Raw genomic sequence first — 288,358 nt, 5'->3', positions numbered from 1 at the left:
TTAGTCTTAAAATTTCAATAGGGGAAGAGACGGTTTAGCGGTTTCACCACATTAATGATTGTTGTTAGCAATCACTGTTTTTTTATTTCATCCAGCTATCAAACAGATTTTTTACTCACTTTCTTTCTCCTTTGTTCACTTCCATTCTTGAACTGCGATGACCATCTGAGATAAACTACAATGAAAGGAAGAAAACAACTAGAAGGTCCGTTTGAAAACAACCCTCCGCCCTCAACTCCTGCTGGGATGATGCTTACCAGGGGGTCCCCTAATTAATCTGGAGCTGCTCTGGCCTCAGGTTGGGGGGTGTTGGCAGGGGAAGAGGGTAGATAGGGAGGGTGGATGCTGCAATGTAAAAGATGAAAAAAAATCCTCAAGCTGCCCATTATCAGTGAAACATTTCATCTTCCTTGCATCCAAGAAGGTTTTGGGAATTTGCCTTCATTTTTCATAATCCTCACAGTCTTATCCATATTTCATGAACCACTCTCGAGGTGTGAAAGCGGTTGAGACTAATCCAGTGCTGGATATTTAGTCTCAGATTAAAATCACTCGCTTCAGTGCTCCATAATTTTGTTCCTATTGATTGCAAGGGTCAAGAAAGCAAGTTATGCATGTACTTTTTTATTATTATTTCTGTTTCTTATCCTGAAGATTGTATTAAATGCATTTTGTGAGCCTATTTTACAAGAATGCCTGTATAGTGGTAGGACAGAGGCAAATACAACAATGTATTTAAACATGGGAAGTCAAAGAATATACTGTATGTTTCAAAAATCTGCTGCTTCTTTTTTTTAAAAAAAAAACTGTGATTTCAACAACTTCTCACCATCACATTTCTCTCTTCTCCTTTTTGTTACACATAATGGCGTAAACAAAAGGTTTTATAAAGTATTTTGTGTTTCTGATAATTGTCCATATGGCATTTGATAAATTATTTATGCTTCTCGTTATATTACTTTTAACATTTCCCACATTCTAATTACCAACATCTGCACAGATGTACTTTCGAAACCATTATTCCTAGCTAGAAATTTCTAAATAGAAACATTTTCATTTTTAATTGGAGCTGCTAAATGGTTCTATAATAACATGCTTAATCAATCATAGCTGCTGACTCAAGAAAGTAATGTTATGGTTAATACCTCATATTTATTTACTGATTTTCTAACATAAACAATTGTGTAGCTTAATACATAATGCCAAAAAAGCGATATTGCATAATTCAACAACTTTATGAGGCACAATATCCTGGCTATCATACAGGCTAAAGCGTAATTTTCCATCAGCAATAGCTAACTAACACTTATTTTTCATGATGCTGGTCCACCATTTAAATTCAGCGGCATGCTTGGAAAATAATAAAAGAGTACTCACAGAACCATACCCATTACTATACATCATAGCTAATAATTATTTAGTCAAAATGTTAACGCCTATGATATATTTTCTGTACAAAATGGTACCACATGACAATTGTGAAAACATGACAAATCCATCCCAACAAATTTAATCTTTTCTTTTAATGAGTAAATTATACAGGATTTAATGATGCATTTTAACAACAAAGACAAGTGCTGGTTTAATTCGACATTAATATTAGCATGTCTTAACTTTAATTACATATCCAGTTTAATCATACATTATGTTACCTTGGCAATTAATATTGCAGAAGCCCACATATTAATTACTATAACTGAAAATCAAACCTAAAATTCATTTTTTTACCTCCTGTCTTTCACAGCTAACATATGGTGAATCTGTTTAGAATGAGAATGTTTGATAAAGTTTACCTTTCATTCCAACATCTGGAAAGATTATGAGAAGCACTGTTTTATAATCTACGATACTCTTGATATTAGCATTATATATTAACATCAGTTTTTTTCTCCATATGAGTCAAATTAGAGGTACTGTATGTCTTTCACTATTCCACCAGCATAATCATTATATAGCTTTTAGGGCAAACTTCAAGGAAGTTTACAGTTAAAACTAATAGTCAGTCTTATTTTAAGAAAGGCCATGGTGAGATCCTTCGATCCCTTAATAACTAACTACAAAACGAGTTAGGTAAGCTGAATGGCCTCCTCTCGTTTGAATCCTCTCATTTGAGTCGGAGCTGTAAAGTCCATTACTGTGTAACACAATCTCACCTGTCAACAGTGAAAACATTCACTTTTCAATTATGTAAATATAGAAAATGGGTGATCTACACCCATTTTACCATACAGTGATACAGTCTTTGGTGCTGTGTGTGTGTGCTCTAAGGTTGTCCTTTCCAGTGAGCAGTCAAGATCGAATCCAGGCACAAGCAGAGTTGTACCTGTCAAGAGTCACAGCAAGATTAAGTCAACCAGCATCAGAGCCATGATGAAGTCTCAGCACCAGTTCATCAGCAATCAGACTGAATATTTACGAATATAAAATTGTTTTGTTCTGTTTGCCACAGATACTGTACCTGAGGGGTGTATTGGCCAATGTTCATGAACTTGTCTTATCGGCATCAGACTTTTCATAAACATTAGACATGCTGTTCCTTAGTAAAAAGGATTTTCTTACACTCAGAGGCAAAAAACTAGCAGTTTTGCAGGCAGAGATTGTAAATCCGCTCACCTGAAAACAAAAGTGGGATTAGGTTTATGGTTAGGATTAGCTGTGTAAAAAGATTTAGCTAGGTCTCAATGCTGTGTGAGGAGATGAGTGGATACCTCATTCTGGTATTCTGGTGCACAAGGTTTCACCAGTGGATATTGTGCAGTGCTGATTTGCTTTCCTAACACACTTACTTGAAATCAGCTTTAAATAGTCTTTATTTAGACATTTGTGGCAGTAGAATAGTTAGTTACCATAGCAAATTACTACCTACAAAAACCCAACAAAGGAGAGTCATTAAGAACATTCACAATGTTATTTTGAAATAAGAAAGCAATGAAACACCTGGGGAAAATTATAGCTGCTGTATTTCTCACTGTGAACCTGCCCTAGCTCTCATGAGTTAATGTGTATCTGAGTAATAATCAGGAAATGCAACAATGCAGAGTTTTGCTCATTTGCAACAACTTTCTAATTCATTTAACATGCAAGTTTTCAAATCTATTATCCACAATGCAAAGAATATAAAGCTTTTACTCCTGACATTTAATTGAAAAATGGTAATTAAGCCAAATGAAAAGGGAAGGACACATATCTGCAAATACCAGTGGTTTTATTTAATGCCAGAACATGTTTCTGGAGAAACAACTAACAGTCAATCTGCATAAGAGAAGGGAGAAGATTAATTACACTTTTTGGAGCCTTTCTTTTGTTTTTTTTCCCCCCTAATTACTTTAATTAACATTAGGCTGGTGAACAATATGGGACTGACAGCCGAGAATGGAAGCCATATATCAGGAAAGGCGCTCACATTACAGGTAGTGACACTGATGCACCATATCTGACAACTCTCCCTTATTTGCTGGGAGGTTTCCTCATATGTTCCATTCCTTCCTAGCAGTTTCCTGGACAGGTTTTCTCCCGTTTTCTAAATTTACATCACTGAAAAGTTAATGTTTCCTTACAGTGATCACTGTTGACAGGTGAGATTGTATTACACAGTAAAGGACTTTACAACTTCGACTTCCGAATCGATTCATTAAAAGAGAATTTGGTTCACAAAATCTCCTGTGAAATCCAGTTTCACAGCAATTTGCTCATTTATACTGTGTTGTCGAGTATCTAGGCTATTGTACTGTAAAGGTTCATTGTAGCAGCTAAGGGATAAAGGCTCGTCAAACTGGTTTTACATTCTTTTGTTTTCCATTTGTGTTTTTTTAAGTTTATATCAGGACACACACAATTGTCATTTTCTTATTGTTATATTTTAGCAGATACGTCAGGTATGAACAAGTACCCATTTACAGTAATGACCCATCAACCCATTGATACACTTTACTTTTCAGTCATAAAATCTGTTATTGTCTGTTATGTGTGACACCAAGACGTGGTCAATTTGTGCTCCTGTTCATCTTTTCTCATCAAGTATTGTTCATTTTATTAAAATGAAAAAGAAACAATATTTCACAAATCACAGGATGTAACACTTTCTATATTTTCACATCCGAAAGCTGGTAAATTTCAAACAATAAATTTCTTTAAAAATAAGGGAGATCAGGACATAAAAAAATAAATCACAAGCTGGATAAACTAAAAACATGAAACAATTTGGATGAAGAAAGAAGCAACACTGAAGCCAGACTGGGTAAGTACGTAATTTAGAATCATTCTGGGATGTTTATGGCCAGAGGATATGATAACAATGAGTAATGTAACTAAATCTCTAAGCACAAAAACATGGACATGGTGTCAAATCACCAAATTAACATTAATCTCACCTTACAAAGGATTTTTGCTTACTCATCATATTGCAGTAGCAGAGAATATTTCATTCCTTGTTACAAGCACTGCCATGTAAAATAAAAATAATCAAAGCTCATGGACTTTGAAAAGAAAAACTAGATAATATATCATGGTACAGTATTTAGTGTATTACGGTTATTATCATTATCATCATCATCATCAGGGATGGAAATATAGTTAGACTCGACACGTAACGTTCATTGCATTCTTATCTTTCATATTAATGATATATACAATATGACATTGTATACTGTACTGTAGGTGGAGTGATATTTTGCTAAATGTAGACCTGAATGCATTTGATAGCACCATAAAACGTATTCCTTGTGGACTGGAAGACTGAAAACGTTATACTGTATGGCACAAAGATCATTGTTTTGTCAATGAATTTCTTTACATTACTGTATATAAAATTTCTTTATAAAATTGGTTTCTACAGCAAATACAGAAGGATAGATGACTTAAGGAATATGTGTTTTAACTAATCATACTTTCCTATATTCATTTCATTCATGTTCCCTCCCCTAGATACTTCTGTTTGGAAAATGCTGAAAGCCGATACCACCAGCTTCTTTGTTTTACTTTCTGTAGGGGTGATTACTCCGTTTCTATCTGTTATGTAAATATTAAAGTGGTACAGTTACCCTGATTTTTTCTACATTAAGGCGAAAACATAACTGAATGGATATAATGAAACATTATATTCGATATTGGTCCCATTATCGTTGTCAAGGAAACTAAAAGCCAGCAATACAGTACATTTTTATCCCAACAGTTTTCTAGAGAGGGGGATTCTGGACATCTTTGCTGTGTTTTTTTTTCAAAATATTTTTAGACTTTCAGGCACAGTGAACTCAAATTAAAAACAAATGCAAGCTTTTTTTCACAACACAGTATGTCACACTTCTGCTTTCTCTAACACTTTAAATTCTGTGTGACCTGTTAGTAAATCTTACTAGAGTCTTACATCCAACTAAGAATGTGGTATTCCAAAATATGTCAAGATGTGACCACATATCAACAGCCAGTCTGGTTAGTTGAGCTGTAGATCGACACCCATTGGGAGTTCATTGCATGCCTTGGACTGTTATCTCCATATGTTGCTTTAGTTTAGCACACAGTTTACTAGGCCACTTTGAAATCAGAATACCTACAGTAAGACAAATCCTATGTTTGCTTTGCATCATAGATTATGTTTTTTATTGTACCCAGTGTAGCATAGTGACTAAGCCTTTGGAATTGTAACAGGCTGTAGGTCTTCACTGCTCCAGCTGTATAAATGGGCACGAGCATTGTTGAGGGGTGATCCCTGCGATGGACTGGCTACCTGTTCTACACGCTTTTAATGTTCTGGAGCCAGGATGAGCTTTGGCCTGTTGAACACCTCACTCTTCTCTCTCTTTGGGTGAGGTGTCAATCCTTAACAGGGCTACAGGCAAAGGGGTGGTGTAATATTTTAATTTGTGTTATATTATTATTAGTAGTAGTAGTACCAGTAGTAGTAGTAGTAGTAGCTTCTCTGTGGAGTGAGCTAGCATTGGCATGCCAGCAGTCCGCTGTTCTGCCCACCTGTCACACAGTGTCATGACCTCTGATTGACAGGTGACCTGGATCACCTGGAGGCAATTCCCAGCTGTCTCGCTTCAGGTGGTTCAGGGAGACTTGTTCTCTTTGTATTTTGAGGACTCCTATTTTTTCCAGCTTGTTCCCCTTACCACAATTCTTGGATCTCCCCTTTGCTTGTTAACGTTTCCCATGTACGACACGGACCTTGTCTAATCGTCTCCAGCTCTTCGACCTCTTGGATGGTGTCGGTTTACCCCTTCGGACCAAGTGCATTCACTTGTTTCCACCTACAGCTCTGCGGCCGCTGAGTGGCTGCCTGGAAGTGCAGCTGAAACCCTGCCTGCCTGGCTGCCCACCTCCGATCTCAGCTTTGAACCCCTACCTGCTACACCGCTATTCCCCCTGAGTCTTTCCACTCCTGCCTGCGCACAGCATTGCACTGTGGCCTCTGTCAGCGCACTGCCCACCGCTCCCGATCTGCTGCTGGTCCCACTGGGCCAAGGGGTTATTCGTTCTGTTCTATTGCGTAAGAATATAAGAAAGGATACAAATCAGGGGAGGGTACTGTATATGGCCTGTCTTACTTAAATGGTTGGTAGCAGCTAAGTGATCTGCGAATCTCATCCAGATGTTTCTTGAAAAAAGCTAGGGTATTAGCTTTAGTAATACAGTTGGTCAGGCGGTTCCAGACTTATATTTTACTTTTTTTTCCCTTCAAATATTACTTTAATGTGGTTTTGTACAATATGATTGGAGAGCTTGTGTTCAATAAAAAATTAGATACATGGACTAATTTTTAGACACATGATATGCTGTGCATGCCGTATATACAGGTACGTGCACTTCAAAAATGAAAGTTAAAAAGAAGAAAAATAAAAGCTTTATAATTTAATTTTTACTAATTTAATGCTCTTTCTTGATCGTATAGTCTAAAATAGCATACTCAATTAAGACCATTGGCTCTTCTTTGTGAATTTCATCTGACGAATTTGATTTATAATAGGTTACAGCTAACTATCTTGCATTAATGCACTTTTCAACAAAGCAAAGATGTACTGTATAATCAGGCTATTAATATTCTTTCACACTCCTTCTAGCCATTTTAGATGTTATTAGTAAACTCATTATACAGTTCAGTTTTCTTTAGGAGAGTTTGTTTAAACTCTAGCACAAGTAAGATAGAGATAACTGAGTATTTTCAAGTACAGTGATGGAAATTTCCTGCTGGCTTGAAATTTCTATCACTTGACTAAGAGTATTATTAAAGGAGTTTTGAAAATGAACTTGTAATTGTAAAAAAATATTTTAAAATCTGCATTAATATTCAAGTACAAACAATCATTTCTGTCTCCTTAATGTCTCTCTTTTAATTGATTTCATATTCTTAACACATTCTCTGCAATATTTTGACCGCTTTTCAATTCCTTGGTTTCCAACAAACAATTAAGTTTTCCTGTGTAAGGCCAAGATAACACAACACATATTCCTTAACCAGGCACCCTATTCCTGTTTAATGACTGTCATGAGCACTTTTGTTTGGTACCTGTGTTTTTAGTTAACACTTTGCACAGCATCTATTGTATGAAAGCAAAGACAACACAGTAAATTAATACAACATCCGCCACACTATATCTTCTTTTAAAATACCATTCTTCTTAGATATATTCACAGACCAAGGTCAATTTTGTTTAGAGCCCTACACATAAAATATTTGTCTGTGTCTGGGTATCAGGATTTTAGACTTTTAAAGAAACTGTCTTTAAAATATAACTCATTGTGCATGTCAGTCTGAGTTTGAAAATAATGTTCAATAAAAAATCTCTTATTTTCCTTAGAGCATTTTTATTCCTTTGAGGTACGAAAAGATGAAAGTAGAACATGAACACACAGGAGGCATTCTAACAAGCTATATCTTTATAATATGATAAATAATCATGTAAATTTGGTCATGAGTCAGAATTGATTTGCTTTCAATGCTTTCTTGGTTTTACTTCTCTTTGACAAATATTATTGCTTAAGGAGTTTATAACACTTTAAAGTTATTAGAAACCAAAAAACATCAGTTTCTTTTGTGTTGTACCCTCATATACAAATAGAGAAGGCTCTTTTAACCTTTTATTTAAGGTTATTATAATACATGTGCGGCACTTGGTTTTTCCAAGATTGACTTGCTTGTAAGAAAATAAAAAAGAAAGGGAAAATTGTGCATTCTTATTTTGTTTAATGTAAGAAAAGAGCACCCTGTTTATATCTCATTTCTGTGGAGTGGAACACTGCTTGGAATTGCAAATGAATACAGCCCACTCAACAAGAAGGTGCACTTGTTGAAAACCTCACCTCAGGCTATATCATTGTGTTAGCTACCAGAAACCAAAACCAAAAGGATAATGTAGAATGGGTTAATAAATATGTTCACATCGATTGAGAATAAGACGGATTGAGTTATATCTTGGCTGGGAAGTGCTGTTTAAGGACTAGCAGTTGTTGTTTGTTCTTTTTTTGGAGACTTCAAAAATACGTCAAAAGAAATTTTTATACAATCAATGTTCAGTTAGAAAAACCGGACTGAGAACCTCATTTCTGGTATGTACTGTAGATGGTAGTGAGTTTCTGCAGAATAATTAGCAAGGAATTTTGATGAAGTAGAAATTATTTAGTATTGAAGTTATTTAATTACCCACATTTCATTGACCACTGTATCTTGTCTCAAGGGAACAATACAATGCAACAACTACAACAGGTTATGCTTTATTTATGTGCTTAAACAGACCAATTCAAAACATTGGATATACAGCCCAGTGGTGCTTTTGGCATTATATAAATTTCTGTAGGGAGTGGTTAACAAAGACAAATTAATAAAAAACGTTTTTTCATTTCTCTCTCCAGAAAGTGATCAATAGAGTACTTGCTTTAAATGCTGGGGGAAAATAAAAGAGTTTTTGATTACAGATCTCATCATTTGTCATGCTGCTGCCTTCACAGAAAGCAATGAGCACATTAAACCTCTCTTGCCTAGTTTAGTAAAAAGCTGCAGAACCTGAGATTTAGTAGATCTTTAGGCAGTAACCAGTGAACACTTAGAATAAGGAAGGAAAAGGGCTAGCCAGGTATCAGGGTTACATTGGTTACATCATGGAAAATGCTCTAAGTGCTCTGAAATGAATTGAAAACATCATAAAGCATGGAGATGTTTAGACAATCATCATGAAAAGTAAATGTATGGCACTGCATAAGAAAACCACTTATAAAATTGCACTACACTAGTATGACATTGCATCAGGCTATAGAGAGAGAAACAGAGGCCTTCTTTTTCATTAACTTTGAAAATGAATACCAACACCAAACTGTCTACTTCTAGTCCTTCTAATCTACATCTAGTTTTCAGGTAAGGACTAGTATTATCTCAGCCAAAGCTTTTGTGATGACAAGAAAAAGCAGCACACATAAAGAAGGCAACATGCATCACACTGGGATCAGAAGCACTTGAGGTTCAGCTGGTTATTGCATGAGAAGATGGAGTACCTGGGAAAATGGTCAGTGGTTGGAGGGTGTACACTTTTGCAACTGTAACAAGCAGCATTCATTGTTATGGGCTCTTCCTTCTCAGCGATAGCACCTCCTTGAGTTGTGACACACAGTTGTCCAAGATTTGGCACTTCATCTCATTCTAAGACAAGCATTACGTTGGGGGAGACAGTTCTGGGACTTGGAACATGTTCAATAGCACTGAGAACAAGCCTGTTACTGCTCCTCCTAATGACCTGAGCAATCTGTCAAAGCTGCTCTGTGGACCAGAGGGAATTCACAGTCTACATTACATACATGTACAGTATTCTGTCCCCTGTCAGTTTGCTGTATACATGTAGAACCCAGAGTGGCAAAGGAGGTAAATGAAGATACAAGTGAAGAAGGCCATGCAACAACACCACTGAATTTATTTTTTGTTTAAACTTTACAGTTTGAGGAAAAATACTGCAGAATGTTGATACAAAAGGTAAAGGACCACAAAAAACTGATCAAGTATACAATGTAGCAATTTGTATTTGTGAGTGTGAATGTGCACAATGTAATAAGTATAATATGTTTAGATTATTTTTGTATAATTCCAAAATGCATACATTTGGTCAAATTAGAGCAAACTCATAGGAGGTGTTTTAACCAGTGATTTCAAGTGACCATAAGTATTAGGTCACACATTCACTTTAGATACTGTAAATTTCAGTAAAAGTCAGTATTTGTTTGTATATCACTTTAACACATCACCTGCAAGAGATCTGTGTCCTCTGGGTATCAGCTATACATAAAACTGTGCTCCAAACCTCTCCATCTTGGTTTATCATGTAACCTACTGTATAAAGGTGTAGCCTTTATTTTTTTTGCTGTTTCAGTCTTTTTGAAAACTGTGGATTTTGATACGTTTAGCCCTGCACCCTGAGTTTGTGGGTGATTTCACTGACTGATTGGTTTCAAGGTTATCCTTTCAGATATGACTGCTGTCATCAAATACATCTTGGCCAACTCATTTTTTTCCCTTCTTCACTATATTCCAGACTTTTATTGTTGCATGCCCAATTTCTGAGTTGTGGCTCTGACTGAGAGGTTCTGTTCTTTCCAATTCAGAACTTTCTGTTTTTAACAGAAATCTCAATAATTTTAATTTGCCTTTTGATTACCAAACACCAGGTCAAAGTGGGAGAAGTTGATAAGATATTCACAGCTCTTAAAAATCACAGAGCCTAATTACCCAACAATAAACACTTGTCCAGCAAGAAATACCTGCCAACTAATGTCCCGATACTTTTACTACTTTAAGAAAAGAGATTTGTTGTTATCAATTTGTTTAATTGACCCACGTACTGTAGGTAGAAGTGAATTGTTTTTGTTATGGCTTACTTAGGAGTTGTACTTGTCTGCCATGTTTCTTTTCATGAGACGTTATTATTAGAGATCATAGTGAAAATCTCAGCTTAGGCTTCACTGTTCCAATATATTTGGAGGGCACTGTAAAGTATGTACTGTATATCAGAGCTTTCCTATATATTAAAAAAAGGAGTTTAGGGTAATTTCAGTGAAATATTTTAGAGAGTGGCATGGGCCAGACTCCAAACCTGTAGCTTGGTGGAAGAAGCATAATTAAGTCTAGTTGTGAACCATTCTAATCAGTCAATGTCTTTCAAGTATGCAAATTTAAAACTTATATTACAGTAATAAGCATTATTGTAGCTTGGCTTTTTTGCTGCCATTAGTCCTGCAAAAAGAGGTTTTACAAACTCAGTCAGCAATTAATAAGCATTACAGGAATATAATGTATGTACTGTAGATTAGAACCAGGTATTCCAATACCAGGTATTTTACATGCTGTAAAGAATTTAAAATATGTTTTATTTTAAAGCTCCTATAGGATGTGTCACACACTTTGTGAATTAGTTTGAATTGTTTAAGCTGGTGTGTCATATTGATAGAAGCAGCAAAAGTGTTGTATGCTATTGTTTCACAGTCAGATTCCTAATTTTCCTAACTCAAGACAAGCCTTGGACATTGTCTTTTATTACAGAATCACAAGGACTATAAATAATGAAAACAGGGACACTGAAGAAAAGATATCAGGTCCATGTGACCATGAAGATGTGAAGCACTATTTTAATGTGGAGACAGGTAATAAAGGAGCCATCATGTTTGTAATCTCGGCAACACTACAGTATATTACAGGTTGTAGAAGCCATATATACAGTATATACAATATATATTATTTAAGCTATTAGAATGAAAATCCTGTTACTTTTATGGTCTACCTTGCTTGCCACTGAAGTTGGTGACATTCATTAATTCAGTTCCAAATGTCACATGGCCAGCATCCTGTCATTTCTTTTTTTCTTTGTCTTGTTTTCAATATGCACCTGATTGGATACATATAATCGAAACAGGTGCAACCAAATTTAACAATTTTAAAATAGCACCTTTTTTGGCATTCCTACTTCAACTCAGATGATCTAGTGAAGCCAAAATTAATCAGTTTGAAAGCGACTTAGTAGTTAAACAATGGTCGAAGTGTGACTTTCCTGAAAAGGTAAGATTTTTACTTTATACTTTAATTATTTAAATTAAAGTACCAATGGTATGACAAAGCACTATCAGTTTTTAGGTTTGCTTACTTGTCTGTTGTTTTTCAAGGGAGTGAGGTTTAGGATAGTGTGTATTGCCTTTGAGACAGAATGTCTATGTATATGAATGACTGCAAGCAGAAAATCAATTTCATGTTGTTTGTGAATACTGAACTTTGACTACTCTTGCGAAACACATTAAAATGAACTCGCACGCAATCTGGCTTTATCAATAATTCTCTTTATGAAAACAGCTGAGGAACAATTCGGAACATTTCGCATTTACTTTGGAATCCGATTATGTTTATTCCACACATATGGCTTTTTTTTAAATCACATTCTTACCTGCACCCATATTTATAACTTAAAAAAATCCTAAACAATACCCACACAATATTGGCTTTATTCCCATGACTCCAAAAGGCCTTAAATGACAAGCTGTAGAGTTTTAAAACGATTCAGAATAGTGTTAGCTATGATTCAGAGCTACAGTATGTTAAACACAAAATTGAAATGGAGGAAAATCTGCCCTAGAGGAAGACTACTTGACTCACACAAGCAGGTCTTTTACAGAAACAAAACAGATTTAAAACAGAAAATAATAATAATAATAACTGTCACTGGGAATGACAACACCCCGAAATTACTGTAAGTGTATTGTAAGGTTTATTTTGTGATTTAGTCAAAGTAAATTGGTTTACCCTGTCTGGCCATTGGTTGATCTCTTGGCCATAGGATGATCACTTACAGTACTTATCATTTTTTATGACATCAGAATTGATTACGAATTACTGATAGCTGAGGCTGATGGAACTTGGCTGTCGCCGTCCCTCTCAAAGTTTGGTACATCTATGTACATTCTTTTATACTTTTTTATTAAGTGAGGTGCAAGTCACCATAGACAAACAAATCAGTTAGAATTAGGAGAATAAATATTGCACTGCATAATAATGACTATAATACATTTAACAGTGTGCAGATATTCATATGTAATGCACAGTGAAAAAAAAAAGAAATTGGAATGTTAACAGGTGCACTTTTTGAGAGCCAGCTGTAAAAGCCAAATTAAAATCTTGACACCTCATTAACAAGAGTCACGATTAATTATCACATTTACAGATGGTGCAAAACCTTCTTTTAACTGGGCAGAATCATTTTAAAGGGGTTCAATCTTTCAGCAGCCAATTGCACTCCATCTGATCACATGCTGATCACATCCCTCTCTGATGCCACCCAACCTGGACAGCAAAGTGAGTCAACATTTCAGCAAGACCTTTTGACTCTTGTGCATCCTTTGAAAAGTCCATTTTTTTTTGTATGTATGCAGTCTAGTTCTGTAATGTGCTACAGTACTGTAGGTCTGGTTTTCCATTACAGTCCAAAATGCAGTGCTTTTTTTCATTTCAATGATATAATGAAATTGATATTCAATTTGATGTTATTTTTGCTTCATATCTCTGTTTACCAATCAGGGTTTTATACAGTCTGTGATCAATTAGAGTTTCAATTATCTGACACACTGCTGAAACAAACTAGCACCCTTTCAAGTTCCTTACTCTTTACCACTTGTTGCTGCAGTGAGGCTGACAATTACAATGTAGTCAGCAGTCATTATACTGTACAGTAAGCTGCACTGCTTTGGATTGGCTGTAGGTCTGTAATTCCTTCTCTGCTTCTATGCATTATGAAGCATTATACTGCTAATTATGCTCCCATGATTAGCGGATAAGCTGGCAGTGCACAGAAACCTTCTTTCTTGCCGGCTTGTGCAAATGAATCCATTACAGATATGGACTAAAAACAACAGGGCTGTGTTGTTGTTTTGATCAAATTACCAGCAAGAAGACATTAGCTTAACCTAATTTAACCTTATCTTTAGCTTAACCTAACCTAAGCACAAGCACAAGTTTTAACGCTAATGTGGTCACAGTCACAGGAAGGAGTTGCTGCGGCTTTGCTAAATTAGCAATGTTCTTGACAAGATCCAACAAGCTGGCTTTTGTTCCTGGCTTCAACACCAGCCCTGTGAGAGAGAGCTGTTTAATTCTTTCTCACTTAAATGTCCCCTGTTACCATTTTGGATGTTTTTCTTAATAAAGAATAACAGCAGTGGTGCAGTTCACTAGCACAGGACCAAAAGGAGTTCATTTCAGGAATATAAAATAAAATAAAAAGTGAATTAAAAAGAATGGCTTTGGCTGAATTAGAGTAGGAGGTAAAAATGATGGGTTAGCTATACATGATCCACAGAGATTCAGATTCAGAAGTAAAAATTAGCATGCTGGCATTTGAGTTTGTGATGTAACCCAAAAATAATATTGCCATATTTGTACAAATTAGCCTACTGTAATTGCAGGTTCTTTTCTTATAAAGTGAAAAACATGCAATTGCATAGAGTCACCTACTGTAAGTGGAATCCATTCTCTTACACAGCTATCAGAGACGTGCCTTGCCTTTTAGAACATTTATAACACTCACCAATTCTGTTGTATGATTTTGGTTTCTATCATAAAACAACAATCTATGTACAGTATACATCATGTATACTGTATACTTTAGTTTTTAAACAGTTCCAGATCTATTGGGAAGAAGGGCTACAGACAACCTGGACAAAAAAACTGTTTGTAACACCTCTCTGTGAGTTAACCCTCAACTGTATAGGCTGAGTTTCACTAGGCACAACCACATCAAAGAGCTGAATGCAGTGTGAGAGCTTGAATACTGTGAGAGTAAAGGTCAGGGAGGCTCGAACCCTGTTCAGACTAAGTGAACCCAGGGGCAGCAGCAAGGTGAAGATGGAGTGGAGGAGGAAGGCCTAAGAGCTATGCAAAGGGAGGGGTTTGCGTTTAGTATATCCAGCTAGAATCGCAACAATTATATATATTATATTATTATATATATATAAATGTGGTTTATAAAAAAAGATAGAAAAGGCCAGTTGTACTCAGAAAACAGGGAATCATTATACAGGGAACAGGAAACGCTCCTCTTTAGATATTTAGGTAAGGTGGGGGTTGTTGACAAAATCAGAGCCTAGATGATTAGTTTGAGTAAACAGACATGGTTTTGTTTTTTGCCGTTTTCATTTTCTTTCCGCTGTGCCCTTATGCACTTCATCCATTATTGCTAACTCCAAATCAGCATCCTTTTCTCAAGAGACACATTTTCATGGCAGACACCGAAAGAAAAAATAAAAACGAATTTGTCATTGACATTATACTGTATGCTGTATAGTGTAAACCAGCACACACTCACTGAAAGCTGAATGCTGAAAGTATTCAAATCGATCACATCTATATTTTCACTTCATGCTTCCTGTTCAATGCCAGAGCAATGTTTACAAAGCAAAGTTACACTGTACAGTATGCCCTTGCTTTTATTTGAAAATTGCATTGGAGAACCTAATGTTATTCCCACACTGAATACTGCTTGTCTGTTTCCATTACAATCGCGAGATGACTCTGTGCGAATGCACAAGCCTTGTGGTTCCTGATAGGCTTTTCAAGGGCCAAGTAAATGTGCACATGCTTGCAAGTGGCAATCTTCTTATCACAGTGAAAGTTCACAGACACCTTATCTCTGCAGCAGCAACCACACAGTACCCTTCTACTAGTACGACTTCTGCTGGGTACAACTAAATCTTTAACGGCGCATAATTAAAAAGAAAACAATGACATACAGTAACCACCACTCTGAAATAATCGCAGCTTCTAATAAGAACCGCTAGAGGGCAGTAGCGGATATTTTGGATTTGATATCTACTGTACAGTAGTTTATTTTTTATTTTTAATGTACATAGAAAATCATCAAGACTTTTTCACAATGCTAAACTTTCATTAAAGGTAACAACAGAGATCTCTAATATTTCAGGACAGAATTTACTTTTAGGTGTAATGAACGCTTTCAGAGTCCTGTCATATTAAATGAGTTGCTTTGACAACAGCCTAACACAGGTGTAGTACCAGCTTGACAAAAAACAGAATCTTTCTGATATTCAGCCAAGATCATCATCCAGAGGGATGACATTTTTAACAACAATATTGAAGGGAGAGGAAGTATCTGTTTTATAATTGTGAACTTCGTTATTAGACCCACTGACATGTACTGTACTGTGATATACAAGGCCAGAAAATTTAAATCTCACAAATAAGTAATATATTATGCAGTGAGTGATTTATACTGTATATATCTAAATACATTTTGCTTCTCTGATTTATTTCTTTTTGTATCTGTCCTGTTACGAGCAAAGTCCACCAAATGATACAATGTTTTGACTCCATCTATATATAGCACTGTCAGTTTATTTTTACAGTGACAGAATTCAATTATAACCTTCCTACATTTCATCCTCTAACTCTAAGGAATGAATTAAAGGGAAATTTGATCAAGATGGAGGCAATCAGTTCTACACATTATCAAGTTAAGTACTTTAATTCACTTCATATTCCAGCCCTCATTTGATTAACTGTCATTATGATCACAATTTAATGTCACATCTGGCAGTGAACAATCATCAAGATGGTTTTGTAAATAAAGACATGCTGTCTTTTTTTTCTTGCATTGTTTTGTAAGAGGTTCCCTATTTCTGGATGATTAATTCTTCAGGTGTCTCTAATTAACAAATCCATAGGGCTTACACACCGTTATTAACATTTACAAAAGTGATATACAGCTGTTCTGTCTATTGACTTTTATGGATCAGTCAATAAAGCAATTTAATAAACATGTCTTACAATCTGGTAATAAATCAGCATTATCTGAAATTATTCAGCACTGATCTATTTCACACTAATGGATCAGGGTGAGATAGCAAACATTTTTATGTAAAACAAAATCTGAGATTTATGACAGCAGGCTGCTTGCTCATTGCTAAAGCAGTTTATTATTAGAATAAAGTTTTCCTTCTGGCGTATATAATGCACGACTCCAAAGACAGAGATGCAGTTCAGGCTTATTTTTATATTAATTTTATTTTCTCATAGAAAAACAAATGTTCAGAATGTGCAGTTACAAGGGTGAAGCATATACACAACAAAAGTCTGACAGATGGATTTGGAAAATTATGATAACATTGTCATAGTGAAACAAATTACAGAAAAGAAAATGAGGAGGATCTCAAAATATGAGCACATAATTAACTCCCTTTTATCAGCAGGAGGAGTCACCCCCCTCTCCCCACCAAATGAAGGCAATTTTCTTATCTGAGCCCCATCGGGCCTGAGCTCATCCTGATCCCTGTGACATTAAGAGGACAAGAGAGGCTCCCCTTCTCGTCCATCACAGTGGATACCTCAACAATGCCCATCCCTATTGATACAGCTGGGCGGACTGGAGCGGCTGGGATTGAGTGCCTCTCTCAAGGGTAAAAACAGCCAGCAGCCATTCACTCTGCAACTCATAACTGGCAACCCACTGAAGCTAAGCTGGTGTGAGCCTAGTAGGTACCTGAAAGAAGACCTTCTGGGAAAAACTAAGGTTGCTGCTGGAAGACGTGTTAGTGGGGCCAGCAGGGGGCGATCACCCTGTGGTCCATGTGGGTCCTAATGCCCCAGTATAGTGATGGGGACACTGTACTGTAAACAGGTGCCATCCTTCAGATGAGACATAAAACCGACTCTCTGTGTATTTAAGCTCTCCTGGCACAGACGCTTTTAAGCAATGGGACAACAAAAAAAAAATGTTAAAGATCTTTGGACATCTTACAACTAAGGAAACTTAACACAAAAATGCATCCTTCCATCACAAATGATGTGACAAGACAGAACTGCCTTGTCTAGAAGTGTTCTGATCTTTTGGGGAATATGCCACCTGTAAGAAGTACGAAGAACATTAAATTCTGTGCATTACAGTATATATACATCAATCATCCCTAGAGGCACCTTTGCACTGGGTGTTTTAGGTAATTGTTTCAGACTACATACTCTGTCATACAACTGCATATCTGCCAACATCAGAGTCTGAGTGACTTCCTGTGAACAGGGGGAAGCTGACAGCAACAGAATAGGTTAAGGGAGGGGGCGAGGTTGGTGAGGTGGTGTTCAGGTTGGTTTCATTGATTGAGTGGGGTGGGAAATCCTGCAAACCTCACTAGTAGGCAAATTACTGGCTTTTTTGGTGAAAAAAAAAGTTTTTGATAAAGTAGGGAAGAAGGGAAAAAGGAGCTCTTTAGGTTTTTACAACCTGCTTCTGGAATGTTAATGAGTGATTCCTCTTTTTTTTAAAAAAAGGTATTACCGTACATTGTGACCTTTTTTTACCACTCCAAAAAGCATTCAAACACCAAATGTCCACCGAAACAAACAGGTAAAAAAAAGGTTGGTTCCTGTAGTATTCCCAATAAAAGAAAGTGTTCATACAGTCGCAACACGTATTACAGTATGCCACTATTCATATTTCATCTCCATTGCAGTTTTGTTAAATATACAGTACAGTGCATATTGTATATGTGTGTCTGTTTTTTGAAAGAGGTGGGTACACTAGGGGAGGTTGTCATGCTACCTAATGAGCCCATCATCACAAAAACAAAACCTCCACTGAAATTAATACTTGCAGACAACCTCCTATTTCTTGAGAATTAATGTCAAGTAGGTCTTCCTCTCTTTAACATAAAGTCTTCTTTGTACAGATATTAAATAATAGATGGATGTTATGTGCAGAGCATATCCTGCTCTGTCATAATGTTTAATAGGTTATACAATAGCTACTATTGTCATGCCTGTTTGGGAAACATCTGTATGCTCCAGTCATCCATAATTCTTCAAAAAATGTGCTTTCCTTAACCTCAAAGAAAGCATTAAACTAGTGTGAATTGCAGTGTATTTTGCATGACTTAAAGCAATTTAATTCACTGTAAAAGCAAATTTTGAAAAACCCAGCCCATCTGCACTACCATGCAATGACATCTCTCTATTAGGTTTAAAATATTGTCTTCTCCGCACTAGCTAGAATTTTCTTGGGTTCTGCCTCAGGGTTGGAGGATATGATGCTTAGGAGGCTTAGGAGATTTCACTCTAAATAAAACTATCCAAGACTATAATCTCAGTCAATAACACATAATTGATGTAGTAGCTCAGTGCTGCTGTAGACATTCTATTGCCAAGCCATGTACATACTGTATAGTACTGTAGGACAAATGATAAAACGAAGTACAGTAATTGTTAAAAATTATAATAGTCTTTTGAGATTTAATGCATAGTCTCTTTCTATCTTTCTGTTTTATCTGTACTTTCACTACTGATAAAACAGAAGAAAACAAAAGTATACATACATACAGTAGGGTTTGATTTACAAGTTTTTAATATTTTATTTTTCCCTTAAGGAAAATACTCAAGCACGATTGTAATCCCTCCCCCTTAAGGGCGCTCTGGCTCTTTCACATTTTAGTTGATTTTGTGCACCTGCCTCCTATTCAGCCCACCTTAAAAGCCAGACGCTCACTCTGTTCCAGGCTCTGCACTGGAACATGGACGCCCGGAGGCCCGCCTACCACCGAGTAGCCCTACGCCCACTCCGTAGTCCGGGACTCGGAGCGCCTGGTCCCGTTAATCGTTTTTATTTCCCGTCCTTGCACCGGATCCATCTCCGGTTTTTGACTTTTGTCGTCTTGTCTCTTCTGGATATCCTGGTTTTTGGACTTTTGGATTTTGCCCCTGTTTTCCCCCTGGACTCCTTCGGATCTGTTTGCCTGGACCACACCCCCCCGAGCACCAGTGCACACTCGTCACGCCCCCCTGTACGTCGTCTCCTCCCCGTGTCTGTTCACTCCCTTCCGGGTTGTGCTTTCTGCATAGGGTCCTGATAAACGCTTCGTTAACAGTACATCAACATATTGGGCAGCTTGCTCTTCCATGCAATATACTTAATATATAGCTATATACTGTATATAAGTATTTTTCATATCCTCTGTAAGATTAGCTGGAATTTTGTGTTTTTCATTTCAAAGAAATTTCATTTCTTTGTGTAGTTATTCTATTTGGTGGTGCCATTTGTGAATAATGATCTTTTACAATTGTGTGTGTGTTAGGGCCAGTCTATACAAGGCTAACCTTTCCTTGGTTGTAATTTTGAATAAAAGGAGACATGTACAGTACTTCAAAACCTTGATCTGTAAAAAAAAAAATCCTAATTATAAAGGAAATTTAATTGCTTATGTGAAAAACCCCCCAAAACAGAAACAGACCTATCTAATGTATTAATATTACCATTGCATACATTCTCGGCTGCATGATGTATATGTCAGGAGCCTTTAAAGAGTTTTCTTGGTTTCTGCTGTAGTGGGTCTGCAAGTGTCATCATCCATGCATAAGACTCCTTTCCACAGTATGTCTTGCATTGTCTGATCTTTTAAAAGAAGGTTCTAGAGTACATCTCTGAAAGTGTTTCATTTTCACTTTCAAAATACAGTGTATTAAATTCACATTTGTTTGGCATCAACTGCCAACCTTTTAAGAACTAAGCTGAGTTGATATGAGAACAAGAAGTGCGTCATGCACTCTATGTATTGTATGTGTGTACAGTACATGATTAAGTATGAAAGCTATCCAAGTTCATTAATGTGAGTGCATGCTTATTTGATTCTGCTTCGTGTCCCAAGCTGCGTGATATATGACAACAAATGAGACAGTAGCCTTCTGTTCAGCAATAACAACATTGACTCAAGCCCCTCTTAACAGTTCTACTTTAATCTCAATTGCTAAATGACAGATGTCTCTTCAAAACGAGAAACCCATTGTGACACTTGCTCGGAGAGCTAATGCAGCTGTTAACATGCAGTTTTGATTCTTAAAGCAATGATGGTAAAGCTCATAGAGTCCCCATGGCCAATGATAGATTTTTTAAGATGATCTCCTTTTTTTTGTTTCTGGTTGACTTTGGCTGCTGTTTCAAAACTGTACATCACAAAAGTCTGTGAGCTGGCTGGAACAATGAGCAGTATAATTAAACTGCAGGGTTAAACTGTCTTGATAACGCAGCTTTCAAGAGTTCTTGTGCTGCACAGTCATTTCTCACTGCATGCCATGATTTCAATTCTAATATACTGATTTAAAAATTTAAATAACATGGCTCACATTTATTCTTCAAATAGATTTATTATTGCTAGTTATCATGGAGCTGTGCTGTGAATCATACGCTGCAGCCACTGGTGTCATTCATTTCAAATGCAAGGCGTTCAGAAGATGTGCATTTCGTTACTATAGCAAATGCAATAGGTATTTGAATTCACTTTTAAAAGTATTAAACTAGAAAAATGTCCAAATTCCTTTCACTCCTTATGTAATGCATCTCCACAAGCCCTCCACAAATTCTGTGTTTAGATACAGTACATAAAAATAGCAGTACATCACCAAGGGATTTACAGTATTTAGGGCCCAACTTTTTGTGTGTTTTATAAGCTAGTTATTAGGATGATTTTTGTACTGTATTTCAGGAATTGTCAAAGCATATAAAGTTGCAAAACCCTACCGATACTTTGAGCACCATTAGTTCTATATTAACATCTTAAGAAAAATAAGAAACTACTCATGGAAAACCTTTTGTGTGTTAAAGACTGGAGTCTTATGGAGAGGCTACCTGCATAAACATTCATATCTTGCCTTTCATGAAGTACAATGTTGAGAAAATAACACATGCAGCATGATGAAAATGAAATGGTAAATTAATGGCATTATTTTTTAATTAAAATTACAATGATTTATCTAAGTACAGGGCTACCTAAAGATTACATAGCTTTAGTCATAATAGAAATGCACGCATGTGGGTTGTACAGTGGCATAAAAAAATCCCTTGCATTGGATCTTTAGGCCTTACCTTGTTTTAAAGTTTCTTTTGTGTTGCAACATAATATAACTCTCTACTGTTATTATCTCAAGGACCGGTAATAAGGACATATTGTGGGCACAAGAGACAGGAAAGACAGGAAAGCTGGGCCATTGAGCAGCATGAGGCCAATCTCTTGGCCTTTTCTGATGTGTGACTTACAGAACTCCATTTTATTTAGTGCTTTCATCTCCATGGACTTTGCTTGTTAGCTGAACTATGGAGAGAGAAAGCAAATTTCCAGCATTTCAGTCCATTATTGTAATTTTTGTTTGCAGCATCGAGATGTGATTGTGTGCCATTTTCTGATAATCCTATCCACTCAGTGGAATGGTTGTCTATGCTCTCTTTTAATTAGAAAGGCTTTATCCACTTTGGTGCTGTGTCAGAGCTTATTTGGACTGTAATCCTTCTGATGGCTGACAAGGCAATCAACCTATTGAATAATTAGGGTACTGTGCCATATTCTCCATACTTGAGTCTTACTTTAGCTTCCAGATCATTTAAATACACGGGTAAAACTGCCCTTGATTTTAAATACAAATCCTTATTTATAAACTCTTCATTTAAAAGCTGCAGCTAAGAACGACACACACCTGGCCTTTGACTTGCTATGAAGTTACACGTGTGAGTCAGCTAAACAGAGATCTTTCCTCATTAGGTTTGTCTCACATTGATTGATGTGAAAAAATGCCTGAGCTGAATTAAAGAAGCTTACATGTGATGTAAGACCATCTTTATAGTGGATTTATGTTGGAATTTTCTTGGCAGTTTCGACTCCTGCTTTAAATAAGCAAGTACAGGTATTGATAAAGCATAAATGAATAATTGCATCTACTGTAGATCAGTACTCACAGTGACACATTTTTTATCATGTGAATAAACCAATTTTTATGTTTTTGGTTATAATAATAAAATTGAATACGTTGTTGTAAATTTGGATATAGTTATAAAGATATTATTAGTACAAAAACTTAACATAAAAAAACTAAAAGAACAGTGACAAGGGAACTCTGCTGAGCAGTGACATCACCATTAAAAAACTAATTGTGACTATTTTTAAGGACCATGATGATTCTGTGCCACAAACGTGACGAGTCAACTTAACAGAATGCACAGATAAAAAAAAAAAACTGGCGTTAAACATCTTCCAGGAACAGAAGTGATCCATGGGAGAGCTACAGTGCAAAAAAAATACTGCAGAGTGTGAAAGCAGGAGGAATGAAGAGCCAAATCCAGATTCAGTGAGACAGAACCTCCACTCTTTCAGGAGTTGAAGGCAATCAACAGAAAGAAGCAACTTTATGATGCGGAGCAGGAAATATGATAAATAATGAACAAAAGCAACACCTGGGACAACACCAAAAGAAAATATCTAGCCTAGAGCACCATGTGTGTACTGAAAACAACTAAAAGAGAGAGAGAAAATAAATAATGTAAAATCGCTGAAGTAGGTATAGTGTGCCAGAGTAGGAGCATTCTCATAAAATTCCTAACCTGATTACAAAGTGTGTTATTTTGGTCTCTTCTTTAAAAACTAATATGTAAATAACATAGCAGTAAGAGCGAAAGTAGATTTATTTTTCCGCTAACACAGTAAAATTAGGTTTTGTAATTTGGTTGCATTATTTGCATTATTATCTCATGGTAAATAATGACAACACAAGTATTTTGAATTGATGACATGTGAGCCAAAATACAAATATACCACTGGCTAATTGCTAGAGCATCTGTTAAAATAGACTGGGGGAATTGCTTGAAGCAGATTTTCGTGTTTTAGGTGGAGGCGATGGGGAATTACATAGTAAATTATTATGTATGCATAGAAACATGGCAAATGTTTAATGAAAATGTACTCCAGGTGATTTTTAAAGCCTTTGCTAGATCTATTGACAAACAATTAAAGAGAGGAGAAATAAGGGAAATTATTTTTTCCTAAGCAAAAGTTCATATGTTTTTTCTAAATAAAAACAAGTGTTTTCCCATGGACGTGTTCTTGGAAGCTAGCCTGTGGTGTGATCACAAGAGCATAAACAAAGCAGGTGGGCTGAACGGTCTCTTCTCAAAATTCTTATGTTTATGTAGGTAACAAACAAGAATAAGCTTTTAAATGAGAAGAGTCTATTTGACCCATCTGGGTTTTTTGGTAAGCTAATTGATCCACACATCTTCTCCAGATGTTTCATGAAAGACGCTATGTCCCGTACTCCTACAATCCTTTACAGTATGTATGAAATTTTCTCTTCCCCTTAGTTTTCATTTGTATCCTATTGCTCAAGATTCGGTGTTGTTCCTGAAGGAGTCCAGAGAGCTAACTGTGTCAGTGCCTTTCAGGATTTTAAATACTTCTGCCTGGTTGTATCATAATCTTCTCTGTACTCAGTGGTTCCTTTTTAAGATAGTGTTGCTTGCAATACTAGTCCTGTTCATTTTATATTCATCTGGTGTGTCCCCAAATGTTTGGAATTTTAAAAGTGCCGCAAGCTGAAAAGGTTTGGGAAGCACTGTATTAGAAGTTATTATGCTTACATTATGCAAATGTTGTGTCAATATGAGATAATAAAAATTCCTTGCATTTGCATAGAGCTTTGCATCTCCAGGATGAAACTCACATCGTCCAACACTGCTGTTCAACACCCACTTAGGCAACACGCAGTAGCCATTTTTCGCCTCACTATCCAGCAGTGCAGGTGGGGAAGTGAGAAACTGCTTCTCCAGTTGAATTAATGGAAAACCATATTGTACACACTAATAGTGGCATTTAGCCAGAACACTGGGGTTCACATCCTTTAACATATTTTTTACTTTGAAAAATGTTTTCAAAGGTAGTTTCGTTTAGCTGTTTTATATTTATAGTCAATATTTTTTGCTACAAGCATATAACACATTACACTTGTCTACATTAAATGTGATTTGTAATATATTTATCTGATTTTGAATTCTTTTAAAAAAACTTTTAGAATTGCCTTTACAGATTCAACAGTGTTTCCCAATCCTCCCAGTTTTGTATTATCTGTCAATACGACTAGTTGACTAACATACAGAATGGATACACTATGCACACAAAAACTTTAAAATAGCTCTTCCACTCAGCATCTTGTTTGTTGTTGGTCTGTCTGGGAAGGATTTATATTGGTTTGTTTTCTCTCTCACATTTTTCAGTAGACAAATAAGATTCTCCTATGAGAACTGTTCTGTTTGGTGTTCCTCAGGGATCTGCTTTAGGACCTTTGCATTTTAAAGTATATGTGCTACAACCATTTCTATCAAGAGGAAAGCAGACTTTCACTTTAGTGCTTATTATACACAAGGTATACAGCAATGTCTGTCCATACAAAGTGTCTATCCAGCAACTAAATTAAACCCAGATAAAACAGAGATATTGCCAACTGACTTTAAACACAGACTATTAAAAATCTAAACCTCCTAGGATAAAGAGAGACAGCAATTATGTCTCTCTGTCCTCAAGAAATGGAATCAAGCATTGAGAATTTGAGCGTCATTCTGGACTCTTCTGAGGTATTCACACACTTGTTTAACTCATCTGAGCACCTAGCTTTTAGATGTTATGCTTCCTGTTTTTGGAACTTCCTCACAATTTGTATTAGAAGCTCTAGGATTTGTACCAAAAACTGTTTTTTTAGATGCTAATGTTAATGTTAATGTTAATGTTATTTACGTACGGTATTTAAAGCACTTGGGGGATGCATAGTTATGAAAAACAGACAATAACTTGTAATAGCGGATTGTGTCACGACCATACAGATTTGAACATTAGAAGCCACTGCACAAACCATCGCTTTTGAAATAAAAAGAGGCAAAGTAAGATAAATTAATCAGAGCTGAAGCATGCCCAGTAAACCTCAAATTTAATTTCAGAATAAAAGTAGCACTTAAGTTGTCAGACTGTGCCTCATTTTTAAAGGCATAAAACTAGCTCTGTTCTAATCACTGGATATAATTAAGTATCCTCATTATGAGAAGCTTAATTAAACAGAGAGGAACACATCACTTTCAATTGTACCTTGGCTGGCTCTAGAAGGGGATTAGAAGAAATGCCACTGGGTAGCTGAAACATCTGCGTGACTGGGAGCTCACAGCTGGCTGCTGTATTGCCCATGCTTCCAGTCTTCAGCCAGAGAGAAGGTGGGGCCACAGGAGAAGGCAAAGACCTCTTCAGGTGGCCGGCTGGGGAAATGTTGCCAGTCAGCCCTCTCAAAAAGTGTAGTGAATCTTCTTGTCAGGTGGTGAATTATATCCCCACTTGCTTGCACCGCTGCCTCCCACAGCAGTGTGCAATTTAAAATGAGATGGAGAGAAAATAAAGACGGAGCTGTGTCTTTAGTTTACAGCCATGGCTTGATTTCAGAGAAGGCCTTCCAAGCGGTGTGAAAAAATGTAATTCCTATTTGTGTCAGCCAGTATTTTTTTTTTCTTTTTCACAGGTGACTTTGCGGTGCACTGGTGTGAAATGATGACACGGATCATAAAGTTAGGTGCAGATTAATGTTTTCTTTTATTGCGACTTTATAAATGGAAAGCGCATAGCACATCTGACATTATGTTAAACAAGGGAACATCGAGAAGAGAAAAAAAGCAACAAAAACAAATTAAACAGTCAAATACAAGCAGGAACATACTGAATATGAAATGCCACCATCAGAGAATAAGAATCTTTTTCTCCCCAGGAGAGAGAAAGAGTACACAAGGTTTGGTTGAATTCAGTGCAACTACATGATAAAGCCTGAAAAAAAAATGTGCCAAGTAATTTAGGGCTGATACCAACGTTTTGTTTGAAACAGGATTATAAAACAATACAACTGAAAATAGTTATAACAAAAATAAAACACTGTAAGTTAGGAACTGCAGTGAAGGAAAAATGTAGGGAAAAGACAGGTTCAGAATCACGGTCCTCCTTCAGGGTTACTTAAGGACTGAGATCTGTCTTTTAAAGGTATGAAATTTAAATATGGGAAGTCAGACAAGCCTCATTATCCAATGTAAAGCAAAAGTGACAAAAGTTAGGATTACTCGTACAATACTGACCACCCTGTTTCCAAGGGCATCTGCAGTGGCAGGCCATAGTAGCACTTTAAGCAAAACCAAATGACTGCACAGAGATCTATCAATCATGCTGGTCAGCCCTACAGCAGCACTTTATAAACAATTGCTTTCCACGTACAGGTAATCCATCAGCCCAGGGTTTGAACGTCCGAAGGAAGAAGAAGAAGAGAGCAATTTCGAATGTTGTGGCTTTTATAGAAAGTTGATCTATTTTTTTACAGTATATAGAGCAAACAGACGCTTCACATACCTTGTCTTAGTTTGTTACTGTGGTGCTCCCAAGATGTTACTGAAATGTCTGGGAATGGACAAAACATTGTGCAGTTTTTAGTTTGTGCTAGAAGTCCTTTATATAATAGTAGAGTTCTCAAAAGCAATTTCAAAAACTGACCTTGCACAAAAACAGTCATTTGCAAGCAGAAGGCTAATTTTGGAAAGAAATGTTGCCCTATTTTTTCTGCTTTTGAAATATTGCTATGCCATAAGCACATAAGTAGCATGGAGTACTGACATACAGTATATTGTTGCCTTTTAAAGAACAAAGAATCCTTTAATTACTCTATTTGAAAAAGGTGTCCATTTTAAATACAGTTTATATGACACTTAGTATGACATATGACATTAATCCTGTTTATAGCTAGTCAGCTAGCTGTCATGGGAATTTAAGTATTTAGCACTCAGCTCTAGTCTGTTTACAGACAGAATAAGTAAACAGCCCCATGCTGTATTATGTAAGCCCAAAACAATACAATACCTATGCTCTTAAAGAAGGAAAATTGTAAATTCTGCAAGATGTGTGGCTTGTCTCTTATTTACAGCATACAGTATATGTATACGGTATATGGTATACAGTACAAACATTAGGAGCATTTTTGTGTATCAGACCAAACTTTCTTATTTCTTAAAGAGACAGTAATTGATTCGCCAGAGAGCTGTTATTAATAAAGTCTGTTAATATTATTCTAACATCTGTCAAATTTTGAACATGACTGTATTTCTTGATAAATGCTAACCATTATTTTTAGAGATTCATTTGTCTTTTTTAACATACTCTACTTCTGTGGTGCAAATTGGATGAGGATTTCTTTGACAAGAGATCTGTTAAACATATGATTTAAAATAAAAAAAGATATCATTTTAGGCATTTGGCATTGCAGCCTGCGAAGCCTGGAGAAAATAGCTGAAGAAGTCTTCATTGTTTAATGCCTTTCTTCATGGGATACATGAATCACTTTCCATCAAACAGAAACAGGATAAAAAGGAGAAAGACGCCAACAAGATGAATGAAACAGTGGGAAGTGTTGCCTGGTTTTACTGCTTGGATAATCAATACAGAGTGACAGAGCTTAAAAGTAAAATATATTATGATAAGAGACTCACTCTGATGGGGTCACACCATTATTCCAATGAAAATCTAAGTGTTAAGCAGGAGAGTGGTTAAGAGACACCTCAATGTAGTCGCTTTCTTCTTATTTTACAAAGACACAGATTACCAAACTTAAAGTTTAGAGATAATAGAAGTTGGATTTATAACTGTTTTTCAGACTCCAGCAAAGTCTCTTTCACAGACTTTCACAGTTCCGTTTCCTGAGCTAGAACCTATAGATACTCTTCTGTATTTATTTTAAAAATATAATTGTTTTTCATGGTTCATTTTATTCTGTGTGTGAACGACCCTAATCGTTATTGAAACCACACATATCATTGGAAGATGAATGTCTAATTTTTTTTTTCTTTTAAAGAAGACGCATGTTCTTAGAATTGTCTGTGTATTGAAGAAATTGGATCAAATTGTTGTATATTATGATGTGTTTTTTGCTTTTGTGAAATAAACTGTTTTATTATGGGACGCACAATAAAATACAAGGCAAAAATAAAACAATAACCATTCCCTACCATTCCTTATTCCACGTGAACTCCACGATCCATCCCTCCTAAGCATACTTTCATCCAGATTTTTACCTGAGAGACCCACACATATGGTCAACAGCTATAACAGATCTGTCCTGCAGCAAGACTTTGCTTACATCAACAGCTACACCCTAAGCCTTCCCCATCATCCTGTTGTTATCATTTTTTTTTTAAATCTTAAAAGAAAAGCAGAAAATGGAAAACGTGGTACTAAATATTGCACTGGGATGATGCTGGTTATTCTAGTTAGTTCCAGTCAGGTTATGGAGAATACCAGTGGGGGTTTATTCTTATTCTCTGACTCATGACAGTGAAAGAAAAAAAAATCTTATACAGCGAAACAGCAGCAAAGATGCACAGACAGCACCGAAACTAAATTAGGAAGCTCCCTAATGCAAGCATCAGTATGTAGGATGGAGTGCTTGAGGAGACACTGCAAGTCCCTAATCTACTTTCCACAGCCGGACAAAGCATTTAACTGACTTTTCTATCTAGCTGGTATCACAGGAGATTACAAATATTGTGTCATAACAAACAGCTTTTAGTTTAAGTAAAAATACACAGGCAGTACAGCAACAAGCATTAGCAGTATTTGCTTATTTCTATCTATACATTCATTGACTGATTTTTAGACATACAGTATACTGTACATGCTTTGCTCATTGGAACAAAGCCAGCTGTGGTACAAATGCAAAAACAGCCCAAAGCAAAACAGAATATTTAACATTTTAATCATCATTAAATCTATTTTGGGGGATTAAAATGAAACATTCTTTACTATCCTCTTTATTATTTGTTCCAGAAACAAAACAAAAATCCATAGTTAACTGAATTTGAAAAGAAAAGCTGGGAGGAATTGCTGCCTGAAATTTAACGGGCTCCCAGGTGGCTCATCCCTAAAGGTGCTCAGTGAGATTGAAGATAATGCCCTTCAGCCCAGATATCACTGGTCCAGATCTGGCCTATATAGGCATTTGTGTCAAAGATGCCCCAGGCATTAGTTGACAACTGACCAAATACCACAGGGGAAAAGTGGACCTGGTATTCTTAATTTGTTGTGCAACAGACTCAAGTGACTTGTTGAACAGCTGTGAGCTTGCTGAGTGCTATCAGTGAAAGATACCACACTCTACCACTCAGTACCATCTTTGTTTGCAGTAATAAAACTGGTGCCCTTTTAAGAAGGACGTCCTTCTTCCCTCTTGTGTTGGAACAGAGATCATAACATTGACCAAGATAGTTAACAATATGAAAATATTGAAGTATTAAAATATTAAAGTATAAAAAATATTAAATACAAAACAGCAAAGATTATCATCTTATGTACTATCATTGTCAGCAAAGAAAACTACAACGTGTACCAAGATATATACAGCTGGTTTTAGACTTTTAAGATTGAGGTTAGTATAAGGTGTGGGTTTAGGTGTGGTTTTATGGTGTGTTAAGTAAAGCATCTTGACTGGGCTCAAGCACATGGTAGTGGTGCTGAAAAGGGCTCTGTGAGAGAATGTTTAGAGTGAGTGTTCTTCAAGAAGTTCTTTTTTAGAATCCAACTCTTGTTTTAAAATCGCCTTGATTCATATTACTATGATGACTGTAATATGATTTTGGGGTGAAATGTAATGAATTATTCGGTCATCAAATAAGACCTACTGACTGAGCCACAGCACTGGTTTGATTATTTGTCTTCTAACACCTAGTCTTCTACCAAGATCCGATTTCCCCATCATTGTCTGCTCCTGAAATCAAGTCTCTTCCTGGGTCTCTGCTTAAGTTGAAGATCTATCACCAAGTGCACTACATTGCTGAAGGAGTCACAAGCCCATTGCAGTGTTGGCGGGTAACGCTTCCATTGAGAGATCACACAATTAATTGCCTGCTGTCACATCTGCTACAGAAGAGCAATTGAAAACATCTGCCAGCCTCTCCCACCACTCTCTTGAGGTATAACAGATGAGGATCAACCATTCTGAATGCTGCTCACCTAACAGTGACAAACACCTGCCTAAATATTACAGAATTCTGGCAAAAAGAGAAAACTCTGTGTCTGGGTATTTTAGGAAGTGGACTCTGTACACCACCATTTCCCTTGAAAGATGAAACAAATCCAGGCCTTTCCTTTCCCTAAAATCCACTCTAAAAAAACAGCAAATTTAAGGTGGTGAGCAATGTAACTGAAAGCTGTGGGTTCAGTCCCAGTGGCCCCAGTGAAAGGAAATTAGCTTCTGCTCATTAAGTTTGCTGCATTGCAGCAGTATTCTTGTTAAGAGCCTGGGGAATCCAGGAAGACAGTAGCCAAGTTGAGCCCATTTCTCCTAGGTGTGGAATCTTGGCATCATCCTCAGATTATTAAAATGTAGTAATAAGGGGACCATTTACTTAGCAATTCTACTTTGTGGTGTTCAGAAGTCATTGTCACTGAATTTTAATTTGTCACGCTCCATTAATACTTTTAATCTCCATTGTTAAAAGCTAAATACGTATAAAATATTAATACAAAGTTTTTATGAACTGCTTTAATATAAAGTAGTAGCCATTATTCTAGTAGGGTAAAAGATGCATGAGCTTGATGGTGTTATCGGAATTCTGTAATTATTGCATTTTCAACCTTTAAACCTTTTTTGGTTTTGTTTTTCTTTTAGGTTTGGTCCTATTGCTTCTTCGTTAAACCCGTTTTATACAAAACTGAGAATGCCAAAAAGTGTACTTCTAGCATTTACTTCTATGTTAATTCTAGTCCTGGAAAACTAAGTGGATCAGACTTTGTAGAAAAAGATTAGAACACGCAGTTTATTAAACAATTCAATACTCTTTGGTGAAGACACCGTAATAAAAAGATTAAGAAGTGCATAATACAATCATCAAAAAGTAGGAAATTAAATTTTAAAGAAAATTAAAGAGGTGTGGTGGGAGTTAAATTGTATGTGTATCTAAAGAACGCAACTTCAAACGCAATATTTGACATCCATCTGTTGTCAGAAAGCGGCTTAATCCTGGTAAGCAACCAGAGTACAAGGCAAAAATACCTGTCACGATCGAAATCCCTCCTCTTAAGGGCGCTCCGGCCCTTTCGTATTTTAGTTGATTTCATGCACCTGCCCCCTGTTTGTCCGTCTTTATTTAAGGCGGGCGCTCCCGCTATGCCTGGCTCTGCATTGGAAGACGGACGCCCGCATGACTCGCCAACCATCAAGTCACCCTACATCCGCGGCTTGAAGGCTTAGGCTTCCTAACGGCGTCCTCCCGTCCTGCTCCTACTGTTTCCCTTGAAGTCTTATTCCAGTCACTTCTGGATTATACCATCTGCACAGGGTCCTAAACTAGGCATTGTGACAACACCCTGGACAGGAAAGCAGCACATGGCAGGGCACGCACACAAACTTCTGAGATGCAAATAAACCAAAACCAAATATCTTTTGCAAACCTGAATGAATGTGCATTAAGCATGAAGACTCCACACAGAATACACCTCAATCTGGAATCAAGACTGGGACCCTAATAAACTTCATGATGCAATCAATAACTGTTCTCTCCAGCAACAGATGCAGGAGAAGGTTCCTCACCTTGTCTTATGCAACATTTTCTGACTAGTTTTCTTTAGTCACACACTTCCTGACATCTTTCATCTTTAGAATAATATCCTTTTTTAGTTCATCTACAGTGTTGCAAACAACTTCGGTGAAGGCAGACAAAGGTAGCAGTTGTTCCAAAGAAAATAGGAACTGTAATGGGAAAGTATTATTCTTTATCAATTGAATTGACATACATCTGCTTCCTTTTGCGATTTTCCTAACATTTTGTAAGAAATTCAATATTTCCAAGTTTTCCTGTCACAGAGAATTTTCAGCCTACATTCATAAACAGCTACTCCAGCTGTTCAATCATTTCAAAAGATGTATTTTTTAAATAAAGAAAGGGATACATGTGAAAGAGATATACAGATTCATAAAAATGTGTTCAGCCTGCAAACCACTTGAAGTATAAAGAAGAATCGGTTTGTAGTGGAATGTGTGTTTTTATTTAGAAGTGGTGCTTCATAGAAATGAAAATAATATGTTGTCAAATCAGGGCAGATAATCACTTTTTCTAAAACGATTGCTGCAGGCCAATGTTTGAAGGTCTGTCTTTGCAATTAAATGCATGCTGCCCCCAAATTGTTTATTTCTGAGAGACAGTGAAGAGCACTTATTCAGTTTTAATGTTGATGAAATAAAACTGATCCTGCCTCCCACCAAACAGATAAACAGTGTTATATCTGCTTTTCAAAGATCTGTTCCCTGTTATGTTCTGAATTAACATGTATGTGGGTGCGTGGCATGGTGGTGTAGCAATTAGCACTGCTGCCTCACAGCTCTTTGGCTCTGGGTTTGATTCAGTGTTGGGGGGGAGTATACTGCAGGTACTTTGGTTCTCTCCAATGCTTGGGTCACTGTTTTATGCAAATTGTTCTTTTTGTGTGCATGTGTGTGCAGTACTGTATGTGCCTTGCATTAGAATCCCTTCCAGTGTCGCATCTACTTTATTTGTGTCAGAAAACAGGACCTTCCCATCCTTGTCTTGTATCTGCTGTTTGGTTCCAGTTGAGTTCTCGGTTTCTCGGTTGAATTGGATTTTCGTTTCATAATAGTTAGGATGTTACAAAGTTGCAGTTCTCAAGCCAGCTATAAACCATATTAGATCTGAACTCTCAAACAGCTTAAGGTATGAAATGTACTGAAAAGATCAAACTAATCAGATGGTTAAAACAGTTGAACAATGAAATGTTCAATTACTTAACTTGAGAGCTCCATGGAATGGAAACCTACAGACATGAAGGTCAACGGGCTAAGGATATTGAAGCATCACTATATACAGTACATGGCCTCCTCAGGGAGAGCTAGGGTCAATCAGTTGAGATCTGAGCCATTGTTCAGTTCAGTTGTGTGTCAATGTGTTAAACTTTGTTAAGATGAATACTGTACCTCCTTCTCCCTTATTGAGCAGCGAGTGGATGTAACATACTCCAAAGGTCTAAGACTAGGAGAATGGGATGTGCATTTTAGTTAAGACACAGTGATGTATGTGCATCCTCCAGGGCAGAATAAGTCAGAAAAAGATCCAGCTTGTTGAATGGAGCACTGTTTTTAAAGTGACAATGTCGCTGGCTTGCTCAAATGAGTGAAGGGAAACATTTGCATAATAACGCTGTAATTACAAGCCCTGAGAATAGTTTATTCGGAAGTGATTAGTTTCAACTCTAACACTTTTTTTTAAACAGCTTTTCACGCATTGAAGTGCTGTCACACTCGGCACCAACAGAACGATGTCTCTGGAAACCGCTGATAATATGCATTTCTAGGCTGACATTGGCAAAAAAATGTGCGGGGATATGAGCAGTACATAAGAGACATACAAAAAAGCAGCACATGCTTCTTTGTGCTTGTCATGTCTGAATTGTTGCTGTCCCAGCACATCTCGCTGAGGAAAGAAAATCTGACATAATCATAGAAAAATTGATAATAAAAAGAAAGTATCAAAGAGAGTGCAGCCATAAATAAACACATGGAAGAGAAGAAAGAATTCTCTGTAGACCTTTTTTCTTTGCTAATTTTTGCAAGACGAAGGTAAAATTAGAACATGCTTTTATAACTGTAATTACAACAAAAAATAAAGGTCTTCTGTCACACATCAAAGGGAAAATCATGCCTAGATTATTATACGGTTCATTTTTTTAAGAATATCCTTTCCTGAGTGTTCAATTAAAACCATGGAAATCCCCCACAGAGTCCCAGAAGAAATGCGACTAACATTTCAGTATATTTTAAAAGACTTGCTGCCCTCCCAGAATGTCTTGAACTAAGAATATTTTTTTCAGAAGCAGAGAAGTTAAATTCCATCCAAGGCAGTGAGTCAGAACTCTAGCTTTGAAATATATTGCTTTCAATTTGACATTGGGCTAATTCAGGAATGGATCAATCACCGATGCCGCTATCGATGAAGTTTGGCTATGACTTAAAACAGACTGCCACCTTATTTTTCCATCTTTAACATTACACCCTGATCCATGCTTTTTTATGTATCTCATACTGAAACACAAGTCGGAAAGCAGCATTTTAAGTGTGGAAAGAGAAGGAAATTGCGTACAAATGATTGTTCCATTTTGACAAAAAAAGAACCAAAGCATACAGCTGTGCTTAAAAAATACTACATATAAAAACAGGATATGAATGCTATTTTCCTGCTGAAATATTGTTGGCATAGTATTTTGTTTTTCCGCAGAGGCTACGACAGACTGAGCTGTGTGCCTGGGAGCTAGCGGACTGGCAGGGTTGTGTATCTTGGGATGTCTGGATCATCTTGACGTTATGTTAAAAGCCAAAGGGCTAAAAACTTTTCAAATAAATGATGTTTGAGACATTTTTACTTTATTCTGCTGTTTCATGGACTTTTCTTCCAGCTTAGTAACTGTCAAGAGTGAACTTCTTCAAGCCTGCAATCAGGGTCTGGCCAGGGGAAATAAATTTACAGTACAACTAGGCTTAACTTTTGATGCAAATATACACAATAGGACTTTAGGCTCATAAGTAGTGTTATTTCCTGTGTGTTTGGGGTTTCAAGAGCAATCAGAGTTAGGAGTTACTGTAAATGAAAAGGCCTGTCTATTTCTAATTATGTATCTACTGTACAGTACATTTATGACATATTGTACACCATACACATCCATTCATCAGTCTGGCAATTAAAAAAAATGTTCATTGTTGGTTGACTGAAACAAAGTGAGTCAGTGGTGATTCAGCAATTCTTCCACTTCTTAGTAGAAGGACTTCTGGTAATAGCTGATGTTCAAAAGACTACAAATGAGAAAGTGACAACTATTTCTCTTGGCAGAGATCAAACTGACAGTTATGGCTGTTTCACCTAACAAGTCAAAAGATAGAGACATGATGTGAAAATGTGTTAAGGTAGAGGAAAGCCTTTTCTTTCATTGTATTGAGCATGTTTCTATTACATGGTGCGTTCCAAACAATGGAAGACTCATTATTGCTGTTAAAAGGGTAATAAGTATTGACATCTCAAAATACCTCCTCTGAAAAGTAACACACTCTTAGTTGTAATGTAAATTCCTGCTTTAAACAATGGTGCTTTCATAAATCAGGAAGGGTGTTTTACAAAAATGGCTGAGGTGTATTACAAGAAATATCACCAACAACAAGGCATCATTCTGTCCCTCTAGCCCATCTGCCTGCAAGAAATGAGTTTTCAAATGAAAAATTTGGAGAGTCTGAAACATGATGCATTTTCTTTTACAGTACTTCAGTTGGTCATGTACATGCTATTTTATATATAGTATTTTTCTTAAATGAAATTGATTATATCATAAAATGAGTGTGGATACTGTTGGGTTTTTATAATTTATTGAGTCTCAGTTATTGCTTTATTATGCTTGGGATTGGTTCTTTTTCCCAGAATTTTGTTTACAAAGATTTGTTTTCATCTCTATGCACCACACAAGAGGCTATTGTTTCTGCACTGAAGCCAGATGTGTACTGAAAGGGGTTGAGAGACTTAGAAAATATAAGTATATACTGTTTTAAAAGAAATCCAAAATGTCAGTAGCATCAGTTTATTATCTGTGACATACTGTATGTATGTTGGTACAGTGATGCAGGGGGTAGCATTGCTGGAGGACCTGGGCTTGACTCCTCGGGTGTTGTCTGCATGGATATGGTATTGTATGTTCTCCTCATGTTTGCATGGGTTTTCTCAGGGCTCTTCAATTAACTCCCCCAGTCCAAAGATCTACTGGTAGGTTAATTGGCTTGTAGGAAAATTTGTGTGAGTTTTCGTGCATTTTCTGTGTCTGTGTGCGACCTGTGATATACTGGCCTCCCATCCACAGTATATCCTGTCTTGTACCCTTTGCTTATCAGCTAAGGCTTCAGCTCCCCTGTATCACTACATTGGATAAAGAGGTTATAAAATGGATGGATGGACATATATCTCATAAAGATCCTCTGTCCAGCTTCAGAGTAAATCAGGTAGAATAATTTGGGAGTTAGCTGACAGAGGACACAGCAAACAGAGAGCTGCTGCCTTGACCCAACGCCATATTGTTCACTGGTATTGGGATGAACCAACACACTGAAAAATACTTTTTTAAAGACAACTAGAAGCAACTCATCCACCATCAACAGGATCCAATATGTAAACTTTTATGGTATGGTAAAAATGTTTTACCATTCCAATCCCTGATACAATGCTGAGCTATACAATCCATTCCTTTACCGCTGTTGTTGCTGCTGACCGCTACCAAATGTTAACCAAGATGACTGACTTTCAGCAATAGCTGGAGAAACTCTGGTTGTGTAGGGAATATCAGTGAAGGATGATACATTTTCAGCAGATTTAAAAAGATTCCAGCCACGTGATCGCTATTCCTCAGAGGTACAGTTCTACAAGACTGATTACCCCCAGTATCATAATGTATCAGTGTGTCTCTTGAGGAAAAGTCCCTGCCATTCCTGTTAAAATGCAGTCCTCACTGTAAGCTGCCATTTTGCCCTCTGAAATAGTGTGCCTTTGGAGTACTGACACAACAAACAGCCTACTGCATGTGTGGTTCCTGTACCCACTTCTGTACTTGAAGCATCAGTCTGTCTGCTTTTATGGCTGCCAGCTCTGTGTATATAATTATCACCAGAAAGTTATGTCTCTTTCTTTACCTTAAAGCAAACAGAAAATAGGATCATGAACAAACGTCTATTTGCAAAGAGTGTGCTTGGCTTGGACGAGCTGTATCCTCTTGGTCTTAAGGAAGATGAATGTTCATTTTCAGTCCAGCTCTTGCACTCATTCTGACAGAAACGCCTGACACTAATCTCTTCAGGAAGCGTTAATTGTGTCCCCAAGTTAGTTTCTAAAAGCTCCATGCAGAAGCAGACTACATATACATGAAGGTTTCTGCCTTGCGCTGAATGCTGGATGTAATAATAATGCTGTTTCAATTAGGAATTTCTTTTTTTTAATAAAGGGATTACAATACTTGAATTCATTCACACGTGTACATCAACCTCATACACACAGCTTTATGTGTTTTGTATTTAAATAGTACTCTCATGCAGAATAATGACCATAAGAGATATACATTTCTGTCACTTTTTGCAGATAATTCATTTTATCAATAATTAAGGCACACCGCAGTGGTTCCTCAGCCCGGTACAGGACAAAAACACATACAGTATACTGTATGAGTGCTTGCTTATATCAGTTGAATGAAAGATCAATGACTGAAAGACTTAAGCTAATCCTAACAGTTAGAGTTAAACACTTGCTTTTTTGCTACCATAACATCAGATTGGTACAGATTTTTATTCTTATTTTTATTCCCACCAGAACAATAGAGACCTGAACTCAAGACCCCTGAACTATAGAGAATGGAAATGCTCTACTTCTAAATATTTATTGCTGACATACTGTATTACACAGTTACACTATGTCATTTATTTTACTTGGTGATGTGTTGTGGTAAAGAGCACTTTCCTTCAATCATAGCCATTTTGCTATCATGACAAGTATACAGTATAAGCAATACTGCCCTGTGTTTAAAAATTACAGAAATTTTGTTGGTTAAAGAAACAAATCATCATTATACAGACTTCCAATTTTCGACTGTCCAATTTTCTTCTCCTAACAGTTAAAATGCAGAAGGAGGTGGTGCTGTGAGGGAGATATAAAAGGTATTACTGAAGAACTAAATGTTGCCTGGTAACTTTAAAAGATTTTCAGGAATCAGTTGTTAAGATCTGCACTCAATGTGCAGAATCAGAAAACACAGTGTTTTAGACAACAGATTTGAAACAAGAGAAGTAAATACAGAGAACCAAGTTGTTGTTTTTTTAAAATTTCCTTAAAAAAGCAATTGAAAGAGTGGAATACGACCATAAAGTAAGTATAGCATGAATTCAAAATCTGTGCACCACAACAAAAAATCTGCTCAGATCTTGGGTCCTGGGTTCAATTATGGACCCAGGGTTTCACCTTTTTCTTGTATTTGTTTAACGTGGGAGGTTCCAGTTTCCACACACCTCCCAAAGACTTCCTGACTAAGTTAATTGGTGTCTCTAAATAGAACCTGCGATGGAATGGTATCCTGTCCAGAATGTAGCCTCACTCTGCATCTTGCGCCCTTACCAAGAATGAGCGGATATCTGATACTGGAAGGAATATGTCGCAATAACCAAAATATAATGCAGCAAGCCATTTAAGAAGTGAATTCTGTACAATATGGCATTTTATAGCAGAAAAAAATATTCAATTTTATTCTTATTAATAGAAAAACAAATACAGTTTTGAACAGCATTGCAAAGAGGGTAGTTCTTCAAGTAGTGTCAGTGAAGCATGCAGCTCTCAGGCCGCAGGACTGTGTTCCACCAGGCGATTTCTGCATTGATCTTTCTTGTTTAATTTTCACTGTAATTTCAGTCTGGAATATCCATTGGAATTTGTTTCTGGAATTGGTCTTCGTTTCTGCATCACCACACGCACACCTTCTTGGAGACATCATCTCTGGCAGTGTGAGTGTGAAGTGAAGCTGTACTAATCTGACATATCTTTCCCCATAAGTGACAACCTTTATATGACCTGCTAGGTTATTTTATATCATACACACACGATTTTTGCCCAGACAGTTTTCATGCACAAAATGTTTTTTAAGCCTATTCTTAAACAAAGTATCGGCCTGGAGATACTTTTAAAAAGAAGGCATGACCGAAAAAGCATCGCTGACAAAACTTTTTGGGTAACATTATTGTTTAACTCAAGTTTGATGGTGAATAAGAATTTGGTTTATTTGAACATCTTATTTTCTTACAGATTGGTTAAAAAGCAGGGTCAATGGAAAAACGTTTACATGTCTGCAATTATTTCTTCACTGCTGTCCCGGCAATCCCTTTAAGAACCATAACAGCAGTAATTCGGCCCTGTGACAGGAATGGGAGCTGCTCTGCCTTAGGTATTTAGTTCAGCTGTGAGGTTGTTTACCAAACAGCTTGAGTGAGTGAGCTGGAATGATAATATGACTGAGTACCTTGCTGTCATTGCTTGGGCAATCATTCAGTCAGCTGAAAAGGAAGCACTTGCAGCTACTATTTAAGCCAGACGACTGAAGGTTTAGGCCTCTTAGAGGTCCCATTATGGGGTTTTTTAGTTCAGTAGTGAGTCTTTGTGTGCTATAGTGTACAGTACTTTCTGGATTGGTTTTAGGGATTGGTTCATGGTGATCTGCTGGCTTCTTACAATATGTTGTGTCCCTTATTCTTAAAAGGTGAAGGCTGATATACAGGTATTTCTGTTTTTATATTCTTCCAAATAACCACATTTTTGATTTTCCATAATTAGCATAAGGATACAATCCCCTACAGGTATGTTCATTCACAAGCATTAACAACAGAACTAAATTACTGAAGTGAAATATTCAGATCATTTTCCTGTATTCATTCAGAAAATGCTGTTATCCAAAGCCAAAGAACCAAAGTGTCTGTCAATTGCTTCATCATCCCATTGCTTATATTGTATTTTTGTATGTTACACCTTTGTTTTTTTTGCAAATACCTCTTTGTGGTCTGCTGACTTCTAATTTATGATGCATTTTCATTCTGAGTAATGTCCACATGCCATAGGAATAGTCCTCTCTTGGAAACACTCAGAATATTTGTTGAAGATAAAAACTACTGAAAGCAAAATCAATATAGAAATGTTTCTAGCTTTTGGAGGGTATTCATAGACTCTGACAGACTTAGTCTGTGCCTCCTAAGATTATGGCCCTTCCTAGTCCCCTTCAAGGAATACCTGCCAGTTCTAATATCCCCAGAAATCCATATAACACTTCAATGCAAGCATGTCTACTTCCTTCTGTTCCATTGCCAACCTTAATTTCTGTGGCAGGCCAGCTTTAGAAAGACTGTAATTACAGCACACTTGCCACTAGAGGCCGCTATATGCCTCTACTGTTCTTGTAAATAGGCACACTTGAGGTTAACATTGTAATTATTAGTTAATTAATAAAGGGTGCAGCCATTCATATTTTCAAATGGGTGTAATTAAGCTTTAGTTTGATATAAAAAGGGTAGTGACAGTAAAGCATAGTGACTGAGGTATTGTGGTAGCGTTGTTTGTGCTAAACTAGTGTGCTACCTTAAGACTTGCAATTGCAACAAACTAACAGTTCATTACTAAACTCATTCCCAGCGAACCCAAAGTAACAGCTGCCACATTCTAGAAGTTAGTGAAGTTGGGGACTAACTTAAACCACCTCTTCGTATGGTTTAAGCAACTCAGTAGCGTATTAAGCGTATTAAGCGGAACACTGCATCACATTAGAACGTTTCCGAATGTAGCAGAAATAATATTGTCACTATGTCATGAATCTATTATGTATCCATCACTTGGAAAATTGTAATATTTAACTAAAATTGCTTTTCATTTATCTGAAAAACCACAAATATCCCAGAGTTGCTGGTGCGGTTCGTTCCAGATGCCTTCATGGTTTCAATAATGATTTAACCTCTTCAGCGATTTTACATCTCTTTTTAATTACATTTCTTCATTTACATTTCATTTTGTTTGTTTTTTTACTTTGAGCCTTTCTTTCTTCATTGCTTGCTCTGTTTGGTGGATGTCTGACTCCAAAAACACTTCAGTTTAGGGTTTAACTGTAACATGGGAATTGAACAAAGCTTTTCAGGGTAGAGAGATATTACAAGAAGACTAAATTGGCAAACTGTGTTAATTACTGAGCCTTTGTTCATTAATTAAAGCAAGAGGAGGTACAGTACCAGATTAAACAAAGCAGATTTCGAACGACGGGTTTATGTTTCTTCACATTCTTCTAGTAGTACTGTGATGCAGGGTGACAGTTTTTCAGCCCATGTGCTCAATTCGGTCTGAAGGTCATCAGAGCAGAACAGGATATCCGTGTAACCTTTGCATTTTTGAAGATTTTTAAATGCCATCATCCTAATTTGACCATTTTACATTGTGACTTAATATAGAATGTTCAGAAGTTCACAGGTACTTAAATTGTATTTATTCACAGCACAAGAACATGTCCTTGATGTAATTTGATGTCCTGTACAGTATGCTTTTGCTTGCCGCCATATGAGAAAGGGAGCCATGATGCTTGAATACATTCCAAATTCACCCTGTAACAGAGAGGAGTGTGTCAGGTGATGACATAATGTAAAAAACAATGGCATACATTTTCAGAAGAGGTCTGAAAATACAGTGTGTTTAATCTTCCTTTAATGGGCTTTACAAAAGGAAAATGTTCATAAGGAGTACTCAGAAATTTGTTAACAATTCAAAATATGGATGCCATTTAAAATAATACAAAATGTTTATGAATACACTGATTTGGGAGTGTTATGTGTGATGTACTATTTAAGAAACACATTTATAAGGATTAAAAAGTGTAATGTGTAAATCAGCTGGACTTCCCCAGTATCATCAAATACCTTTAATATTAATTCATTTTTCTGGAGAATTCTCTGTGGACTGAGTTGGGAAGAAGCAGGAAGGAAAATTAAAAGACACTCTTACTTTCAACTTTTGCTCAGATCTATCATTTCAATGTAAATGACTCATGCTTATTCCAAAAGAACTCTGTTGGACCTGTAACTGACATCAAAAACAATTCAAATCAATGCTCTATTCAACACAAATATATGCTGATAAACATCAGAGCACTTGGTAAAATAGCCATCCACACAATAATACAGTGATTTTAAGTATGAGACTTAGATGAAACAAATATTGAATCAAGGAACAACAGTAGCTTAATTGCTAATAAAAAAAATCTTCTAAAAGGGTTGATAGAGGATTATTTTTTAAATAATATGCTGCCAAAAATTTGAATAAAATGCATGATGTACTTTATGTTCAAACATTTTAATGTAAAATTACTAAACATTTTATTAGTAATAAAAGCATTATATACAGGTTGTTAACTTTTGCTAGCAGCAGTTAAATTATAAGCATAGTTTACATCTTTAAAATATATGATTTAAAAACAAAACAATTTGTAAAATCAGAGTAAAAAATCAGAGTACTGTCTGATTATCAAAACAGCAAAACACTTGTAATCACCTCTAAGGTGATTCAAGACAATTCATAATCAGTCACAAACATGGTAAGTTGATTCAAGTACACATGTTGTGGTCTAAAAACAACGAAAATGCCCCTGTCTTAATAATGCAAAGGAAATCTTTCTTTTGAGACAAGTTGTTGTCTCAGCATGAAACTCAAAACAACCATATGTAAAAGTCAAATTACAACATTATGAATATGTATTTTCATCCCAATCATAGGTAATATATGAAAATACTGGGGTAATCTAGGGTGTGTGGTTGCATACTTGAAATATCACCTGCTTTTAATCATAAATCTAAAATAAATCTATCTACAATACATTCAAATTATATTGATGATGCTGATCATGATTTCTAACTGGTACGAGGATATTTGTATCTGCATGTATACAGTATATGTATTTATATAGATACATATACTGTACATTGTGTAATCAGCCAAATGCATGAGGAAAAAATGACATATAATGTCAGAAAACTGCATCTGATGTCATATCCTATGAGCTTTGAGGTCTGACTGGTATGAAGAAATATGCTTGATTACAGAAGTTTAATGTAACAGCAGGCAAACACTCTGTTGGCTGAAGCCAAGAATTTATCTCAATGATTTCCCCATGAGAGTTAAAATCAAGAGTCAAATCAATAGGTAATGGCCTGTCTTGCTGCCCAGTAATGATTTCACATTTCTTTGTTTATAGAAAGCGATTACAGCCCTGATATTCCCTCATGATCAACTGGGCTTCGTCAAAAGAAAGGCATGATGCTGATAACCTGCAGGGATTTCTGAATCTTATCAATTTCATCTCATCTAAACCTAATCCTAAATTGCGTTGTACCGTGAAATAATAAAGGATCATTTAGTGGTCCAGACCAGTGTTTTTGTGTGGCTGTCAGGAAGAATACGTCTTCTATTAGAGAGATCTGTATCCTTTGTTATAGCAGCAATTTTGCAAAGCTTATCAAGCTGAACACCACAGACTCACTCCTGTTGAATTCCAGACACAATGCTTCATTTAGAAAGGTCATGGCCAATCCGAGGCATTTAATATAAGGGCTGCCAGAAACATTACAGAATTGATTAAAAAAATATCTGCTTGGACTCCTTGGTCTATCCGAAGCGTGGTATAAAATATGGACATACAGTATTACAAAGGACAAATCCAGAAAAAACAGAGACGACCAAGCTTGACTTTTTTGTTACATTTAAACACAACCTCTCTTTATTTTGTTGTTAACTTTTAGAGAGGGTCCAAGGGTAATTCTTCCCAGACACCCTCACACCCTTCCTACCTTTCCACGCAAGTCTCAATTATGCAAGAGGAGCCCTCAGCTGGAACCCTTCCTTGCTGACCCACTTATTCTCTCATACCCATCACCATCTAATCTGCAACACAGCTGCCATGTCCACAGTTCATTTACACATCCACAGCAGCTATACATATTGTGCTTTGCATTTTGGTGCAGCAGCTGCCACTCCAAATCCAGCAGGTCGACACGCATCCTCTGGTCTTCCATATAGGAGGATCAGCTACAGGAATAGAGTTGTCATTAATGCCTTGTTTATTTAAAGATCATGCCACGTTCATATTGGCTGAGAGCTTGGTGCCACCTTTCATTGTGTTTTGCCTTTAGAAGGGATGGTAGCAGGACACGCACCGGGTGAGTGTACTGCAGGTGCTTCTGTCTGGTCTATTTTCAAATCACAGACAGACAGACATTTGTTTTTTTTAAAGCTGTATTGGAAGTAATTCAAATAAAGATGAGGGCAGTATGTCGAATTAGCACTAACAAAAGCAGTATAAAGCAAGAAGTTGCTGTATTTTTAAATGACTTCAGAAATAAGCATTATTGCTGGCGATAACATATCTGCAACATACAGTATGTCCATTCATACTTTCTTACTTTCAGGATTTACACTTGGGAAGTAAAATTCAGGCACTGAGCAGTGGCTTAACTTTTACCTCCATCTCTTGCACATTTATATCAATTGTTGCCCTAGTGTAGCTGCAACACCTATAGTATTTGGTATTTGGTATTTGCTGATATTTTGCTGGAACAGTATTAAGTATATGAGAACCTGTTCACTTATACTAGAATAGATGTGTGTACAGTATGTACACATACACAAGTGCTGTATACTGTATTTTCAATATTATTTACAGTTTTTCATTTAGATCAGGTTCTCAAGGAAAGTGGATCAATCACTGTTTACACTGAGTAAAAAGAAATTATTAACAATCATTTGGAAAAAAGCACAGATGATTTTTATGTCTGTAGCCTGTGATAAAGCCTATCAACATCTTCCCTTCAGGCACACTTGGGAGTGAGTGTTGTGTCTCGAACTGCTATGATAAATAAAGTGCCCCAGATACTTACTTGGAAATACTCTATGACTGATAGGCTGGCAGGGAGATACATAAGCTGATGGGTGGTCAGAAAGAATAAAAAACTGTGGTTCAAAAAGTATGCATTCATGCTGTCTGCATAAGGCTCTCCCACCTGTCTTGTAGTGAAGTGAAGCAAAGTTTGCCACATTGATCTGCTTCCCAGCACAAGTGTCCCTGAAGGGCTTCTTCATCCATTTTTTAAAGTTAAGATATTACTCTCTCTATAAGTCGCATATCACACGCATATTTTACCACTTTAGGTGTTTCTTTGCCTGATGACACATTTCACTTCACAGAAAGTACGCTTCACTGGAGTATTGGCACAGTGCGAGAGGGGAATCAACATGCAGATCACACTGAAGCCAGTGGAGCTGCATTTGTCACTGATTGCTGGGATAGTGGGGGGAGGCAGGGGGGTATAGGACAGACTAAGGGAGAGTTATTTCTTCCGCTCTTCTGATAATACTAGAGAAACAAAACTAAAGATTGTATTTATTGCTTTGTTTATGGCTCTAGATGGATAAGTAAAAATAAGTCAGGAGAGTTCAATCTATCTCCTCTAACATGGCTTTGCAGGGCCTTGTCAGTCGCAGACTGTGCACAGAGCTCTGATTTATAAGTTCTTTTAATAGCTCTCAATATCTCTTATGGACAAGGGCCTACCATCTCTGGATTGGTAGTTGTTATGGTTGTCTCTAAGCCGATGAGGAAAACAAACAAAGATGGACATTCTACTAGGAAATTTAGAGAACACAAATCATATAAGTGAACTCACAAGAAAAAATCAATACAATAGTCAGGCTTTATGTGCATTTGCAATACATTTAACTGTGGGAAGGACTTAGAAAAGGCATTTTTACAAAACCTTGATTTGTTGATGTTTTTCATTGGGTTCTTTAGCACTGTTTTAAATAAGAATCCTTTTAAATATTTTAAAATTGGTAAAGGAAGAGTATGTTCACTTTTATTAGTGCTATTAGTTCTATTACCTTTGAGCCAGGGTCTCTATCTGAACTTTACTCAGAATGTCATACTTTATTTGGTCTAGTTATTTCATTGAGATTATGCATATGTTATTGCCAATGTCTCTCCAGGTTTCATTGGTACTCTGCCTAGTGTCACCTTCATATTTTAAGTCAACATCTATAAATATATTTGTCTAACAGTAACTTAATTGGTAAAGCTCACTGTCCGAAGCTGTCTGTAAGACCTTATGGATCAACACCTGGCCTATAGCATGAGTTCACTGTGACGTCCCAAAGAATAGCACCCATTGGTTGTTGGGTTGCTAAGATCTGTGTGTTATGATCAGGGTTACCTTAGCTTGGTACCAAACAAGCTTGATTTGCCAAGTGCCTTTGGCCTGTTAATGTTACCAGTTAGAATTGCTTCTCTCCTCCCCCCTCTGGCTCAACCAGTAAAAAGAAGAAGATGGGCTGACCATGCAGTTAATGGCAGAATCAGATATGGTGTTTTCATCAGTCCTGAGCTTACAGTACATGAACTTGTAGCTGAGCTAATCAACACTTGGTCTTCCCAAATATAGGGGGGTCAGGAGGGTAGAAAAGAAAATAAATGGCTGTTCCAAGTAGTTCATAATGTAAAACAGTTTATTGACTGAGTAAATTAAATGAGTGAGTACTTGAGACATAAGAAAGATGTGAAACATCGCAAGGACAGGAGCTACCCTCTACCCCAAAGATTTACTGTACACTAAATAGGGGTTCCCAGAATTTCAGAAAGTAAACCGTAAGATACAACTTTGACATTCTTTCATATTGGTAAACAAATGCTGCCCTTTTCAAGAGCTGAAAAGAAAATTTAGAAACTGTGACTTCAGATAATCACTATATACTGTAGATACTGACCCCATTCAGCACTGTTTAATCCCCAATAAATTATAGAACTGGATGTCGCTGTGAGGAAGGGCCACTTACCTGCACATCTGCCTCTTGTAAATTTCATCTAAGGCGACTCTGCTTCTAGTTACACTAAACTTTCTTTATCTGAGAAACTCATCTCAATTTGAAAGACTGCCTCCCACTGAGTTCTCCACTCCCCTGAGAAGCTAGACTGGAATCTGTCTCATTTAGATTGTCTTGTTTTACTCTGAACATAACACGTATCAAGAGGAAGAAAAGAACTAAAGATCTTTTGGCAGTTTGATGAGCCCTTTCGAGAGCCGTATGCTTGTTTTATTCCAACAAATTCCAGCAAGAGATTAGAGGGCTCTGTTAGATTGTAGGCTCACTTTTAACATTACTTTGTGGTGTTTTGTGTTAACTGCACTTGATGATTTACCTGTGTGGTAAGCACCCTTAAAACAAAAGCATAGAAACAGATACGGTTAGTACAACAAGAAGATGTAGCACAAGAAAAATACAATATGTGAGCATTATTCCAGGAAAAACTTAGAAGGAAAATGCACCCAGGCACAAAACAAAATTAAAGATCCTTTGACAACCATCCCATTGACATCAGTGCACAGAATTTCAAGACCTATAAGAAGACCTTGTATAAAACTGGAAGGTGGTTAAAAAAAGAACAAAAAAAGATTACAAACAAGAAACCCTCAATCCATCCAATCCTAATGATAAAAGTCATTAAGCTGAAATCAATAAGATCCCAGCATAAAGCTGAATGAGGACAGCTGAAAACAGGAATTTGTAGGAGAAACTTGAGGAGGTCTTCATTCAGTATCAGCTCCATAAAGACTGATGATAATGAAGATGATGGTGATGATGACTCATATTGATGACACAATGGAACATATTTATGTCCTCTAGTGCTCTGTATGTGGTCTCATATCAGCAAAGTGATGAAAACCAGAAAATTAATTCATTTGAATGCGAACAGCAGAGAGGCATTCCTAATACTTAAAGCCATCTTTGATAGATTGAAAGGCTCATATAACACTCCTCCTAATGGCGGCTCAGTATCAATTGTTAAGTTATTCAAATTAAACAGTACAGTTCAAGTAAACTTAATAGAAAAAGAAGGCACCTAAAAAACAATTAAGCTTTTGTGGTCATCCATAATAGCAATACAACATTTTCATACACCCCTAAACCCAATAACTGCACATAAACAAACTCATCAGCGCCCTAAGAAAAATACTGCAACAGCCCCCCCACAGATTTTCACAAGCATACAAATTTAAAACCATTTGAAAACAACAATGTTGCAATCTGCCCTCTTTAATTTGTTGAATGCTACTTACAGCAACTGGAGGTATTTTTCCAACTTCAATGGGGTAATTAGGCGCAATTGAGAGTGCAGTAATTTACTACAGGTGGCTTTTTGTTAGGCTTGATTTTCGACTGTGCCAGGCAGAATACGAATGTTGATTCCTGCAGTGAGGCAATAATAATTAGGCACATCAACATTTAAAGGAAAAAAATAATAATAATGGATCTCGGTCCCATCATCTGCGTATTTTAATCGAACAAAGCATCTTTTTCTTTTGTTAGAAATTGTGTTTTATTCTAATGACTCCCTTGAAGTCAACTTCAGTTACCCCAAACCATGGAGAAATTAATGTATTTACTTTTAAGTACTGTATTTGTTTAGATTAACAATCGAGGTTTCTGGGGTTGACCAAACATAGGTTAGTTGTTTTAGGGGAATCAGTTTTTTCGCTCTGGGCATTGCTTTGAGCTCTGGTTTTCCCACTTTCCTTACCCTTTCTGAAAACAACTGGCTGGCATTATGGCACTGTACATATCTGATAAGCAGCTAAGTGTGAGTGATTTTAATCCTCTTTCATCAAAGCTGCTTCTAAACTTTTGAAGTAACATTGAATTCTAGTGAGAAACTAGAAGCATGGGACCAAAAGAAATGCTTCAGAAAGGTTTGATGTGGTGTTCTGGCTAGAAGCTATAGCAGGCCTTTACGAATCATCTTGAAAATCACCTTGTCTCTGGATTTCTTTAGTCCATATTGAGAGAGAGCTTGGAGGGCTCTTTGCAGTCCCCTTCATTCTATGATTTGCTTAGAAATATATGGCAAAGGTCTGTGCTCAATGGTCGTCCTGGAAGCAAAAGACTCAGATCCTTGGCAGCAGACTTAGATGTACATGCAGCACTATTTGGAGATGGTCTGCCTGCCCCAATTCAGGGAAGGTTTGATAAAACGTGACCTCCCAGCTCCTTTCTTAATTAAAAAATTATGTTTTGCATGTTAAACTGTTTGTTTTATGCTAACCAGACTTAGACTGAAAGGCCATGAACTTCAGAAACCACCCTAAACTAATTGAGAGCTCCATCATTTTGCTGTCAATGGCAGCACTCAGTGAGACAGAATTACAGTACCTTTACTACTCCAGCAACCTTGAAAGTAAATTGTGAATACATGAGGTCAGACCTGCTGTCAGGAAATCTGACCAAAGTGCACATACCTCACAGATATTTTTCAAAGAGAGGATTGGATGGATGGATGTGAGCCCAGATGTCTGATCTCTGATTGATTCTGACACTTAATGGGAAATTTCAGACCATATGATTAGCTATTGCCAAGAATTTGTTTGAATTTAACAAATAACAACATCCTGATTGATCTGTAGTGCCTGAACCTTTCTGGCTCCCACTCTTACTGAGCCAGAATTGCCTTACCTTCAACAACCAACTTAATCCAGAACTTTTAAGATGAAAGAGGCTAAGGATATGGTCCAGAATGCCACTAGAGTACTGTACAGTATGTGACCAGAAGTACTAGCAAAACCTGGGCAAGAACATGACCAGTGGACTGACTTTATTTTTAATTGTGCCACTTTCTGTGATAATGGATTAACTGCCATTTTCTAGTGGCCAAAACACCAGCACCTAAAGGTATAGAGAAAGTAATTGAAGACTTTATGCTTTGCAAAAAAGAAGATAACCATAAACTCCAGGATCTGAAAGATGTAAAGATAATGATTCTATTAAAAAAGAAAGGTAGACAAAGAATATTGCAATTAGACAAGGATACTTCTGCTCAGTGTGGTCAGTAAGGAATGTGCAATAGTCTTGTTGAAAAGAAGAAAGAAAGTCAGTCTTCCCTGAGACCCATTGTGCATTCGGATGCTTCGTGACAGATAGGTCTCTCACACTGCTTTTGCTGCAAAAAAAAATGTGCAAAGCAAGGGTCCCTTTACGTTGTGTACATAGCATATAGCACATTCATTTGGGAAAGGCCTTGGACACAGTAAACAGGAATGTCATCTGTACATCCATCAGGAAATGAAAGCAACTATTCTCAAGTACTTTATGCATCGTCTCAAATGTTGAATGTCCATTCACCTCTAAATTGAAAATGAATAGGCCTAATGTTCTACATTACATGAATACAAATTCAGTCAAATGCAGTGTATTTGATGTCTTCCATGATTTTCCCTTACTGCAGATATACTGTAGGAATGTTCTCAACACAAGATATGAAGTAGGGAGATTCAGCTAATGATTGTAAGGGAATTAGAAAGATTTTTTTTAAGTTGGAGATAAATGTGAAATGGCACCATTATCATCTCTCAGTTGGTTTTGATTGAAAATGCGTTTTTGTGGTATAGACCTGCATTATTAGCTGGGTATTAACTAACTCAAAACTCCAAATAATTCCTCTGGTGGACTGTAAGATGTGAGATGAGGCTGAGTTGACTAGATATAGGACTGCCTTGTCTGTTTATAAATAATGAAAAAGATGTTCACAATTTTTAACAAATCCTTTGGAAGATTTTGACACATGAAGCATTCAACATTAAATTGAGTTTTTTTCATGGTCATTGCATGACATGAATTTTTAAAAACACCTTTCCTGCTTGTAGCAAGGATAATTACAAATTAAACATTGTTATTAACCCCAATGCAGTAAAAAATAAAAAAAACGAAATTGATAGCAGTAGACTATGAATTATGCAAGCAATGTTTTACAAGTTGCATTCCTCAGTAATAGCCAGTGTTCCTTAATTCTTATTTTTCTGTCTGAACAATGGATGGCAATCTTGGGTCAAGTGAGCAATTGAATAATGAATCTCCCTGGAATAATTATGCACTGTTAATAATGCAAAAGGAACACTTTGTAACGCTTGCTTTATAAATCATATTCCAAAAATGAGAAAAACTGACATGTTAAGAGCAGTGTGATCAACAATCCTTATCATTTTCTTCCTTTTTAATGTTTTAACATTTAAAAGTCCCAACATCCTTTGTGACTGTGTTATTCAGCATGAAAGAAGAATTTTTAAACTTACATTCCTGATAATCTTTGAGCCCCAACTCCCAGTACTTGTCTCTCTCACTGTGCTATTTTTATTGCCCTTTAAAACATTTTTGGAGTTCATGTGAGGAGCACAAAATGCTTTTCGGTTTATTGTGAATGACTGTTGTCTGTGCATTCTGTGCATTAGCTGTTAAAGTGATGGAACTAACTATATACCACCAAAGAGGCCGTTCAGCTACTTTGGAGGTGTCTTGTCCAGTATGTGATGGTAGAGAGAGAAGAATTCACTTAGGATGTTGTAGAAGCAACGTATGCTTGTTGGCTTGTTGCTTGGTCCCGTTTTTTTCCCTCCACCTCTTTCAGTGACAATGTGCTGTTATTTGGCCCCAGAGCACTGAAAGGTTGGCAATTCATGTTCTACATGGAGAGCTTGTGAGAGCATATTGATTTTCCAAGGAGGGATTTCTTCATGGCTGCAGATGGAGCAAAGGAAGAAATACACAAAGCAATTGTAAAAAATTGCTAGATTACCTGCAGTTAATTATAACTCCTATTCATGCATTTTCTTTTGAAAATGAAAGGGTCCCCTGGCATGGATTTGTGTAGATATATATAAACAAGCTGCATAATCTAAATAAACAAAAAGTAATGAGAAAATAATTAATTTAAATTATGCTAAATTGCTAAAACGTCTATAAAAATAACACCTAATTACAAAGTGCTTATACTCTACATGCTTGTTCTATTTGTAATGAACATACAGTATTGTGTCACTTTTTGCATGCTGCAGTTATTCCCAAACCAAAGTCTCTTTTCAAACCTACAGTAGTTACTTTTTAGAACACAGTTAGTTATCAAAATGAGACAAAGTCTGTCAATATAAAAAAGGTGTGTGGTCAAAGATGGAAACGGATATTTTTTCAGACTAGATAAAAATACTACAGTACTATTTTGGCAGCACTATTTATGGTTCTTGGTCTTTGACTATGTATGTCAATCATTAACATAATTAATAAATAAAATGTTTATTTCATTTTCAAAGAGTGCTCTATTAGCAGTAAACTGTTCCGGTGGCTGGGCTGGTTACCATTTTTTATGTCACTTTCTGTTGGACAGCTAGTATCGGACTATCAGACCTACTACCCTGGATGTAGTAAAAATTAAATAACATTTAAGAATAAAAAGAGCCACAACTACCTTACTAATATTTAACTTTATTTACCTGTATTTACCTTTCCAGCATAGGAGATTACATTGGCAAGGTATTCTCTGTCATTCATTTCCTGGTTCCCTTGCTTTCTGGTCCCCCTGAACCCTGTGTCATGGAACTCTTGGTTCCTACCTGTTCTGTGTGGTTTGTTACCCTGGTCTCCCAAGTTTATTTTTGTTGTTTGTGCTTTTGTATGTGTTTTTTGTTTCACTCTCCAGAGCTCTACCCGGCCCCCACTTCCTCTACCCAATAAAGGTCTCTACCTTGGAGGAAAGGAATGCTCTCAGCGGTGGACTCCCAGAGGTTTCCTTTCAGTTAAATTAGGTTTTTCCTCCCCCAGTGCTGTGCAGCTCATTTATTTCTTGGATGTCAGGAGTCGCCCATGTGTGTGTGTGTGGGGGAGGGGGGGGGACTATAATGCCCTCTACAGCTAGAGGGCGCTCCTACTCTGTCCTGACCCTAGTTTCCTGTGCTTTGCTTGCCTTTCCAGGTCACGCTTTCCTTGTCGCTCAGCACTGAGGTTCTGATGTCCTGAGACCTAGGACCAGGTCACTCCATGTCCGTGGCCTGAGGGCACAGGTTTCTATACGACATTGTCTAACCAGCTTAGCCCGCGCTAACCTGGCACTTAACTGTCACAGTGTGTGGCTGGCATGTACAGTACAATACATGCTTCCATTTTGGGAATGCCGCATAGCAGGGCACTTTTAGGTATATGGACCTAGTGTGCTTTTGAATGAGACTGGTTTCTGTGCCAATCAGTTCCAGACTACTCCTGCTCACTATGGATTCCCGGTTGCTGCTGTGCCTTTTGCTTAAATCTTGTGAGGCTGGGCAGAAACTGAGATACAATATCTCTGAAATGCATTTGGTTGCATGATTTCAAAGAGATTCTGCTGATAGAAAGATGTACAAGCAAAATAAATTGTGCTGGTGTATAGAGCCTGGATAGATGTTTTCTTCCATTTCATTGGCATAAATAGCACTCTTCACAAGAAGCAAATAATAATATATTATGAATATATTAATAATTAATTAAGAGCACTTTCTCTATCACTTCACCAACTTCCACCCGTCCCTCAAATATACAGTTAACATATCCTTCACTACTCTTCCTAGACATAAACCTATCCATTAACCACTCCGATTCTCTACTTCAGTCTATTACAAACCCACAGATTCACACAGCTATCTCCTGTACAGCTCATTTCACCCCAAACATACTAATAACCTTTTTCACAGTTCCTTCAGCTACGGCAATTCTGCAGTGATGACATCGATTTCCAGAATCAAGCACTCAAAATGCACTCTTTTTTCATCAACAGAGGATAACTCACCCCTGTTATTGACAGGGCCCTCACCTGAGACAAAAACAGCCCACGGACCATCAACTCGATCAGGAACCTCCGGCCTAGCAACTGCATCCGTTTGGTGCTTCCCTACCACCCTAACATACTTTCTATCCCCTGGACCATTAACGACAACTTTCCGATCCAACCGGCTGATCCCTCCACTGGGGCCCTCTTTTCTGACCACCCTATCATCTCATATCGCCTAATCTGCCCTAACCTTCTTGTTCACAGCTCCCTCAGCAATCATCCACACCAGGCACTTTTCCCTGCAACAGAGCAACTGGCGATTTTACAAGGTGATTCCGGATACGTTACTGCAGTATAATGCGATATGACGTATATGACGCGTTCTGACGCGTTATGACGCGCCACGCCTACCGCGTTTTAACACAGCATACTCCTTGCATTTTGAATGGCTGGATCTGTACATATCTAACATCACACTCATTCAAGGTCCCTCAGGACAATTCAAGATCACTCAGATGACATCTTGTACTTCCAGCAACCTTATTTACTGTATCTCTTGCAGTACATGCCCAGCCATCTACATTGGGGAAACAGGAAGGAGACTTGGAGACTGCTTCAGACAACATGTTAGGGCTGTGAAGATTAAAGATTTCTCCAAGCCCATAATTTCTCATTTCACCTCCGATGGCCATGATCACACTGATCTGAACTGAACTCCTATAGCAGAAAGACATCAGAAACTAAATTTCCTAAACCTGGTTCACACCTCCCCCCTTCTCTCAACGACAGACTTGTTTTCTTCTAATTCTCTCTATTCATTTGTAGGCTTCGTTTCACACCTCTCCTCACCTCTCTTGACCTCGCACCACTTGATTGGCCAGTCTGCCTCTCCCCTCTCGCTTCCTCCTCTCTCCTGGCTTTTGGTTTCCCAAGCTACTGTATATTATCTTTGCTGAATGCCCTATCTTTGTTACATCCGAAGAAGGCTCCACAGCCGAAATGTTGTGTTTCCTTTCTTCTCTTTTCACCATGAAATAAACCTTAACTTGTTCCTTTACAATTAATAATGATGCACTACAGATAGAACACAGACCTGCAATGCCCTGAATTATTAATTTTCTGTACTCAATTATCATTTCACAAAATCACTAGGTTTGTAAGTCTGTGCCAATACACACATCTTCTTGAATATAGCATATGTGAAATGCTGAAATAAGCTTTACACATGAGAACATTGAATTTGTTTGGTTTATTTGCAATAAGGCTTATCCAAATTCAAATATAACTCACTATGGTCAATTCTCAATATTTCCTCCATTCAGATTTTCCAATATTTGATGATGAGACTAAAGATGTACACAAATCCAGAGAAAATAAAGTTTGTTTTTTAACCTAACCAACACCTAGACAGGCATGGTGGGTTCTGTTCTTCTTCCAGTTCAATTTTACCATCACGGATAAGCCTGGGCCGAAGAATGGCAAGGCAGATGTCCTGTCTAGGATCTACAGTATGCCATGGATGACTCTTGGCAGAGCCCAAAATAACATTATACCACCCACCTGCATCTTCAGAGCCATTCTCCTGTCTATGGAAGAAGCAGTGAAAATGGCACTGTTATCCAGAAATGGATCATTTCTCGAAAGCTGCCTATTCCGTCCCTCTGCTCAGGCATCCTTCCACTTCCCAGATCATCTTCATGAAGGAAGTGTTCAAACTTCATGATTCACCTCCACATGCTGGTTGGTGTTTTGCAGATGACTGGGGATCAAGGTAAACCTCCCCTCCGGATACCACCTGTCAAGTAAGGGACAGACAGAGAACGTTAACCAGGACCTGGAGACCTACCTTCACTGCCATGTCTCAACCTTTCAGATGACCAGGCTCAACTACTTCCTTAGGCAGAGCTTTCTAGAGATATCCTACGCAACACATCCATGGGAATTTCTGAGTAAAAAATGCATTTTTCTCTGCCAAATTCTGCAAATTGCTGTAGATATAGTACCATATCCCCTTTATTGCCAGGGCAGAAGGTATGTTTGGCATCTAAATATCTGTGCCTGAGGGTTCAATCCCTTAAACTGGCTCTTTGGTTGATAGGTTCCTTCCAAATCTTGAAAAGGATCAAAGTGGTCACTTACAGGCTGGAATTCCCATGTTGCCAGGGAAGGCAGTTCTCTTCAACCTTCCTTGTACTCCAGCGAATCCTGGATCCTTTCATAGTGCAGGGCAGTGTGCAGTACCTGATTCACTGGATGGGCAATGGGCCTGAAAAAAGATTGTGGGTGCCTGCCTAAATGCTCAGGGCCCCTGGACTGTACCGTGCCTTCCATCCTAGTTACCCAGGCAAACCCCATACAGGGACTGGCAGTGGCCTTTTGAGGTGGGGGTACTTATTGCTCATGCTCATGTGAATGCTATTTCTCGCTCCTGTAACACTGCGGCCGGTGGTCAATCAGTAGATCAATCATCCAATCTGCCCATTCCCGTTTCCATACCGTATGGCAGATTGTCAATACCACCAAGCTGTAATTAAACAGCACTCACCTCATTAACAGCAGGATATTTATTCCCTCTCCTCTAACATCACGGTGCTCGTTCTTCATCTTCTCATCTTCTGCTCAGTTTTACTTAGCCGTGCTGCTACGCCCTTGCACCCCTATGAAGCCTAGCTTCATCCCATGCTTGTTTCCTGGGCCAAAGACTGGATCTTCTTTGTGCTTTGCTAGTTCTCCCGTGTTTGACCCTTTGCCTATGCCTGTTTAGTGACCCCTTTGGACTTTAGCTCATCTGTCTGCTTCACTTCAGCGGTCTGCCATTGGCTGTACTCCCAGTGTTCGGCTGCCCGGCTGCACAGTTGCATCTCACCAGCTTGCCCTGCTTCATCTGCTTTACGTGCATCACCTGCTCAGCCTGCCTGCTCTACTCAGCACACACCACTACAGCCTGATGGTGTGTGTTCTCTAGCTTACACTATCTCTGGTCTCCTCCTGCGTTAGGATCCTTCATTAAGCTGGGACCACTGCCCCCTCAGGTGTATACAGCGGTCTATTTCATAGCCCAGCTCTATTTGGTGTGTGATCCTCTTTGCATTTCTCCCTCCCAATGAATAACAGAAATTACTAGCAAACAATTTCTTTAATGGAAACATATTGATCAACATCTGTAAGAATGACTGTGCAATTATTTAGGGTATCTCAGTAATCCTTCAGTGTTATATTGCAAATATTGGATTAATCTCTGAATGTAGCTAGAAATAAAACCATTTTAATTGCTGATTTGCTTTTCTTCCTTTCTGTATTCTAGCTTTCTTCACAAACAAAAGCAATGACTATTGAGGTTACATAAAATTGTTTCTTCGTGACTTTCATGGGATCATTACACAAAAAGGCATTTCAAGATATTAAGGACATTAATTCACAATAAAACAAATCAAGCTTTTGTAGATGGACTGATGCAGCTGGATCTAATAAAACAATAATTTTGCTCTGTGTTTTCTTCTGTATTTAAAAATTCACAGCCCATAAATTGAATTTGAAGCTCATTCTTTATGAACACGTGAAGAACCATTTAACATTCCATCATAAACACCGAACAATGTCCTGAGAGGATATAATTCATTTACAAATATGCCTTTGCATGAGAGAGCACTGATATGATTGGAAATCTTAATATGTGAATGTACATGAAGACAAAAAAAACATCATAATTAAGTTATGATGAACAGCCCTAACACATGCAGACACAGATAGAGTTAAGTACTTTTCTTCTTCCAAAGTTTGTTTGAACAATTCACAGCTGGCACAGTCTCTGAGGATATTGGAACAGAATTCTAATGATAAAAAGCTTGGACTGAAATTTGTTAAGTGATCAATCTCAATCTTGACAACAGTGTCTGGAAAAAGTGATGATTTGCATATTCCTTGCAATATTAAATTCTGTGTGATTGTCAAACATCATATACAGGATAACTTACATTTTCATGAGGACAATGGTGGTTTGACAATACTTTACAATAATACAATTATGTATCATACAAGTTAGATTGCCACATGACTGCACTGTCACAATCTCATTTTCAAAAACCCATTAAGGTAAGAAGAAACCGTTAATGTATTCAGGAGTAAATGATATTATGTTTTTTTCTCCTTCTCTCTCTCCTACTGCAGAGGAGCTAGGAGATTCTGTCAATATAAGCCTGACAGAGACTCATATGGAGCCAGTAAATCACATTTTCATCCTTCAGTGTGTAAATTATAAAACAGTTCTTTGTTTCATTAAACTAAATTTTGTAAATATGCATTTGAAGAAAGAAAAAAAATCACTGTGTGTGATGTATAAAGAAATGCTCAAAATATAGCATTATGCACACATAGGAATATTGTGTGATTCTATCAGTTCTTTCCAAATGCATTACTTAATTCTCAGCAATTAAATTAGTGTATGCAATAATAATGACTTATTCTGCTAAAGCAGAACCTTTTTGTATGAAATTGGGGTAGGCAACTCATCAGCTAAAAGCTGGTATTAGCTTATTTTACATTATGGAGGTCATTTGTGTTTAAATGAATTAATATCCGAGTATCACAAAAAAACTGATATTTAGATCAGAAGCCAAAAGGCAAATTAAATACCCCATACAGTGTTAAACAAAGCAGACAAAGACTTGCTGTTTTCTCTCTGTTACTTTTTCTTATGAAGTGCTGTAATAGGATACTATAAATTATAAGGGCTTCACAACCAGACATTGTTTGTTTTCATAATTATTAATCTCTACATTTTTATAGTGTCATATGCCTAAATGTTGTTGCACTGTAAACACACAGCAGATACCACTCATTCAGAGCTGCTAAGGGACAAAATTACATGCAAACCAATTTACAATCCTCTATCATTTACTATATCAGACATCATTTATCATCCAAGAGCATTAATCTGGGACCATAGTGCAGCACAATCGATATGTCCAGATTTACACACATTATGCCAAGGCTTATGAGAGAATTGTCACATAAAATTGGCATATCAGTTGTCATACTGATGCACACAGACACATATACAAAATGAATATTTATTCATACTCAAAATTACTTTGGATAATTAAAGTTATTGTTTGAATACACCTATTAATATCACTACTAAGATTAAATATATTGTCATTGCTTGAAATGCTACTCCTTCTCCTCTCACTACAATAATATTTATGATATTTTGAAAATAAATACTAATTTGGATTGACAGATGTTCAATGGTTTAGTAATTATCAATATGAAACATTTATTCAATATAAAAATAATCACACTGCACAGTTCTTTTCACACTGAGTAAAACAACCAGGAACCCAAGAACGGGCCACAAAGCTGACCGAGTTTTGAACAATAATTACAACAATTAAGACATGGACCTACAGAAAGCTGTGGTGTTAATGCAGTATCTTGTAGACTGGTCTTGTCAGAGTTCTGAAGCAAGCCTGGGATGGCTCAGTACTGCAATGGCAGACCTCTAAGGCAAACCAAGTGATGTAAGTGGCGCTGGTGGGCCATTGAGTGGCACTTTTCTTTGTGGACCTGGACTTCCAAACAAACCCCCAGGTCTAGTGATAAGTATGACAGATAGAAGTCCTACTGTGCTGTAGGAGCTCCCAACAACAATATAAGAATGAGACATTCTTTTTTGCATGTACAATGTGGACTCCTTAAAGATCTCCCTTATTTGAATTGGTAAAGCAATCTCTTTCTGCTTTCAGCAGAATCCGCTGTCTAGTGGGGCTGCTGGTGCCTCAAGAATGGTACGCATCACCAAGGTGGATGCCACCAGTGAAATGGCTCCTCTCCTTATTAGGAAACTGCCAATTTACATTTAAGAAATGAAATTTAATCTAGTTTATTGCTATTCTGTCTCGGTAGCCTAGACCAAGCTGTCCAGTCAAGTTGGTGAAGCTGATTCTCTAGGATCCTTCAGGAAGTTACCACATTAGATATTCTGGGACATGTTATCTTATAGCAACCAATTGATTTTTGATGGGCAAATTGGCCACTTCTCTTATGTAACTTTCCTCATGTCCTTATGTTCATATGCAATGTTGAACAAATTGAATTACCTTAATTCTGCTTTCTAATTAGGTGCAATCACCTACTTATGTTTTAATTTGTTGAAGCACACAAGGCAGTGATGTTTCAAAGTAATGGTGGGTATTAGAACATCATTAAAATCCCTGACTTTTTCATGGGGCAGAGACAAGAATATTCAAAAGAATTCTACGTGGACACATGTTCAGCATCTAAAATTCTTGTTTACAGTATTAAATATGCGTAACAGTGCCTCAACAGCTGCAGCTGAACCACAGCTTTACAGTAAAACAGACGTGATTACAACGAGCTGCAAATATACTGTTAGGTCCTAAAGGACTCTAGCATGCAAGACCAAGTTAATTAAAAGAGGATATGAAGCACAGTGTAAGCCTGGTGTACAGTTTGTGCTTTGCCACACCAAATACTAGGAAGAATGGATTGCAGTCTCACTGGGCACTTCAGGAAAGGAGGAAATTGAATCTGGGAAGTACCATCTTTGGAGGGATGTTCGATATTTCATTATCTGCCATTTTTTTGCATAACAACCTAGTCATAATGGAAAATAAAACTAAACTGAAACATTATGCAAAGACTTGTTTTCCAAACCCCTGAAAGGCTTTTTGCTAACTTCACACCAGTACCAGTGTGGGAGTGGAATGAGCCACAGTGAACACATTTGATGTTTACACCCTGATTTCGGGCGCGGAGGCACTGGTGTGAATTTAGCGAAAATAAAAAAAAAAAATGGAAAAAGAAAAATGCACGATTTGGCACAGCGACATCCAGGCTGGACTGTTCCTGTTTAGCAGGGTCTAGACTGGATGAAAAGGAGAGCGAGGCCAAAAACGAAAGAAAAGTCAACCTGAAAAAAGACTTTGACTTGACAGTACCCCATGCAACTACATGTGTCCCTAGTCCCATAACAAGTCCTCAAGTCTGCTCTTACCCATATGTACTGTTATATAGAAAGGAATGCTGCAGGGAAAATTAGCACACTTGAAAAAGAAGTGCCATTATTCCTTCCTGTCTGACAAAATGAGTTCGATCTAATGAGCCCCTCTGTTTCCTGAGATGAAGTAAGTGGAAACCATCTGCCAGCATGGAGGAACTTGAGCACAGTGATGTACAACATCTGAATGCCTGGATCTCAGTGATTCCCTTACTCCTGAAAAAGCATGTCTGTTTTGGGCAGTCCCTGGGCTATAATCCAGGTTAACAATCAGTACAGATGACCTCAGCAGATTTCATGTGTGATCCAGTCCTGCTGTGCCAAAGGTAAAAAAACCCTCTGGGATTTCCAGTTTGAAGAATCTGACTGGATCATCCCATTCCCTTCTCTCTATAACTAATCCACTATGGGACTAATGATGTCAGTGGTAGTCATTGGGCACAGCCTTCTTTCGATTTTCCTTCATCCTGTAGGGCATGCCCTCACACTTCAGTAGACTCTCCAGACTCCTCCAGAATGGATACCAGGTGTTTCTGCCCAGACCTGAAGTCCGTAGGGGTTGGCCTTGGCTTACATAGTCAGTCTAGAGTTCCTTGAAAATTATTTCCTGCTTTAGTCAGTAAGGAACAAAATCAAAGCAGAAGTGATTTGCAAGATGCATTGTATCCATTATAGTGTTTTCTGTTCAGCTCGGTAAATTATGGTGGTGTTTTCTTGCTGGTTTGAGATTATTCACACGACCAAGTGAATAGTACGTGTTCATTTTGCCTTGCCATGGTCTGAATCATGCTGTTCTTTCTCATTTTGACAAGATTTTAATTTGTTTTACTAATAGCTATCCTGCTTATTATACTATAGTATACAAAATCAGCCTCCGCAAGGCTTTGTGTGTTTTTTTAGCCTTCTTATATCAGGACTTACCAGAAATGGAACAAACAAAAAAAAAAGCATAACATTGACACAAACAAGAAAACAAAACTCCGGAGACTTGCCATTAATCTAGGACTAAAACTTGTCTTGCTTTCAAAAAGCTTTACTTTACATCCAAGAAAATAACATTAAAGTTTGTATCTGCAGCTTTCCAGTAGTTATTCTGTGGTGCCACTGGATTTCAGAACAGACTTGCAGCAACTCCACCTAATTTGACCCTTGACTGCTGTGAGGAGCCAAATCTTTCCACCAGCCTGTTCCCATCAGATTGGGAGATGAGATTCTATCTTCAAAATGCCTAAAGCATGCTTAGCTGAATTAATATATTATTTATAAGACAATGCCTCCCTGGTAATTTGCTCTGTGTTGTTCAATATTTGAGTTATTGGAAGGTAGTCCTAAAAGCCAAAGTAGAATGCTGGAAATAGCTGTGGTGTAGGACTTCTTGTCACGATCATAATCCCTCCTTAAGGGCGCTCTGGCTCTTTCATATTTTAGCTGATTACCTGCACCTGCCCCCTGTTCTGCCCCTCCTTATTTAAGCCTGGCGCTCCCGCTATTCCTGGCTCAGCATTGGGAGATCGTCTCCCGAAAGCCCGCCTACCAGAGGGTCCAGGAGAGACCCGACGGCATAGGCTTCATCACGATGTCCTGACCATCTGAGTCCGGGGCTGGGAGTGCCTGGCCTCCTTAACCTGGTTTTTATTCCCTGTCCCTGTTCAGGATCCCGTTCCGGATTTTAACCATGTTTTGTCTTGTCTTGGATGGATCACCTGGTTTTGGACTTTGGACTGCGCCTCGGATTTCCCCCTTGGACTCTTTGGACTCATTTGCCTTGGCCAAGCCCTCCGAGCACCAGATCACCGTCGTCATGCCCCCCGTCTGTCAATCCAACCTGATTCTCTTGGTCTCCTACCTGTCGTCCTTCTGCACTTACTTCCAGATTATATCGTCGGCATAGGGTCCTGAACTACGCTTCATGGGAGCCTCGACGGCTCCAATTACACTTCTTACTTGAGGTATACCTGAAACCCAAAACCTGTGCCACAGGGCAGAGCCAGTCAAAACATTTAAATAATATGTTGTATTTTCTACTATATACTGTATACACTTCTGTTATTCTGGGGATTTCAGACCTTGTGAAAGGATAGCAGGTTCAGAAAAGTTAAGATTGTACCCAAACTACATTAGCCGGAAAACTTGGGAGAATGACTGACCTGCCTTCCTTAGTCACCTGACCGATTGGCATAAGACAATTAAAAAACTTCCAGATTTGAGAATCTCCATCTTGTCTGAACCTAGCACTTTCTTGTAGGTTCTGTCCCAGACTATGTCCTTCATATGAATGTTCTTGCTCAAGTCTGCAAGGGCTCAGGCCGCCCCATTTCTAAATCTGTGTTTCACAAGGGTGCTCACAAGTGCCCCCAGTGTGCCCTTCTCTAAAGTCCACATCGGTGCGGACTCCCCTGACACACATAATTAGTCTAACATATAGGCTAAGCTAAAAAAGTTGGACACATATATACATACTGTACACCCGAAAAAGGCTCCACAGCCAAAACGCTGTGTTTCCTTTCTTCTCTATTCAGCATGGAATAAACCTTTACTTGTTCCTTTGCAGCCTACGCATGCTGACGCAGCTATCCCCTGAACTATATACAGTACATACTGTAAATGACATATACAATACTGTATACGACATATGTATGCATATACAGTATATACAATATATGCAGATGAGAGAAAAAAGAAAATTAAATATAATCCTTCCAAGGAATCAGAAGTTCATCATCTTAACAAATGAATAGGTGGAGTGGTGCACACTGCATACTGTACAGTATGTGCCAGATTTTCAGATCCCATATATACTATGGAAAATCATATTTCCCAGCAGACATTCTGACAGACTGGGAATCTACTTGTTTCTTTTATTGACTGTAAACATAAACACTCTCCCACACAGACTCATCGCACACTGTTGAAGGCAATAACAGAAGTGGAGGTAATTCATCTTTTGCTCCCACTGTGCCTATCTCTGCTGATTCACTTCATATTTGAGGACCATTCTGCTATCACACTCTCTCTGTGCTTCCCAGTCCATAGTTATTCATACCATATACCCTTGTCTATAAAAACCTGTTATGTGGAAATATTTCAACAGGACATTTTGTTAAAAGAGTTTATAAGAAGCAAACAAAGAGGTGATGGAGTCTCAGCTGTTTTTTGCTTACATCTTCTGAGGAGTTATCTGTAGGCATTATGTCCTGTGCCTCTTGCCCCAAAAGGAGGGTGAAATTGTGCAAGATCAGCAACACTCACTGATTTTTCTTCTTGTTTTCCATTTTCACAGTTGTTGGAGTTGATAGGGAAAGGAAAAAAATAGCAGCGCCCTTCATATTCCGTAGGGCTTTTCTCGCACAGCTGCAAATGTATTTTCACCTGGGCAGAATTGCCTGGTGACATCAGGGAGGTGGGGGTGAAAAAATACGATCGGCAGTGATGCGCTTACTGTAGAGGGCCAAATAACTAAAGGGCACCGCCATCTGAGAGAGCAAAGAGCAGCTGGGTGGTGTGGCGAGCTGCTGAGATGTAGAAAGAAGAGATCCAAGAATGAATGTTCAGGAGAGCAGTAAAATAATTTAGAAAATGTCAAAATGACTTATGTTTATTTTTACTTATTAAATGATGTAATGCTTACTCACTTATTGTTGATATGGCTAACACATCATACTTAAGATGATAATATGATATGTATTCTAGTCACACAGCAGCACATTACAGTATTCTAGTCACAGCATTATGATAATAAATATTTACATACAGTATGCACGCACACATATATATACAGTATGCATATACAATAAATATATCTAGATGCATGTCTGGATCGCATAAGACATTAAGATGAGATAAGCACTTTCTCAGATGCCTAGGGATGCATTATATATACAGTAGGTCAAATGGCTAAATTTATAGCTAAATGAAAAATAAATGAATTCAATTAATTCACACCATTAAGCTGTCGGAACCTGAAAAGTATAAATTGCAACTACTTTTAAAGGCACGGACTGCATTTTTTTTATTAGGAACAGTATTCTTGTCTCACCTCTGATCTTGTGCAAGTGAAGCACATCAGGGAGGTGTACACAATTAACAGGATTTTTATGGATATCTGAAAGTTCTACTTCATCCTGAAAGATTCTCACTTAAATCTCGCCTTGCTTGTGCATCTGGTGGTGACTAAGCAGCTTGCAGCCTGACCAAATTGCATAACATTGTGAGATAATTTGGGTTTCAAACTATGCTGGCTAGCTACTAGACAGCTTTTGACATCAGGTTTTGTTAACACTTAGTGATTGTTAGTAGCACTTCATGGTAAATAAGAGATATTTACACCACATAAAATACGGAATATGCCAAAATTACTGTACAGACTTACTTCAGCTGCATGTAATAAGAACTCATGTGTTACTTGTGTCTGTTGAAATTATGGATTGTTATTATAAAGTGTTACCCCATTTTCTGTAAACAAAATCTGAATAGTGAGAATCTTGAGAAGGCTTTAAAGTTTTGCCTTAGCAGATGTTCTTACACAACAAACCTGTAAATATCCAGTCAGAAGAATAATTTTGCAAATATTCCATATCAAGAAATATCTATTTCTTTTATCATGAAACTTTATTTTATATAAATGCTGCTGTAATTAACATTTGCAAAGGATATAAAACATTTTGATAAATTAATTGTTTGCACAAATAAAGCTAGGACAATGTACATTCAGATAAACTTTCAAAGTTCCATAATAAGAAGAATTACTTTTTTTCCTTTAAAGATAAAGCACTCCAAGAGGCAATGTGCTGACAGTAGATGTTTAAACAGCTGTACTTGATTAATCAGTTCACTGCCTCAGTCCATTAATCTTGTAGATTTTTGCTTGGGATGCCCAATGATCACCTTCCCTTTGCCACTTACAAAATACATGCCACCAAACACCATTGTATATAAATAATTCAGCTCTCTAAATATAAATTCCCTCCCTCCTTTTACAATAGTCTCAAAATTATCTTGTCATATTGAACAGGAATCTGCTCTTCTTAAAAAATGCATGCTTGAATTCTGAAGGCCATCTACCAACTTCATTGTACATGATTTTCTGACTACTTGTGTCATGGTATACATCATTCAACAACTCACCTGTAGACACAGAAGCCAAGAAATGAATACTGAAATCCCTCTTCCTGTGGGAACCCACACAACTATGCCTTCTTAATACTCTGGAGCTCAGCAACCAGGTAAACAAATGTTGGTCATACCAGAGTGTAAGTCTCTCAGAAGTGTGCTAGTAACACCAGACCAGATTTCTTTTTTTTCTTTTTTTCATGTCCCCTGTTTATACTGAAGAAAGCTGCATGGTAATGTAATTTTAAATTGTGCGGGAAAATTAGGAATTTGAAGGAATAAGCTATAAAGCATTTTTTTCTTTCTGGCATTGTTACATACAGTATGGCCAACTTTTTATTTGTTATATACAGTATCACCACGTACATACTGTAGAACAAAACAACCCTAAATAAAAAAGCGTGTCTGCTCGGCATGTTAGATCAAATTATTGTGTAAATACATTTTGTCATGAACAAGAACTCACTGCTGCTCAGAACCGGCTTGATATTTGCATGAGCCTTTGCAATAAGAAACATAATAAAGTACAAAGAAGAAAAAGTGAGAATTCATGCTGTTTCAATAATTCATAATTTAATTCAAATTATTTTAATTTAATCCAATATGTACTCTATTTAACATGCTCCATCTATACTTTTAAGGAAGAGATATAAAAAAGTCTGTTACTTCCTGAATGCATGTTTTACTCCATTTTCCATGTAAGTAGTCTTGGACAGTGTTATTGTATGGCCCTGCGTTATAATTATAACAATGTCAGCATTTACAGTTTACTACTTTGCAATCAGTTTAGATGAAGTGAACTCAGATATCCACAATAATATCATAATAGTATTGAAGGACTCTAAGACCCTTTTATTCCTTTTTATTCTTTGAGATTATTGTTGCAAAGTCCCACAGGCTGCAGTGGCAGCTGTTTTTTTGGTTTTGAAAAGCTGCAAAAGCATCTTCTTGCTAAATCCGTTGCCCTTCAAAAGCAAGGTGCCCCTCTATCCAAGAAAGTGACAGCTGGTTACGCGTCTGGTGTTCCCAGCAGAAGAGACCGGACAGAGCCATCTCCATATGGGCTTTCCTTAGGTCACTCAGCTGGCAGACGAAGCTGGGCAGGCTCTAGCTCTCCTCTTATACATGCACACACAGCCATCTTCCTCAATCTCACACTATCCTAACAGCATTTCTAAAATGTTGTTCTCTGCAATTCATCCAAGAAACCTCTGTTCCACTATTACAATGTCACTTTGATGACAGTGCCATCATGTCGTGTAGTGACTTTGACTGTAGAAAATGCACTGCTTGTTTGAGCGACTGAGTTTTGGGGCTACATGGGGAGTTTTGGCAGCAATGCCCATTTGTTGAAATAATCCAGAGCTGTCTGATATGAACTAGTGAAAACTGATAAGCAAATTACCAAATGAAAAAAGTTCCTGAGATGGAGTTATCAGTTTATCTTTTCTGCATTCTGCAACCCATGTGGGATTCTGCCAGATAAAAACACAGTTTTAAATTCTAGAACAAAATGGAATACAAATTACAGTAATTTGCTTGCTTTAAAAAAATCTTGTAAACAATAAAAAAGACATAAGAATTTCAAATTTCCTTTAAGATGTTATAGATTATTTCTGAGTCAGTTGATATTGTTAATATAAATGTAAAGCGAGCTGTTAAGGGCACAATAAAAGCCACTCTTCTGTTAATGTTCAATGCAGTCTCCTTTGAATGAACACTGTTAAAAACAATGATTAGGTGTTTCATGAGAGGGCAGTTTGAATTAAAATCAACTGTAGGCTGTCATTGTCTGCTGAATGAAGCTATTTCATTTTCAATTTTAGGTTTATATTACCTTGGTATTTATCAGAGTTTTATTAAATTCTTTAAACATATCTCTCTGCAGTTCCAGAAGTTGCTGTGTATGTGTCACAAAGCGTAGATCAGGACCCTATGCAGATGGTAGGATCCGGAAGGAAGTGAAACGGACACAGGGAGGAGACGGAAACTGGGCAGGATGACGAACAGGGGAGCGTGACGACTGTGCACTGGTGCTCGCCTGGTCCAGGCGTACAAATCCAAGGGAGTCCGAAGGGAAAATCCAGGGCGAAGTCCAAGAGTCCAGAGCCAGGTGATCCATATAGGACAGACAAGACAAGGTTTAAAAACCAGAGCTGGGTCCGGTCCAGGGACAGGGAATAAAAGTGGGTTAACGGGGCCAGGCACTCCGGGCCCCGGACTCAGATGGTCAGGACTCCGTGGTGAAGCCAATGCCGTCAGGTCTCTCCTGGACCCGCTGGTAGGCGGGCTTCCGGTCATCCATCTTCCAAAGCTGAGCCCAGAATAGTAGGAGCGTCTGGCCTAAATAAGGAGGGACTAGATAGGGGACACAAAATAGGTGCACAAAATCAACTAAAACGGGAAAGAGCCAGAGCGCCCTTAAGAGGAGGGATTACGATCGTGACAGCGGAGGTACTGTGGAGGGGAAACCTCCAAGGAAAATGAGGTCGCTGCTGCAAGTGGAGTTGGCAGACCAGTAAGTGGCGCCACTTCCTATGCATTTCCAGTGTATTTCCAACACTGTACTGTAGGAGTTTCTGGTCTTCAAATGAGTCATTACACCAAGATCCTGATTACTTGGTCATTAACGATCCCCTGGCACAATCTGAAAGAGTGGGTGTGTTAACTCTAGTGTCCTGGCCGTCTACTCTGGCCTCGCTAAAGTTTCTCATTAATTCGGTAGGTGAAGCAATTTCTCACTTCTATGTCTGATTTGTTGTGTAGTCGGCCTGTTGGCAAAGAACAGCTGCTGTCAAGGATTGATTAATTGGGTCCCTTCCTATGTGTAAAGCTCTTAGATTGAAAAGCGCTATATAAATGTAGGGTGTTATCATTCAGACAACCTTTGATTGGAATTTGGATTTTAATATTTACTTTCATGATTATAAACTCTGTTGAATTTGCATAAACACATATTAAAGGAATAAAGGAAAAAATATTTTAGTCTGATTTAAATTAATAATTATTTGTTTTGTGCAAAATAAAACTTTAAAATGTATTAAATAATTCTTAAAGACAATGTTCTCCCTGTGTTCCTCTGGAGGTTTCCTCGTGGTGCTCTGGTTCCAGAAACATTCTGGTGGATTAATTGGCTTCCTGGAAAATGATCCCTGACATGAGTGTGTGTGCCTGTGTCTGCCTGTGCCTTGTGATGGACTGGCATCCAAACCAGTGTGTCCCTTCTTCACTCTGTGCAACAGGAATGATAGTGTTAAAAAAAGCAGATTATAAAATCTATTTATTCACTAAATTCTACATTTTTTAATGACAAAGGCATCTGAATTTTCCCATTGAAGAACACAGAAAACCACACAGACGTTGTCATGTCCCTAACTTAATAAAAGCTTCTAATACAGTGAGAACTATAGAGTATGTGTTCAACACAGTTCCTATACAAACCCATACATGTTTGCCTAAAAATGCGTATTTAATTGTGAAATATGTTCAAGATATTCAGCTAAAGCTGGCGCCAGAATCATTTGCTCCACTGATGGCAGAGATGTTAGAAAGAAAGACAACCTGAAAATGCCGCCAGCAAGGTAATTCATTCCTGACCCGCCACAAAGTTACAACTCACACAATTTCTGCCCTGAGTGCTGCACAAACACATCTGGGTCAGGGTCAAGATGGAATTATAGAAACAAGTGGAGGGAATGACTTCTCCAGACAGTAATGTGATACAATCTAGATAGATTGTGACCAGTGAATCACTGGAAATTGGAGGCCTAAGGCTGCTAGCTCATCCCACTGCATTTTCATGCAATTCTCTCCCTGTTGTTGGCATCATGTAGTGAGCAATGAGCTACTGGTGAGATGTGCACACATTGAGATAATAGGATCTCATTGGTGGAATAATGGTTCTGTCATCTTGAACGCACCAGGCCTAATTTGACAATGCCTAGGTTGTTCCTGCGGAGTTACCATGCATCATTTAATCAATCAAATTAAATAAAGTATGTCTACTACAGAGTCATTCATTTAGGGTTCAGTTCACTAAGCCATTGGATTCCAAATGTTACAGGCATATTTTTTTTTCCCACAAGGACAGATAAGTAAATACTGATGGCTTGGTATTTACAGGTACAGTTGTTTATTTGTGTTGCTGATTGTTGTAGTCTGAGTAGTCTGACCACAGAGAGGTCCACATAGATGACATTCAAATGCTGTGAATCAGTTGGACAAATGAAACATTGATTTATGACATATCCATTGTATCCAACCGATGCTCAGCTTTTTTTTGTCCCTGGATGAAGTATTAGTTTGTTGTTCATTCATGATTCGAGTATACTGTCTAGATTTTGTATTTATGAATTGCCTGCAGGTTGAAATCAAAATGTTCCCTTCTGGCTACAACTTTACTCTAGAGTCTTATATCACAACCTTTCATGTTCTTTTGACAAAAAACAGAGTGAAATTGTGTATTTTTCTTGACATGTGTGATGCCTGAGTTTGATCTGAAACTTCAGGTTATATACCCTACTGATCAGACTACAAAATGTCAGTATGTCATGAAAAATACTCACTAGATTTCACTGTTTGCGTGCGACTCATTTTGGATCTACCTGTTCTGATACCTCAAGCTGTAATGTACATGTTCATTATTATTAATAAGTATCCTTAACATCTATTTTCTTAATTATTATGTTAATGCTCAACTGTGCAGATTTCTGAGAGCTGAGTTAACAGTTTATATAGCAGCTAATTTCAATAGGACTGTGCATGCATAAAAATGTATTGACGATGCAATCATAAATTTGCAGCTCTTTACATCTCCCTGTTCTTCCTGAATCGTCAATGGCAGTTTTGTGCTACAGTGCACTGCATTAACCTCTGCTAGCCACCCAGGTAAAATGGCCTGAGTGCTCCTGTCTCTGCTTATTGCAGGATCCAGTGGGAGGAAATAAATAAATACAAAGGTTTTCAGTTTTTTTAGCTGCTACACAAAAATCAGGTGCACATGTACAGTATGATTGCTGAGCTGGAAGCATACAGTACAGTAGATACCAGAAAGCTACACAGCAAAGGGTTTTTTGGTATCAGTGCCATAAGGTTTACTGTATGTCCCAGGAGTGTGAACTAAAACAGAAGCCTGTGTTTAAGTGTTGCATGAGTAAAAAGCACATTGCCAGGGTTTTAGAAGTGACACACCTGACAATAGTTGTCCTGCAGTTAGTATTGTATTTTCAAGTTGCTTCTACTGTAAAGTCAATGAAACTATCCAACGTATGGCAAATGAAAACTGTGCACTATGGAGATTTTAGTAGACTTACAAATGGGATTACAAAGAAAAGAAAATAACCAACATTACCAGGAATGAAAACACTAGGTATTGACATAATCATATCGGCATGCATCCATTAGACAATATATTGCAAGCAGTCCATGTTCCATGCATATTAGGATTTGCACAATATATCCTTGGTCGTGTTCTGTTTATACCAGTCATTGAGTACAGTACTGTATGTGAACTAACTATATAAACAATCTAGAAAAAGTTTAATTTACTTTTCTCAGTTTGATATATCCACATTAATATATGTAGACCTAAGGACAAATAGAAATCATTTGACCATAGTAAGCTGACAGCAGCATAACCACCTTGTAGTTGGTTATTGTCTGGTTTCAGAAGTGGAAGATGTTGAGCCAAGTGGGATCACTCCTATACATAGAGCAATTCTGGATCCTTTGGGATGAAGTGCTCTATATCTATTATTGGCAGTAGTAATAAAAATTGCATGTAGAATGGACTGCTGGGATACAAATTAAATAGAGGGCTTATTAGAGGCTTTGGTGATTGTCTTTTTATTCTAATCTGCTTCTAAGTTGGTGTTTTCAGGCTGGATCAGAATTAGAGTGTGGAATTGACAGAAAACATGAAATACCTCTCAGAGTAAATTTGATTTAAAAAATACAATGACTTGATTTGCATCCGAAAAATAAGAAAAATAAAGCATAAAAATAAATTATAATAAATTATGTAAATATCCAATAGTCCCTTAAGGTTTACCAGATGGACTAAATGGGCCGATTGGCCTCGTCTTGTATGTAACAGTTCTTATTTTCTTGTCTGATTTCTGGCCATGTGCAATTTTATTCTTGCCGCCAGGGGAGCACTGGAGCCCAGCCTGTTCTGCTAATGTACCAGATCTGATAGGAATCAGTCACTTCAATGGCATGTTATCAAAGAAAATTGTCCCATAGGATCCAGGCAGTCTGTCACTACTATCCTTCCAGCAAATACAGGATTTTTAAAGCAGCAATGAAAAAAGGCAATCAAACTCCAACACATATCGACTGCAGTCTTTGGAGAAAGAAATTACAATTCTGAAACCCAACAAAAGGCAGTACGGGCCTAGTCATGGTGCTCGACTGCTCAAATACTCGAAACACAGTGAAATAATTAAAATTATCACTTTGCCTTTTTACCGCTTAAAACCGACCATTCTACCCTGCGAGTGCTTCATTCAAACCTGTTGTGCCTAGTAGTTAACTTCTAGGATCTAACCTCTAACCACAGTCCTGCGAAACCCCATATAGCTTTGAGAGCATCCCACAGAAGTAATAGATCTCTATCAGATCTTGTGGCTAATGATGCAATAACTGTGATCATGGAAAATGTGGCATATTGCAAGTCCAATGCACAAACCCAATAGGCTGCTCCTCTGCAATTACTAAGCTTGAATCAGCTTCCAGAAAATCCTGTGAGCTTTCTTCAGCTTGGTCCTATCCACATGTCCACCTTAAGTAGGTTCTGGCTCTCTTCCCACTTTGATCTATGGGACATGCACAAGCACAGCTGCCTCAAAGGTCTCGGGTGCCTCACTGGACACCTTCAGTGCAGAGTTTGCATCTTTTTCCTAGTCTTTTCTTGGGATTTCTCCAAGTGCTCCAGTTTCTCCCCACCTCAAAAACACATGCTGACCATGGGTCCAAATTGTCCCGGTGTGTCCAGCCAAGCAATGGACAGACTTTCAGTACAGGGTGTAATCCTGCTTTTAGCCCTGTGCTTCCAAGATAGATGAGCTCTGAGTTTCTATGACCATTACCAGGGTATCTGATAATGGACGTACTGTGTGAATTATGTAACAAATGATTTCCTGACAATTCTGAAATGGAAAAGTAATGGACATTGTCTAATGTTGTAATACCCACGTAAATGGAGGCCCTCACTTCCATGTCACAACTGCAACCAGCTGTATCTCCACGCGTCTCTGCCTGGGCTGAGACATGTGCCACTGCTGTAAGAACTTGTTATAGGACTTTCTGTACCACCTGCTCCTGATTAACAGGTACTTACCCTATTAATATCAGGGATTGTAGTCCTGCATCAGGTCCAGTTCTGTGGTCAGTCATCAGGTTTCTTCCCTTGCATCTCTTGCTTGTTTACTCCTGGTCTCTACTTGGTGTCGGACCCTGCTTGTTATTTCTACTTCATCTCCTGTATTTGCCTTTCGTCACAGACTGAGACTGGGTACCACCTTACTGCCACCGTCAGTGTAGTACGTTCAGTTTCTCTTTTGCCCGTCTGCTTGCTGGCTTCCCAGAGCCCAGTGAGTGGATTCACTCTCCTGTACTGTGACTGCTCCACTCTTCAGGTGCAGTGTCACTACAAATATAAGGTGGCATGGTGGTGCCAATTTTAGCATTGCTTCTTCACAGCTCTGGGACTCTGAGTTCAACTCCTGGGGTGATATCTGTGTGGAGTTTGTGCACAGTGTTTGTGTGGGTTTCCTTTCAGAGTCCAAAGGCATGCAGGGAAACTAATGGCTCTGGCTTGAGTGTGTGTCCGTATCTGTGTGTGCCCTATGAGTCCCATCCAGAGCATATCCTGCCTTGTGTCCTTTGCTTGCTGACATAGGCTTCAGCTCCCCCATGACTCTGTATTGGATAAAGAGGTTAGAAAAGGGATGGATGGATTATCTGATATAACTCATAAACTCATCAGAAAACTCTAGGACCTGGTAAGGATCGTGTTGTTGCATAGTAATGTGTGATAATGCTAATTCTTTACAAAAATTACACAAAGAAACTATTCCACACATACGGTTTCAGTGTGTTTTTTATTGTCTTTGAAAGTTTTCAACAAAAAAGCCAATGATGGAAAAACCACACAATTTACAAAAAAACAAAAATAAAAACTCCTTACATGACCAAGAGGAAAATGACGCATACCTTAAACACTGTACAAATAGTAATAATATGGACAGACAGCCTTTTCACACTCCAGAAGATTTCATATTAGAGAACAGAGCACCATGACAAAGCATAGCGGAGGAATGGCAGACATTCAGCTATTAAAACACTACCCGTAGCTTCTTATCTCTAGGGCAAATTTTTTAATATGTATTTGTAATGTCTCACAATCTGCATACACTTTGCTCACTTACCAATAAACGGAGTGGTGAAACAATGCCTCCAGTCCACTGTAAAGATTGATTTGCATTTCATCCTTCTTGGCTTGGTTTTTCTAGTTTTTGCATTCTTTTTCTACCAGAAGACAATGAGTTATGTTGAGATTTCGATTCCTTTTGAAAACGGTCTCTGTTGTGCGAAACATTAGATCTCTAAATAACCAAACTAGTAGAACTACGATTCACAGGCTGGAGCTTGGCACAAGAGCTTAAATGAGGAACAAAATAACATCATTTTCAACTGTGATCTATTGGACTGCTTAATGGCTTGCTAATTTATCTTTACCCGATGTACTTACACAGATAACCTCCTATTCCGAGTGAAAAATTAGTAACTGAACCACAGATGAAGGATAATGGCAAAGCTGAATGTATTTCAAAATGATGAGCATAGGAGCAAAAAAAGTTGTTATTCTTGCAAGGTTTTGCATCACATGTGGCTTGAGAAACCATTCTTCAAGACTGCATGGGAGGAAAAGAAGGAGGGCAAGATTATTTGGGCAGCCCTTTAGTAAATGGCAAGAAAGGAGACAATAGTTGTTGCAGCAGGAGGTAGCTCTTCATTCTAGATCTAGTGCAGCACTGATAACACACAGAGAATTCTGCATGGGAATATTTAGTTGCTTATGACTGTTACCCATAACCAGTAGTTATCCTAACTCTAACCAATCCGGTTTATTTCAGAACTTTATGATATTTCAAATATCAATTGTATCCCTTTTTAACATCAGCCTTTAAGCTGTGTGTCACTCTGAGATAAACAAATGTATTCATATACTGAACTTTGACTTTATATTTCTATGAGCCACAATTAAAATACTTGTAACATTATTCGACTGGTGCAACGGAAAATATGGTTTTATATCTTAGTGACTAAGACGATGCTGCAGAAGAAAAATAATGTTAATTGCTATTATGGTAATGAGTGTATAGCCTGAAATTTCCATTGTAATGTTAGACCCTATAGGTGTGATTTATTAGGGCCTAAGTTAATGGTGGTGACATAAATGCATCACAGATGGGTTGTAAATTGGTTGCTAAGTGGCAATAATAGACTCTGAACTGTCTTTAGCCATTTAACAGGGGATTTATGCCACTCTTTCTTGCAGTCACAGGTGTTCATTTGCTGATGAAAGCAATTGGTAGAAAACTGATAAATTGGACCTTGTTACCTAGGCTTTGTTACTCCCCTTTTGGAATTCAATCGAGTAATTAGCACCTGAGGTTCCTCTCATTTTTTTTCTTTACTATTAGCTTTCATTTATCTCAAGCACATCTCAAGTGCGACTAATACTTTTTTAACAATGTATACAAGAGGGCGCTCAATTTGTCCTCTAGCTAAAGAACATTTGCTGTGTTGTTGTATTATTTATGCTATTTGCACAGTTTGGAATGAAAATACAAAAGTCTGTATTTTTCAATATTAGTTCATCGGGCATGTACACTTTTACAGGTATATATGTTTTATATACTTACCAGACAGGTTTAATGATTGTTAGAGTTATTTTGTTCCTTCAGATAACAAAATGCTTAACTCAGGTCATGTAATTTCATAAGAATGCCAGGACATTATTGCCAAAATCAGTTCAGCTGATCTGTATAAATATCCATTCAGAAACCCTGATTTTAATTAACATATAAAGAGAAAAGGCTACATCAATGCTTTGCTTGATTAACAAAGATTGCCTGGTTGCTATGCGCATGATTGAACGCAGACTGTCCTTGAGAAGATGAGAATGAGTGTTCTCTCTGGACAGATCCACTGACTTGTTTAGCTTGTTTAGACAAAGAATGAAAATTTCTGCAAGGGACAGATCATGTCTTGGAAGATAGAGCATCATCACAGTAGCCCAGGACTATCACATTCACCTGATTCATCAGCTTAATCCCTTGCAGACTGCAGCAGCTACAGCACATTAGATACAGCACATGAAAATGATTTGCATGATCTCAGGCCATTCCGGAGCAACATGTTGACAGCTGAGAGATATCAACACTTTATTTTGTGGGCCAGATAATGTCAGAGGAGGTGGCACAGAGTAGTGGCATATTTTATTCACAACTGCATGACTTTTTGCCTTGACAGACTTGACAGAAGACAAGCTTTGGAAAGCACAATGCTATGTTGCATTGCTCAAGCCAACTGTAACAGACAATTGCAGCTACTACTGTAGATCCAAGGAAGGAACATCCCACAGCAGTCTGTCCACAGGCTGATCAGGCCTTTGCTTCAGTGCTTCTGAGAATGTCTTAATGCTCAGGGGAGACATACCTAATACTACCTTTCTATTTTCATTTATTTGACAGGGTCACTTTTCATACTGAAAACCTGTCACAATTCTTTAATTTGTATTTTGAATTGCATATATAGAAATGAGTGGTGTGTTTCTTTTGCGCATCAACAGATTTTGCAAAAATCTGTCTGTAGCTTGAGCTTTATCCCATTTTGAGAAAAAAAAAGAATACCCCAGATCCAGAAAGATCTATGTGCTGTAAAACACTGTCTCCCTAGTTAATCTTGCATTACACACAGAAAGGGTGACAGACTCTGTTTTCTTCATGTCCTCTATGCCAGGCTACCAGTGAAACAGACAAGCAAGAGTATGTAATGTATAAAACATTGAATCTAGCCTGAGTTGAATGTCTTTTTCACTACTTCAGAACAAAGTGAGGCTTGAGATCCTTTTGGCCTTTGCTGGTGAACAGCACACGTCTGCAGCAAGAAACCCACACGTTAGTCAAGTAAATAACTAACCTTGCATCTGCTGCCACAGGAGATTTTCACTGAGAGCTATAGTACCTAAGGGACTGTGAAGGAAAAGATTATCAGGGAAATAAATTCACAGTGGCAGAATGATACACAAGTCTGCATTTTGCATCTTTTTTGTTAAAATATGGTTTTAAAGGAAACTAGTTCAGCAGGAGTCTGGACTAGTGCTTATGGTTTAATCCTCACCTCAGTCTCTTTATGCTGTACTAATAAAAAGAGGCCTCCACTTCAGTGCTTTCTAATGTTACCTGAGAGCACAGCACAGGCAAAAAACAGAACTCATAGTACAGAATTACGATGATTTTTTTCTGAAGGAGGAGGTAGATTATATCTGTTGCTACCACAATGGTTTTTACTAATTTTTTTAATGGTTGGCCTTATGAAATTTAATCTATACCAGTCAACCACTTTCAAATACCTATTATTTATTGGCTATTCATTGACAATAAAATTAGTGCCTTTAAGACTGGTGCTAGTAGATGATATACAATCAGATGGGATAGGGCCCAGTCCTTGTGCTAGAAGGCCTTTGCGTCTGCAAGTTTTCATTCCAGCTCAGCTCTTTACGAGCCAAATCAGATAGTTACTGGATTAATTGGACCAATTTAACAGTTTCTCCCAGTTCTTCAGGTGCTGCTGATTTAAAGAGACCCAGGATACACACAGACACCTCCTCCAGGATTGCACACCCCTAATGTAGAACTATTAAAATGTGTCACATTCCATGTATCCATAATCCTGAGGCTATGATAGCACTAGCTCTTATATTTTTTTCTGCAGGAAACATTGGTTTCCCATTGAAAATAGATGTGGATTTATATGCAGATATAAAACATTCATACATCTTTCGGATGAGACATTAAACAGAGGACCTGACTACATGGTTACTAAAAAATAATACAGGGCCCATAAGAGCTGGGGTGTTAACTCCTGAGTCTGGGCACATCTGAATTTCTCCCTTAATGCATCTGGAGAAGCACTTTCTCTGTTTCATCTGCTGTACAGTGGAGTTGCTTGTGCACAATGGTATTCCGTATCACCCAGGTGGATGCTGCACGTCAGTAGTGAGAGAAATGGTCCTCCTCCTATATTAACACACTTACTCTACAGTATAGGATCCGACGAGATGAAAAGCACTGTTTAAATGCAAAGAATTAATCACTAAAAAGTTGAATCCAATGAATCCTATGCCCCGGCTCTCTTGGTTAGTATTTACATGTGGTGCTCCTGACAACATTATGGGCCTCCTCTCATTAGTAGCCTTTCTTCTCCACATGAAGATGTGTTGTGTGTGCAGATGTGTGAAAAAAGAGAACTGCCTCTATTGTGACCAAAAAAAGTGGTCCCAGAGAAGGAGGTGGAAATCACATAAACACGTGGGAATTCTGTACTCCTATTTCCCACAGAACCCTGCGTCTCATGTGAAAATGTAAACTGGCTTGTGGAAGTGACCCACAAGGAGAAAGCGTGGGAGGGGTCAGACTGAGAACTGAGTTCTGTCTCTCTGCTGGTTTTCCACAGTGGTGACGATTAATATCCAAGTTGGGCAGTTTCTTTTAAAACCTCTAGTTTTAACCATTAAACTCATGGCTGCAGTGCAACCATGCTGATGTGCATGAACAAGATGTGCCCCTTTAATTCTACAGAAGGAATAAAGGAATATTACAGCTCAGAGTAACCTACAGTTACTCCACCTTTGGAGCAATCAGACAAAGAGCCAATCTACTGTATGTGTACTGTACTGTATCTCCCTTGTGGCCCTTTGAGGCAATGGACCAGTTTTAGGGGAAACCTGAGTAGGTACCTGTACAATCTTGGCTGTTCACTTGCTAAATGAACTAGCAAGTAAGCGTTCATAAATCTCTTTAGGAGTTTTTAATTCCATTGTTAGCACCTCAGGAGTCATGCATACATCAGCACCGTAGACCATTTATATTGGTATATGAGGTTTTTAAAAAGTTGTTAGGCCTCTTGTGAATACACTACACACAAAAATTGCAAAGAAGAGTTTCCATAATTATTATCAACAAACTCCATACAGGGCATCACTTCATACTGATGAGGCATTACAGCAGAATGCCTTCAAAAGAAACCACATTTTATAGCTGAAATAGGCTGGAAATTAGTTTGAATTTGCCAAGGACTTTGCTATTTGCAACGTACATTCTAATTTCTCCTCTGATGACTTTCATTCATTACCATCCCAGCCAGGAGAGAAAGAAAAATGAACTCCCATAAGAAGCTGTATAAAATTTCACTCCGACACACATGCCCCTGCTACAGAAGGTGTGTCATTTATTCTATCCGACATGCGATCCCTGAAACTCTTTGGGGGAGCTCATCTCAAGAGAACTTCAATCATGTCCTTTCAAGACACATCATTTATCAATTTCATCTCAGTTAGCGGGCTATAAATAACCATCTTGTACTTGATTACTGTCTGATATTTATCACCATCCATCCTAGGAATTTGACTCCAAATGTTCCAAAGTAAAATGTGTATAGATGTGTCTTACATATTGAACACGGACTATTATCTTTGTAACACAATGAGAAGCCATAAATGTGAAGACAGACTCTTAATAACTAGATCTTGGCTCTGTATACTGACTGCAACCAGTATATGAGGTTTTTATTTGTGCTTGTGTATTTAATTTCAGGGCACACACAATGTGCTGTTTAATCTGTCATTACTTGTCTGGAACAAGAGGTGTGTTTGCCAGTCTCACTCTGGACTACAGTATATGGGTCCGCAGAACCGATGGACACAGAATCATCTTCTGTTTTTTTTTAACTTGCCTGGACCTCTGCACACTGCTTGCTTTTTTCCCACAATAGGTTGCATTTATCTTTATCTGTCATAGGCTTGATTGCACCAAATGTGAATTTTGCTGGTCACGATTTTCTGGAAACACAGCTACACTAGCAACTTTCCAAAGAGATGAGAGAAGTGTACGAAAAACTGCTTTGGTAGCTCTCATTAGGTCATATGCTAGCTCGTTTCCCATTATTGTTGCTAAATAGGTCTATTAGCTCTCACTTGGCATACTGCAAATAGGTTAAGAGGACCATCTGAAATGAGCTAACACATATTAGCTCACAATGCAGTGAAGAAGACTGTCAGATTTTGGACACATCGGTGTAAAAGGGAGAAGCAAAATAAGAAACTTGTGTGAATTTAATTACTGTCTATGTATTTAAACTGTTTGCTTACATCAGAAATCCATTCTAATTTCCTTATCAAATAAGAATTTACTCCAAATAAGAATGGGAAGTAATTTTGTTACCAATTGATTTTGTTTAGATTAAAACATCAAAAGTGTGATGTTTATTCATGCATTTCTTTTCCTGTTCCTTAAATTGTTAAGCAGAAAAGAGTATTTGAACACCACAACGGAGAAAAAAATACATGCATCTTTGAGACAGTCATTCAGCATCATCAACATCGGTTTATTTTTTTCATGTGGTTGTTCACCCTGAGAGAGAGGGAGTGCTGCTCCTCATTTCTTACTTGAGGATTACTTTGGTTACCTGGATACTCTCTTTAAATGAGAGGGAAAATTTCCCCTAGAGAAGCCATTAATTACAATGTATGAATGGATGTGTTTTGTTCTTCAGGTGCACTCATATATATATATATATTTTTTTTTACTGTAGGTCAAAAATAAGCTTGGCATTTCATTATCTTTTTCTGGTGTTTTTGTTTATCCATATTACATGTTCAATTTTTAATTATCCTTCAAAGCTTTATTTCTATTCCACAGCCCTAAGAGTCATCTGGGAGGTTTTTAAATATCGTTTAACACTGTAGTAAACTAAGCATTATTCATTTTTAAAAGGTTCCAGGAATACAATTTATTAGTTTCTTCGATTCCCCTAGGTTGGTTTTGTTATATTACAGTACACGAATGTAATATTTGCACACATTACTACAGAATTTCAATTCCTGTTCACTAAACTAAGGCCTGGTGTTTTTACCAGAGACAACATTCACTTCATCTTAAGCTTTTGCGCAATGGTACTGAATGCAGACATTACTGGAATATCCTTTGAGGTACCAGAATCAGTTCAGATCTTTAAGATTCTAGACTTCTATTGCACAGGTACTGTATATAGAGGTGTGTGATGTAAAATAAAAACAGTATAATTTAGGTCATAACAATTATTTGCTTATTCAACTTCTGCTTGTTTTAAACATTACAAACACGTTTTTATTTTTCAGAGATAAGATAAATGTTGTCTCAGAAATTAATATTTTTTAAGACAAACATGATCTTACCAATTGACACATCCGAAACCAAAATTATAAAAATTTCATGTTGATGTGTTTGTTTTATTTATTTATTTTTTGTTGAGGACTAAAAGCTGCACTGACATCATATATCCAATTTAGACAGCCTTGGGCAGATGTAGATGTCTTCCATAAAATATAAAATTACATTTCCTGTATTCAGTGCTTGCTTGCAGAGTAATGAATTATTTAAAAATCATGTTGGATTTATTTTCAGTTATAGATTATCCATACGAATGGTGCTGCCCTCATCCCTTCTTAACATTACAGGAAAGTACTGTTGAATGGGCTCTATTAATTAATAAAAAATGACTTGTGTTTTCCTTCCAAAAAGGTTAAAGAAATAATTGTGCAGCTATAGAAGCACAGGAATGTACTCTGTTTATTTAGCATTAAGCACAGTATGGATCCTTTTTTAATCACACAGCCCTTTCAAGACATCAAGGTTTCTAGAACTTCTTACAGCATGTTAATTACAGTTATGCGTTGTTCTGTAAAATGATCAAAATCTCAATATGAAGACATAACTTCAAAGAACTTCATGCTAGTAAACACAGAAAAAAAAATGCAGGTTCCGGCAAAATTATATCCCGGATTAATTACTTTTTTCAATCATTCTTAATATATGCTCCCACACCTTGAATTTCGAACAGAAATTCATAATTTCATATTAGCCCATCTTTCTTATGTCTCAAGGGAATGGCAGAGTTGTGATTTCTAGCAGTAAATGTCACTTAGGCAAGAGGGACGAGATAATGACGTCTCGTTTCCATAGAGAACAATTTCCCAGAATGGAACAAACATGGTGTGTGTAGAGAAGTGTATGTGCTCTTACTGCAAGATTGGCATGCCTGACAATATACATCTGTCATCTTTGTTAACATCCGTTCAGATAAATTGATGGTATGTAGAAATAGGCCCAAAGACTGCCTTTGCTGAAGAATAGAAAGATGTAAGAAATATGTGGAAAAAGTCAGTTCATCTGATTCGATGGAGGATCACTTTTCCATATGTCTGTCCTCCTTTTTTTGTCTGTTGTTCACTGAATACAATCTTTTTTCTTCTTTGAGCCTCAAAATGCACTTTCATTCCCTTTCATCTAGTAACTTCGTCCATATCTTTGACATTTTTAAATCAAATTGCTTTTTCTTTCATATGATGTTGAAATTATATTTCAGATGTTAAGGTATACCAGTAGGACAGTTCATTTTTTAAACCCTGCCCAGTCACTAAGAGAATTAGGACTTGCATTGAACAATAGCAGGATGCAAAAGAAGCAAAGGAAATATTAAATAATGCTGTATAGCAAGCGGTTAGAAAAGCAGAGAGGAAAATGTCTTTGGAAATGTCGTACGGTATTAAAAAAGTATCTTATGAATACTGATGTCTAGTAATGTGAGATTGCATTTTCTGTAGGAAAAGTGAGTAAATGAATGTGATGGGCAGTCTGCACAATAGAAAAGTCAAGACTAAAATGTTTTATGGAGGAAAAAAAAAAACTTCTCTCAACTGATATAAATTCATCTTAATTTTCCTTATAATAATATTTTTTTCTTTCCAGAAGATGTGTTCAGATTATAAAATAAAAGAATGGCAAAACTACAAACTACAAGAGCTTACAAAACCTCAAAATTAAAAGGGTTACAAAAAGGGAAACACTTTTTTTTCTGTTAATAATTGATGTGCCATTGCATAACTAGCACACAGTACGACATCCCATTGGGCAAATGTTAAAATGATCTTTAATTAAAAGTGCCACTTAAACTTTATATTACATTTTTTATTTTTGTCTCATTGACATAATTAAATGAGAATGTTATTCTAGTTTTATGTTTATTTCATAAATTCGCTATGAAATAAATTTGCTTGAAAGTAATTGTATTATTGGCACATAATATAAATTGTATCCACAGTAACAGCCTAGGACTCCAACCGCACTTAGTTCTAAAAACTAAAACGATTTTCTTCTGAGGTTTACGCGGAATTTGACATAGAAGTTCTTACTATCAGGGACAGCGTTAAAATGGAACTCATAAAACCAGGCCCCATTCCAGAGGGCAACTGATATTCTCCTGGAATTTGTATGGATTTGTGGTCATTATTTAAAACCGTTGCCATCTGATCAATAAAAAGAAAGCATTTCTCTGAGCTGTTGTAGAAATTTATTTCTATCGATTGCGAAACAGTTACACCAGCTCATCGTTCATCTTAATTATTTAGAGTTTCAGTGAACCAAATGCAAACTAACATGGTATCTTCTCATTTCTGGTTTTTGCATTTCTTTTGAAAATACCATCCGTTCTCCTAATTCTAATATGGTTAGGGAATCTCACTAGGATTTAACTCCAGTCACAAAAAAACATTACAAGTGGCATTTCTTGGGGATTTAATCTTATAGTCCTTGACTGCTCCATATTCCTGATGTGCTTTGTTGATTTTTGTCAGTACAGTGGCATTTTGAGTTGCAATCCTGAACACTGTGCAATTAAAAAGTCAAATTTTCTTTTGTGTTTTGTCACTTAGCTTCACTTCTACCCTATTCAGCCATCACAGGTACAATCACATCATCGTAAATGTACTATAAATGCAGAGTAATATATTATATAGAGAGAGTATATCATTTTTTCTGTCAAAGATTCACAGCAGGGATACTTCACTCATTCAGAAGTCAAACAAGCTTAATTTCACCATTACAAAAAAATAAAATGAAACTTGTGATCGCAGAAAATGTGCTCTGCAAAGCAAGAACATTACTGGTTGCTAAAAAATAGCTGCAAGGCCTTCAACCTTATAATGCATGATCTAAGAGTATTCAAACTTTAAAACCCATTAATTTTTTGTTTTGTTTATTTCAAGATCCTTTTCTTCAAAGGAAGGATTTATCCAATGATAAAAAGAAAAACTTATAATGGATCTTTCGCCACAGTCTTCTTAAATTGTCAACCACATCTGTGGTTCATCTCCAGAGAGCTGACTTTCGAATTGCAGGCACAAAAGAAGGAGACCTGTGCTGAGACAGCAGGAAGTTTCACTCCAAGGAGATGCTTTCACAGTTGTTGTACATCACAAAGCTTCCCCTGACTAAACTCTGCCCTGCGCTTTCTGCTTTTATTTTACTTTAATAGAGAAAAAATGAGAAGATGTGTTTGATTTCACTTTTCCCAGACCCATCTTCAAAACATGTATTTAAGAGTGAACAAAAAATGTAGGAAGGGATTAGAAAGAGCTTTGCTATTTCAGACTACAGTACATACTAGTACAGTAAATCATTGATTTTTTTGTGCTTAATTATATCTATAGGGTTCATTTTATTCACCAGTACACATTTTCCTACATCATATTGTAATTTGCCATGTTGCCATGTTTTTTGTTCTTATATGTTGCTATTGTTATTTTGTTTTTTCACACATCTGCATGGATTTAAGAATCTGCAAAGATTTCTCTTTCCTACCAACAGAGTGTGAGGGAACAGAACCTTCTCGCAAGATTTCTCTCACCAGGTTCATCACATTTTTCTTGAAGAAGTTGTTTTATAATATTTCATGCAAGGATTTTTTTTATGTTTACGTTGCATGACTTTTGCACTCAACATTCACCACCTTAGACGCTTAGCATGAAACCATTCCCTGTTTCTAATAAATTGAGCTTTTGAAAATTCAAATAGCAGTAATACAGTTATATCGAAATGTCACGCAAATTCTTTTTTTTTTCTCCCTCAGCCATAGAGCTCAAGACAGGTAGGTCAAATTTTCTCTTTTTTTTTCTCTTATTTTTTTAATGTTCAGCAAACGCAGAGATCAAATACTCTCTGTGCCCCAGAGGGCTCCTGTTCATAATTAAGTAAGTTGCAGAGTGCTTTTGCAACTGATTTGCCAAGTACTTGGTTTATTGTATAAATATATAGTCAGGAGAGAGAGCGGTGCGAATTATGCAGTTATAAATGGATTACCACGCTCACTTCTGAACCCTCGGGTCACACAGCAAGTAGGAGCACAGTGCCCTAAGCGCGTGGCTGCAGGTTTGCATGAATTACCATAATCAGATTCACTCAAGAAGGTTCCTAGGAATAAGGCTGTGAGGGTGAAAGTGGCCTTCTCTGGACCAAATGAAGACCAAGTTTTCAAACAGGGCAAGCGGGCCACCTCGAAGTTACCTTGCAGTACATCTTTTTAAGTCTTCCCTTACATCTGCAAATAATACTTCCATGACTCTCATGCAACAGGTGCTTTTACTCACTGCATTACTCACATGCTGGTCTTTTGTTGGTAGCTTGACGTACTCTTGGAAACACCTGGAATCCATCTTTGATGAATAACTGCTGTTTCACTCTTTTTTTCCCTATGAGTCAGCCTACACCCATCAGTCTGGGTGTGCTGTGCCTTTGCCATCATCTTTTTTAAAACCTATGCTAATTGAGTTAGCTCAGCACTAGCTGGATGTTGGAGAATAATTGCAGGAGTCGCATGGATGCATATATGCTGTTTATGGTGAAACAAATGACTTACAGGATTTTTTTTCTCTGTTTTCCACAATTAACACTATAGATCTCATAGGGAAAATTTGAAATCCGTGCAGTAGCAGATAAAGTTACAAACAGTGGACAACCAGCTTTTGCTATTTTCTGTTTATCTTGTTCTGTGTGGAGAATATAATAGCTTGTTTCAACAACTAAACAGCATTTCATAATTCTATATGCAATCCTTTCACAATAGTCAATAATTTTAGCTATAACCTAAACAGTCCTTGTTTTCTAAAATGATATGTTTGTGTTCTTTTTCAGAAGGGACCTATTTATTACACTGCAACAGCATAAGAATAAAAAACAAAGTCATTTTTGTGCAACAGACGTACTGTATACCCAAGATGATGTATACTGTACATATGACACCATGAGGAATCATTTCTCTACATTTAACATGAATTATAGCATGCTCACATCAAAGACACAAATAAACTAAAATCAACCAAAGACAGGATATGGCTCTTCAAATATAATGAATGTAATAATGAGCAATTGTTCCAGAACAACTCATTCTTGTTTGTCTTTTTACTTAGCAGCTAATGACAGAATTATTTTCATGATCATGTCATTAAGACACCCTGTGTTATGTCTTCCTGTAATGTGCTATGGTGTATTAAATTGGGTCATTGAATTTGGAATCCAGGATTACAATGTAACACAGATTTTCTTTCTCTAATTTGATCTTTTCATTGCTTAGCTCAGTTCAAGGTTTGATGTCTTGTCACGTTAGGACTATTAAAGATTGGAAAAGCATGCTCAAAAATATACACTCCCAGACCTACCTTCCCCGTGTTAATCCCCTGTGTTGAATAGCTTTGTTAAGCAACAAAGAGCTACAGAAATCGTCAACCATTGGCCTCTTCTCTTTCCAGCATGCACATGTATTTATGATAGTGGAGACAGGAAAAAAAATAAATCAGCATGCATTTTAAAACACTCTAGCCTCTAAGATTAAAGAAATCTATTTTAAGATGGAAAAGCTTCCACAAACTAGATTGTTTTTCTTCTTATTATTATTCTAATACCACTGTGGACAGGGGAGCGCATTAAAAAACATATATCATCAACACGGCAGAAACAGAGCAACTTCCTATCATGTTTGTTTTTCAATTACAATGCAGAATTACAACACCAGTGTCTACTCGTATATGTGATACTTTTGGCCTTGAAGGTGATTTGGATTTGTAAGGAGAATTAAACAATTTACCTAAAAAAATTACATTTAAATTTCTCTCCAAATCTTCCATGTGTAACGCTTACGGCCGACAGGTACTGTGTAAGAGCCGGCGTACCAGAGCAGGTGACGTCACCGCCCTTCCCTGTGATAGCAGGACTACAGCTACTGGGCTGCTGGGAGATCTCTCTTTAGCTCACGGGGCTGGGTCGCTGCAGAGAGACGCGGAAGTCCCGGGTTCGAGCCTCAGTCGGGATGGGGCCGACCAGATGCGGCAAGGGCGCCCGCCGGAGCCCCCGTTGCGTTACATTGGTGTCAGAAGCGGGGTGGGATAGCCCTTCGCCGGGGACGGCGATTTAAGCGGGGGAGAGTGTAACGCTTACGGTCGACAGGTACTGTGTAAGAGCCGGCGTACCAGAGCAGGTGACGTCACCGCCCTTCCCTGTGATAGCAGGACTACAGCTACTGGGCTGCTGGGAGATCTCTCTTTAGCTCACGGGGCTGGGTCGCTGCAGAGAGACGCGGAAGTCCCGGGTTCGAGCCTCAGTCGGGATGGGGCCGACCAGATGCGGCAAGGGCGCCCGCCGGAGCCCCCGTTGCGTTACACATGCAAGAGTATAATTATTGCTGTCAAATTGCAGTCTTCATCTTGAATCTCCTTCCCTGATGCTTTAACATGTCCGGTCTTTACATGTGTTCGTGAGTATAATATCACTGAAGGATCTGTATAGATGCTCAGCACATATTGCTTTTATGCAACCCATTTGCCAGCTGAGATGTACTTTTAATACGATTTTCTGTCAAACCACTGCAATGGGGAGGGTGATTGAGATAATTGAGCAGTCTCTTAACTTGGTCTTTGCATTAAGTGAATCCTGTAACTGCCACCTACAGACGACTAAGGCATTTTCTAATTTTATCTGTTATATGTGTTTGTTTTGCTGCATTTTCTGATATTCAGTATAGACCTATACAAATGAATATTGGAGCCCCTGGGCAAGGGGCAGTAATTGAAATCTGAAAAGATGTGATGCCAAGACCTCGTAGGACAAGTAAACAAGGCAAAAGAAAAATGGATCAAGTTTTTCCTAATGCCAATACAATCACTCAGGGATAAAGAGTCCAAGAACCACCAAAGTGTGGCACTGGTGCCACAGAAAGCATTTCACACTGTCTAGTTTTCTGTAGCACAGCAGGCAGAGCAAAAAAAAAGGAATAGGTTTCTTTAAATAAAGTATTGCAGCCTTTAAGCACCGTCATTATTTTTAGCTTAAGCAAAGAGCATTCGTATTCATAGCTAGCATTAGTTTCCCGTAAAGTCATCATTCTTACACCTCTATAGCATGTTCTGAAATTAATACCACAGACATTGCATTGGTTAAACATTTCTGTATCAATTAATGTAACCATCTATCTCTGACTCATTTTTAATGGACTGCAAGACATACTCAAATATGCATACATCCACGCTGACTCTCGCAGATCTTGCCTGATAATTCCACATTTAGATTCCCTGCAAGGCATTGCACTGCCAATGCTCCTATGTCAACATCCTTGTTCCAGGCAGTGGGATTATTTCAGTTTAGCTATTTGATACAGGCTTACTGAGCCCAGTTGTGCAGCGTGTATGCTAAAAGCCCTTGCCTTCACACAACCCTAATGCACATCAAATGCCTGAATGTGCTTACCAGTACGGAAAACATTTTGCATGCAATTTTTTTTTTCTCTGCTTGAACTTTTGCTTGAAGAAAAATTTACAGCCTGAGAAAGAAAAACGGGAATTATCTCCAACATTACTTAAACAGAATGACATATTACACTGGTTTATCTTGTTGTGCAAAGTCAAAGAGGAGAAGGTGAGAATAGAGGTGCTGTTAATCTATGCCCGACTATGAATTTCAATAGTGTACTGTATTAAGTGCAGAAGTGTCCAGGCAGTAGTATACATTTTGGGACTGAGAGAACAATACTTTGAGTTCTGGTATGTATTGACAGTGTAACAGAGGTTGAATTGCTCACTATAGGACTCAATAAAGTTTATTGGCTGTCTTCTATTTTTTTTATTGTGTGTTCTGATGTGTTACTTGTTTACCTGTGGGTGTGTACTTTCAATTTTTTTCTTATTAATAACCATAATGTCTCACATTTATATTGCACTTTCCAACTCAAATGATCCCACCGCACCTGACATACAGTATAATAGGAGATCCACTTCACCCACCAGTGAAGTCCAGCACCCTCCTGGATGACACATGGAAGCCATTCTGCACCAGCAACCCCCCTGCACAGCAGAACAGGCAGAGAAGTAACAAATTGCTTCACCGTGGGAACACTGGATAAACCAGGGAATTAGAGTCCATGTGGTTTTTATGACCAAATAGTCTGGACAACAGTTCCACATCTCATCCAATGGAAGGGACCTCCTGCAGCACAGTCTCTAGTCATCACACTGCGGGATTTTTTTGGAAACCCTGGTCTGTGGGGAAGAGTGGAATAAATGGAAGGAACTGACCAGGAGCAGAAACATCTGGCTTTGTCTGCTGGAAGACTGCAAGTCAGGTTCAAGGGGATGGGCTCCTCTCTATTGCTGGTGGGAACTTGGCTCTTACTTCCCAGGAATACATATTGTAGTAACCTTAACTGTCCTGAAGCAATTCTTGAATGTCACCCAGTCCCCTGGTAATGGAACTGTGGTTTCTGTGTGTTTCTTCCTGAACAGTTGGACCTGGGACCTGAAACCAGCCTGACATGACAGGGAAGCAGACTGAGAACAGAACCATCCCTAGCCTAGGGAAATTCAATACCTGCCCTGCAATAAATTCAGCTTAGTACGTCCGGACATAGAGAAAGATTGATGCTTTGAATTACAGTACTGTGTATAACTGCTGGGGAAAAGTGTTTAATGCATCCACCTCAGACATCACATGTAGTGTTACAAGCTAGGGTAGTGCATTCATTTAGGATATCCTTACGGGGAATCAATCATTTAGGATATCCTTGGGAGGATCAGTCATATAGCAAGAAATTATTAAACAAACTATTAAATATTTACAAAATTTATCTCCAAATGACAAAAGCATGCCTTCAGACACAACATAATAAATCTACCAGCTTTCTTCAGTCTCCACTCTTCAGTCTTCACTTTGACAACTTCTTCAGGTCTCTCCAATGCCTGTACTGTATAACACCTCTTCGAATTACCACCTGTTCACTGTCTAAATCTGTGATCACCAAGCTACAGCTTCTAGAGTTTTCTGCTGCAGAAAAAGGATAAACCTATTTTGTCTTCTGATCACCTCAGGCTACTTGACTATGGTCTGTTTCTTGAAGGAAACAAATATGGAAACTAGAAAACTTTAGTTTTTTTTTTTAGCTGCATTGCCTCTGTAGCATAATTTACTCATTGGTCGGTTGTTAATGTTGGTTTTTAGTTTTTGTACAGTTTTTGTAGTATTGCTATGAGTTTCTTAGTTTTCATTTTGTTTACATTTCTAATGTATACACTGTACTGTACATCTTGTTTTTTTTCCATGAAATATTATAATGATGAGAAATATTGTTTAATTTATTATTATTATTATTATTATTGTTTAGTTGTAAAGTTAATTGCAGATAAATTATAATCTGAAATTAGATTAATTTTAAATGCAATATTAAATATGCAATCCACTACTTATTTTTAGTAATAGTTCCTATTTTCACTTGGACCCTAACGGTAGTCAATTAGGTGTTATTAAGTCTGGAACCTGTGTTTTATTGGATTTCAACAGAATAACAGTCCATGAAGCTGTGTTTATAATGTGGTTAATCCATACGCTATACAGAAACAGCATAGTAGAGACGTCCAGTGGAAGGCTCTACAGTGTTTCAAGAAAATCATGTAAACATGACACCCTTTGAGCTCAATATGTATTGAAAAAACACTAGGGACTGTTGTGTATTATGTGGGTGTAGGTCATGAAAACTGTTCATCCTGAGAAACCTATATGCATGGAGAACACAGTCTAGTTGTATTCCACTGCATGATTTTCAAACATCGGGTGCATATGTTTACCTCCATTTGGGTGGGAGCTCTAATATTGTAAAAATACTATGTAAACTCCATCTGTACATTTTTAAGAGGCAAACCTGATTTTCTCTATAGTATTCTAAAATATCTATCTATCTAGTATTTCCTTTCATTTTAGCTTACAAGGGTTATAATTGCAAGAGAAAGCCATTCAGACCATTTTGCTTATTTGTGTTCTCATTTGCACATCAGTCCAAAAATCTTAACAAGCTACAGTATTTTCTGGAGTTTGTATCAGACAATGCAGCTTCTTGTGTTTTTGTTCTTGTTGAGCTTGAAGTGAAGTGTTGACTTCTCTGGCTTATTCTGTAGGTTAGATATAACCTACAGTAAAAACATTGCGGTCACAGAAATCCGAGACATCACACAGAGCAGTAATTTACATAATGTACAACACAAGGCGTAAGACGTAAAATAAATGAAGCACAGAATGAATTGTAATGCGGCAAACGTGCAGAAAATGGCATTCGAAGCAACGCATAGTCAGTAGGTGTGCGACACAGAGCAGGCCGTGGGATCTACAAGCACAGGCTGATGAGTTTTGAGGAGGTGCTGTAAATTAGCGAAAGATTTTCACAGAGCAGGCTGTGACATCAAAGGGTTGCAAGGAAGACTGAGCAGGCACAGAGATTCAGAGAACAGAGTCACTGGCCCAGCAGGGGAGCAAAACAGGGCAGAGTGTGCTCATTCATAGAGTTGCTGTTTGTTTGATCAGGTTTTTCAACACTGATCTTTACAGCTTTGTTCGTGAAGATGCGGAGTAAAAAAAAACAGCATTCATTGTTCTCAGGGAATACAGCAAAATGCCACACCTGCATGACGATTACAGACTCTTTACTTCCTCTATCATTGTGCTAAAATCCTCAAATTCTGTAGTGACCCCTTCAAATTCTGAAGGGGTTAATCTATTAGCTGTAGGAAGAAACATTTGTGAGAAAGAGCTACGTTTCTGAAAACATAGGAGATAAACAAACATAAGAAACAGAGTGAGGTTCACAAGTTGTATTATGTGAGCCCAGGCAGATCTATAGAAAAGATAAGATCCAAATTCAACAAATTACATTCATCACCAATTTCCTAGATAAGCCTGCCACTCTGAGAATGCAGTTGTTTTTAAACTCTCAATTTCCTGGTGGTTGATTACGATGGGTAATGAAATCTGAAATTAAGGATTGATTGCAGTAAAGAACACTGCTTGGTCGTTAAGTCTTTACAGCAAAGCTATCTGACCAACTTCTACTCCATGGGGAATTTTCCTGAAAATTAATTACATCACAACGAATCAATACAGAGAAGTGACATGCTTATGAGGAAGAAGCCAAAGAATATGATATTAATTTAGCTTAGAAAAGATGAGAAAAAGAATGCTCTTGAAAGGAAAGTAATTTGAACAGGTTAACGTAGCAATAATTTCCCACAGTGTTTAGCCTTTAAATTGAAAAATAATTTATGCCAAATAAAATCTCATTTAATTTAATGATGACATGCTCAAATAAGCCAACAAAACAATCCTATCAACTAGTTTTTTTTCCCGTGTTTTTGCAATATTTTAAGCAAAAAATATTCGAGTTTATTTTCTGCATAATAGTGCAGTTTTAAAATATCATATTTTTTCTGCTTGTCCTTAAAAAGTCCTAAACGTTTCTGTTTAATGTATTAATATCTACCCAAGTAGTATATCCAGGACACCAGTCCTCCAGACCTATAAGTCTAACTTCTATAACACCATCTCACCTATCAGAGCACTTCTTTATGATTTCTTTGGGATGTGGAGATCAGAAGAATATTTGTAATAAAGTAGATGCAGCTTTACTCACACAAGAACTATATCTGTAAAAGCTTAAGTCCCACCTTGTTTAATTTATAACTAGTTTTCCTATCTTGCTGTCTTTTTGTCTGCTTACAGTCATTACTTAGCTGCAAGATATTTCCTATAATAAAAGACACAATGAAAGTCAACAGTAAATCGAAAGCCTTGCGTGGGCACTAAGCAGTGATCAGTTTAACTAAATCTTCTTGCAGGTTTCCATGTGTATTTTTATTGTTCAAAGGCTTCAATCCAGCTCAGGCTATATGACCAGTGAAATACAGCTTATACTACTCTAATAAGCTTTTATTAAAGCAGCTGAAGAAGAGGATTTCCTGTCAATTATTTTTGATTCATTTTTCCAACAAAGGGAAGATAAGTTGTGCTTTCATTATTTTTAACACAACATCCTTAAACATTGACAAGGTGCATTGGACTATAAATTTGTGGGAACCCACCTAGATTTTAAATACATTTTTTACTTATGATTTTAATTATGCATTCCATCTTTCACCAAAAAATACCCCTGGAGCTGTGATTCTTCTGTTCAATTTATGTTTTACACAACTCTTCTGTAAGTGTCCCCAGCATGACCCCACAATGGTACCCAAGTCAGATAATGCTGTCAATGCCATACCTGAGCATAAATAATTTAGACATTATAAACTCATCCCATTCCCTCACACTGAAACACTATTTACTGTGTTTAAAGACCTTCTCCCTGTTTTAACTACATGACAGTCTTCTCCCTCTCTCTACTTGACTATGTCTTGTCATCCATCTCTCTGCTCATTGATCCAATCCATCCACCACTATTCTATCTATCTCTGCCTTGTTCTTCGGGGACTTTTAAGCACAGCATTGTGCACAAAGCAGATTAATCTACAATTTGTAGCACATGTCAGGTTCCCCAGCGCAGAAGCTTATTACTGATTGATTGTTTTGCTTCAGTGTTTTACTCCAGTTTAATGCCTTTAAAGAGGTGGCCTCAGGAAACCAGCTTGTGACCAGACCTAGTGCTCTTCACTCCAGCTGTCTCCACAGCAGCAAACAGGCACGCAAAAAGATGATAAAAGAACATACAGTAGATCTTGTTGATTAAAAGACCAGCCAAATGACCTTCTCTCATTTTTAACCCTTCTTATATCTAAAAATAAAACTCTGACAACAGCAGCTGTGTGTTAATTCGACCTGACAAGTCCTTCTTTCATGTGATCTCTACCTTCAGCTCCTGACAGACTTACAGTATATGATTTTTTAACCAATGTACTGTATGCATGTAGTGAGTAATATTTACAGCTACCTTTATGACAGCACTACTAACAGGCTTTATCTAATCTTGGGAAGGATTAGGTTTGGTTAAAAGAACATTCACCCATAAATGGATGAAAAATATTATACTGCAATCATAGGCAAATCAGTAATAGAAATTAGTGAATTCAAAGCCTGATACACAAAGTGCCAGATTCTATTTGCTGTAAAAGTTGATTATGTGCCAAAACCAGATAACGAAAAAAAAAATTAACTATCTCTGATGTATTTCCGATAAGACTGGTGCTTTAGGGTTTATTTCTACTTTCCAGAAAGCGTGTGATGCGCACAACACTAACGAACTGTGGATATTCAAACCCAATATGTTGTCTGCTGAAATCTCTCCACGCGTTTACGCATATCAGATGTGCAATAATTAACAATTGACAAGAGAAAGCAATTGCCAGTGCTGCTTCTAAACGACTTTTCGCGAACTGTCTTACAATTGGGCTAATTAAATCCCCAAACTGAGGTAGAGCTGTTAATATGTTCATGACTAAACGTAAATCTTAGGCTGCATTTTATTATTTAGAACTGTCTCGCAGCGTATGGATTCATGATCTGCAGAAGAAGACTAGAAATCACGGGATTTCTAGACTAGAAATCACAGGATCTTTCTGATCCTGTGATACTTAATCGGCAGCATTATGTTTTTTATTCTCACACCATACTAAACTTCGCTTTTGAGGGGGGCTTCTCCTGTTACCGCATATACAATATGAATAATGATTACGTGTAACCGTGAGTTTAAAAGCAGACGACGTGTTTGGAATACATTGGCCTGACTTTTTTTCTTGGCAGGGGACGGGGGGTAGTAGTGGTGATTAATCTTGAGGTCAATCCATTCCATGTGAGGGCTTGGGATCCACTCCTGGTTTTGCAGCAGTGGTGTTTGGTTTACCTCTTAGCCTCCCTCTCTCCTTCACTCTCCTGCATTGCTGTACAAGCAGATGTTCTGCTACTGAAAAATCAGTTCATGCGAGATCGCGGTCGAAGGAGGTAGCAGACTGTTTAGCAAGCGAAGCAATAGAGAAGAAGAAAAAAAAGGGCAGGCTACTGTCGCTGCTCCTAAACGGAACACGCTAGCAGACTCACGCACGCACAGCCGCTACACTGAGAAATTCCAGCGACAGCTTTCTGCACCACACCTGTGTTGCGCTGTTCTTAAGCAGAGAGGACCCAGAACGGAGATATCCATGGACAGGAAGGTGGACTCGGGTGTTTGTTACAAGTACACTTTCACGGGCTGTTGAAGAGAGAAAATAAGAACTGCTTCGTTGGCTAACGACACAGACGCGCGAGTTTCTCTGCTGTTTTTAAAGCACCAGCTTTATCAAAACTTGAACGGACAGGTGCTGAATATCATGTTGTTGCTTCTGGGTCCCTTTGTCTGCTGGAGGTCCGGTCTGATGTTGGTTGGAAGCTTGCTGCTGCTTGCCGGATTTACCTACAGTGGTAAGTTGTAGATTTAATTCTCGTTAACTGTCAAGTGATCCACATATTCTGGCTTCTGTCAAGTGTGGCATTAATTAGATTAAACGGGTCGATTAAGGGGGAGGCTGCGTTGTTTTGTACTTGTGTGTTATTGCTAGTCTTCTTCTTCTATTCCCCTTAATAAAATGACAGTTTAGAATTAGAACTATAACTAGTTAATAATAACAGCAATAATAACATCATAGATCACAATTATGTTAGTGCTTTGGAAGAAACTCAAAGCGCTGGTATTATTCATACACGCACACTTTTAACATATTGAATCGAGAACGTTTTTAATTAAGGTTGCACGTTTAAATACGCGAGTCAATATATTAAAATGACTCATTTGATAGTCGTGACAAATTGGATCTCCGCACCCCTAAGGTAATAATTCCGCGAAGTGAGGTTTTTATCATCTTTAAGAGTGAGAACAGTGGTGCCGCTGGTGTCTAGGTGTGATGATTGGGCTGTTACGCCGAAGTACGTGAAAATTAAATTTGTTGTCCCTTCTTGAGCAATGGAGCGAAACTTAAGAGCACTACGTAGAAATTGTGTAGCTATTTATGTGTCTTTGACGTGCACAAGTGTCAAAAGAGATACCTGCGCTATAACTAAACTGCGTGCAGCACGGATTTTACGTCCAGAAGATTTAAGGTGGTTTCTTAATATTGACGTGCTGCATATAGCGCATAAACATATGTATATACGATTGTGAACTGGCATGTTTTGTTTAACATATGGGCTAGGCATTGAATCAAATTGTGAAAGATCTGTAAACCAGACTGAGTTTTGGCTGCGAAGACTACAGCGCTGCGCCTTTCCTTCTGTGTTATAAGGATCTGTCGACGGGGAATTAAGAAACACGCAGCGCTCAGAGGGGGTACTATCTTTCTCTCTCTCTTGTAAATTACTCGGGCTTTATTTGCATTATTATGTCGAGTTTACAGAGTAACTTTTTTGTTGCTGATGGGCGGTTATCGACCTAACAAAAGAGTTACGTTTTACGGAAGCTAGAATCCGAGCCTGATCTGTTGTTCCAGCTTGATGCTTCAGAGTCGCGGCTGTGTTGAAGTGATGCAGTACAAGAAGAGAGAAAGTAGTGGCCAGGATAGTTTAGCATTTGCCGAGAGCTTCTTGAAACGAAGAGGATAGCTCTCTTGTATTCATGCTAATGTGCTTGTGCTATCTGAGCACTAAAAACATCACCCGTGATGAGGTTAATGGTAATGAGTGCCTGGTGCTGTGAATTTAACCGGTTACTGCCACTTCCTCGGAAATTCTAAATCGATGCGGTGTCCTTAATAAGTACAGTAATCTCAACCGAGTTTTTGTGAAAACTTCCTTCTCCAAAGCATCATACATCATGAGAGTTCATATCAAAAGTTCCGCTGTGTTTGTGTGCTGAGAGTTAGGAGTGGAGTTTTAGAAACCAAATCAAGTGATGTTTATGTGTTTAACGTGGTGGTGTAGAGAGCATCTTAACGCCTGAACACCAAATAACGCTTTAAGTGCCAGCCTAGTCTTGCAAACCATTTTACTGCCAAAATGAGACTTCTGCAGCAGAAGTTTTTTAAAATGAGAAAATTAATTTATTTTTAAATCTTTGGCAGCCTAGAATGGCTGTAACATCAGCAAAACACTGCAAGTCTCGCAGCTAATGTATTTAGTGTCTTCCTTGAAAGCATAAATTTGCATTCAGAAGTCAGCCCAAGACATATTATGCAATTACAAGATGCACAGAGCACTGACAGTTGCTTATGATCTTTTTCCAGAAGTACAAAGTGGCTTAGAGAGTCTTGTGTTCATGTCTGGTGGGTTCAAGAATGCTTCAAACTCATGCTTTATGTGCGGTGCTGCTGGCTGTTAAGGTTCCAGATGTGACGTGCCATTCTAGCACATCTGCAGTTGCCTTTAATAGCTGTTACCTTTCCATCACTTAATACCTCCAATTCTTAGATAAAGAATCCCAGACAACTAGTTGGCTTTTCTTGTGAGTGAAGCAACATCTTTTTGTTTCACAGAAACCAAGCAATAAAGCCTTGATAGGAACAAAAACCCATAAGGACAAAAGTTGGCTGTTTTCCTTCTTAAAGTAGGAAACAAGCACAAGCAAACATGCTAAGCTAAATCAGAGGTATACTACCATTTCTGGACAATACAGGAATTGGGAAAATTCAAAACAAAAAGGAAACAATGGAATAAAATGGATCAATGAGTAGTATTATAATACTTTAATTTGTAGCTGGAAGTGAGGGCTTTTTTTGTTTTTATCTTGCACAACTATGCAATCCTTTCACGTTTGTGTTAATCACCATGGATATTGGCAGATTTCAACAATGATAAGCCACCGTGCTGTGGAAATGTGATAATTCAGGCGGCTGAATCATTTCTTGCCTCTCTAGTAATCTGAAATTCAGTGGGAAAGTCGTATTTTTAAGAGCAATAACAGGACCTCAGAAGGTTGCTTCCAAAAGTTCCTAAAACAATAAGACACACAGTAATTGTTCTTGATTTTTTTGAAGTCACAAAAACAATCAGTTGTTGCTTTACTGTATATCACCTGCAACACAAACCTGCTTCTGGATGAAATTTTCACATAATCAGTGGGACAAACAGAACAAATCTGGTATTACAGATATCTCAGATGTTTCACAGTCATCCGTGGAACAGTACATGCAGACCACTACAGAGTCAACTGTGGGAGACCAGTGGCTAATATCCTATTAAATGTGTGGGATTATTCCCCCTCATTTGCATTGTGCTTGATTTCCAAATGTTTGTTGTACCATGGACAGAATGCTGACTTGTTTAAGTCGGGTAATTGGTGCTCTTGCCCCCAGGACACTTAAGTACATGAGATGATGAATCCGAATGGGCTTTTCTGCTGCATTAATTAGTGAATAATTATGAATAAATTAAAATAAAATAAACAATCATGCTCCAGGGACATCATATTTCACACTAACTAAACAAGAGTTGCCCCTTTCCATCACTGGCATTCTTAGGTTTTCTGCACTTTATCTCAATACCAATTAAGATTTTAAAAAATACAAATTTATTCTGGGGGAAAAATATCTGATCTCCTGAAAATTAGAAGGCCAATAAGCTATCGCATCCTGTACTATTATAAGAGTTAGTGGCACCTCTTTTCAGTAAAATATCAATAAAGTCCTGGTTACAACATCTTCGTATTTCTGTATGCTAGAAATTACAGACAAAAATAAATGAATTTAAGACCATCCATGTTCAGGTTTCCAAAGAGCATGATTGGTAGTACTGTACATGTTCCATCTGTATTGCTGTTTAAAGGAAATGAATGAACCCATGGATACTTCTTGTCGCTACATCTGGACAAATTAGCTCTGCCATGTAATATGTCTATAGTAATTAAAACTGGTCTTCTGATGCTAAAGTTTCTTGTTTAAGCATCAGGGATAGGACCTTTTATACAGGAACAGTACTGGGTCTGCAGTAAAGAGTTTGTTACCTATAATCCCCTGTGTCCCTGGTTTGCGTGTTAACACCACTGACTCTAGATGTTTTAAGTGGAGCTGATAAATATTTCACCCCTTAACTCTGTAAATCACTGTGAATAATAGCACCTGATTATAATGAATTATCAATATAAAACTTGATTTAACAACTTTAATGTTTGTGTTTACAGAAGTGCAAGTGCCTTTAGAAATGATTAACTTTTATTTTCAAAATCCCTTCAATGCAGCCTTTCCCAAATATCTGAATACCTATGTTGCTACTCGGCCTTAAACCATTTCTCGAAATGGACTGAATGCTTGGGGTTATGGAATTTGAAATTAAATTGTATTATACAGTTTTCAATTAATTTTCAAATGAAATTTACTACCAAAATACCAACCTGTGGATTGTTATGGTTGATTTGTCAAGTTGTGGAATTACTGAAAAGGTGGAAATATTAAAGACGTTCAAATGACACCTTCCAAAGCACAGACAAGGAATGCAGCAGCACCTGAAATTGGATTGTAAAGTGATTCTAGTACTGTTTGTTTTCAAGCCTGTGTTGGGATTAATATATGAAACCAAGACGGAGATGAATATATCCATAGATCCATAGTTGTGGAGGAATTATAGTTTTTCATTTTTGTTAAGTGTTTTGTTTTTGTTTTAGGGGAAAAAAAAATAAATTTCTTAAAGAGACTTAAATGCTGTGCCAGAAGTGATGTCTTGCCATTGTAAATCTGGAAGGAGATATTAGACTTTGATTTATTGGAGTGGTTCCATGGTGCATATTTAACTGAGAGAATTGTTTAAAGGACTGTGATGCTGTCCCAGTAGTAGCCTAAAAGCTTGCATTGTCTTAGAAGCGTCTTGGAGAATTTGGCTGTTGTTGCTGTTGTTTTTATTAAATGGCACTGTGATGTTGCAGACACAGCGTAAGAAATTGGAATTAGCTGTTTACTTGTGGATCTGTTTTTATTTGTGCTAATGGAATAATCAGGAAAGAATCCTTTTTTTCTGATGTGAATGTTTATATTTAATGTACATTTTTTTCATTTGCACATTAAATGCTGCTGAAATCGTTTTAACATTGTGAGAAGAATTTGGTCAAAGTAAATCTACCTTTTAGCAAATTAAAGTATTGAGCATAAAAAAGAGTGAGGAAACAGACAGTGTGTCATGAAAGGCAATATTTACAGTTATTTAATTTTCAGAGATGGGATGCAGCAGCCATATCCAGGGTTAAAACTTTGTTTCAGAATGTTGTTTTTCTTTAGATCATACTTAAAAGAGAGAAAGGGAATGAGTGAATAGGAAGTTAAGATTCACATGATTTATTAAAAAGGAAATTTGTCTCCCTTTGTCTCCCTTTTAAGAGAATTTAATAATCATTTTTTTATCCCTTAGCTAATATGTAGCAAATTATTTTCATGTATTTGCTGGGCAAGGTCTTTCACATGGAGATGGTAATTTAACAAAAAAAAAGTCTGATTTCATTCTTCATGGTAGTGAGCAATGAATTCAAATGATGCATGTGGAGAGAACATTTTTGCACTCAGGGAGAAGAGTTTAACATAAAATTATTTCTTCCTTATACCCCTGGTAGCAACTCGGTGGATTAGCATGATGTAGTGAAGACTCCGTGAGGAGGGGGAAAATTATACACCAGAAAAAAAATAATTTTGAACACAATTAGTCCTCTGGAGGTCAAGCACTGAATTAGGATTTTTTGTGTTTCTATAATGCAAACCTACCAGGCATTTGTGAAATAAGTGGGCTTGCCTTTGTCCTTTATGCTTCAAAAACTCATTTTGACTTAATTTTGCTGTTTCTGTCCAACTGTGTAACAAGAATTTGTTTTCTTTTAGTGGATGGGAGTAGTGGAGAAATCATTTTTTTCTTTTTCATTTTAGTTTTGAGGTTTTGATTTACATGCACACAAATGATCTACAAAAATACCAGTAAGTTCAAAGTCTGCAAAATTCCACTTTTTATAATGTATAATAAAGAACCATTACACGTTTCTTAAAAAAGCTAAATTGTCAGTTTTCTCAGACCTCTCTGGAGCTGAAAGACAGGTAGATTAAAAAAAAATAATGTGGCGTGATCATATGAAAATATATTCTAAATTAATACATTTATACTTTGACAGTTATTGGTCCTTTGCATTTATGAATAGCCTCTGGAAACATGTAATTTTAATTACTAAATAAAATATGTATGAAAAGGTGTGGTGTCATAAAGCTGAACGTCAAAACTCACAGTCTATTATTTTAAGTGCAATTGAACGTCAAATAGCATTTATAAGGATATTGATCACCATGTACAGAATGTGCCCTTTTGCTAAAACATTAATATTTCCATGATGTTGTGTTTTTGTTAAGAAGGTCCTTTGATTTAAGGTTTGGCTTCAGATGCTTTAAGATCTGTTTCCCTTATTGCTATCTTGCTCCTCATCCTGCTAATGTATTTATATAGTCTTTACATAACTTTAATAAGTAGGGCACACATGCTGTTTGTGGTTAAAACGCAAGTTGATCACTGTACGCTGTATCAAGGTGCAACACATTATTCAGTGCTAGTATTCCAGTTACTGGGGAATTTGCACACAGAAAAATATTCCCTTACCTTTGAAATACGCATACATTACACTGCTATTATAGAACTGGTTTTGAGATGTGTGCCTGTAAGTTTTGGGAAACTGGGACTCGTATCCTGCCTCCAGTTTGATGCTTCATTCAGTGGACATGCATTTTGCTGTTATCAAAAGAAACAAAAAAATCAACAAACAGCTATGATTCTTAAAAGATATAATTAAATCTCTTGAGTATCAGCGCATTCTCCTCATCAGGGTAAGCTGACGTGATGAATTCTTGTACCTCTGATGTTGGATGATGTCTTTGTGGGCACAGCGGTGTGTGGAGAGGGAGTGCCCTCAGTTGTTGCATTGAAGGCTGGTGTTTTAGTCAAGAGGATGAATGTCTGTTTGGTGGGTAAAATCAGTAATAAAAAGTTGCTTGGAGCTGCTTCCGACATCGAGATTAAAGCCTCTTCTTCTGCTCTGTAAAAGAGCTTGCCTCTTGAGGTGAGGGATGGATGACTGATAATTCACACGAGATTGGATGATCCTGTTTTTGGTTCGAGATGAGTTTGTTCTTTTCATCCATTTCAAATTTTTTGGACTATGTACAGTAGGAGGTGAGGCATGAGCAAAAGAACAAAGCACTGCAAATCAGAATTCCTAGAAGGAAAGTCTAGACTGTCCCTTTTCCAAGGTGTTTTATATAAAAAATATTTCAATTATAAAATTAATTTAAATTGCATCATGTGTCACTGATTTGTTTTTTTTTTATTGTTAGGCTATACTTAAAGAGGATATGGAAGACATCTATCTTACTAACAGCCCTGCTTTTCATTCATCATTCAGGAACTGCTTCACTGCATATCGCTATTGGTAATGAATCATGATGCACATCATGTAATGAAATTTCATAATCCATAGCTGCATGATAAATTGTCTCACCTTTAACTGACAAAAATAACTTGTAAATTTGTACAATAGAGATTTTCTTGGGAGGAGAACCTAAGCAGACCTCAATGGGAACTGTTCCAACCATTCTGCTTCCTCAATAAAGCTAATATCCAGATACACAGACTGAAAATTGCAGTATCTACATTTATAGCAGGAAAGCATTTTTTTCCTGCAAAGCACACAACAACGTCACAAAGATAATTAATCTACAGCCCATAGCTTGGCTTCCCAAAAACACGCTGAAATAAGTTGACCTTTTGGAAGGATGGCTGTGTTGTTTGCACCACTCACTAATATAACTCCTTGTTTTCTTTCATTAAGGTTTTGCTCAGTTTTTGTTGTCTGCAACAATTCAAGCTGCCGATCACATTGAGTGACGCGTCTTGAAATTCTCCATTAAAATGGCTCGGAATGCTGGCCAGAGTCTGACAGTCTGACATGCATTAGTTTAGGGCACTAGTGTAGCTGTTCATTTCTTTTCAAAGGAGTGATTTGTAATATTTATATGGTCTAGGTGTTTGAGCATTCACCACATTTGCCTTGGAAGCTGTGTCCTCGTTCTGGGCCAGAATAAAGGGCTACTCCTAAGAGAATTTAATGATTCTTTTGTTTTTTTTATATGCTGTGGTCTCTTAGTGCTTTTCTGCCTTCATTTAGTCTAACTCGCTTGGTGTGTGCCTGTGCACATCCGTAAAGGCATTACTGTTTCATTTGTGAAGAAACCCAATGCTGTTTTGAAACAAAAAAATATCAAATGAACAAAGTCGTACATCTTGGATTGAAAAGAGATTTTTCTGAATGGATTTCACTTGAAGGGACAGTGCTAGCAAGCATTTGACAAGGTTTTTATCCTCCACAGCCCTAGCTCATATAAAAAAAAAAGCTTGTGTTCTTAATATACACTTCAAGGAAGAGCTTTGAATATGTTTTGACCTAAAAGAGTTGTGTCTTTGTTTCTCAGTTTGATTGTCAGTTTGACTGACAGAAAAGCTAAACTGATTGTGTGTCCAAGCACATTTAGACAATTTTTAATGTAAAGTCTATTAATTTTCTTGAGGGACGCATAAAAGGTCAGGGACCTGCAGGTTACAACAAGGGGTTCGGAAAGGCCTGGAAACAGAAGAGAATAAACTGTGACCCCTAAAACTGTGTCAGAATATACAGACAACTGGTTTAACTTGTCTATTTGTATCTAATCCTGAAGGATTCACTGTCATTGGGAGAGTTGGGGGCAATATCCCAGATCTCCTGTGAAGTCCAGTCAAGTAAACTGTAAAAAACTGTAGCTTTTTCATCTCTGTATTTATCTCTATTCAAAAAACACATACAGTATAATATTTCTAGTTTTCACTTCACTACAAGCAAAGGCAGGGCTTGATCCTCAGGCTGTCTTTGCTGCAGCAGGGCTGTAGTAGTGTCCTAATACAGACTGGAGAACAAGGTTACATTTCTGAAGCACTGTATGTAACTTACAAGGGAAAGTAGTGGTGCTTAGATGATAAGTAGGTACATGTGCTGTAGTTTCACTTTTGTTGGCACGTCAGATGATTAAAAGCTGTCCTGGCATGCAGGTATGCTAAGTAAGGTCCATAAGGAAATTGTGTGCTAAATAAGATGTTTATTACTGAAATGATGACAGTCTTAATGCATTGCTCCAGTGTGTTTTGTTTTCGGTTGATTATACACCTTCCTGTTCCCATCATTTGGCAAGGGGAAAAAATGAAAAATAATTGCTACAGAAGACAGATACACCCCGTTTTAAAAATCACATTCCACGAGTGGTTAGTAAGTGTCATGTGTGGAGGTAAATTATTGCCAATTTCCTGAATTTCCTTCAGCTCACAGATATAAATTCTGTGCCCCAGAATTGCCATTTCATGCCTCAGAATGAACCTTTTGTGCATAAAATGATCACCTCATCTCATGAAATGATTTTCCCCAGACAAAATAAACTCTTTGTGTCATGAAATGAGAATTTTGTACCTCAAAATGAGCATTTCATCCACAAAATTAGTTTTTAGCTTTGAGCTCTATCTTTGCATTTTGCCTAGAAATGACAGTTACACAAGAATTCTTTAATAGAAAATATTTACATGATCTAATGTAATGCTGTTCTTCCTTTCAGATCAGGATCTTGAGGCTGCAGACAATTCGTGTTCCTTCCTTAAATATAACATTAAAATAATTAGTTGTATTACTAATTTAAATCTTAATACATTTTCATCCCTTGTAAAAATGAATTTATATCTTTAGAAACATTGTCTAATTTACCTCGAAAGATTCATTAAAAGAATGAAGCACAGTTATAACAGACCCAGTTTAAATGCTGCTTTTAATGAAAAGTATACCTTTATTTTTAATAGATTGTAAGTGAAGATTTTCTAGTTTGAACAGCAGTATTCCTTTCATGAAATTTATAGAGACTGGAAAAGGGATCCGTTTTCAAATGACAATTAAAACATCTTAAAGCTTGCACAACACACACGAGGGTGCAGTATATCCACTACCTGAACAGCTGTCTCAGCACATCTACTGTAAGGCCCTCTGCTTGTTTTTATGATGTGTGGGGAGCTCACTCGCTCTCTGATGATCAATAGCTCTCACCTGAGTGTTTAAGTGTTTAATTGGCCATCAGTCAGTGACTGGGAGATGCTTATACACCCAGTGGTATTCAATCATGGCTCATTACAGAAGTCTCCTGGGTAGCGGATTAAGCCTTGCTAATACAGCTTTTGGGGGCATACATGCTGTATTGAAAATGCGACAGGGCATCAAGGGTCAGAAAATGGATATATACATAACATGGAAATCTATCAGGATTTACTGTACTTCTTTACGTGTCTGGCAGAGTGGTCCAAGTGTTCCCAGTGCTTACCACCAGGGGGCAGCAGGCTGTATTTAAAGCAGGAGCTTGCCTGGTAAATTGCCAACTGTGAACTTGAGCACTAGCGTTCTTTTCAAATCCGCAGCAGAAGACGCACGGCCAGATCCGAGAGAGATTTGCGGCACACACCCTGTGATAAAAAAAAACACGTGTGCATTAATTCAGACCTCAAAAAGATACTGCAGTCATATGCTAATCATCCTGATGAGACTATCAAATCATTTTTTTTATTTCAGCAAGAAAAACAGAAACGGTGTTAATCAATTTACTGCAGTTGACTTCAAAAGAAGCGTTTTTTTTTAAATTTCGTTATGCTATTTATGCATTATTTAAGACTAAATTAAGTTTACTTTTCCTTAAAGCAAGTCTTTACATACAAGGAAGTCTATACTTAAAAAATAAAAAGCAGGAGTATATTATTTGACAGAAATATTGTAAAGATTTAATATTCAAATTACTAATGTTACAAGTATATGTTAAATGTAAAAAAGGAAAATATATTCCTTTTAATAAAGTATCTATGTTTTTCAAACCTGCCGGTATATCCCTGATAGAATCTTGTGCTTCAGATACCTCTGATGTGAGAGCCTAAAGTGAGAAGGTTCCTTGAGGTAGAAACCCGGAAATATGAAGTGTAAAAGACCTCCGTCAGTAACCTACAGTCTTGTGGTGATGTCTTTACATGAAATAAGTATGAATACAAATGAGTCTACTCTGATGTGAATATATATTGACACTCAAGAGCCTTCTGACAAAGTTCTGCAGCTTCTTCTTTGAGTGTCTTAATATAAGACAGATTTTCTCTGTATGACTGATCTTTATTTTTATGGGGAAAACCATCACCAAGCAATTCGCTGAGTAGCTGTATCGGGTAGCAGCCTGTTAGAGTGTCCTTTGAAAGGTGTGTGAGTGGCTCTTTTAAACTGAGCATCCTCACCTCTTAACTCAGTTTTAAATTAAATGTCACCCCTGGTTTGTTTGATTTGACAGGTGACTTTAAGGTGGGAGTTTATGAAAAGACAGCCCTGGTTACACTGAGGTGGGAGAGAAGGTGGACTCTGTAGTGAAGTGAAGGGATGTCACCCCGGCTGTTCTCAGCCCTTTACAGCAGGGCTAAGGAAAGAATTGTGAGTCTGTGTTGTAAAGGTTCAGAGAGCTTTCGGCTGGCTCAGCGGGGAAGAGGATCACTCACCCAACTCAGGTGAGCAAACAACCTGAACCTGCAGAACCCAGATAATCTTATTTCTGTACAGCTGTGGCTGTCGCTCATAAAACTCCAGATATTGAAATACTGTCCTTTGCTTTCACCCGGTATTGTTGCAATTTAATTAATACGAGCAGCATTATACCCTGTGACCTTTGTGAAAGCAAAGACGGGCAGAATACAATCTCTCACTTCATTTATTTTCATTCCATGTTATATTATGTATTGCTTCCAGTCAATCTGCATTGAAAGTATATATATATCTATGTGTATGAATATACAGATCCAGAGAGATAATCACATAAGGTGATGTGTAATGAACTTTGAAATACTACTACTATTGGTAGTTATCAGCTGGCTTAATACAAGGATTCTGTTTATCTGAGGGTAGCTACTATATAGAACAAGACTAAGAATGTTTACATTGGTTAAGTCCGAGCTGCTGTTATTTTCCAAGGTTAAGGGTGCAGAAAATATCAACTGTACTGTATGGGCTTCAGTGTTATTAATATTAATCATAGTGTGATCCTCTCATACTCACACCAGGACCAATTCTACTGGAGCCAATTAACCTGCCAGTATGTCTGTGGACTGTGGGAGGAAACTAGAGCACCTGGAGGAAACCTACGCAAACACAAACTCCATGCAGACAGCACCCCAGGAATTGAACCCAGGGCAATGCTAACTACGGTGCCGCCATGCCACCTGCTCCCCTGCCCCATGTAGTTTTGAAAGTTAAAATTATTGTAAATTTGCCAATTGTGCGTTCTGAGCAGTGCACACTGTACACGTTTTGAAACTCCAGTGACAAAGCAAGGATTTGGCAACACTGTAGATCCACTGTAATGCCAATGAAACTCTTTGAATTTGTTCGGAGTTTCCCTCCTCGTGGGAGTATCTTCTCCTCTGCAAAGCTGAAGCTTGGCTTCCTCAGGATCTCTGTAATGGGGAAATGAGTCTTTGCCTGTTCCGTGACACAGCAGGGAGGAAACCTTGGCTCTTTCAGGCCATTGTAAGCCTTAACATCCCTTACAAGGCTTCAGTCCAGCTCGTGCTTTAAACACTTGCTTCACCTTCACCTAAACAGTTTAAGAGTAGCAGGAATAAAGTCTTGGAATGGAATGGGAGGACCATGACTTCTTTGTGGTTCTGTTGGATATGAGCAAAGAAGCATACAGTTTTTTTTTTTGTTTTCAGAGACTTCACTACCTATTTCATTTTTGAATGATCCAGATGTTCACGTGTGCACGTGCGAGAGGGCTTATATAAGCATTGTATCCTGTGTTCCCTCTAAACTGCACAAGTGCGTGACCTTGAATGCCAAAACGTTCTAAGCTGTGGAACAATTTAGGAAGCAACAACTTTGCTTCACAATGGATCATACTGGTAAATAGAGCTGAGCAGTTCACAAAAGATTTGTGAGCAAATTATTTCAGTAGATCAAATCAATCAATCTATGATTCCCCAGATGACTTGATCAGTTGATTTATTATGCCTTTCGGCTCAGTGAGACAAATCGAGCATCGAGCCAACACAGGAAATGATTCATTCTCAAAACTCAGAAATACTTAGGGAGAAACTTGGAAGACAGAGTTGAATGCAATATCGTAAATCTGAAGCAACTGGAAATTGCCATACTCAATAAAAACACAAATAGCCCTTGTATTAATGAGGTGTGTGTATTTGAGGGCTGTGTATGAAAAAATGATTTTCGCTATTTGTTTCAGATGGCTGTATTGATTGAATTCTCCAAAACATCCTGAATTACCTCAAACTGATAATAAACACTGGATATACCTTCTACAAGGGGGATGCATAATTTTATATTATTTTAAAAATTCTGGAATGCATACATTATGATGTCTTAAAGCTATAAATGAAAATATTCCCTTGTGTAGGTAAATAACAAAATGTAATGTCGTGTTTTTTTAGTTTTCCTTTATCATTCCACTGTTAAAGCTTTAGATAATAACCTTGACTTGATGTTTTCAGAAATGATTCATATTATGTTTTCTTTTAGTTTTACATCATTAATTTATGACCCTGCACCTTTGATATTTGTTTATAAATAAATCAAATTTGATGTCCATGTGCTTGGAAGGTACTTTGTTTTGCTGCTTTTCACCCTGCAAAAGACAACTGCACATAACAATCTGGCCAAGCTGTCAGAACTGTCTATACTTTGTGATATTTCTCTAGGATTTTCACAAAAATATACTTTGTTTCCGGAACTATATGTCTTCCTATGTCGAATAAGAAAAACTACCCAGACTTCCCATTTTACATTATACCTTCTTATTTTCCATTTAGCTTTACAAAAGATTGAACCTCATTTCAGTAATTATTTCTCTAAATATAGTATTCAGTCAAGCTGTATTTGGCCTAAATCTGCTAATGAGCCACTATAAAGCAATTAATGTGTTTTGTTACAATCCAAATGCAAGATAAATGTAGGATTCAAGTAAATGATACTGCATTTAACTGGATTTAATTGTTCAGATTAATTTAAATTGTTGTTATGGAATTTTAAATCAAATAAAATCGAGTAAGAAGAGAATCAGACTCTCGGGTATTGTACTTCTGGATAGGTTTTGGGCATGACCAAGTTTAACACACCCTCACGTTGCTTGGAGAATTGACGTTTGTGCTCGTGTAACACTAGCTTGCTTGTTATTTAAAACAATTAGGGGGAGATTGATTGATGGGCCCTTGAGAATCATGCCTAACATTATCAAAGTCTTTTGCAACACTCCACTGATCTGGACCTGTGTACCCAGATATAATTTTGTAGTGTTTTGAATGAGTAGTGTAGTTTATGACTGCACAAACAAAGAAGGAAGGGAGGGCTTGACTTGTACCGTTGAGTGATGAACATATTTGGCTATATGTACAAGAGGGTACAAGTTCTTCAAATCAAGTGTTTATGGAGTTCTACAGCTGCGTTAGAAAAGATGTTTTAAATGTTACTCCCACACAATTAATCAAGACAGGATTGTTTCCTTAATCCGTGCATATATTAGGATCAGCTCACACAGGGAGTAATGTATGTAGATGACTTCACAGCAATATTTTTTTCTTCAGACAAGCTGAACAAAATGCACATGGAAACTAAGCAATAGTCTTTCATGCAACCATACATATTAAATGTGTTTGTTTATTCCATAAGATAGGAGTGTTGATCTTTGATTTACAGTTTCTGAAATATACTTAAGAATATGAGAAAGGCCATTTGGCTTTTTCTTTTTTTGAATACTTGTAGTGGCCCATGGTGTAGTCTTCTCTATTTCAGGTAAAAATAATTCAGTGCTTTTAGCCTGTCAGTATAGAACAGTTCAGAATTGTATATCTTCTCTTGATTGATCCCAGTACAATAATCTTTGCAATGAGATTATACCCGTGTAATTAAAACTATGCAATTTTAACATTAAATCACATTGTTTAAGTATACACTTGGATATACTGTATATATGCTAACATTTTACTTTTTTTATTGCTTCCCCACATTGTCTAGAAGATCAAAACAATGTGTCAACATAAACTCCTACATCTTCGTCATAGATGGCTTCTTCAAGCTGTTCCCTGTTTCATTATTGTAGTTGTAAGATGTTTTTGCTTCCTCTTCAATAAAACCAAGAAGAAAAGCTAAACAAGGCCAAGCCTATGATTCTGAAATTAAAAACTTTTCATTTGTGTATTGATAATTATAATGTGCTTAAAATGTGTGCTTTAACAGTGTAAAAATATAAATCTTAGAACAAAATATGAACTCATTACAATCCCTTGAAAGTTTTACAAGGCATCTTTTTTTTAAAGCAATATACTTAGAAGGCCATGGAATAATCCTAAAATGATAAAACATGATCGTAAAACATAAGCTCTCAAGGAGAACGCATTAGTCACTTTTATGAAATTTTAAAGCAAGTTGTTTTATCATGCCTTTCTCATAGTTCCAATTTTTTGTGTGTATCTGTGTGGTTTATATATAGTGTCCAGATTTTTTGTCTTTATTAGTATTGTTCACACATTGCCTATTAGTATTTTGGATATAATGCTATATTTTGATATAATGGAATGTGGATATAATGCTGTGTTTTAGAGATGATTTGTAGTGTGGAATTTATGGCGGACAAAAAACAGAAGAATTTATGGGTGAGCATAAATAGGACATCATCACTTTTAGATTGCAAATTTCAAGGGAGGACCATCTCAAAGTGCTTTACAGATAATCAATTAAAAAATGCAACACCGTAAAGTAACAATCCCACACTACAGTGCTGCACAAGGTCAGCATTGTCACTGCCACAGGGAAAGCGTCAAACGAACCAATAGGGTTCACTAGAAAAGCAGTCCTGTTGATCACAGGTCAGTCTTTTCCTATATGTTTTCTCAATTCTGGTTTTAATATGAAGGTTTAAATTTGAAAACGGTTCAAGACCTGAATGAAGGGTTTAATTAATTCGATTACAGTAATGTGGTTAGAATTAAGATATTAACTGATAGCCAGAAACTAAAGAGATTAATGAATGGGAGCTCGTTTATATTTCCAAAATTGTCAAATCAGATTTCTTTAAAGAAATATCCATATCATAAATGCTCTCCATTACTGTACATTATACAAAATTATACTGCATTATTCAGATATCTAAAAATATAAAAAGGTGTATTAAGTCTTGTTGGTAACAGTATAATAACTATTTTCATGTTTCTACATGTTAACAAAAAATGAAATATTTAAATTATGCTGAAATTTATAAAGAGAACTATTTACCACCATAATCACACTTAAAGTGATTTAATAATTAACACATAGGAGTCATAACTCTTCATTAAAAAAATATTGGTGATCATTTCTAGTATCATTCTTTTGTATTTTAAAAATATACAGAGAAATGGTCTAACGGGTGCAAAAACTAAACCAGCATTTTAGGCACCCCTGGCTCTAAATCTGAATTCAGAAATATGAAAAAGGATCAAATCATTCTGTAAAGTGTGGCTGGTGGAGCTGTTGTAAGATCAATTCAAGTATTCATTTGAAGATTAAGAAATTAAATTGGAGGCTTTCAAAAACTCATCGCTTTGTATGCTGAGGTTGCAAAATCATTGTGCAAGTTTGTTTGTAAAAAAAAAAGCCACTTTGTCCCTCATTCATCTTCAAAGCCACACACTCCCTATTCTGATGAATAAGAGGAAGAGATTTGTTCCAGTGTTTCAGCCAAAAGGATTTCACAGAGAGATGAAAATTTAAGACCAGCCATACATAACAAAAAGGGCACTGCCTCCTTTATTGGATAATCAGAACAGGATCCCCAATGGGCTAGAATTTGCCTCAGAAAGTCTTGGTGTTCTTTTAACATGCATGTCTTACCTCTCAGATTCCATTACCTTAATCAATAGCTTACATTAAAAGGAACCAGCTGTCTTCAGACGTTAAATGAAGATGTCTGAGAAAGGCAGGAAAAGCATTCTTTTGTTTCCTTGTTCCACTGTTATGTTAGCAGTGAGTAACGTTAAAAAGAGTGAGCATGTAGTCTCAAACCATCCTGTACTGGATAATTGTTTGTTTTTGTGCAATTTAATGTAGCAACATTCTTTTTTTCCTCCGTTTATGTGTAATTTACAATGAGCTCCAAATCTGTGACAATATGAAATTGCTTAAAGCACAGATATCTGGGAAATGTTTTCATTTTACTTAATCTGTCCATGCTGGCACATCCTTATATACTGTATTTCCAGGTAACCGCCACGTATTTTATGCGTTATTATCCAAGCTGGCATGTTTTGCAGTTGTGGGGTCCTTTCGTAACTCGACTCGATTGCGTTTGTCAGGTGAAGCTGCAATGGAAGTACAACGCTCTAAAGACGGCACAGAGAGCTTCTGCTCTGGCCCTTTTCACGCAATTAGCAATCATCTTTGAATGTGGAGAACAAAGGCGAACACTGGGAGGCAGAGTCGTGACCAGGAGCACTAGAGCTCTGAGCCAAGACAAACACATCTTCAAGCTGTGTTCCCCGGCCCGCGCACAATCGCTGGTTGTCAAAACCCATCAACGTCTGCTGTTAACTAATGACATCTACACATTGTTCAGAAGGTGGAAAGGTTGATTAAAGAGATAAAAAAATTACTCCCCAGTCCTACCTCAATTCCTGTTCCATTAGGCCTGGAGCTTCATGTCTCTTTTGAGACAGAGGTGTAGACGCAGGTTAACTTAGGCGAAGGAAAATAGTCTACATTTCCAGTTGGCTCCATTCACACACACACCCACAAGGCACTGTACCCTTTCTCTCATTCTGCCCCATAAGGGTCATAACACACAAAAATGCTTATATAGGCACACATGTAGAAATGTCTGTTTCTGCTCGGAGCTACTTTGTCATTACCCTGAATGAGCAAGGATGAACAAATACCGTTCGCTCCTTATTTCAAGATTGAAATAGTGTCAGACCACTGTTTCGCATTTTTATCTGTACGTTTCTCTGTAACGGTGTACAGTACCTTAATAAAGCAGACTCAAACATACACTTAAAACTCTGTTTTAAATTGCGGCTCTTCAAAATGCTAGGATTTAGACCTCTATGCACAGTATAAATTGTTTTCAGTAATTGGTAAGAACATTACCTGTCAGGTTCATTTAAGTGTATTGCCTCCATTTCAATATTTTTCAGCTATCTGTAGCTCCCTTTTGGCTTCCAGTAGTGTTTGCCACTAACTTCTCAACCGATCTCTGCTTCATTCTCTGTTATTCTACCACCTGTTCCTTAACATTCCTCACATATTGCCAATAATGTGATATTAGATTTTTAAAACCTTTGTACAAATCCTCTGAAAAACATTCAGCAAATATTTAAATCTGTAGTCAAAGAGCTCAAAAATCCTTAATCAAACAAGTTATTTTACTGGAAAAGCGGAAGTCTTTTAATTGTGTTTAATGAGGGGTGTTTGTTAACAGTTCTGTATATCTAAATGCGATTAAAACATATTGTTAAAATCCAGATGTTTTTCAAGAAGGGTTGTCAAATAATTATGGCTTGAAAATATGTAAAGGAAGTGTAGTTGTGTTGCATTTCCAATAATCCTTCCAAAGATCTGCAAACTCTTCATATTGGCAAATGAGAACATAGCTTATGCTCTCTGATATGTTTTAGGGGACTCAATTTCATTCATGACATTTCCTGTTCAAAAGAGAATTTATACAAACGCAAAAGAGATTAGTCAGTATGTTTCTTAGTGTTCAAATAGCAATGCATGCTGCTGAGAATGATCGTAAATTATAGATTGGATGCATGTGTGTGCTTTTGTACAGCTCTTTGAGTTTTGTAAAACGCTTATAAAATAATGATCGTATTGTTATTATTCACCGAGACAGGCTCTTCATGTTTTGCAACCCATTTGTAATTGGGTGCTACATCTCTTTATGCTCAAAATAAAGCAAATACACTGTATTACTAAAGCAAATCATGGTCCATTTTTTTTCATTTGCTTGATTTATTAAATCCATCTGTGCACCTATTTACCCATTTACATAATTCCCAGAACAATAAGAATTGAAGGTGTGTGACATTCAGGGTTCTGAGAACTGAATTGAATTACGGTGTGCAAAATGGACAGTAAGACTGTAAGTGTCAAAACAGGCACAAAACCTCAATGACAGAGGGTGAATTAGAGTTTGTCTGTAGAACGCCTCATTTCAAAGAAATAGGTGTAACGGTACAATGCTCTAAAGGACAAATTAAACACAATACATATGGAAAGCTCATATACAAACTGGAGGGTTTTACTGTATAATGAAAATATTAAAATTATAGTAATATTAGTATTTCTGTGGGGTCGCTATTTTATAGTTATATTGATATTTCAATTAGTGAGTTTTCTTTGATATTTTCCCAGTTGTGTTTTTTTCTGGATGGCTTCTGGACAACAAGGAATTCCAGTTGAATATACCATAACCCTTGGCTGCTGCTCTGATTTCTGCTTAGAAATGAAGGCTCTTTTAAATATTATTTTCTTCTCCTAAATAAGTGCTAAGAATCTTATTTGATACCAGCGGAAAATAAATCCCTCCTCAGATATTTCTTTCTAGAATAATTTATAGTCCTGATCCCTTGCCCACGCGGGTAGGTCATTCCGATAACCTTCCCATAAAATGTTATCGGAGCGGCACTCTGCCGGGCATCATGGGACCTGAGCTGCGGATGGCATCTTGAGTGCAGTTGTGCAGAGCTGCCTGGATCTGCTGCCTGCCAGAGGTGTCACTTCACATCTGCTTCACAGTGACAGGAGCACATTGTCGCTATACAGGCCTGGAAGGGGTTAGAGGGAAGCAAGTCAAGACAATGTCAGCATGGGGGCAGACTCCTCCTGAAATTACTCGCAAACAAGAAGCATTTCCACAGATCTCTGCCTTCCTCTTCAGATCCTTAGGGAACAAAACACCTGAAGTGCTTTTTCCCCGGCTCTCTTCCTAGACTTTGAAGGAAATACCGTATTCTGGTTATGAAGACAGTGCAACTAACACCTATTGTGCTGTTATTACTCAGAATTCATTGTATTATTTTTAATGTGGAGGTCTTCCTTCTACAGAGAAACAGGTTTATTTTCCCAAAGGTAAATTTCATTTTTAACATAGCTGTGGCCCTCCTTGCCATCAGTTGAGGGGAAACAGGTGTGTACAGTCATTTGTACAAATACACAGGTGTATCTGTTTCATCCTGATCCTATGGAACTAAATGAAAAAGAAGTATAATATATTATATCAGCTGGTTCCTCTTCTTTCTCTCATTTGGCTTGATATTCAGATTAACACTGGATAGATACAAGAACTGGTAGTCTTAGTTAAGCAAACTTCTATGTCAAAAATATTCAAACGTCATGTCAAAGTCCAAATAATTTGTTTTCTGAAATTAAGGTTGTGTGAAGGTCAGATGGCAAACAGTGAAAGGAGTAAACCTCTGTATTCCCTTCTCTAAGAAGTGGTATGTTAGAACATTCTTTGCAGCTAGCGTAGGACCCCTTTGTGAGATTATCCACGTGGCACAATCTGCTATGTATTAGGTGATCTTTGAAGAGCTCTTTACAGCCACTGGAGATTTTATTATACTGGCAAGCTGTCTCAACACAGGGCCGCATTCCCTGTCACACTGACCTCCCTAGATAGCTTTGAGCAGGGTAGTGTGTAGCTCAGACAATAGCTTCCAGAGAGATCCACTGCAACAGCTCCACAGATTCCTTGTAGAATTACCTGAAAAGGAGTGTTTGCACCCACACCAGTGTACTGCACTGTCAAAGGTATAATGAAGGAGATTGCTCCCTCAGACTGCAGCTTGAGCTAGGCGTCATAACCAAGCATGTTTATAAAGGTCAGTTGTGGCTTTGACCTAGAACACATTAAGATTTTGTAGAACTAACTAAGCTGATTCAGTATTCAAAATCCATTTATCATCTAAATCTTAATATGAAGGTGAACAGTACAGATCAGAAACTGAACACTATTTTAAGGAAAAATTTGGATCTTACCATGAAAAGCAGCTCCACTTTAGTGATTGCTCCTCTGGCTTATAAAGAATAGATCAGGAAAAAAAATGTACCACCTTTTGTGAAAATGTCATTTTAATTAAAATATCTCCCTTGGTGTATCGGTGGGAAATGGTTGACAAAACAAAAACCCCTCACAAAATCACTGTACACCCAAATAAGTAACAAACACAAACCAAAAAGACACTGTATGCCAGTTTTGAAACGTCTGTCGACTTGTCAGTTTGCAGTGAGTAAAATTCACTTTTTTGTGTGATTGATTAGGTGGAAGCAAATGTTTTCAGACATGCTACTGATCCACTGTGACACAGTATTGTCAGAAAGAGGGATCATATCCAACTTTTTAGCTGCCTTTTTGCCAGTCATACATCTTACCATGTCTTTGCCAACTGGTAAACAGATTGTTGGGACTATGCATTCATTTCCTTTTTTAGACACTCTATAGCTTACAAGGTAGGACATTTTAATGCATTCTTGCAAGACTTAATGTCTGTGTTGAACTGCATTAGTTGTTTGTTTTTTCAAAGTTATTGCAGTTTCTTTACGAAACAGGTACCAGGAATGGATACTCAGCAATGAATATCACCAAAATCCAGAATACTCAAAGAAACCAGCAAACCCAACTTCTTTTCCAGTGTCTTTAATTAGTATCTCTCCCCTTGTTTTTCATTTACTATGCAGAACATCCATTGTTACAAAAAAGGAGAAGCACTTCAGCAATAAACTGTCTCTGAGAACTGTGTCAATACTCCAGAAGCAACATTTAAGCTCTGATATTTTGTGTGGAGAGACACAAAAGTTTTTTTAAGTAATGAAGTAATTTTTTTTTCATTTAATTTGTCAGCCATTTTGGATTTTTTTCACATACCCCTTGAGCTCAGCTTGTACTGCACTGGGGTATGTGCACCATAGTTTGAAAACCCCCAGTTTAGGTGAACTTTAAGGGTTTAACTGCCCACACCTGAGCTGAACGACTGGGCTGTCAGCAGCCATTTTGGCTCTGTGCCAACTCATGGCTCACATAAGAGCCAAAATGGCTGCCTCTGAGGGCTACCTCAAATATATCTTGTGACTATATTCAGGGGTGTAGACTCTCTCTCTCTGTATATATGCATTTGCAGTTCATGGTTCAGCAAGAGAGTAAGAAAATAGAGTAATAAATAGAAAAGTAGTTAGAAACAGTAGCAAATGGGTCATTCTCTAAACACCACAGAATCATTTTGCCCGTGGATAACACTATAGAAAGCACCATTGCTATTATCTTCCATTGATTAAATTGCAGAGTTTGAACAGTAGATATTGTTGTGGTCCAGGGGTCAGCAAACACATAATTTTGAAGAAGGGAGAGAGTAGCAGAATTATTAACTTATTTACCAGGAGGCTCCCAAGAACAGTAACCGTTCTTTGTTGAAATTGTAACTGCCCTTTTATTTAAAGTTTAAGAGTGAATTACTGTGGTTCTTACTGAAGAGCATTTTATCAGGGAGGTATTTATAATTAGCCATCAACAGTTCTGTTTGCTGAGCAGAATAGGCTTTAGAACGTCGCTTTGCATTTGCTGATCCCCTGAACCGCAACAATATTTTAAAATTTATAGATGCGGTTTATATTTTTATGTGGTGATTGATTTTGTTTGTAGTTATTATTCTTGTGAAGTTAAGAATCCTAACCCACAGTTTCTCATTGTAGTTCCATTAAACTGCTCTAATAAAGTAATAACGGCAGGTCTTTGATGTACGGCACATTGTGCTATATATCTTTCCTCGTCTCTTACTCTCGATGCTTTGAGAGCCTGTTTTAAATCTGTTTGTTCTATGTGGGTGATCCCGGTACCCTTGTTATTTTTGATGTAAAATCGTCTCTGGCCATGGTCTAGCAAGGCTGATAGAGGTAAAATGAGTTACGTGATGATAAAGTAGTGACCGCTTACAGGACTATCGCTGCAGTCCTCCCTCAGTCAGTCCCATCAATTCAAACCTTGTGTCAGGTGCCTGAACAAAAAAAAATGTCTATAATTAAACCTTTCTGGAAATTGACCCCTCGACCCCTTTGAGCATGGTTGACTGATTGGCTGATAAATTTCCTCTTAATTCCCATAACTTGTCTGAAGACATGGATTCCTATGGGCTCGTGCTGTCACCCTATCTTCAGATCTTTAATTTAAAAATACAGCAGTGATTACTCTTGTTTTCCAAGCTCTTGATCCATTGATAGGGAGGTCAAGTATTGCCTTGGAGCGTGAACCAGGGTTTTATCAGCACACAGGCTTGTGTGTGTGTGTGTTCGGATGTGAATGTACATCTCCAAATGGCCTTTAATGCATAGGATTTGTGGTGCTCTTTTTTCACTTTGGAAACAGCACAGCTATCAGTCATTCTTTGCTCCAAGCTCCATTCAGGGATAAAATGCTCTTGCACAGTGATGTTGGGGGTCATTATGACCATCAGTGAACCATTAGATGTCTTATTACAAACAGTACTATAAGGAAGGGCTTTATATATCGTATTGATTAAGTATCAAATAATGATTTTGGGATCCGAAACATTTTTTTTCTGCCTTTTCATGCATATTTGTGAAAGAATGTTTTGAGTGTTACAGCACTTATTATGGCTACAATAAGCTAAGTCTCCTAGATAATGTTAATTTGATGGCCTCGTTATCGATTTCCCAGGCTTACAGGAATAAAAAAGCAGACAGGCTCCTTAGGAGGGCTCAAGTTTTGTAAAAGTTCACCAAAGGCCCACATCATTTCTCGTTGTCAGTCCTAGGCTTTTTGACTGATGCGCCTTTGATTTTTACAAGCTCCTTTGCCTCTTCTAACAGACCAGGAAGAGAGGAAGAAAGCAATATATTTAAAAGGAAGTGACTGCAATCGATAGGATTTTCATTACAGTTAAGTTTTCATCTTTCACGAGAGGCCAAGCAGACAGGTGATAAATGATGCATTAACATTCCTTCCCTTGCTCCTCTCTAGTGATATTTGCAACTGAGGGCTGTCACTCTGGTGAACAGCTATCAGGATGAAGAACCCTTCCTTTCTCTCCTCCCTCCCAGTGCACTCGGCTGTCCTGTGTGACTCTCTGTCTCTGCTCCGGGCTTGTCCCATGCATACAACATAATGTTCCTGCTCTGACAAGATAGCTGGCAGTAGCGGACCATGTAAACGTACCAAAAAACAACAGGTCGCATTTACTGGAATAGTCCGAAAGAGTCCTAACTGCCAAGAGTGTGTTTCTCAACAACAGAAGGGCTGCTTCTGTTAGAACAAAAAATTCAGCTCAGGTGGATTTTTAAACGTCAGTATTCAAATAATGGAATGCCTGGCACTTCAGAGCTATAAAGAAAACTGTATCTATTTAAATATACAGTAAAATCTGTACTTCACAGTGTAACAGAAGAGCTTATATGTTTGGGAATCCTGAAGATGAATCTCTGACAATACATTGTATCTGTGTATGATGTGTCCACTCACTTGAGTGTAGATATATTTTCTAACTGTGCTCATGCAGTAATGTAGCCCAGTGTTTATACAGCTCTTTTCTAAAGCTGAACTATAGTATACAAATACTCTTCTTTCTGATTTGTTTTTTTAATATTTTGGAATAGGTGATAACTTTCTGCCACATTCCACAGGTCTGAAGCAGTTGATAAAGCTCTCATACATTTAGATATTACACCCGTTATGTCTAATACATTATTACTATTGGGGATTCTAGCATTCTAGGATTCTAATATTTGGGATACAGCAGGTATAAATATTACATAAATATTACAATATGCTGTTTACTTTCTGAATTTGATTGAAAATTCAAAATGTTTCATAAGCCAAAAGCTCTCTTTACATGTGAAAACAGCCTTGGGGAAAACATATAAATGTGGAGAAGTAACACCATTTACTAAGTCAGTATATCCTTACCCTGAATAACATTTTCACAGTCTTTGGGCTTGCAAAGCATGTTTTCTAATTAAAAAAAAAAAACATTTGTATGATATTTGATTTTGTACAGATATCCTGGTTGTTTAATGATAGAAATGCATCACACAGAATTTTGATCTATTCATTCCTAGTCTTAACAGCACAGCTTTAAAACCACAGTCTCTGTTACACTGCGCAGTATGTGCAATTAAGCTCCAATATGACAAATTAAAATCTAAAATAAAACTGCGGTCAATACGTCTTTTACTTTTCCCACAGGATCTTATCAGATTCCTGCTGCTCAGCTGCATTTTACGTTGCCTTGTAGAAATATAGGATTGGTTCCCTATCCCTGTAGAAAACTCTACTGCTTTCTCCACAGTGCAGCTGTAGTAAGGTAACCCGGTATTCTGGGAAAGGAGCTCTAGCGCTCAATCAGATACCAGATTGATGAGTGTGTCTGAAGTGATCTTTTCCCCCTGTGGTCAAAAGTTTTTTTTTCCTACTGAATCATTGAACTGCTTGGTCCCCAGAGTGTTGCATTCATTGAATTACAGCTCCAGGGACTGAACCTATTGGTTCCTTCAAATGCCCTGGGCTTTTTCGAAAGATTGATCTCATTTGATTACTTATCAATTAGGCTTTTGCTGCTGCGGATTTGTAGGTCAGCCCCCATTACATCTATGTCACAAAGTGCAGGGACCCTGGGACGACTAGGTCAGAGGAAGCACAATATAGATGGAAACAACACTTAACTATACAGGTAAAGACATGCTCAGTCAATGCAGAAGTAAATAGTGCCCACATTACTGTAGAGCACAGCCAGTTGTAAATTATTGGTGTAAGTAATAACATACTGTAGTGTATCCCAGTAAATTAGAACATCATTATATCTATACTGGTAACTTTATATGGATAGCCATGGCCTAAATATAACATACTGTATTATGTTGACATATACTGTACAGTATGTTACTATATACTGTTATGTATTTGAAATTCAAATTAATGTATTAAGGTCAGTAGTCGTACTTTTTTGTATTTTTTTATAACCTAGTGGAACATCGGTCTTAATGATTTCACTAGAGAATAACATGTGCTCTACATAAATTAGTATGAAATATTTAGTCAGGCAAAAATGCTTTAACTCGAGTTTTGGCAAATAAGTTTTAGAATCCAATATCAAAGACAAAGAGCCCCTCAGCATCTCATTTGTAAAGGCTGTTTTTTTTTTTTCCTGGGAGCATCTCTGTGCTAAATAGGGAGTGTTTTTAGTACTTTCTCTTTTGTAGTTGTGTATAGTGTAATGAATGCAACTGATGCTGACATGTTTTGTATGTTTGTTTGTAAAGAACAATGGGATTCAATAGTTTATTTATACATCATACCAAGGGCAACTGCTTACTTATTTGCAAAAAATAGCTAATTTTATGTTTAGCTATAAATGAAGATTTCTTAAAGGCCACTAATGTTCTAACAGTATAACAGTGATTCAGCTATAGAATTTACTGAACTAAATGCATCAGGGTAGGTTAACATTTCAGCTGGTCTGCAGTCTGGAGCTATCTGTTGGCTGGTGAGGTGTACTTGTCAAAGCATGTACCTGTATACATCCACTTGGAATGAGATTGTATTTAAATTCCAAATGAAGTTCCAAAAACATGCATACTATAGAAGTGGGAAAAAAAACAGTTTTCTGTTTATATGTATATATTTTATTAAAAGGCATCTTCATGATTTTACAATTCCTTTTAGAAAACTGCTCCAGGGGTGCTGTATAAATGGCTGACCCTGCGCTCTGACCCCAAGCTTCTCTCCCTGTCTGTGTCTCATGGAGAGCAAGCTGGGGTCTGTGAAAAGACAGATTCCTAATACAAGAAATTGTATATGGCCAATAAAGCGATCTTATCTAAAAACTGAAGGCACTAAGCTTTGAAATTCAAACCTTCCTCTGTTTTAATCACTTCACAGCTGACAGCAGAAAAGACAGATTCACTTGCATAAAGAAGTTTAAACTGTTTGCTCTCTTCCTTGGCTTTCTGCTTTCTCTGTGTGTGTTTCTTCCATTGTAAAGGAAAACGACTGTTGTGGCCTATGTCCTTTGGATAAATGAAAATTTCCCTTGCGAGTTCATCCCGGCAATCTATTGGCTTTCAAAAAGCGAAGTGCAAGACATATGCTTTAAAGACCATTGTTACCCCCTCCCCCTTGTTAATAAGTGCCCTAGGTAACATGGGCATTGCTAATAAATGATGCACTCATGTTCCAAGATTTATTCTCTTCTAATCCATCTGCAGGACTGCATTAAGAAGCGCAGTCTCTGTAATGTCTGAAGAAATCAAGACATCTTTCTCCATTAATGTCTCTCTGAGATTTGTGTAACCATTTCTACAGCCTGTGGGAGATTCTTAAAGCTTGTACCTAGGTCAGACATTTAGTTATTTAGTTCAGCCTTTTATATATTTAGGACATTTATGTCTCTTGGACTTTATTTTTTAAGTGTGCATTGATGTTGGATAACCAGTGATTATGGCTCTGAAGCAAGGCCATCCGAGTGCTATTTCAAACATCAGAAAGGATGCCCTTGAAATACATCCTAAACAAAACCACGCAGCATTGTTGAGACTGCATTTTAAGTTTTATACTGTATACATTTAACTAGGTTTGGGTTTGGTGGCACAATATATCCAACAATAATTGTGCAATTCCACTAAAAAGGGCAGAATAAACCTTATATTTTTAGAAGCTCGATATGATTATTCACACACTTATCTCCATCACAGAAAACCCACAGGCCTGGGTTAAAGCACTCTGTGACACAGTTTGGCTCTGATGTCTTAAACAATCACAATCCTGCACGAAGCATCAGCTCATATCAGACTGCTTCTCAATGACAGCCAAAACAGCCCCAGCATTATACCATATAGCATTCTGTCAGGCTAAGACAACCAGGGCGCTCATAAAGGACGTTGAGAGCTAAAACATTAGTTTCAGAGCAGTGTATTTTGGATTCAAATTAAAATGAGTGACAGTAAGAGGCTATGTGATGTCTTTAGATGAAGTTTTGCATGGCAGTGGTTATACACAAGTGACAGAACGCCTACCTAGAGAAGCACACTTAAGCTTTGGGGTGAACACCATCATCAAGGGACCTCATTCTTACTCAGGGAGATGGGATGTAATGTTCATTTTAATGTTCAAATGCAGTCATCCAGCTGGGTCTTAATTTACCTGAGGATTTTCTCATGTCTGTAATAACTTAGCTCACCATTTCCCCAGTGTATAAGTACTGAAAACTGACTGCAGGCTTCTGACAGAGGATGATATAACATGCGAAAAAAAATCCAATTCAAAAGATGCTTATAAGTATTGCTCAAGAAAGGAGGCTGAAGCTGAGGTCCAGGTATGATTAGTTAAATGGTTCTGTAGGGGTGACTCACCATAAGATGTCTCTTCGTGTGCAAAGTGAGTCATCAATATCCAGAGTTTGGAATAATCTTCTCATCTCCAAGAAGGAAAAGGGTTAATTTTACAGATTAACAGTGGTGTGAACCAAAGCTGTTCCCAATTAAGAACACATGCAGGCAGGGGACAAATGGATCTGTAATTTGAGGGAAATCAATGAAGCCACAGCTTTCTTCCAGCTCTTGATTCCATCCCAAGTGATCAGCCAGAAGCAGACTTTTTCCAGTCCGGGGTTATAGCAATCTGAGTTCATGTTATTTAAACCCCATTTTTTACATTTTCAAATTATACCGAGAAATGGTCAATGGGGTGAGCTAGTCAGGTACACCCTGTGAATAAAAGAACAGGTCCCACACTGTGAGAGACACCTTCCTCTCCAGCACCCACATCTGCAGTTTATTCTTTCCAAACCGATTTTCTCATCTTCTCTGCCCGTGCTGATTGCTATTGACATTCTGTATTAATCGACCAGTGAGACATCGATCTTCTATTGTGTGATTGTGAGATGACTGAGCGAGAATTGATATTCCAAAATGACCGACAATCTTACTTGGACGGACCAGTGCCCTGTCCGTTTAGATTGATTACGTGAAATATGTAGTGCACGGACTGAACTTTAAATACTGACAGATCAATGGTTTGCAATAAATTTTAGAACAAAAGAAACCATGGGTTCATTTTTGTGCCTCTTATTATGATTTATGCCTTATGGTTTTATTTTATCATTCATGGCCTCTCTTATCCCAATTGCTTTTCTTATCACAGTTCCCAGTGCACATTGTTGACTCTGTTTCTACTCGGATAAACATAAGCCAGTGCGTCTGGTTCCCTGAAATCGTTCGCTCCTGATCTTTTCATCTGTTATCAGTGTTGCTATCCTAAGGTTAGAACAACAAGAGACCTGCAAGACCCCTGTCCTGGAGATCAAAACTATGCAGATTTTAGTTGGTCTATTTCATTTTCACAGAAGCCTAATCTAACACATAGAAAAAAATATATATTTTTGGCCCTTTATGAATTCAGAGATGAGCATGGAGACCTACAGTATGTGTAATGCTGCTTTGTCATTGTAACTGTGCACTGCTGATTGAATACTTTCTGTGTCCACTGTGCTTACTGTTGGGCCAAATCGGAGATCCCCCAGTCCGTACTCTAAAACCAAGTACTAAGTCATGAATACAAATGTCTTTTTAGATTCCAGACCAAAAAAAAAATTCTAGCACTTACTATCCTTTGGCTTGCGCCTCACTATGTACTGTGTATACCGTTGAAAGAAAGTTTATAAGTGTTTTTAAATCACTTAATCAGGAATTGACATCATGGCTGTATTTTCAAGTCTTAAACATCAAAATCACAAGTCCATTTAAGGAAACTCCTCATTAAACACCTACTGTCTATACAGATATGCAGATTGCCCCATGTGTCTACAAAGCAAAAGTGGAGTAAGCACAGAGGGCTGAGGGAACATTTTCAGATATTTCTTTGATATAATTCAGGAAGGGGGATAATATATTTACATCATCATTTGCCTGAGCTCCCTTTTACCATTTGTAACCTTAAACAGAGAATGCTCCTGACCTGACTGGTCGAGCATAAAGTCATGAAAAATTAGTGTATCGATGCTTGTTTTTTCAGCGCTGCGAGAGAGTGTCTCATTGTTTTGACACATGCTTAGCTGAAATAGTTACGTTTCACTGGGGCAATACTTTTGCCACTATATATCCAGGTGTAGTCATGAAAGATATCTGTTGTATGTACAAATACCTGCAGTACAGAGCTGAAGACCATTCTGAGATCTGGACTGCTCATAATAAAATCTAATTATTCTGTTTTGGTGCACTGATTTTTGATGAGCTTTTTTTCCAAGACTGTTTATAGTAATGTTTAGAAAGCTTTTGATTGAAATCCCCCCAAAATGCTCTTTCTATTGCCATGCTACAATGGCATACTGAGTTCTTTCAATTTCTGATCGTGTTGAGAACAGTAAGTCAGTATGTGCTGCTGATGCACGGAAATTAGAGATACAACATTCCAGCCCATGGAAATGATTCTAACCATAATCAGATTTATTTGCAGAACACATCTCTGGGAGAAAGATTAACATCTGCTCTATGACTCTTAACTCAGGCCTCCCCATGCTATCTGTGTTAGTGACCCCAATGGACACAGATAAAGAATCAGCCCTCTATTCCTAGTACCTTTAACAGTTTGTGTGTTGTTGATGCTTACCAAAATATTAGCTCATTTTTTTCTTTTCACTTTTCAGTGGTTTTAGATTAAACACTGCTGCTTGTCAGAGTGTATTTACAAATTGCTATTATTTGTTTTAGGTTTTAGAGGCAGGTGAGGTTAGCCCACATCAGGATTGCATTACTCTGTAAAACTGCCAAGTGGCGCAGTGAACCCTTAGAGTACTGCAGCTGCATGTGGCTGTCGTACAAATTGTTGCAGTATTAAATGTTTAATAACCCATTAGTGCTTTCCTGCGCTAATCATATTGTTTCTGTACTGCACTGGCAACAAAAAAATTAATCAAATATAATGATTACATTATTGAGACTGCATGTTGTTACCACGTTGCCATCACAACTCTAAATGACATATTGTACAGTATTTCATAGAACTGTGTAACACCCATATAACACTCCCCTGTTTGATAAAAGTATAGTTTTTTAATTACTCACATTATACAGAATCATTAGTGATTAGAATATCAATAGAATAGTAATTAGAAAAAAAAATATTTTAGAATTTGATTACAAAAGTACATGTATATTATATATTGTAGTAGCTTCAAAACCGTACAGTATTATACTGTATTTAAAAGCAAATAAACACCCAAAGGCAAGATGAAGTTTTGATTTGAATGACTGTCGATGTGTACTACACGTTAAGTTGCATTCCAGCTATTACAAGTCTGCGCTATATTTAGATCAGTACGTTTCAATTCTTGATATTTTCAATAAGGTACTATATGTACTTCAATAAGTACAGTATGCTCCACTCGAAAACATTTATGAAATATAATTTTAATAATCTCTTGCAAAACAATGGTGCAAAAGTAATGGCATTTAGATAATGAATGACGCTAATCAGCACTATACTGTACTGTATTGTCAGGTATTGTTTGGATATCTGTTGATATGACCTCAGGTGGTTCTGGTTTGTTGCACATTGGTAATACTACTCATTTTATTCACATATTCAGCACATGTGGCTGACGTTTTAAGACTACAGTATAGTACTGTACAGGACATGCTGTGAAGGAATTATGTTTGTGTGAATAGTACAATTAAATCTGCCTCCACTATCTTAATGTAACCTCAAGAGTTTTAGCCTTATTAAATTATTAACAGAATTATGGATTTACATTACATACAGTATACAGATTTATTAGTTTTTCTGCAGGGTTTCTCTTCAATCAAATAAATTTTGAATCCAATACTCAAGCAAGATGCATACAGTAATTGTAACCTATTAGTTTGTGGTATTCTGCTTTATATGGTCATATGCAAGTATTTCACATAAACACCTGTTGAACAGCAATTCTCACAGTATGAATGATACTGAATTATCGCAGTATGAACTGATCATTGTGCTTTTTGTTTATGCACAATCAGTTCATACTGTGAGAATCCAGTATTACTCAGTTTGCTTTTCCAGTTTTAATTTGCTTTAAAACTCATCTGTAAAATCTATTAAATTTATTACAACCTTTCGGTTGACTCAGAGAATTACAGTCTCTTTTTAGTGCTTCTGCAGTTATTTGGATGCATTTTTAAATAACTCATGCTTGCGATATTTAACATCATCCAGTTTTATGTAGCGGCGACTGATGTACTAGTATGCAGTGAAGGTTTCTTATTGTCTTTCTTTTATTCTGAGTACAAATGTTGAAAAAAAGGCATCTTACCATAATTATGATACAGGCTGGCAGCAGAAGAACATAAGAAAGATAACAAACTAAGGGAGGCCACTCAGCCCATCTTGCCCGTCGGATAGTAGTTACAGTAATTGATCCTCAGATCTGATCCAGCTGTTTCTTGGAAAAAGCCAGGTTTATAGCTTCCCAACATAGCCAGGTAATGTATTACACATTCCCCAGAAACTTTCCAAGTTCTTCTGTTTTCACTTTTAAATGCCAAACAATGTCAGTGCCCTCGACAGTATTTTGGATCAGGTACCCTATTTCAATCTCTCTCAGCGTAGGACATGCCCTTCGGCCCCAGAATGCATGGTGGTGTTTCCCGATCAGCAATATCTTTTTGTAATAGGATGAACAAACATCAACACTACATTCTTAATATTTTATGTAATGCAGGTGAATTGTTCAGTTTTAACATATTATTCTTTGATTGAGATTCTGCACTTATAACTAAATATGCTAACATTTTGTTTGCCTTTTTATTGCTTCCCCACAAAAGAATCCACACTAAATTCCTAAATTTGGGCTTGCACTACATCCTACCTAAAGCTGCAACCTAATTCAATCAGAGAAGCCATTTCCCACTTCTTAGCCTCTACTGGGCATCACACAGATGGCTGTTGAACTTCAATGGCACTTCAGGGGATCCCTCACTATACGTAAAACACTTCCTTTGGAATGAAAAGCGCTAAATAAATGCAAGGAAGTCTTTTTAGTCTTTCCATTGACTAAATGGAAGAAGCATTTGGGGAAAAAAAAGGTTGCAACAAACTGATGTGCTTAAAACTTGTGATCCGTGTGTTTCAGTTTTGGTGTTGCATTGATGCTAAAAGAAGTAAATGAAGAAAATTACAATGTTGTTCCTTCCACTGAATGATTGCATTCCCATACACTGTAAATTCCTTCACTCTCTGAAAGGAGTACTGTATATACAGTACAGTACGTGGTATGTTACATTTCAATGTTGCGTTATAGAGTACGTAGTTGTATGCAATTTTTCTTTCGTCATTTCCAAACAGGACAGGATTGGGCTCCGTATGAAGTAAAACAAAGCCTAGACTACTGTTCTCTAATTTGTCTTCTGGCCTTTATTCACTAAGTTGTACATGGTTTCATCAACCCACATTGATTTGCAAGTCTCTCTTCACTGTAGTGTCAAATAAGTCCATAATGCAAACTACTCTTTAAACTCCAGCAGCCATGACTGGAAAAAAAATATCTAATAATCCAAATGCTTGCAATTCCTTAAGGCTGCACTTATAAAGAAATTAGATTCGAAAATCAATGTGTTTCTAAAGCCTCCTAATGCACATCACACAGTTAGTGCAGACCACAGCTGCTGCAGAACAAATTCATGAGAAATAAAACAGAAAAATAAAATGGTTTACAAGTGGTGTAATCCTCTGTTTGAAGCAAAATAAAAGTCTCAGGCCTGAGAGCTGCTAGTCGCTTCCTGGTAATATACCTGGGAGCCCCCATTTGTGGTTCCAGATTACGTGAGGGAAGGGAGAATAAGGGTCTCTGAGCTCTGGGGGACCTATAGATCAACCAATCCGGTTAATTTTATAGGTCACCTGCTGTTCAGTGATTAAGAACCCTTGTTTACGCACTTGATCAATTAAGCAAGTAATGTTTCAATGAACAGAACATTGGTCCTGGGGGCTGAAGGATATTCTCATTTTCATTCCAAATGATCTCTAAATGACTTAATTGAGCACTCCACCTGTTTAATCGATCGTAGTTCATTTTCTCCAGGTTTTGATAAATTGGCAATTTAAAGGTTGCCTATAAAACCTGCAGGTCTGGGTTCTCCAGACCAGGGTTGGAGACCCCAGAGTTAGAGTGTGTCTTTGTTTCTACATATCACTTACTCATCACGCTTTTGCTGGATACCCTGTCCGTGTGATAGAGTATAATTATGCAGATAAGTGGGCTTATCTGTGAAAATATGACATTTCTTTAAACCTGACAAGACCTCTTAAATTAACATCCTGAAAGATGTACGTATATACCTTTTTTATTATTAAAAATCAAAAAGGTGGTTGCTCATTTTTTATAACACGCATTGCAAAGTTTGTTCACAGCACCAGACACTTTTATGAATGCAGCCCTGTGCTTCAAAAGACATTTTGAAGAGAGACTCATTTCAATGTGTTTATATTAGTCAAAAGAGTAGTAACACTTTACAATTTCAATTCCCATCAATATTTTTGGCAATAACAGACATCCCTTCCCCCTTATTTGTCTGTTAAAGTGAGGGTTTACTGTAATATATGAATATGGAACACAACATATAATTCAAAACAAGCATAATATTGTATTGGTTTTCTTTCATCTAGAGCAAAACAAGACTGTTTTTTTACCATTATATAAGCAGCTCCAGGAGAAAATGTTAAATGTGTGATTTCAATTAATGATCGGTTTCCTGATTGATAAAGGAAAGCTGTCTCTTTCTTCCTTCTAACATCCTGAGAGTCTGCTGTTAAATAAAATTATATTCCCTTTGTTCTCTTTTGTATGAAAGATTTGTTTCCCCTGCTATTTAAAGAACAACAATAACGGTAAGAAAATTAAACCTGAGAATGCACAGATCAGTGGCAGGGGTCACCGGCCAATGTCGATAAGAAACACAGCCATGCCTGAGTGCATGCAATTCAGACTCTATCGCTTAACTATAGGCAAGCACACAGACTTGCTTATCTGCATGCACCAAACAGGCCATGCTAATTTGTATCAGCCAAAACCATCTATCCATTAGCAGAAAGCTGCCTATTCCTGTTAAGGGTCATTGCAATCCATAGCCTGTGCTGGAAGCCTGCTGCACACATCAGGGCTGCAACCTGGATGCGACACCTGTACTTCACACACATATGGGTGATTGAGAGACCGCAATTAACCCAGCCAGCCTGACTTTGGAAAGGGGGTAAAACTGGAGCAGGGTGTTCATGGAGTCATGCCTCTTCTGTTCCAATCTCACAAATGCAAATTCATGCATTAATAACAGAACCAAATGGTAAGCATTTTTTCCCTTAAAATTTGAATCCCTACTCATCGAAAAAGCTCTACATTATATCCTCAAAAGATATTATCAACTTGGCTGGCCTTTGTGACACCAGTACAAGCCCCAAGGGGGAATTATTCCCATATGCACTTTATTGCAGTGCTTTACTGGATTAATAAAATGAGTAAACTTCATTGAAGGGATAAAATTTCCTTAACTGTACTCCGCCAGAACATGCACAACCTCGCTGTTAGGAAGATGGAGATAAAACAAGTTTAAACACAGCTTATTCTATGATTTTAAACTGATTTTTTTTAACCTTGTACTATTATTTGGACTTAATGAAGACAGGAAAACAGAGGTAGAGGGAGAGAGATTTGTGTGGACTTCAGATAATGAACAAATTCTGTTATTTTATCTAAAGTTCAGGTTTAGTAAAAAGGAAAAAAAACTGGCTTTCATATATATTTTATGAAGTGGAGGAGGATTTCAGTCAATCTCCAAATTGTATTTCTGGAGAGATTGTTTTATGAATCTGCACACGTTTAGAATAAATTTCACTTTCTCTTTATTTTCTGGCTACATGCTCTGTCACCGTGAACTTTTCATAATTAAGTATTCCGGACGCAGGATTCATTTCGCATATGTCTAGCACCTGCTAATTTCTCCATCTTTTTACAAAATCTGTTGCATTTGACCTTGAACTTTTTCCGCACGCCAGTGCTGAGAAATCGGTATACTTTTGCCAAAGATTTTTATGCATTTGTGTGATTTAGTGAGTTTCTGTGCTCTCTAGCATTTCAAATGAATTCATACACAGTATGCTCAAAAAAAGCGTACTGTATATACTGTAGAGTACAAAATGCTTCAAAGATCCAGTTTTGTTAGGATGTTGCAGTCTTTTGAGGTATGAGATTTCTGTATTGTTAAATTTCTTTGCGCTGGCTGAGTTGACCTTGCACTTTGGGTACACAACAGTATGTAATATAAATGGAAAATACGTTTGGTATAGAATCATTCTAATGCATACAAACTGCTGCTGCTCTTAGAGGCGAGCTACTGTACAGTAGCTGTAGCGCGCAGCTGGTGACGTCATCGTCAACCTGACTGTCTCTGCGGGCTGAAATACAATCGAATCAGCTGGTGACTCGGAGCACCTGGAATCGGTTTACGGCCACACCCGATCCAGGTGCTCTTCTGAGTAAACACCTGGACCCGACAGAGCTCGGGGTCTGAGCCCCACGCGTTGTAGTCGCGGTGTCAGTTCCCCCTGGTTTCGCTTGCTGGTACTCAGACTCCGGCTTGCTTATCTTTACCTCGTCTCCCGGATTATCAGTCGACTTTGTCTGACTGTGAAGGAAAAAGTAAAGGTTTATAATAAACTTGATTCCATGCTGAAAAGAGAGGAGAAACAGCGTTTCCGCTGTGGAGCCTTCTGTCACAGCCAAAACGTGGAATGAACTATTACTTGTTCCTTTGCAGCCTACGCATGCTGACGCAGCTCCCTACTTGAACTACTTTGTCTGACTGTTGCGCCTTCCTGGCTTTGAACATGGACTGATGTTCGACTACGACTCTCGGCTTCCGGGTTCCTTAGCTTGTCTCAACACCGCGTCTGTCTACTGTACGTGCGTGTACTCTGCGTTTAGCTCTGGGCGTTCCCTGTATGCTGCTTGCAATCTCCCGGACTCGGCTGCCTTCCGTCTGGCACATGTTTCTTTACGTTCCTGGATCACACTTCGAGTCCCGCCTTGTGCGACATTACAAATGCCTTTTCTTTTTTGTGTGTGTGTGCGCGCGTCTCCAAGTAGAAGCATGAGTGATGTATTCACTCCGCGTCCTTCGAAATGTATTAGTTGAAAATACCACTTAACGTTTTAGGTTTTGCATGCATTAATAAAAAAGTATTAGTGCACTGACTAAAATTATAATCACCTCTGCTGCAGACTGCATGTTAGCAAAAAAGAGTCGTAATCCTGACCATAGCCTGAACCACACCCTTAACCCTAACCCTGAGGTTATTTGCAAAGGTCTTTCCATCAATCTAAGAGTCTTTAAGCAGGTGTATGTATAAAAATTGTTGGCTAAAAATATTTACTTTTGACCTTGCTTTCTTCAGGTGATTGCTCCCTGCTCAGCTTTGTAAGCTTGATTAATTAATATTTAGCCTATTAAAATAAGCAAATATTTCTCCTAATTACATGCACTTAGGAATTCTAATTAAAATGTTCCTGTTTGTGGCAAGCCCAACATGAAGTAAATGCTCTAGATTGGTGAGAAACAATTAGTATTATGTCTTTGTGTTCACAGAAACACTTTTTGATACTTTGTCTCCATCGTGAGTTCAATACAGCTACTTGTTTTGTTTGTGTTCAGAAGTTGCTTAATAGATTAATTACATCCGTTTGCATTTTAATGTTGCATGTATGCATTTTAATGTTGCTTGCTTGTACCACATGAAGAAGTGTCAGAATATTCGCAAGACTTTCAACTACATGCTTATGGAGCCTACAGAAATAACTCTGTATCAATAGTGAACATAATACCTGTATTCTATCAAATATAACTGGGTTTTAATTTCACCTTTAATAAATGATGCAGCTTGAACAAGTTAGCCTTTAAGTTTCCAGACATTTCTCTATTCCTGTTTTGCAAGGTTAACAGAATGAGTCATGAGGGTGATCTCCCCAGTCAGTGATCACTATATAATGGCAACAGATATGCTTTATTCTTTATTCTTTTGTGTTTCCTTATTTCATTCTGAGGTGAAGAACACGTTTTTAAGACTCTTTACAAAATAACCAAATTCCTCACAGCTCCTACAAAGAAAAATGACTAAACTGGAAAAAATACATCCCAATTATAAATGAAGGAGTTGTGTTCAAAAAATGTGTTTAGAAGGAAATTGAAGGAATTGAAATTCTGTGTTTACTTCAAGATTTTGTTTTCAGCTAAAGGTGATAATGAATCAGTAAGGAATCATGGAGCTTTGTGCAAATGGAATTCATTCATTTCTTTAGGTAATGATCATTACCATGTAATTGCACATGACAGTCATGAAATATGATCATTGTTTAACAAGGTTAGTTTTTCAAATGCAAATCACAATATCACGGTAGGGTTCAGGTACTCTATGAGGTGGGTGGAATGTTGAAATGTAAACACACTGCAAGATGAATTACCAGATGTTATTAAAATGCAATTAACAGTCTGTCACTGCGATGTTGAGTGACTTACTGTTTATCCAGTTTATGTTATATTAGAGCCTATTTATTGGGAGGGACAATGAGAGTCAACCTTATTAAAGCTTTAAACATAAGAATCCAAGAAAAGAGAGGAGCCCATTCAGCTCACTTGATTATTTTCCTCTCTGATCATCTCTGTCACTTCTCGAAATGCATTGTGCTCCTCTGAGTGACTTTTTCAGTCTGTTCTGACTGCCTACTGTCCTGCATCATTTTAATCCTATTATATTGCACATACCTGTATATACAATACTGTTACTTTGGATCAGCAGGACAGTGCTATGTATTGCTTACTTTAAAAAATGCATTCTTCATAGCACTATAATTAAAGTAAAGTGGGACAATTTAATATAATGACTGTTCCTTGAAAATGTGCTCCTGTCATTCCTGCTGTGCAAAAGTTCGACATCTTTATTGTTTTATACGGTTCCCTCAATGGTTTTCCTTCCTTAAATAGAGGCACTGTTTCCACTTAAAGTTTCAACATTTTGTTTTAGGCTAACAGTTAATTCTGATATATTTGTATTTGTTGCTCAAAAAATAGCATTTTATTTTAAATGTTTTATTTTATTTTTATTTTTATTTTTGTGTGTGTAGACAGAAACGTGTTATGTAATGATGAAGAACACCTGACAATAAACTAATGAGATGTTATTGGTAAATGAGATAAATTAGCTACTACAGTACTTCATATTGCTACTCATGTGTAGTTCACCTTGAATCACTGTGACCATGTTTTTGAAGATTATGAACGATGAGTAAAGATTGTTTATAGGTATAAAGTTTTATTAATGTTTCTGTTAGCAAAAGGAAAACCTGCAGAACCAGCATAAAATATACAAAAATGTCGTACTATTGTTTTGCTTCTATCAAATGCTTAACAGAAGAGTTTTCTCGACTTTATAAATAAGCGTTGTACAAAATCTGAATGATCACTTTGTGAATGTCAGTGGTTTGCAGGGCAGGCAGTATATTGTATAGAGCATACAATTTTGAAATTTAAGCTGGGAAAGCTGTTCTTCTATGCTCAAAGAACACAAGTGTGGTTACAAACAAAGGGGTCATTTTGGCCCATCTAAATAATTTGGTATTTTAATAACTAATTGATCCATGGATCTCATCCAAATATTTCTGAAAAAGCCATATTATCAGCTTCAACAACATGGCTGGGCAGCTAGTTCTGTACTCCCACAACCCAATTATTTATAGTGGAACATAAATATGATAATAACGACCTGTGCTGTGAATTTGAATATTACCATCAAAACCTTAATCCGGACCATAGCTTGAACCTTATCCTAATGTTAGAAGTGTGTTTTATTTTTGTTTGTAATATCAGGGATAACATAGTAATGCATTGTTTTATGGAGCTACAGTCTATGGAGCTCTGGAGACACCTGAATTAAGCTGTTACACAAAACATTCAGATAATTTAGCTTTGTTATATAACTTCTCTGAGGAATACACTTAGATAAATTTGTGCTAAAAATTTAATTTCTCTCTTGTCTTGTGTTCTGCACTCAATGGAGTCCTTCAGAAACCTTGTTTGCATGTCCTCCAGCACTGCATAATTGTGCTCAATAGGTAGTTAATGCCATATCATAAATCAGGTGTAGAAATGAGTGGGAGGTCTTGGGGAGACAGAACCCCAATGAACCATGGAAACAAATATTTACTCAGGAAAATGGAGAACCGTATTTCCTGCCGACTGTGCACCTGTCACTGGGAGTCAGGCCCAGGATTTTGGCCCATGCTGGGAATATTGGAAGAAAGTCAAACTCTTAAGCCTCATTAAGATTGCTGCTACTTGTATACTTATGTTTTTGCCTTTAATTATCTGCTCACGCAGTGATGGGATTGTCAGAATTGTTGGGTCTTCCTAAAACGTTTTTTTTTTCTTTTTCTTTGTCAACATTATCTGGATTCGGATAAGTGAACTTGTGGTGGGTTTTGTAACTGAGTAAGAACGGGCGATGTGGAGGACAATTAAAAAAAAAGTTCCAGAAGCATTACATGGTAAGGGAAAAATATGGGATGTAACTAACCTTCCCTCCTTCTATTCCATCCATTTTCTAACCACTTCTTCCAATTTAGGGTCATGGGGGAGAGGGAGCCTATCCCATCAAGCAAGGGGAGGGAGGGGCGGGGTGGGGTATGGGAAGGAACGGATACACCCTGGACAGGGTGCCAGTCCATCGCAGGGCAGACAGACACACACACACTCCCCTCAGGGCAAATTACCCACCCAGCACTGTATGTTTTGGGACTGTGGGGGGACCTGGAGGAAATTCACTGGAACGTGGGAGAACATACAAACTCCACACCGACAGTCCTTCAGGTCCGGAACTGAACCCAGGGATCCCAGAGCTGCGGGGCAGGAAAAAAGTCTTTCTTAAATATGAGTATTGTCAATGAGACACAGTTCTGTAAGAAAGTGTTATGAGCTCTTTCATGATTCCATCTGGTCCAGATGCTGATATAAATAAGAACTAATTCGGAGCTGTCTTGTCTAAACTATGGTAGATGACAACATGCAGTCATTGAGAAGTACTAATGGGGTCTGCTTAACTATCCATGACAATCTAGGGTATCAGGCATATGTTGACAATCCCCAGAAGTGTATGTGCTGCACAGATGCTTTTCTTCTTATAAAGTCTGATGTAAAAAGAAAACAAAACTCTTTGGTTTTTGTGTAACACTGTTGTTTCTTCCATTTGTTGGTAATTGTTCAGTCTGTGACTGAACAAGACAAGATGGATAAGGAGCTCTTGATTGAATCCCTTTTCACACAGGGGGGAGGCAGAATCGAATGCTTGACCATTGATCACTGCCTTCTGTAAGTTGTTCTTTGGAGTGAAAATGCCCTTGAATAATTTGAATTTAACTACCTGTATAAAAGCTTCCTTCCCAGAAGCCAGAAGAAGTAAAAACATAGTATGTTAATTCAGAAAATTGAGTTGGAATGAAGACGATTTTATGCCTCTAGGGCACCTATGCAGTTTTTTCTTATTCATTTCCATAGAGAGCATTATCTACCATAGTAGGTAAGTCAAATTAAATTAAGTCAATTAAAACATATTTGTTAATCTTTTATGCAATCCAAAATGCTTATTTTTGCATCTTCAGAAGATTTCATCAACTATGATTGAAAGAAGGTTGTGGGTTCAAATCCCAGGTGAGCCATCGCTGTCGTGAGCAACCACTTTATGACGTTATTCCATTTCCATTCATTCTTGTGTATTTAAACCTGCCTACTTTATAACTAGTTCAGGTGGGGAGCTGCGTCAGCATGTGTAGGCTGCAAAGGAACAAGTAATAGGTTTATTCCATGCTGAAAAAAAGAAGAAAGAAAACACAACTTTTCTTTCTTCTTTTTTTCAGCATGGAATAAACCTATTACTTGTTACTTTATAACTAAATACATATAGCTGATATTTATTACAGAACTGCTTTGCTCAAAACGGTGAATTATTGTGTAATTTTAATGAAACTCTTAAGAGCTAATATATAGTCAATATAAATAAAAACTTGCAGTGACATAGCCGCAAATGTGAAAAAGATGTATTATAATGATCATTTGTAGTAATTGAGCAGACATCTTTATGAAGGGAGACTTACAATATGAAATTCGCTTTATGTAAATAACAAAGTAGCAACCATATACCTACAACAGTGTTAGTTAATAAAATGACAAAATACTACTATAATATGGAAGTGCAATGAACCAATGCACTATGTATAATGAAATAGATTTGAATAGTATTTAAAAAGGCGGTGTGAATACCAAGCAGTAATGAAGGCAGCCGGTTGATATGTATTCCAGGTACAGTACATGGTGAATAAAAGCAATAAGAAAGCCCACTTTCAATCTGAGTTTTAAGGATATAGAGAATAGTGCTGACACATGACAACATACATGATGCAGTAGATAGGTCTGTCGTGCTATTCCTTCATAAAGAAAAGAAGTAGGCAGGATTTAATAAAACAAAGAAAGCTGGTACCCCATATTTCCAAGAAATGTCAAGCTGTGTTTTTATTCTTTAACTGGTTTTATGCTAGGTAGATTCACACTTCAGAATAATTTCTTTTGTAATTAAAAATATTTCCAATACACATTTATAAAACAGCTATAAAGAAACAACACCTGCTTTTAAAAGGATAGCTTTTCTCCTGTGATAAACATACTGTAATTAGGGCTGGGTTTGAACCAGGCCTGATATTTAACAAGTATTGAAAAACTTCAAGTTACAGGTGAAATAAGCAATAATCTTTTTCTACTGAAAACCTTGACCTTCGTGAACTCAAGATAAGATGAAAGACCGGGCTCAGAGTTGATCTCCAAGTGATCATTTAGAAGAAAACACTAAATTTCAGCTTCCCTGCTTAGATTTTGATACTTCAGTACTAAGTGCCATTTTCACTTTTGACAATTTCTATTTTTAATCTTTCATTTTAATTAACAAAATTACACTTCCTGAAGTTAAGTGAAAATTGTAATTTATAGAAGAAGTATAGGTTATGATAATTGCTTGTGAATTGAGCTTAACATTTTTTTAATTAAAATGTTAATTTTAGTTATGACAAATGTATGTGTATTAAAAGCATGACATATGGATAAATGAACTTTTTTGCACTTTTGGCAGTTGAATGGCCCATTATTCCTTTAACCTTTTTGTCACCTTACTAGAAAGCTTTAAAACCTGTGGTCTTAAACTTTGAAATGATTTTTCATAATCCGTCTACCACATTCCTAAATTTCTATCTTTTTTTCCTAATAAGAAATTGACACAATGGGATTGGAAAGTGCAACACAAAGCTTTCAGGGTGCAGTTTATTTGTGCTCTTATTTTTCACATCTCACTTGTGACCTCAAAATGTGCAACAATTCATAAATCTCTTCCATGAAACACCAAGAGAGGTTTCTGTATAGATTTTATAACTATAAATTTGTTCTATACATATTGCTGTTGTTGTTATTGTATATAGTGTGTTCTGTAGAAACTATGGAGATGCCTAGATTCAGTGACATCATGTCTGATATAAAACTGAGGCCATTTCTTTCTGCTCATGCTTCATTACACAGAAACATTGTTAATTGAAAGTGATTGCTGAATTTACTATCAGTTACTGAACCTGAGTTTAATTGCTTAATGAATCGCCATGCAATTTCATGGTAACTGTGCATTAATTAATCCACACTAAGGTTTGATCTCTCAGTATTTACTAACAGTTGATCATTTATTTATTCATCCCTTCCCTGCCTATTGCCTTTGAGGGGATTCATGAGGCATGAGCTTTGCAGACTGACCATATAAACTAAAGTCAAAATTAAATCAGTGTTATTGAGCTGCAGTATGCGTCCTTCCATCCATCTAGCTGCATTATCCAATACAGAGTCACGGGGAAGCTGGAGTTTACTGCAGTGTACAGAGCAGGGGAATATCCCAGGCCTGATTTCAGGCAGCGATGCTTGAAACTATGAAATAAACTGAGTGAAAACTCTTAACTGTGGCCCCAGGCTGTACACCTTTGCTCAAAATAAATACAGTACATACTACCATGGCAGTGATACAACAGGGCAGATAAGTTTTATTTTATTTCTTTGTATATACCGGTGCCATTGGTGTTGGTCATGATATTGAAGCCAGTTCTTAAGATGGTATGGTCTTAATATTTGAAGTACTGTACCTTAAGCTGTGCGTTACTAAATAATCTCTTGCAAGTGGATGCCAGCATTTAAATCTCAGTAAATTTAGGACAAGTTGCGCTGGTCACTTCTCTTTTTGAATATCTGCAGAACAGATTTCAGTCAGATTGCTGGAAAGGAATATGGGGTGATTTTATCTGGCCTGTTCAAGCAATAATACATTGCCCTCTTTTCTGTGCTGCATGCTGTCAGAGACTTTTGAAGAAAGAGTTTAAGTCTCCAAGCAATCAGGAGTTGTCCCACACATCCCCCTCGTGGATTTTCACATGGTGGATAGCTGCTGCTTGATAGTTACTGGTCTTTCATAACTCAGAGAGATTAATGGTCGTATCAAACAAAAGACTGTCACACATCCTCTTGCTCACTGTTTTTTTTGTCCGTTCAGCATATATGCATAAGGAGATATTTAAAAAGTCTTTGCAAGTCTCTTACTTTGCATTTACTAAGTGTCTGAAAATAGATGTGAAATCTCTTTCTCCGAGATTTCATTCCCCAGCCACTGGGTGAACACCATCCATCTCTTTCATTTAAAAATAATCCCACTTCCACTTGGACTGCCGCATAAGTAGATGAACAACACAGTATTTTTAATCAAGCGTCAAGGATTAAATTAACCTTTTCTGAGCTTGCAACAAATTTGTGAACTAATGATCTGTAATTCTTAATTATGGGCAAATGTAACCACCAGAGAATTTGGTGTGACATTTTAATTAAACTACAGCCAACATGTTCTATCTTCTCTCCTCAGCAATACCAAGTTATTATGGCACAATAATAACACATTAAATCAATTTGGACATTGAGTGACCTAATTGCCTTTGTGACAAACCATGGAGACAGCAAAAATTGTTACTTAGCTAAAGACCTACCCATTGAAAGGCTTGATCGTTTGAAAAGCCTCTCGTCTCTGTACAAGTAACTTGCCATAGAATCTCTAACATGTTTGGTGGATGTCAGAAGAGATCCTACCGTTCTCTTGTTGATCTAGGTTACATTGTAAGTAATTTCTTGACCAATATGACTTGAATCTCAATAGTAACACAATGCATTAAGCAAGATGAACAACTTTGGATTTAACTGTGTATGGTGCGTTTATTATTTAAATTAATTTATCTGGAGCTAAAAACTCATGTAATATATTAAGTGATTTAAAATGGAGCTCTAGTGGTTTATTTTGATGTTTGCAATTGATCTGTACAATTCACAGTGAGATTGAGTTGTCTTTGAGGATTCTTTAGATTGTTGATTTGCTTTGAATTTCGCTGTGTGAGAGAAAAAAAACTCACTGTGCCCTCTGTTGAGTTCAAATGGAGATCTCAACAGGTCCAAGAGGGAAGAAGTCACATATTCTCAGCCAGTTCATCTGTCAGTTCTTTGCCCTGAAGGCAGAATCTTTTTCAAAGAAATACATAGCCTCACCTGCAGCTGAACTAGTTGGGCACTGTGGTCCCAGTGGCTGATGCAAAGTGTTTGTAATTGGAAACAAAACTGTATCTGTTAGCCCCTTCTATTGCACACAGACACACAAGGTCCCTATGGGAGTCACGTTGCGCAGTCATTAGATCCAAACACTTGCATTTTTACTATTTGTGCCTGAATGTAAATTTAATATTTAATGTATTTTTAGTCATCTGCCTTGTGGGCTCTTGAAAAGGTTTAAAGGGATTGTGTAAATTTATAAATGGATTTGTCTTTTTTTTCTAATATATCTTAATGTAGATCAAGGATCCATACAATGGCAACATAAACTGGACTTTTTGTCTGTTCAGGAGTTGGGCACATTTGTAATGGAAGGGTTGCAGGGCCATGCCATTTGTTCTTCAAGAAAGAAAATTATTCTTTCCCAGACTGAGATTAATAGAGGTACTGTAGTCTCCATCAGGTTGTGTCAGGTTCTTTGAGTTTAATTGTCATACAGTATATCTTTATGTATTTAGATTGGGTTTTGCATGGAGCCTTTGGCAACATGAAATCACTTATTTGTGAGAAAGCGTTTTGCAAGGTAATAGTGTAAAATATGGATGATTTTGCAAGATGTTCACCCATGAGGACCTCAACAGCTTGCTTCTTTCTTATTACAGTAACCAGATTATCAAGGTCTTCATAAAGAGTCTCGTAAGTGTACTTACAACAATATGATCATTTTATGATCATTTTACAGAAAAGTGAAAATCTACAGAACCAAAAGAAATTACACATTTGTGGTACAGTGACAAATTAATTCAAATATTAGAAATTAAGGAGAGTTTTCAGTCCTGAGGAAGTTTAACCTGCATGTAACGAAACAACTTAGAGCTGATTTTGGAAAACTTCAGTATCTGAAATGTTATGTTGCCTTTCTAAGTTCTAATTTGCTGCCGTTTCCTTTGTTTATAATATTCAAGTAACAGCTGAGGGTTGCATTTGCTCTGAAATTTCCATTTGTTTATTTCTAAGAAGAACAATAAATCTCTTGGTAATAAGATGAAAGAACTAAAGCCTGTGTTTAAAAGGCAGGAAATAACACCAATCCTGTGCTCACACAGTTATACAGTACTCCCTTAGCTGGTTGTCACGTCAGACGCAGTCCAGATATTGATCCTAGGACTGTCGGAGTCTGCTTTGGGATAAGAGAGAAAAGCTGGAAAGGAGGGAGGTTATTGTTTGCTTTGCTTGATTTGAACAAGTATAGGTTTTTCCTGACTTCTGTATAACTTAGAAAGATCTTGGGTGACATCTACTTAAACGGAGCTAGGGGAAATAAAGGATGTTGGAGGTCAATTACTTTGAGCACAAGAATCTCTTGATAAGGTCGCTTTTGTCAGGATGGGACTGTGATCTTTTCACATGTGCCTTTTACATTAATTGCATTGTGTTTTCTCTCTCTCTGCCTCTGTCTCTCACTTCTCTATGAATAATGTAACCACACCTTACATTGTAAACATCATATGGGTGAACATAATAACTAAAAGAAGAAAGAAGGTTAGCCAGACAGCTTCCATTTGGGGAAATTTTCAGGACTGTCTTGTTTTTTTAAACGAAAAACATTTTTAGAAATTTGCATATGGATCAAATGAGCCTCATCTGGTACTGTGATTGATACTTTATCACATCTTTTGCCAATCCCTTCTCACCAGGAAAGATGGATTTGTGCCAGCCATAGTCCAGCTACTAGCTTACTGAAAGTGCTTTGTTTGAACATCTTCTGTGTAATGCATTGTTATTCAGTACATTACATTTGGCCTACATTATTCTACCAACCAAGTCCAGGCCCGTGTTACCAATATACCATGAGTTATAGCACGTGTTGTATAACTGAGTGTTTGAGGCTACAGTAGGTACAGTATGTAATCAAAATTTAAATAGCATAATGTGTTTGATGATGCAGTATTCATTTGCATCCTTTAAATTGCTTTTCCACTGCCTATGTAGCAGTATCTAAAAAGAAAGATTTTCACTAAAGCTGTTTTCTGGGGGGGGGGGGGGAGATCACTTCTCTGAAATGGGTTAAGCTGTGCGGTAATGATGTATTTACAAGAGCAAAAAGCTGGATATATTAGCAATATTACATAATACTTCATTGTTGCTGCAAAGCACAAGAAGCTGAACAAGCGGTGAGTCAGGTAGAGTCAGGGGAAGATGTTGGGAAGATTAAAGATTATTGTTTACTTGGTCCATTTTATACATGCGATAGAAGACAAAACAAGCACGCAGAGACTGCAAGCTGGCCATCTGTAAGGAATGTTGAGTAGTTTTATCACATTTGAAATTCAATAACACCATTCAAGGCAATGCAATTTCCATGCAATGTTTTGGAAATTGAATCAAATGATAGGGTTGAATGATAAAAACATTCTTCTATCATGCAATCCAGTAGCTAGTAAATCTGTGTGGTTGTACAGCAGACCCAATATAATGGGACCTACACTGTTGGGTGGCAAATAACTGTATTATGTATTATGTATGCTTTGATTAATCTGCTGTCTTTTCTCCTTTTGTATATGTAAATGCTATTATTAATTGCTTTTACACAGGAGTGGTTGGAGGTTTTGCTTGTATTTTTGCATGTTTCTTGGTTTTTCTGGATACTCATGTTTCTCACATGAGTTTCCATTCCACTGTTTGGTGCCTAAGTCTGGGAGAGATGTGGCAATCAGAGACAGATTCATGTAAATTCAATTTGCAGTAGCTTTTGAAAACCAAGCTGCTTATATAGTTTCTGGATATTTATATTTTGCCTGTTAGACTGGGAAATCAAAATAAATATGTACTGCATATCATAGTATTTATGCAGTAATTTGGGTAGGTCGAGTCTATATCTGACAGGCGGGATCTTGCTTCTGTAACAGGATAATTTTTTGCAATCAGCAACAATGAGACTTATCACCCTAGTTGCTTTTATGTTTTTATGAAAAGGTATATACATTTTGGATATGGATTGTGTTATGAAATTAATTTATTATCTCAAACAGAAGGTGGTGGTGATTCAAGGTAATGTGTATGGGAATAAATTATCAGATTAGGATGATTTAATTAATCAACTACCTCAGGTACCATTGCTCCTACTAGATTACATGAGTGGTATAGTTTGCAGATAGTACCAGACTAGGAAGATTAACACATACCGTACAAGCTGCAAAAAAAGCTGTACAAACTGAGACTTTGAAAATACCTGCCAGATGATAATTAATGTAGACATTTGTATGTTGTTATGTGCTGGAAGCAAAACCATAAACTCCAGAATATAAAATGGGAAACACCAAGCTTCAAGAGGCTTTAAGAGAATGATGTAGGTGTTTATGTAGACATGTTTTCATCTTCCTGGCACAGTGGGAATGTAAGAGAAAAGGTTAGCATATACAGATGGAATTGTAGAGTTCAATTGTTAAATGTACGTTAAAATAGTACAGCACACTTGGAAGATTTTATTTAGAATAGTGAGTATAATTGTGGGCACCATGTTACCATGTCGGAAATCAGCCCAGAGAAAAGTGAGGAGACACATACCTAAGTTCAAAGGAATGTCCTACTACACTAAAGGGCTAAAAGGCTGAGAACTGAATCTTTTTAGTCTTGACATGCTTGAATTATTCGGAATCTTCAAGGGCATTGACATTGTTCAATTTGAACCAGAGGCCACGAGTAGAATCTACAGGGGAGAGCCTTTAACACTGAGAGGGGGAGGCACTTCTTGACGCAAAGTTGTGTTATTGAAGCTGATGCTCTGGCTAGATGACTTTCCTGGATCAATTAGCTGCGGAAATGCCAAACAAGTTAGAAGGGCTGAACGGTCTCCTCTCCTTTGGAACCCTTTTTATGTTGCAAATCAAATGTTTTTGTTGACATTTTGATTTTTCAGGACCGACCATGATACATGCCCATGACTGCTGCATAAGCACTAAATCGCCTCATTAGTGACAGAGTTGAGTGGGCACAGGTTATGCAGTGGGTGCCCTCTTTATCAAACTTGAGCCCCATTGAACATCTGTGGTGTGAGACAAGGTGCCATGTGCCAGCTAGGACTCTAGGACCATCTGGAGACAAGTAAGAGGCACATGGTGGTCCAGGCTCTGTGAGAGATATGGGACAGAAGTGCATAAGGCATTATCTGCAATCGGGTTCAAATCGTGCATCACAGATGTACAACTTGTCTTGTTTCCATCAGTGGCTATGCACTTGCCCCACAGGCTCCTAGCCTTGACGTTCATAGTTGACCACTTTTGATATTAAGTCTATTTACAGTCTTGAGGAGGTTAAATAAAGTTTCTTCAGGAGTGCTTTTAGCTAAGGATCTAGGAAGCTTGCTGGCGTAAAAACATAACTCATTACTCTCAAGATCTGTGAACACACACTAGTGAGCTTACACCTCTGAGGCAGGGCCATTGAGTCATTGAGTCAGTGAGAACTGGTTTTTAATTTTTTTTAAATTTGCAGTGATAATGCATGGTTTGTATGTCCATGTCCATACATTGTGAAATATTCAGCAATTCATGCCCTTCCATCTCCAGTGAGCTTCTTTGTAGACTAGGTTTTCTTCGTGCATCAGGTCTGTGCTCATTTGCTCTCTGTGCCAGCAATCCCAAACAGTGCTGTAGATGTCACGTAGCGTGATCATTTAGTTGCTGAACCTTAAATATTTGATCAGATCTTTAAAATTTAACACCTAAAAGGTCAAAATAGAAGTGGTTTGTTATTGAAAAGAAGCGTATTAAACTGGGCATCAAATGGGACTAAAGCAAGCTGGTATAATTCCTTGTAGATTTATATTCAGTTGAAAATTCCAAATGTCATGGATTAAAACAGCATACAGCAAGAGGGCTTCTTAATGACATCTTTATTAAAGCCCATTTCTCTTAGTCTAGTAATGGCCCTGAGAGTACTGAGGAAGAAAAAAAAGCATATACCTTCTGGATTCTCCTGGTTCAAAGCTGGCATGGGATCTACAAGCCTTGTGCTGTATCCATGCATTTCTAGACTCTACCACAGCGCTAGGCCTAAACACACTACACAACCATTCAGCCCTAGTGGTTGAGCTTTGCCTGTACAGTATGTCAAATCCTACACTAGACAAAATGGCAGCACATACTGTACCTGAGAGCACAGTTGCTTTGTACGGTCTGCAGGTGCAGTAAATGTTATCCCTGGAGAGGTGGACAAACTGGCAATCTGTGACAAAACAAATGTATATCAATCGTGCATTATGAGTTAATGTGAATTAATATGCACACATGAATATGCCGCGTGCTGCATTCAGTCATTAAAAAAAGGTTTCCAATCACAAGCACTCTGTCTTTATAAACCCTATGATAAGAAACAAATGATGCTGACTGTGGCCCTGGTCTGTTTACAATAGAAGAATTATAAAGAAAAATGAAAGCTGAACCCTGAAGCATGTGGCTTGTCCATCTTGTTTAGTCTTAGTCAAGGGTCCCTGTCTGTTTCTTCACAGACAGGTGGTCGGTGTGGCAGATCCAAGGTGCAGGTGTTGTCAACTTTCTAGAAAAGCTAAGCAAACACCAGCACCAGCACTCAGAGCACATTTCTCACCTTCATGTGGGCAGTTGTGCCGGTGCATTGTAATTGACATTAATGGCATTTCCTAGAAAAAAAAGTTTAGCGGGGGCTGCTAGGGCCATGACTGCAAATGAAGCAGATGAAGAAAAAGAAATTGTGGACGAGTTCATTAGGAGACCCAAGCAGCTTGTTCACTGCTGTGCTAAATAAATTATACTGGCTCTTGCCGGGCTCTGGCTTCAGGAGGTCTCAAATTGATGTAGGATTATTTAGAAAATCAACTAGACTTGCATTCTCTCCTCGTGGCAGGGTGCATGCTTAAATAGCGGGGTCCCCCCCAAATAAACGGCCTTGACAGCACATCAGGTACCCCACAGTAACTTTAAGAGTCCCAGGTTGCACTGGGGTGAACTTAGGAACCTGTTAATGGATTTTAATTGCAGGCGATAGAAACAGTTGCCTGGCCAGACTCAGAAGAGGCGTGATTGATGAAGAGCATCTGGTGTTAATAGCAATAATAAGCATCTTTATCAAGGCAAGGATTTTCAGAACGTGTTGATAATTAGTAGGCGCGACTTCGTTTCAGTGATGGGCTCGTGATTAAATTATCAAGAGAAATTGGATTTGATTTCATAACACACAAACAGAATACACATACAGAGCACACACAAGCACACAAGCCTGAGCCTCTACAAACCGGGTATTGTGCCTGTCATGCCCTGCCCTGTTCGCCCCAATTTCTCATCTGAATTAATTTCAAGATGCGGGGTAATTTATTTCTAATGCACCTGACAGTTTTCTATAAAACCCCTTCAGCTTTTTAGACATTTGTTGTTGATTTCTGTGTATTTATTTCGAAGTATTTCATTTTTTTCCCGTAATTTGCTGTTTTCAAGGCTACAGAGGCCTCTTTGACTTTGACTCTCTGAAAGTAGATTTGTATTTGTACCAGATTTTGTTTCTCCACAGCGCACAGATTTTAAGGCGCAGTGATTTGAATCAGCCAGCTGCCTTCATAAAGAAGCTGCTCCTATAGATCAGGACTACTCAACATGCAGCTCCTCCAGTCCACTAAATTGCAGTAGAGCAACCAGAGCCTTAATTGTTATATTGATCTTGTTAATTATCATTTAAAGTAATGTGAAGCTATTTGTTGCAAAAGTTGGCAAAAACTGGAAAGAGACATAGGTTGAATAGCCCTTCTTTAGCTAATGCTTTGAAATCTTTAAGTTGGCTATTATCAGATATTAATCTTATTACTCTTAGTTATACTCTAGATTGCCATTTTGTTTTCATATCCTATGGGTAATTTAGTCTCTTAATATCTCCTAAACATTCCTTTTGCTAAAGAGCGGTCCGTGTCAGTGATTTTTAGCACCTCATGTTTGCCTATTAAGCTACTATACTTTCATCTAAAGCTTCTTTCAGTTCTGTCTTTTACCACCATGTCAGGTCTTTTACCAATTACTTTTATCTCTGATAATGAGAAGGGGAAAATACATTGTAAGCTATTCATTCTTGTCTCAGAAAGTATTATTATTGAATACATGATCTTTCAATGTTTTTGTTGTCTAGCGCAATCCATTCCGACAGGGTAAGACTGATAATGCAGGCTGTTTATTATCTTTATTACCAGGGTGTATATATATACTCTAAGTGTTTGAACTCTCCGACTCTAGCAATGCAAACGTCTCCTTTTGCATTCCAGAGTTGGAAGCACTGTGGGAATACATCGTTATACTTCAATTGACAAGACCCAGTACGATGTGAAAAGGATCTTTATATACTGTATATTATTGTAGGATAGAACAGCACACTGGTAACAAGAAATAAGCAGAGCTGTAGTAAAAAAAAATCTTGCAATGGTAAAAGATGAGTGGGGGGTGCTGAGAGAGAGAGGGAAGGTTGTGTCTGTAATGCACTAACAGGATAACTGTCATAAACAAGACAAGCGCGAGGCGTTCCAAAGTAGTTTGGCGACACCGACTGTTCTGGTTATGACAGCCCTGTCACAGGGATGCTGGGAGATATCTGTGCTGCACCATCGATGTGACATCCCAGAAAGATTTTTTTTTTCTTAAGAGGCGATGCAGGATGTTTTCATCCTACCTACCCCAGCGTAATAAGAAGGACACGCTTTCTGAATTGAGTCGCTCTGTGCAGGTGACACAAAGTGAGTGCACAGAAGAGAGCAATGATTAACAGCCACCCCTGTTCTTCTGTCTGATGGCAAACCTGTCACCGATGTTTGATTTGCTCACCTTATTTATGTGGTTGACACAAGGGTGCTAGTGTCCTTCGGAATTCTTCTCCCATATGCTTTGACCATAGCTTCAGCGCCCTTTGGAACTGATAGGGTTAGCGGCTGCTGACCCCTTAGAAATGCTGCAATTTCACCAGGTGTGGTCTGCACGTCTGTTTCAAAATCCCGTTATCAGATCACCTTGGCAGCTAACAGTACCTACGTCTACTGTCACAAGATGAAACAGAAGTGCAGTGTCAGTGGTTGGACCGGTTGACATGACCCATGATCAAGTGATAGCATCTACAAAACATTTCTGTTAAACAACACGGCAGCTTATTGAGCCTTATCTAAATAAGGAGGGAGCAGCTGTTAAATAACTGCCCACGATTTGTCAGACGCTTACCACCAAGGAGAATTGTGTACCAAAGGGAAGAAAACAACCTGTTACTAGGAAAAAATAACAAGTCAAGGCTAATTTTAGAACTCTAAGTGACATGAGCATTGAGATTTACAGTTTACAGTCTTAATTTTCTTTTCCTTTTTTTGCGAAACACAATTATATATGCTGAGAATTGGAGGAAAAGAAGAACTTGATAAATGTGCTCCTGTCTTATTAAGAAAGATGGGGAAAAGAAGCTCAGGCACAATATAGACTCCATAAATTGTTTCAGTATCAAAACTAAATCACAAGCTGGGCATGTAGGAATCAATCAGTCCATTTCCCAGTAACACGTACAGCATTCAACACCCCTACATTAAGCCCAAATTTGAGTGACAGTTTGGGATCTGAGAATCAAAGGCATCTACTTTGACCTTGTGCTACTGTACAATAAAATGAAGGTACATTTTCTGTGATCTCCAGAGACTGTTGTTTTCTTCTTCAACTTTCTTTGATGGCATTTTATACAGACAGGTCCTCTTCTGACAGATATGAAACAAAATTATTTTATGCTCTTGTTAAAGCTTAATCAGTATTGATATGTTACTCTTCAAGATTTGTTTTTATTTATAGATTTTATTATTCCTTACACAACACCTGGAAGCCACATTCATTCAGGTTTTAAGAGAATTCATTCTTATATTTTATGAGAAAGATATGACAACACATATTTTGATATTCTGCTTTATTTTTCTGACACTTTAATTGTTCTTTGAAGGAAATAAAAGCATTCTACTTATAGTCATGTATGTGGGTTTGCTTTAGCCCAGATAATCCTGCATATAATATTGCTGCATTTAACACTTCACTGCGTAATATTTTATTTTGCATGTATAGGTTGTCTTATCAGAATGTGTGCTGAGGTGAGATATCAGAAGGTTTTTGTATGGTACAGCAGGATAGTAAAGTAAATTTCACAACACTTACAATTCAAGATTACAGTGATCAAAGATAAAAAATGTGCATAATGCCAGTCGAAGCAAAATTTGGAGAAGAAAGGACTGAGATACAGTGCTGCCTATTCAGTGTAACATGCTGTATCCTGTGATTACAAGAGAATTTTTAAAGTTGTCAAATCTTTGGTAAAAATCTGGAGTCACAGTGTGTGCAATGGATGCTGTTAAGTTGGACACTAACGAATTTGGTGTATATGCTAAACGGATAACACAAAAAACTAGTATCTAGTAACTAATAAAACTAACTGGTATCTACATATTGCATAAAAATACAACATATCTGAATTAAAACAAAACATCTGCCCATCTTCAAAAGTTAATGGCAAATACAATTTGTTGGTTCACAAGGTGAATGTAATAAAATTATAGTTATATTTTTTGTTGATTCAGATAGTTCACTGTATCATTGGCAAAATATGTTTTCATTATATTTGATTGGGAATTTGTTACAGTAATCTTTTTAATAAAGTTAACAGTTTCAAAGACCTGATTTCAAAATATGGACCACAGTTCTGGAATAATTACAAACAACTGATCTGAATGGTGATTTTAACATGACAGCAAAATCAGACTTAGTTAACAAACTACCTTAACAAAGATTTATTAATTTTGTGGCTTCACGTGAACAAATGTGACTGTTCAGCATTTTTTTTTCATTTACTGTAACTTTCATTGAACACAGCTGCCTCTTGGAACTGTTTAAAAACAGAATGATTTATGTCTTTTGTCTTCTCTAGTATTTTCTCATTTTCTCTAGTATTTACAGTAGCTCCAAGACTTCATCTTTATATGCTTATTTAAAGCCTTCATTTTTAAAAAAGTGTCTTTAAATATCTGTTCCCTATTCCCACAAGATTTTTCCCTGTAGTTATCTATTTTTGATATTTTTCTTCCATTTACTGTTTTTTTTCCCCGATTAATTAAATGAATAATATGATTGCATACTGTATTATTAATCATTGCAGAATAATTAGTAAACATTATTATGGACAACTAAAATAAGTATGTCATATGGGAAAATGGAAACAAAATCCCTTATAGTTGAGTTAATTCTCCTATATTGTAATGCAAAGTAATGTTAATTAAGTTCTGTACCAAATTAAGAGAAGGGTTGTTGCTCAGTTTCCAAGTTACGTTTTGGGACAACTTCTAAAAGACTCTTTATGTCTCAGATTGTTTCCAGGAATGTGTGGTTGACTTACACTATCTATGTCAATTGTCTACAGTAATCAAGGATTAGTGCAACATCTTTCAAGGGTGAAATGCAATTGCAGACTCCTGGTGTACAGGATAGTATGTTTTTTGTACTTACATGTGGCAATTCTGAAATGATTCAATGAAGCAATCCCCTAAGCAAATAACAAAACCGCATTTGATTTGTTCTTTTCTTTCTTATTTAGTTTGAATGACAGATTCCAGTAAAGGCCCGGACTGATTGTTTCTTTCAGGCCTGGCTTCAGTGTAATGGGATGTGATGCAAGCACAATGACATGCTCTGGGAATGTGACACAATGTCTGTGGTGAGAGAGAACAAAGAGAATGCTAGAGAGAGGTCACAGGGCTCAAAGTGGTTTTCAAAAAGGCCTGAAATGTCTATAGTTGCCTTTGTGAAAATCTGCAGGTGTACTGCAATTGCTTTGTGGATTGCTGCAAATGCCACACGTCACTTTTTGTTTTTATTTGCTTGGAAAAGTCCTATAAGATTATGACACAATTCTGCCAGCATGCTCATTGTCAAATACATCTTTAATGGTGTCAGGTTCTGACTTTCCTGGCGTATTTTCTATGGTAAATTTGCTGTGCTTCTTTCAGTTCTTTTTTTTTTCTTTTTTAACTATGGCGTGCCAAATATTAAATCAGTCATACAAGGACCAGTTGTAATCTCTTTCCAGTATGGAGCCTTAAGAGTACAGAAAGTGTTAAAACACAAGGTCGTGAGAAATTGCCCTTAGTAACATGTTGCTTTAATACTCATCTAATATATACTAACTCTGGAAATTACAGGTTCACACTCTTTAATTCCATCCAGCCACTGCTGAATTAACTATACACAAAACACTATAGTAAGATAAAATACCTGATTAACAAATAAAGGGGACATCACTTGTTTATTTGGCTACAAAAAAATCAAACTTGTTGGAGTGATAAGTAGCCTTATTGGAGCTGTTTAGCCTCTGTAAAGCCTAATCACTCAACCTCTATTTCTCAGCCAGCCCCAATTTGTTTTACATTGACTGCCGCCTACCTTTGGGTGCTAAATAGAAATTACACCTTGAGAATAGCTTGGGAAATGGAAGGTCATTTAGGAGAACCAAATCTCCTATTAGAGTTACAGTAATCATTTTTTTTAAACAAAACTTTCATGAAACAAATTAAATACCTCTAGACTGTTGCTTTTCTGCAAGCGATGGATGCATTTTGTAGGAAAGCGGAAAGTTGATTAGTTTTGTTGGATACAAGGGTAGAGATGTGAAGCCCGGCAGTTAATGAGAACTGCACAGAACAATGACCTCTACTGCATATGCCAACCGCAATAATTAGTACTGTAGTGTAGATATCCAGCACCAGTTTATGCTATGCAGACTTAATTTACTTCACTGGAGGATGTAGCGTTGTCAGTATTTATGGTTGACTGTCGCCGATCATTATAATGAATGTACTATATAGTGTATGGTAGTTTTTAAGACTTTTTTTTCACATGAGAGACAAATTAGATTATATGTGATGTGGCTGCCTAGTGATTATCTATTGCCGTTCTTGAGGCTATGGCTTTTCAATTCAGAAACACAGAAAAACAAACATCATGAAAATTTTGCTGCATCTTCACTTTTTAAGTAGTACAGGACCAGGGGTAACATTCCATGCATCTTGTCTAACATGGTCTCTGAACTAATTGGAGTTCCTTGTGTCCAGATTCCTGTAGGATAGTGTTGTTGGTGTGTGGTCAAGCACAGCTTCACACCACTGGTATGCACATTTGAGTAATATTACGCAGATTATTGTGGGAACTATTATATGACAAGATCTCATTTTATCAACTCTAATATAAGTATGTAAATTGCATTCCCTGTAAGGAGATCAAAACTGAGGGCTTCAAATTTTGAAAGTGTAATAAAGCAACATACTGTAGAATACACTGGACAGAATGTAAACCAGCTCTGGTTTTTAGATGATAAGCATTGAAGAAAAACAGATGAAAAGCATTTTTTTTCTATCAGTGAATTCACTTTTTTCGACATAAAAACTCATTTACATTTATTTAAATCATTTACAGTTCTACATCAAAGGAGAATGGAAAACGATCTATAGGGTGAATATTTTTTAACTAGAAGAGTAACTCGCTGCTATCAAGCTGTAAAGTTGACCCCATTTATTAAATCAAGAATACACAATGTAGTCATTTTGTGTACAGTGCCTCAGCAGGACTGTCTGATCTGCTGAAGCAAACCTACAAAAAACATTTTCCATGTGCATCCAGTATTCACAGTAGGGCCACTTCCTCAAGAACTAAACCTTGGTTGTGTAGGACAAAAAAATCAAACCTCCCTGGAGTGTTAAATGCATCTATATGTCATCCATCAACGGGGAATATGGTTTCTGACTCACTTTTTTTAATAGGAAGGCTGCTCGAAGAGTTCAGGTAATATAGTCACTTAGCACAGGCTCTGCAGCACATAATGCTGAATCCACATTTCTGAAATATAAAAAGCTGCCATGCTTCCAGAGATAATTAATGAATGACTGCATGCCTGTCTGTGAGGTTGGGAGGTGAAACCAGTTTTTGTTTCAAAATTTTTTGCTTTATTTTTTTTAAAAAAATTGGAATTTGGTTCAGGTGCACACACATACAGTGTGCTGTTATAATGAGCGATATTAAAGTCTAAACGTGGGAGTTCAGGCTCCAAGACCCCACTGAAGGAATCTGAGATTATGTGTAATGAGATGCCATCCCTGGTTCCTAATTGCAGCCCCAACTCCATATCATTTGTCAGAGTGGGCTTAATTGGCTATCACTGCCCAGACATGCGTGGTGCTTAGCAGTGTGCCGTTTTTTGCCTATGGAAAAAATATCTCAAAAGAATCCTTAAGATGTTTTGTGTACTTCTGTTACAACTATTAATGAATATAGCATCACACAAGGCAGTAATCATACGGATGAAAATCAATAAGACAGGGCTTGCCATGTGTATATATGTTAATACAAGCTTGTTTTTTCTTGGAGCTTTCTTATTCAGTCTGCATTTATTTATTAGGTAAAGTTTTTTTATTTTAGTAGGAAGCACTTTATGCCTCTCGTGGTAGAATTGTGAGCTGAAATTTGAATGTAAAAAGTTGTCAGGATGTTAACTTTGAACACTAGAATCAGGTACCCTCATAGTACTGGAACAAAGAAGACACTGACATAAGCTGATACAAGTATTCAAAATACTCCAAGACATTAACAAAGTCAAGCCCATGGACAACTTCTGAATCAACATAAGTGAAACCTACAGGATTGTGAATTTATACCTGAGAATGTTAGATACATTATTACACAAATGTCCTGAGAGTATGGAACAAGCCACCCTGTCATTTGTTATCAAAACAGATTGCATTGCTTTTTCTAAGGATCAATTTGAGTTCCTCTGAGCAATTAACTACAACATACTAGATGGACTTGATGCCTACACTCTTTTCTTATGCTCTGAAGGAAAGAGAATTACAGGTATGTTAGTGAAGTACTTGCAGCAACACATGCTGCGGTCTGTGTGGGTCCTAATGCCCCTGGTATAGAGGCGGGGACACTATACTGTAGTCAGTGCCGTCTTTCAGATGAGACGTTAAACCGAGGTCCTGACTCTCAGTGGTCATTAAAGATCCCCGGGCATTTCTCGATAAGAGTAGGGAGTTATCCCGGTGTCAGGGCCAAATTCCCCCCCTCAGCCTTTACCGTGGCCTCCAAATTGTCCCCATGTATGATTGGCTTGCACTTGGCCTGCGATGGACTGGCGCCCCGTCCAGGGTGTACCCTGCTTTGCGCTTGTTGCTTGCTGGGTAGGCTCCGGCTTCCCGCGACACCGTATGGTATAAAGCGGTTTGTCAAATGACATGACACCTATTCCTGGCAAGGGTTACAGCAGTCCAGAGTCTTGGCAGCAGAGGGCAGTACCTTACTCTACCAGACCATTGCAGGACACACTCTCACACACAGGGACTGGTAGGAGGCATTATTGATGAAACATCATTTAACTTAGGAAGCACGTCTGGAAAACTCTGGACATGGGAAGAACATGCAGGCTCTACACAGAGGGCAGCCCAGGCCAGAGCTGAATCCAAGACTCAGGAGCCGTGAAGGAGCTGCAGCAGGAATTGCCAAACTACAGTGACTCTCCTGGTTGCAAATACAGCAAATACCTCCTGCCAAAAACCAGTACACACACTAATGCTTATGCATTCAGCACCACTGAAGCTATAATATCTTCCCACTGCAGCACTAACTTCCCAATGAAATACCAGAAACTATTCTTCCTGGCTATTTAACTGTGGCCACATAAGCACAGGGTTTAATGGATTCACAGTACACAGTTCTTCGTTTACCAACTTGTCACTTTGGTTAACAAACATTAAACTTTTGTTCGCGCTGAAATGAGCACATAGCTCCAGATAGGAACCACCACAGTGCGCCCGAGGTAAAAAAACAAATACCACTAACCAGCACTTTCGTTGCTTTCAGAATCTAACTGAACCGGGATGATGGATGTCTGGCAATGTGTCCTTGGAAAAGTTGGGTCTTCACATAGCGCAAACCACACAATGCAATATTGACTGTTGCTTAAGTCAGTCTGATAACTGCTTCGTCAGATCAGCCTTTTTTTAAAAATCAGATTAGGGCTTTTAGCACGATCGATGTAAGAATTCCAAAGGCACAGGCTGGCTGTGTCACAAAATGATATGTACAAATGAAATGATGCTCACTTTTACATACAAATTCAAACAAAGGATGAAAATCAATGCAGCTGTGAAGGTTTGACATTGTCATTGCAGCGTTTGTCTTTTGTCTGAAGACAAGTGTGTATATCAGTAAGGGATTATTAGATGATTAAAGTCAGGAGAAACAGATGTTTATTGTCATTGATTATGTACATGCTACTCTATCTACTGGGTATTTAATAGCCATTCAAAGTATGCATTTTTAGTGAAAGGTATAGCAAGCAAGCACATATTTCAATTAACCTGAGGTTGTATTTTGTTTGTCTTTTTGTGTGCTGTGCATTCATGTCTGTGTGATTCCTTTCATAATGAAAAATCTGTTACAAATCATTACACAGCATTGAAAGGCTCGCCATTGATCTGAAAATATTAGTCTTGTCAGTAGCCGAGTACAAAGATTTATATCTTTAATGAAAGCAGAGTTTTGAGTTTTCTAAATAAACATAAATGGATAGATTAATTAAACAGAGGATAGATAGTGCTGAATATGTTCAATGAAGTAAGAATATTCATTCTTTAGTGAAATTCTCCTGATGACTTTTCTAAATAGAAATGGAAAGAAATTAAAATTAACCACTTCTGAAAAACAGGGCAAAAAAAGACAAACAGAGGAGCTAGGGCATAAATATGAATGCCCATCACCTTCCGGAATAAAAGCAAGGATATGTAAAACTTCTGAGATAAGAGCAAAGCGGATATTTGCTCTGTCCAGTCAGAATTGCAAGCATGACAAAATGACAAAGACCAGTGAATAAAAAGAGGAAGAAAAAATGGCTTCTAGAGCGTTAATGTGAACTACAATACCACATGGGAATAAAGTGTGTGTAAAGATAAATCTAGCACCCTTTGTGAGACAAGAAACACAGAGGCAAGCATGTGAATGTGTGCTGCCCCCTAGTGAGATCCATACAGTGCAGTCTCAGCCTGCCTTTCAGACTTCTGCTTTGGTCAATATCAATTTTCATTCTCTGCGGTAGAATAGAGAAAAAAATGCTTTGCATAAGTGTAGACTACTAATACCTAGCAAAATATTGTTTTTTGTACTGAGTAACATACTGACCTTATTGATAAAAGTGATCCATACACCGAATTCCTTAAATAAAGGTAAACACAGGTACATACTGTATACTGTAAACAAAAGATGAAGGTGATGACCTATTGGCACTTCACTACTGTGTCTTTTTATTGACTTAAGACGAATTCCTCATCCGTGTCAATGTTTTCTCTCTCAGTGAAATCTAGGCTACTCTGCATAATTTCCTTGTCATCTTTAAGTTGTTTTTTGACTTGACTGAAATATTATTATTGCTCTGCAGTGGATGCTTAACAGGTACAGATGAATCCATGTTAAATAACTATCAAGGCTATTATTTATAAATGTTTTGACGCGGCTTCCAGTGTGTTTAAAAAAAAAGACTTTTAAAGTGATGAAGAAGCAATTCAGGCTCATATTTTTGAAAATCGGGCCCTGGGGAGATAGGAGGGAGTTAGTCTCTGAGAATCTGAAAGGATTCCTCCAGCCTCTATCTGAAAGTGCTATTAACAGATTCTTCTCTTTGACCTTTACTGTGAAGGTGACCTGATGCTGAAGCCTCTCAGTGCAGCTTTTCTGTTCCCATCGGAGCCTCTCTCCCTTCCAGGGGCATTAGAGCATGCCTCATCTCACATCCTCACACTCCAGACTGCCTCTGGTTCCTTCCTTCTCCATCAGAGGGGCAGGTTTCTGCTTTCGTGAGCCTGAATGTAGCCAAGTTTATTAGGGAAGTTCGGTTTTGTTTGAAGACTTTATTTTTTTACCACTTTGTTAAGAAAATACAAAATATGGAATGAGAAAATATGCGTGTGCCAGCACTTGATGGCCTTTTTTTTGTTGCATGTGGCTTTTCCTTTTCCTGTCTGGGTTGGTGCTCTCTCAAAGCTTCTTGCGTGTTAAAATCATTTAAAGTTTAGGTTTTTATAAAGGAGGATGCCACTTTATTTAGGAAATCATGAAAGACAGGTAGTATACAAAATTGCTTTCTTTTTTTTGTCGGCTTCCATTTCAGAGTACGCTGACTCGATCAGAAAAGTCTCCTGTTGCAGAGATGATGAAATTCCCAAAGTGTGCATCTCGGTTTGACAGGCTATCATACGCTTACCAGCATTATTAACGGAGTACACTTTCCCATGAGATGCTGTGAGGTTAAACAGAATTACTACACAGTGAACATTTTTCACACCTAATGAAGTTTGTCATAAGCTCTATTTACAAAGTCTAGGGAAGACGACATTGTTTGTGTTGAACTTGACCCTGTTAACTGTATGCAAAATTAGTTTATAATAATTGGCTTCTGATACATGCCAATATTTTGGTTTTTATTTCTTAAAGCATTCCTGAAACGTGTGTGTTTCTCTTTATGTTTCACAAGAGGCATATTACATTGGATTGAGAGTTCAAGCTGCTTTCAGCATGATGTTGCAGGTTGATCACTGTCAGATACGTCTGAAAGCAGGGTGGCAGAAGTTCACTGTGTTTCTGACATTCCAGTGCAGCCTGATGGTTTTATGAAAAATGCATGACTGGGATGAAATGGGTGGACTGTTGATTTTTCTTTCTTTTGTATTATTTTTTTTTTGTTTCCTGTTTAAAGATGAAGGCCTAACAAGCCCAAGCAGTATAAAAGAAATTTAAAATTTAAAATGTTTCATTTTACTTTTTTTTTTGCTTCGTTAAAAGGGGAATAATTAATTTTTAACAAGGAAGGGATCTTTTAAAATTATTTTAGATATGTAATTTGTTTTCAATGTTTATCTTGGGCTCTATAGAATTAATATCTGAATACTAATAAAATAATAATGAAAAGCCTTACATACAGTATGGAGTGATGTAACATGCTTGGAAATAGAGTATATGAACTGTTATACATGGTTAGTAATTATATATTAAAACCAGTTGAATACATGTGTTACTAGAGTATGTATGTACCGTACATAGTTTTAGTGGCCACAGTTTACTGGATGTGTTCATGCCAGAATTATAGTAATTACCTATCAGTTGGTGTAAGTTTAATGTCCGTTCTCTGCAAATCTTCTAAAACAAAGCAAAGCACAACATAAGCTCATGATCAACACTGTTGACTGCAGTCGGCAAAAGACTTTTTGTCAAAATTTCTTGTCAAAATAAAATATGTTAGATTTGCAAATAGAAGGATAAGGCATGTCTCATTTAGTACATCTCACACATCTGAAAAGTAAAAAAAAATCTCTTCATAATAATTGTCTTTGTCAAATATACTGTATAATGGCTATTTGAAAAAACAAGGTTTATATTTTCATGATGGTTTGTACATGTACAGTACTGTATAATATATTTTTAATGCTTAAAGATGGAACCTTAATTTCAGGACATTAATGTGCAATGATGGAAAGAGAAGTAATAAGGCAAAGGCTGTCAAATCTCTAGTCTGATTTTGTATTTAACATGCCTGCTTGTTCCTGACCAACACACTTTACAACAGCAATTTCTTTATCATCATACCCTGCCTTTGTGGAACTCAGGCTTCTTGAAACTAAATTTGGCTGACTTTTTTTATTCTGTTTTGTAATACTGTATAGTCAATACAGTTTTCTGAGAATAACTCCTGTGAGCTTTGCTCTTTTCTGCCTTTTTGAAAGTAAAAAGAAATTTGGAGAAAGAGAGGGGTTAAGTTAAAGTGCAGTATTTTGCGAGCTCAGTTTAGCACAGAATGTGTTTTCAGCCTTGGTTTTGTTCGCCTGGGTTATGATGAGATTTAAATGTTAGTTTTCTGCATTGATTTTTTTATTTTGAATTGAGTGGTGCTTAGAGAGCTATGTATAGAAGCATTTGAAGAACAAATGAAAGCACAAGACAAATGAACAATGTGCTCCAGCCCTGACAAGACTCCAGGGTATTAATACCTGCCTAAAACTTCAAGCACCGAATAGCTAATGCTCCAGAGCAGGATTTATTTCCAGCGGAAGACAATGCTGAAGCTTTAACTTCCCACTAGCAATCCTGACATCGGCTACTCCTCTCTGTCTTTCAGAAAGGTTTTTCAAAAATTTGATTTTTGAACACACTGGGTTGATGGTATGGTAAGAGCCTTAACGAAAGGAATAAATGTTGCTGTACATTTTGTTTTATGAAAAAAAATGTTTAATGAAATCAATTAGAAATATTCCATCAAAAATATTTTTGCTGACTTAAAACTAATTGTTGTGAATTTAAATTTTCCAAAAAAGGTCTCGCCTCTCCTTCATCTCTTTTTCCTTTATTCACTATTAATAATGCTTATTGCTTTTTGATTAGTGGCAGTACATTCCATTACCATTTTACAAGAATAACATTCTCAGCAGCTGCTTTCTTTGTAAAACAACATTAAGGATAAAAATGTTTGTGAAGCATTTTATACTTCAGAGTCTGTGCCTCGCCTTTTCATCTGCTGAAACTGATGATAACAGATTCTGAAATTTTTCTTAAATTGGATTTTACAGTGATTCCTCTACATTCGAAAAGGTTCGTCAGTAGCACTGCATGAGAAAAATATATTCTGCCTCTACTTTTTTTTTCCTTTAGGTGTAGAATAAATAGGTGTGTATCACTAGTGGTGCTGTGTGATTTCCTGGTCTGTATGAGTACGTATAGTATCAGCAGCAGTGGAAATATTGCTAAAACCAGTTGTACTGCTACTGTCTGTATAGTTCTTGATTTTCCTCCAGGTGTTTTTAAAGATCTGACCTGCCTGGATTATTGTGTCATTTCTGCAAGAGTATTGCAGGCAGCAGATGTGTGCCAACATTAATTTCAAGGCAAACCTTCCCCAAGATGTGACTGATAGAAAGGTGGGGTGTATCTGACATACAGACATGGGGAGAAATGCCAGTGGTGGCTGACATTTTCACAATGTCTGTAGGGTCAGGCAATAACTGCTTCTAGTTGAGCTGACAGCACAGCCTTACTGACAGCTTTAAAAGCCACATGTCTCCCTATGGTGTTTCCTCAGCTCGAGAGTCAACACAATGCCAGCCTGAGAAAGGAACATTGAAATCGACTTGCTAACATTGAAAGCCAAGCTGCCTTCCTGTCAGCTTCTCTGCAGTTTCTTGAGTTGCCACGAACGCTTTCACTATGCCTGATGGGAATGGTGTACTGGGTTCATTTTGTAGTTAGCACACTAACTGATCTCACTATATCCTCAATAGCAGTCTGTACCAGCCATCAGACAGTCACTCATTTTGGCCACTGCCTATAAGGAGGTCAACAAAACTGGAAGTACAGTACAGTACACAAATGGGCCATATAAAAGCAGGTATCCCATCACTTCCGATCAGTGTTTGAAGGAAGAGTGCAGCATTTCTGTGTGAGAACACGAGGGAGTGAAGTAAACACAATCGGAGTCACATCGGGATGTCCTCACCTCATGTTCTCCTTCCTATCCAATTCTAGATCCTTAACTTCAAGCGCTAGGTCATGAAGTCTGCCAAGCAATAGGAAGGTGCACAACCTGGCAACAGCTTTTACTGGAGGCGATGAACAAACACTTAATCTTTCACCCTCCCTTTGTTTATGAAAAACAGGCTCTTTTTAACAATGCCCTACCACTCTTTCAGTCAGTGTCTCACACATGCAGGTAGGTACTAATATTAGAAATAGCATCTTTCAACTAAAGTTGTAAACAGAGCCATACGGTCTCATATGCAGTATAGAGAAGTACAGTGCATGAGCTCCTGAGTTTCCCAGTGAGACTACCTCCTTTGAGAAAAGGCAAAGAGTTCTGAGTGGATTATTGGGTGATAAAAACCCAAAGCCCAGTACTGCTAGTGAGCACAGCTTGTAAGTGAGAGGGACTACTTCTCTTTCCCATGAGAGACTCAGGAGAAACGCACATGAGTTGTAGTATGCTACGCATGTTTTGGCAGGAGAACAATTTGATTACATGAAACAGCAAACATAAAACACGGAGTGAAATTATACATCATTTTTGAACCTGCGAGTAGTCTCCAGTTTGTTAGGTTCTACCCTGTTTTTTAAGTCTGTGTTCTAGTTCATCAGAAATAATCCCGTTGTCAGTGTGGGAGAAATGTAATCAGTTAAATGATAAACAACTTGTTTTGTGCTCCTATTGTGCTTTTAGTTTTACGTTTTTACATTTTTAAATCCAAGGAGCTCTTTTTATGTTCTCTTTCTGAGCAAAATGTTGTAAATTTGGGAGTTTGAGGACTTTGCTCCCTTATCTTTTGTGCGGAGAGAAACCTTTTATGGAACAATCAATCAATGCTGAATTCTGATTCACAGTGCAGTTCCCTCAAGTGTGAAGCTATTGAAGGGTATTTTTTTATACTGTGAAAAAATGTTTTCTTTCTTAAAAATAAAGTACTAATTTTTAGTGCAGCGGCAGCTCAGTCTACCCTGCAGTAGGGTGTCATAAAGCAGAGGGGACACTTAGTCCTTGTCCTCTTTATTAAATTACTATCATTTGCTGACCTTTGGGAGAGTTGTGAACTGCTGATATACTTCAGACTGTTCCACTTTCTATTTCTTCTATCTATTTCTATGTCTCACTGACATGTGGTTCAGTGATGTGCTGAACTCCAGAGGGCTTTCATGATGCTGTCTGAATGGTCAATAAAAGCATATAGTGAGATCCCTGGTGACATAGAGTTGACTGGAGCCCTGAGATTTCTTCAGAAGTCCTTTTTGTTTCTGCAAGCACTTCCACAATTTCAAAGGCTTACTTTCTTTCTTTTTTTAGACAAAATAGATAAGGTAGTATAAAAGACAAAACTTAACATTTTGCACATACAATTCTTTCTCATGTTTTCCACATTTTGACACCACCTGAGAAACTTCCTGATACAGGCAGAAAGCAAAGGAAGTACATGAGCTTTCACTGTAGTTTACTGAGCCAACTCCCAGGCAAAGCTGGCTTTCTGATGTTTAACATGTCTCTTCTTTAGGGCATTTTGTACATCACTAAGATAAAGAGGAGAGAAAAGATATAAAGTTGCTTACAGGGAAATATGAAATCGTTAGTCCAGGTTTATGTAGAAACCCTATAAAATATCAAATTTGGATTCTTATTGAATGGCACAGGTTTTTAAGGAGCACAAGGCTTAAGACATTTTCTTTTCACTTAGTATGAAATATACTGTATATCCTGTTGTAGAAGATTAATTAAAAGCCTCTGTGACCCCTTCAATACAAATTAATTATGCAATGAAAGGATTAAAAAAGCAGCCAAAACTACACAGAAATTATTTCTTCTTTTTTACCAGATATGTGGGATCCGTTTAGCTGGGGGAAAACCATACTGTATACATGGTGGGATTTGATCGTCATTGAGTAAACCTACTTTTGGTTTTCATTGTTAAGTTAAATAATAAATTCTTAGATGTGTGCAAATAGTTAAAAAATGACCCAGGAGTCTCAGAAATAAAGTCGTTTTAACCCTATGTATTCAACAGTGCCAAATAATGATCTGACAGATTAATGTGGATTTCTTCTCCTGGGAATGTTTATAAAATATAAATCATGAATTATTATCATTATACACAGATTAGCATCTTCATTGCAGGGAGTAATTATCTGTATTTGCATAATGAGAGCCCAGGAACACTCCAGAATTTAAAATTGTTTAAGTTTACCTCAGCATCTAATATGTTTTCCAAGTTTCTTCTAATCTTCTGCACAGAAACTGAACTTAATCGTTGCATGTGGCATATTCATGTTCATGTACATATACAGTACATATACACATATTTATCAGAGTACCAACACAGGGTAACTAACACAGAAGAGTTGTCAAAGGGCGGCCAGATGTCTCAGAGGTAATAATGGGAAACTTTTAGATGACGAAAGGAAAATGGATATTATGAAATGAATTATTTTACCCAGGTGTTTTCCCATGAAAGGAATAGAGAACACACCTCAGGCTGAGGAAAGACAAAGTTCTGTATTAAACAGTGTTAGTACAGAAGAGGCAGAAGTCTTACAGGTATTAGAAGCACTTAAGATAAATTTTCGAGGCCTGATGGTATTCTGTCAATTGTGCCTAAATAAGATATGGATTTCAGACTGTTAACAGAGCTCTTCCAATAGTTACTCAAGCCTGGGGTAATACCCACTGACTGGAAAATTGTTAATGTTGCACCTATCCATAACAAGAGTGTCAAAACCCAACCAAGTAATGATAGACCAGAGTCTTTTGTGGAAACAATAATCAGGACAAATCTGTATGGAGATAGGATTCTAGACCATAGTCAACATAGATTAAGAAAAGGTAGGCATTGCTTAGCTTAATTTGTTAGAGATGTTTGATCACGAAAAAGCAGTAATATAGTATATTTACATTTTTGGATTTTTGCTTTTAATAGCATTCTTCATGAAAGATTCATTCTTAAAATGCAGATAGTGGGCTTTCAAAGTGATGTGTGTACATTATATGAATTGAGAACTGTAATAGAAACCAAAGTGGAAATAATGGGTGGATGTCCAAATTGGAGTAATCCAATTAGCGGAGTACCACAACATGTGTATTATGACCACTGCTTTTTCTTAATTAATCAATTTCTAGATGGTAGCAAAGTTAGTAAACTAGTCAGGGTGGCAGACGATAAACAGGGAATTACTGAACCCTTTTTTAGATAATACAAAAGTTGTTACATTTGACATGTAATATAGACATAGTGAGAGTTAAATGCAGGTACTGTAGATGGAAACATAACATAAAGAAGGTAGTTGTGTTCTAGAAAATGTGAGGAAGCAATAAGAAAGAAAAAAAATAGAATAGAAACTTAGAAGTGTAGAATTTAAATCATAGGATGTTATGTAAATGTTTTATCACACACGGCACTATCAATTAAAATGCTGTGTACGATGTGGGCACTATGTTGCAGAAGAAAGTATTGCAGCTCTGGAATCAGTCCAGAGAAAAGAAACCACATACATTTCCTTGCCTGAAGAAATGCCCTGCACCGACAGGAAAAAAAAAAAACTCTTTTTTTTTAGAATTAAACAGAAAAGATTACAGCATCGATGAATTAACAAAGCGAACCCAAGAAGTTTAACAGTGAAACATGAATTGGGTGACACAAGAAGAAATTTTGGGAGAATTTGTAAAACTGAGAAATGGGGGCACATTTTTACACAAAGGTCTGAAGGAATATGGAACAAGTCGTGTGGTTAAAGCTGATACCCTGCTTCTTTAAAAAAATCCCTGGATGTGATCCTTGTGATCCTTGGATCAATTAAGTACTAGAAACCAAAACATTCTAGATGGGCTGGATGATCACTTTTGTAATCTTTTGTAATTCATGTTCTTACATTCTGTGTTTTTTTAAAGTGATAATGAACAACTCTGTCATTACATTTTCTGTTCTGTCGCTGTTGTTTGAGATTAAGTCAGATGGTCATCAAAACTGGCAGAAAATATGCATGATTGTTTTTTTCTCTGAAAAATTAAGGAGACCAGGGAAGAAGTCTGTTATTGATTAGAGCCGCAGGGTTTCTAATTGTGTGGCCACGATTGAAATTGACTGCTGGTTGAGATGTCATTAAAAATCAAGGATAAATGCGTGCGTTTTGAGACACTTAATAAAGTTTATCTACTCCACTTCCTTGTATGGAACTGCAACATACAGTAAGTCTGTTCTTTAGCTACAAGAAACTTGAAGATATATTTTTTACATTATAACTGCTAACTAAGATGAAATACAATTTATGCTGGAAGAGACAAATAAATGCCTATTGTTTACATTTTCTATTTCGTATTATTATAATAAATAATAAAAATAAATCATCCATCCATTTTCTAACCGCTTCGTCCAATTCAGGGCCACAGGAGAGTCCAATTAAACTTTCAGTATGTTTTTAGACTTTGGGAGGAAACCAAAATACCCAGGGGAAATTCACACAAACATCCTAACCACTGCACCTCTATACCACACTTTAATGTTAGGATTTGTCAATTATACTGTATATTTTATTCTTTCTTCCTAGAATACTAGCTATTATGTATATATATATTACAGAATATATTTGCATCTGCAGTTAAACTAGTACGCACCGATTTAAAATTTGTACAAATGCATCTGCTCAATTCCCTTTCACACTTATGTCAACTTAAGTCTGTTAAGGGAATAGGTTTATGTTTGATACTAAAAGGCTCTCTATTACAATTCACAGCTTTGTGATTTAATATATACTATTGCAATTTTAAAGCATTGAAGGCAGTAATAGTTTCTGTGGTGTTATGAATGTTCACATATTTGGTGACATTTACAGTAGCCACCAAAACACTTCTAGTTCCAAGGATGGAACAAATTAAATTGTTGACCACCAAATTTTTTTCACCTTGCGCAGAGGAGACTGAGGCTATCCTGGCAAGCAACAGACACAAGGCAGGGCACACCCTGGACGGGACACCAGTCCATCACGGGCAGAGACACGTCCACACTCACATTTAGGATAAATTGTCCCAGAAGCCTCCCGATATGTTTTTGGATTGTGGGAGGAAACTGGAATGAATACGGGGTGAACATTCAAACTTCACACACATGCCAAATTGAATCCATGATCCCAACACTGTGAGGCAGCAATGCTAACCTCTGCGCCACCCTCGATTTTAAAGGATATGGGATTTTATGTCATGTAGTTTAACTTCCTGAAGACAAGTTCATTTTCACACTGGATTGTTTTGTTTTGATTAACTGGAAAACCAAGCTAATTGGGTTCCCGGGATGCAAGAAAATAGGAAATTGGGGGGAAAGACAAACATTTGTTTATTGATTTTACAGATTGCTAATTGAGGGAAGGAGGCATGCAGCTTTTTGACAGGTCTGTCGTCCTCCTGGGAGCTGTGTCTTGCTGGAGGCTCTGCCAAAAGAAGAGTGACAGGCGGCGTGTTGCCGTCTCCTTGTCAGCCCACATCACACATTGGCTCGTCAGGCGGGTCTCATGCAGGGTCAAGGAAATGAGTTTGCTGTTTATACACTAGATCTTCAGCTTCAATTTAAAAGACTCACATGAGGCTTTTATATAGCTACAAGCAAGATGTTTTATATAACTTTGTTTTTAAGTAGTTTCATAAAATTGCTTACAGTATAGGTACCGTGGTAGTTGCATTAACCCCTTACTGTTGTGCTCTGTTTACTTCCATAACGAAGGTTTGTGTTCTAGTTTTGGGCAAAATTAATTGCTCTGCAATATAAAAAGGTAATTCTTCTAAAACAGCATTAACTTTTTGCATTGTAAATGCAATATGCCCCCCGTTACCCCTACATTAATTCTGTTTCCTTGATTTTATTTTACATTTTTATTTACAACATTCTGTTTTGTGAGGACCAAGTCTCTAGGTTGTTACGACAGTGGCAGGTCTAATTTTGCTATTAAATAAACTGATTTTGACCAAACCACAGTAGTCCAGTTAAAAGATCTGAAGAAAGCTCTGTGCAAATTTGAATTGTAAGCTGCCCTCGTGAGACTAGCTGAATCTTTTAGAAATTAAAGAAAACTGGGGCTCCAATTAAGATCTAGTGATACGTGAAATAACATCTTCATGTAAAAATACACTCAGACACACGAGTGATCCTATTTTTTAGCCTGTCCTTCATTTACATTTTCAAATCCTCATTAATTTGAATGGGTCTTAGTGATACTTAGCTGTTGGAGGGAACATTATTAATAAATCATTTGTCTGTTCCACAGAAAGAAAAAGGTATCTGAGACACACAAGAGAAGAAAGGATGCTAAAACTTTCAATGTTACTTCAAAATTTTGTCAAAGTACTTATAATTCTCATTACACACTTATTAATTCAAACTGGGGGGTATTGACCATACTTTCAATTTCTCCCCTCTAAGCCGTAGAAACCCGATCTGTAGTTCAGGTTGTCGAAAAAGGATACTGTTTTGGCCTTTTAAACATTAAGACTCTAAGCATTTCTTTCTATTCAGTGTTGCTTTTTGTTCAGTGAGTTTTATTTTTTATTTTTTCAAAGCCAAAGAAATGGGTCTGAGTTTATATATTGCAAAATGGAAATACCTATTTCTCCTGTGGTCTGAACTAAATCAGTGATTGGCTTTAGAGTTGCATCAACAGTCAAGTATCCAGACACCACTGCTTATCCTCTGACCATACACACCTGTAAATTACCTCTCGGTCCCCATCTTTTAGGATAAAACTGCACTAACCAACTGTATCCAACCGCTCAGCCACACAGCCTTTTGCTCTCCAGCCTTTTTTCGTTTTTAATCATTAGACCTCCTTTGCTTGACATTTTTGGATTATTTTTCCATCTCACCTGAAGTCGTACTGTCAGCCTTGTACGGGGATAAAACTCTGCTATGATTTTGTTAAAGGAGTTATCTAAATAGAAAATCTTCTCTATCTGCGATTTCAACTAAAGAAACTGATTTTTCTAAGCCGCAAAGTTACAAAACAGAGCTTCAGAAATCCTCAGTAATGCAATCTAAGCGCATGTGATCTTCAGCTTACCCCTACTTTATGTTTGATAAAATAGAAGGGTAAAGAGATAGTTTTAAGAAAGAATTAAGGAAGGAAAAAAATATCTGAAGAGAAAGCAAAGAAAAAGAATTTTGAGGAACTTTGGGTATTTGAACTAGAAACAAGTCTTTTGATACCAAGATTTTGCAGTAGTTTGGGACCCTTTTGCTTTGTATCTTATGTGTCATGATTTATTAACCAGGTTAAATCCATCATATTTATCTGACATTTATTTATTTTCATCTTGTCATTCATAACACCTCCCCATGTTTGTGTTTTAAGGGTTTAAGTGATAACTGCAGAGTACCTGAGCATATACAGTATTCAGTCTTTGCAGCTTGGTGTGGACAGATCAAAGGTCAAAGTGATTATACAGAAAAAGAAAGTTGTATTCCTCCACGGTTACATTTTATTTGCCACACTATTTTTGATACTTCATTTAATCCTGAAGTGAATATACTGTACATAGACCCATTTTAAATAAAATATCATATTATATTTGTGGAGAGTTGTGTCCAGTCAAGGTAGGAGCCAGATTCCACCAAGGATGTGTCTTGCCTCCTCTCCTGTTCATGATTTTCATGGACAGGATATCAAAGCACAACAGAGGTTTGGAGTGCATCCAGTCTGGGGACCCGAGGGTTTCATGGAGGTTTCTGTGTGTGGATGATGCTGACCTCTTTGCCTCCTCAACTGTGATGTCCGGGGCTGGAAAGGTCCACATCCAAGTGTGATGGGTTGATCTCTCCTGGTGAGGAAGGACCAGTAGCCCCGGGTGGAGGAGTTGAAGTACCTTGCGGACTTGTTCACTAGTGAGAGAAGAAGGTATCGCGAGATTGACCTTCACTAGTGAGGGAAGAAGGTATCACGAGATTGACCTTCACTAGTGAGGGAAGAAGGTATCACGAGATTGACGTTCACTAGTGAGGGAAGAAGGTATCACGAGATTGACGTTCACTAGTGAGGGAAGAAGGTATCGCGAGATTGACGTTCACTAGTGAGGGAAGAAGGTATCGCGAGATTGACGTTCATTAGTGAGGGAAGAAGGTATCACGAGATTGACGTTCACTAGTGAGGGAAGAAGGTATCGCGAGATTGACGTTCATTAGTGAGGGAAGAAGGTATCGCGAGATTGACGTTCACTAGTGAGGGAAGAAGGTATCGCGAGATTGACGTTCACTAGTGAGGGAAGAAGGTATCGCGAGATTGACGTTCATTAGTGAGGGAAGAAGGTATCGCGAGATTGACGTTCACTAGTGAGGGAAGAAGGTATCGCGAGATTGATGTTCATTAGTGAGGGAAGAAGGTATCGCGAGATTGATGTTCATTAGTGAGGGAAGAAGGTATTGCGAGATTGACGTTCACTAGTGAGGGAAGAAGGTATCACGAGATTGACATTCACTAATGAGAGAAGAAGGTATCGCGAGATTGATGTTCACTAATGAGAGAAGAAGGTATCGCAAGATTGATACTGAAGATTAATCTTGCAGTATTTTCAAAAATGTGAATGCTGTACCAAATCATGGTGGTAACACAGGAGCGGAATTTTCTAACAAAACTCTCAGTTTACAGGTCGATATACGTCTTCATCCTCAGCTACGGTCACGGCCTTTGAGTAGTAACTGAAATAATGTGATTGCGGGTACAAGCGGCAGAAATGACATTTCTCTGTAAGGCTGCTGGGCTTACTTTCCATAACAAGGTGAGGAGCTTGGCAATCTGGGAGGAGTTTGGAGTGGAGTTTCTGATCTTCTGGATTGAGGGGAGCCGGTGGACATGGTCTGGGTACCCAGTGAGGATGCCTTCCACTGGAGGTGTACCAGGCCCGGCCCACTCGGGAGACACCCCAGGGCAGACCCAGGATACAGTGGATTACAGTTTCTCTTTACTGTATTTTGTTCCAAAAACACACTCACCCGGGGCCTTCAGGAGGGACTTTGTACAGTCACAGCTTGACTGAGTGCTTCAAAGGCTGAAGCACTGTCCATCTACCATCCACATTGACGTTTTAACATGCAGCAGATTAATTTTATTGAACTCTCCATTCTGCTGTGTTAACAGGAAAAATATGATGCAAACTCAGCCTTTCAGAATGGACTCAAGGCAAATAAAAGTTTTATAGTCAAGTAAGCAGCATCAGAAAAAAACAATGATCTCTGTAATTAGGCTGCCGTTAAATAAATGGCATGCAGGCTGTAAAACAACAGGGAAATGTAGAGGTTTTTAATGCAGTCTTTCCTGACCAGGCCCTTTGGGATTTAAAAAGTAGCAGGTGGTAAATCCCATGTAGCGCCTACCAAACAAGAAAAACGTTATTCGTTAGAGTCCAGATTTTAAGTTAAATATAACATTCAGATTTTGAATGAAGAAAAAGTATCAAATCACCCACATCTTGTTACTGTTGGTATTAAACTCACACTGAGAGCATAGATAAAAGTGGAGAGACAAGTATATGATTTTTGTAACTTGTGATTTTCCACAGCAGAGTAGACTTTCTTTCAAATTGTTAAATTTACTCTGCAAGAAAAAAGCGAAATGAGTAACGGAGATAACCCCAGCTTGTTACCGAATATGTGGGCATGTTATGCAGTGATCTTGGATTTTCATTCTAGCAATAAATTATTGAGAAATATTAATGCGCAGGCTGTGTATAATGTGCATCAGTTCCAGATTAAAAATTCAGTTTTTCTTAGAAATCTCTCATTGTGCCTGATATTTATTCTCATGTATCATATCGAAATGTACTGGGGTATTTATGAGGACTTTCAGAGAAGGAGGATTGCTACCGCAGGGCCTGAGATAGCTTGTAATTGTGAGATAGTTTATGGCATTAGCTTTTGTTCACAAGAAGAGAAAAATAAAGACAGAATTGTACTACTACCTTGAAATTATATAACTGAATTGAAGTTTTAAATTCCTGTTACAATTTGTATTTTCAAAAGGAAATATTTAAAGCCATTTTAAAAAGTTTCGTATGTCTGTATGTGTAAAATTCACAAGAAAAAAATAAAACTGAATGAAATCAAAAGACATCCATTATACATATTATTTTTTTCTTCTTTTAACTATTATTAATGATGATTCATATTGAGATAACATATACTGTACAATACAGAGCATGTAGCTTTCCTTATGAATTATGGGCATCAAAATCCGCACTCAGGGTTCCTGATATTATAGCAGATTAACTTTTTGAGAAGAACAGGAAGGGAGCTCTCAGAAAATCCATGTTTCATCCACAGTTGCTTTTAGTCATATTATGAGCAAAGCAGCCAACCTGCAAGGAAATATGAACATAGGTTTTCAGGGATTTAATATACAGTATAACGTACATAATAGGGAAAAACAATTCTGCAAAACGTTTCAGTGTCAAACAAGCAATAAGGATTTCCTTGAATGAGGTTATGTCCTTCCTGAGGTTTTGGTGGGTTTCATTCGGGTACTCTTCTCACAGTCATAAAACATACTGGTAGGTTAATTGGCCTCTGGGAAAATTGTCCCTATGTGTGTGTGTGTTGTACAGTATGTTTCTGGTGTCTGTCCACGGAGTGCCCCACCTTGTGCCCATTGCTTGCTGGGATAGCCTCCAGCTGTCCCGTGTCCCTGAAATAGAAGAAGCTGTTGGGAAATGGCTGTAAGAATGAATTGGTAAAGTCGTGGTTGGCATTAAACAGTTGCATTTTGTTTACTTAGAAAATATGCACTTTCAGTTAAGGGTTTATTTTGTTTATAAATGCTATCTTGAAGCCAAAGACCTATTAGATAGAACTTAAATAGTGTGCATTAATCTGGTCACATTAACTCAAATCCTTATATCTTCCAACTCAGATATTTAAAGATATAGGCTCTCTTTTCACTGTTGTCACATCATTGAAATAAAGCAATTAACAATCAATCCTTTCAGGTCTTAGTGTACTTCCAATTCATAGCCTTGTCCAGGTCATTGCAAATAATCCTCTGTAAACTCACTCACATGCTGCTGTGGATGACATATCGTCTATTGATTTAAGGCAATTGTATACAGATGAATGGTTTGGTCTGTGACACGGCTGTAACAACCCCAGAAATTAGGGCTTTTTAATGTCACTCTATTTTATCATTAAATAATCCCCCTATCTCTGTCACTAAGCAGCCCATTGGTCAGCCCCTGTGGTTTGGCTGTTTGGAAGAGGGATCTCTCTTGATCGGTTGTCCCAGGCTGAGATCTATGGCTGCAATTACATGTTGCTGCTGCTGCCTCTGTTTGGGAAATGTAATAAACAGTATTAAGGACTTGTGCAATCCTTTAAATATACTTCCTCTTCTTTTTCTGCCTGACAGTTGAAGAGAGTAATGTATTCCCTCATGGCTTCTGAAGGCACTTAGTACAGAAGCTGAACCCTTCCACTTTTCGTTTCCATGTGTCTCTTCTTAGGAGCGGAGAAATAAAGAGAACAGCAGAAAGGCTCAAAAAAAGAGACCGACCACAATGCAGAGATCAAGGGCAAAAATGTTCACACGTTTTCCTCTCTCGGAATAATTAATCTCGCCTCTTTCTGTCTGACTGTATCAGAAATACAAAACAAACCTCACGCAGCTCCACCCTGGGTTTTTGAATGCATACAGATCTCATCAAAGGCCATCAAATGTTTCTGCTGGGCTTAATTTAACTACTATCCTTTTAATCCCTTGCACAAAAATTAGGTTTGAGAAAAAGTCCATATGAGTTTAATATACTTTTTAAACATCCTAACCATGAAAATTTCATTTAGTACTTAGTAAAAACAAAAGGGCAATTTATTTGATCCCCTACGAACAGAAATTGTGTTACTACAACAACGTATTTGATAGGGAGCTGAAAGGAAACTGGCAATTGTATTAGCAGGATTTGGTATTTACTGTATACTAATACAGTTGCAGAAGTGATATGTATATACTGTGGCCTTTAGCTCCTTGTTTGAGGCTCATTCTCCTACACCAAGAGATGAACAGCCCTCTCAGCCTTCATCTCTCTCCAGCTTTAATCACAAAATTAATAGACTAATCATGGTAACTGAAGACTAATTAAGTCTAAGGCGTATGCTCCACATATTTACCAAAGCATTTGCACAGATAATAGATCCCTTAAGAATTGGTGTAATTGCCCCCCTGAAACTAAAAACACTAAAGAGCTCATCAGTGAACCCCATCCAGCCATACAGTCAGGAAATATTCCTGCAGAAGTGCAGGCTGAAAAACCTTGGTCACCAATTAATAGAACAAAATTGCTCAACGCTGGATGAGCGTCTTTTTCTATTTTTACCACCACACGATGACAAAAAGCATAATTTCTGGGAATAAGTCACGCTTCTCTTGATATGATCTGGGAGGGGAGGAGGGGGGGGGTTAAATTTGGAATTCTGCAGATGTGTAAATATCTGTGAGCCGTCTGCCTTCACTGTTCATAATGTAATTGTACCATTACATTATGTTAGAGGTTAAAATATGCCATTTGATCAACTACAGTTTTAAGATCAAATCATAATTAAAGCCAAGTCTGTTCTTTAACATCAAAACTACTATTGTATAGAAAATCACAGTGTGCCACCAGTTCAGTATATTGCACATGCAGCCCAAAGACTCTGCTTTCCTAATTTCTTTCCTAGGGCCAGGCAAAAGATTGCAAATGGCAGCAAATCTATTTCCATCTTGCTGTACACCCTCTGTACTCACTTAGAAACGCAACTAAGCAAAGAAAACAAAATGCTTAAAAAAACAGCATTCCTCTCTTAGCAACAGAACCAAGAATAGCTTCAGTGACTCCTGGCCTGTGACAGTTAAACAGCAAATTTGGTGATTTGTGCTTTAAATCCCTGCAGAAAATCAATTCCTTGCCTTTCTGAAAGTGATTTGTTCCAGCAATAAGGAGTTAGGTTTGAAGCAACCCAGGCTTTGAACTGTCTGAGATGGGATGGGAGTGTCTAAATGAAATGGGAAAAAGGACAGCAATCTGAAAACCCTCAGAAAAAAAAAAGATTTATTATTTTCGCACCATGGGTGGAAATATAGCTTTCTCACTGTCCTAACAAAAATTATTGGCCTCACATAGGTCCACTTAATGCACCAATAATGGCTTGGTCATGCAGCCTATAAAACCTTCAAAATTTTCCTTTGGTATTAAGACCCTTCTATCTTCAAAAACAAACTCAAACATTTTTGAGCACAGCTGTAGATTGGGGTAGCTTGATTCCACTATTTCCAGAAACAGAGTATATGATTATCACGCAGGCTGTGATCCTCAAATACACTGTGAGATTGTGATCGTCAGACTTAATGTGAAGGTCTGCTAGTACCGGGGTACTTTATAAGCTCCACATAGAACAGATTCCTTAGAGCCCATGGTAAGATTTCCCTTTATAAATTATTATTGTCTTTAAAAGGGCTAAATAGTCATCATTAAAAGTGAACTTTTTTATTGTATCTGAATAAATATTCTGCGTTCTATAATGGTGATTTTCATCATTGCAGTTAAAACATTGTTTTAATTATTCATTTACCCCTTCAAAAAAAATAATTTTTGTTTTTATTGTCTCAAAATACATTATTCATTTGGGTCTTTTAAACTTTTGTTAATAGACTTTCTCAATGCCCATAACTGCACTACACACAAATGTTTTTTTTCTTCAGTTGATTGACTATATTGATTAATGATAATACATTTCTATCATTCCTATATAATGCTGTATATTACATCCATCTGCTTTCTAATTGCCTCTTCCAATTCAGAGTCACAGTGGAGAAACAATCACAGGGCAGGACACCAGTCCATTGCAAGGTCAACACAGAGACACAAACACAGACATGCACACCTAGGGCCAGGATCACCAGGAGGAATCTCATACAAACCTAGGGGAGAACATACAAACTCCACTCAGATGGAACTGCAGGTCTGGAATTAAACCCAGAGCTGTGAGAAAGCAAATCTGACCACTGTGCCACCACACTGCCCTGCCATACATTATATTTGATTTTTAATTTAGTCATACAAAATGAAGGGAATGTATATGTATGTATATGTTTTATTGTGAGATACATCTTCACTACAGAGGATTGCTCCCGTGTTTTTGTAATCTGAAATGCGTCTGGTATCATTCATGTTTCTTATAAAAAAAAAAGAGGGCAGCCAGGTGCCGTATCAGGAAAGTGTGGTGGGATTCTGCGTCTGGCTACGTAGCACACCAGAACACCTGGGATACAAATTCTCTGGAGATTCAGTGATGGATCCCATCTTCAGTCCTGCCGGAATTTGTGGAAGCTCGCATCCCTTACATCTGTTGCATGTGTGTTTCTTTACCTGTGAGCAGTTCATACTGATGCATGTCTACCGGTGCCATTTGTGTGCAGAGTGTGCTTACTTGAATTATATCCCATCCTTCTATTTACTAAGAGGCATTCATCTGCATTTGACAGAAGCCATAGATTGGTTTTACAAGCATGAGGTCACTCATATAGTAGCTCAGCATGAACAATGTCTTAGTATGGATGCACGTTAAAATATTTAGAGCAATTCGATGTACTGTTACAAATATTTAAAGCAATATTGTCCAGTGTGGCTCACTATTAATGATGATAATGTTGCAGGTGTTCTTCTTTAGTTTACAAGCACTATAACTTGTACATCCAGTACTAACTACACAGTACATTAACAATGCTGGTAGTGTTTGGTTATATGAAAGTATCTTATTTTAGACCATGTTTTCCTATTTATAGAACAATTGGGCTCTAAAAAAAGCAGACCCCTAATTTTGAAGAACTTATTTTGCCGGTATTTCTCCTGTCTTGCGGATGTGTCGCTTGCTGGGGCTCTCAGATTAAAGAGAGGGCTGTAAAGCTGTTCTGATCCCACTCGTTCTGTTCGTGTCTGATGACTTCAAAGCAGAGACTGCCACTGCAGGGGAAAAAAAGGGCAGAACACAAAGACATGGGTTCGTCTGTAATTCCAGCAAGAATGCTTACAAAATAGTAAAGAACGTTCCTATGATCTCTTGAAAAGAGATTTGTTGGAACTGGCATTCTCTTTTCATTATTGATAAAGTCTGTGAGGGGACTGTCTGAGTGCTGCTGGTGAATGATGGCCCAGCCCCACAGCTTTTAGTTCTTTCTGACAGCACAAGTCTTCTACGTGGATCTTTTTAACCTTCGGCAAACAGCAACATAGAAACGAAACTGATGGCGTTAGTTATGAAAAACCAATGGCCTCTCACTCCCTTTGCTATTCTATTGTCTGGAAGGCTCCGGGCTGATATTAACTACTATATGAATTCCAATAGGACTGCTTTTCTTTCTCCTGCGTGGATGTGTCCAAACTACATTTGGTTTCCAAGGTTACGGCAGGTATCCAGTCTGCAAACTAAACTATGCACGGACGTTGATTTAGCTTTTGATGTTCTGAACCAAAGTCTTTATTAAGAAAGGTATTTACAGAAATGACATTTTCATAAATAGAGTGACACCGACTGTGGCATGGCAGCGAGGGCCGCTCTTCAGGTCCAGGGTTCAATTCCAGACTTGGGAGCGTTCTTTATGGAGTTTGCATGTTATGAGGTTCGCATGTGTGCTCTGGTTTCTTCCTATCTTACAAAGTTTGATTGAAGTCACTAGCTCTTCCCTGTGTGTGTATATGTGTGTCTCCTTTGACGATCCAGCTACCCATCCAAAATATACAGTATTCCTGCCTTGTACCCTGTGCTTCCAGGATAGGCCTGTGTTTTTAAAACAAATTTGGTATTCAGCTCCACCTCTATCCCATCTTTCTCACATGCAGCACCTTATTGTGAGATAATACATTTCAGTCTAACTTTGAGTTTAAAGATTATTCCCATAGACTCTCCCAGGTTTCAAATACCATACCTAAAAGTGAGGAAATGGAAGAAAATCTGCCTTTCAGCTTTTCCCAGCCTTGTGAAATTAGTGTTTGAGATTGGTGAGAGGATATTGTATTTTAAGACAGATGCTCATGGTTCCAGATGATTACTACAATTTGACAAATGGTGTTTTCTGCCAAATTGGCTAAGTAATCACCTGCACAGCTTGGTCTTGTCAAGTCTGGTGTGGTATTTCAAAAATGTAGGCTAATCTTTCCCATAGTTCTGTCTACAAAATCATGCAAAATGTTGAAATTATAGACAAGAACACACACAATGTTACAAATGAGAGGTGGCCATGTGGCCCATCCAGCCATTTTGGTATTTAGTAGCTAATTGATCCAGTGATCTAATCCAGCTGTTTCAGAAAAGAAGGCAGGAGCTGGGTAGTTTGTTTCATACTCCCACAAACATTTGGCTAATGATGTCCCTCCTGTTCTCAGTTTTTAATGAACTTCCACTGAGTTTCCACTTACACTGCGTCCTCTTGTTTGTGTTTCAGTGATCATTCTAAAGAAATCTGCTGGGTTGTCTTTGTCAGTGCCTTTGAGCATTTTGAACATGTGTATGAGGTCCCCTGTTCTCTGTATGTGTAGTTTGTTCTTACTACCTGCATGGAAAACCCCTGTGCTTGTCTACATTAAATATGTGCTTCCAGTGTTTGCCCATTCTTCAATTTGATCTAAATCTTTTTTAACTTAATGTGCTGCTTCTACAGTTTTGGTAATGCTCCTATTTTTGTGTATCCACAGACCTAACTAAACCAATATCTAGATCACTGATATAAATTAAGATCTGCAGCGGTCCTAGTACAGATCCTTGTGATACTCCACCAATTACATCACCCCAAAAGAATATATATGGAGCAATACTGAGCTGTTAGAAATGCAGCTGTAAGACTTGAACTTGTTCTCCTTATCATTTTCTGGCTAATGTTTTTACAATAATTGTGGTACATACTGTACCTTTAATTTTACATGTTAGGGTCTTTTTTTTTCTTTTAAAAAGAACCTTTAAAAACAGGCTCTGACCACAGCTCTTAAAAATTATTCTTGATTGAAGTGTCCTTTTCACAAAATAATGCTTAAGGTTTGAACTGAATTGTGTATCTTTGTGAACTCCAAAGAATGTATTACTGGGAGCCATAAGAATTCAAGCATTTTTAACCCTACGTTATGTTTACAGCAGATAGTGGGTTTTGCCACTACTTTTAAGATTCTCTGCAACAATCTTTCTTCATGCCTAAACCAAGAATAAGATTGTACTTCTAAAATGAAAGCAGTAGATACATGCATAAACTTTTGATGAAAGCAAAGGGTTTAGAAAAAAACAGTAAATCTGACTTTAATACTTGAGCGTCTTACACTTGTCCACCATGTCTGACAGAATGAACCCACACTCCCCTGTGATTTCTTTAACATTGCTTGCACTGGCCTTTTTTCCTTCCAGTTCAAGTGTGCGCACTTAGCAAGGTAGTTGCTATAAAGTAAATTGTATTCAGTAATAAAAGTAGCTGAATAAATCATCCCGGGCACTTTATAGAAGAGGAAGGGGATGATTACTCTTGCCGGGGGTGCTCTGAAGGGAACGAGATGAGTGGCTGAGTGGAGGTTAGCACTTCTCCTTTTAAACGAGGACAGTGCTACTCAACATGTCAAAAAATGGAAGGTGGGGGTAATTTTTGGGGTCCATAGGTGGCTGATTTTCTGATGCATCCTGCCAGGCATGGACAGTGAACTTTTTCTTCTCTGATTCATACATTAGCACCAACCTGAACATTGACCTTAATCCAAGCCGATGCTCATTTGGACAAAAAAATACTATTTTATTTCTTAATCAGTGTCAGTCTTTCTGTAGAACCTATTTAAGGTAAATGTTATGAAATACAAAAATGTTGAGGGTGAATGCTCAGCCCTTTTACTTCATAAAAACAATAAGGTTTGACAGATCGATATGTCTTGGATAAAAAGCTCCTCGTTTAGCCGTTCAGTCATCATTTTAATCCAATCGTCAGCCGTGAGTCATTTCCCTATTGTTTGGAATGCAGTACAGTGATGCTTAGCATTGATTCCTTGTCAGTTCCATTGTAGAAGATTATTATGTTCTCTCGAGAGGAGTGTATAATCTTTACAGAGTTTTTCTTCTTGAGCACAAACTGCAAAAAAGTGCCTTCTCTAGTTCTATGTTCATGAATCTCCGTAACAAATGCCTTATTGTTAAAAAAATCTATTTCCCTGAAGGGTTTTGCTCGTCTAATAACATAATAGAACAGGCCTAAAAGCCATCTGGATAGATGGAAATTAAAAGCTATCCTATTCTTGCCGATCGTATGCTAGTTCCATCTTTCACTTACCAGAAAACTCATTTTTTCTTTTCAGCTAATTTTTCACTACTGCTAGTTTCATTTTTTATCATTTAAAAACGGCAGGTCCGTGCCTTTAGAAGTGGTTATATGAACAGCAGTGAACTGCAACATGGAGCATGCTCAAGAGTTTCACTGTGCCTCCTTCCTAGAGTGCTTCTTTTTAAAAAATGGGTTTGTTACAGTTGTTTTACAGGTTTTATCATGACTGAAGGCTTGTGGTGTGTGCCAGCCTTAACAGAGATTTGTCAGATACAAATGGATTGTAAATCAAACAAAAAATTCTGCAAACCCTCTTAAGCCAGCAGTACGTCAACAGTACAAAGTTCTTTTTTTAGTTGCTGTTTTGAAACTCTTCCTTCTGTTAACCTAATACCTGTTGAAACATCAGACGGCCATCAATATAAACATATATTGTAGCTATTTTTGCATAATATTTTTCAGCTTTTACAGTATTTACTTTACTGTTGTTTTATTGTCCTTTAGCTGACTCTCAGCGTCATGAGGTAAATTATTTGAATGACTTTATCTGCAGCTATTATAAATCCTTGTTTTATAATACATAAATAGCCTTTAACATTAGCAAGCACATTCTGCTGTCCTCTTGAGTAGTTCAAGAAACTATTCAGTACTTTTGACTTCTTCAGAATGAACGGTAAGACGTGAGCCAGAGAACATAAGAGGAAACTGGAGAAAATCTGGAAGTGCACTAATAACAGTGAATAGGTGGCTTTTTTACCAAAAAGGTTGTGTGAGTGGGAGGTTGTGGAACAAGCTACCTAGCCATGTTTCAGATGCTGATACGCTTTTTCATGAAACGTCTGGATGAAATTCTCTAATCAGGACAAGAGGTACTTCTTTACCCTAAAAGGTGTTGGACTCTAGAACAAGCTGCCCAACCATGCTGTTGAAGCCAATATCCTGCCTTCTTTCATGAAGCACTGGATGAGATCCTCCGATCAATTAGCTAATATTTATACCGTAGGCATGGATTTGCTGTGGGGGGGAAGTGGATATTTCCAATAATTTGTCCATTCTCATTTTAATATGATTGAATTCTGCATATCCCTGCAAGTTAAGATAAGCAAGTTTGTAATTTTGTAGTGCTTGAATTAATGGATGACATTGATTATGATATCATGCATTACAGCTCATAATTAAGTTGCAGAAGGTGGGGTGTGTTCTGTGACTGTTCTGTACACAACGATTCTGAGCTTTCTAACAATGACTTGGATGCAGTTCAGCCAAAGTTTGGCCTTGAAGGAGAACAACCGCAGAATGCGTCTGTATTGCTCATTTGAGTGGGCAGTGTGCTGCTAGACCAGAGAATTCTAAATTTAATAAGTGTGCCACAGCAGCAAGGTGTCAAGCTATTTTTCTTTTATTTTCAGAAACAAAGGGGCAATTATTAAGTTCTCAGTCCCTGCCTTTCCTGTTGCCTGTAGAACTCTGCAGTGGCCACCGTTCCTAGTACAAGAAATAAAAGGACAAAATGCTTTGGGAAGATAAAACGGGCAGTCTGAGTAACTATACTAGAAAATTGATTTATTGAACATCATCTATACAGGATTCGGAAAAATGTCCTTAATATCTGTGCCAAAGGCATCTTTCACAGCCGACTACTGCTGCTGCCAGGATACAACATATATCCTTAATAATTGTAACACAGCCTTTGGAATGTACAAGAAAGTGCTTCGTACCCGATAAAGTAAGGTCCTCTAATTAAAGACACAACTCTCTTACAGATTGAACCAGGCACTCTTAATTTAAGGCAGAGGCTCCTAGATTCAGTGTTCTCCAGTACAATGGCACAAACACATTATTTCTTTATCTGGCTTCTGGCGGGCTGTGAACTGGGAGGGTGGCATGAAGAATAACCCGTTTCCTGATGTCAGAGCTGATTGAGTCGATCAGTAGCTCATTTTGAGTTGCGGGGAAAGACAAAAGAAAAAAAAAGTGTTTTCTTCTTTTTCTGGCTCTGGGGTCACGGAAAATCAATTTGTTCACTTTGAGTTTTTTGTTTGTCAGACAGATCTAGGTAATTTCTTTACAGTCAGCAGTGACTTTTTAACTGCTGTGTTTTGTCTTGCCTCCTTGAGATATTCCTCATACATTTTTATGAGGTTGACTTTCCATAAATATTAATGCTATCCTGTTTAATTATTGCGTTATGTCTATGGGTTGTGAATTTGAATGATCCTTGTAAAATTTGAAACACAATAATTTTTTTAGCCAAAATCATCTTAGGGAAAAAACCACAAGAAAGGTTAATGTGCAAGAGAAGCTGCTGTGCTCTCCTCTAAAATGATGGGAAGAAATATATTGACGGAAATGAACAATCTGGAACTTTTCACTTACGAACTGATGAGCGCAATCTTGTTTGTTGATTCATTTTATTACTGAAGTTCCTTATTCTCAACACTCAGTTTGACGAATACTTTTCATGATGAAGATTTGAACAAGTTGGACTTTTTTTTGGATCTACCCCCTCCTCTGCTTCAATTTTATTACGTTTACGTTTGTGATAAATTACCAAGTGCTCCAACTTTTTTAAACAACGATGGTAATAGAATAAGAATAAGAATGTATTTCTTCAATTTTCTCATTGGATGTTTGGCTCCAATCTGCTGGTTGTTCCTGCTCAAACAATCTCATGCAAGTGGTTGTCTAGGAGAGCTGGTAGCAGTGACACTGGCAGGTTGTCTGCCGCAAGCCTGAAGATGTGTACGCATCACAGATCCCATGTAGGCATTTCCCCGTGTCTATGCTTAATCTCATTTCTGGGCTGCTTGCTATTTTTCCACTTGGCGAGCTGTGCGTACCTGATTTGAAAATAATTATTTCTTCACTTCTGTACTTATTTTTGCTGCTTTGTGTGTTTTTTTTTTTTCTGGGTCATAAGCCCAGTTGAATTTACCCTTCTTATTTGTCAGAATGTTTTGCCAGTTTGCCAAACGCAGGTGGTTCATTGTTTCTTAGGCAGTGATCACAGTCCGGGAGTGGGATTTGAGATAAGAGTGGAGCTGAACCGTGCTGCTGTCCTCTGCAATTTTTTTTTATTTTGCTGGCAGTGGTTTGTTGTTGTCGTTATTGTTGTTGTCTAGCTACAGTAGAAGCTTGAAGCTTTTTTTCAGTGCTCTGTGCTATCTAGGGCAGAACATGAAACAACAGGCATAATGTTGTTCAGCAGCAGACCACAAAAGCAAGTTCCGTAGTCCAGACATTAAAAAAGTCCAAATTAAAAACTAGAATAAGACTAAGGGTAAGGTATTGGTTTGAGAATAGTTTTTTGTAGGTTATTTTTTTTACACATGTGGGAATAGAAAATCAATAGCAAGCCAAAAAGTTGAAAATATATCAATTGTTCAATTCAGTTTTACAGCAACCAGCTGGATGAGAACAAATTATTTTTAAGACATTGTAAACAATTTAGTCTACACTGCATGAACAGTAATTATCATGAGATGATTCATTTTTGCTTAAATGCATAAAATATATGAAAAGTGCTTGCTCTTTAATTACTTGAATTGCATTCCTTCATTAAGGACTGTGACAGGTCTCCCTGTGAAGACATATAGGTTGTGGTGCTGGAGATTTTCTTGTTAGTGTGTTCAGAGGAAGTCACGCTGTTTTTATTCCAACATCAGAAAGCACTGATGCGAATGAAAGGCCGGGTGTCATGGTAGTCAGCCTCACATGCTGACTAGTTATAAAATTAGTATATTTATTAACAGGGAGGAATGAGTCTGCTGGTTGGTTTTCTGAAAGCTAATTTGCCTAACGCAGATAATTCATGAGGAACACATTTCTTGAATTTCACAGGTGGGAGGCATTTAAGTCCTGTCTCCATTTTGTGTCGTTTTACTATGACAGACATGACCTTGTCTTTGTAAAAATGCATCCATTTAGCTTGGGGAAAATATATTGCTTAGCCATGGTGATAGGTTCATTAAAATTGCAAAGGCCTTGATACACCCTCTCTCTGAATCTAAAGAAGAACTGACTTTTCATGTCTTGACTTTTAAGTCTTTCCAGACTTACAGGGTGTTTTGTGGCTGCTTATCTTGACGATGTGCTTGATGGCAGCACCAGTCCTGCTTCTATAAACATCACTGGGAATGTAGGCATCGAGGCCTCTATTACAGTAAGTCTCTCGGTAAGACCATCGGTGAACTTAATGGAAAAGATGTCAGTGAAGTCATGAATGCAGGCATCTCAAAGTTAGCTTCTATGTCAGCAGGGAATGCTGTGAATTCTACAGCAGTGACTCCTGGAACTGCTCCTTTCAGTGAAGAGAAAAAGAGTGGAAAGAATAAGGGATTAGAGGAGTCTGTCGACTCACAACACGGGCTTCCCTCTTTCTCCACAAATGGAGAGCAGTTAAAACAGGAAAAATAAATCATTCCAAAGCCAAAAATGGTTTCCCAAAGTTCCTTGGTGTGTAAAGATCAATGTTTTAAAATGTAAAAAATTGCGAATCTCTGATTTAGGTAGTCAGGACAAAAATAGGGTTTTGTGATTCTGGTTTAGAATAGTCCTCAAGGGATTAAAAAACAGCTTCCTTTATCACTATTTTAAGTATGACACATGGAATAATGTTTTCTGGCCATTGTTTTACTGTGACAATGACCTGAATTGTAGCGCAGGCCAGTCACATTTTTATTGAGGCGTTCTTCAGCTGTCCGTAGCAACCAGAAAATTGTCCAGCTGTCTTTTTTTTTGCAAGATAAGACATAAAAGAAGAAGTTTGTGAGCCAGATTTTGAAGACAATCTCAGCAGGAATCCTTCAGTCCCCCATCTCCCCACCTCTGTCTTTGTTGCCTCAATAATGAGGGGTATTATACTGCTCACCTTGACGTGCAGAAACATACTGAAAGATGTTCGTTCTTCACATCAGTACCTGCTGTTGTCTCTGTGGGGGGCGAGCAGCCAGACAGTCCTCCCTTCTCGGTGGCTCCGCTCTTCCCGTGGTTAACAAAGTGAATTTGCTGAATTTGATCTTCAGAGCGTTCCCGGGCACATAGCAAAATAACATGCTTTGATGGAACAGCATAAAGCTTAGAAAACTACAAGTTGAGGATATGCAAAGGGAATGTTATGCATAAAAATCATGACACCCTCAAAACTTTTAGAAAAACGCACTTGGCGAAGCTGAGCTAAATTGTTGCCGTTGTTCCACTGTCCTTTTGTTACCTCTGTAGAAAGCAGTGGGTCTAGAAATGAAAATCATGTCTGGAATGCTCTCATAAAGGCTCAGTTTCAGACTTAGCTTCCTTACTAGCAAATTTATTCTTGCAAATCTATTACCTTCTTAAGGGCCATACCCGTAGAATTACAGTGTAGTCCCTAGTCCCCTCATCTTTGGGAAATTGTTATAGTGAAGAATTAACTTGATGATAATTATGACTAGGATTATTGTTAGAATTGTTATAGAAATGCGATACAAAATACTGATGGTAAAAAATGTTGCAGTGCTTAATGGAAAATTGAATGAATTTACAGTTCACAAATATTGTTTTTTTCTATGATCTTTTTTCCAGCTACAGAATGGTGCATGGAATGTGCAGATATACAGTAGTGATTTTAAGCTGGAATTGCCTTGAGATATGAATGTCATCATGGTAATTTTGGAATATTTTAGATTAAGAAGGAAACAATGGCAATATCACACCCCCTTATTCCCCCAACAAGACCTGTCTTTGTGGAATATGTCTAAATGCATGTATTTTTAACCTCTAAAGAGGTTCAGGGAAAATGTCAGTCCAAGCTGCAGCCAGTGCACTGTGACAAAGCATTGGAAGAGAGAAAGAAAACATCTAAAAACAAGATCTAACAAGATCTAAACCTTCAAATTGAAATCAGTGTCGTGTGATAAACATATCTTGGTATCTGCTTTTATCAATGCTGTGAGGTATCTAAACTTTTAAAAGAGATTTCCGCAGTACTGCGGGCTGGATGATAAAGTTGTCTGAGGATTGAAAAAAATAGAACAGAGCCTCAGAATGACATGGCCACCTCTGGGATTATTAAAGTTTAAAAGCCCTTGAGAAGAGAGGCGGAGCTCACGGCACTCTGGCCGAGCGACCTGATCCTGTAAGCAGTCATGCAGGGTAACTTCACAGAGCAGAGTGGACACCTGAGATATTCGAAGAAAAAGATCACGGCTGATAGAAGTGGGAGGTCCCACAATGGCTGCAAAGAGAGAACCGTGAAGTGGAAAGAAATGAAGCAAATAAAACGATCTGCAGGCAACAAAGATGCAGTTGAGTGTGTAGATTCAACAGTTTGTGCGTTTTAAGTCCACGTCAAATGTAAATAAAGAAAGCCAGATTAATGTTCCAAGGTGCAGACGTAAGAAACTCGAAATGAATAAAGTTAAAAATGCATCTGTTTTATTGTTTGACATTATTGGGTCATTTTTAATTAAACTAACATGAAACGAATAGAACTGTGTCAAGATACAGGAATAAGGTCCTCCTCCTGTTAGAATTTTCCCCTAATAGGACACATGAGGTCTCCTAAAGAACTTTTAGGAATTGTAATAATTATATTTTATGCAGTGCCTTTAAAAGAAGATGTGGTGATCCTTAAAAACAGAAAAAAGGGTGAATACATGGTGCCATATTTAAAGGAATGCACAAATGTATTGTTTCCACATGTTAAATCACAATTTTACTTTAAACATACAATCCAGATTATTTTGATATAGTTAGAGCCTGATTTATGAACTGTTGAAATCAAATATGGGCTGTGAAGAAGCAGTCACTCAACTCCAGAGAAGCAGGATCTCGGTGTCCCCCAGGAAAATAGACGGAATAGTTAACAGGGATCCAAAAATTCTTTGTCAGTTCTCTTGCGCCATTCCTCCTTCTCAAAGAGGTGGGTACATTCTTCTTTTTATAAATTTCCTTTTCACTGGATCAGTTAGCTAGTGCAGTTGCCATAAATTACCTGTCATTGATGTGACAGTTAAGTGAAAAAATAAATTGAGTTTCAGCGCCAAAAATGTCTCTGTCTGTGAAAAGCAGAGAGATAAACGCATCCCTGAGGGACAAACTTGGAAAGGCAGAGAAAAAATAAGATTCCCAGTCATTCTTTACAGAATGGGATTTTTATCAGCAGTAACTTGTCTTCCCACCTAATTTATCAGGTGGTGTTATTAACGGTATAACTCTGCTGTCCCAGACTTTCTGATCCCCTGTCATCTTATCGTCATCTCAAATAAAACAAAATAAGAATACCTTTTATTTTTTCAGACACCATGATGTAGGCCACCACAAGGCCTTCTGTGCATCTGTTGTTGTGTGTTGTGTATTCAAGACCATGGCTCTCACAGGGAGCAATTTTATATCTCTGCTGTTTATCTTGTAAAAAGTACAACTAACATGAAACCTATAAAGCAAACAAGAATGCCTCAGTCTACACCATACGCAATATTGCTTAAAGATATATCCTTGCAGTTAAGATCGAATTCAGTGACGTAGCTTTTGTGAAATAAATGACTGTTATAAACCTTTTCTATGGTTTTATGTTGTAATAGAATATCTTTTCGACAAAAGAATGGATTGTGATTGCTGAACAAAATAACCATTAAATTGAAAAAATCCTATGGGCCTTTTTTATTTTTGTTACTTCATTAAGGTGCCTGAAGTATGAAATTATTGTACTTTTATAACAATGTCATGAGGCCTTATAAACAGTCTAATGACTTATTATGGGTAATGCTTCATCACCAGGTGTGTGAACATGCAAAAACTGTAAATTCACAGTAGAAAGTGCTATAAGCTACCCCCAAGCTCATGATAACAAGCTCTGAGACTCCTGGAAGAGAGAGGCAATGGAATTTTAAAATTTTGGTTTTCTTTATACCAGCTTCCCCTATTTAATGGTATCTTCCAGTCATACAGACTACACTACTGAAATCTGTGTTAAAATGTTCATTTGTGTCCTTATCTGGACACATACTGTAGCAATGACTGTAAGCACTGTGCTGTGAATGTGAGTTTTAATTTTCTTCTAAACTTGATCTAAATGAAAAGCAATAAGAAAGTGGGCAGAAATATGTTGGAAGCTGGCATGCTGAGCAGCGTAATTCTCTCTGCATCCACTGTATATATTTTTTGTATTAAAGTGCACCCATTATGTTATGCTTGGTCCCAATGGAAGCAGCAGCTATTAAAAATAAAACAGACGATGATTGCTTTCCTACAGGGGGAGGTTAAAAAAGAAGGCAGGGGCTGTTATTTGTCATGCTTGCTGTGAGTTGATCCCATTGTGCCAAGCTGAGGAGAAAGAAGAAATGTAGGCGTTTCTACATGTTAAACATTTTGGCTTTGTGGCAATAAATTTGCTCTGTTGTGGGCATGCATTAAGGTTACTGGCCTCCACACAGGCTTAAAAGATAAAGGAAAACATCAGAATAAGGTATTTAAACACTAACAGAATAGGACAGCAGCACCCAGTGGGATTTTCATCTTGACACCATTATTTTCAGTCACGGAATTTGTATTTGTTTTTTTTTCTAAGTGAGTTTTTTACAAGCATTTGAAAAGGGCCTGGCACAGTTTTTTTTTCTCATTTACTATTTTAAGTGTCAATAGACAGTTAGAATAGCTTATGTGCACTGGGTTCAGTGCAAACTACACAGCACTTAGACAAAATAGCCAGAGTGGAAGTTTTTACATTAGCGGAACTTTCACTGTTGATTCTGAAGAAATCCATTGGAGTCGCTTCATCATGACAGATTTATTATATGAGTCAGGTGCCCTCATAGCCTTCTTTGTTCAAGAATCTGCCGTCTTAAGTAGTTCTTTTAATTAATTTTATTGCGATTGATTATTTTTCACCACCTGGGATGATGCGGATGAATCCATTCTGTGTTTTCTTGGTGGAGAAAGAGGCGACATACTTCAGGAAAAAAAAATCTAATTAGAAATGAAAGCTCCCGCAGATATGGATTTAGTTAGATAGTTGAACCAATCAGTTGGACTCCTCATCGCCTCAGAGGTGAGACTGGAAGTGTGTGTTGGGTGGGGGGAGGGCGGCTGGCAGTAGGCAGCAATAGCTAAAACAAATTTTGCAAAGATAATTCAGGCTGTTTTGTGAGCAGAAAATGAATTCCCCCAGCTGCTGCAACCAGATACCAACGGCATACCCGTAGGTTTAAACTGATGTTTATCTTGGCACAATCTGCATTGTATTAGAACACTGCAGACAAACAGGGTCTGCTCGAAGTGATGTGAGTGCTACACAAAAGCAACAAGCTGCATTTGCATAAAGTAATTGTAATGGCATTGGTGGTGGGAGTGTGTTTCAGCTTTTAAGTCGTATATCTAGGATTTCAGTCTGGAACATAGTCTTTCTTTCAAAGGATGATATGCTGTCAGTGATTGAAACTCAAAGCATTAGTCCACAAGGAATGTTGAAAGAGAAAATAACTCTTTTTTTTGCTATTTTCTCTCCACTGGATTCATTGGCACATCACACTTCCTTTTACCTACTATTCCTGTGGGCTTGCTAGATCAATTTTCAGAAAGATAAGGCCTGGTTTTGTCCATTCTTTCAAGATCGCAGCTTGTGGTATTCCAATACAGACAGTTAATGATATCACATCTGTCAGCAGTTATTATTTGTTTTAGTAATGTTAAATGTGCCATACTTTGATAACTTTATCATCATTGTGCTTATAATCCACCAGTAGATGTGGCCTGCTGTGGAGCAATGAAAACCACACACACTGGTTAAGCTTGCAAAAGGATTATATTGCATCAAAGAACAATACATCTGGGCTTCTTATTCCATCTTGCAAACTGCTAGTGTGGGAAGTTTAATGTCATGTCAGATGTCTGTTCTCAAAAAACCAAGGGCCTAACTGTGAGGGAAAATATTTCAAATAAGTGAGCAAATGATGGATTTTAACTTTGTTTGCCTGAGTTAAACTTAGTGACTTGCAGTATTTTTGGAGATGGAGATCTCGGAGTGTGGTGAGACATGCAGAGTGATGTTAATGGTCGACATGCAGAGACTAATTGATAGGGAGGTCCAGGTGTGATGGTCTAGGCAGGAGTGTCTAGCCGTTACAGAACGTGCCTGTCTGGCGCTATATCATATCGATCACATCCTAGATTCTCACTTGAGAGCTCATGCAAGACAATTTGCATCCTCACGTTGCTCATGTGAGAAGGGTTTTCTTGTGAGACAAGCATGAAGCATTTTTTTCTATGGTTGCCCCTACTGGAAACCAGTTGAACATTTCTAGGATGGGCTGAGATGAAGTGGGGCACCCAGGGATCAGAGACTGGTGACAGACACATGCTAGCTTGGGCTCAAGAAGAGGAATGGAAAAAACTCCTACAAGACAACATCTGCATCGTGACATGTGTTGCAAATGTTAACAAAATGTCTTACTGCTCCAGTACTGGTCCAGTTCCAGTGGTGGCTGTATTCACTACTAGCCTGTGACTTTTACAGTAGATCCCCCTGTTGATCATTCCAGACGATAGATTTTATTCATCTTAATGAATTTATTAATGTCATGTCATGTGATTTCAATATAGTGTTAGTGCACATGCTACAGATTGATATTTTATTTGTGACAAATTTATAATAATACTATAATAACTTTGTTGCAGTAATAAGTGGTGTGCCATTTGTGTCACGATCGTTACTCCTCCTCTTAAGGGCGCTCCAGCCCTTCCTCGTTCTGTCCCATTCCCCACACCTGTTCCTTGTTCCAGCCCGTCTTTAGTTCCACCTTTAAAGCCAGACGCAGGCGTTTGCCCGGGGCTTCTCGTTGATTTCCGCGTCGTGAGAGCCCGGGGGTCCTGCCGCGTCTGGCTCCGTTATGGTTTTAGTTTCCTGTTCCTGATTCCCTGCCCCGCCGGTCCCGACCCGGTTCTGGTTTTAACCTCGGATGGATCCCCTGGTCTTGGACTAAACCTCCCGTCTTGGATTCCCCCTCTGGATTTACCCTTGGATTGTTCGCCCTGGATTCACTCCCCCCGGACACCAGCACTGCATGGACACGCCCCCCTGTCTCCTGACCGACTCCTGCATGATATTTTTCCCTATTGTTTCTTCACCTTTCGGATCGTGTCGTCCGCATAGGGCCCGGAAAGAACTGTTCCTTGACAATTTGATGCTGAGTATATGTAAATGAAAGGATATATATATTGAATCTAAAATCTATTTTACAGAATAGTAAAAAGCGCTGAAATCATCATAATAGTGATAAAATGGAGTCTGAAGAGAAAGCAATGCACAACAAGATAGAATATTTTTAAATATATATATAAAGATAGATAATTAAAGATTCGGTAAAAATGATAAGTAATTACGCTTTCCATGATCACATTTTATGGAATAATTCCCAGCTATAAGCGATAGAAATAGTCATATTTGCATGGTCTGTTTGATGGCAGTTTTATACATTACAATACCAATGTGATGTGCAGGAACTGAGGGGGGAAATGTAAAATGTATTTCCTCTAAACATTTGAGAAAGTAACACAGGGAATAACGGCAAACAATTAGAACTGCCATGCATTTGTAATGGAGCTCAGTTTCAACTCTGTGATTTGCTGCTCTTATAACAAGATACATGCTGTACACAAAACTGCATTATTGCTTGTGCCGGTCTGCTGAAAATGGCCGTCAAGTGTCTTCCAGATGTTTCACAGCTGTGACAAGGTAAATGGCTCATTAGCACTTCTTGAAAGGAAAGGTGCCAAAGGGGACAGATGCTTTAAAGAGAAATCCAGGGGACAAAAGTTTTGGAAGGGAGGAGATAAAATTAAGTCTAGGGAGGGAAACGAGGGAAACGAAAGGGAAGCTACTACAGTCACCTTTATTGCTCGTGAGCAGCACTTCCACTCCAAAGGCAGGTGAGAAATAGCACAAGGGGGGGTAAATTATTGCACACGTTCAGCTCAAACCAGATTTGATTTGTGTCAAATTCTTCATGACACAGCCTGTTGTCTGGCGTGATTTTCTTTTCAGTTTTCTGATGCCAGATATTTGAGTGCCATTGGTAATAGTGCCACACTGCTGCCAAGTGTCTTGTTTTAAAACATTTTTAGCTCAAGGGATGATCAATAATTAGATTAAAAAATATGCTGGTTCAAAATTATTTCTTCTCACCCTCCCCACCCTACTGCCTCACCACTTCTGCGTTATTGGTCTCATTTATTTCACTGGCATTGGAGAATGTAGGGCTTAAATTGCCTCTTAATTTTTTTAATAAAAAGCCACGTTTTATTGAATGTTCATGTTTTCTTATCAATTGGATTTGGAAGATGAAGTCATCCATCTAGTCATAGATCACAGTACAAACATCAGGCCTCTGTGCTTTTAATTCAGATATTCTGTGCTTTTAATTCAGAAACTGCTTGTAATCTCCACTCTCTATAGAGGTGAGGCTGATTCTTCAAGGCCTTACGACCTTATTTCCCTTCACTTCCTAGTTGATCTGTACTCATAACTCTGCAACTGAACTTTGGCGTTTTAAAAACCCTGGTGTGTTTTATTATCATTGAACACTGCTCTGAAATGCATGCATTACATCTCTAGGAATTCCTATTTGCAGTAAATAAACAAAATCCGACAAGCACTAGGGTATTTTTTAGTTACGTTTTACCACCACATTAAAATGGGTTAATGAGAATGTAAGAATTTTACAGGATCTAGATCCTGTTTGAAGATGGCAGAGGAAACAAAAGCCATATAGAGAATGAGTAGGAAAAAGGGTGCGTAAACCGATTGACGCTATTTGCATGTGTGTGTGTGTTGTCGGGGTGGGGGGGTGGTATGCTGGCAGAGTTACTGAGGACAAATATATCACCTAGCTCAGAGTGATAATGCTTCTTCTTAAAGAGCAGGTGTGGCAGGTGCCTCTGGACACACAGCCAACAGGATTAAATATGTTCAAAGACTGTGAAGCCCTACAACATTCTCATACAGAGTGTCTTCCACTGTCAGGGACTATGGTGACCTCTCCAGGATAGCAATATCTTAACAATGTTAAAAACTGTATAGTATTACCTGAGTCCCCAAGGTGTGCTAATCATGGACTTTAGACCAAGGACACATGGTAATACAAGACATGTGCACATATTACGAAGATAAGCTTTGCATTTTCTTATGCCATAGTAATTATTTGCTACTCAAGCTCACTAGCTTTTAACGTAATGCTTTTATGTCCTGCTGGTATTTTACCATGCCTTTGTGTCTTATCCATAAAACGTATATTGTGCGAAAAGCGGATACTAATTCCAGTGCTGTGCAGTGTCAGAGAGGGCCCTCACATTTCAAAGTACCATATGTCTAAGAGGTATGTTAATTGTATGGTTCTCACTTGTGTTATTTCTGATAGAAAAAAAAATCTTCTGAAAGTATAAAACCACTGCAACCTTTTGAACCTTTCTCGGAGTTCTTAATTACATACAATCCCAGTGGGATATGGCAGGTGATTTGGATAATTATGTATAGAAATAATTTCCTTCTGATTAAGCATCACTGGGATAACTGAGGTGAAACCAGTTCTTTAGAAAGTTAGTAGAAAATGTAGCGATTTAATAAAAAAATTCAGTGGACGTTAATTTTAGTAATGCTATAAATAAACTGCAAACTGTATGTTACCAAAGAGAGACGATATAACAAAATGAATATAATAACTTCTGTATATTTTATTGCATCTCTGTGGATTGCAGAAGTGATGTTTAATTGCTGGGTGCAAACTTAAAAAGAGCACTTATCTCAGTGCTTAGATTTGTTTACCACTCCCATAAAACAAATACAGAACTTTGGGGGGGATGTGTCCTTGCAATAGGAGGGACCATATGGGTGGAAATCATAGCTGTTATTGTGAGCTGACAGTTCAGTGCTATTCTTCCCATAACAAGAGGCATCTGTTACCTCAAATGCACATGGACACCTTTTTGTAAAAGTCTGTACTTGTGGTTGTTCATCATTCAACAGTGCATCACAAGGGCAATGTGAGGTGTGGTGCAGGATGGAAGGTTTTAGGTTACTTTAAATGTTGCCGTGTTATACTTAGTATGCATGAAAGGAAACCTCGAACCAAGTTCACATTGCTACCGCCATTTAAATTATAAGGAAAATAAGGAAAATTTTAAAATAGGAGGTTCTTACTTTAAAAAAAAAACTCTAATATGTAGGTTACGTGCTATGCAGAATCTCAACTCTAACACAGAATGTCAAATTAAATATATTGTACACAGTCTGGTGGTGCTTTTCTGGTGAGACATCAACCCCATCTCAGATCCTAGTCACCAGCAGGGTCTGGTTATTTCCAAGGTATCAGACCCCAGATCAAATCACAGCCTACACTGGATACAGCGGTTCCTTTATCTTACAGGGCAAGCCTTAAGCAAGTTGAGAGCAGTAATTTGAATGTAATGTCAAAATCGTTGGTGCTGCTGTTGTTATTTGTTAATCATTCGTTAATGCTGAAAGTTGCATAGAATTTATAGTCTGTACCCCAAAGTGGCTAAGACAGATGCATTTTGAAATGTGTTCTGTAAAAATTCTGTATGACATCATCTGAAGAAATTACGCATGGAAGATTTATGAAAATGCCTGTGAAGATCCCATTTGAGATCCCAAGAGAAAGAAAAGTACTTTCTCTTTTTTCACTTTTCAATCACTTTGCTTGATGAATAAAACTTAGATTTTTTTTTACAGAGCTCAATTTCTAAAAAAATAAAATTATCATAGTAGTAGCAGTGATAGAAATAGGACTTTAAAATTTCCATTATAAAAGTTTCCTGAACAATGGTTATTGTTTGCTCTGTGATATAAAACAAAAGGGCTTTCAAAGTGTATATTTATATGAAGTATATCTTTTCGCTTCATGTACAGTAGGTATACAGTTTTGTTGTTTGAAAAGCCAGCTTCATGTTGCTAATCAGTTAGCTGCACTCGTACCAATTTCCAGTGAGACAAGACCATAGAGAAAAATAATGAAAGACAAGGTAAAATTTAAAAGAAATACAGAGTTCAGGGGAGCAGCTAGGGGAACCTCATTAGTCTTTCACACCTTTTATGTTTTTTACTCTACTACCAGTACAGAATTGGAATTTAAAATCAATTTGATCCAAGTTCTACTTTTAAATAGAGCCCTTTCCATCTCCTCTTCTGACGGTTCTGTAGAATTGAAAAGAGTGGTGATGCTGTGTAAACTGCAGAAATGTTACAGGCAGAAGTTCAGCTCTCTTGTAGAAGTATGTTCAAAGGATGAGTTCAGAACTTCATGCTTTTTCTTTCGGTGCTGCATATTCCATTATGTGTTTTCTCACAGTCTCTGTTTTTGATTATCCTCAGATTGTTTGCCATTCCTTGTAATTATTCCAGGGAAAATAGTTTCTGAAAAGGGTACATAAGGCTGTTTGTAGATAAGAATGGCAGGGAAGCAGGCCAACGTCACATAGTGCTCTGAAGGCCATGAGCAAAGCTCTGACTACTGCAGCCCAAGCGCCGTCCAAGTACTCCACCTTCTCCAGTCACTCACCTCTTTGCACTCCTGCCTTCAGGAGAATCTTTCCAGAAACCCTAGGAAAAAAAACCGAAGCTCATATAAAATATAATATAGGATATGGAAACAATACACAACAAAATGCAAAAAAGGTGGTCTTATTCATACTCCACTCTGAAAGCTTATCGGTACTTGTTTTGATTTTTCTTATGTTCCGATTCCATTCATTTATGGTGCAAGTTTAGTCTCTTAAGATGTAGTGTCACTTGATTATACTGTCAGGTTTGCCAGATAACAAAACCACAGAGAAACACACCTTTGATGGGTAGATATTTATTGTCAGGTCAGAATGATCGAATAAATACACGCTATGCCTTTTTCTGAGCAATTGCCCTTTAAAATATGTAATAAATGCCATTTGTATGTTGACATTTAGTGCTCTCCTGTGGTCAGGGCTCATTGCCTTCCACGATCCCGGCAGGGACTGAAGGCTGTTAAGGGATCCACACACTGTCTGGCAGGCTGCACCATTTCTAGGCACTTCTGCGTAGTACTTCTGCACGTTCCCGGGTTTAAAGGAATGCCCTGCTCGGACAGGTTAAAAGAATCGAATCTGGGGAAAAAAACTGAAAGTCTGCGACTAACTTCCTAGCCGTGTTGATGAAGCTGATACCCTGGCTTCTTTCAAGAACTAGCTGGATGAGAGCCTTACATCACCTAGCCACCAGCGACTGAATGAGATAGATGAGCCGAATGACCTTCTCTCTTTTACCTTTCTGAAGTTGCGATGTGTTGCACACACTTTGCATCCATTTGTATTTCAACACCGGCACTTTGAAACGCCCGGCAGCATAAATATTGTGATGAGAAGCCGGGAGGCAACTCGGAGTTCTTATTAGAGTTCAGGACTAGGGAGCCTGTATTGGAGAGTCAGGCATTAAAAATATAAGAATGGTGACAAACAAGAGGAGGACGTTCCACCCACCTGTCTAAATTAGACATTGGTAATTAACTGATGTGGAGAGAGTGGTCAAACCCAGCCATTTCTTGAATGAATCCATGGTATTGGCTTCAACAGCTGTACTTTTGGGGAAAGAGGCATCTCTTGTTCAAGGTTATGAGTGCACTTTCATGTAGTGGAAAATTCATGTCTCCAGTGCAGACTCTGGTCTTTACCCTGAGTGCATCAATCAGCCTAACTGTACGACTGCTGTAGGAGCTGGGGGATTAACCTGCAAAGGACCAGCATCCACCCAAGGGGACATCTTTACTTTCAGTTACCATGAAATTATACAACCCAGGAAAAACTCCAGATCTAGATCACCCTGAAATATTTATTGCTAGAAAAGGATTTAGTGACTCCAAGTGTGTCCATTCTGATATACACATTTAAATATTTGATTTAACCACACTTTAAAATTTACCTTTACGGTAATTGGTATCCATCTTTTAAACGTAGTTGTCAGAGGATTAAAGAAGCCACTAATAAATGCCCATTGTGTTTTTATTCTATGCATGCTTCAGACATATTTACAATCAATGTTTTTCCAAGGTTTTTTTTAAAGTTGTTTGACATACAAGTGTGTCAGGCACTGTCCTGTTTTTTCGTGTTCAAGATCTTTGTTTTCCCATAACTCTCTGGAAGGTGTTTTTTTCTAAGTGAAATATGCCGTTGTTTGGACTTCCTAGGTAGTTTACACCTTTGATTAGTGTGATTGCCGTGTGATTATTTGCTATATAGTACTTTACAGCTATTCGACGACAGTGTGCATTTACCTGAAAATTGCTGTTCATTTACAAATTCACCATCCTCTGAAAGAAACTACTGTAGCTGTTGTGGCATAGCAAGATTTAAGGCTAATTGGTGTATATTATATATTGTTATACTGTACATAAAAAAAAACTTATCTGGAAATGCTTTGAAAGAGGCTGGCATTGGCTCTGTGGAAATATGAATGAAATACAGGCAACTAGTATCCACTGTGCTTTCATTGTATATCAAATGATTTTCTGCATTTTTAGGGGGAAAATCCTGTTGACTGTTTATTGTATTGTAACGCATACGGCCACCATTGCAGGTTGTTTGAGCCGGCTTACCAGCACGGTGACGTCACCGCCCTTCCCTGTGAATAGCAGGGACCGCAGCTGTCGGGGTGGGGGGGCCGACCTGAGGCGGCAGTGGCGAGGGCTCATACCTACGTGAACCCCGAAGCGCTACATTAGTGTACATTAATTTATGGGTTCACATGGGTATGTGCCCTCACTGCTGCCGCCTCAGGTCGGCCCCTCCACCGCTGGGGGCTCGAACCGGGGCCTCCAGCGTCACTCAACAGGGACCCAGCCAGTTGAGCTAAAGGGAAATCTCCCCTCAGCCTGACAGCTGCGGTCCCTGCTATTCACAGGGAAGGGCGGTGACGTCACAGCGCTGGTAAGCCGGCTCGAACAACCTGCAATGGTGCCTGTATGCGTTACAGTATGCAAGCCTCCATTGTGCTGTATACTGTACAAGTCATCTTTGGTAAACTTTAACTAAAGGGAGAGCAATCTACCCATTGTTGATAGCATGTAATTTGTCACAAATGCAAACCAATTGCTGTTCAGTCAGTGCCATAATACTGTTTATTATTTTTCAGGTTTCGAAGAATTTAGATATTTAGTATGGAATGACCACAACTTCTTATAAAGTTTCTAACATAGTTAGCACAGACTGTAGTATAAGTTCTGGAAATTACATATTCTTTATACAAAGCAATGGTTTGCATAGTCTTTATGAATCTTTAACATTTTATTACTACACGTAAAGCTAATAGGTTTACTGAGAGTGCTTTTAGCTCAGTCCTGAACAGGCACAAAAAAATCAGTTCTTAGCAGGACCAAAGTGGGTGAGTTGCACAAAGAAATATGCCGATAAACACCCAAGTTTATGAATAATTTAGCCTCCTGCGTGAGATTTTTTGTGCTGTGGGTGTCAAGAACTTTATGATAAAACATTTAAAAACCAAGATTCTGTCACGGTGTTTCTCCTCAGGGGGCTGTCTCAGCATGCATGAGAATCTAGATGCCTAATTGGATTGTTTGCTTCTTGTTTGTGTTCACATGATCAGAGAAACTTGCTGAGTGCACAGGGAGCAAGAATGGGTCTGTCCGTGAAGCAGTTCGCTCAGATGCGCCATTGTGGCTCTTTCCTTTCAGACAGCCACCAAAAGTGGAAAAAATAATGAGATGAAAAAAGCAATAACATCTGTCTTAAAACTTGCTTTTGCTGCTGTTGTCAGAGAAACTCCATCTTTCCATAGAGAAAGGAAAGACATTGATGCTTGATGTAGATTTTTGTACTTTTTCTTTTTTCCGAATGTGCTTAGGCCCTGGAGAAAGAACATTTGTATGTCTTTTTCTGGGTTCATTTTAAGGATATGGGCAACCTTAGCCAAGACAGTAAAAAAAAGCTGAATTTTTTAACAGAAGATTTCTGATTCATAGTATTCCCGTACCTTAGCAAAGGAAATTCTGAAAATATGTCTTTCTTCCTAGGGAGACCTTTTAAGAAGCCCAGCTCTCTTTCAGAGCACCACTGTAAATAAAATTTGTTTTGCAGTGGTGTTAAGAACTGATGACTTCATCGCAGAACAATCTTTTTCTCCAACAACAAAATGAATTGTGGTTGTTAATCTGTATGTGGTATTTAAGTCTGTCTGCCTCCTGGTGGAACAAATTCCTTTGACTTAACTGGTGTGCTCCGATCAGTGACAGTCCCAGATCCATCTTACCCTTCGCCTAGAGGCTGAAAGAGAAATGCAAAATAATTGCAAGAAAGAAGAAGAGGGGAAAAAAGAAAATCCATTAAGAAATACATTTACAGAGCAAGGCTTTTTAATATGAATGCCGTTGTGGTTATGTTGTTAAATCACTGGAATATGAAATGGTTTCATATTCTGGACAGCAATTTTAATTAAATTAATTGCTAAAGACATTGTAAAGCGCTGATGGTGTAATAAAACACATGTTATAGCTGTCATTCATCATTGTGATGTAAATTATGCCTGGTGATTGCTCAATGATGCCTTCCTTCAGGGACGTGACACAGATAAAATATTTTAATTGGCTCCAAAAGGGTAAGAAACGCAAGGGACCATGAGGAACAGCCTTCCTACCTTTTGTTTTTTTTGTCTCCTAGCAATGTGCTTGAACATACATGTAGGTATACAAAAATATGAAGGTTTGGAGAGGTATTTGAATAAACATCTTCTTTTTCTGCTCGTCATGTCAAGTATACTAGGAAAGAAACATTTTTCATACTAATAGCTATCATTTTGGTCAAATTCTGGCGTCGCCTCATTTGTAAGACCTGAGCACGTTTCCTAAGAGATCTTGGAGCACCACATTAGAAACGCGGCGGGACTTCTGGCCTGCCTGTATTATTCAGAGAATAGCGGGAATGGAGCCCATCGCTCTTGTATCACGCTCTGAAAATGAGGTGTTAATTAGCGCACTGGAGAGTGGGTTTCTTCCCCTCAAACACCGCAGGGGACTTGCTAACTAACATGTAATGGCCGATGTCCTGGCTTCTTTCAAGAAATGGCTGGGTGAGATCCTCGGATTAATAAACTGCCAAACAGGCTCGGTCGGCCAAATGGCCTCATCTCTTTTGTTACCATTTTAATGTACCTCCAAAAAAGAATGGGCTTCTGTGATGGTTTTTAATGGACAAAACATTGAGTTCTCTGCTGCAGGCCGCCGGATGTGAAGCTTTAATAATGGTTTAATTAATTATGGTTTAATCGCTTGCATGTGTATTGTACTTTTCATCCAGATGGATCCCAAAGTGATTCACATATAGGGGGTGACCCACCCTATCCAGTGATGAAGTGCAGCACCCACCTGGGTTGCAGATGGTACCCACTCTAGCCAGCAGCCCCATTACACAGATGATCAGAAGAAATGAGCAATTGATTCACCATTTGAATCAAGTGGGAGATTTAGGAAGGCCAGATTGTACAAGCCCATAGTAAAATTTAGCCTGGACACCGAGGTTAACACCTCTAAAAAACAATGCCAAGGGACATACAAAATTGAAGATAACCTATACTTTAAATTACATTAGGGCTGAGAAGGTCCATTCTGAAATAATCTTTTATAAATAGCAGATATAAGGGTTATACATTTAAACTTCAAATGTTGCTCTGGCGCTCTCTTGATTTAACTTATTTTTTACAAGCTGGCTAAGGGGAATAGGATGTTTGCATTTAAAGTGTTGTATTAATGAAATGCTTCTGTAATTCATATCTATTCCTAACAGAGTTTGGATGCGGAGGTGTACCTAGCAGAATTAAAACAGTACTGATAATAAAATAAAAAGACCTCAACAACAAAAGCAACTAAGATTCATAATAGGCATTAAATTAAACATGATTGTGTAGCTCAGTGAAGCAGGCAAGTCCAGCTTTTAAGTGCGTTATATCTTGAGGAACTGCTGAGGTACCCAAGTTCCCTGCTCATAATGAGGAATCGAATAATCTTAAACCACATGGAACTCAGAAATCATCGTTTGAAAAGAAATATGTTTACTGGTACCAATAGTGGGTTTTGTTTCATTACTTAACAGAAAAAAACGACCTTAAATAATGCAATAATAATAATTCCTTACATTTAGCACTTTTCTGGATACTGCACTCAAATGATCTCATGAAATGAAATGGTCTCATTCAAATGATGGCAACTTTTTTTTACAGTATAGCGTAGTCCCCCTATACTAGGGGAATAGGACCCACACACTACATGGTGAGCGCCCCCTACTGGCCCCTCTGATACCTCTTCCAGCAGCATCTCATCTCCCATCCAAGTACTGACCATGGTCATAACTGCTGAGCTTCAGTGGGTTTCCAGTTGTGAGTTGTAATGTGATAGAACTGCTGGCTATAATGCAATTATAAAATAACATAAAATATACATTGCTATAGCTCTTCATGTAACAGTGCTTTTTTTTCTTTTCATAGCCTCACATTTCAACTTCTCAGCTACAATGTCCCATGTTCTTATACCATATGTGTCTTCCACTTTGTGCAGCAGGGGTGTGTCATATCATTGAGCTACTGAGCAGCAGGTTTATGGTTTAGTTGTCAGCAGGTGAGTTAAGGTTGATCCAGGCCTTTAGCGCTTATTGTTGCTGGATTTGTCTTCATCGCCATTCATGTGTTTTTGCCTTCAGAAAACAAAACTGTCCAGGTTTGACCATTTTGTATTCCATTCACATCTTCCAGAAGCAGTAACAGAAAAGCGCCACAGGCGTGCCTTATGCTCTTTCTAAAAGAGTCATATGTTCTGTGTCAGGCCAGAAAAAAAGAGAAAAAGAGAATGAGTTCAGACTATACCAGCTCTCCTTAGCCTGAGCTGTTGACTTAAATTTATAGTTGCTTTTTATTTTGTATGCATATATTATAATCTCATCCCATGGTGTGCTTGGGTGCAGGCAGGGTGGACTTCTGGCTACGTGACAGGAAGTGAATTTCAACCAAAGTTCTTTCCCCACTCCGAGCTCTAACCCCAAGCTTCTGTTTCAAAACCTAATAAATATAAATGGAGGTGCCCAAGCAAAGATAATGGCATGGCAGCCGAAGATGGAGTGTCCTGCTAAATGGGTCACCTTAAGCACACGAATGCAAGGAGACTAAATAAAACAAGTGCACTAAGTATCCTAAAGTGTAAGTGGCCATTAGGGAGTTATTACTATACTTTGGAAATTTTAATTGCATTTTGTAACATCAAAGATGCTCATCGTTCACTTGTCAGGGTACTCGGAGAGGCTTTTTGCTCTGCAGGTACGAAAGAACATAATATGGGGCTGGAAAAAAATAATTTGTGTTTTTCCGTTTCATCACCCTGCCAAATATAATAGGGGGGAATCTCAGAAGGGTTGTGGGAAGTGATAGATGTCCCTCATTGGACACAGAACATTTAGTTTTCATTAAGAGTTAAACGCGTACATGATACATTAGCAGGGGTTCAGTGAGTGCCACCGTGCGCTCACTGTATTTCACTCTGATGAATTAGCAAGCTGCTCGCTGGCAGAGGGATGACAAAGGGAATCTGCAAGGATGACATTAATATGACATGTGTTTTGCCAGCCAGATAATTTCTCTGAGCAGGATGGTGTTGTAGAGCCAGCTAATATTGTCCCTGACCTGGGCTGAGCTCTCTGAGTGGACAGCCGGTACCTGAAAAGAGAACTGAGTAGCTAAGGATTTCCAAGAGACAGAAGAACTGAAGGTTCAGGCCAGAAATGTAAAGCCTTTCACTGGCATTGGATTTCCCATGGTAAATTATTATTATTCTCTACATAAAGGAGGTTTAATTTTAGGATTTAGGCCTCTCTCCCGTGACCTGTGGTTTTGTTTTGACTCTTCTTGCCAGACAAACACCCACCACTAATACTTTTTGTTGATAATTTTGTTGTTGTTTTTTTAATCAGGCCTTCTTGCTGCAAACATGTTTTGCATGTTTTCCATGTTTAGTAACACCTGGGATTAGCTTTTTCTCCAGGCAACATTTCATATGCAAATTGTCAGACAGGCAGTACAGTTGCAAAAAAAAGATATACAGTAAATATATACATTGATAAAATATATATTTTTTGATATATATATAAATATGAAATTTGTGAGTGTACTTGTTATACATTATTGCCTGTTGATGTGTTTTAGTTAACCCTCTTTATAGCTCATGCTTAAAAACCTTTAGACATTTGTTTAACTGAAACTAAGTACAAATTATAATGGAAAATTGAGATATTAATTAATGAACAGCTTCAGTGATTATATAGTCATTTGAAGCTTTATTCATCACCTGTGCTACTGAGGAAATAAGTTATTTAAAGTAAATATGTGCTGGAGACTTTCTTACACACCATGTTTGCATCAGGAAGTCTTGGACTCAAAGAAGGTAAGGCAACAGCATTCAATTATGGAGAGAAGCATCAGAGAAAATGCTGTTGAAAACCAGCAGTACTGGACACGAGTTGCCTGTCGAAGTGCTGTGCAGAATCGTGAGTGCATTGTAAGAAACTGTGGCAGGTTCTTTAAGAAAGGCACTCCTTCAGCTAAACAACAATACCAACAACTTAGAGCCCCATGAGAATAGCAGAAAAATGAAGAAGAAGGAAAAGGTTGTTTTTTTCTGAAGGTTTCATTTTCCCTGTGCAATGTAATCTCTTTTAATCTAATTCTAATTAGATCTGTCTATCAAAATTGGAAGTGTGTGACTGCATATAATTGTACCACCTACACTTTTGTTTGTGTTTTTGATGTCTTGGGTGCAATGTCCATATCTTTTAGCTCTTTTTCAGCTTTGATCAGACAGAATATTGCATCAAAATACAGTTTAGATCTTAATACAATGCCATAAAGATAATTCTAGTGCAAGACAACATATAATAAACTAAACGTTCATATTCCTTCTAGCTGAAATACCATTAAATGTTTTCTAGTAGTCTTAGGGCTACGTAACAGGGAACAGGCGCTGTCTGTGCTGCATATTCATTAAGATGGCTTTCAAAGACCTGTTAGATGCACTGTTGCTGTATGAGGGGAAAATCGGTGAGGTAGGAGGTCAGATAGCAAGCCTTCTAGGCATGTCATGCAAGCACTCCTCCCTGCATAAAGAATGCAGTGTTTTTTGTTTTGAAGCAGGTGTCAGTTACAATTGCAATCTTCAGTCCAGTCTGCAGCTTGGTGCTACATAAAGGTCAAAGCTTGTTGACGGTAAAAATAAGAAAGACCAGGCATCAACATATTCCTAATATGTTTTCTGCCAGTGTGTGCATTCTTTTTCATTATTCTCCTGTTTCTGTTGGTGTAAAGTATGTGAGACATAAGCGGTTTGAAAAAAGAAACCGAAAAATCACTTTTTATCTTTAATTAATTTATGTATTCTTTAGACTGTTTCATTACATGAGGCCAACGAGAGATGAGCCGGTCATCTGCGTTTACAATCATACTATTTTATGCAGAAACAAATAGCATTGATTGCAAGTGTCTCTGACAGGAAGGTGATGACTGCTGTAGAGTTTCTAGCCCATACGGAGCAACTAGAAGCTGTGGAGAGATTTAGAATCCCTGGATTACCTAAGGAACTCTCAATGTACCTGCACCGGATTTTACCTGCAGCATGAAAACAATCAATAATACTCTTTGACATCTAATAACAAGCTGGGGCTACTGTTGAGATGCTTCAACCTGGCACATGGCTTTACACACAGGAGAAATGTGTCAAAAAAGGATGAAGCCTTTCACGTTCTGTTTATTGCTGTGTTCTATTGCGTGGAAAATGTCTCGACTCTGCAAGGTCTACAAGTGAACGTGAAAGACTGTAAATGTTTACAAATGAGGGATCTTTTTTTTCACCCAACACCATGGAAGTGATAGATATAAAGTGAAAGATTTTAAAGAACTGCACAGCCTTTCTCTGGTTTGGCAATCTGCTGTCCATTAAATTATGTAGGAGTTAAAACCTCCTAGAAACGAGACATGTAATGTTTGTGAAGTGTTGCAGCCTTTCAGCAGAAAATGTCTGGCCCCCAGCACCGTTGCTCTGATCTGAGAAGAGCGTGATTAACAGTAGTTCTAAGACATGCCCGTGCTTCAGGCTTGTTCTGACAAGGCCACACATACTCCATCCGGGCCTGACAGTCGAATTGTCTGCTCAGGCCTATTTCTGCCCTGATTGCTCACAGGAGTGCCAGGATTTAGGATTACATAACCTTGAACTTCACAGTCATGATGATGGCATTGTCTGGACACAGCACAGTTTATTTCTCTGCCTAGGAATATTAATCTAATATTAATATTAATAACCTAATATTAATTCAGGTAGCACATCCCAGACTCTATCCAAATGCCAACCCAGGATGCTACACATATAAAATTTATAGTAACTGCAAGTCTTTGCCTATTGCTTTAGTTTTTCTTCCATTGTTGTCAGCAGTTGTCAAGATCATTCCATTGTTCTTTTCCCTTTGGCTGTTAAAGCTGACAAAATAAATTCATCTGATTTGCATTTTGGTTTTTTTATATATATATATTTCACAACCAAGTATAGAAAAAAAATATAAACACCCCACCTTCTCAATTGTGTTTCTGTGAGAATTTCTGTCAAAGAATTCCTGCTACACCAATGATACTGCATTGCGTGTTTTAGTCTGTTTTAACAACTCAATGCCAGCACAATATAGACTGGTAATCTGCTGTTCTTTACCCTGCTCTGCTGCGAAAGAATAGAAGAATAATAGATTGGCACTCTATTCTTATTCTAATATACTTCTGAGCATGAAAGCAGTATTCCATATTGCCCAAATATACTGTAATTGTGTATCTTTTTTGCAAAAAGTAAAAAGACCATCATTTCTGTTTATTTAAAACACATTATAAATATGTGCTATTGTCTGTCTTTAATGCAAATCTTGCAGCACAGTGGTGCTATTGAGAAGGGATGCATGCCTTTATTCTGTGGTTATGAAGTGAAGATGTATGAAACAAAAATAGATGATAAATAGGGTGTATGGAACTATCCAGACACATCGTCGAAACCCGCTCCCTGAGATCCTTCAAGTAATGTTTTAACTACTTGATTTCTTGGATTAATAATGTGCTGTGACCCTTCATTGAGCGACATTTTCTTTACTTCTCACAGATGCCCAACACATTGCCACTGCGACGAACCCCCTCCCAGCAGCCTTTTCAGACCTGCTGCCTCACTTCCTGGTGGAGCCGGACGACGTCTATATCGTCAAGAACAAGCCCGTAACCCTGACCTGCCGCTCCACCCCGGCCACTCAGATCTACTTCAAGTGCAACGGAGAGTGGGTGCACCAGGATGACCACATGATCGAGCGCACGGTCGACCCAGCGACAGGTATGGGCGTGCGGGCGTGGCAGCGTGACTCTTCCCAGTCCCATCCACAGGGCCCATTGTAAAGAATTTCACCGTTTGTTTGTAGGATAAGTATACTGTAGGGTGGTGTTCATTACAGAGTGTTGTCCCGGAGAGAGGGCAAATCCCTCCACCCTGCTCAAGCAGTTGTAGACTTTCCTTGGCAACTGAAGGGATTACATTCCTTAAAACCCTTGTGTTTGGCAAAACCACAGCTGGTGAATACTTGAGAACATGGGAAATAGAGCATTAGGTTCCATAACGAACAGAACTTGCAAATTTCTCCCTTCAAAAATTTGAAAATAAAATTACAGGCCTGACAGTTCAACATGCAGAAGCTGTTAAATCATTGCACAAATGATTAAAAATAAAGATTTGCAATCACCCGCGCATTTGTGAAAATTCGCATCTAGCTAGGCGCTGAGAGAGGCAAGACAACAGCACAGAGCCATGAGTGGCTGGAGGAGCTGAGCACGTTCTGAAAGTTTCCACGGGCAGAACCATGTACTGTACGAGAGAGGGTGTTCCGCGGCTGGGAAGACTTGTTCCCACTCTGAAAACTGCTGAACGAGTGAGTTCTCTGGTTTGCACACCTGCCACTGATGAGGGAAGGCTGTATAATAAGGTAAAAATCACTTATTTTAACAGGCGTCTGAGGCATCCTTCCCTCCTCCCTGTCCCTGCCCTTGCAGTAGTTCTTTGGACCGTGTGGTTATGTTAGTCTCATTTTCGTGGTCTGGCTAGGCGGTGCAAAACTAAAACATTATCTCAAGCTGCTTACCAACCAAAGTGCATGACTGTGTGATTTCTTTCGGGCTCCTGAATTTGTTCCTTATCATGTTAAAATGAGCAGTCTTGACACAGAAGTAATACAACAGCTCCAAGAAACGCCCAGAACAAAACACAGCAGACACAATAATGTCATCATCTGGTAGTTTGTCCTTGAATTTCACAGCACTTGGTCCTGATTTTAACATAACGTGTCTCTACATTATATTTATGTGTTGCCAAAGAACTGTCCAGAAATAACCAGTGTACAGACATTCTAGCAGGATTCTTGCTTTAGCAGCTAGTCTTAAATGAATTATTAACCTTGATGTATTATTGTATATTTCTGATGGAGAAAACATTGGGCAAGAAAAGTCTCCTTTTATGTGTCTTCTTAATTTATGGAACAGTTCCTTCATTTTTACATCTATAATTATGAACAGTACCTTCCCTGCTTTTATTTATTTTTGCATTTATCATCATCATTAGCAGCAGTATTTGTTTTATTAGTTATAAACTTTATCTTTAGATTCTGTTCAAGAAATCTAATATACAGTACAGGTAAATGAAATTTAACCAACCCATACCTCACTCACACAGATAGTTAACCTGTGCCATAGTTTTGTTCAGTTATTTGTTTTCTCTGTTTTCCTTGTTTCCTGTCAAGCCCAGAGTTTCTGTTGTTTAGCCTGATGGTGCTATGTTTGCAGTGCGTTTCTGTTGTCAGTGTAACAAGATCATTTCCGCAAGGTCTGAACCCATTTCCTCAAGTCGGTACACCATGCACCCACCACGTGTTTGTTCCAAGAGCAGTTTAACTCGGAAAGGCTCCAGTGTAAATCCAAACTTAAAAATAGATGCGTCTGTCACTGCTGAGCTGTGATTCAGAGCGGATTTGTAACTTAACACTTCGCATTTACAGCAGAAAGCCTACAGACCGTTAAAACAACTAAACTGTTAAGGAGGAGGAGGTTGGAAATAATGAAAAAGGCATATTTTCACAAGACGTGTTATTTTTGGCAGCCTATAGTCATTTTAATAGACTTTAGTTATTCTAGCTAAAGTCTTCCACTGGGTAATTCTGTCTCATACAAACAGCTATAGAGATTATCATCGTCATTTAGTTTAAAATTTCAGTTCAATTGGATATAGGTATTAAATGTATGAATAAAATTTATTAAGCATATAACAGCTTAACAAAATGTCAGAGTAATGTTTCGAAATGAACAACACGGCATTTACGCCACACAGTATTTGGGTTTGGTAATGGCAGAAATTACTTTCGAGAGCAAATGACCATCTGCCTGTAAAGTGGTGAATTTTAGAGGGCGTCGCCTATAGTCACAAAAGAGTGGCCTCGAGGCAGTGGGAAGGATGTGCTGCAGCAAGCTGGCCGAAGCAGAAAAGCGGTTTCAGTTTTTGTCAAATACCGCACTGCTACTGCAGCTCTAAAGCCGTGGAAGCTCAGACGGCAAGGACGTCTAGCTCCTGACCGGAAGGCCCCACGTTCAATCCCAGGTAGGGGAAAGCACTGTAGCTTGTTCTAATTCCTTCCAGACGGCTTCCAGGTCCACTCAGCCTGCTTTCCAAATGGGTACCAGGGGGTTAATCCTTCCGGGGGGTAATAGGCCGACCGGAGCGTGATGCTGACCACATCACCTCCGCCTCCAGGGGCCCTTGTCCCTCATTTGACCCATGGGCCTTAATGGCCTGAAAAGTGACCTACCTACAGTACCTAGCTCTTAAATATTCCAAATGGCAAATAAAATGTAAAAACCCTCTTCCAACTTAATATAGCCTCATCAAATACCATTAAAAATAAGGATAATAACCGATTCAAAAGCTCCTAAAACCCCAAAAGTGGAATGGCTGCTTTGTGTGACCACTACTACAGTACAGAGACAGCTTTTAATGATCTGCAATTGCAGCTGGATGGTACAGTCTCACTACTGAGATTGGTGCCAATGGAGTTGCTGTAACGTTTCTTTTGTTGCAGTACTTGTTGTTGGTTTCCATGGAACCTCAAGGGTCTCTATACACAGCCATGGAGTTCTGAGCCACATCCTGATTTTCTAAGACTCTACAAAGGATGGATTTGTCACAAGAGAGCATTAGAAAAGACCGAGGATGTGAAGATGCCAGATGGCAGAGTAAAGGTGCTTTTCTGAGCTACTTACCTCAATCCCCCAGAACCTGTAAACTTAATCCTGTCAGGACTACTTAGTGACCAGGGTTTTTGATAACCCAATCCCTCTTGCTTGAAATATTAGGAATTTGGGAAGTAATTTGATGGCCCCTTTCATTTATTTGCCTCAAATCCCACAACCTTTTCCCCTCCACTGGCAATAAATGGCAGACCAGAATGTCATATAAAATAAATCTGAAAACTACACTCTGAGCTTTTCTGATTATCAGTGTGTTGTTTTGTTCATTCTTTCCATAATTAAAGCTTAGATTAGATTTGAAAAAAGCTGGCTTTTTTTTAATCACATTTATATGAACTGTGATCAGACTTTTAATATAAGCAGTTTTAATATAGATAGAAGAGAGAACCACAGTGGTGTTTGTGATTTATTTATATTATATGGCCAGTGTTTTAAAATATTTTTGTCTTTATAGCCATTATTTCTTAGTAAAACAGTGAATATTTGACAGTGCTTGATAGTGAGTACAAGTGTGGACACATATACTTAAATCTAACATGTCTGGTTAAAGTAATTGTTTTATTAGCTTATGCAGATGAAAATGCTGGCCCAAGATATAAATATGAAAATTTCTGAGAAGCTGAAGTGTGATTCTGATCGGTCTTTTTTCCTAATATGTACTGTCCACACTGGAAGCTGGACCTTAAATCACCTGCTCCCCTGAATTGCCGATATATTTTGAAATAAACTGGAGACATCACAGGGTCTTTAAATCAATAGAACGGTGAATCATGCTTTCTGATTGTTTGAGAGATGTGGAGCAATTATCTGTTGCCTAGGCAAGAAACAATCAGCACTGAAAAAGAGCCTAATGACAAATTCAAAAAAGCAAAATCAAGGGCCATTGTATAATATTCTTAAATTGAACCACTGCTAAGCTGCTAAACAGTTTCATTTAGATGGCCGTAAAAGGAAGACAGAGGAAATTGACACAAATATGTCTAATCAATAAGTAAAATAAGGCCATGCTTTAACTTCATTTTGTATCTCTTCAATAGGTTTCTTCCAATTCAGAAAATGTTGTACTTTATGGCATTAAAAATTGAAGTAGCTGAATTGAAGCGTGATGGGGGAGATTTGGTGTTGAGAATTCATAGCTCTCAAATAGTTTTATTTGTTAATATTTCAACCAGGATTTACCATACCATAAAGGAGTGGCCTAAAATGTACAGTAGGTAAGTAGATAATTTCTCTAGGAGCTGAAAAGGCGATCACACACTTTCTTAAGCTGTGTCGTTTATTTCTAAATGAGAAAATGGCCCCAAATTTATATTGAACTGGTTGTCCTAAATAATTCTGGACCAATTGTATATAATTACAGCATTTGAACTTCTGTTTTGGTTTACAGAATCGATTTTTTTATTTTGTTGAGAAATGTAAAAAAAAAAGATTCTCTGTGTGCCTTAGGAAGGTGGTTTAACCTCCCTCAGTCTCAGACAGACTGACAACAGTTCTAAGATTAATGCAAAATTTAAATTTAGAGCAGAAAAACTCCTCATTCCACACCTGATCTCAGCACTGGCAAAATCGACCAGGAGTTAAGAGGAGGAAATGTCTCCTGATGGCACTATACCATTTGAAACACAAAACTTGTGTCACTGTCAGAAATGCAGGAATGAGTTATAAACAGACAGTGTGGAGAATGATGAGCAATGCTAACACCTTCTTGTGATATGAAAATAAATACAAAATTTACTTTTTTTCGTTGCTTGACCATTCCTTTCATTACAGATTATTGCAAAATCCGCATAGTAAGATGGAAGTAAGTTCAGTATATTAGAAATGGGTACAAAACTCCACAACCAGTTACAGTATGTTGCAAATTAGTTTGTTACATAAATAGAATTGAATTACACAGTAAACACATAGCCAGAATTGTGTCTGTTTAGCACAATAAATACAAATCACATACCCAACATTACAGAAACGTTGGCATTACAATGTTTAATTGCAACAGAAATAAAGCATAGCTGGAGCCATCATAATTATTCTAGTTCGTTGTAGAACAGTAATAATAGGTGTTTAGTTGCATTAGTTTCATTTTAAGCAGCAGTTTTACACAGTTCTGGATACCCATATCTACACTCATTAAATCATATAGCTAATCTTATTGTGTTAATCTGCCTTTTATAGATTTATTTTTAAATTCTTACTGAATTTACATTACAGAGAAGTCATACTTTCTGCAATATTTTAGCAATATTTTCTGCTTATTAAAAGCTTCACAAATTTCAAATGCACAACTCATCTACTGTATAACCTTTTTTAATTACAATGGAAATAAAGTATAGATGAGGCCTTTCAGCTATGCCAGTCTTTTTGTAAAAAAAATCCTAAAGGTGTGTGTAGAGAATTGGGACTATTCTATAGAAAAGGTTTTTTTTTTCTCTATAAGTCATTTTGTAAGGGTAATAGTACGAGTCTAGTATGTTGGTACCTTACCTTGCTTGTTGCACTATGGTACAAAAGTCCATAGACATATATTTCTTTATCTATATTACAGAGTAGACAGCAGGATGTAACTTAAGTTTGAGTTTGAGTTCTGCTTTTAATTAAAATAATGTAAATGGGTTTCAGAACATGGAATGACTCTAAAAAAGTTAGTAGGGATATTCCTCAGAATGCTGTCAGAGCCTGGCTTGTCATGGCTGTGATCTCTGTGCCTTTTTTTTGTTTGTTTCTGGCAAGTTGCTCTTGCCAAGAATAGTGTTACAATTTGCCCTTCACCTTAAAATATCTATAGATGGTATTGATCTTACCTGTAGGGTCTATCAATTCTCAGTATCTGCCTACAGTAACTTATCTTTGTGGTGTATCGCTGCCTGTTGGCTCTCACTGCTCAGTCTAGCTCTGGTCTTCCGGCCCTTCTGTCTCCCAGAGTGGTCTGCTCCACTTTCTTCCCTAGCATATGAAGATGAAGGGGGTTCTTACTTTGTCACATAAAGACGTTTCCTGCCTAGAGAAATCAATGCTAACTGGCAGGGCTATTTGTGAGAATTATGGCACTGTGTTAGGAGATCCTGTCTTTTGTAGATATTATTTTCAAACAGAATGGCCCATCCATCCTTCCAAAAAGAAATAATGGAGTATGTATTTAGAAATGGAAAAGGAAAATAGAATATTGCATTCATGTGGATCAGAAATATTCAGGAGGGTGCCTGTGACTGATGTACTGCTGTGGTGAAGGGACTAAGAAATTATGACATTTAGGAAGGAAATTTCCTAAGGAAATAAACCTCACAGGGAAGAGGGTCAGTTGGGTCCTTCTCTCTGTAGATCTAGTGATTTCAAAAAGTAAGATATAGAATTCATATTGTGTTTTTCAAGTGAATTCTAACACTTTCCATCCATCCCTGCAAAGTTAGCCTGTGAAAGGTGCACAATGTTAAATTTGAATGATTTTATAGCTTTTTTATGGTTTACCTATGCTTGTAATGTTATTTCATTGTGCTTTAGTACAATTAGAATCATGGTTTAACTAACTTGACCGCGCTTTATTGTGAAGTCATTGTGCTTGTGTAACCCTGTCTTAAGGGGAGCCAGGTATATACAAACTGGCTATGATTGCTCGCAGACAATCATTAAGGACTTGGTGGCTTAAGAACTACAACTCCCATAAAATGTACTGAGCAACTACCTGACGGCATTACGTCACAGACCCTGGGCGGCCTGGCTGTGGTGACGTCTAGCGGATCCCTCCAGGACTGGCAGTTTCAGAGTTGGTCGTCTCTCGTTATCGGCGCGCAGGCAAGTCGAGAGTACTGCAAGAAGGTAGCCAGGTAGCAAACTTCCCGCCTCATAATATTATTTTCTCCTGTTTAAAACGTTTACAGAAAACTTTTTTTGTTGTTGTAATATACTACAACACGTTTAAACACAACACACCATAATAATTTCTAACAATACACTTAACTCACAATAAACACTACGGAGCTCTGTATTCATCTCTTGACAACCCGCACTTTTTATACTCTTAAAACAAATATACTGCACACCCTAAAAACCTTAACGAAACAGTGACATCGCTAAGCATAAAACTAAAGACATTAAAAAAACGTATTGCTGTACTTCAGGTTTGCTCGTTTTACCTAAAAAAATAGAAAAAAACATAGGAGTGTTTCCAGCTATATTTACAAGTGGGAAGTACAGCACGCAGGTAGAGAGGATCTAACTATCCGCCAACGCCAGGCGCTATTCCCGACCCATTTGCCCCTCACCACAACTCCTGCTTACTCTTGATGACACTTCACTGTGCTTTTACCGCAGTGAGACACGGCAGAGTGTAGTGCAGTGTTGTTAGAAGCTAAAGCACACCAAACCAGTTTCTGAATCTTGAGAAGTAATAAAACCAGCTGAGACATGCCATACCGAAGCTGGAAAAATCAAGAAAAAATGTTTCTTGTAATCCAGAACTAACAAGGCAGACAATAGCAGGCAACAAATCTGTGCTACTGTAGGTTAGACCATGGGAAAGTTAAAGACAAGCTTCTAGTTCTAAAGTTGTTCAACTCTGTCTCTTAGGCCAAGAGAATCCAGAAGAGAATAACGATTTTCAGCTTCCTGCAATCAAAAAATGTCAAACATTTCTGCTTTTTCATTTTCAGTGGAACTCATTTCAGTGGGTGCATGATCAAACTTTTTCTTATTTACAGATAATGTTGACACTAATTGTACAACTGATCCTCAACTCATGCATTTAGATTCCCTTCAAACAGGTTGGGCCTCATCCCTCTCACAGCTGAATTTCCTAACTGATGGAAGGGAGGTGAATGATCATTAGAGCAACTGACCACTTAATGTGTATGCTCTTCAACCTTTTATGAGTCTGTCTTGCAGAGAAACTTCTCCAGGCTTGCAAAATTTATACCCTTGTGCCTCACAGTTGCTTTCATTCATTAACTCAAAATTCCTCCCCCAGCTTTCTCCACACATAAATGTTTCTGTGAACATCAAGTCTCATTATTCTCTAAATTCTCTCATTTTTTCTTTCCCACTTTGCTGTAAAATGCTTTCCTTGAGATCATAGCACATAACTTAAAAGCTGACTGTCACACCATGGTATGTCTCTACATAAACAGTGGTCCCTCAAGCCAACATTAGGCTGCTTTTCTTCGTTTGTGGTCTTTTTTTTAACTCATCTCATTGTGGTCTCTGCAACATCATTGCATCCATCAGTGAAGTGTGAATTTGCTAATTCATCTTGTTTCCATTCTTTCAGAATTTTACCTTTTTCACATCAACACCTATCAACAGATCATTAAATACCTTCACTCACCTGTCAGGATTTCCAAATAGCTTCATATGATTTGACGGTTTTCCCAAGGTTTCCATTCTGGAGGATAATTTCAAGTAATTTATAAAAGGCTAAACGTGTTCTTTCATAAAAGATCCAAACTGTGACATAGAATGTGATGTTAAAATTAAGGTCTGTTTGGCATTGATGCAAGTATTAGACAAATAATGCAAAAATCCCTTTAATACTTCTAGTTGAGTGTACAAATTATCAAGGGATATTAAATCATTTGGGATTCCTGACAAGTAAAGGTACAGTATTTAATATTAGAAATATAGGTTAGCAAAATCTCTTTAAACAATTTTCCCAGTCATTTTTCATTTTCTTTAAAAAAATTAGAATGGACAGTTTTAGAAAGCAGTGAAAAATATTTGAACAGTCTGTGAAAATGAAGAAGATTCTATTTCTGGGTCTACAAGTGAACCCCTTCTATGATCACAACAGGTACCAGAGTTCAGAGTACAGTCTATGACTTGGTTGAAAGGTTGGAATTGGAAATAATATGGGATCACCCAAAGTTAAAAAGAGAAGCCTTCATGTAATGTGTGAGAAAATATACCAGTGCGGCAATATGAGCACAGGCAAATCAGACAAATGGTAATCTGGCCTTGTGAGGTCAGCAGGGCCTTATGCAGATGATCATTCAGAAGATTAACATTTTTGTGACTGAAGGGCATGGAACTAGTGTGGGAAAATTGGACGGTCCCACCATTTTTGTGTTCTTTTCTAGGTCATTAAGGTCATCTAGGTCAAACAATATTGTTTAAGAAATTGATGTTTCTTGCTCTGTATCTTTGTTGTGTTTTTGGAAAGATATTTGATGTGATTAAATGTGATACTGCCTTCAAAATCCAGTCTATTCAACTCCTAAAGTAATTGCTTACTCTTGGGGGTATTAACAGACATTTTCAAGAAACCTTTAGTATTGTCGCTAATATATAAACTGGTTCATTACGCGATTCTGTGTTCTTGTGTCTGTGTCTGTTTCACATCACAAAACTCTTTTTCAAATGAAAATATTGTCTGTATAAGGAGGCAAAAAGGCTGGATTCCCTAAATGACTTCAATCACAAGCCTTTCATCAGCAAGCTATTGAAGAAGGTGTAGTCTTTATCAGTTCTGCCACATAGCTATAGACCAGAGTATTGTAGTTGCAGGAGCTCTCTCAGAGGCACTTACTTGGCTATTCATAAATTATCAATAGTCAATTTCAGAACATGAAAAAGTACACAAATACACATTATTAGATCTTCAAAGTACTGTAGTCAATGTGTCATTACTGATATTTAAAGAGCCTAGGAAATGTGATTCTGTGATATTTAAAGTATAAAGCATTAAATTTAACAGTCTGAATTTAGTCAGTCTGTTTTCTTCATACCTAAAGACTTTCTGTCAATATTTATATGTATCCTAGTAAGATTCTCGGGTTTTTAGTAGAACTCTGGTACTTTAAAGACTGTAATGAAGTCCAAATAAGGATCACTAATGCATTCACAACCCATTGCAGAGATGCACATTTTCTGGCTCTGAAAGCAACTTTTGCAATTCAATTTTCTAATTGCGATTAGGACTGCAGAATAACAATGAAAACCGACAATGGTGATTAAACATGATCTGGGGTATCGAAGAACAATCAAGCCACAATTTAAGTAAAAGCCGATACTTCTATAAGCTTGAATTTAATGAACACGTGGAAATAGGAGAAGCAGGAAAGGGACAATATAGTCTTAAATGAAGATAATGGGCTCGAGCCACCTGCTGCACATCGATCAATAGCAAAGAGTCTAATTGATAATGCATTATTAGCTGGATCCTTATAATGGGAATTGTATTTCAGCCTGTCGGTATGGCTGATGGAGAAGTATTTGGTGATGATAACCTGAAACAGATGGCAAGGTCAATTATCTCTGCAACACAGCTGTCTCTTTACTCCATTAACTGGCCTTTATGAGGGGAAAATGAACTCCATTTAACCCACCACACTTCTCCACTGACATGACTGGATTTGTTCTGTTGGTCAAATATTTAACAGCCTACTTAAAATAACTGGATCAGATGTGTTAACTTACACTTTTATTTCCTTGACCTTGATAAATTGGGATCATCTTTGGTTCATAAATAAGACTGGGAATTGGAAAACCAATTATCTCCATATTCAAAGCAGGAAGTTCTATTATAATAAGAAGCGATGATGTATGTTTGTATCTGTTTAATTTATTACTGCAAATGCCCTTGTAGTGTTATCTTAAGCAGTGTGTGAACATTTGTATAACCATATGTTTGATTGAAGTTGTCCTAAATGTAGAAGGTAAGACAGATTTAAGTACCCTTTCATGTGTCAACCTTACCACATTTCTGAAGCTTGTGAAGTCCTGTGTTTATTAATTTGATTAAGTGTCAGCCAACCTTTGATATATTTTATGTCAGCTCTTAACTTGAGGAAAAAGTAAGCCAAAGACTGTTTATTTAACATATTTTACAGTCTCTTCCACTTCCTCGTTTTAAGATGGGGCTAAGATATGGCTCAATTCTAGTTTAGTTATTTCTACAAAGGTTGCACAATTGCTAATACCTGTATGTTAAATTAATGTGTTGATCATGCATACAGCAGTTTTGTCTTTTGCTGATAATTAGAATGAACAGGTATTCCTTACCTGGTTGATGTTGAAACGGAATACAGGAATTACTTTTAAGTTAAAATCTTTAACTTTGATTTCCTGTTTTTTACATCATGTATTCTTCTGTCACCGTTAGTTTTGTGAACCAAATCATATGTATCCTTAAATAGAAAGCTTATGCAAATACACACAGATTTATCCGTTTTCCCATGGAGACCATATGGAAGTGCATTTAAAAACTGAGAACCTTTTTACTCAGAGTGTTGTGAGAGTATGAAACAAGCTACTCATGTTGTTTCTGAAAAAACTGAGCAAGATCTTCGAACTGATTAGCTTAACTACCAGACTAGCTATGTAGACCAAATGGCTTCTTCTTGTTTGTAAGCATTATTATACTCTTATAGTGCAAGAAGGCTCAAATGTAGTAAGGATTATAGACAAGAGGCAAAAGCCTGTTATGAGAAATATGAGGGCATTTAACAGTATGTGGAATTAAACAGTACATGTACTGGATATGTTTGTGTCTTTGCAGAAATGTCTACTTAAAAAAACCTGTTCCTGAAGTGAAATACTGACTTGTATCTTTCTCATAATTTGTATTAATAAAATACAAATTATTTAAATAAGTATGTGTTCCTGTGATTAATGCTGGTAATAGGGGAAGGATGAAAACACAGCTTTTTAATGTTTATCGCCTTTGGAGAACCGGCAAAATTCTTTGTGCTCAAAAGGAAGAAAACAATAACCTACAAACTTGACATTTCCCATAAACTATTACACCATCAATTCAGGCGTTTACACATTTTAATTAGGTATTTGGAGCTAATTAGCCCTTATATCTTCCGAAAATAATTGAGGGAATTAGAAATATACGATTGCCTTTTCTTCTTCTTGTACATTTCATGTATGTACAGTTACGCCTGGGCTAGCTCATAGGCCTTGGGTCTCCACGGAAACCAGCCGCGTTTGCACCAGGAGCTGAGCAACTGCCCCCCCATAAAATGTATTTATTCCATGTAGCCCGGGATATTTCAGCCCTGATCCGCCTATGATCTGGTGCTCTGACCTTGAGCTTCCTTCTGCCTAGGGAAGTGCTTGCAGCGCAACACACCCGCTTGAGAGACGAAAAACCTGCTTGAACTAAGCTACTCAGATGTGGTTTGGGAATCGTTTCGGTTCCCAAACCACAAGGTCAGCCATCTCCCCGTCTGTTACCCATCGTCTCCTCAGCCCAGCTGAGAACCAGACCAGTGGCATTGTGTCGTGCCCCCACCCTCCTGCCTTGGTTGGTGGCACAGCTTCCCAGTCTTGTTCTTTCCTGTCAGGCCATCAGCTTAGCGCATATCTTGTTCAGCAGTCTCCTTCTGCCCTCGCAGTGCCATCCTGCTTGGTGATTCCCGCCTGCCTTCACAACTCCTATCCTGCTCGGCTGCCTCACCTACTTTCCGTAACTCCTGGTTCCTTCACAGGAATCGAACTTTTGGATTCCACAGCCTGTCCAGCAGACGTGGCTTTTTCCATCTATCCACCAAACATAGCATGTACTAAATTAAATTATATCCCTTTGTATTAATCTAAATATGTAATGTTTAGATTAATTACTCTTTATGACTGTTTTTGTCTTGGATGTTTATTTTCTGGCATGTCACCGGTTTCAGTTTCAATACGTTTTCTGGCTGTGCAGTATATGATAGTTAATATCTGAAAGCAGGCTAAGAGGACCAGCTGCAGCTGAAGTAGCTGCAGACTTTGTTGAGAATGTACACAGCTTGTGCAGAAATAGCTCAAAGTGTACCCTGAAGACATTATCAAGCTCAATTCAAAGCACTCCCTTGGAAGAATTAAAAAGTGCATATTTCCCTCTACTATGTTCAGGCTTGCTTTCTTTAAAAAAGGCTGTTTGTTGACATCTAGGAAACCGTAGCAAGGTAGTTACTGACCCACCATAAGAAATGCCTAACAAAACCATTATACTCCCTGGTTAGTGGCACAAAATAATAACATTTGGAACAGAGAATCCACAAAGTGCTGTTTTGTTTAGAAATACATCAGCTGTGTAAGACAGGCTACACTCAGTAGCAACAGGGTTTAATGAGACTGTTATGGAATAAACAGGCTACGTTCTGTCCTGGCTCAAGAGCACACAGGTCTCCAACTCTCACCTTTTACACTTTAATAAGCACTGCTAAACTGGACTACTGCTCTATGTCCCTAACAATGACTTCCAGAAAGCACATTAACGGGGTTTCATTTACAGTTGCTTTTACAATGATTTTTTCGTTGCTTTGTTGGGAGACAGTATTTTTCAAGTAGCCCATCTTCCTCCCAAAAACATCCAGTGTATAGTGTAATTATCCCAATTACTCCCTAGGTCTGTGTTGATCCATGCTGACTTTAACCACTTCAGTACTTACTGAATGTTCTCTTGCCCCCATAAGTCATTAATTAAGGGATGAACACTCAAAGGTTTTAGCTTAATTAGATGACAACCCCTGTGGGTGTTAAATAGTAACACGCAGCAGGCTGCTCTGCTGGTAATATTCTCGAAAGGGAGGGGGAGTCCAACAGTTAACACCTGAAATCTAGTAATATTTTTTGGCACCTATCAGGTGGAACAATAACGGTGAAATAAGTGATGAGCAAAAGTACTGACACCTTGGCTGCAACTTCATGACTATATTATTGATATGGATTTACAGCAATCTCACTCTATAAAGATCTTGATGATCTTTTTACAGCAGTCTCACTCCATTAAAAAGCATGGTGTTTTCATACCATTTTTATTCCTGTAGGAGGAGAGGATGTATTACCCACATCTTCAAAAATATAGGAATAATATATAAAAATCCAATCCCCTGCATATACAAACAAGGACATTTTAGGGTGTCCTCAAAGAGTTATTATCCAAACACTATCCAATGCAGAAATTTCTTCTATGTAGACTTTTTTTTTTACGTTCTGGAAGGTGCTGGAATAAATAATATGCCTACCAAACACATTAGGCTAAAATAGTAACTGTGTTAGATGCCAAAGGTTACTGATCACTTGTAGGGTCATAGAACATTTTGCAAGTATTATAAGCTGAATCCCAACCCAGGCATCCGTACAGTAATTGCATTAGAAAGCTGAACCCCTTTGAGTATTCACTAAATTCAGTGGGATTCACATCCCCATGGCATATTGCAAAATCAAAAAAAATATTAAGTGGATATTTAATCATACTTTCTTGTTTATGAAGAGGCTTGGTTATAGTCCTTGGATGCCCTATATCTCCTCTCAAGGGGAAAGCATGCGGTTCTCATTTTTACTGCCAATGGGGTCTTTCTGCTACCTGGCCTGTGTACCTTGTGGACTCAGTCTAATTGAATTTCACCGCTGACAATGGCAACGCATTCAAATCTGCTGGTTCCAGTCTCTGCTTCTGATAAGCAAATGACCCATGTGGAATTGAGGTCGAGATGAGTGGAAACAGAAGAGGGAGGAAAAATAAAGAAGTCTCTTACTGACACAAAGGATATTCCCTCTCAGAGAACAATCACTTTAATGATGTTTACCTCAGGTTGGAGCACCCCGATTCTTTTTTTTTCCCCACCACAGCTTTGTCTCCTAATGCATTATAGCAGAGCACTCAAAACATCTCATCTTCTTCTCTCTGAAATGAATACTTTAAAAAAATACTTTGCTGCACTTCCAGTGAATAATTCCCCACCACCACCCTCTAAAGTACAGTGTCATTCAAAATTACTGGGACAGCAAAGTCAAAACTGTCCTTTTTGCTTTACAGTCTAGCAGTTTGTATTCGTTACAAAGAAGCCTTGGTAATAATTTAAAAAAAAAGAGTAAAGTGCAAAGTACCATTTTGTTTAGAAATACATCAGCTGTGTAAGACTCAGTAGCAACAGGGTTTAATGAGACTATTATGGAATAAACAGGCTATGTTCTGTCCTGGCTCAAGAGCACATGGGTCTCTGGCTCTCACCTTTTACACTTTAATAAGCACTGCAAAACTGGACTACTGCTCTACAGTATGTCCCTAGCAGAAGCTCAACTTCCAGAGAACACATTAACAGGGTTTCATTTACAGTTGCTTTTTTAAATGTTTTTTTCATTGCTTTGTTTGTTTGGAGACAGTATTTTTCAAGTAGCCCATCTTCCTCCGAAAACATTCACTGCATAGTGTAATTATCCTGATTAATCTCAGGGTTTAGCGTACCCCTGCAGATATTTTTGGTTAACCTGTTGAAACATATGTTTGTGCTGCAAAGCTAGTTTTTTTTTAAGTCAAATGTACCCTAGAATATGTGACAGAGGAGTAGACATTCTAATAAATTTCTGCTTCTCCTGCTGCATTTCTTTGCATTCAATTCAAAATCATCACTGCCTTCTACACAGTTGCTGCTTCAGTTTTAGAATGACAAATGTTGTTTCTGTACAGTGTGTCTCATCAACATGACAGACACAGGAGTCATGCAGCCAGTCCCCTGTCTTGTACCAGCTCGGCTGTCTCTCTCTTTGACAGGAGGGTTTAGGTTGATATGTGAAGGGAAATGAGATGCAGGGGTCTAATACCACCTTAATCACCACTTTGGCAAGGTAAGCAATAGAAATCAGCGATGAGGTCGCCCCAATTATTCCTCTTCTGAATTATTGAACATCTTCCAAGCAGGGTAAACGTGCAACCCATTGAAAAATATCTTAACCTCTACAAGTCGTGCCAGGGAAGCATTCAGTGTGTCTGTTTGCCAAGAGCTTATTTTGAATACAAAGCATTGTTTTCCCTTTTCTAATGTGTTTGCACAGTTCATATAGTTGGTATTAAGGTCGTTGACCTCCTTATCGTTCTTATTTCTTATTGCAGGCTAGTTCTGCAGGATATTTCTGATTTTGTTTGGCACAGATGTGCGCAAAAGTTTGCTGTATTTGCCTTATTAGTCACTGTCACTTGTGTATTTGCCTACACTGTTCGCCCAAGGTAAAATAAAAACACCAGGAAATTGACATGATCACGCAGGGAGAGAATGGTGGTGTTCCACACCCTCGTCCCCCATTTCTTGAAGGTGAAGAGTATTGGAACAAATGGGCACTAGAGGACTGGGAAATGATGAGTGTGATTATGCATATTCATCTCCCTTAATTATGCCAGTTGCCTCTTGATTACTTGGATAAGACAGTATGTCACATAAAAGCCTACATTTTAATGTACTGTCTTTTTTTTCTGTGACACTTTGAGAGGCTGTCTCCTGCAGTCCCACACTCTAATTACATTACATTTGGAATCTGAAATAACTTTATCAAGATACAGAACTGTAGCGTGAAATCTAACATGTCGGTCATGTAAAACAGATGATTATCAGCAATGCAGCCATATTGTTTGAAGAGAGCTTAGCAAAGGTATAAGAAAATAACAGTTAATAATAACAGTTCAGAAAAGGGATTGCATATTTTCCATAATTTTCCTGATTTTCCATAGAGGTTATATTCCATGTAACTCCTAATGTACTTTATATATTTAAAATAACCTATTGAACCTATTGAATAATTAGTCAGTGATATTCTAAATCATTATTTAACACTCTATGCCCTTTGGGAGCTGTTTTCAAGACATTTGCACTGATTAAAGAGCAGCATGTCTCTCTCTGTCTTTGTGGCAATTCCACAGTGCAGCTTTGCCCCAGTCTGCAGTTGTCTGCTAACATAGCCCTGGCTTGAATCTGTCACAGTTTGTCTATGGAGCTCAACCTATGGTCCTTGTTTCAAATAAACATCTTCACTGGCTGAGTCACCCAGGATCCACTAAACTGGTAATATACAGTATATTTGCAAAGACTAACAGAGTGTCAATTAGGTGGAAATGAATTGACCTTTACCAAAAGGCACTTTATAAAAAAAAAGTCAGATTGTTCTCACATATACAGTAAATGCTTTATTAATGTAATTATACATTAGTTACATCAGGTTCATTTAAATTCTGAATTAGCATTCATAATGCTCAATTCATAATTGAGCATTCATGAAGTGTTATTTACAAAAGTGGGGTTTTATAACTGATGTACTGGTTTAGCCTAACAAGATTATTTTCTCCAGGAAAGCAACCACTTTGCCTAAATTAAAAAGTACTGATGGTTACTAATCAGATGAATTGATTTATTTGGATTTAAATCCTGCTGCTAGATGGTTGAGTTGAATTTTATGGAATGCTCTTTTGTGATATGTGCTTGGAATGCCATTTGTCTTGCCAGCTTTCTATTCCAGTAAAAATAATACCTGAAATTAGGTTTCCCAGTAAAGAAAATAAGTGTTATACATTGCTGTCCATAGGTGAATCTTTAAATAACCATCAGCTTCATCTTTCAGATATAAGAAGCATTCTTAAGGCTTTTAATTGGAAGGTGGGTTCAAATCCCAAGGAGGACAGAGCTGTTGAACCCAGATTTTGCCAATGAGATACCCAGCTGTATTCTAGGGTGCAAATATAATATGCAATACTGCTTGGATAAAAGAGTCAGCCAAATAAAGTGATTTGAATTTTTCTTTCAGTTTTAGGAAATGCTCATTTGTTTGCTTTCCTGATCAGCAGACATTAATTAGAATTGTAAGCATGTAATGGCAAGTAATTAAACAAGGAGAAATAACAACTGTGACAGCTACAAGAAAAACAAAATGGAATATACGATAAGATATAATGTATAGTGTATAAAAATCTGAAATAACAGAAGAGAAACATGATGAAGCTATTCTTTGGAATGGCCCGTTCTATGGAGATACTTCTGGGTCTATAGGATCTCCATTTCAGGAAAAGAAAAGCTGTACTTGCCAGCTTCACCTTTTTGTGAACATAAGATTAGAAATTAGAGGAGGATGTTCTGTCCATCAAGCCTGTTTGATAGTCAGTGGCTGGTAGATCTGGGGATCTAACCACTAATCAATGGGGATCTAATCTTTGTGAGTTATTTGAAAAAAATGCCTGTTCTCAGTTTTAAATGCAGTTCCACATACAATAATTTCCAAATATATACTGCATTTATTACTGTACTTATACTGTATATCAATCTGTGTGGATTTCTTTCCATTTAAAGATGCTGTACACTTTACTTCAATTAAGAAAACTAGTGGTGACAGAACTCCCACAGCTCCTTCAGGTAAAAAAGTACCTCCTGTTTTTAGCTGTATGATTAAATTCAGACCTCAAGGTACATTGAAAGAAAAACTTGTGGTTGCTGAATTTTATGTTTAAGATTTTCCATTTACATCTGCAGTTATCTAAAAAAATGTAGCTTCCCTTGTTAGCAAAATACATGAAATCTGTATACAAGAAAGCCTTTGTCACCCGAGCAGACTGGGGCAGAAAGAGGGAACTACCTCAGCCATTTCGCCTTGAAACTCACAACCTGCAGCCCACTGAAGCTCAGCAGTGTGAGCCTGGCCAGTACCTGGATGGGAGACCTCCTGGGAAAAACTAAGGTTGCTGCTGGAAGATGAAGTAGACGAGCCAGTAGGGGGCGCTCACCCTGTAGTCTGTGTGGATCCTTATTTCGTAAATTATGTGTAAAGGCACTGTTTTTCAGATGAGACATAAAACCGAAGTCCTGACTCTCTGTGGTCATTAAAAATCCCAGGGCATTTTTCAAAAAGAGTAGGGCTATAACCCCAGCATCCTGGCCAAATTTCCCATTGGTATTTTCCATTGATGGCCTCTAATATCCCCATCTATGAACTGGCTTCATCACTCTTTTCTCCTCCCCACTGTTAGCTGGTGTGTGGTGAGCGTACTGGCGCACTATGGCTCCCATCACATCATCCAGGTGGGGCTGCACATTGGTGGTGGTGGAGGAGAGTCCCCAGTGCTTTGAGTGGCATGTCCAGAAAAGCACTACATAAGTGTAAGGAATTATTATTATTGTATGTAAAGGAGACTAAAAAAAAACAAAGATGCTTTTGGGAATGTGCAAGAGTTCACAAAAGTGTTGCAACAGTGAAATTAGTCATTGTAAATTACTGTGGAACATTTTTGCTTTATTTTTTTGTGCATGGTTTTATGTTTTTTCACATTTCATGATTTTTAATGCAACGCCTACTCATATATGTGTAGATGTTTCTTTCTAAATATAGATCTGTTATCAGCTACATTAGCAAGCATTGTTTACAGTAGACTGTTATTTAAAAAAAAACGACTTAAAGCTTCTTTTCTTCTAATAATGAGACTGCACGCCAGAAAGTATCAGCAAAGCAGATTTTCGTAAAACAGGTCAAATCCTTTGGGGTGTAAAAAGTAAACAAGTAGATTGTATCATTAGGAAGTAATTAAAAAAATATTTAATCCGCTTTTGTAATTAAAAGGATCTGGTGTGTTTTGATTGAGAGCTTTGTTTGTCTTGCAAAAAAACTAAACAAAATCTAATTTAATCTCATCTAATTTGAAGCAATGCAAACCCAAAATATTGCATGGTGGTAAATTGTGATAATGTAAGAGCAACAGAAACTGACAGTAGATGCCCAGGCTTTATTTGGTTCCTGCATATTACCACATTGGTCTTAACAACATGCAACTTGCAGTTCAACAGGAAGGCCTTTAGAATAAGATTGCTCTAGTGTGTATCCAAACCAGTGAGGAAGGACTGATTATGCCAGAGGAGCTCAGTGTGTCCGGATTCTTGCACAAAGGCAGCACTTACTATTCGAGTAGATTGGAAGTGATGGGTAAATACACAGAAAAAAACACAGATTAAAGGAGGCATGTAACCTTTTAGAGGCATTTAAGAAAAACAAAGATTTTTTTTGTACTATCACGGTCATCAGTGAATCAATTACAGCCCGTTGAATAATCTGTTTCTCTTTGCATTAATGTACAGTATCTTACCAGTGCAAAACCTTGTGGGTGCAGACTAAGCTACAAACGAATCTGCTCTGTGTGAGTACAGAGCATATTTTAGAGCATACAGTATTTGTCCTCTGATTTTTATTGATCTGCCAAAAGAGCAGACATAATGGACAGATTTGCCTGTTAGGCTGTGACTGTGTCTGCCTAGTTTCGATTCAGCACTGGTGTTTTGTTGGGCATTTTTTTTAAGAGTGCTTCACATCTGCTTTCTTGAACTGCCAGGTGGTTTACAGAGAATGCTGAATTGCAGCTGGACATCTGAATTTCTGAATGTCAAGAGACAGTAGCAGGTAATTGCTGCCTGTAATGTTTAAATATTTCGAAAGATAATTAGGCACCTTCCCACAAATTGCACTTTCTGTAAGTACACTAGTGCTTACCTGCCAGAAATCTTGTTAGGAAGATTTCATCAACTCAACGTTGGTCACATTTTAAAATGAATTGCAATTCAGTCGGTGTTCATATGAATCTTGAGTCAATACAGATCATCATCTGATCATCAGAATGAGAAAGAGATGGGGCCTTCTTTCTTGTGGTCTTTGGTATTCCCCCCACCAAAGGACATTTCTATGTAATTTTATTTTTTAAATCTGAGTGCTTCAATCTCAAATATCCAGAAAAGCTGTCATACAATGTGTCCACAAAGCAACAGGAAGAAAGACAACAAATAAAAAACCCAGCCTTGGTATGTACGTGACCACACAAGATTAAGTACTTGGTGCTGCATATTTATAATCACAAATACATTTGCAGTCACACAGACCTGTTCAGCATAATCAGTCACTGCAGCATTTCTGTTTACATAGAGTGGACAGCAGGAAAGAACCCAGGTAATTATAATGAAAGAGATTGTGGCACAAACCGTGTGCAATTACCTCATCATGAAAACCCAAAGTGTGTAAAATTACCTTTCTCTGAGTGCCACAGATCTTTGCAACCATTCTGACTCCCCCTGGCTGATTTAATAGAGGTACTACAAATGTGTGCGTACATAAGTAAAGAATATATCATGGTAGACTGATTCATGATTTTTACTTTCACCCTTTTGGATGTAGTCCAAATACAAGATTCAGTACTTGTGCACAAGCATTGGCAAATTAATCATCTCAAGCTATTACAATGACCCATTGCGCAAGTAAAAGTAGCTGTAAACAGATTGCAAATCAATTCATAATTCAGTTTGAAATAAGTCCGTTTCTTAATTTAGAGAGTAATGGAATTCTGAACCAATTAAAAATGCTCGTTCATGTTTATTGTATGAAACATTCTGGATATCAAGCGCCAGAAGATGCATTTTGTCCACGGTGATGACGTACGGCGGGATATTATCCTCCCTGCACTACCCCCGATGAATCCCTTAGGGCCATCAGTTTAAGGTTTACGACTTTGTGCCCAGAAATTACAAATTCAGTCACTAGGCACATCAAACATTGAGCACATAAGGCGGTCTCCATTATCCGTTTTTTTTTTCTCTTTTCCCTTCGGTTATCTCATTCCTATCTCTGGTTTCCTTTTTTGTTTCTTCCACCTTCTTCCTGTTGTTTTACATTATTGTTGGATTTATACAGTTTGTTTGGGTACCAGGTCTGTCATAGCATGATGATTGTTCCCACTTGTCATTATTGTATATGGTACTATGGGATATTCTTTGTTTAAACAAATTGAACATAAAATAAGTTTCCTCCCTTTTGTGTGTTGTGAGTTGAGGAGGTTTTTTCAAGTGACATTTATGAGGATGGTTTGTGATGTCAGTAGAACCACTGTGACTATCTAAATCGTGCAGGTGGATATGTGACATTTTACGAACTTGTTTTTTATTGAATTATTTTGCTTCTCAAAACCAGCCTTGTATTTTTGTTGTTCCTGTGACAAATGTTTGGAAGACACTTTGGAGTAATAAAAGTATCTGAAGTAATACCTAACTTAGATTGATTCTGGTGGTGCACTTGGATTTTTAAATCCATGCCACTGCTTTACAACTGCTTTATCAAAAAAGCAAAAAAAAAAATCTTCAAAAGCGATCCTAACAGATAATGAAATATGGTTTGAAGGGCTAATTTGCGCAATGCTACTGTAGGAGAAAGAAAATGTTAATTCTCTTCTCTCCAGAGATGGAATTCCTGCTTGTAATAAATGTAATTCAGACACAACCACAGTCTTTCCTGGGGGATGTTTAAATCAAAGTTGATATTTTTGTGAACCGTTTTTCACAATTGAAATCTAATCAGTCATCAGTTTCCTGGCAAAGCCAGAGCACGTTCTGAGGGGGTGAACTGGCTCTTGCAACAGAGAAATTTGGATTGGCTTCAACAGGAGAAGCAACCATTATTGTCCATGTCTGTTGTGGCTGTTTAACCCTCGGAGATGTGACATTTTCCTTGATACAAGAGTGACCTTTTCTTAAAGTCAAAACAATAGGACAGCCAATAACTTTTTTAAACCTCTGCATTCTTGTCGTAGTCTGAAAACTGAAACAATCATATTAAATGTCATATACAGAATTTCCCCATACATATCATAAACCTTGTGCCCTCTCTAGTGTTATTTCACCTCAGCATTCTTGCTCTTGAGAAGGTCTAGGGTTGGTGGTTCAGTGAGAATGTAAGGTCAAATCCTGGTTGTCCTAGTTAACTAAGAACCAAGAAAATTACTTGTGGGTAATTTTATTTATTTATTTGGCATAGCCACAACACCTGTAGTCTTATTCAAAAGATAAAAAAACATGTTTCATGTTTAATCACCTCTTTGATCTGCCAAGTGGTTAGAGTGACTATGTGCCAAGATTTTTTAAGAATGATGCTTCTCTTTACCTAGTTTTAGTACGTTTGCTTTGTCTTTTTATTATTGAACATTTTTTTCCACACTTATGAAAATTAACTGAACATGTACATTGAACTGAATGTGCTTTAGGTTATAATACAATACCAGTTATCTGGTTTCAGTCGTTCAAAAGAAAGGATATTCTTTGATTTCAAGATATAGTGTACTGGCTTTATAAAGATAATTTTGTATTTCATGTAGTTGTTGTATAACTGGTTTCTTCACAAATTATACTCACCAAAAAGTTTTTGTACCTATTTTTGTTAGCCAATAGAGGCCTGAAAGTGATTTGAGGGGTTTGGCATGTTGCCTGGATGGGTTCAGTCTCATGTCAAGTTACAGATTTTGTGTGTCTGTGCTTGTGTAGGATTGCCAGTGATGCAGGTGAAGATAGACATCTCCCGACAGCAGGTGGAGAAGATTTTCGGGCTGGAGGACTTCTGGTGTCAGTGTGTGGCGTGGAGCACCTCAGGAACACAAAAAAGCCAGAAGGCTTATGTTCGCATTGCCTGTAAGTGCCACACATTTCCTAATTAAATATTTTCCATTCTTGGGACCAGGGAGCTACAGTATTTTGTTAATATAACTGTTAATTAATATTTGTTTGTTAATATCTGTTTGTTAATATTATTTTCCTCAACAAATAATGTTAATAATATGCTGAAATGTAAAGTAGTAATGAAATTTCATAATGTATTATAATGAAAACAACTTGTGATTTGTACCTTTGATTTAGAATTTTTGCATTTTTAACATTTAAATTTTAGATTGCACAAAACACTGCCTTATTTAAAGAGGTCCAGCTAAGTTGCTTATTTAAATCTGTGTATCGTGCAACATACCACAAGGTGTCAATTAAAATGTTTTTTACCTACTAATATCTAATGACAAAACCCCACAATACATAGACTCTTATTTATTATAAGTGCAATGTGAGAGTGTTTGATTGAAAAGTAATGTAACAGAACATCAATTGACTATTGATGTGCATTTCACTCCTGACTAAATGCGCTCATCTCAAAGCATCGCTTTTTCACATCCAAGTACTCATTCCCGCTAGTCCATTTGTACTTACAAGCTGTTTGCTTGGACCCTTTTACAAGCATGTCTTTTCTAAGATGGAAGTATTAAGTTATTTATGAAAAGCAAGGGGTCAAACATGTTTAGACACTGAAAACAAAACGAGGCGCTCAGATTAATCCTATTACTACTGTACATCAATTAAGGGTTCAGTTATATAACTGGGAGCTCTGTTGTAGTGTAGAGCAGCAGGACCAAGCAAATAGAACTTAAAAATAAAACAGCTAATTAATTAAAAGTTATCACTATAAATGCATAAGCTGTTTCCGTTTCCCTCTTGGTGGATCCAAGATCTCCATTAATAGGTGACAAGCTTGCCTTAAGGAAAAGCGTGAACTTTAAAAGATGTGTGATTTGTTACTGTGATATGCACGCTGTGATATGCCTGCTTCTATCCTTTCCTTTATGTCTTCTCTGAGCTCATTTCAGTATGACCAAAGATCTTGCTCCATTACTGTAGCTGTATCTTGTGTTGTTCCCTGAGATGTTTTCTTTCAATAACCATTCTCAACTGGGAGGTGCAGCAAGTGTTGATCAAAACTCATTTCAGACGAATGAAGATGATAGAGTGTGTGTATATATACTCTAACAATCAAGGTTAAAGAGGGGGGATATTTAAATAGATCATTCCTATGTGGTCTAGTGGTCAGGATTCCTGGTTTTCAACAAGGCATTTACATTAGGGTTAGGGTTAGATTGGGTTTATTTCCTGGGGTGCGAATACTGAGTTTGGAGATCTGATCAAGTATTCAACATCCCTCAGACACATTGAGAAAGTTCACTCAGTGGACCTCTTCAAAATCAAAAGCGAACCCCGAACCAGAGGACACAACTGGAAAGTACATAAAAAAGGTGGAAGTGCATTTAAAACTGAAAAGCAGGAGGCACCTCTTTGTCTGTCTCTGTATTCTCTAAATATCATTAACAATAATATAAGTTTTTGTTTAAACCGTTCAGTTTAGGTGTTGTTTCTCTTTGGTTCTGCCACGCTTCACTACTATAGCGGTCTATGCTGATGAGAGTTCTTTTGAAAGTGGGAAAAAAATGTCTGTCAGCTTCTGGCATCATTAAACTCCTTAAATCTCCTCTTTATTGTGGTACTGAAGTGCCAAGGTCAGAGCTGTTTAAAACAAAATAATGCAATCTCTACTACAAAGAAGGGTCTATCTGGAGTTATTCTCTCTTTCCGAAAGCAGCAGCCTTTGTGTCACACTCAGAGTGTCCCCCTCACCTCCAAGGACCTCGCTTTTGAAAACAGTATCTTCAGGGAAGGCTAGTTCTGAATGCATCTGATGAAAGAACATATCAGCTTGATCAGCATCAGCCGTTTTCTGTTGTGCTCTGTGGATGAACGTGAAGAATTGAGAGAGCAGTCATTCATTAATCTGAAGTACTGTAAGTGCTGTGGTCGTGTGTTTCGCAAGTTTTCAGGTGAATGCCATGAAAGCACTTTAGTCCAGCATTGGTTTGTCTTGTCAATTGATTTTCAGTATTAGCTTGTTATTTCCATGATTTAATTGAATATGTAATCATTGTTCTCTTGCTTGACATAGGGTTCATGCGACATTTATTCCTGGCACATGCATCAGACTTGGTTGAAAAAGATCCTGTGTGCAGTGAAGACACTCTCCTCCTCAGTTCCAGCACCCACATTCCAGTACATACCAACTATGTCTTAAAGGGGAACTGCAACTCTATTTTTGTATTTCGGGGTTAGAAAGAATCCGCATTAATGAGTGAATTTCAAACCACAATGAAAGTCAAATGTACACAGCATCTTGTAAAACCTCCAATTTACATCACAAAAATAGATTAAATTTCTAGGTATGCGCAGCGCCATATTCTGCGATTCAGAACAAGCCAACAAAATGTCCGATGATGTGGCAGCCTTATTACATTGTAAACACACAGGCTTGTGAATACAGTGCATCTCTTTTAATCCAATTGAAATATTGATCAGGATTTTGAGATGGTTATGCCGGCAAATACAACTTATTTGGTAACTCTGCATGCAGATCACGTTGGTATTTTTCTGCGGCTTTTGCGATTTTGTGCTTAATTCAAAATTTGTTAAACTTTTCTATCATTTATTTTGTTACCGCGATTCAATGATTGGTCTGAGGAATTGGGGCTGCAGTTCTCCTTTAACATAGCACATTGCGATATAGAGGTTTCATTTCTTTACATTTCACATTTTCATTAATTATGTTTTAATCAGAATGAAAAGAAAAAATTGACTCTTTATTTAATAGTATTGGCACAAATGTTGACAGATATTATACCAGATGTTAGAAGCACTTAAGGCAAGCAGATCTCCACAGCCTGATGGTATTCTACCCAAGAAACAAGAGATGTTGCTCATAGGCTGTGAGCAAAACTCTTCTAAGAGTCATTGAGACAGGGATAATTTCCTTTGATGGGAAAAGGTCTAATGAAGTACTTTTCCATAAAAAGCACAATATGATTAGATCAATATATGTTCTGTTGCATGTAAGATTATGGAGATAATTATAACTAAAAGTGATCATCTGTGTCTCAATAGGATTTAATATAATTAGTAAAGTACTGCAGATTTCTGTATTAAAACAACTTCTCTTCCTACACACCTTTTTTTGTGTGGCCAATCTGACATATTAGTAATCTAGTTGTGTCAGAACAATATACAGTACCTACTTAGAGGGTTAGCAAACACTACTTAAGCAGCAAAGGAAATTCGTAAATATTGGGCAAATATTTAGTAGATAACTTTTAATGCAGTGTATGCAGATAAACAGTATATGCTAGATATTCATGAGGAGGAGCCCTTAAAATATTTAAAAATCCTGCGCTGGTCCTGAAGAATGCTATTCCAATTTGTCTTTTAGGTCACCCTAAATTGCCTGGTATATAAAGATTAGGATCTCTTGTTCAGTTCTTGATCAATTAAGCAAGTAATTTGTTCAATTAAGGGAAATCTTGTCCTTTAAGGCTGAAGGGTCTTCAGGTTTTTGTTCCAAATGATCTCTAAATGACTTAATTTTACACATCACCTGTTCAACCAATCACACTTAAGTAGTTCTAGGTCTTTAGAAATTGATGATTTAATGATACCTATAAAACCGGCTGCATACAATAGGTTCTCTCTAGGAGCAGAGCTGGTGACTCTGTCTCTATATAATGTGAGGAAATAGTGATTGGAGGAAACAATGTTAGGATATATAGTTTAAATTGTAACAATTCACTAATAATACCTTATTTAGACTATGGTGCACAATTTTTGTCACCATGTTACAAAAAGATAATGTAAATGCCTTTCTGGAATCTGCCCAGAGAAATTCCACCAGATTCATTCCAGGATTTAACAGAATTTGCTACACTGAGAGGCAAAACATATTAATACCAAGGGTTGTGGGAATGTGGAACAAGCTACTGAGCCATGTTATTGAAGCTGGAACCCTTCTTCTTTCAAGAAATAGCTGTGTGCAATCCCTGGATAACTTAGCTATAAGTTGTAAGCTCTCAGCTGTTCTTGTGCTCAAAACAGAAACAGGTTTGGAACAGATTATGACCTTGATTCAGTCATGAAGCCTCTGTGAGGACACTAAAAGATTCAACCCAAACTCTCAACAAGTTCATTATAGATAATATTTTAAACAAGTCTTCGTGTGTTTGTGTCCTGCATTCTTTAATTCAGGTTTAAAGGGAAAAAAAAATCACTGCGTTCGTGTGTGCTCTTGTCCTTCCTTTTTTCAATGTCATAGATGTAGGAAGAAAGCATTCATTTCTCCAAAATGAGAAATAAGATCCATGAGCCTTCTAGGGCCATTATGTCTTACCTTCCTTCCAGCAATGTTATATCAACTTTAATTAAGTTAAATGTCAAAGATCACTCAATTCTCCTCAACGTTTTCGTAATCATTATTGTTCCAGACTGACCCAACATCTGATTTAGGGAATAAATTACTAAAAGCAGTCTCCTTATTGACTGTGAGGATCACATAAGCACATGATTGACATTTGGTGCCCACTTTATCTGGAATGCACTTGGAGAAACAAATCTATTGTTTGTAATTAAGGTCATGCTCACCGGCAACACAAGAAGACAGAAGCTCTTTGGGTATATATTGGTAGATGAAAGCAAAATAAGCAAAGGAAACTAATGTTATTGATGTATGAAGCCACTAGTTCAGCCCCTTTTATGTCTTGCAGTCTAAGGTACAAATATATGAGGCTGTTGTCAATAAATTAATTCAGTAATGTGTTAGATTTGTTTTGGATAATTGCTCTTGCTTCCTAATTTATTACCCAGTGACTTGACACCACAAATCAAGTTTACAAGTTGTGGTTTAAATGCAGTTTGGGAGAGTGTTTTCTTTCCTATTTGGAAAAAGTAGCTATTTTCATAAGTGATTTATTTTAAAGAGTACTTAATATTTAAATTATTTTTACTTATAAAAATGCATATTGATCATTAGTAGTGAAATAAAGTCGCACACAATCACATTTACAAACTATCTTTGGTTAGAACATCAAGGGTTTTTTTCCCTCAGGTAATCTTAAGCCTTGGTGTGGAGGGAATTAAAGATCATAGAACAGCCCATCGAGACCCTGGGGCATCTAATTCTAAATGAGCTGAGCAGTATGGAAATTCTGCAGTGGCGGGTGCGATAGGGACTCCTTTCTCCCAAAATGTTGACAAAGGCCTGTGAGCAAAGAGCAGGGTTTTGTCAGCGAGGAGCAAAGCTGCCTTAAGCCATGTGCTCATGTGAGACAACCACCAAGTGACATCCACACTAAGAATAATAACAAGATCAATCTGCCTGCCTTCCCTTGAATTTACCAGGTGTACAAAAAACTCAAGAAGTGTAATATTGCTTAACAACAAAATATCAAATGCAAATATCAACAGGTTCTGTTTTCACTTCCTCTGTCGCTTTTGAAAAATCTGAGATCGGTGTTCCAGTTTCCAAATGGTTGGTAACCATGGAACCTTGGTTTGTTAGTATGTCTGCTGCTGAGAGTTACCAGCCTGGCTCTGAACATTCGCCAAATGTCACATGTGCTCTGGCCTGAAGGAAAAGGCACAGACAGCTCAGGCTGTTGATGAGCGTCTTATTTGTTTTTGGACACAGATCTGAGGAAGAATTTCGAAAAGGAGCCGTTGGGTAAGGAAGTGGCGTTGGACCAGGAGGTGATTCTGCACTGCCAGCCCCCCGAGGGGATACCGCCTGCAGAGGTAAGAGGGTCCTCCGTGTTTCCGCTGAAACCAAGAAGCAAAGTTCGTTGATTCAGTTAGTTGTTTAATTCGGCCGATCGATCACTTGTTCGCTTTTAACACCGATGATTTCGGAGTCCAGAAATTTCCATTTTAAAAATAAAAATCTGCAGTAGTCCATGTCATGAATTTCAGAACATATGGGGTTGCCTCCAAGTTTCAAGAATCTGTTTCAGTTCTTAATTTAGTGTCTCACTCCAGACTCAGACCAACTGTTTCACTTACATCTACTGCAGTTCTAAACCACCAAAATGGACAAGACTGACAGTACAAAGCCCCCTCTCAGATGACCTGGGTTTTCAGACTTTATTTGAAAGCAATTTTGTACAGGCCTTTTGATGCATTGTTTTGTTCTCTGTTTTTAATGAGGTGCCTCAAATAGCTGTCTTGAGCTGAAAAACTTTGAAAAACTGATTCTTGTTTATCTTTCAATTGATTCTAGACATCTAATTCACATCTTGTGAAATTTCAGCTTAATAGAAAAGAGAAATGCATTCTCTGATACCATAAAATAAAACACTTGCAATTTGTTGTGCTCCTTGCTGTTGTGGAAAGACAGATGCATGTCTTAAAGACAAACGAGATGGGTGTCTCTTAATTTTTAGATCAAATTGGTCTCAGTTTCTATCGGCCATCAAAAGCAATCTTCCATGTTTTTAGGTGGAATGGCTGAAGAACGAGGACTTGATCGATCCCGTTAGTGACACCAACTATTATATCACAATTGACCACAGTCTCATCATCAAGCAAGCCCGCTTAGCAGACACAGCCAACTACACATGTGTAGCTAAGAATATAGTGGCCAGGCGGAAGAGTTCATCAGCCACAGTCATTGTCTATGGTAAGTGCCTTATTTACCCTTTCTCATCCATTCATTGTCCTGACTACAGACGGCCAAGTGTGAGATACTGAATGACTACCAATGCAAGCAAACCAGAGCCTTTGGTAATAGTTAATAGCATTGGGATTGAAGAGCTTAATGACTGCAGTTTCCACTTGGCATAAATAACATGAAAAAAGTAACAATCCAACATTTAAGTTTGTACCTGAGTCTTATCATTTTCTGTCAGATTTTCAAGGAAGTCCATAATTATGTGGAATGACAAGCTTTTTAACCTTTGCAAAAATGCAGAAAGTATACTTAATTATTTTCGGTGTGATGCTAGGCTAGGGTAATAACTAGTACACTTTAATAGAATTGATTTTGTTCGGTACATGAAATCTTCAGTTAATAATTACAAAGAAGGACAACTTGAACAAGAAAGATTTCCACCTCAGAGGCATGATGTGTTTGTGTGCTTTTCCAGGTTGCCATGCAGTCTACAAAAGAGATGAATTTGCTAGTAAATGAAGAGCTTTTAAAACCACTCTGCTGAAGGCATTACCTAAAGGGTTTATTTTTAGTTTTTATTTAAAACAAAATATTGATTTATTACATTATGTGCATAGCAGATGTTAATTAACAAACCAAAGGGTTCTTTTGAAAATGCAAGAAAAAGCAATTTAGTGATTTATTGGTATAGTGTTCACAACACATTTTAGAGAAAGTGCAAAAATATTTTGTCATCTACAGGCACACTTTTCTGTTTTTTTTTTCTTTTGTTGTTGTTTTTCTGTTTGCTTTTTATATTGATAACAGCCCTCACTGCAGCAGAGACAGAAATGGTGAAATGTTGCAATTACAGTCTGACAGCAAAACAATCAGTAACCATGGCAACAATAAGGCCCTTCAAACTTCAATTTTTTTACTGAGAAGAAAGGGGACAAAAATAGACAGGCAGAATTAAAAAAAATAATCTCAGGATGTAATATTTAAACTGTTGATTAGATCTGGTTTTTGATGGACAGATGACAGATCTGAGAAACATGGTCATTTTCTTCTATTTCACCTTTTAGAAATAATGATATTATGTTGTACAGCTCAAATCCCTTGTTTGAGAGAAAATACTTTATTTTATATCTGTCATTGCCTCTGTTGTGCTGGCTTATCACTTTGAAGAAGGCATCGTTCACTTATCAAGGCTGTGATTCTGCAAACTGCATGAAGGGATAAATGATTCATTACGAGGTTAAAATTGCGGTCTATTAATACAGGTGGCTCAGAATGGGTCATCACTCTCACTCCCCTTGTATTCATTACATTTTTGAATTTATATTATTTATCGCTTGAAATTGATTTATTTACCAAATTCATTTTAAAGTCAGAAAGTGTTTTGTTATGCCTGAACTGCAGGTGCTTGCTTGTCAAAACCTGGAACAAAAAAAAGGCAGTATTTTTACTAGGTCCTGTAAAAAGTGGCAGTTAGCAGCAATAAGAGGTAATCAGAGGTGAAGTGGGAGAGTGATTTGCTTCACCAAGGTGGCCAATCAATTCAGAAGCAGAGGTAAGGAAATCATTCAACAAGACCATAGGGAGATTAATGGAGGAATTAGGGAAGAATACTTGGAAAAATATGTAAACCTGACTACCAAATGCACCTCAGGCCTGTCTAATCAACCTAATTCGTGAGTGGAAAGAGCTTGAGGGGAAATTCTTCCTTGGAGGATTTGAATTTTTCTTTTTAATTTTCTAATGATTGAGTCTCAGTAATTGAACACTCCACATTTGATTGGGTAGCACAGGGCTAGCATAACAGGGAAAGCCATTGGAGCATCTGATCTGCCAGTTGTTAAAGGAGAATAGAAATATTTAATTTAAAAAATCATAACTGCTGGCATTTATGTCATTATATGGCAATATGATGCTATACATGGATTCTCCAGGGCAAAACCACGTTTGCTTTTACCGTGCTTCAAAGTCATATCTTGCCAAATGTATGTTGCTTGAGCTATTTTACTGCAGTTTTCATAAAGCTTTTTAATCTTTAGCCTTGTCTAACTTGTTTACTTAGGCTGATGTCAGTATAATTCTAATTGCACTGGAAACACCAATTATGTTCAAATGTACTTTAAACCCTGTGACCTGTTACCTACATTGGATTTAACGTGACCCTACCAGTCACATTCCTTCCGTTCATCACATCTCCCTCCTGTATGTCATCTATAATGACACGCAATCTTCTGTCAGACCATGGAAAAGCTTTGGAATCGACATTGATTGCATTTCATTTGTCCTTTTAATGTTTGTTTTACTTTTATAAAGTAAATGTTGTCATCACATCCACAAATTAAAAAAAGTCAGAAATGAACTTCCACACCACCATTTGTCATCGACATGATGCAGACAAGCTTCTCCAAGAAGAGCATTTGTATTTAACAGTTACGATGAGTCACAAGTGAAGGGCTGTGGTCTCTACACTTCAAAACCAATATGAGAAACTACTGAAGGAAAACTGGGGTTCAAGTCTTCATTTATGAATGAAAAAAGGAATAAAAGAGGATAATATTCTACTTTACTCATAATTCAAAATGTTTAAGTTTGTGGGGAAAGAAATCCTGTTTTTGTGTTGCTATGGCATGAAGATGACCTGGTAATTTAATTACATGAATATACTAGGGAAATAAATCCCAAAGACCAGCAATTTCATGTTCATGACTTTGATTAAACATAATTTGAGTTTAAATTCTTTGTCTTCAAGACATTGATTTTGTTTTGTATTTTTTTTTTCTGTGGCGTTGTGCTTCTCCTGAGCAATGGTACTATAAGCCTTTAATCACACAGCGGGATTTAAAAATAATATATATATATGTCATCATGATTCCCTAAGCAGTAGCAGTTGACTTCAACCGTATGACCTCAATCAACAGTGGCCATGTTGTTCTCAACCATATGAGAGCTTTCAGCTTCTGGGTGGGATTAAGTCAGTCATGGTGTCCTTGACCCTGTGAGAGCTCTGGAGGGCTGGGTGGGCTTGAATTGTACAAACTACACACTGAAAACTATAAAAGTTAGAGTTTACTGAACATGTGTTCATTAGTTGAAGTTGTCTTTAAAACATTATTTCTTAGAACCAGCATACAAAGACAAAGATAAACACTGGAGACCTTTTGTTCATGTAAAATCGCAACAGCAGAAAGTAAATGCCTTTTCATTTGATCTCTGCGAAGAGTTGTTTGGATGTGGTTTTCTCCTGTTTGCCTTGAAGAGAGAGACAAATGAGAATGTGTATCAATTGAGGGATGTGACACAGGGTTTAGTCGCTTAATCAGATTTGGAAGTGAAAGAGGAAGAGAGAATTGTAAGGGACCCTAAATCCTCACAGAGCAGGGCGTGGAGATGGGGCAGGGCACTCTTGCTGGCAGTGATTTCTCACCTTTGACATGAACAGGATTTGTAGTCTCAGTTTACTGTATGTCTATATGTACATTTTAAAAGAACTGAGTGAAAAGATCATTCCCAAACAATGCCAATGGTGTATTAAAATATGTGAAATGCTGAAACGCCAAGAGAAAGACTGTAAGTGTACATCACTGGTGTTTATTTAAGATCATTTTAAAATGCATGATTATTATAATTAATGAGGTGTTGACTTGGTAGCACTTAAATGTGTAAATCTTGGATTTGAGGCATCAGAGGAGCTAGTTTCCATTGCTGGGTGACTGTGACAGTACAGCTGCTCCAATATCCCCCCTGAACTCGTCCCAACATGAGACACCTTGAGACACCTCCGTTTGGTCGTGACTGAACCTCGGCGCCTGTTTATTTCTCATTAGTGGCTTATTTTGTAATGTGCTCAGAGGAGAGAAAATCTAGTTCCAGTTTGACCCACAAAAAAAAACATGAAAAAGAGACAATTGGAGATGAACTTTGGAAAATGTTAGATGCTCCCCCCCCCTCCCCCACCCAAAAAAAACAGATGCCCATTTTACTGAACTTGAAAGTAGAAGAAACTGTAGAAAAAAGGGCAATACAAATAGAAAAGGGGTCTGCCATTCTTGAGTCACTGATATTGTCCCAATCATTCTAGTTTTAAAGTGTCTGGAAGTGTGCTGAGCTCTTTGACCATAGCACTCCATAGGTCGTACACTGGGGCTGCTGTTGAGTGTAGTATGCTTGACACCTGAGTGACCTCGTTGTCAAGAGACGCACCCCAGCACTGCCCTTGTCCATTCTGCGCACGTCGGGTAAACCTGGCTGCTCTGTTCATTTCCCCCCGTGGTCAGTCAACGGCGGCTGGTCCACGTGGACAGGGTGGTCGGCCTGCAGCGCCACCTGTGGCCGGGGCTGGCAGAAGAGGAGCCGGAGCTGCACCAACCCCACCCCCCTGAACGGAGGGACCTTCTGCGAGGGGCAGAACGTCCAGAAAAGCGCCTGCACTACCACATGTCCAGGTAACACTCAGCACCCAGCAGGTCCCTAGCAAAGAGAGCTGGTGGATTCAGTCAGTGCTGACAGGCAGTTGTATGAAAGCCATGTGAGTCTTAAGCATGCATTATGCCCACTTCTTATTTCAAAGGGACTTGTCGTTCTTCATTCTGGGCATACTTACAGAGGAAAAGACTATCTGTTTTTTTCAAAGAGGCAGCATGTGTGGGCAAGCAAGTAAAGGTATTTTTGCTGTAAAGACCTTTTGAACAGACATGCTTGTTTCTATACAAAAGGCACCATTTCCACCCTGATTTTTTCTTTAAATCCACAATAATGCCCATTCTTAAGAGGAGGCCCTGTCCCCATGTTAAGATTTTGAGGACAATACAGTTTTCTGGATTGTAGACTCTTTTTGTTGCGCCACTTGATTTAAAATAAATGTTTCTCTTTGGCCAGCAGCTGACTTTTCCATATTTTTTACCTAATCTGCAAGTACCACGAACAAGTACCGTCAGACAGCTGTCTGACATCTTTTGGTTCCATACAGGAAACATAAAGGCATTAAAATTTAAAACCAAAGGAAGCATCAGTTAGCATATTAGGCATTGTTATCTTGGACTACAACTGTCCCTTGTCAGCTTAGAGTGCTGTACAGTATGTCTCGGTCTTTTTGGTTAGTATTGATTTCTTGTAGTTTTTCATGTAAATAAGACAGCTCCGTTTGTGTCCTGATATAAACCTGTCATGAAAACCTGCACAGCTATTAGATTTAGGCCGCTCAATGACAATAAAGTTGCAAAGGTTTTCTGCATAAGACATTGCAGTTTCTATTGTACTATCAATAGCATAGGCCTGTGTTGAGTAATTATACAGAGGATATTGAGAGCTTTGTTCATCACAATCATAGAGCTGGTCCTTTCTCACATTGCAAAGGAGAAACCACGTATATAAGATCAATATACTCTTTGTACTGCAGTGATAACGAACTTTAGACAACCCTTATGCAAAAGGCCTTAAAATTTTAATGCACCAAGGCAGTGATAGAAAATAAGGTTAAACATAACAAACACTAACTGAGAACACTTTGGAGAACAGCTAGTATAATGAATTTCAGAACACCACATATTGAAAAGAGCACCACATATTGCACAGTTCTGTATGGTAAACAAATAGTCTTACATTGCTGGAACAGAAACTGAGAGAAGAGGGTTTTGAGAATACCGAGGCCATTTAACATACAGTTAAAAAGTAGCCCATCTTTTAATGCAGCATGTGTCTAGAACGTACCCTGGATTGAAAAAGGTATATCCACCTTCATTTCCTTTCTGAAAGAAGCCACAGTAATGAATGCTGTACAGGTGCTCGTGTTTGTAAAAACTTCCTTATAGACTCCCCTTTCGGTATAGATATCTGTCTCCATCCTGAAACCGAGTTTCTGAACTGGAAGACCCCTCGATTCAGAAGGAACGGCCTCGCTGCACACCCAATCAAGAAAGGCACTTTGCCACTGTTGTTTGTTCATCAGAGAAAACTGCAACTCCAGGAAAACTGACCCTCCCCCATTTGTCATTGTACTCAGACATGGCCTGACAGCAGTAGCGCCTAAAAATTACATCTGAGACTTCTTCCAGCTATCCCGATTTATCAAAACACTGTTCCTCCACCACAGGGGCATAAATCATCATTTATACACTGGGGCTTGGGAGCAGAACAGGGATCAGTTTCAAAAAAGCAAAACAGAAGAAAAAACACAAGAATCAGCCTTATCAAGGTAAAAGCACACTCTGGAGAAGACATTTTTTTCCTTTATGTTCTTTCATTTCATTGACTTTTCAGCAGCACATATTGCCATATGGTAAATGGCTAGAAGTTAAGTTACTGCTCAAAAACAATCAGAAATGCTTGAGTCTTGAAGTCATTTACATTATACCTATGATGGCGCTATAATGTACTACTAAGTGCTTTTGTTTTTGCAGATATTAAACCAATTTCAGCATGGTTATAAAATAGCTGTACAGTGCAGATTTCCATGTTCAATCGGTTTATGCCAAACATATATTCCTTCCTTACATTATTATACTGATGTGATCATTAAAATTTGTCCCCTATTTGACATAATGGAGTTTGACTTATTTGTTACTTGTTAAGTGCTTATTTATTAAGTTAACAAGAGTTAAGTGCTTGCTCACAAGGCTTTAAAAATTCATAATAAACCAGATATTAACATCCATTTATGTATTAATAAAGTGTTTGCATATGAAAATCAGATCCTTTATATTAAACGCATATTAGTAGAAATCCTTTGATACCAAGTTATTGACACTCTATTAAACAGTTTTATTATATTGTAGGTTATAAATATTTTATATAAATGGAATGTATAGCCCATGATCTGGTAAATATTAATTGTAGTACCAGTAACTGTTCATTGTTAAGATAATCTTAAACGATAGTTTTCACAGTATAGTTGTTTAATTAGGGCAACTAACTTTATAAGAACCCTGTATGAGTGGATTGCTAAGTTCTGCACATTATTAATATGAGGTTTTGGTCAGATATGCTGAAAAAAGAAAGTTCAGTTTCTTAGAAGGATCAAGTTGTGCTCTTCTGCATCATTAGCCATCTTCACAGTAGAACATCATCATTTTTATTTGTAAAACCCATTCCAGGCGGCTTGGCACCTAAAACATTTAAAAATGATTTAAATTTCTCACCTATTAGTTGGAGGTGCTTAGGTGAATATGATAATGCACACTCATGGCCACTTACTTTGTTTTTAGAGTGCATTATGAAATATTACTGATGAATACCTTGAAAAGCTCTTTGGACCACAGGATGTCAAATGAATTAATGATGTTGAAAAATCATACATCCACCTGTACCGTGTTTGTATCCCATCTCCAGTGTGTTCCTTGTAGTATTATATTGTAAGTATTTCGGAGCAGTGCTTTACGTTTTGGAGAAGTGCCAAATGTTCCTTAAAATAAAATAATCCATGCTATTTCCACTTCTCTCTCTCTTTTTAATAAGGAAAGTAAAAACTAATTGTAACTAAGTACCTATTATTACAATTACACAGGAGTAGTTGTCAGATAAGTCCAAATAATGAAATCAACTCCACATACTGTATATTGTAAGACTTAAAATAGCATAACAAAGTAGAATACTAAGATTAGGACTTCATTATATTGTTTCCTACTAGTTGACTATTGCAGGAACCGAATTTCAGTTGCTCTTGGCCTGTGGCTTTTGTTTCTCTTTTCTCTGACATTTTTCCACATTTATAATATTTGAATGAGACTCACTCAGCTAAAGGATAATTGTCTCTCAGGAGTGCTGGTTACTGACTGTGTGTTAGATGTTACTGATGCTTGTGAAGCATTCTCTTTCAAGATGTAAAACTGCAATACAGTGAGGGAGAAGTGATTTTAGCATGTCAGACTAATCAGAATGTTTCTAGTGAGAAAGCATTTGAAATTACTGTCAATTTGGTGCCTCTACAAGTGTATTGGTAATAATAAAAGCTTAAGGATTAATGTCTGAATAAATTATGCATAAAGAAACAACCATGTCAGTTGTAGACCTAAAGCCTGTGTTGCTGTATTTTACTGTGTATTTTGTGAACCTCATTAAAATATTATTTGAATAGCACAGGATGTGTACATCAATTTTGAGCAGGGAACGACAGTAGCAGCTTCTGAATCGACTGCCTTTCTGTTCCCCATTCAGTTACTCCTCAGGTAAAAAAGATACCATTGCCACAGACTGACTTACAGGATAGTTTTTTTTTTTCTTAAGTCCATAAAAGAGATGCATTGCCATCATAATGAGTACCAGCTGGGAAAAAGTAAGATGTCAAACTTATGATGACCATAGCATGCCTAGGCCTGGATTAAAGGCCTGCAAGTGATGCCATAGAGGGTAATTGTATTCCACTAGGCCATCTGTTTGCGGAGTTCGGTGATGATGGATGCTGGTTTTTATGGATAAGCAGGGAGGGTAGGCTGGAAAAGGCTCTTGCCGGAGTTTCTGCTGCAAAAAGGGGGTTGTAAACAGTTGCAGCACATTTTCTCTTCTAAAATGAATCATGCACTGCTTAAAGCGCTGTCCAGCAGAGTGAAGAGAGAGGCTAATGGGACAACCATTAGAGAAAACAAAACAAGCAAAGCCTTCACCCAGCTGAAAGTTCTGTCTGTCAGCAGCACTTGCAACAAAGATTCAGTGCAGTTTGATTCACCAAGAGGATTCTAGAGCTGTCAGCTGTACACAAAGCAAATGCAATGGCAACAATAAAAAGATTTCATGCTTTATCTTAAGACTGGGTAAAGCCTTGAATGCCTTTTTTGCTGGCAGTACAAGGAGAAGCAGTGGTTGAAGAAAAAAAGCGAGTTACCTTTCTCGTTTGCTCACAAACTCCAGTTAACCATTACTGACTTTATTTTCCAGAGGCTGGTAAGCTTTGTTTTCTTAACTGGAAACATATCCTTGGGTAATTGATGAAAGTATTGAACACCAGTGCATGAGACCATAAAAGAGAGGAGCAGTTTAAAAAAAAAACAGAAAATCTAATCTGTGCCATTGTCCATCTCTAATGCTCCCAAGAGCAAGTTGAACGGCTGATTGAGTGGATATGGAAATAAAAAAAAATGTTGCTTATTTTATCAGTTGCCTGTGCCCTGTCATGAAATACCTACAGGCACAATGTTTGATAATTAGGGTTACACGCCCTGAAGCTTCTGAATTTGTCTCCCAGGATTTTTTTTATCAAGCACACACACAGCAGAGATTGTGCATGCTCGGCAGGCTGCCCTAAATAAATATCATCTAAACAAATTAACTTGTCACAAAACGAACCACAGAAACCGGCAGCAAAACGCATCACACACTGGCTATTTTTTCTCCTCTGCCTCCTCTCTGTCTCTGCCTGGAAATTGCAACCACAGGCAAATGGCTTGTCCCAATCTGTCACTAGACTGGGGCTGCTTGTGACACAGGAGAATCCCTCGACAATTCAGATTTATGAGAACACCGTCCTGTTAACCAACTAGCATTCATCATCATTTATGCAAAAAAAAGAAAGAAAAATAGCTTGAGTATGGTCTATGAAATTCAGTCCGCAGGCACACTTTTTGAGCACGTTTTGTGTATTAGGATGTTGCTCTTGTTTTATTTCCCTTCACCGCTACAACCACAATGCCCTTCTAATTTTTCTTTAATGTAAGATACCGTACTCCCTGTAGACTACTGCCATTTTGCTCAAGCAGTGAAAAAGCAGACAGTTGAATGACTCTTGCGTGTCGTGATTTGAGCATTTCATTTTGTCCCGAGTCGTGGCGAGTTTGGGATGTAACACGGTCATGGATTGTGAGGAAGTATTTCGGACAAAAGTCAACTCATTAGTAGATCGTGTTTTGGTATTTTATGGATGAAGATTTTGTCACAGCATTCAAGACCAACACTGTCTTAATGTATGCATTTCATCACTCATCAAACACAGTGGAAAGAATGTGGTAGGTGTTTCATTGTAAATTAGTTCCAGTGAATGAAATATGATGTTCTGACTATGAGCACTACATATTAATAACTTCTTCATAGGGGTTCACCCCTGCTCAGGATTACAGGATTTTATTTGGTCAATATATGTCCCAAAGTAACAACAATCATGAGTACCTCATTGTCCTTAAATTTCCAAATTGCTTAAATTAGTGTGGCAACAAAGGTATCTCTTGCTAATGTACAGGAATTCTGTGATTCTCTCTACAGTATATGTATATTAATGTACATAATAATACAGTTAGCTACTACATTGATTATACATGCACTATATGTTTATTTTTCTTCATTAATTAATCAATTCATTCTTTATTTCTTGTACTTGGCGGACATTTCTGTATATTTGAGTTTTCTCTCTCATTTTTTCTACTAATTATAAAATTGTATTTTCTGGGTCGTCATCATCATTAACATCATTATTTTATTATTTATTTCAGTCCTCTTACTTTAATGCCCTAATACCAGCTTTTTTAGATCGGAAAGTTCTGTTTAGTCTCTAAGCAAAATTCTGTTTTATGGTCTGAAGAGAAAGTATGGTGTCTAGAATCATAATGCATTCATTAAGCATTAATTCCTGAGTTATTCAGCTCCATCTCCCAAATGATTGACCACAGTGTTAAGCATCTCTGTCTGAATATGGGTCCACTTAATAGGAAGCAAAACCAATTATCCAATTATTCATGCTCTGTGCAGATACAACTCATTTCAACATAATTTCTACGGAGCCATTTTCTCAATTTTACACTTAAATAATTCTTTATCAGAATCAATTCCATATGTATAGCTGTGGAATGTGTACAATGGAATGATGAAAGACCACTCTTTTAGACTTTTTGAAGCTACTATTATTATTATTAATAATAATAAAATAATAATCACCTCACGTTTTTTCAGTGGATGATATTTTAAACATTTTTCTCCAAGGGATATTTAATTTGTACATCTAGATGAACATCTATTAAAAATATGTGCTTTCTTCTCCTGTCCCTTTCAATGGTCACAAAGGTGTCTAGTGAGTGTCAAAGTACTCCCTAGAGATCTGATATATGAATGTTCTCTCTAAGTAGCTCTGTAACCTCTTCACATTTTTTACTAAGTCCCTTATCTCCACTCATTCTCATTCTTCTTTGGACCACTAATTGTTTATAAGCTCCAATACATTTATATTTTAAAAATGAGGCAGAACACCAAAGCAGTGCTTTAATATGCATGCTTCACACACTTTTTTGTTTTACCTGTGTTTCCCCCAAAAGCTCTAAACTGCACACCCAAATAACACTTTCCTTTTCTGATGATGTAGGTTGCACTTATTAAAATAGTGGTTTAAATTCAGTGCATGTACATCCACTAAATATATTAATCAACACCTCGAATGCTCCTGAGTTACAGTATGCTAGTCAGTTCTAACTGATATGTTTTGCATTTTTGTGTTTCCTCTTCAGTTTCGTGGTATCAAACTGCTGCTACACCTATTGGCCTTACTCCACTTAATCTACAGTTCTATTCATACATGTTAGGTGAATTTATATCCTTAGCCCTAAGGAAACTTAAAAAAATCAATGAGCAGTTTCATGGATTATTAAAAATTTATTATCTTCTTTAGAGATTTGTCACATTCCTCCTTTAATTGTTTTCTTGTCTTTTCATTCAATTTATCCTCATTTTTACCATTCCTGATGGTCTTTTTTATACAACTAAGATATTTCCTGTTACCAGTATCATTCATGATAAGACCACTGCATATCCTTAAAAAAAATTAAAGACCTGTTTCTGCAGGATGCAGTCTTAAATGACTTGATGTGTGAGGCTGCTAATATCAGTCTGTATTTCAATACCTATCTGAGCCTAACAACTCAGAAAACATTATTAAACTGTGTGGGGGGCTGAAACACAGCATTGGAATAGTATTGCTGCAAAAATACTGTCACTCAACTGTAGTATGGGGACAAGACCTACTGTACACAGAAAGGGTGACATACAGTACTGTATCCATACCACATAGTAGTACTGGTTATAGGTTAGTAGAAATTAAAAGGGTGCCTCTGAATGGTTTTCCATTGCACAGGACATATTAATGGAAAGAGATCAATGCATACCTGAAAGCAGAAGGCTTCCATTATTCATATTACAAGAAAGAATGGTCTTAATCCTTTTTTTTTTTACTGTGCAAAAATGAAAAACAGCATCAGGAATTGACCCAGTAGAAATACTGTGCCAGTTCACCAGTGGATTGTCAGTCTGGGGTCTGTGGTTTCACGGTGGCCGTTGTTTTTATCACCAGTGGACGGAGGCTGGACCGAGTGGAGTAAATGGTCAGCCTGTGGAGCGGACTGCACCATGTGGAGAAGCCGGGAGTGCACTCAGCCAGTGCCGGGAACTGGAGGCAAAGACTGCCAAGGCCTAGATCTCCAGTCCCAGAACTGCACCAGTGAGCTGTGCCCACAAAGTGAGTGTTATGCCATCTGACCAATTGTGAAAACAGGACAGCCTTCTGCTGCGCTTCTAGTTGGGAAAAAAGTGTAACATTGTAGGTTTGGAAAAGGTGCTGGAGTGTCTCTGGTGTTAAACATTATTTAAAAAAAACAACATTTTTTTTATGGGATCATAAAAAGCTTGTTGGTTTTCTTTGTGGGAAAAAATAAATTACATTTTTATTCCAGTGTTTGGAAAAAGCCATCTGTTTTAAGAACACAAATGTATACCATACAGCAAGAAAAATAAAGAAAAACAGCAATTGACCTAGTGTCGGTCTTGTGGCCACGGTGCTTTTCCATTAGCTCTATTCTTAGAATTTAATTAGTAAAACAAGAAGATAGGAAAATAAGAAAGGTCGAACAAGGCCAACTTATTTCTTCCAAATTCTAAAGTTAATTAAAAAGATGTGCCCTTTCTAAATCCATGTTGGTCGTCTCCTAGAACACCATGTTTTCGTTATATTGTTCTATTTTAGTTCAGCCTATCATTACGATATCTGTACAAGCAACAAATGTAAGGCTAGCAGGACAACAGTTTTCCTACTCCTCTGTTATGAATCGGTTTTGTGTTTGTAATTGTCCAATCTGTACTGCTGGGTTCTGCTGCCTTGCTAATAGAAAGTTTAGATATTCTGGCAAGGGGTCTGTGGATAATGTTAAATGATAAAGAATTACTTTAAGTAATAGTAATAATAATAAACTTTATTTTATACAGAGCCTTTAAAGGTGGCTTCTCAAAGAGCTTTACAGAATGAGAACAACAATAAATAAAAAAGAATACACAAGATAAAACACAATTACAATATACAGTGAAAGATACCATAATACCCTAGCATATTTTTAACCATCCTAGTCCTGCTCAGTGTCAGACAATAGTATACTGCTGGAACATATTCTGTAATATACTGTAGTGCATGTTATTGCAATTATGTTTGTTGTAAACTTCTCAAGCTTTATTTTATTTCTTCATAGTCAGATAGCCACATTTTTTAAAATTTAAACCCTACGTTCTTTTAGAGATTTAGAGTACATCAACTGATATGATATTAATGCCATGTTTTTTTTCTTTCAGTTTTGCTATTGCATCTCCTCTCTCGTTGTTCGAAAAGATTAGATTAATCAGTTGGTGCTGTTGCAAACTGGGTAAAGAATTAGTATTAGAATTAGAATAAGCATTTCAGCTACATCAATTTCACCTTCACTATTTACTATCACAATATCCCATTTTATGTGTGGACAGTTGAAAACTTCCAATAATCTAATATCACATTTGCTTAATGCCTTCCTGATTTTAATACACAGTAAGATGCATCCATTTTAGGTGGTCTGCTCTGTCCTTAAAAGTGTCCTGCACTTTTATTTTTTAGTTTAGCCCATATGACTTTTAAACTGCCTGCACCCTTGTGCTTCAGTTCCCTAGATTACAGGTCATTTATGATATATAGTCCTACATCACCAGCTCTTCTATCCTGCCAAAAATTGTACCCACTAATTTTATATGCAACACCATCATTCTCCTCCAGCCGTTATTTAGTTATCCCTGTGTCACAGTTTTCTGATAATGCCGCGGCCTCACATTCTTGAATTCCATCCCCTGTGCTTCTAACAGTGAGGTATAAACATTAAAGAGTGGATATTTTATTTTTTAAGTCTTTTTTTCTTAGTGTTGCTCAGAGCTTGGCTGACTTGAGAGCCAGGGCTCTCTGCCCACCGGTTTTCCTAGTTTATAATATTCCTCAGCTACTTTAATCTCAATGGGTATTGATTAAAAGATCAGTGTTTAAAAGATAGATATTAATTGTATGGCTAAATTAAAGAGAACTTTACTGCTAGTCTGTAATCCACTTTGTAATTATGTACATAACAGTTTTTTTTTCTACCCACTACATATTGAACTTACCGCTCAGGTTTCTTGGTCTTTACTTCTGTTTAAATGATGTGATATGTGATGTTAAATACACTGAAGCACTGAGCTAGAATTAGACAGCTGAATGCTCGTTATAGTGTCCAGTGATTGCACTTTAAAAATATTTGACCCATCGCAGCTATCTGGGCAAAGTGGTAGTTAACCAGTTTTTTCCAAAAACAACTGTGAATACTTTCCTAGTGTAATTAAAAATATGGTGAATGATGCCACTTTACAGTGAGGAGCCAGCAGCCATGTCACCCTGCAACTTACAATTGGCAACCCACTGAAGCTCAGCAGGTGTGAGCCTGGTCAGTACCTGGATGGGAGACCTCCTGGGAAAAACTAAGGTTGCTGCTGGAAGAGGTGTTAGTGAGGCCAGCAGGGGGCGCTCACCCTGCGGTCCATGTGGGTCCTAATGCCCCAGTATAGTGACGGGGACACTATACTGTAAACAAGCGCCGTCTTTCGGATGAGACGTAAAACCGAGGTCCTGACTCTCTGCGGTCATTAAAAATCCCAGGGTGTTTCTCGAAAAGAGTAGGGGTGTAACCCCGGCATCCTGGCCAAATTTCGCATGCCTCCTAATAATCCCCCTCTATGAATTGGCTGCATTACTTTGTTCTCCCCCCCCCCACGCCCCCACTCTGACAGCAGGCGGAGCGACGCGCTGGTTGGAGTATTCTTGGTCGCATTTAATGGCAACTCAAAGATTTGGTTCAAACCACCAAATGGAGACGGCCTGCTGGACAAGCGGACCCTGCTGATGCGGTATTAATGCTAGGTTGAGAGATGCCACTTTACAGTGAGGGCATAATAGTGCTGGGAGGATTTCACATTGTGGAAGATAGCCAGAGACGCCCAGTGTTTTACAGTACATACCTACTCATTAATAAACAGACATTGTGTGAATTATAACCAGGAAGATGTCAGCCATTGGGAAATGAGCAGTAGGCTTTACTGAGTTCATGGTACAGTTGGTGCTCATCCAAAGCTTCCCATTGAGATCTCTTTTGCATCAATGCAGATACAGTACTTATTTGCTGCTGTGTCCTACAGTGATGAACTCAACTATGGAGAATATTAAGCAGGTCTTATTAATACGATCTGCAATGCAGATATGTTTTAGAGGTCAAGTTAAACATAATGGGTTGGTGGCCTTGGCAACTGAAGATAAAGCTCAGACTCCTGTCTGTAGGCTCAGCATCAGATATATTTCTGTAGTTTCCCAGGTGTCATTTTAATGGCTGCATTTGACATAAAAAACTGTAATGCCACTGGAAAGGAAAGTAAATTCCTGGTCACAAACTGCTCATAGCAGATAGAGTCCAACAGACATTGACAGAATTCTGTGTCATGACAAGCAGAGTTCTTGCTCCATTGGGCCAAGGCACAGAAACCTCCAGAATCCCCTTTAGTGTGCCTTGAACTGATTTTGTGGTCAGCTGCTAGTTCAAGCTTTAAATTCCTCTGAAGAAAAAAAAGACGTATAGTGTGGTTTGAAAAATAAGAGTTAAGCACAGCAGTTAAAATTAGATTTTAATTTTCCCATCTGTGTTTCAGATATATAATTACACTGTGACCCTTTTGAAAACTCAGTTTGCTAAGCCTGGAGCATTAGATGATTTGCCACAGAAACATTTCTGTTTTCACTCATTATACAGTAAAGGGCATATGTCAGAGCTGATGATCACAAGTATTCTGATCTCTTAAAAGGGAAAGCTTTTGCGATTTTACATAAGCCAGACATTCCTTTTCTGAGCTAGTCCTCATGCATTATTCGGATATCCTTATCATTGTGTGAAAGTGCTAGATCACAAGCTAAATATTTGCTCTCCTCAGCATAATGAGGAGTCCTGTTTAAGCTGAATAATCAAATTACAGTGAGGTATGGCTGAAAAAACTAAAACAGCAGAACATATATTCATTGTGTCATTTGCACTGAGTTTCTGAGAAGCTCCTGTGAAACTGGGCCAAGTAAAATTAGAGTAACATCAAAATGATTATCATCCCAATTTGTATAATGAAGTATAAAATTATAAAAGCTTGGTGTTGCTTCAGCTAAGCACATTATGAATGATTTAAGAACCAGTGAGTACAGAACTGTTCGTTGGATGTTTGCATATTTTGTGAGAAGCACCTGATCGGCAGTTTAGCTCTGTCATTAAACATTTTCTACTACTGAAAAAATTCCTTTGTTTTTATGGGCTATTTAAATATTTTAAAGTGTTTAGATTGCAAAAGAGTTTATCATACTGGTACCGTATTTAGAAATTTGTTTTTCAATTCTTCCACTGCAGGAAACACTACATAATTAAATAATAGTAATACCATTGGTAGTGTCTGGTTAATTAAGCTTTAATGTCTTTAACGTCGGCTCGATCAGCAGATTTACTGATCTGACAAGTTTCAACTGAAGAAAACTGAACGCTGATCCATTATCTCAGTGAAGTTGCACCTGAGTCTTCTCCACTCGCAGCTCCAGTCAGCACTCACGTCAATGACAGGCAGCATGTGACATCTGAGGTTTCTCTTGTTACCCACCATCCAGTGGAAAGGGACTGCTGCCTTGCTGGGAAACTGTCATGAACATTTTGGTGTTACACAAATCAGAAACCGTCAACACAGCTCACGGCTAGTCAGGCATACCGCAGTGATTTAAATCAACAGGGAGCCTGATTAAATAGAGCTGGATCTGTTACTCAGAGGTACAACAAGCGATCAGTGCAAACCCCAGACCTTTCATCGAAGAGAAGAAATTAATGCTTACCATCACCGGCCCACACACAAACACACAGTCTTCATTAACTTTTAAAACACACTACAAAGGCATCTGTTGCTCAGAAATGCACATCTCCTCCTCTATGACACTGGGCAAAGTGTGGCAAGGTACATTTGAAAAGAAACAACCATTAACCTTCAAAAGGGCAGGAGCTTGTTTATCAGTAACCTATTCATTGCAAATCGAATTACTTCAATTTGTAGTGAAAGCTTTTTATTTGTGTGTGTTTTGAAAGGAGCCCGATAGAACCAGAGATAAAAAAGGTGTCAAGGTGACGACAACTGGTTGATCCTTTTAGAACGCTGGAGAGAGAAAGTGAATGAGAAGTTGTTTTTTTAAATGGCAAGAAATGCATCCGATCGTAAAACCTAATTATCCTTTTCAGTTTAAGCCTGGTGGACATCATTTTAATTATTCCAACGCAATATGAAAATCAATGAGCGCACCAGGAGAGGCCTAGCTGTGGGTTATAGTTAGTAAAAGAGGATCGTTGATATGTGCACCTGCAGCACCTGATAAAGCATAGGAGCAGTCAGCCGATAAGCTGGGGGGAGATTGTAGAGAGAACAAAGAGGTGAGAGAATCAGAGAGGTAAACCTGGACAGAAGTCTCTGTCACCTAAAAGAGTCATGATGGGTGGGATCGATCGCGTTGGGAGGCACAGAGAGCCTTAGAGGTCACTCCTAGCATCTCAGACTCACTCTCGGTAATTAAACCTGAGCCGCTGTCTATAAGTGCTGGCTTACAATGCCAGCTCGGCTATGACAGGCGCACTCACTGAATGCAGTCGAAGGCTGTGAATTTTAGAGATTTATTTTGAAGCATGACGGATCAGGATGAGTTATGTGTAACCATCCTCCAGCCTCTGATGGGGCATCTCCATGCTGCTAAGTGAAAGGAAACTAATTGCATATCCAGCCAAGTCCCCTATATCTCCTTTCTGCAAGATGGGGGAAATGAAATGGCATGAATGAAGCAACCCGAATCAATTTAGTGATGATGACAGCCCTCCTCCTTTCCACTGTATTCTTTCATTTCCTATGAATGTGTTGGTTGTACAGCTCTGGGCACCCTCACATCTCTTACTGAATACTCCAGCGCAAGGAGCTTCTGAGCAATGTTCCACATGCACTTTGCAGGTTTGCCTGTGACAAAGTGAAGATGTTCCTCACAAATAAGCTTGACACAGATAACATAATTGACACTGTTTGATTTGCGACTTTTCCTTCGTATCACCTTGTATTTAGATTCCTTCCATCCCCACGAAGGCAAAGAAGTGAACCTTTTTAGGTTTTCCTCCCTCCCCCATTCATTATTCCAGGCATTAAACAAATATTGAGTGATGAATGTCTTTACTTAGTGGATCTACTGTATATGCATGAGCGGGGTTTAAGAAACGCATGCAATTTTAAATAAATTGCATGAATACATTTTGAATAAATATGACAATTGCATATTGAACCTGACTCATTTAGGTATGATTTACTTCAGACAATGTTCTAAGTCTCACTGTCTGAGTAAAATAAGATAGTTAAATAATGTCTTCAATAATGTTTAATTCAACTTATGTAAAATTATCAAAAAAATGTCAGAAACACTTAGATGACATAAATACAGTCCAATATCTGAAAGATTTATTTGAATTGTGCGAAGTGGTCTTTGCCAGTACACTCATAAACAGAAGCAGGCCTACAGCCTTGATGACCCCCCATGCCCATGACATTCCCTGTTTGCAGGGTAGAGAAAAATGGAAGTAGCTTGTCTGCTCAGAAGTGTAAAATCTTTCAAGGGACCTGCTGTGTAAAAGCTGTTCCAGTGAACCGAGCACACTACCAAAAGGTTAGAGTGATTTGTAGTGAAGCAACACGGCAGAAGGAGGAGTCTGGCATAGATGCTGCATGCCCCAGACTTTGACTTGATGATCCTGGCACTGTCACCTCACATTAAAAAAAGACTCTGGAAGAAGAGATGAAGAATTACACTGGGTGGAGAGCACAAATAGTGGAGGGCCATCCGTCATGTGCTTTGTTCTGAGGCAGGTGTCGCATGACAGAGTTTGCATGCCTTTGTGTGACACCCTCCTTTCTGAGAACAGGGGACGAGATAACCCCATGACAAACAGAACACAAATTCAATTGACAGCTGACTGGATGCATTAGGCTGTACTTGTGCTCTGTGCTTAATTCATCAGGCCATTGTTCGGCCTCTCAATCAACACTACCTTGCCTGGAGTTAATAGAATTGCTGTAATTACATCTAGATAGACAGATGCTGTAGGTTCCTTAGTTCTTATGATTTGCTATGTCTTCCACGTGCCTCATAAACAGTAATGTGCAAAACATGTAAACACACCAGAAGAAGGCTCCACAGCCAAAATATTGTGTTTCCTTTCTTCTCTTTTCAGCATGGAATAAACCTTTACTTACTCCTTATAAATACACACCTTATAAATGCCATGAGGGCATTCAGTTGATTTTCATTTAGTTTTTATTTGCTATTCTCTGCTCTGGCGAAAGGAAACTCAGTGTGGGGTGTAAGTGGATGTAAAACAAATACTTTTGGCACCTTACATTTAATCCAAAGTTGCCAACAGATTTTTTAAAAAACGTGATTTACATTGCTGACACACCCAATCCCTTGATTTATGAACTCTTAGTTTACAAATTTTCGCTATAAGCAGAAGCACAGATTTTAATACATGTTTTTGGCATTCTGAAGAGATGTTTGCTACAAAAAAGGTGTATCCTTCATATCAAAACAGAGGACACCTCCCACTTTAACACACAGCACAGTTCTCGGATATGTTCTTAGATTTTTTTAGACATTTCATCTTGTCTGATTGTTAACCATTACAATGGGGTGATAAGGAAATTATATATCATAAAAGAGTAATTATCTAATTACTGTTATGATGATTCAGCGCTCTGTAAGGGTAAAATCCACTAATGCTGAGTGGTGTCTTAAAGTTCAGGAATGAATCAAAAGGTTTAATCTGGAAAATAATAGGAATTTTGTTTGTGGTTTCTGAATTTGTATCTTACAAAGCCTTCACATTGGTAGATAAACTTGCCCCCCTCCATGCACAAAACACAGATGCTCTCTGTCAGCTCCAAATATTTGTACAATACACCAAGACCTTTTCCAACTAAACGTAATAGTTTTGAAGTACTGAGCAAATATCCTTCTTGGCCAAGTCTAAAAAGAAATGCTCAGTTATATGAAGTAGCCAAGGGTCACGTTGCTTGGAGATTTTGGTGCATGTTAGTTCCATAGATCCTCACTTTGGGCTCAAGATATTTGACAGAAATCATAGTCAATTGTCTATTTTGTTGTATCAGAAAGAAACATTTCAGAGAATTGACACAAAAAAGCAGTCATTTAAGAGTGGAAAGAGACCCACTCATACTGTACATGTTTCTAGGGCAACTAGGGTCTGACATAAACTGCATATGACATGTCAGACTTCAAGCAGAGATGAGCCCGTAGCTTTTGTAGGAAATAGCAGTATGCAAGATGGAGGTCAGACAATAGCCATAGAAATAAATTATATTTGCTTTTATTTATATTACAAACTTTTTGTAAAAAATCCCTTCAGCTTTGCCTTATGAAACACAAATCTTCTAATACCCTCGTGATATTTATGGCTAACTTTGAATAAAGCTTTGATTTGACACTCTCCTACATTTCCTCTGTACTCTATCTCAGTGAGATGACAGTTAGTCTTGAAGTGGACAGTTTTTGGTATTAAAAAACAATCATAGAAGAATGACGCTGGGGCCAAAACATTAAACAGTCTGCTTTCTTGTTCAGATTATATCCAATTGGGAAGAACTTTTGTTCGCATGTACAGTACAGTACATGTGGGTAGTTAATAAAATATGGACCATGCCAAACAACAGGCTTATCTTTTTGAACCTCATAAAAACTTAAGGCCATTTTGCATCTTACTTTATGGACTTGCTTATTTATTCATCAATAAGCTTTTTAATCTGAAGTGACATATCCTCATAAAATAGTTTTTTTTTGTTCTGAACAAGAATTTTCAGTGGAGCGACCTGGCTAAGAATAAATGTTAAGGGGTGTTCTGGCTCCCTTGGAACTTTTGGCAGTTTTTAACCAGTTTGTTATAGATTGACAGCTGATGTCTCTCCACATTTCTTTCTCTTTCAGCTGCTTCAGGCCCGGAAGATGTGGCTCTCTATGTCGGAATTGTTGCTGTGGTTCTCTGCCTCACCCTGCTGCTCATTGTGGTTGTTCTGGTGTATCGGCGCAAAAAGGAAGGCATTGATGCTGATGTTGCGGACTCTTCTATCCTAACCACAGGTTTTCAGCCTGTGGGCATTAAACCTGCCAAGCCAGGTGTGTGGCCATATCTCAGAATACCCGTCTGCAGCAGGCTGTCATTTCATAGAAGTGACAGAGAGAACTGCCTGCAATTAACATGTCTGAATAAAAGTGCCCACACCAATGTCAGCTATGATTGTATATCTGTGCCCGTTGTCTTTTGTGTGAGAAGTGTTCATTCAAAACTAGAAAAAAAAAGTTTAAAACAGATTAGCCACAGTCGATGCTGCTGTCTTTTAGTCGACAACTAAAGAAATTCTTGACATCCTGCTATTATTTCCAGTTTTTCTTGTTGTTATTGGAGCACCCTTGTTGGTAACAGCAAAAACATTACTTGTGGAAATTCTGATACTTTTCCGGCTTAAGCTGTCGGTGGAAGCTTGAAAGATTCTTCAAATGCTACGAATTCGAAAATGTTTTTAATGTGGTTTTTTTTCTGTGTTAGTGTGTCCGTCATTTGACTTGTTTGCACCACCTGACAGCAATACCTGGAAAAGTCAACAGCAAAGTGTTGTGGTTGTATAGGAGGAATCGTTCTCCTCCCCTATATTAGCATGAGAATATTAGAAAACTATTATATATGTATTGAACTATATATTCCTATACAATGAGGAATGCAAAAGGAAACTACTTCTAAGGGATAGCTTGGGTGCTTCAGTGTGAACTGTATGTGTGGAAGAAAGAGAGAGTTGTCTGGCATTTAGTGTCTGGGCGCTTTAACCTGCCGAGCATTTGGAGATTTTCATGGTGGTCTATCTGTTTTTGTTCTAATAGAGAACTCCCATTTGCTTACCATCCAGCCCGACCTTACCACTACTACCACCAGCTACCAGGGCAGTCTGCGGTCTCGGCACGACGCCACTGGGAAATTCCCAGTGAGCAACGGCCCTTTGCTGGACCCTCTGCCAAACGGGCAGCACACACTGCACAATGGCAAGCTGCCCACCGACCCTGCGGACTTCATGACCCGCCTCTCCACACAGAGTTACTTCAAATCTCTGCCTCGAGACACAGCCAACACCTCCTATGGTACCTTCAACTTCCTGGGCGGGAGACTGACCATTCCCAACACAGGTGAGTTGGGCCACTGCTTTTCAGACGTAGACGTCAGCAGTCAGTTCAACAACTTCATCAAAGCTACGTATGGTGCTATGATAACATTCAAATTAATTTATGGTTAGTATTAGGGTTAGAGATGTGGCGAAGGATATGATTGAGGTTTAGGTACTCATGTATCTGGAAAAAAATGTCTATACACATGAATGGAACTGTACCATCATATACAATGTCTATAAAGGGCTATGCTGGCTGCCTAAGGCCCCATTCAAATAAAGTATTATTGTGAGTTTTGCCTATAGAAGTCAAATCTGGGCTGTAGGACCTTAGGGAATTACTTCCAGTTCACTTTAAGCAGCACAATAATTGAACATAAAGTTTAAGTGCCACCCAGAGTCCTGCCTGAGAAACTGAGAAAAGCCGCCATAGAAGCGATATAAAATGAGACAAAACACTTAGCACATAACAGATCAGGCATAAACAAGCACTGCCTGCTGTCTCAGCGGGTGTTTAAATTGATGCTAGGAATGTAGAAAGTATGTGGGAAAACTGTGTCCAGATCTCAGCATTGATGCAACATTGTGTTGTAAAGGTCAAGGCCTCTTTAGGAAAGCTCTTTGCCTCATATGGAAGTTTATAAATTTTTTAATTTTCTTCTCTTACACTTTGAAGAAAGTTTAAAGGTCCAAACACATTCAGTAATGCTAAGCAGTGCTATAGTACTACACAGTAGTATGTGTCAAATCAAACAAACAGCATTTATATTCACTTTTATCCTCAGTGAGAGCTCACTGAAAGCTCAGTGAGGAAAGGAAAATAAACAGGGAACCCTTTTCATTCTGATAGGTCTTCTTAAAATTTAAATTGTGGTTATCAAAAATATTTGTCCTGCAACTTTCACAGAGCTGTCATTTTTTAGGACTCTTTGCTCCAGACTCTGTTGCCGAATGATATAATAGCTGACTTGTCAGGTTAGTAAGACAGTCTCTGCATTAAAGACAGCTGAAGCATAACACACTCCACAAAAGCTACCAGAGAGTATTCAAACTGCGATTTTCCTTCTGTGCCAAACTAGATTTCCTTCAAGTTGTCATTTCAATTTTGTTTTTAATTTTCTACATTTTTGTACAATGGGAACACTTCTGTGGACTCTGCAATTCCACTTCAAGCACTCTGCAAGTCAAGTCCTCTCTCAGAATATGGCAGTCCTTTCTTCTTCTGGTGCAAGCAATAGAGAAAACCAATATTCTTTATTGATTACAACTGGCTAGTGATGTTGCAAAACAAAACATATATTTCATTATGTTAACCATTACACAGGTAAATTACATTTCTCAATTGATTTACCATTTATTTCAAAGGCTAAGACTGAAATGAGTGAAATTGAGTTAAGCAAGTACAAAGGGCTTTAAATAGTGCAAGGTTATTATCTTGATGACTTAATTGTCTTGTGCAGGACTTGGTGGTAGGTAGACTAATTCAACCACGTGAGTGTTCATAAAAGTATCTAATCAAATTTTGATAAGTTACAGAAAAGTCAGCTTCTAGTCTTCAGGGAATAATAAGTGGTTTTCCAGCAAACTACTGAAGGAAGTAAACCATCATTTTTATTGTTAAATTTATGGGATGGAATTGGTGCTTTTATTATAGTGTCTTGGACTGGTGTCTGTGTCATACAGGCATGACGGTATGATGGGGTAGTTCTACTGCCTCATAGCTTCCGGGTCCTGGGTTAGATTCTGGATTTGAAAGTCTGTCTGCACGAAGTTTGCATATTCTGCCTGGGTCGAATTGGGTTTTCCTTTCCCCTGGGAGAGAGGTTCCTAGTATGACTGAGGTTAATGTTTGTTCCCAGTATGTCCAGTATTGGATAATGTGACTAAAGCAGAGCTAAATAAGTTCCTCCTCTTTTTAGCTGTTCTGTTGTTGTGATCCACACATGCTCAGACAGACTCTGCTCAGGTTAGCAGATCTGTAAGGATTTAATGTCAGAGTGGAAGCTGATAAAAATGGATTAGCTCCAAAAGCAGAGGATGTTGACAAGTGGAATATTGCATCTTTGAAGTGGCTGCCGTGCCTTGAGTCTGAAGCTCCTGGGCCAAAATTTCACCTTGCAGAGAGAATCCATCTCAGATTTTGTTTTCTTTAAATCCAGTGCCATTTTATCCTCCTTGTGGGGTTGAAAAACTCCAAGCAGACATTTGCGGAGATCTCGGAAGAAACATTGCCTTAGAAAGGTGATTTAAAATTTTCCTTATTCCAAGGACCCTGCTTGCTTCCTTGCCTGGTGCCGAGACAGTTCTGTTTAGAAATAAACTGTGAGAAGAAAATGAAAGAGCTCCATAGTATTATTGACTCAATAACTGGGCCTATGTAACCAATATCTGAATGAGTACAACATACTGTAAACTGTAGCAGCCAAGGTTTATGAAGAGGAAGAAAAGGGAATTAAATCTGTAATATTGTCTTTAGTTGCTCTATCATGATGAAGCACGAAGAGGTATTTCTTTTTATGAGGAACCCAAGTATTGTTTTAGCAGCCACCTTACTCTTAAAGAAACCATTGCACACAGTTTTAAGGACTGTTATATAAGCGGATGACATATATATATAGCAAATGAAGACTGTATCTTCACATCAAGGATTATTTCAATGAAATATAATTCTTTCAAAGGTCAGGGTCATTTTTGTGACTGCACTCTTTCATGAAGGATCACCTCATATCCTAGTGTATCTAAACCAATTCCAGGAATTCATGAGCTTTCAATGTTAAGGTGCTTTGTAGGAGAAGGTTAGACTGAGCACCTCTGCCTCTATAAACTGGCAAAATGTTCATCTGGGAAATCACCAGTTTGTGTGCCACATCAGGTCACTGCAGGTGTGTCACCGTGCTCTTGAAGTGACCCTTTGTTTCACCACTCATGTTTTTATATTGGAGTTGAAGCAATCTGACAAAGACCCAAGGTTAGCTTTACCTGCTTTAGTTCAGATTGAATCCATCTTCATCATCCTGTTCTCTACAGGACTTGTCAGGAGTGTGGTAAAAGAGGGGAATATAGCCTTCAACAATTGGAGGATATGTCAAATTGGACATGTGGCATTTCCAAATATATAGCTTTTCTCCTGGGTCTGCTCTATCAATTAGTTTGCCTTCAGTGATGCATTTCTCTCTCTGAATTGGAAAGCTAGTCTGTGGTCCCTTGACAGATATGACTAGCTGGTGTGGAAGTTCTTTGACCATGCAAATATATTAGTTTTGTTTCAGTATAGTGTGCTTATTGTTAGTCAGCACCTCCAAAGCCTCTGTAACAAGAGAAAAGCAGAAGTGTCCTGCAGACAATTGCAAACTATTTTTGCTTGTTGTTCTTGTTTGCTCTAGGAATCAGCCTGCTCATTCCTCCTGAGGCCATTCCCAGAGGGAAGATATATGAGATTTATCTGACTGTTCAGAGAAAGGAGGATGTAAGGTACGTTCCTTTGCTTCTGTGTTCCCTTTGGAACAACAAAGATTGTGCTTAACAAAAAAAATCAGAACTTCTTTTGCAACACTTACCAGAACTGATGACAATGAGCCCTTATTTTGTCTTGTTTTTAATTTAACTGTAGGTAAATTGTTCTTAATTAGCCATGCAATGTGACAGTAATTCTTCTATTTATGAATTCATTCATTTGACTATAGGGGAAGAGCATTAAACTTTATTTCTGTCTTGTATGTAATTGTGGATTGGATTGCATTTGGTGTATTTGTCAAGATGGCATATTGTTTAAATTTGATTGGTTTTACAGTTTTACTAAAATCGGGGTCAAGCGTGCTATTTTCCAAAAGCAGAATTAAAAAAATTAAATATTGTATTTCAGCATTGTTCACATTTTGTCGTGTGTTTGTCTTTTACTTTGAATTTCACATTAGGCGTTAAGGTGTGCTGAAAGGCAGGTAGTATGAAAATTCAGCAGGATCTGATTTGTTTTGAGTTCCTCTAAGTTTACAAACGCCGTCAGTTAGTAAGGCGATGCAGCATGGACAGGTGCAAAGATGGCCTTTGGGAAACGTGGATGTTCAGTCTAAACGTTATTTAACTTTGAAATGTTGCTGTTCTCTCTGTCATTCCCATTGCTTTGTTTCCTACTTGAGGTTGCCTCTAGCAGGCTGTCAGACCCTACTAAGCCCCATTGTAAGCTGTGGCCCACCCGGAGTGGTTCTGACCCGGCCCGTTATCATCAGTATGGACCATTGCTCTGATGCAAACCTCGACAACTGGGCCATCAAGCTGAAGAAGCAGTCTTACGAGGGGACCTGGGAGGTAAGCTTCTGAGCTTAATCAGGAGTAGTTTCAGCACTCCCTGTTTCTGAATTATGTCCACCTAGAACAGTGTTACAACAGTCCTTTTTACACATCTTCTGGCATCTTCACACTGGATGAAATGATGGCGGAATTGGTTCTAATCTCTCTCTCGCAATTAAGCCATCCATTCAGTTCATCCTAGTCATGATTAAATTCAGTTGAGTCCTCTGCTAAATCTGTTAATCTGTGTTAACAAATGCACGTATTGCCTGCATGATGCCTTGTAATAGTTTCTTACAAATTTACGTGGCAATCAGACAAAATGTGTTTAGCCACTGGTGAAAGTAAATTGTCAAATTGCCTTCAAGGTATGCATCTCAGTTTCTGGATGACCCTGAAAAGTACAGTGTGTGGAGGAATGCTGGAGAACAGCAGGAGTCCTCTTTGGTGTTCAGTATCTTGCATAAATTATTTAAGCACTCCGATGTTGTGGCTGTGGGGTGTCTGCCAGATGAATTGGCCTGTCTGATGCGGAGGTTAGGTGACCACATTTAATCATTCAGAGGGCCAAATCTATCCTACTGCCCCCAGACTGGGCACTGAGAATAAGAAAGAGATAACAAATCCAAAGGTGATCACGGTAAAGATCGATCTCATACACCAACAGTTGCAAATAAATGTGCTCGGTACAGCAGATTCAAAAACACTGACTACGTTTAAAGTAAATTAAATAATAAAATTACTCTGTGGAGCAATTTCGTATTGATATTTTATTGATTATGATTATAGAATACAACTGCATTGCTATTCTGTAAACATTTCAAATAGAAGAAAAATGACAACTTAGCCAGTGTTGTAATTCAAATCTCATGTCACTGCTCTTTCTTCTCTCAGTGTTTCATATGTCACCAGGCTGGGTCTGTTTGATAGAAACTGAAGTCGTACACTGCAATAGAACTCCTGGAGCACACAGCTGATTGTATTGATGAGCATATCAATCAATACAGCCAAGGGAAACCTGGTTATTTGGGCAATTTTTAGTTTTTTGTTACTGCAAAGTCTTTAAGAATCCCAGTTTCTCTCCTATATTTTTAATGAACACTTGAACATCATAGTGCAAGTCAATTGATCATACACAATACTTGCAGAAGTATAAATATATCATGTGGTGGCATTATATGTTCATACTCAACTTGTATGCTCTAGGTGACTCATACCCTTTAAGGTAATTGCTAACAGAAAGAAAGAGAAAAGTAGAATATCTAAATAAATTTGAATTTTTCATTCGGAAAAGAGATATAATGACCTTTATAATCTGTTCATTTACAGAGAAGGATGGTGGCTTTGAGTCCAATTGGGGGAGGTGGGGGAGACACTCTTTAATTAAATACAGAATGAAAAATAAATGTGATCACAGGTCACTGAAAGACAAAGGAAGCTGTCCGCCTTTAATTACCTAAGGAGCGCGCTGTGGTTATGAGAGAGCTGGCCTGGCCCGCAGCCTTAGTGATGCCCTCTTGCTGTGTGCTCTGCATCATTAGGTTGTCAGTGAATCATTTTAATGCACTGTTATAAAGCAGTGCAGCAGATAAGCTGCACCAGAACCACGTGGTGGCTTGAAAACAGCACAGGCAGACCTTCACCTGTGAATGAGGCCTTCAGCTGTGGTCACTGGACCACGCTTTCCAAAACTCAGGGAGAATGTTGATGTGCCCTTTAATTTATAGCTATTCATACCCCAAGTTTATACCCAAAAAACCTAGCAATGAGCCATTGCTGTATTTTAATTGAATTGAAGCTGAGGTCTTTACTAGGACTAGATGTGCTCTTTCTAGCCAGCAGCAGATTAAGACTTACTCGTTCAATTTTGGTTTATTGTAAATTGAGAAGTCATGCTTTTTATTTTACTTACGCTATGATATTGTGTTTCCTTCTTAAGTAACATAGGCATTCAAATAAAGCTGGATATTATTTCTCAGTAATACTCCTCAGCTATTGTAAGTAAAATAAATAACTCAGTCTAAGCCATTTAAAATAGTGAAACAGGACAATCTGTGGCAGTCGTATGGGCAGATATGAGTCAGATTTATTTTGGTGCTGTTACTATTGGATTATGAGAGAATATTTTTAGATATTTTGCTCTGCAAGATTACAAGTTAACTATACATCAACAGCTGCAGAATGTTTTAGATGTATAACTGAAATGCAATTATAAGCATCCATTCCTTCCTACTATCCCTTTTTCTAACACATTAAAGTTGCTCTTGGATGTGTAAATTGAGTCAGAGAACTTTGTGCACTGGGTCATGTGAACACGTAATTATTCCAGCCATCCAGCAGGAGCCCCAGTTATACAGTACATACTGTAAGGAGAACAAAAAAAATCAGTTAAAAAGATCCTAAAAACTGTAACTAAAGTAACTAAATTTTCTATTCTTCCATGCAACAGCAGTAAGTGATCTTCAATATAAAAGTCATCCTGTGAGCAGCACCAGATTTGTTATTCTTTAGCAGATGCCTTTCCCCAAAGTGACTTAAACTGAAGATCTGACAGAGGGATACTGTACAATGTTGTGCTTTGCGAGCCCTTCAAATGGAGTATTTACAGCAAAACCATCCTTTTATTTGCAGGACTACTGCACCTTTCAAACGTAGACTTAGGAATAGATTTTGAATGAAAGCGCTGCACCAGGCAAAAAAATAGTGCTGCATTCAAGGTGTTTTGATCTCCACCATGATTTATTCTCAGCCTGCCTGTATTGCTGATGATGAGTCGCTCCCTCTTTTCCCTTATCAGGACATTATGGACCTTCCGATGTCCATCATTGGGTTCAGTGTATTAAGAACAGAAAGAAAAAGTAATGTAATTGGGGAACAGTTGTTGGGCTTTGCGTTATTAACAGGCAGCGCTCACCATGATTTTGCAAAGTACTGAATGATCTTCTCAGACAAGTTAACAATTACACACATATGCCTAACAGATGGGAAATAGCCAGGAGCTCAGGACTCTCAAAATAAACTTGTTTGTTTTGTTTTCCCTCCTGCATCCGTCATAATACCAGCGTTCTCATTCTAAATGACTTCCAGTGGAATTCTGAAAGCTCTCTAATGAGGGAAGCACATCCCCTATTTCATTTACTTATGAGAAAACATATCAGGCTAATAGGCTGCTGTTCACGCAGGGTCATCTTCTGCAAAGGCATACTCATATCCACAGACCTCCTATGGAAATCAAGGATTGCCAGCAAGGTTAATTGATGCTAACAACAATAAAAACGATGCCTTTTCTTTTGTTCTTTTCAAACTTGATGGCATTCACAGAGCTGCTGAAGCACAGCAGTGCAGTGGAGGTGTAATTAAAGACGAGGCTGCAATGATAGCTCCAGCATGATAGCATAAATGGATTCCATAGTGAAAGAAAAACAAAATAGATTCTACATCATGATTATTGTCATTTATTATTTGCTAGATGTTTAGGTTTTCAGATAAACAAGCTGTTTCTAAATGTCTAAGCACAGTCTTTCAGAATCACATCATGAAGAACTGTATATAGTATTGGCATTAGGCATAATACCAGCACACTTTTGTAGCAGTGGTAGCCCAGCAGCAGTAGGAGTAATAATAGGAGTAGCATTAGAAGCAGTTGTGGTCATCATTATCATCACCATGATAAATGTGCTGTAATCTGTGATGAAGGAAAAAGTGCTGCATACTAATTTATAATATTGTTCCTCTGAAAGCACATATCAGTGAGCAGGGAAGATTGATGCACGGGGTATGTGAAGGTTTGTGAGGAATGCAAAGGTGTCAAAGTAATGGAATTGCCAGCTCCTAAGCTAAGAAAGTCCTTAATTGGGAATGATGTATCAGGATTTACTGAGAAAAAAATATGTTTGAGAATTGCTTGCATGCATCTCCCAGGACCGGTTAATATGCAAGCTATTGCTTAAATAATCCATTACTGTTTGCTGTATTCCATATTATTCTGTGCTTAATAAGTACGGTGACTCTGGCTTGCTTTCACTCTGCCTGCCAGGCAGTGTTAGCTCCTTGCAGGCTGGTGTCATTAGGACAGCTAAGCTTGACATTCTTGCACTCTGCGACAGGATGTGCTGCAGGTGGGAGAGGAGCTGCCTTCTGACCCCTATTACTGCCAGCTGGAGGCGGAAGCCTGCCGCGTCTTCACCGAGCAGCTGGGCCGCTTCATGCTGGTGGGGGAGTCGCTCAGCATGGCCGCCGCCAAGCGCCTCAAACTGGTCCTGTTCGCCCCAGTGTGCTGCACCACCTTGGAGTACAGCATCCGGGTCTACTGCATGGACGACACACAAGATGTCCTCAAGGTGACCTCCTTTACCACGTTTGTCTGGGTCTTGCTTATGTTGTTGTTGTTGTTTTAAATGGGCCATTGCTCCTCCTCCTTAATCGGAGAAGGGATAAGAGAATGGATCAATCTGACTTTAAAAACATATCTTTCTGCAAAGATAAAGAACACTGCAGCAGCCTTAGTGACAAGATGTTGAGCTGCATATAACTGGCCTGGGCATCCTTCTGTCCATCATTTTTGCACGTGTGTTTTTATACAGCAGACCTTTCCAAGCAATTAAGGGTATGCATGCTCTTTCCATGGTGTGTTTTTGTTAACATCCAGCCTACACATCAGCAAATTAAACCTAAATAGTTGAAGGACTAGATGTTCTTTAGGAATTCCCTTTAATAGACTTTTGAGTTTAAATTTACATGCCGAAACAACAAGGAAAAAAATCATTCCTGCGCATTCGTTATCTGTTCTTTTATTTGCCCCTGTCCCCACTTTCAGTTGCAAACACAGAGCCTGAGGCATGGTACATTTCTGGAGAGCCGGAAGAGCTCCTCTTTGGAAGATTTGCCAGACTGGGTGACCTTTCTCTTTAGAGGAGCTAAACGTTCAGGGGTTTTAGTACAATTGCTGTGCCGAGAGACCATCGTTCTAGCAAATTAAAGCCTCTGCTTGAAGGGAATATTGGCACTTTCACCACAAAGTGCATTGTGGGGGGAAAAAAGAGTCAGAAAGTAGATGGAAATTGATTGCTTCCCAACTTAGAAGCCCACAAAGAGTGTTTGGAGACATGGTTGTTGACATTCAATTTGCAGAGTTTGGGAATAAAAGCATCAATTTTAAAAAGGTCAGTGTTGCGACATGCACTAAACTTGTCGCACAGAAACTTCTTGTCTGAATGAAGAGATTGGCATCTTGAAATATCAACACTCCTGACTGACTGCAGTCTGGTTCTGAAGCTGCCTCTTTTTTGTTTGAGCACTTCATTTAAGCCAACCATAATTATCCACAGTAAATTTTATTGTATGACGAACCAATTTTTATTTTTATACATTTTGGACATTTTTCAATTAATCGAACTTTCAGTTCTATTGACTTAATTCCTCTTAATTCAATCCAGTTCATGCTTTGAAAAGCAGTGGCAGCTGTCTGCATGTTTAGCTTTTCGTTAGGGCTTAAAATATCATTGAATGAAAGTGAACGATAAAGCTGGAGAAGCTGGAGACTTTATCTTTTGTTATGTTTTGGTGGAATTGTTTTTATCTTGCGTATCATATGCAAAGAAATGCATATTGTCCACAAATATTGTGACAGTTTGAGGTCTTTTCAAAAGGCAGCTCTGTGTGCACTTGCATTTATTACTGATGTATAAATAATGATCAGTTTATTCATATTTTTTCCAGTTTGAAAAATAGAACATTTTCAGTGTTTCAAGTTTGGGAACATCTGACTACAGTGACCTGAGATTTCCATTAGAACATCTACTCTTATTTAAACAGTAGACAAGTGAAGCCCTATGGAACTCAAAACATTTTTGCAGAGCTGGTTTAAAACTAAAAGCTTTCTATAATGCAAACATCCCTTTTTCTACTTGTAGTTTCTTGCTAGTACAAAAAACTGCTTTTGTCTAAACATATATGCCACTTTTGCACAGATCTGATCCCTTGAGTAGATCATCCTCTGTTTTCAACAAAACAAAACAGCTCTTACCTGTTAATAACTTGTCTAAAAGGATATTAATGGCCTTTTATAGAAGAGCAGGTAAATTACATTGGGGATTAACAGAGTGCTTGGAGGCGATCACAGAACAAAAGGGCTGCTAATTTATTGCATTGTCATTATGAACTAGCAGAGACCTTTTAAAGTTTAATTAGATAAAGAGCTGGCTAAAACAGAGAATTAAAGCCTTTATAGTCCTCAGCTGGAATTGCCAACAACAAAAACCCTTAAATTATTTTAGTTTACATTACTTTATATAATTTATATAAACATTTTTTAATGTGTTATGTAAATGGAAAGGAACAAAAAAGTTAAAATAAGATGAAACATAGCTTTTTGTATTCATAGGTTAGGCATGAAGAAAGGAAACAGTCTGGCTACAGACGGAGAATGAGTTTTTTAGCTTAAGTAGACTTTGGAGAAAGTCCAAGCCTTTTATCGATTCATTTGCTGAACACACTGATGAATTGGAACCCATATTTAAGAGCTGTTATAGTATGTGTATTCTGAAGGTGTGTAGAATCGCAGTCTCCAAATCTTCAGAATTATTTTTAAAATGTATGCTTGGTTGAAATAAGAGAGACAGTAAATATTTACGAATATGAAAACATTTCAGTCTCCCAAGATCTTCTTCCAAGAGAACCTGGAATATGAGAGAGATAATGTCACTTTTCATGGTCTGAAGCCCTCTTAACCCTGTGGGACAAATGGCTTCCATCATGAAAACCCCACCTCCTTAAGATTCTCAAAGAGACCGGGGGTGTGAGCCCAAGAAAGTGGCATATTTATATTTTTGTATTAAGAAACCATCCAAATTTGGTTTGAAAATATGAGGGTGTTGATAAATAGCATAGAGGCTTAAATCTATTGGGGGTAACTAATACATTAGTAAACATATTTTAATGTATGGAATGGAAAGTGAATGTATAAGACTTTGATGTGCAAGTCTTTAGAGCAAACAGCCAACACTGCTGAAAATCAGGTAATACTGTCTATTTTAGGTGGGGTATAAAATCACGCTGTTTGTGTATTAGCTTCCAAGTATTGCCAAAGTGCTGTATACACTGAACAGTAAAGTGTCTTTTCTAAAATCCTCTTGATCGCCGCTTCCCAGTTGCCAGTCAGTGCTGACAGCCTCTGTCAACCTGATACCAGCACACAAAAGAAGAGTTTCAACTAATTAAAGCTAAAATAATGTTATTGTCTTTGATAATGAGCTTAAAATTACACCAGGGATTCCAGAGCATTTAGTCTTTGTGTTCTCAATATGCATAAGATCTTGCAGGACCAATAACATGAATATTTAAAGTCGAGATGGCTCAGGCCATGCGTCAGAAGAGCTTGGCGTTCACTTCCAAAATGTCACACTTGTTTTGTTTGTATCTCTGGCACATTGATGTCACACTGCAACCTACATGATTCCAGTCCTTAACCACAAATCTATTATCTTTCCTATCAGGTAAGTAGCTAGGTAGAGACCTGTGCATTCATTAGTATTAGGTCTTCATTAGTATTAGGAATATAGCAAAGCTCTTTTATAGAAGTATAAAATTGTTGCTGAGCGATTTCTTTCATGGTGTGTTTTTCATAAAAAATGCAATTAAAGCATTATTTAGTGTTTGATTTAATAATATTGTGTCCTGAAACAAAATAATCTGATTTAGTTTTCTTGGACAGCTTTTGGCTTGAGCATGGAGTTCACCTCTGACTTCCTCTGTAAAGGATTAAGGAAAGGTGCTTTTCGAGGGAAAGAAAGCTGTACTAATTTTCATATCTAAAGACTCACACATTTTGAACAGCTGAGTCATTCAATTTTTTTTTCACTGTTCAAATGGGTTAATATATTATCAACACAATTAAAACATTTAATCTATTATTCATAAAGTATTTGGAGCCCAGTTGTTTAAGCATTTCACACTCTACTTTTCTGCTAAGTATTTCCATATTACAGTAGATTTCCTTTGTTTCATTTGGCCATGTGAATGTGTTACATTTCAGCAAGCAAACAGTTTGTTGACAAACAGATAAAATGAGTGTTAATTGAATAGCCTTTATATATTCACAGACTCTGGTGGACATGTAAGGGATGAATCAACAGAATTAAAACATTAAAAAACGTTTAGTTGTGACTATTTGTATCGTACAACTATCCATATGCTTTATTTTTTTAACTTAAAATTGTAGACTGTAGAGTTGGCATCTTGTATCTGAAACAAGGTTATTTGCTAAATTATGTATTGTAATAAGTTTTGTTTTCTAAACCATTTATTGTAGTATTTTATTAAACACAAGCCTCTCAAGAATCGGTGGTTATAATTTTGTAGTGAAAGAAGTCATTTAAAATGTAGGGGGGCAATACTTATACCCAAATTTGTATTTATTTCATTTGTAGTAGGAGAAAGTCAGTCTCAGTTTGACTACCACTGACAGAACACATCTTATGAAGACACATTGTTTCATATTTAGAAAAATAAATGTCTTTCACAAAAACCAGCCCTGTTCATTATGAAATCATTTGTATTTGTGTGAATGTATGAAATTGCTTTCTCAAAAACAATTTGTAAAATACACAAATGTCATTAAAGACACAGATGAACAGAGAAGTACAGTTTTATAGGTGAATCCAGTTTAGCAATGCAACTGAATTGTAAATATATAGATAAAAAAGAACAACCCTCAGAAAACTCCATCCCATATTAAAATGCTACTATGATACAACCAGAAATTGCAAATTACATCTCCAGTACTTAGTGCCTTTACCACCATTTTTACAGGATATTATTTCCAAAATAAAGAACATTTACTTGTGTGGACCTCTGATTAAAGTCTTTAGGGGATAAATGTTATACATTTTGTTTCAGTTGCCTTTCAGGTGAATTTCATTGTGTTCCCTTTTTGTGCGCCATTGTCTAGCGTTCCACAATTAGCTGCAGAGTATGTTATCGAAGCACAAAATTTAAATTCAGATTGCAATCTGGTCTGATGATGGCTTTATCATATCGCTGTGTTCCCTGTGGCTTTCTTTGACCTGTTATGACTCCCCTAATTTGCAAACAATTGTAAATTCGCTTTTATTACACAGTACAGATTTCCTGTTTAAGAATCTTGTAGTCTTGTAGAAGGTTACCCAGAATTAACAACTACATAGAGACCTAGCAATAGTAGTATTATGTAGGTAATGTTTATACATTTTCAATAAGCACTTTATCTTTAAAGGATTGCAATGAGTGGATCCTGACCTGGCTGGCACAAGGCAGCACCACACCTTGAACAGGATGCCAGCCTTTAACAGACTACACACTTACACACAGACTCATATATACAGGGGAGGCAATTTTGAGATGCCAGTTACTGTGAGACTGTAAGAGGAAACCAGAATATGCAGAGAAAACTCAAGTGGACCCCAGGTCACAGTCGAACCAAGACCCAAGAGCTATGAGGCAGCAGTGATAACTACCACGTCACCGTACTACCCAACTATACAGTATATGTGAATAAGGAAATGTGAAACCTTATTCTGGCTTTTCTTGTACAATTGATATTCTAGGCTTACTTGGTCTGCTTTTTAAAGTTGAAATCAAAAATGAAAACCATTGGCCGTCATCTGACTTGGAACACTAATAGTGTGTCACCGACACAGTCACCTGTGAACAATTACACCTGGGGAAAACCATTACAGTATCTTTCTGTGCTTCTGAACCAGAAAACAATGTGCTGTACTTGTATCTTTTGGGTGAAGAGAAAAGGTACAGGTGAGCCCTAATTCAAAGACCTTTTTTGAGGGTTTTTTCAGCAATCCAGAAGAAAAGGTTTTTAGACTCTCCTGTGCAGTCATCCTCAGTCAGGTGCCAATTGGAAAGGTCGAGTCAGACAGAATCACTTAACCCAGCCGCATTCCATAAGAGCACGCATGTCATTTGCCTCATACTCCGCCTGTTCCCTGATCATCAGAAATCCTGTTTTGGAAAGCGGCTTTTTCCTTGGTAAAAGCAAAGGACCTGAGAGTTGTTGTCTAAGCAGTGAATTCTGACTACCATGCTTCTAATCCTGTTATCTGAAGCCATAAAGCTGGCACCCTTGTGACTCAGACAGAATAAATTTAAGCTGTTTTTTTTTCTCCCTATGTCCCTTGTTTAACTTTCTTTGGAAGCAGTAGGAGCAGTGTAGTCTTGGCATAGCTGAATGTGCTGGAATTATTAAGTCATACTGTACATCTGTCTTACCTTTACACATTGGGAATAGCAGACCACATCCATTTTTCCATCTGTTTTACTGCTTTATATACCTTCTCATTTACTGGCTATGCTTCCAAATATTGCCATTTTAATTGCACAAATGATGTTGTTGTTGCAAGTGCAGAGACTAGCATTCAGTGTGTTCATGGACATCTCAAATGATTGCGTCTCATATGATTACTCAAATTAAGGTAATGTCTGCCTCATTATAAGATGCCTCAGAAAGCTTCATTCTAATCTCTCGATGAGTATTTTGATGAAGTAAATAAACACCCATTGTTTGCAAAGAATACATTGTGGTTCCTGTGCTGGACATTTGATAGACAGCACTGGCAAAGTACGAGCTGGGCTAATTCTTGAGGGTGGTGCTCAGTGGTGTACTGTCAGAGGGCATTGGAAAAATATCATCTGACATGTGTTTGGGCAGAAACTGTATGTTAGAACCCCCAGACTTGAGTTTACCAAGATGCTTTTAGAGAAATTGGTCAAAAACCTTTCTCCTTAGAGATTAATGGCTTCTTGTGCCATGTCTTACAAGGTTTCACTGCTATGTGCCACAGAGAAAACTCAGTTAAGTGTAATAAATCAAAATAAAATTATGGCAAAGCATAGAAAAGTTTCGCTACAGTGCATTAAATTGTGATAGAAGCCACAGGAAACTACGACGAATGTGAAACAGAAGTGTGTGAAACTCTTGGGAAAACAGTGAAATTACCAAGCATTTATCTTTAGTAAGCCTTCACAAGGGATTGTGGAGTTGTGGCCCTGACACACAATTTGACATGTATTACTATTTTCTTAGTTCAAAGCAATTTACTGTCTATATTGATAGAGATTGACTGGCAGATCACAACTTTGCATCTTAAATGCCTATGTAGTCTATGATATCACACGTAGAACATTAGTCACTCTTTGACTAATCAAATGACAGTATATCACATTACAGTCGGAAAAAATATGGACCTTAATCTTAACTGTTGTATTAGCTTGCCACCTAATAAAATTAACCGTATTTAAGCACTTAAAGCACATTGTAATACACTGAGGCTGTGCTACAAGCCTGAATTTTATGCTTCCTCCTTAAATTGTCTAAGATTGCTAATTTGAAAAGAAAGAAATATATTAGCCACACATTGGTATTCACATCCCCAGTTATTCATAATAGGATAATTGACAGTCTCCTCTGTTTTCCGATTACTGGCAGCCAGAATGGATCTGTGAATAGGTCATGAATTAGTCCTAAGTCTGTGAGCATCAATTTGCAATGCTAATGGTATTATTGGTACAAAGGAATAATTGTGTGGTGGAAGAATCTGAATTAAATATTACATTGTGGCCTGCAATAAAAAAAAAAATCATATTTTCCAACAGTGTTTAATAGAAGGATTCCTAACAAAAGGTTTAATGTGATTGAAAGTTTATTGCCTCTGTGCCACTGACTGTCTAAACCAGGGATGGGCTGGCTCAGTCCTCTGGTTTTCATTGCTTCTCTGATCTTAATGACTTTATTGAACAATTATTTGGATAAGAAGATGAATCCATCGTTTTTCTTAGGTCTTAATCTGTTAATTGAAAAGCATCTGTAAGACCTAAAGGTCTTACTCCCTTGAGGATCACTGCTGCTCTTCCTTGCCCTGCACCTTTTCAGGAGAATCAATGACCATAGTGTTTAATTAATTCAAGAGTTTGCAGACTTGGTGAGCTAGGTCAGTCATTGATACCACGGTCTTTCAGATCAAGTGAATGCCAGAGAAAAATCTAAAATGGGAAGTCTTTCTCTTTCAGATTATTCAATCACTGTAAATAAACTGTTGTTGGGTGTTAATACCGAGCATCCCATCTGTAGCTTTCTTGTGCAATTGAAATCCCATCTTATTGTCCCGAAAGACAGAATGCCCACAGTCAAACTTAGATTGAGAGTAATTATATTATTTAAGAAAGGTAGAGATTCTAATTAGTAATTAACAGGTTCCTTACTATATTAATTGAAATCAGCCTGCCCCAAAGACGTTAAAAGGAGCAGAAAGATTAGCAAATTCCTCATTCCAACAAAATTAGACCCCTGTTCTAATCCCATTTCAAGTGCTTTCACATTCTCATGAGAACATCTAACTAAGCATATTGCAATTATCAAAGCATGTTTCACTGTTTAAGCTCATGTTATTGTTTTTTTCTGTCTCCTTAATTTCTTTTTAATATTTTTTTACTGTGCAAGAATGCTGAATTTCCAAGGAGGCGAATACATTCACCTTGGTAACTTCTGAATAAAATTAATAATAATACCGTTTGCTAACACTTACCTAAAACAACTCACAGAATGCATTCAATGCCCTCAGTAGACTGGAGAGATCATTAGTATAGTTTTATTTTTGTATTGCCAAAAGAGAAGAACTTCTGGTCCTGTTTTGAACTATAGGCTGCAAATTTCCAATAAATTGTAACGTAATACCACAGGGTTGTTACTTAGATACCCTTATGTGCTCCCTCACAATCCCAATCAAGATCACATGCAAAGCACTACATTTTAAGAAGGTTTACTGTGGCGATTGTATAATTATCTTACCTTGAAAGACGTTAACCATTTTGTCAACATCCTGGCCTTTCTAAATCCACCCATTTAGTACATTATTGGTAAAAGTATGGAACATCCCTATCCAGTAACCCACTCTGATGCCCCAGTTTGATAAGAGATGATATTGATTAAATGACGATCATCATGAACACTGACTGAATTCTTGAAATTATTTTGATGTCTTATAAAATGAATGATCACAGAAAAAGCCACATTTAATGGCACTGAAATGTGCATTCTGTTAATGTTAGATATTCCAAATAATACCTTCCTTTCCTGAAGTGGAACTGTATGGTTTGCACACAAATGAAATTTCTTAGAGATTCATGACACAGCAGTAACCACTGCAGCGTGAAGCTCAGTGTTATAGCTTGTGAATGGTTTTCCCCGTGAAACCCTGAGCGCACAGTTTAACTCTCCTGTTTCTGTCTTGGTTGCAGGAGGTGATGCAGCTGGAGAAGCAGCTGGGCGGACGACTTATTGATGAACCTCAAGTCCTTCTCTTCAAAGACAGTTACCACAACTTGCGTCTGTCCATCCACGACATGCCCAGGGCACACTGGAGAAGCAAGCTTCTTGCAGGGTACCAGGTATGTTACCCTTCCTGCCCCTACTGCTATTCTACCCCGGTTGCTCCGGGGCCCCAAACACACACAGCCCACTCCCTTGACACTGTAGAACTCCGCCATGCCAAACTGCTGCATGTCTGCCAGGGTATGACACTGTCTAGATTTCAGAGGGGGTTGAAAGAAAGGGAACACAAGCCTGTTACATTAGCAGCTCTTGTTAAGAAGATACGTCTCTTTGGATCATAATGAGATGATCACATGCTGAAAGAGTTTGGAGAAAAAAAATTCTAAATGCGTAGCAGAGTTTTTTTTGTAAGTGCTATTGGGCAGTAGACACAAGTCTCCATTTAATTTCTGCGGGTTAGGTTTAGTGATTTAAATGGAAGAAGCAGAATTTAGATGTGCCCTAGTTGTGCTATGTTCACAAAGTGAACAAAGCACAAAGTCAGCATAAATATATAGATAAGAACATTTATTTCGGATGTAGGAGGTAAAGCGAACATTAATTTCAAAACAACACACCTTCCCTTCCACGGCCTGTATACATGGAGTTTACATTTTGAAGATAACTGAGAGGGGGAAACCTGGCTTTCTACTTAGAAGTGTTTTTCGTGTCTTTTTCTGAATTGTAATTCAAAAGTGATCCTATTCACACAAAATAGAAAAGACCTTGGAGTACTGGAAATTTCTGTCTTGGCAAGGTTTATTCTTTACACAGGTAACAGTTAAGGTCTGTAATGTATGTTTTTCTTTTTTTTTTGTACTGCTTGAACGATCCATATAAAAAAATCAGATTGTGTTTGAGGGAGTAGGCATTATATTTGCTTAATAGCATTCCTGGCCTTGGTTCTGTGCTTCTATTGCCTTGAACTCAAGAGAAAATTGTATGTGACCTGAAGCTTAATATAGAACATGAAACAATTATTCTGGTAGTGTCACTCTTAAAATGTAGAGAAACATTTTTGGTTTTTAAAAGGAGAAAGCTGACATTTCTGAGTTTTACTACTGCCCATTAGGTACATGCAAATTAAAGTGACTTGGATAGGAAAGGAAACGTGCAGAACATAGCCTTCTAATCCGTACGTCAAGCCCTGTCCCATCAAATCAAGCTGCTTTTTTGCGTAAACTTATGAAATGCCTAATGCTAGTGCAGTAACCTATTCTTAGCAAGAGCAATCAGCACATTCTGTAGAAATGCCTTTGATTCCATTGAAAGTGTTATTTTTCTTCTGGCACTGTGCACAAGCATCGCTTATCTTAAAGCTGCAAATTTACTCGTTGTGCTCAAGCTGAGTCCTGCTGACAAGGACAATAGCTCCCCCTGTTGATCCTCTGCTAGGTCTCGCATAAGCTTTCAACTTTATTTGTTCTTCAGTCTGTTTTGGTTGTTAAAGTATCATATGCAGACATTTGGTTACGTTTTGCTGGATGATAGTGAAGTTATCCATTCTCCCCAACTGGCCTGGGAGGTGTTTTCTCATTCTCTTTAATAAAAAGAGGAACTTAGGGTAGACCATTTATTTGATTTGAAAATACAAGGAATGTGAGCAAGAAGGGGAATCAGATAGGAATATTACCATCATTGCTTCAATCTGCTGTTGAGTATTTGGCTGAAAGAATCACCCTTGAATGAGGAAGGCAAGAGACCTTTCCACAGTGGGAAAGTAAAGCTGAACTGCCCATCTTGGAACAGTTTACCTAGATGCTAGTGAGAAATAAGAAATTTTGTCTCTTCAATTTTCTTGTGCATGAATTTCATGTGTTTGAAGCATATTTGGCACTATTGTGTCTCAGAGTAAAAGATATAAATGCAGCAAATTTCTCACATTTTGATGTAAATGCATTTTTGCTCTGGCTGCATGACATTCACAAGATGTTCTGAAAGCCTGCCAGAAAACAGCAAAACATCATAACATGGCAAGTGTCACTTGATCTATGCAAATCTATGCAAGTGATTAATTTAACCCTGTAGAAATGAAAGGAACCTGCCCTTAACTAATCAGTCAACTGTCATTGTAGTTTTCAACCTTGCACTCAAGTGTTTACTCCAAAATCTGCATCTTTTCAGCCTTCATCAAGCCTTTTTGTCATCTTGGAGGTAATCGTTTCACTCAGTGGTGTCGGGTCTCTTTCAACACTTCAAAACAATAGTACTAATGATCACTGTCTCGTCCTCACTTACTAATAAAACTAGCGTAGACTTAATGGAAAAACCTGTATGACACTCGGCGTGTCATAATGCCTCACTCAGTGAAGAGTTTCTGTAATTAAAGATGATTTGAGCTGAGTGTCTCATTGCTGACAAGGGATGCAAGTGCTGACCTTATCTCTAAATTTAGTGTTATTTGCATAATTCCAATCCAAGTTAGTGCAGGTGGGTAAAGTTGGAAAACATGAAATATGCATCATATCTTCACTCCCTCTGAAGATGGCATTCTCCATTTCTTATTGCTAAAGGGCCAACAGCTCTCGCACCTGTTATCAACGTCTGGGGCTTGGAAGCAGACAGGTGCCCCAAAAAATGAGAAATTACTTAGAATACTGTATCTTTATCTTTGAATATTTGAGCCTCATTCCAGTGAATTAGCAATTCCCAATTTAAATGTAAAATATGAAATACAAATCTGACATTTGGGTAGAACATTTTATAACAATAAGTCCCTTCGCCATTAAGATGTCTGTAGTGTATAGTGTGGATTGCAGTTGTGCTAACTGTTCCCAATGATCAGGCTTTTTGAGACAATAAACATTTCTCTCAGGTTTCCCCTCACACTATTCCTTTACCCCATTTCCTTGTAAGATATGATAGAGTACTCCTGGTGCACAAAAACAATCCCCTGGAACAGTTTTATTTCTTGTGAGACACTATGGATTACTAATGTCCAACCAGCAAAAGTCATGTGCAGTGTCTGCATGGATGACCCTTGATCTGAAGCTGCAGTGGATGGTGCTTCAGGCTGTGTCTAAGTTCTACCTCACGTGTTTCTTCTGAAGGAAATCCCCTTCTATCACATCTGGAACGGCTTCCAGAGAAGCTTGCACTGCACCTTCACCCTGGAGCGACTCAGCCTCAACACGTGCGACCTGATGTGTCGGCTGTGCGTGTGGCAGGTGGAGGGGGAGGGGCAGAGCTTCAGCATCGACTTCAACGTCGCCAAGGTAACGGAGGGATGCGGCCTTTAGGCCCGCCTGCTTGAAGGCGTTTCCGTTTCTTCTCGAACGGATGTCTGAAGTCCGTTCGAGTTCTAACCTGTACGATTAAATCAGCATGACGTGCCCTGACGTGAAATGCACTCACACGACAAGCATGTAGTGAAACCGGAGTCTTTTTACGAGAAGACAAGGGTATTTGTTTTTATTCTTTCAAGCCCAATTTGGACACAGCAAAACCCCACATGAGGTCTTGCATGAAAGAGCAGACTTTAAAGACATCCACAAAAAATATACAGTAGTTGTATTCGGTTATGTACAATCTGGAATGTGTAAAAAGGACTCTGACATAATTTCTGAAAATAGAAACAATAAGACACCGTGTAGAGCTCAGTGACTGGGATCCCCGTGTTAGTAATAGGGTTTAGGCCAGATAATCTCTCTGTTAAAACTCTCAGATTCTCTTTCTAGTGCAAACGGCAATAGCTTATTCTTTCTTGATGCTCCACTGGTGATGTAATTAAATCCTAGACATGACAAAACAGATATAAATGCTGTGAGGTTGCAAAGTGTAGGATTTCAATAAATCACCACTGGTGCATTAAGGAGAATGTGGAGAGAATTATCGTGTTTAACTTTTTTTTCCATCTCGCCAACGCCAGATACCTTTCAGCATGTAATGGCTTACAGCTGAGAGAAAATCCAAGCAGTGGAACGGCAGCTATACAAATAGGTGTCGGCATAATTATGAATGATGCTTCAGAAAAACTGCCAGTTTGCGGCAGTCAGAAATTTAAAAAAGAGGCTGAATCCACACAAGTTGATGTCCCCTGTACCAATGTAAGGTGGACTAAGATTTGCAAAAAAAAAATGTTCTGTTTTTGCAAATTGACAGAGGTGATAACATCTTTTTCATTTTGCCTGCTTGTTTTTACAAACAATAATTTTCACTATATAAGATGTCCTTGATTGGAACCCTTAAACTACAATTCCTTATGTCAGCATAGTCAGTGTGCTTCATGCTAAAAATATTTCACTTTTGCATGTATGGGATTACATTATATCGTCATCTCAGTCCACCCCAGGATATCTGAAAGAGTAGAACGTGCTGTTTCTGCTTCGGATGAAATGTAACTCGTGAAGCACCATGAGTGCTGAGTACTGATGTGCGATGTAATTTGTCTCCCAAAAAAATAGCAAAATAGAAATACCTTCCATTAAGAGAGTGGCTTGTTGGGGTTCAAAAACATTGACTGCTTTATAGTATGAGAGCCCAAACATGTTCTGTTTAAAACGTCGATAGTTATTTACTGCTATCAAGTCATTACTTAGTAATTACATTGTTATTACTCAGCATGGACACCATTCAATCCCACCAAAGGTGAAACTGTACAATTTAAGCCTGTTTATCTGCGCAGTATAAATAGCCCACGGACAGTTTAAAGGTTCTGTTAGCATTAAGAATTGTAGCTGCCAGCCCCCAACTTTGACCTGGATTCAATTTTCTTTATTTTGATCTGGCTTCCAGCTGGAAATAGTTTGGAAATTGCAGGTTTCCTTAGCTAGAGGAGAAATAAATGTATCTAAAATATATTTTGGTGTTAATGGATGGGCGGTAGGCAGAAGTGATAGATCTAATGATATAATGAATACAGAGATAAAAGATACACTGAATACAGATAAGTGGATGTAATATCATAATTCGATTAATAGGAAATGTAATGCCGTTTCTGAAGATCTCATCATTTCACATTGGAAGTATGATGAAAGCTGCTGTCTAGCTGCCTCTCCTCACCTCAGGCATCCTGCTGCTACAACGAGTGGGCTGATGAAACTGTCCTTCAGTTGCTGTCACTGTCCTAGCTGATGAGCTCAGCTACAACCTCGCCCGGTGTCTGCCGGGGGTGGTTTGCTTTGGATAGCGTGTTTTTTTCCCCTCCAAAAGCCAAACAGCCTTTGATTGACGGCGACAGTTTTCTTCCCCAAAATGAGCTTTATCCAGATACAAGCCTCTTTCGGCTATGTGTCTGCGCCAATCAATAACACAGCACTGCGGAATTCCGATTTCCTGCTTTCCCCCCAGCTTCATTAGTAAAAAAGCTATTTAACCTTCTGGTCTTGTAGTCTCTGTACGTATTTATTTTACATCTAAGATTGGAAAATTAATATCCTCCAGGGTTTAAAAATGAATAATTAACTTCTTTTTCCCTGTCCTGTTATTTCCTACATTGTCAGTCCTCCTCTGATTCACTGCTTTACTGTGACTATGCTGCAGTAAACGGTGAATTTTGCAGTGTTACTGCAGGGTTCCTGGGTTACTGCACGTCCATTTGACAGGTACAAGACTGCACAAAACAGCAACACCTGAGATATGTTACACGGCCACTTAGTTGCGACCTCTTCTGAAATGGACTGAAAATTAGACTTTTTGGGCTTTAGACTGATTGGGCCTAACTGTAATTCTTCCCTTTTCGTAACAGTTGAAGTTTAACTATCCAGGACTGATCTCTCGTAATAAAGTCATACAAAAGGGCATGTATACATTCTTAGCCTGCTATTTCATCTTTCTCTCCCTCTCTGAATCTCTGCATCTACAGGACAGCAGGCCCGTGGACGCTGACCTCCTTGGTTTGGACAATAGCGCTCCTGCCCTTGCCGGCCCCAGTGCATTTCAAATCCCTTACCTGATCCGACAGAAGATCTGCAGCAGTCTGGATGCCCCCTGCCCGCATGGAGCCGATTGGCGATTGCTGGCACAGAGGCTCCAGCTTGACAGGTACAGATCAGCCATCAAACTGCTTCACATGGGCTTTGAGTGCCTCCCAGTGTACTGTGGGGAAAAAAGAGTGGCTCCACACTTCTTATCCATCAGTTTCATTTTAAAATCCCTTAAAACTATCAGATGCAAACCTAAACCCATTGCAGTCTGTTGCTTCTTACTGTAAGAGCTCACTTCTTACATACTGTAAGAAGACTGTGTTGAGAATGCTGTTGTGTATAATGTGTGGCAGCAATGTTACTACCTTGTAGCCTGATGTGTTCAGATCTGAGAAACAAAGTGCAGGTGGGCCAGGTCAATACTCTGATAGGAGATGTTGCTAGTTTTGATGAACAGTAGAAGACCCTCTTCATTTCTGGACCAGAATTTCCAATCCAGTGTTCCAGTAAGGAGACTGGAGACACTCTGTTGTAGCAGGTACCATCCATCACATGAAATGTGGTCTGAGGTCTTGACTACCTTGGTTATATCCAAGGTACCTGTAGGCACTGTTTGTAACAGTAGGGGTGTTATCCCTCCATGTCCTGGCTAAATTCCAATTTTGGCAGCAAATCTAAAACCTTCAGAAATTTTCTCTTAATGTAATTGATGAATTATTACTTAGTAAATTTATAATTTCTCCCTTCCCCACCTGATCTTCTGTGTACTGAGGCTGCTGGTGCAGAATGGTCCCTGTGTCTCAACCTGGTTGGCAATTTCATTGGTGTTAGTTGTGGGATTCTTTAACCCAGAAAGGAAAAATGCAAGTGAATTATTATTAAAAGAATTTCAGAATAAAAAGAAGATAACTGATTTGTGAGATGTGAGCAATGATATCGTGATAAGTTTAATCGAAAAGAGTCAGAAATGTAAATGTGGTAAGTCAAAAACAGTACGCAGCTGGTTAAATGCGTTTCTTGGAAAAAGAAAAAGTTTTTTACTTATGCGGCGTGTAGTGTATTAAGAGTGAGTGGATATGCCGACAGGTAACTGTAAGAATCCCATTGTGCTCCAGTTAAATCCTATTTCTGGTTTTGCTGAAGGCCTAACTACATGTTTCTAAGCTTGTGGCCTCCAAAACATATCTTCTTAAGTACAGAGGTCTGGATAATTAGGCTTGTGAAGGATTAAACAGTTCTGCTGTGGGAGTACTATCAGCAAAGCCCTGATGTTCCAGCTAGAGATATGACATTTAAAGACCTTCTCAGCCTACATTTCATTGCTTTAGATTTGATCCACATTACTTTTCAGATTAAAAAATTGTTCCTGCATGTGTTATCAGATGTACATTGTCTACCTTGTCTCCTGTTTCACATTACACAAATGCAGTATTTACAGGGTGGTTACAGTTCTCTTCACCCTGCATGACGTTGCATTTCTAGACCACCACAGCTGGGAAATGTGATTAAAATGATCCAAAGACATAAGTAAACTAAGGTCAAGAACTTTCTTGTGCCGCATCAAGCATGCCGCTCTTTAAAGGGGTGGGACAAGCACAGTTTCCTTTTTCTTGGCAGTCTGCGGCACTCTGTATTCACTATGCTGATTAGATTTGCTTGTGAAAGCCCCTCCATCCCTCACATGCTCTGTTTTAAAGAAATCAGGAATTAAAATATTTTAAAAATCTAAACCAGTAAAGAGTGTGCCCTGAATATTTTATTCAAAAGCATCCATGGTGCTTGCTGTATGAGGAAGAAATAGTAAGGTGAGGATGTACAACATGAAGGTGATAAATAAGAAAGATGAGATATGGTGCCTGACTCCTCCCTGCCAATGTGTAAAATCTAAAAGAAAATGCCCTCAGAGTGCTTTAGACTCCAGTAGAGGATCCAGATTTGCCAAGCAGCAGGGCAGAGTTAGTGTTGTTTGAGTGCTTAGTTTTAGAGTTATCTTGCAGGGTTGCCAGACTTGGAGATGCTGAGAATTTAATGGAATAACTGTGTTGAGTTTTTTTCCCCCCACAGTAAATACAGTATGTTTGTAAAAGAGGGAAAAGTTCATTCATTTTTCTTTTGTGTAAATAAAAACATAAATTCTGGCTAATGTGACTTTTTTCCATTTTATTTTTTCGTACTGAAGCAAAGTCAGAGCAAATCACATTGAAACAATGAAAGAGCTTTAGACATTTTATGAACAGGAAAAGGCCATTAGATCCAACAGATCTCACTAGTCCTGGGTCAGTGATGTCAGAAAGTATCTCTTAAGATACTAGGGAGTTTCATTTCCAAAGCATCAAATGAGCTGCTGGCTGGGGTCACTGTTTTATTGATATCGATCAGGTGTGTGTTCAAAAGATCTAAGCTAGGAATATAAAAAGGTTCCAGTGTACCTGAATACCATGGCAGATGAATCAAATTGGTGCATCATTTAGAAGCAGTCATTTGTCCTGTTCCCTTAGCCCTTGTCTTCTCATTTTCTGATTTTCTTTTGTTTAATTTTAATACTATGTTATGTTCTCTGACATCTGGGATACAAAACGTGCAAGGCAGCTAGACCCGGACTCTCTTTTTTTAATTGTCAATTATGTTCTTCAGTACCTTAACATTCCTTCTAATGACATCCGCAGGATATGTCAGAATCATTTTTGTAAATTTCAGTGCATTAGGATGCTAATGCAGTCTAGCTGTCGAGAGGGACACAAACAAAATTTGCAATGAAAGCACCACCGAGGCCTGGGAGTAACAGCATATTGACTTCAGACTGGGAATTCACGATAATGGTCTTTTAAAAGCGTCTAACTTGTTGTTGTTTTTTCTCTGCCTCACAGGCACCTCAGCTTCTTTGCGTCAAAAGCAAGTCCAACATCAGTGATCCTGGACCTGTGGGAGGCTCAGCACTTCCACAGTGGGAACCTGAACCAGTTGGCAGCTGTGATGGCACAGATAGGCAAGCAGGAGGCCATGATCTTTCTGGTGACGGATGGAGAGTGTTAATTTTTATATAAGACACCCGGAGAGATTAAGCCTGGGCTTTGTGTCTTTTGCCTGGGTTTGGGGGCAGAGGGAGAAAGTTCCTACCATCCTGGCAAGCAGAGGACAGGGCCTATCTCCTGTAAGAACCGAATCCAGCCTAAAACCCACACGATTCAAAACAGCGCCACCAAGCCTAACAATGTAGACTGTGTTGTTAATTAAGCATGATCATCCCTTGGAACAGTATGCGACTTTTTTCCATTTGCTTTAAACCTGAGGAATTAACACACAAATTCAAGATAAATTTCACACAGCAGGAAGATTTGTACACTTTTCACCAGAAAATGGAGCTTAGTTAACAATACTTTAAAGTATCACCTGATCAAGAAGTAGATCTCTTGAGCATAATATCCATCTCTGTTAAGAACCACATGAAAGTGAAAGTAATGTTTTGCAGCGTGAGGAGTGGTTTGAGTTGAGTTTTGCTTTCAGCAGAGGCACTTGTGTTGAGGTTTCTAAAACCAATAGCCAGTGGCAGCCTCACTTTTTAATCTCATTGCCTTGAGGAGCTGTGAATCCTGCAAGATTCTGCAGCCTTACAACTCTGCTGTTAAGGATTTGTAATATGTTTGACTTCTCCCTTAGCTGTAGGTTCATTTTTTACTAAAATTAACAAATTTAAGCACCATTTTTAATATTTGAGTTTTGCAAAAAAAAATTAGATATAGTACATGGAAGGTATTCAATAGTTATTGATTCTGTTTCTCTTCTTTTTTCCAATGTGAGGACAATGAGAGCCTGGCAACTCTCTGGAATTCTATAGGGAGTTGGCTTCAATTTTTTTGTAAAAAGCAATGATCTCTTGGAAAGAAACTGCTAAAACATTTAAATAGGAAGCTATGGCATCTCTCTGTAAATATCAGGAGGATATTGACAAATCTCAGAATCCTTTTGCAACTGCAGAAAACCACAAAAAATAAGGGGGCAAGCTAAAAGTGAATTTAGTGGAAAATAAAAACGTTTTACCCTAAAAGCCTGGTAAAACTCCAGTTTTATTTAATCGTACATGTCCCAAAAATCCAATACCTAGAATATAGTACCTGTTCTTCTCCCTCAGCCTCTGTCATGGAATTAATGCTTGATGGCAATCTAGTCTGTTCTCTAATGCCAGCATTTAGAATTAAATTTAATATTGTTGTTACTTTATCATCCATCTACTGCATTGTGCCTGGAACAAAAGACAAACAGTAATGTGCATAATTTGTTAAGTAGAGGCTATGGGTGGAAAAGAAAAGGGTTATGGATGTTTGCTAATGAAGCGATTCTAGTCGTATCCTTAAAAACAATGAATAGCAGCACAAAGCCTGAAACAGATCTGACAAAACATTCAGATGAAAAGCACTCGTCTTGTCATTATTTAATTTGAACAATGCTATGTTTCTTTGTTGCAGCTGTTTTTATTTAATTAAATGACATTTAAGCAAATACATTAGTGGTAGAAAATATTAATTAAAACACAATGCAGGGAAATAATTACAAGCAGCTTTAGTGCCCTTGCTGTTGAATGGTGGTTATTTGAAGTAATGGTTTGCAGTCTGGCTGCCTGCCACCAGCAACCTGGCACTTTTTTCATTAATAATTCTGTGCAAACCTATAATCTCTTTCATGTGCTTCTTATGTCATTAGAAGTATAGCTAATCTTAGCCCATATGCTTTGCAATTATTTTATATAATGGGCCACGTTTGATTTGTACAGAAGATACATGAACTTCTGTCAAAGTGTATAAGATTTCTTTAATCTTTTTCAAACCCGAAGGAAGGAAATTGTGTCTCTGCTGCAGCTAAACATTTCGGGGTCCCGTTTATAGTAACCTAGCTCTGCTTTTTCTGTTGGATAAGGGCAAATTAATATTCTGTGCGCATATGTATGGGTGTGAGCATACCCCTGAGATTCAATATTTTTCATCAGCCACCTCTGGAAAATACAAACTACAGTAAAATAGTAAAAACAGACTAAAAGCTTTGTATCTTAAGAATGTGCTGTTTGGGGAGATTGTGTAAGTTTTTCTAACACCCTCCTTTTTTGATAACTACGCACACACATTCTCTCGGACAAAAGATACTATACGATACTATATACTGGACTTCAATACTTCAACTTCAGCTCTGTTAGGGCACACACTTTTGTAAGGGAACATGCAAGAAAATGCACTGGGAATATTTGTTTGAAAGTTACCATAGACCTCTATTTAAACAATCAGTGTTAAGTAATGAAACACCCACAGTCTTCTTGTAGGACCTCCGAGTCCATTTCCACTTTAAATCAGCATTCTAAAAGATTAGTCCTTTACACTTTTAATAGATTGTGCCTTTTGTGTATGAGGTGAGAGGACTTATAAAGTAATGGCAGTGATTACACATTGGATATACTCAGCTGGACTGGATTGGATATTCAGTTTCTGTTGCTGCCAAAATTATTCTAAGCCGATTGTTAGTAGCTTAATACTGTAACACTACCACTGAATATCTTTCATATCTTCCCGAACAACAGAATCACTCTATGGAAAACATCAGCAGGCAGTAACTCCTACAGTAGATGAATGGGTAAACGAATTGCCAAAATTCTGTTTATCCTATCGAGTAAAAAAAGGGGTCAGAAGAGATCCGATGTCAGGGAAAAGAAGCTGTCTTGTTTTGACATATTCACTAACTTTCATGTGGCCAGACAGGGTATGGCCTCTGCTATGGAAAATTCTCTTGTTTGGCAGAGTCTGAAAGGTTTCTCTTTGAGAAGCTGTGTTGCCTACAGAGGCAACCGACAGCAAGCAGCTCTCTGCACTT

General features: G+C 37.9%; 1 protein-coding gene across 1 annotated transcript; it reads left to right on the top strand.

Moving 5' to 3' along the window:
• The first annotated feature begins 95,579 nt into the window (after window positions 1–95,579).
• unc5a (unc-5 netrin receptor A) lies at window positions 95,580–285,538 on the top strand. Its single transcript, XM_088933458.1, has 16 exons — window positions 95,580–96,063; window positions 206,487–206,732; window positions 229,675–229,818; window positions 235,499–235,602; window positions 236,302–236,482; window positions 240,745–240,912; window positions 248,724–248,888; window positions 257,763–257,996; window positions 258,723–259,022; window positions 262,384–262,471; window positions 263,137–263,305; window positions 267,394–267,627; window positions 276,569–276,718; window positions 279,692–279,856; window positions 282,445–282,623; window positions 285,373–285,538. The coding sequence occupies exons 1-16, from the start codon at window positions 95,973–95,975 to the stop codon at window positions 285,536–285,538; spliced, it is 2,784 nt and encodes a 927-aa protein (XP_088789584.1). The 5' UTR covers window positions 95,580–95,972.
• The last annotated feature ends 2,820 nt before the right edge of the window (window positions 285,539–288,358 follow it).

The sequence above is a fragment of the Atractosteus spatula genome, chromosome 14 (assembly GCF_055471065.1).
Source record: "Atractosteus spatula isolate fAtrSpa1 chromosome 14, fAtrSpa1.hap1, whole genome shotgun sequence".
NCBI lineage: Eukaryota > Metazoa > Chordata > Actinopteri > Semionotiformes > Lepisosteidae > Atractosteus > Atractosteus spatula.
Note: the sequence above shows the minus strand (reverse complement) of the source record. Positions and strands in the feature narration are given on the sequence as shown.

Excerpts from the sequence above, each read along its gene's own strand:
- unc5a (XM_088933458.1), top strand. The coding sequence starts at position 95,973 with ATGTTGTTGCTTCTGGGTCCCTTTGTCTGCTGGAGGTCCGGTCTGATG. Across the intron at positions 248,889-257,762 it reads CAGTGAGCTGTGCCCACAAA|TTTCTCTTTCAGCTGCTTCA; the intron begins GTGAGTGTTATG and ends TCTCCACATTTC. Across the intron at positions 257,997-258,722 it reads TCTCAGAATACCCGTCTGCA|AGAACTCCCATTTGCTTACC; the intron begins GCAGGCTGTCAT and ends TTGTTCTAATAG.